The sequence below is a fragment of the Talpa europaea genome (genome assembly GCF_964194135.1).
Source record: "Talpa europaea genome assembly, chromosome: 1".
Taxonomy (NCBI): Eukaryota; Metazoa; Chordata; class Mammalia; order Eulipotyphla; family Talpidae; genus Talpa; species Talpa europaea.
In genome coordinates, this window is record NC_140073.1 from 34,310,503 (window position 1) to 34,598,860 (window position 288,358).

Here is a 288,358-nt window from a genome sequence, read left to right on the forward strand (position 1 = left end):
AAGAACTGACAAACCAAAGGTTCAAATTCATAGACCATGGGGTCAGGCATATTTTAAATGAGTGAAATAGACTGGATGTGAAAGAAAGCCAATAATATTACAAGATCCATAGGAAATTGCACCCTTACTTTGGCATAAAGGTGCAATAGAGAGTGGTGAGGAATGTGGTAAAGTGGAAAGAGTGTAGCCCATTTAAAGGTGATAGCTACTCCTCAGTATTAGATGATTATTGCTATAAGGGAATAGTTTTTCTATCTCCAGATAGTCTCGTTTTTCAGAGGAAACCCAGAAATATAAAAATGTGAAATGTCTTGAATTTTAATTCTTTTCAATTTAACCAATTTTTAAGATAATACTCTATGGGCCAGTTAATAAAGACTAGTTAATAGGTTATAGCCTCTGAGATAAAAGGATCATGGAACTGTGGGGTTACTGGTGAGGGAAAGAAGATATTAGTGGTGTAAGGGAGGGATGAACTACAGAGAGGAGAAAGCTAGAGAAACAGGATAGACAAGCTATCCTGATTCTCCAGCTCCCTCTGAACTCTGAAGTAGATTGGAATGTAGGACCTGAATCTCAAGTAAAGTACTGGTTTATGTGTTATACTTGACAACTTAAAATAAGACTATTTGAATCAAGAACAGTCCCATATAGTCATGTATGTACTATTGGGTTTACATAGGTTTGTTTTTCAAGCACCAAAGTTGTCTCTCTTATATTTGCAAACAACAGATTAAGTTGACCTCTAAACAACGTGTGGGTTAGGAGTATGACCCCTGTATAGTTGAAAATCCTCATATAACATTTGACTCCCTAAAACCTTAACTATAGTTCTCCTCTGGTATCCTTATGAATTGGTTTCAGGATGCCCTCCTCCCCACACTACCATCTCCATGTCAAAATCTACAGATGCGCAAGTCCCTTTTAGCTAGTCCTGTGTTTGTGTCTGTGGATTCAGCTAACCTGTGTCCGATGGTTAGTTGAATCTGTGAATGAAGAACTCATGGATAGAAAAAAATCCATGTGTAAGTGGAACTAGTAGTTCAAACATTCTTGTTCAAGGGTGAAATGTGTAATACATATGTAAATAAGAGAGCAAAGAAATTTTCTAAATGCTTTTATTTTTTTTCATCACAAAAATTTCTGCACCTTTCGGGCTCTTCTTGCTGGAAAAAGGAGAGCTAGTGAAACATTTGCTAATGGCACTTTAAAAATGTGTGTTTTTTATAGAGGTAATAATGTGCTTTTTAGGATATGTTAATAATAAATTAAGGTTATAATGGTTGCTATTAAGAGAAAATAATGAGCAGATTAGTCTCAGCAAAAAAAAAAATATTAGTTTTGGAAGTGGGTAACTGAGGGATATCAAAACTAAAAAAAATTAGCTTCATACAACATTCTACTATATGCATTTCTTATGAATAACATTCAATTGCAGAACATAATATCTTACACAAGATCTGACATATAGTAGATAGTCAGAAAACATTTGTTAAATTTTATTGCTTTTTAACACAGTAGTTTCTTCAGTAATAATTTCTGTAACTCAGATAAAAATAGAAATTTAAAAGAAAATTTTTGTTTTCTTATGAAAGTATATTCTTTAGAGAAAATACCAGCAGCAGGAGAGAAAATTGTGTGCTATATTCTAAAAAGTGATTCCAAATGAAATTTTTCAGAGATGAATACTTTGACCCTCTCTGTATTTTCAGTCTCTAATGACAATCTGTTGTCAATTTTCTGAGCCTCATTCTTTTTCTCTATTTATTTTGGATTTATAGAGTTAGGTCTCAAGTCATGGGAATCTCTATTACCTTCAGTTGCTAAACTTTTCCCTTTTTTTGTTCCTGCCTGACACAGGTGGACATGCCAGATGGTATAAGTATTTCCTTTTCATAGCTGAAGAAAGAATCTGGCTGTGGAGTTAGGAAGGAAAACCTGGGTTCTGGCAATTTCTTGGCTCTCAACTCACCTTTTCTCAGTAGGCCTAGAAATCTCTTTGCACATGTGTTCTGAAGCTGTCTTAGGTCTTTGAACTTTGCAAAGCTCTTTTCTCCCAGTGGGATATCTTTAGGACAAAACTAGACTAGAAGTACTGTGGGATGCTTTGGAGAGGGAAGGGTTAGACCCATTAAGGATTGTAGTAAAAGGAGTGGAATTCCATTTGGTGAATTCCTGAAGGTAGCCCTGAGCTGATTCCAGTTAGGAGCCAAGGCTGGATTTCCTTGTTTGGTTCTATAGTCCTTTTAGTTTCCCCATCTGGGGCCAGTATATGTAGCAGGAAAGAAATCAGCCTCAGATGTGTCCTCTCATTTCTTTCTCACCTAAACTTCAGCTTCCAGGCATCGAACTGTAGTTTTGGGTGTACTCTTGATTTCTTCTGGCTTTTTATCATTTTTCTTTGATTCCTCGTTAGGGTTGCTATCATCAGCCTTCTCCTCCTTTACAACTTTGGTTTCAATCATTTCCTTCTGCTGATTCTTGTTTTTAAAAGGGAAGGCCTTCACATACCTGTAGTCATAAACATAAAATTAAAGTGAAAAACTTCTTTGTAGCATGTATAACTAGATAACACTATATTTGTGATGCCACATTTTGGTACAGTACATTGGGGAGCTTTACTACAGAACTCCACACAACTTTATTTCATGCACGCTCAAATGCATGAATACATCCTCACATTAATGGATTCATTTAGATGGTACAGAAAGTTCATAGACCAAACTTTTGGCTGACCTTACAATCCTCCCAACAAAGCAAAGACTAAAAAAAAATCAAATAAAGCATGTACATCTTTGTTTCTTGATTTTCAAAGGGCAACCATTGATCTATAGTTAAAAGCTGAATGAAATGTACTCAATGACATGCTGAAATCATGGGAAAGACTGTGTGGTAAGGAAGAGTGGTGAGATGAGGGAGAACATTATAGTCTACAAGGACTCTCATCTCCATTCTGACCAAGAAAATGCCAATACCAACCAAAAAAACACAAGATAGAGATAGGACAAAGATGACAAGGTTAATCCAACAAGCCCACCTTTTGACGTAGCAAACTGCAAGACCAGCTGCAGCAGCAAAGAAGAGGAGTGCAAGCACCAGGAGGGTCGTGGGAACACCTGGAGGAAACAGAGACAAGGCCTGTTGGTGCTTCCCTTAGACATTGTGCACTACACAGCAAGTTTAACAGTTCACCTTTGCACATGATTGGCTCAAAAGAATATGGGAAAAAAGCCTTCTCTGTGACTTCACAGAAGCTGCTTATGATGTTGGAACCACCTCTGCTGCTTTGCTTCTTTTCTACAGAATCACTGGCCTTGCCCGACTGTAGTAAGTTACAGTATGTCTGTCACAATCCATTTCCTCTCTGTGGCCTTGAGATAAGTTTGGAGTTAATTAAGTGTAATAGCCTTACTTTTATATAGGAAAACAAACTTTCTAATCATAGGCATTTAAGGTATATATTTTAAAAAGAACTAGATTTTTTTAAAGAAAATTTTTTTATTTAATATATAATTTACATCATCCTTCATTTTTGTACAATGTGTGCTTTCTCCTCTCAGGTGTAGTCCTGTGAAATTCCCACCACCAATTCACTCATACGCCATCACCATAGTCCCTTATCCTCTTCCCACCACTGTTTTGATCCTTCTCCCTCCTCCTCCCCTGCAGAATGTCTCTGATTTATGGTTGCCTGTTGTTTTTGATTTTTAAGTTATTATAATTACTTTTTTCCCTGATCCCTTATTTGGTTCCTCTATATTCCTCCTATAAGTGAAACCATCCGATGTTTTTCAAAAAGAACTAGATATTAATAGATATAATTTATAGTAAGTCATCACTTAATGTCATCAGTTTCTTGGAACTACAACTAAGAGAAAGGACATCTAACACAACCAATTTTACTGCATGTTAATTGACATAAATAAGAGTTAAGTTCCTATGGCATATTTCTGGTCTTAAAAAACCATCAAATTTCTGAATAAAGTCCCAGATTCTTCTAATATTAAATAATAATTTACATTCATTCATTCATTTTTTAATCTGTTTATTCCCATGCAACGTTGCTGGTCACTGGAGCCTATTCTGGCAGCTCAGGATACAAAGAGAGACCCAACTCCAGACAGAATACCCTTTCATTGCAGGGTACACACGCACACAGATTGGGACAATTTAGATATGCCAGTGAACCTAATATACATATTCTTGGGATATGGTAGGAAACCAAAGTACCCAGAGAAAACCCACTCTGACATGGGGAGAAACCTGCAAACTACACAGACAGTGGCTCTAGCAGGGAACCGGTTGCTTTCCTCATCAACATTATAACAAAGTGACATTGAATGAAATGAGGCTATTAGAGAAGCTGCTGTATTTTTTAATGTCTTTGAGTTTTAAAAGGGAAGCTCTTTTAGCATTTCTAATGTTTCTTTTGAGCCTTCAAGTTCCATAATTTTATAAAAGTTGAGTTTGCATTAAGCTTTTATTTGTATTTGACAGGTCCTGAGCACCAAATCTGGAGCTAGGAAAATTTCTTTCTTTCTATTTTTTAAAGATTTATTTATTTATACAAGCACTGGGGTACAGGCCAGAGGTGTGGGAGGGTGAGAGAATCCACCAGAGACAGAGCACGGAGTGGAACAGGCAGAAGGACCGAAATACACTGCTGAGGGGAGCAGCGGGCGAGACAGGAGAGGTCCGCTGTGCCAGTGGGGAGGCCAGAGCTAGGAAAATTTCTGTGTTTTCTGTTACACACATACAGAAAGCTCTTACCTCCAAACCCATCAGTTTTATGCTTGACTCCTTCTTGATTTTCAATATCTGATTCTGTGTCTGCAGATATGGTAGTAGTTTCCATTAAAACTTCTGTTATACAAATTACTTTTCTTTTCCGTGGTGCGGAAGTAGAAGCCAGAGTAGGATTAGGGGTAGAAGAAGGAGTTTGTCTGGTAGAGTAAGGTCCATCCGTAGATGATGTGACATATGTGCTGTCACTGACAGTCATTTCTGTTGCATATGTTGCAGTTTGAGTGTCAAGTATGGGATCTTGGGTGGTGGTAATTTCTGGATAACATGAGTTAATCCACGTATCTGTTGGCAGAGGGGAAAAATAACAAGTTGAATGATCTTACAAAAGTGCAAATTGTCCTTCCCTATAGTCCTTCAGTGACCACCTCTACTCTATGGCCTATAAGGTCCTTCATGATCTGGCCGCAGTTAACAAGGTTCCCTTCATCTGATCAGTGTTTTTCTCAATCTTCCTGCTATACTGAAATTATTTCAGTTCTTTGAGATGCTTTTTCCCACACCAATACCTTTGACCAGTATGCTTTCTTCACCTGTAAGACTCTATCTCCTCATTATTTAGCTAACTCTTATTTCTCCTGCAGGTCTCAGATTGAACATCTCTTAGGCCAGCTTGCTAGCAAATAGTATATGCAATATATTGTAATTTGAATTTGCATCTACTTAATATCACTAGTTACTTATGGCAGTGGGTTGCAGCAGCTGGAATATTATGAACAAAAAGTTGTTCCATTCATTTTTGAGAATTGAATAAATTACCAATCAAGGTGATGAGTATTTCTGAGAACACATGCATGTTACACTATTCACTTTACTTTGAAAAGGCCTCTATTCAAATAGACATCATCCTTGACCTTCTCTGCCCTATATTTTTAGCTACATTTCTCATCTTTTAGCATACGCTAAGTTCTTTCCTCATAATGAAATTTTTTTTAGTATTGGGGAAAAGACAAACTGAGCACAAAATACTGTGTTGGGCACTAAAAGTATAGAGACAAATAAGGTGGTTCCTACTTCCAGGAGCACAGAAATATTTTGATAAGAGTGGGGGAGCTCACTAATGAGCTGCAAGGTATGGAAGATTAGTGCATTCGTTTAACAAATATTTACTAAGTACCAACTCAGGTATAGTTCTAGATGCTAGTAGGACAAAATCCCTGCTTATAAGGGAACATAGGTGCCATTTGAAGAATGAAAATAGTAACAAAAAGAAAAATCCAGGCATTTCAGAAGATGATAAATGTTGAGAAGAAAAGTAAACACAGGATAAGGATTAAACTGATAGGGTGGAAAGTAAGGGACACATACTCTAGATAGGGTGATAAGAGAAAGTCTCTGTGGGGAGGTGACACCTAAGACCTGAATAATAAAAAGTAGTCAGTCATTGAAGATCTAGGACAAGAATGTTTCAAGTAAAGAAAACAGGAAATTCAAGAACCTGAAATTGAATGAACTCAGCTTAATAAATAAAAAGGTAGGCATGACTAGAAGAGAGTAGCAGCTTATCTAGTATAGAAGAGGAATAGAATACAATATCTCAGTCACTAGGAATAGCATGATCCAAGAATCTAGAAATTTGAAGGTGTAGGTATGTCATAAATATGACTAGGAATGTAATGTGACTGGAGTGTAGGGGTGTGTATGATTGGAGGAATGAAAGATTGCAAATAGGAGATAAGACTGGGAAAATAGGTTGGTGCCAGAATATTGAGATTCATAATTGCTATGCTAAAGAATTTGGAGTTTATTCTGTGGAGAGGGAATTATCAATGGGAGTCCACAAATGTCCCCACTGATATACAAAAACCCTCATATATCCCAGTTTTATATATAAAAGACTTCATAGTTTATATCATATTCAGAAAGAGGGAGTCATCTCAGGCTGTGGAGTCAATGAGTAACAGGGTTTTAAGTGGAGGTATGGGGAGGACTGAATGTAGAGGAAAGAGAGTGCAATTCAAGAGCAAAGAATATTATTGTAATTGCATAGAAATACCAGAATCCAGAAGAATCTGGAATTTTAAAACTTAGATCTTAGAGATCTTCTAGGGGAAAGTGATTCCCAACCCTGGCTCTAGGTTAGAAATATTTGGGGGAACTTTAAAAAGATATTGATGTCCAGGTCCCACCCTGAGCCTGGTATGTTATTGACATGAGGTAATCATCATGGAAGGTGCTACTTGGAAGTAGCTTATGATTTAAATCCTGGCTCTTTCCCTTCATGACCGTGGCCACCTCATGGTACACTCTAAGCATGAATCATTTCTCCTGGAAAGTAGAAATGATAAACTGGTCTATCATTCAAGGACTATGAGATAGATAATATGTTGGGCCTAGTGTAGTACATGAGGACAATATGTAATGTCTAAGAATTAGTATCCTTTGCCTTTCTCTTCATTAAATGCATCTAGAAAGGCCACAGAGTGAGAGAGGAACAACAATCTGGTCCCGTGGTCCCTAACCGGTCGAGGGGCAGTGTATCTCACCTGGAAGTGTTGGCACTTTTCCTTTCAAATGATAAATATAAGTACTCTGGAAGATACTGAACATAGAGTGTGGTTGGAGTTCAAGAGTAAAGGAAGGTTCCCTGAGAAAATAGCATTTGCGATTTGAACAGAGAGGAGTTGGGTGGTGAGGAGATGGGCATTGTGGCAGAGGGAACAGCATGAAGCAGATGGTGTACATCAAAGATTAAAAGCACTTTGGTCTGATCTCCAAAGCTCATACAGGTAGCCATAAGAAAGACAATTAGGATAAGGTTTAGGATGGGGTTAGGGTTATTCTGATTCTCAGATTTCACAATAATAGTTATTTAAAAAAATGGAGTTATAGAAACAAAGAAACAGGGTAGGTTTAGGAGTAGTAATAGAATGAGTTAGGGTAACTCTGACCCTCATAAAGATAGTAAACAGAATCAGATGAATCTAGTTTATTTCAAAGTGGTACTATAACCACATAGGGTAGCAAATTTTTTCAAGTCACATTTGCACACAGTTCTTTGACATTTAATTTTTAGTGTTATTCCTCTTCTGTTTGCTTATACTTCAGTTGAATAATCTTACAAAAGTGCAAATTGTCCTTCCTTAAAATCCTTCAGTGACTGCCTCTACTCTATGAGCTATAAGGTCCTTTATGATCTTCCACTACGAGACTTATTTTTCCTAATAATGATGGCTTTATAATTTGGAAACTATTGTGAGATAAGAAAATATGTTATTTATTGGGAAATAAGATTTTCCATGTAAGAGAAAAGAGATGCAAATATAAGGTAAAATATGAAAAAACTTGAATTGTTAAATTTGAGTTGAAAATATCAGTACAAATTCATAATATAAATATTTTTGGTTGTCTACCAAAGAAGTTGGAGAAACAATAAAACTCCTAGCAGTAATAAGAACATTTAGCACCCGGATCTGTTTCCTAATTAGCATTCCACATTAAAAAGGAAATGAAAGGCAAGTGAAGGGAAAGAAAATGGGAAGAAAAAAGGGAGGAAGAAAGGACAGGAAAGGAACAGGGCTCCTTGGAGAAGTAAATGACTGATTTCATGTCTGGAACAAAGAAAGCATAAAATGAAGTTAAACATGTTATTTTGTCAGAAAGCAAGGAATTACTCAAATATTTATAGGATAAAGAGTACAAAAGTCAACTAGAAGGGGGCTGCTGTTTGTCAAATTTGGGACAATTTGAGCATCAAAAAGAATAAAGGATTAGTAATTATAAAATTGATTATAAAAAAGTAAAAATGGTGATATAAAAAGAAGGGAGGAAGTGTGGTGTGTGTGTGTGTGTGTGTGTGTGTGTGTGTGTGAGAGAGAGAGAGAGAGAGAGAGATTCTTTTTTAGCAAAGAATGTCAGTAAATAAATGTAGAAGGAAGAAAAGATTTAGAAAAATCATCATTTTGCAGCCCCTCATGTAATAAGCAATTCCTATAAGAATCAATAATGGCTGCTTAAATTACAAGATAACAGATAGTTGGAGGTTAGGCATTTGCATGGTGTCAGAATATTACACTAGAGATTACCTGTTTCTTGCAAAGGGAAAGCATATCTTGATGATTTTATTTAGAGGGGTCTGGTGTTCACCATCTTACTCAAATGATCAACTTTAGTGTATTAATAGTGGGACAGGGGCCTCCCCGATGGCGCAGCGGTTGAGCGCTGGGTTGCGAAGCTGCCCGCAGCCTCTGCGGCGCCGGTTCGATCCCCGGCTGCTCCCCGGCCACCAGAGGAGGGTCCCACATGGCGTGCAGACCTCTCCTGCCGCCCGCTGCTCCCCTCAGCAGTGTACTTCGGTCCTTCTGCCTGCTCTGCTCCCCGCTCTGGCTCTGGTGAATTCTCTCACCCTCCCACGCTTCTGACTGTACCCAGTGCATGTATAAACAAAACAAACAAACAAACCAGCAAACAAATAAATAAAGCATGCCTCTATAAAAAAAAAAAAATAGTGGGACAGACTGACTAAGTGTCTTTTGTTGTGATGTGATTCAGGTACATCTATCTTTTGCCAGAAATATTGAACCTCAGTCTAATCAAACCTCTAGACCTATCTTTAAATATACAGGAAATATAGGGGATGAAAATGTGACTTAAATGAAACTCTGAGGAAACATGTAAATCTTTTTGTTTAGTCCAGGGGGCTGGGTATCAGTCATATAATCACACTGACAACTGGCAGGAAGGCTACTCAGTTATAAAGCCAAGCTATTTGACAAACATGTTGATTACCAATTCCCCAGCTGAAGATGCGCTAAAGAGGCAGATGTGAGAAACAGTATGATGAAAAAATTGTTGGAGGAAGTTTCATGTTCTACCTTTGACTATCTGTAGAGTTTGAATAAGCCAAACCTCTATTCTGAGCTATAGTAGTTTCATCCATGAAGTAAGGAATTGGACAAATTATCTTTGAGGGCCTTTCCTACACTAAAGCCCCCTAGTTGAAGGAGCTACTTAGATCAAGGTTGCCCTGGAGCAACATAATGCTGCTGTTGAATGATTAATCTCTTGGATCTTAGAGAATGATTTTATATTTGTCCTTTTGTGTGATTGCTCAGTCATTGAAGCTTTAGAAAGTTAGCTTTATGAGTATGTATGAACAGTAATAATTTAGACAGAGGTTCTTATGACTTAGAGCAAGTTTTTAGCAAAAGAAAAATTTTCTGAGCAGTTTCTAAGGTAAATCATTTGGGCAAAGGTGACTGAGGTCTCCAAGCAAAGTAGAAAGGACTAGTGCATGACCATGAATGAGTCAGTTCTAATTTCTAGTTTCAATGTCTTCTTTCATAAAATGAAGATGTTCTTAAAATGTCAGATATAGCATCTGGATTTCTCTCCTGCAGAGGAATGTGAGGTGATGGAAAGAACATGGATTCAGAGTTAGACCTGTGTTTGAATCTTTATAGCAATGAGACTTTAGGCAAATGTACTTACATCCTCTGAGCTAAGTTTTCTCATCTGCAAAATATGGATAATAAAGCATGCCTCACAGGGAGATTGCCAGAGTTCAGTGAGATAATTTGGTACACTGCTTTGTCCATATTGGATGTTTCCTTCTCTTCTTCCTGTTTATCTTATAAGATGGAGGTGGGGAGGCATTGAAGACTTCTGGGGTGCTCTATCCTTATGTTGCCATTCAGTCATAATTTCCCTAACTTTTCCTTCTGAGCAGCACATCATCCCCTCTTGGCTTGTCACAGAGGCAGTTTTGGGGAGGGTTGAATGGCCATTGTCACGGTTGCTTTTGCTGCTGCTTAGGGTTACTCTTCTCTGACAGGTGATAAAGCTACAGAAATGTGCCACATGGAGAGGCTACAGATCTGACTCACCAGATGAGTTGTGACAGTAGGCAGTGGACTTCTTGCTGATTGGGGTTCTCCACATCAGGACACCTACTCCATTCCTCCCACACTTGGGGTTTGCAGAAATCCTAGAGATGACCAAGAACTTATCTTCCACCCATCCGTAGCTGTAAAAGGAGTACACATTTGAATGGATATATTAATCTCTATAGCTAAACAAGAACAGAGGGCTAAAAGGGTTCCAGCAGTGTCAGTGAATCCAGCTGTTTCTTACCTGCAAGTCTCAAAGCCATACTTCCATGCTGCTTCAATCTGGTCTTTGCTGGCCAAAGTTAGTCCCAGCAGTCTACAGGCCTCCGTGGCTTCTGTGAAATTCATCTGCTTAGCTGTGTTTTTGGTTGTCACAAGCGTGACCCCCTTAATTCTGCATTGTATTGAGATGGAAAGTTCTGCAAAGGAATCACATTGGTACTCAATTTACTGCAATTTTTGTTCTTAGCCCCTAGCAGAACAGTATTGTCTTGATGCAGCAGAGAGATTCATGTGGCTGGGATTGAGGTTTAGAAATGACATAGCCCAGGCATTTCTTACAAGGACATCCTGCTGGGTTAGGTGGAGGCTTGCTCTGATCCAGGTTGTACTTCTTACCACATCTGAGTCCATCATATCCTATTGCATTAAGGTGCCTATTCATTACATGGGGACTTTGGCTGCAAATTCCCAGGGTGTGGTCTAGATGATGCAAGTTGCTGCAAACCATTTTGGAGTCCCTAAAATGAAGAGTCTGAGACTTTGAGAAAGACAGAATTTGGGCTCTGGTTAATAGAATATTAGCAATACTCCAAACCAGTGTGGTCTGGGGACACCGCTATTTCTGAGATGGCATGAAAAATGTTGCATTTGGTAAAACAGAATATGGGTTCTCTCAGTCCCAGGTCTTCTCTAGCCATTGTGGGGCAGACTTACTCAGAAGTTTCTGGAGGAATGGAAGCAGTAGACTTTGCAAGGCAAAATGACTTAATAAAGGAAGAAGAATCTTAGTCAGACCTAGATTTGAATCCAGCCTATGTTGCTTGCTAGCTCTGTGATCTTACAAGAGTTACTTCATTTCTTTAGGGTTCAGTCTTTCTTTTTTTTAAACTGAAGGAGGAATAGTACCTTATATGGGGTAGTGAGAGATAAGTGAATTAATTAAAATAAAAATGCTTATCATATTACCTGCTGCATAGTAGGTGCACAATACATCACAGGTAATATGTTATCAGTATGTTACCTTCAAAGCATTTTGGCTTTACTTTGCTAATCATTTACCAACTTCAGAAAGCTGAGATAGTTGAACAATTAAGATGTGAATAATATTTTACTCAAAGTCTAATGAATTTGAGTTCTTTGACCCCTACCCAGTAGGTTCTGGGATTTATAAACTTCAGTGAAATTGTGAAATTTTACCATTCTGCTTTGACTTCATCCACAAAACTCCATGAAAGGACATTTCAGTCTTCTAGTAATTGCTTGTACGCAGATCTGTGCATTGCAGCCCTGTCAAATGCTTTGACCACTTCCTATTCTAAGTCCTCCAAGTGACGTTGCTGTGCTTTTGAGCAGGGGACAAGGAGGAAGGATATGGATATGATACATAGTTTTTGTGGATGGTCTTGTTTGCTTCCAGGCACTGCTTTCACCAAAAGAGACCAGAGAGCCAACACTCAATACAACTTTGTGACATAACAACTGCTTATGACTGTATATGCTAATCTAATTACCTATACCAATATGGATATTAATACTAATATTATTTAACATCAATATTATTTTGACATCTATAATCCATTGTTGTTACTCTTTGCCAGACCCTGTCTTTTTTTAACAGAAACTTGAGACTCAGGGAAATTAAGTAACTTTCCCAAGCCTAAGAATATGGAGTCCAAGGACATAGGTGGCAGGTTGGGGGCAGAATCACAATTACGACTGACTTAAAACCCTAATTCTTTGCTAGGACTTTATTCTCTTTCCTGCTCTGCTGTGGGGAGAAGATGAACACACATACACACACACACACACACACACACACAAACACACACTGAACTCTGAACACTATTTGTCTTGAAATTTGGCTCTTTTAGCTCATGCTTTTGCTATTGTTCAGTGGTCTCTGGCTACTTCTTTGGGAATTTCTGCAGAGAAGATTTATTAACTACACTATAAAGTGGTCTTGTTATTCTCTCATACCTCATTTTTACTGTAAATATTATTATTTACAATAACAATAGACTTATTCCAGGTGAATAGTCCTGGGTTTGCATTTCTTCTGTTGTTAATTGGCTGTAGAATATTTGGCAAGTAAGCATTCTTATTTGTAAGATGGGAATGGTTATATTTTCTTCATAGAATGTTTGTTAGAATGAAATTAGGTAACTTGTACTTAGCAGAGGCTGGGTCTATGGTAGGTAGTCAACAAATATTAGTAATTGTATTCTGCCTTATATCATTTATGGGCAAAAATAGAGAATTAGATTCCCGGGGTATTATAGTAATTCCTTTTATAAGATTTGCCAGGTAACAGTATGCATAGTAGTTATGCTTAGGAATCAGAGAGAAATATAAACCCAAGCATTATTATTTACCATCTTTATAATAGGCAAATCATTCAGCCTCACTGATCTATAAAATGCTTTCTTGAGAAGATTAAATGAATTTTTATGTATGTACTTAACTTCTATATTGCTACATAATAGGCCTCAAAAATACACCTTCATTAGCCACCTTGTTTTCCCCAATCATGATTTTAAATAACTTTGACTGTTTCTAAAAATTAATTTCCAGGTCAAATTTTGCCATCATGTGGATGTCAAAAGAATGTGATAAAGTCATTGTCAAAGAACAGTTTCCAAAATAGTTTGAGTAATGGTGGCATTACAGGGGAAAATGAGTAGGGGGTTTCAAAGAAGACCAAACTTGTTTGAAAGTAACAGTGCTAATAGTGCAGGAAAAAACAACTATGTAACTCTAACTTCCCTTTATTTTTTTTATAATAAATTTTATTTTTATATTCCCCATACAATTGCAACCCCCCCATTCTGACCCCAATCCCTCCCCTCCCGCCCCCCACCCCCCAAAAAGTGTCTCTGGTTCATAGTTTTTTGTTGATTTTGATTTTCACTTTCTTATAGTTATTCATTTTCCTGGTCCCTTATTTAAGTTTTCTAGATTCCTGCTATGAGTGAGACCATCCGGTATTTTTCTTTTTCTTTTTGGCTTATTTCACTGAGCATGATCCCTTCCAGTGCCATCCATGTTGCTGCAAATTGCATGTGTTTATCTTTTTTGAATGCTGAGTAATATTCCATGGTATATATGTACCACATCTTCTTGATCCAGTCATCTATTTTTGGGCATTTGGGTGTTTCTAACTTCCCTTTAAAATTATATACAACATATGAATCAACTCTTGGTGTCTGGATGTCTGATCCCAATGTATTTTATATCTCAGGGCATCTTCCAGCACAGGAACACACAGTTTTCCTTTTAAGGTGCTTAGATTTTCATTTGCTCAAACTGTAATGAATGATTTGTGGATACAGCTTTTTTGCCTGCAGCATAGAATGAGGCATCTCAAAAGCCCAGAAGTCATATCAAATCATTGTTTTGGTAAGGAGCTGATGGATAAGCTATATTTCACAGATTGTTCTCCAGTTAATTTACTATTTATTCTGTATTAAAACTAAATACAATCCATGGTAATAGAGTAAAATAAAAATAATTTTACTGACACTTCCAGAAATATAAGACCAGTCAACATTTAGTGAAAGTCAGCCACTTTACCCAGAATTAATGATTGCTTAAAAATTTTCAAAATCATGGTTTGCTTCTTCAGTGAAACACTTAAAAAAAAAAGTTCTCTCCTCACTGTTTTGTTTCAAACTGTCTCCATTAAAAATATCCCATGCCGCGCAGACCTCTCCTGCCACCTACTGCTCCCCTCAGCAGTGTACTTCGGTCCTTCTGCCTTCTCTGCACCCCGCTCTGGCTCTGGCGGGTTCTCTCACCCTCCTGCGCTTCTGACTGTGCCCAGTGCTTGTATAAATAAATAAATATATCTTTAAAAAAATCCCATAACTAAAAATAAAAGTCAAGAAAACATAAAGGTAAATGTGAATTATGTTGATGGAGTTGGCAATATGACCAAAACATATCTGACAGAGAAATACTAACAAAACAGATCTTCTGTTAACACTGAGGATTGCCCCACTCCCAGAAATTCATAGTCAAGGGCTAAGTAGATTTAGAAAAGTTTGTGAGATCTTGCCTTTCAGGTTGGAAATCTGGTAAGAAACCTACCTTCTTTGTGGAGAGAGCCTTGGACCAGGAGCCTTGTGGTCCAGATGGAGGCAAGAAGCAATACCAGAATGAAGCACTTGGCCATTGTTTCTACTACTTCAAAGCTGGAGAAGCACTTCAGATGGCCCTGGCAGTCACCGAGGCAGATAGTCACCTGTCATGAGGGAGAGTTCTGGAAGTACGATGAGGCACACTCGCTGTTCCACTTCATAACCGAGACATCCGGATTTCCCTGCTTTCATGCTTCTGACTTGTCAAGGTCACTGGGGGAAATGAATGACGTCCCTTGAATGCCCAGCCTGTATTTTGTGGATGGCCTTCTGGAAATTTTAGCTGATGCTGACTCAGAAAGCACACAAATGGGGAAGGCAGATAGCACAGTGTGGCCTGGTGACATTTCCCAATTCCCATATTTTCTGCCACCACCCACCTCCCCCCAGCTCAGTTTTCACACCATTCATCCTTAGTGCCTCTGGAGCACATTCATTTATATACTCTGTCTCAAAAGGAAATTGAGCATGGAGTGTACGTCTTTTCCTCCCACAATCTGTGATTGATTCCCCCCACCCCCAGCTGCATATCCTTGTGATCTGTAGGGGAAATGCTGCAGCTTGTGAAAGCCAATGCCCAGCTCAACACAGAGGACAGTGTCTTCATGCTTCCTTAGGGACTTCCTTATACATTTGAAATTTCTATACCACTCCAGGTGATTCATTCTGCATCTAAAAATATTTCATATTTACAAAATACTACTAGCTGTAATTTACAAAATAAGTCATTGTACATCATACAAAAGGAATTTTGACTCTGCAGTAATAATCACCCCAAGCATTCTTTATATGTAACTTTTTCTTTATTAATGTCTCTCATATTCTTTTTTAAATTAATTTTTTTTACATTATTGTTCATTTTTAAACAATATTTGCTTCCCCCCACCCTCTCAGGTGTAGTCCCCATAGAATTTCCCTCATCAAAGCACCCATGCACCGTCACCCTAGTCCCCTGTGCTCCTCCCTCCCTCTCTCTGATCCCTCTCCCTCCTGCTCCTCCCCTACAGGATGTCTCTGACTTATAATTGTCTGTTTTTGCTTTGTTGTGCTTTGTACTGTTACAATTTTTTTTACACTGATGCCTTATTTGGTTCCCCTATATTCCTGCTATAAGTGAAACCATCTGATATTTTTCTTTTTCCTTCTGGCTTATTTCATTGAGCATAATTCCTTCTAGCTCCATCCACATTGCTGCTAATGGCATGAGTTTATCTTTTTTGATTGCTGAATAATATTCCACTGTGTATATGTACCACATCTTCTTGATCCAGTCATCTATTTTGGGGAATTTGGGTTGTTTCCATATCTTGCCTATTGTAAATAGTGCTGCAATAAACATAGGAGTGCAGGTATTTTTTTTTAAATATTAAATTTTATTTTTATATTCCCCCATACAATTGCAAACACCCCATTCTGACCCCAATCCTTCCCCTCCCGCCCCCCACCCCCCAAAAAGTGTCTCTGTCTCTAGAAAACTTAAATAAGGGACCAGGAAAATGAATATAAGAAAGTGAAAATCAAAATCAACAAAAAACTATGAACCAGAGACTCTTTTTTTTTTTTAAAGATTTATTTTTTTACACAAGCACTGGGCACAGTCAGAAGCGCAGGAGGGTGAGAGAATTCACCAGAGGCAGAGCGAGGAGCAGAACAGGCAGAAGGACCGAAGTACACTGCTGAGGGGAGCAGCATGCGTGGCAGGAGAGGTCTGTTGTGCTATGTGGGGCCCTTGCCAGTGGTCGAGGATCAAACTTGCGCTGCAGAGGCTGTGGGCAGCTTCGCAGCCCAGCGCTCAACCACTGTGCCACCAGGGGAGGCCCTAAGTATCTTTTTGAATTAATGTTTTTGTGCCCTTTGGGTAGATTCCTAGGAATGGAATTGCTGGAACATATGGTGGCTCCATTTTTAGTAGTTTGAGGAAACTCCACACAGCTTTCCATAGTGGTTGGATCAGTTTGCATCCCCACCAGCAGTGCAGGAGTGTTCCTTTATCTCCACATCCTCGCCAACATATGTTGTTGCCTGTTTTTTAAATATGTGCCATTCACTGGTGTAAGGTGTTATCTCATTGTGGTTTTGATTTGTATTTCCCTGATTATAAGTGATGTTGAACATTTTTTCATATACCTGTTGGCCACTGACCTTTCCTCTTTGGAGAAGTGTATTTTTAGCTCTTTTGACCATATTTTGAAAGGATTTACTTTGTTGATTTGTGTGAGATCTTTGTAGATTTTTGTGATCAGTCCCTTATCAGTTGTATTGTTTGCAAAACTTTTTTCTCAATCAGTAGTGTGTCTCTTTGTTTTGGTTAATGTCTCTTTTGCTATACAGAAGCTTTTCAGTTTGATGTAATCCCAGTTGTTTATCTTTTCCTTCACTTTCTTTGCTTTGGGGGATGTGTCTTTAAAGATGTTACTGAGGTATATGTCGTGTAGTGTTTTACCTATATTTTCTTCTATATATTTTATGGTTTCAGGTCTTACATTGAGGTTTTTTTTATCCATTTTGAGTTGGTTTTTGTGCATGGTGTGAGGTAGTAGTCTAGCTTCATTCTTTTGCAAGTAGCAATCAGTTTTCCCAGCACCATTTATTGAACAAACTGTCCTTTTTCCATTGCATAGTCTTTGCTCCTTTGTAAAAGATTAGTTGTCCATAAATATGGGTTTTCTATTCAATTCCATTGGTCTGTGTGTCTGTTTTTGTTCCAGTACCATAGTGTTTTAATTATTATGGCTTTGCAGTATAGTTTGAAATCAGGCAGTGCAATACCTCCATTATTCTTCTTTTTAGTCAGGAGAACTTTGGCTATTTGAGGTTTTTTTTTTTTTCCCATATGAATTTCATCAATATTTGTTCTGTTTCTTTGAAAAATGTCATTGAAATTTTTATCAGAATAACATTACATCAATAAATTGCTTTCAGTAGGAATGCCATTTTGATAATGTTAATTCTTCCAATCCATGAGCAAGGGGATATCTTTCCATTTCTTTGTGCTTTCTTCTGTTTCTTTTAACAGTGTCTTATAAGTTACTTTGTATAGGTCCTTCACCTCTTTTGTTAGGCTTATTCCCAAGTATTTGATTTTTTTGGTTTCCATTATAAATGGGATGGTTTTCTTAATTTCTTCTTCAGATTGATTGTTTGCATATAGGAAGGCTACTGATTTTTGTGTGTTGATTTTGTATTCTGCTACTTTACTAAACTGTTCTATAATTTTTTAAAAAGATTTATTTATTTATGCATACAAGAGCTGGGGTACAGGCCAGAGATGCAGGGGGTGAGAGGATTCACCAAAGATAGAGTGGGGAACAGAACAGACAGATTGACCGAAATACACTGCTGAGAGGAGCAGTGGGTGAGACAGGAGAGGTCTGCTGTGCCATGTGGGCTGCTCCCTGGCCAGCTGGGGATCAAACTTGTGCTGCAGAGGCTGCGGATTGCTTTGCAGTGCGGTGTTTAACCCCTTGTGCCACCAGGGAGGCCCACTGGTCTATATATTTTTATTGTTTTTTCTGTGAAGTTTTTAGGGTTCTCTATGTATATCATATCATCTGCACATAGTGATAGTTTTACTTCTTCTTTCTCTATTTGGATTTCTTGTATTTTTTCTCTGGTCTTATTGCTCTGGATAGGACTTCCAATATTATATTGAAAAGCAGTGGTGAGAGTGGACGTCCTTGCCTTGTTCCAGATCTTAAGGGAAAGGCTTTTTCGCTGTTGAGGATAATATTGGCTGTGGGTTTGTTGTATATGGCTTTTATTGTGTTAAGGTATGTTCCTTCTATCCTGAGGATTTTGAGGGCCTGCATAAATGGATGTTGAACTTTGTCAAATGCTTTCTCAGCACCTATTGACATGATCATGTAGTTTTCATATTTCTTTTCATTGATGTGTTGAATTACATTAATTGATATTCAGATGTTGAACTATCTTTGTGTCCTTGGAATAAATCCCACTTGGTTATGGTGTATTATCTTTTTTGTTGCATTGTTGGATTCTGTTGGCTAAGATTTTGTTGAGGCAATTACTTTCAGGGTCGGGCCTGGATGGCTATATAACCTCCACCTACATTCCATTGGCCAGACCTTTGCCACTTTTCCCCATCTAACTGTAAAAGAGAGCACAAAGTGCAATTAATGACATGTCCAATAGCAAAAAGAAAAATTGATTTGGTGAACACGTAGTAGTCTGCCACAGTTTACTCGTGTGATCATCCAATATAGGGTTCACTCCTCTCTCATATAGAATGCAAATACTATTGTTCTCAAGGGAGATAGACAATCTTCCCAATTGGCTCAAGTTCCATGATCACTGAATTATGGTCAATCTTTCTATCAATTTCCATATTAACTAAAAACATTTGTACCCCAAATGTAATGGTGAAACAGAATCTGTGTAACATCAATAAAAATGCCAATGTGTGAAGTAGAAGAGTAGGAAACACAGCAATTACCTGACCATAGCACTTCTGGAATACCAATTAAGAGACATTATGAAGACCACCATGTCAGTTTTCTATTGCTGCAAAACAAATGACCTCAGACATAACAACTTAAAACAACACTGATTTATTATGTCACAGTTCTGTGGGTCAGACTGGTCCTTTGCTCTGCATTTCACAAGGCTGAAATCAAGGTATTGACTGCACTGGGTTCCCACCAAGAAGCTCTGGGGAAGAATGCACTTGGCTGAATAGGTGATTCAGGTGGTTGATCTAATTAATTTCCTTGAAGTTGTAGGACTGTGGCTCCTGTTTCCTCTCTTGCTGCCAATTGGGTCCATTCTCTCCTAGAGGCTACTTGCTTTCTTCTTATATGACCCACTCCGTTTTCAAAGCAGCAATGACATTTTTGAATGTCATAAATCTAATCTCTCTTGCCTCTACTTCTACCATTAGCCAGAGAAAATTCTCTGCTTTTGAGGGCTCATGTAAATACATTGAGCCCACTGAAGGTTCTCACTATTTTTTTTAAGATTTATTTATTTATTTATACAAGCATTGGGTACAGTCAGAAGCTCAGGAGGGTGAGAGAATTCACCAGAGCCAGAGTGGGGAACAGAACAGGCAGACCAACGAAGTACACTGCTGAGGGGAGCAGCGGGCAGCAGGAGAGGTCTGCGCGCCATGTGGACCTTCGCTCGGTGGCCGGGGCAGCTTCGCAACCCAGCACTAAACTGCTGCGCCCCCCGGGAGGCCCGGTTCTCACTATTTTAAGGTCAACTGTACTCTGTAACATAACACCCAGAATGATATCTCATATTCAGAGTTTCCAGGGATTGGGGAAGGATACCTTTGTTGGGGGGATCATTTCAGAAACTCTGCATATCACAATTACCTACTTTTTATTAGATCCTGCTTCTTATTTTTTTGGAAAAACTCCCAGGTCCTCTGTCCACTTGTTCTGTGTAGTCTTTTCATTATATATAAACTTCCTCAGCCACATTTAAAATGGGAATTAGGCAGTGTACCTTTCTTGCTGATAACACAGCTTTTATAATCTACTTTTTGCTGGCATGAGCATAGGATCCTCAAAGTTGTTTTCATTTGAACAATCAAAGGAATTTTTAGTCCTGGCTTATGTTTCTTTGTAAGTTCAATTCCCTTGTAAACTCAGATTTCAGATCTCTTTCCTTCCATTTGATTCCATGTGCAATAATCCTTTCGCAGTCATAATTTCCAAGGTTTATTTGTTTTCTCAGTCCCATGATCCTTGCCTCTCCCATTAATGAGTGGCTGCACTGTGTTTATTTGAAACCACAGAGAGAAGGGCCATATCTTTAATCTGACCTTTGTTAATAGGGCTGAGTGGATCTGTTCAACTGAGAAAATTTATTCTTTTTTACTCAAAGCTCTGTTTAGTCCTGTTTGGGATTTAGAACAGGGTTTTCTAACCCTTTAATCTTTTGATTTGACCACTATATTTCATTTCTGCTTCCAAGTAGCCAGATATTTCCTCAGTGCTTCATTTTCTTTAAGTACCTTGCAAAAGGAAACTAATAAAGGTTTATACATTCCAGCACTGATTCTTTCCAACCACTTCTAGGGTGGCTGCCCAGGGACTGTCTTTCAAGTTATCACGGGTTAACATTTTTTTATTCATAACATGAATAAAACATGGGTCACCATAATTCCAGTCACTGTTTCATGTTTTCTTGTTTCTTGTTTTCTGTTTCATGTTTCCAGTTTTCTTGTTTCATGCCATTTGACTGCTATGCCAGTGCCTCCTATTATGAAAATTTGCCATTGAATCAGTCTTGTTGCTGATTAAAATGTATGCATTAGTCAGGATAGGCTAACTGCTACTACAAATATTCTTGAATTTTGGTGGTAAATACACTAAAATTTTATTACTTCTTCATGTCACAATTGAATTCTTTTTATTTTTTTTTTGGAAGAAAAAAATAATCATTTATGAGAAGTCAATTTTTAACCCAGAAATTAACTAGAATTAGTTTGCATGTCTGGATTTTTAGCCTGAGCAATAAGTAACCTCTTCCTGTAACCTGATTTGTGTAGTTTGCACACACCCAGTGGGGAAAGATGATAGTCAAATACAATTTTGAATTGTTGCCAAGAATTCTTGATACCTGATATGGCAACTGTCAGGAGGAACCACTGGGTTCTGTCCTGTCACACTATAGATAGGGTATAATTAATAAATATGTTTGACTAAATTAATGAATGGGAGCTCATGGGACTCCCAGTCATGTGTCACAGTTGAATTCTATGAGTACTCATTTGCAGACCCAACTTCCACTTAGTGTTTCTGCCATCTTCTTTAGGTCATCATCTTTAGGTCATCATCTTTAGATGATGCCTTTAGGTCATCATCTTAACCTTCAAATGTATTATACAGAGAGGGGAATGAAGAAGGTGTGACTGACATATTGGGCAGGGGTGTGTTTTTAGGAAACCAGATCTAGCAGATCTACATTCCCCTGCCTCTATTTGTGAGAAAGACCAAAAAATACAGTGTAGCTATGGAAATCAGCTTAGCGAAAATTCAGTCCTATCACAGCAAAATACATAATTTTAAAAATTGCAGGTCAGGAAGGTATAGGAAGCCAGGATCAGGAATGTGGCAGGGGAGTAGAAGAATTCATCCAGGCCCTGGGAGGTAGCCCTTAGTAAATGACCCATGGGCTTGGGACTCCTGGGAGGCCTCATATCTGAAGAGATACAATCCAGAGGTGGTGAAGATAATGGCTCAAGCTCCACAAAATGAGGAATCATTCAGCTGCTGTCAAAGGTTTGGAAATGTGTTTTTATTTCAAACTCGGTATGTGACACTTTATAGTTCATTGCTAGCACACCTGTGAGGTTTAACAACATTAGAAACAACCAGTGATACACAAATCCAGCATCTCCCTCTCCATTTACTCTGCCAGGCTATACATGGGGAGCAATACATGTGGGCTTTGTGGCAGCCAGAAAGTGAATGTCATTTTTGGAAGTGCCATCAACAACGACACAAACAACACATCTCTTGGTGACTGAGGGTAGGCACCCAGAGTCCTTGGGCTAAGCAGAAATGTCAGACCTCAGAGGCAATTTGAGGGGAGTTTTTATTTCATATCAATGTCACCGTTGGAAATACACATCCTGTTTCTCTCTATTTTGCTGTTGCTTTTGCAACAGTTCTACCTGTATCAGGTCAATCTTTGCTTTTCAGAAAAGAAATAGTGTTGAGTAAGTTCTCAGGAATTCCCTTGTAAATGTGACTACTCATATGCTCCTTCTTTTCTTCAACTTCTCTTACTTACAGAATGGTTTAGTGAGGGCCTGGTCTAGAAATACTCTTATAGGCCTTTCTGTGGAGCAGTTGGAGGTTAAGGAGCCACTGCAGCTCCTCTCCTGGCCTTGTCTAACTGGAAACAAAGGCTGGGGACCCTTTGGCCAAGTGGACAATGGACCAGTAAAACTTGGTCCTTCTTTAAGAGAGGCTGAGACAGGACATTGCTAACCTAAAGTCCTGTCCCGCAGCCACTATCCAGTGCATTCTATCTTTGGCTCTGAAGGCCTAAACCTCCTTCCATGTGCCTGGCCCCCCACTGGAAGAGGCATGAAAAAATCATCTATCCATGCCCCCAAAGTCTGTCTACTTTGATCTATACCTCTTTTCCTTAATGGCACATTCTTAGTCAACTGCGGCTTGGGCTTTTCTCACAGTGGTTTTCTAGCCACTGTTAAGGATGACCCCCACTCCTTAAATCAACATGCTGTTTTAAAGTGGGGCCTTATTTAGGTGGGTCATTCAAAGGAGTGATTGTATCAAGCCCAGTTCTTGAGCTTAAAAATGGTATGTCAGTCAGGTCTCATTTCTACTCCCAGAATAGAATGGAAATGTTAGAATAGATCGAGTCTGGTAAAGATGTTATTTTCTCAGTGAGATAGTAGTAGTAGTGAAGATGCTAGTTACTAGGACATATGTAAAGTGTCAGCTGTCCTCAGTCTCCTCTCCACCAGCTTGAATACTCACATTCTTTTGACTGACATTTAATTACACCCTCCCAAGCATCAGCCACCATGTTATCCAGAGAATGGGTAAGACATGATTCTTGTCTTTGTGGAAGGGTGCTGGGCGGGGACAGACACATAAATAAGTCATCATGATATACTATTGTAACGGTCAATAATGAAAATGTTTTAAAAGTACCGGAAAGCACAGAGGAAGGTGTGACCTATTATGTGGGTATGATGGGAGATGGAGGGAGGTCACCAGTGCCCACATGGATGGAGTGATTTTTGCACCTGGTTCTGAAGAGTGATCAGAAGAAAAGAGGAGAATGGCAGAAGGAAAACTAGTGAGTAGAGGTCCTGAGCTGTGAGGGTAAACAGGTTAGTCTGGGGACCAGAAATGATTTGGAGTGATTGAAGACCATGTGGGCTATGGGAATGCAATTTAAAGCATCTACTTAGGAGAATCTTGGAAAAGGCAATTTAGTGCATAGGTTTAAAGCAAAGCCCTGGGAATCAGCCTGCCTGGGTTTGAGTTTTGCCTTCATGAGTTACTAACCGGGTATTCTTGGTGAGTTATTTGTCCTTTTTTGTGCTTCAGTTTCCTTATCTGAAAAGGGGATCTTTGTAGTTTTTTCTTTCTCTTGAGGACTAAACGGATTAATATGTATATAATATCTAAAACAATGTTTAGCTCATAGTAAGTTCTAAATGAGTGTTAGTGACAAAGTCAAACATCTACAACAAAACCAAACCAAAAGCAAACAACCACAATAAAACCCACTGAGAAACCAACACCTCCCCAAAATTGATGAGGGATGAATGAAGCAGTGTCTGCAAAGGTAGAATAAGATGTCTAACTAGAAAGGGGATGTGTACTCTCAGTTTTATGCAGAACAATCAGAAATGCTCCAAAACATTCTTGGATAGGAAATTCCAATTGAATTGAAACAAGAAGGTGTAACCACATACTTGCATGTGGGAATAGAGAAGCTGAAAGCACACAGTGTCTCCTCATTCATCTCAGAGGTGAGTTATCTGCTTTCAAAGGGACAGAACAAATATGGATCAGACTGTGCTGTACAGCAGCAGAAAATTTGCATTTGAAATGGGCACCATTAGTTTGACATAGAAGCCATGAGTTTTCAGTGTTTTTAAACATCTTCAATCCACATGGAGAGCTCATTGAACAGGTAGGTGCCTGGTGACTGCCTACACCTAGTGAAAATCTGTGGGTTGACATGACATGCATTTTCTTTTTCCAGAACACAAACCCAGAGCACACTTTTGGAGGGTTGTTATCTTCATGCATATGCATGTTGTATATATGTGTGTGTTGTGTTATGTGTGCAGATGCAGATCTATTCATTCATATCTTCCCATTTCATTTCAAGCACTGAGCTAAGTTCAGCCTAAATACTGTTCTGAGAAGCCTTTCCTACTTCTGTAAAGAGAAAGTCTGATTCTAAAAGGGAGAAATGGAGGCTGAAGGGAGGTCAGTGAGAATGAGATGGGAAATGGGAAGATACTCATGTTGCAACTCTAATTCCAGGGTCAGACTTAGCTGTTAAGCACAATTCTTCCTGATTTCTGATTGCAGAGAGGAAAAAAGGAGAGTGAGCTTCTTACTGTCTTCTGCAGTGAAGGCATTTTATTTCTTCCAGCCATTTGAGCTAAGGACAGTGATCTTCCCTTTTCCTAGGGTCCCTTGATGAAGGTGACTTCTTTGTCCACTGAATCCTCTCCCAGGGCAATTCTGTTGCTCCTCCAAGAACATCAGATTAGATCCAAGAACATATGGTTAGCTTCCACAGGGGTGCTGCATGTGAAAGAACCCCTGCTCATTCCCTGATGGGCTGGTGGCAGCATGCCCATACCAGGCCTGACACCACGTGGTTGGGGAAAGGGTGGTAGGCTGTGTGCTGGAGTAGGACACTGATTAGGTGTCAGGTTTCCTACTGCTCCGTAGGCTGCTCATGCTGGAGTCCTGAGCTCCACCAGGAGTCTCTCTGGGCTGCTGAGCAAGTGGATCTCCCAGGTGGCCCATCGGTCTGCTCCACACAAGAGTTATAGGAATTGTAGAGTCCCAACACAATAGTCAAGACCAGCATTGCTGCGGCCATCATCCATATGACTTGCCAGTGCTGACACAGTTTGGGATACATGACTTGTAAGAAATGAACCAGTTCTTCAAGTTTGCTGCCAAATGAAAAAACAGGTGGAAGGTTAATATACTGGGCACATGTATGATGCCCAGACCCATACTTCTGTCTGGAATACTTTCCATGCTGCCTGCAGCAGTGGTTCTCAAGCTCAGCTGCACATAGAATTGCATGGCAGCAATTATTAAAAATACCCCAGGGCTGTCAATAAGACACTCCAAAAGTATCTTCCAGGAATCTATAGTTTAAACATTTCCCAAGGTTATTGTGATACACTAGTTCAAGACCCTCATCTTGGAAGCTACTGGGCTAGCACACTCTGTTTACTTGTTTGATCATTCATCCATCCACACATGCCCTTATCTCATGCTCTCATGCATCCAGGCGGAACCAGCATCTTTCCCACAGTTAGTGGCATCATTGATCAGTTCTTCCTTTTTTTTCCCCAGTGATCATTTCTAAGTTACATCCTATCCCCAACTCCTGGCCTCAGAGTTGTTGTTCTCAGTGTCTGGAGCTGTAGGACTGTGCTAAACACCTAAAAGACTCTTGATGTCTGTTAAAATGACAAGGAATCAGATCAACGAGAGCTCATTTCAAACCATTCCAGAGGTAACCAGAAATTAGTAGCTTCCAGCAAACTCTGGGTGGCTTATTCAAGATGTTTCCTCAACCCCATTAATCTTTATTCCCTTATTTCCCCCTCCTCCTCTTTTCTCTTCTCTCTTCCCTCCTTGGCTTTAATCTTCTCTCCCCTTCCATTTTTTTGTCTTCTTCACTTCTCTTCCTCCTCTTTCTCTCTTCCCAACTATCTTTAAACTTTTTTATTTTCTTTATGACCTGGTGAAAAGACATTTGGTCCAATGGCCTGCTTTGAAGAATCCATTCTTAGAGGTAGAAGCCCTGGACACATTTGACTAAGCTAGAATTTCTTTCTGTTTTTAATCCCAGATATTAAAAAAAAAAAGAATTCTGAAAGGACCAGCAAATGCAGGAGGTGAAAAAGTGACAGGAGGGCTTTCTGAAGATCTCAAGTCTCCCATAGACATTGAAATATGCAGCCATTTGCTAGGAAGTAGAGAGCTCCAATTCAGAGCTTGCAAAAAAGAAGATGCCTTATGATAGATGGAGAGACTCAAAATATACCCTTTTTAGAAAAGGATCATACTCTCAGAATGCCTGTCTTGCATGCTAAAGCATTGATTACTTTCTGTTTCCATGGGGAACCCTTTGATGATCGTGTCAAGTATGATTAACGAGCACATCACCTTAGATGGAAATCATCAAAATGGAAATTTATTCTCTTTCTGTCCTATTTAGATTCTCCAGTTTCTATTTAGATATGATTTAATGCTAAATTCCAATATTTCTTCTGGGCTGTATTTCCATGCTCCAAAACAAGATGCTTGAGTTGGGGTGGGAATCCTAGTCTAACTCTACCTTTAATTGGGACCACAAAGAAATCAGTCAAGATCTGGCTTTGTGACCTTTAGTTGGTCACCCCCTTTCAGCCCATAAAAAGAGAGAAATAGAATTATAAGAGAAATAGAATTTCTTTGGAAATCATATTTAAAGTCTTGATTTCTCATAGAGAGGGGTGAAGTTGCCTCCCTCTCACCTGGGTCTAGGGAGGGGGGCTTCAGAGATGCTGTAGTTTGGGGAACACAATAGATTGGTGTGTAACACAATAGATTGGTGTGTAACTAATACTTGGGAAATCTGAAGAGCAGGACTCTTACTAAAAGACTTCGTGGTATCAGAATAGTGACCATGATAGGAAAAAATGTCCTTCTACCAACAGTGGACTCAGGTACATGCTTCACCTTAGCTGGATGTAGTCAGGTAAAGGAGAGCTGACATGGATGTCATAGATTCTGCCTGGAAACACGACCTAGTGGCTGAACAATGAAGGTATTTTCAGAAGCCTAAAGACTGAAAGAGGAATTTTAAGTGACCAGCTAGAAAAGAAGTAGTTGACCTCATAAAGGGACCTACAGCTGAAAGATCCTCAGCAATGCTGTGAATGTGCTTGTATACTGGTGTGTAGGAAGAGTGCTTTCCTCTGAAGGTCCCATAAAGGGCCACACTAAAGGAAGTCAGGAAGCCAGCTTTAAACCTGCCAAGTCCTGGAGCCCACTCACAGTAACACTGAAGATATGCTTTCCATCCCTAAACCTTATGTCCTTTCCCAGTATTAACTCTGGAAGGTCAGACAGAGTCATTATTGAACCAGGGGGCTAGAGGGTAGAAGTGCAAGTGGAATATAGAGAAAAGCTGTGTTCCCTATCCCATTACAGGCTTCCTTCCTGTTGCAAACCCAAGCACAGGAAGGAAAGAAACTTGAACTATATAAGAAGTTCAGCATTTTGATTATTTCAGGCAACTGAAATAGTCATCTAAATGACTGGAACAAGGTTATTCGTGTGATTCAAACTCGGCCAGAGGACTTCTGTTTTCTGAGAGCTGTTGATATTTGCCTAATATCATCTTAACCCATAGAACAGGTTTGATCAGGCAGTGGGAGAAGAGAGAAGCTATCTGCTGCAGCTCATGAGTGTCACTTGTTCTCTGTATTATGTAAATATCAGAAGATCATGTACTCTGTTTTACTATGACTAAGATATTGAATTGATTCACCCAAAGTTCATTTAAGCTGGCCTTCCAGAAAGTAACATTTGCAATAAATTATACTATTTTATATTATTATATCAGAAATTCAGACCCAAAAGACTTCAGTGTTGTTAAATCTCTTAAATCAGGGGTTAGCCCAATATTTTTTAAATGTGCTAAGTAGGACATGGACCTTTTTTTCTAGTTTAAAATCTTTACTGTAGATGTTGTTTTAGTGTTATCAGCATTTAAAGATAGAATAAAATATTTTAAAACCAATACAAAGATGGAATTTTTACAGCTCCCTTTGGTCACAAAGACTTTTCTATTCTACCCCATTAACTCCCAGGACACTTCTCTGGTGGCCCACATCTGAATGCCAAGGATTCACGGTAGGCCCTCCCCACTTCTGTTATGGAGAGACTTTTTTTTAAGTCCATAGGTTTATTTTTGTTTTATCTATTGTTTATTTTCTCTATATACCATATATGAGTGAAATCATTTGGTTTATCTTTCTCTGTCTGGCGTATTCACTAAGCATAATTCTCTCTAGGTCCATTCATATCTAGGTCCATTTCATCTTTTTTATAGCTGAATAGTATTCCATTGCATATGTTAATATATACCACCTCTCCTTTAACCATTTGTTAGTTGATGGCAGCTAGATTGTTTCAAGTTCATGGTCATTATAAACAATGCTGCAAGAAACATGAGGGTATATGTGTATGTGTATATATTCTTGTATATTTTTCAGGTAAATACCCAGAAAGGGTGGGGGTAAATAGATCATATGGAATTTCTATTTTTAATTTTTTGAAGGATCACCATATTGATTCCCATAATGACTGCATCAATTTACAATCTCACCAACATTGTATCCCTTCTCTCTACATTCTCTTGTGTCAGCTTCAGACCTTGCTTATTGGTGAGATGCCAAAATTTCATGGAGGAAATTATGTTTGAGTTCAGATTTCTGCAGGCATCTGTGTATCTAAGGGCCTCAGGAATGAATGACAAATGAAGACAACAGTCAGCACTCAGGGCCCATGTGACTTGGGTGATAGGTAAGAAGGGATCCTATAACTATGAGTGGGCAGTTGTATCGTAGCTCTGTCAGTTGATATGGAGATGATGGTACAATACTTTTGGGCTTGAAAAGGTGAAGCTACATACCTAAGCCAAAGGATGAGGACCCTTCTGAGGGCTGTGTTGATACCCAGTTTCCATCACCTGAGGTACAGGCATGTTCTGAAAACCAGAAGTTAAATCCAAGAAGGAGCAAAGGTCGGGAAAGAGAATGAAGCCTCTAAGGATCAGCAGAACCAAGAGGTCACTCTTGAATAATGGAGGCCAAGGGCAATCATTGCCATGTACTGAATGACCAGGAGCTGGACAGGGAGTGACCCAAGCAAAGCCTTACTTCCCCTGGGGTTCATGAGATGGAAGGGACCCACCAATTTCTAGAGATCAGATTAACTAGATAAGGATTCCAGTTCTGTGCTTTGTAAACCAGACTGTTTATCTTCCACGTACTCTCTCTGTTTAGTTCTCTTTGTTCTTTCTCAGTGTTTGGAAGTGTTAGAAGTTCCAGCCTGTCTTAACTGTATTGAAGGGAGTCAAAGGAAGGGCTTTTGTCCAGAACTGTGCTGGACTGTATTAAAGGGGAAAGAGGCAGTGTGTGGTAACCTACAAAATAAGAGCAGATGGGCAGGATCCGGTTGCTTCAAGTAAGGACTGTGCTTTCATTGTTCAAATTTGGGGATTTTTTTCATTAAGGGAGGTGGTACCTCCTAGCAGGTGTGTGTTTCAATTTCTCCAGCTCTCCCATCATCCCTTGAGTATCAGGATTCTCTAAGGATATTCTCATGTGCTTTGGAGTGTATTTATCTCACTTCTTATTCTTGCTTTATTACCTTATTTACTGCATGCATGTGATTTCCAGAGTCTGCCAGCAAGGAGGCACAGACAACCACCCTGTCCCAAGTTTAGCAACTGATGTGATATCCAATTATTTTGGCTGGAGCCATCCTGGACTCTTGGATAGCCCAGAGGTCTAAAAGCAAAGATTTTGGTTAAGGATTCCAAGTTTGCTATAATCATGCTTTTAAAAATGAAAAATTGGGCCTCCCCAGTGGCGCAGCGGTTGAGCACTGGGTTGCGAAGCTGCCCGCAGCCTTTACAGCGCTGGTTCGATTCCCGGCTGCTCCCCGGCCACTGGAGGAGGGTCCCACATGGTGCACAGACCTCTCCTGCCGCCTGCTGCTCCCCTCAGCAGTGTACTTCAGTCCTTCTGCCTGCTCTGCTCCCCACTCTGGCTCTGGTGAATTCTCTCACCCTCCCGCGCTTCTGACTGTACCCAGTGCTTGTATAAATAAAAAAATAAATCTTTAAAAAAAAATGAAAAATTGAGACATCTAGTTCAAATGTACTAATTGAGACAAAAGGACAGAATATATGAAATTGGGGCTGTTGTTAAAATTCAGGATGTTTATGAGGTCACTATATCCCAGGGCACAAGTAGGACAAGATTCAGGATCTATACTATCTTTATTTATAAGTTATATGTATTTTTCTTGATCAAGGGGAAAATAGACTTGAGCTATAAAGTATACTGAAAGAGAAAAACCCCAAAGTATTTCCCAATCCAAAATAAAAACACTGCCCACAGGAGCAAGCTTGTTTGGTCAGCATGACCACAGGCCAGCATGAGTCTATTGGAAACTCACTGAGCTGAGTTTGTCTCCTAGTCCCTGGGTTCTTTCTCTGCCTCTGTTCTTTTAAGAACTTCTCTGTAGGGCTATAGGCCAGCTCCCTAGGCTATGGTGCTTACATGGGGTGACTTGGAAATGAGCTAACTGTGGCTGGGCTGGAGGAGACTCCAGTCAGGGCCCTTTGCCATTTCTTGGCTCCTTAGAGCTCGTGCTTGCTGCTAGCCTGCCCTGAGCCAACTCTGATTCCTCAGCTTTTGCAGACCTTCTCTTGGTAACTATTTTGGCTCTGTGGGATTTCCTCTGGCTCCTCCTACAATATGAGTGTCCTCTTACTTTCTATTGGCTACTCACTGGGGCCCCAGGCCCACGGCTGCCCTGGACTAGCACCTTCAGAGATGTTGTGCCATTAGTGAATGGTGACCCACTTCAGCAACAAGGGCTCCAACCTGCTTCTCTGGTTCTTTTCTTCTTCTTCAGTTTCTTCTGTCTCTTCAGGCTCCTCAGGACTCTCACTCTTCTGTTCCTCTTCCTCCTCTTTTAGGTCTTGAAACTCTGGAGTCTTCTTTAGACCTTCCTGGTATCTGGAGGGCAAAAAGGAACAACTGAGTTTGTAGGGTAGGCCTGGGGCATCCTTTCCTGAGTTCCTAGAGGAGGGGGCCTGTGCACCTCTAATTTATTACACACTTCCTGTGGTTCCACACAACAGGAAAAAGCTGGGAAGCTCCACTGAGTACCAGGTGGCTCATGTCAGTGCAGTTTCCCCTCACTCTTCAGTCATCCTTCCTGTTTATGTGAAAGTGTGACGGAGGTGGGGGGAGGTGGGTGGAAATGTGGGTGCAGAATCTCCTGACTCAGGATTCTTATCCTACAAAACACTCCATAGGGATGAGATTCCATTTGCTCCCTGGTAACTGTGGAACTATAGTTCTTCACCTATGCAGTGGAGAGGCCAGCACCCATCTTAGCATGAGTTGCAGCATTTTGAGGAAGTACCAGGCACACAGCTTGACTGAAGAAGGGTAAAACCATCACACAGGCTTGTTGGAGTCTATGGAAGTGACAGGCACATAGCTTGACCTAAAGAGCTACTCAATGAATGTTTACAAGGCCAAAGGAGTTTACCCTGACACAATCTGATGATAGAGGAAAATTGTGGGTAAAAAAAATAGACTTTCCAAGAGAAATCCTCTGATTTCCTTTTACCAGGATCAATAAAACCCTACACACACACTTTTTGCTTGCTATCCTAGCTTACTCAGTGTCTAAGGCCAGCATAGTTTGGCGAGGGCAGACCCACCAGAGTGTTTGTGACTGTCACACAGAAGCCCACAGGTTCCCTGTCAGTGGGAAGCTGCATCTCCTTTAGGAGCTGCAGGGCAGGGAGGAACTCAGGGTGGGAGGCCTGTTCAGAGGTAATTCTCTACTTGCCCTGGGCTTGGGCCCTGCTCGGTATTCTGTCCCATCTATTAAAGATGCAGTTGAAGCTCCATTCAAGAGGGAGTAGTTGGATGTTAAGGGGACTCTATTGGTGGAAGGGATGGCCTGGGAAGTTCTAAGAAGCAGCGTTACAGCTGCTTCTGCAACTATGTGTATTGTTGGCAACAACATTACTACCCTCAGCCTGTGTCAGGAAGCCTCAAGCACTATCAAGAGGAACTCAAACAGGGCTCCTGATTTCTAGACCATCCTGAGCAATGGTGTTCTGATGGCTTTCTGCCTAAAAAGAAGGCAGTCTAGTGACCCTCTTTTCTAACCACTCCCTCTTGCCCTACTTCCCCCTATCCTTCCTGTGGAAAAGTACTGCTCTTTCCTATGTAGTTCCCTCCTGAGGCAGACATGTCCTGGGGCCACTGGTTGCTTCCCTAAATCCTCTAAGAAACAGTAAAGGCCGTGGGAAGGTGTCTTCTGCGATTTGCCAGGTGACCTTGGGGCAGCGAGATCTGACTCACCCTGTGTTGAACGCTGCTTCCTCCAGCCTGGCCTTGGGCTCCTGGCTGATCTCCTGCAGGCAGCTCAGGGTTGGCATGGGAGCAGAGGGTTCACAATCTGGGTCCCCATTTGTTTTTCCACTAGTGAGAAGAAGGAAGTACAGGGGATCATTTCAGGGAGAGATTGGGCATCTGACAGCCAAACCATTTCTGACTAAAAGAGGGGACACTTTTTGGACAGAATTCATTTTTTAAACCTTCAATCATGAGACAAGATTTTATAAAGACTCTAGTCCAGGAATCCTCCCTAGACCCCCAAACATCAAACCCTACAACTCCTCTTTCCTTTGTGCTCCCAAAACTAGCTTTAATCTTATTCTAGGAGATGCTGTGGATGCACAGACTACTCCTCGGAGTGCCACAGCACTAAGATGAGGAAGATAGAGGTGGGCCAGATTGTTTGGGTCATTCCACTTCTGTAGTTCATCGTTTGCTTCATGACCACCACTCATTCTTTCAACAACTATTGTGCACTAAGTCTCAGCCCCTTCTAAGGTACCATGGATACATTAGAAAACAATACTTTTCAGCAATCAGAAGAGATAAATTCATGCCATTTGCAGCAACATGGATAGAGCTGGAGGGATTATGCTAAGCAAAATAAGCCAGAAGGAGAAAGATAAATATTGGATGGTGTCACTTATATGTGGAATATAGAAAAAAAACGAAGGATAAGACAAAGACAAACATTAAAACTGACCCTTGAAAGCTGACCATAGCTCTGAGACATCCAGAGGGGGGATAAAGTGGGAGGAATAAGAAGTGGGGGTAAGCACAGTATACTATGATGGAGGACTATAGGTACTTTGGTGATAGGAAAACTATGGTGACTACATCTGAGGGGGGATATTCTATACTGTCAAAACACTGACAAGGATGTAAAACAATGGTACTAAAATAAAATAAAAATAAAAAATAGAGAATTGATAAAAATCAATAAAGAAAGAAAAGAGTCAGTCTTTGTCATTGTGGAGTTTAGCAGTCGAGAAGCCCCCAGAGGAAAAACACTGCATTTAATTATAAATTGTCATCATTTTAATGAAAGAAGCAAACTGTTCAGGGGCAGAAAATAACAAGGGGGAGCATCTATCTGGGTTGAGTAGTCAGGGAAAAGCCTCTGAGGTTGGAAGAAAGCACAGCTTTCTTATTCTAGGGGATGCTATTGGTGGACATGTTGCTGCAAATGCCACAAATTTATCTTTTTTGATTGCTGAAGAGTATTACTGTTTGATGTATCCACATTAGAGAGGGCCTGTGGCTTAGTGCTCAAGGAAGGTCAAGGAGTGAGACACAATTGAATAGGGATAAAAATGATCCAGTAGAGGGATGAGAGGATGGGAATGAACAAGGGAGCAAAACCTTTGAATAGGGAAGTATGGACAGACCTTAAAAAGGCAGAGAAACATCTTGGTTATAACACAGCAAGGAAGTAGATGGAGATGGTGGGGGAGGGGAATAGGGTGAAAGAAGATGTGAGGGCTCCCATCTGACAGCTTACATTTTCTTCACAAAGTGGAAGACAAGATCATTTTCTGACAGTGAGCGGTGGGGAGCACTAGGAAGGTTTGATAAAGGAAGGCTTAAGAAAGTCAAAGGGGAGAGAGAGCGAGAAAGCAAACAGGCTAGGAAATCACAGAGGGATGCTGGGCAGTGCCCAGATCCCCCTTGAGGTATGGGATCATCATGAATTGAAAGGAAGTATTCCGATGGCCAGGGCTTTCCTAGATTCCCTGCAACCCACCTAGGTGTCCTGAGTTCCAGTGGGAGCACTGTCTTGGAAGAGTCCTCAACAAGGCAAAACCATGAGCAGAGATTTTCTTCTGAAAGGTTAGTTGCCACCCTTCCCAACTCTGACCGGCCTTAGATGCGTGCCTTCTCACTTCTCTCTCTTGGCATCAGTTTCTCAGGTCTTAGTTTCCTTAGATTTTATAAAACTTATATTTCATCAGGCTGGAAGTCAGAACCCATTGTGAACCAGAAAGATAACTTCTAAAAATATCAGTTATTCATAACATTTCTCCTTTTGCAAATTACATTATCCACTCCCTTCCATGTGGCAGTTTCCTCCAATGTGCAGTTTCCTATTTGTCCAAGTGACTAGCATGAGAGCAGAAAAGCAGAGCTACAGCCAAAGGCAGGGAAAGTAATTCTTTTATAAAATATACTTATATATTAAAAATTAAACATTGTTACCACACTAAATTTACCTGTAACTGTCAACCTTGAAATTAATGATAAACATGTATGACACGGAACAGAGTAAGTTAGAGAAGAAATTGAGACAAATCTGGGTTCAAGTCCCAATTTCAACAGATGCAAATGACATCACCTTTTTAAACTTTGGATTTCTCAACTATGAAATGAGGGTAATAATGTGTATTTGATGATGGTGGTGTAAGAATTACTGAAAAAATGTAAGTGCACTTTCTGGACTATGGTATTCAACTCTGTCCACCCCCCCACCCCTTTTGGCTTCTACTCCACACCCAGTCAGTCACCAGGGTCTTTCATGGTTGCTCACAAGAGCGTCTTCAAAAATGGGAGCTCCTCTTCTCCCATGACAGCATCCTCATACTGAACTTCCTATTCTTCCAGTTGGAGGGTTTGTTAAGAGGGTAAGAGCATGAGTTCTGCTATCTACTAGCTGTGTAACTCAGGCAAATGATGATTTCTTTGAACTTCAGTTTCCTCATCTATAAAGCAGAGGTATTAACAGTAGACCTACCTCATGGGATTATTGTCAGTATTAAGTGATATCATTTATGTAAAAGCAATTAGAATAGTACTTGGCATATAGCAGGCATTCGGTAAATAATAGCTATCATCATCATCATCACTCCTTAACTAACATACATTCTTGCTTCAAAGCCAGGAATGTTGTTAACCTCCTGTTTATCTAATTAACTATATACTCTTCAGATTTTACTTTAAAAGTCAGTTCTTAGAGGAAGCACTTTGAGCCTCCCCTGTGCTCCCAGCCGCATATCAAACATGGCTAAATACACTCATTTTCTTGGTGATGAGTGATATCGCTCATCACAGTGTAATATAGAGACTGCTGCCCAGCTATCGTTCCTTTAGATTGTGAGTGACTTTTATGCATTGTAGGTGCCTAGTCCTGGTGATTAATTGCTCAAAGGAATGAAAGAATAAAAGAGTACCAATAGCTTTCTACTTGTGCTCTAGAGCTTTCTTCTTTTTAATCTTTTAAGACTAACTTTAAGTAGCCCTCTATCCTATTCTCTAAATCTACAGGCTTCTAGACCCTTGTTGAGGGAAAAGCAGTTTACTATGAAATGACCCACAACAACAAGGGTCTGAATTCTTTCAAATCACACTGGGCTATGCAGTCAATTTGATCTTCTTATCCTTTCATGTGCTTGGCCAGTTTTTCCTGCTTAGTCCCTCTATGCTTAGAGAAATTTAAAATAATGTTAACATCAACTGAAATACAACAGTATAAACAGCAAGGTATATTAAATTATTGTAATGCATTGTTTCTCTTTAAAGTGGCTAGAATCAACTGTGTTTGTATTAGAATGGAAGATAAGAATTTATTTTCACTCAAATTGTCTCAGGCAATGTACTAAATATTTCCCATTTCATGAATTCAGATAAAAACCACATAGCACCTTTTACAAATCCAAGTGGGGGAAGTTCCTGTTCTGAATCTGTCCGCCTTTGAATACTCACTTCCTTTTTGTAGCCATCTTTTTATAAGCAGGGTGTATTTCTAACAGGCAAGTCTGCCAAGACATGAGTATTGTTATGGTGATCTCTCTGTGTAGCGCATAAAGAGTGAGCTGCAGAAATTTTCCTGGTGCCTCTTGCTTGACTTACCTTAATCCTTACCCTATCCCTTTCTCTCCTTGTTCTAAACCCTTGGAATTGTGATGACACCATTGAACCTCATTCATTGCCACTACCAATTTGGAGTTACTACTTGCTGCCCCCACGTTTGGACCTCACTTTCTCTACCAACTTTCTCTACCTCATTTTCTCTAGCCTAGGTTCTTGATGATCCCCACTGCCTTAGAAGTTCTCAAGTGGTTTGATTATTAGTGCAACAGAGTCTAGGCCTTTGCCTATCTGTTGAAGAGAAAGGGTACATTGATCATCTACCTTGACCAACTCTGTAGGTAGAGAGTTTGGAATGGAACCTTATTGGGGGCCCTCCTAGAGAAGGTGTTGGTATGCCCAAAGGCAGGATTGGAAAGGAGAATTTTAGTGTCTCTCACTCAGGGCATCAAGAGACCAGTTATAGAGAGATCTAGAGATCACGGACCAGAACTTCATTGTCTGTGGTATTGAGGGACAATTCATAGTATCTCAGGTCTTGGTACTAAGTAAACTTAGTTACTTTCACATGGTTGGTAGTTTGTCATCTCTATAATTTCCTTGTAGTGATCAGGAACACGAGGAACAACAACAACAAAAAATACCCCGTATAACATGAAGGGCCTGTAAGCTTCTGTAAGGTGAGGTGGCAAAGCAAGGAATTGATGAGCAAACTTCAAGACTGATGTGGGGTGAGTCAATGAGTGATAGGTTGGTAGTTACATATACTGAAAGGTAAGGAAAATTGAATGGGGGCAGAGAGCTTGGGGGCTTTTCTGTACTGTAAAGGGGCCATTCCTTGACATTCTTTGCCAGGTCAAGCAAAACTGTTTAGCAGCAGTAAAAAAATGAAGGACTAGACCCACATCAACACAAGGAAAAGGGAAGAATAGAGGTGTAGGTTTTATCAAGGGAGAAAAGACAAAAGGGGAAATTTCTGAGAGGCGGCAGCTGTGATACAGATGTTTTCTAGCAAGCAAATGAAAGAATTTAAAAAGCAAACTAAAAACTCCTCTGAGTGTGTATTGCTTTGCTTTGGCCAAGGATGAAAACACTTGCAAACTGTATAGATGCTTAGAAAAGTTAGGTCCAGCAGCACTGTTGGTTGCCAATTCAATATTCATTCTTTCTACTTTCTAATAGCAGTATGATTTTGTTCAGGAATTTACTCTTCTTCATGGGCTAAATTTGCTTTGTGGCAAGCTGACCCTCTCTCCCCATCTACAGAGGGTACATTAAGTCTGTAATGGTAATCCCATTCCTAATACCTGTGAAGGGTTTAGAAAGGGAGCATATTCTATATTTGCCAACCAGAAGGAAGACCGAGGGAAGCGTTCAACCTTAGGAAGAGTGGGCAGAGATAGTCTCTTTACTCCTCTACATACAGTCATGTCTGGATGGAATACAGGGAACTAATAGCCACTTGCCACAAGATTGCTAAAGTCAATACTCAAAGTGGGCAGTCCAAGAATTGCAGAGAGGCCACGCTGGGGCTCACTACACCACATTTGGAGCAACCCTACCTCAGGATTTACTATTGAAGCCCCTTTGAATTGGGGCTTTTTTGCCTAAAGAATACCAGCTAACAGAGAATGTTTCATTGTTTCTGGACTCTTCTTAGATTGAGGTAAACTTGGCCCCCGCAGAGTATCTTTCTGGTCCAAGAATTTTTCAAACTGGATCTGAAATCTTTGTAAGTCATTTCCCCTAGAATTTAATACGTGTTTACATTGCATTTTGGGGATAAGATGGGAGGAAGGAAGGTACATTGGGGAAATTGTCCTCCGGAGATTCCTGAAGTTAAAAGGAAAATTGACAGACTTACTTTTCCAAAAGTGCAGGCAGTGCTGAGCTGACAGGTGGGTTGCTTTTCCCATTGGGTGATTCTGACTGAATGGAAAACAAGAGACAGATAATTGAGGATCCACTATGGAAGGAAGAGGCGAGAGTTGTTAGGTCTTTGATGGTGCTGGGCCGAGGCTGCTACTGCTTCTTTTCTACCCTACGCCCATGCTTTTTAATCTAGTTCAGACGTTGGTCTATTTCTCAAACCTTCCCTGTCCTCTTTTCCTATGCGTACTTTGCCTCTGGAGAAGGCAACTTGCACCTTCCTTATCCTTTTCCAAATGTCCTTGAGCAAAGACCAGGGGGTTACATTTTGAGATTCCGTTTTGAAGGAAAACTCTTTTTCTGTCTCTTGCTCATTGACTTGGACAGCATATCAGTGGACCTCCTACTAGCACAAGGTTCCTGGAATAGATTCATCCAAGTCCATCACTGCTCTGAAGATAGCACTCCAAGCATGATTCTCAGGAGGTACCTGGCATTATGAAAACCTCAAGCTACCATAAAATTCTTTATAATAAATTTTCCAGGACTAGCATGCTGTTTGTTGCAATGGATTTGGTTTAAATAACAATTTTGTTGTTTCTCAATTCTGGCTGCACGTTATAATCACTTGGGAAAGATGTTTAAAAGTATTGACCCAATACAGAATCTTGGGGTGGAACTGGGCCTAGGATGTTTTAGAAGTATCCCACATAGTTTTAATGTATATTCCTGGTTGCCTATCCCTTAAGAAATATATATTTAGAAACCACATGTATATATTTAACGTAGTATTAGAAATGCCTCTTAAAATACATTAATCAACCGTCCCCGAGACTCTTTTAAACATTATTTTTCAGGATGTTTTGTTTTATGGGGTTATTTGGGAGCTTATGTTGATTTCATGGATGATTAAAATACCCAAGTAAGGAAGAGGCAAAAGAAGAAAATGCTGTCTATTGGTACAACAATAGAGTTTGAATCCACTTTATCTATAAAGATTGTATCTTTATAGAGTAGTGTTGATTACAGAAAGGGAATAAAGAAACAAGTGGAGAAAGAATTAGAAGAATTTTAGATAGGATAAACCAATTTACAAATGCCAGGGATGTAGAAAATATTTTGTTACATAGGAATTTTGCTTTAAAAAAATTGAAATAAGTTTTTTTGATTATTGGTAATACATTCTTCTTATAGAAATATAAAAAGGCATCAAGAGGAAAGTAAAAATTGCCTTTCGTTTTACCATTGCCCCAAGAACGCCATTATTAGTAGTTTTACATATATTCTTTCAGAATTTTCTATGTCTACACACAGAAAAACCATCTATTTTTGAACAACAAAACAGAATTCTACTATATATGCTGGTTATATTGTGGTATACACTACTTTTATTGCATTTTATTAATAATATATTATAAACATTTTCCATATCAATAAATATTTGTATTCTAAGATTCATTTCTAATTGTGTTTTTAGTGGTTGCATAGAAAACCTTTAAAAAGTTTTTCATAATTTAACCAATCTCTTAATAATGACCTTTAGCAGTTTTTTTTTTCTTTCAGTTTTTCATTGTTATAAGCAATCTGCAATTAATCAAGCAGAATAATACTAGAATTAAGAATTTAAACTCTGAAACCAGAGATCTGAGGGTTGGTACAAAGCTCGGCTCTTTTACTTACTACACAATGTAACCTGCAACTACTTAAGCCCACCAAAGAGTGGGTAAAAATCACACCCAACTTGGAGGGTTGTGTTTTAAGAATGGAAAGAGATGACTTTGCAAGGAACACTGCTGTTTGAGGATAGAGTCTTTTCAGGGCAGTGGAAGACAGTATGCCTGTCTATCTTGAGCCATTTGAGCCAATAGCTTGAAATCTGTACTGGAACTTTTCATTTCCTCATTGATCCTGTCCCAGATAGACCATATCCATTGATGTGAGTGTGAGGGAGAAGCTGAATAGGGCTGGGAGGCAGGCATCATCATACTTACCAAGGCTGGTAAGGAGGGGATGGGTGATGAGCTGGAAGACTGGCCGGGCAGGTTCAGGGCATTAAACTTGGGAACCACGGCAACACTGACCCTCCGGCGGGGCATGTTCTGTGGAAGACAAGTGACCAGGTCCACTGTCATGGAGGGAGAAGCACCCACAGTTCAGAACAGCTCGGAAATACCTACTTGTTTCTAATACTATAATAACATGCACTGGATATTTTGACTTTGGGGTAATAATGGTGTTGGGGGTTAGTGTGAACAGATTTGACACAAATTTTCTGCTAGTAGTAAATGAATTCTATATATATTCCTATTTTAGCTCATCAGATCCTAAAAAAAAAAATGAACAGAAATGACCCTCAGGCTCTGGGTAATACCCTAGATACAGTATAAAAACTATAGCAATACCAAGGTTTATGCATCATTTCATGTCCATTTAAGGGATGGTACAGAGAAACCATGACTAAGGGATGCTGAAGGATGAGCTAGTAAGTGTGATAGTGAATTAGTGTCACACTGTGGCTCCAAGAATTGATGACTTCCTCGGTAACTGTGGAAACTTCTGTCATATTTCCTCAGAGACCCCTGGTATCCCCATGAATGTGCATACCTTTCCCAGTGTGAGGGACATGGACCGTGCTGTACGAGGAACCCCATCTTCTGCAGCAGGAGGGAACAGAAGAGAGAACTCAGGTAAGTTTTCAGAGTAAGCTCCAGGCAGAAACAGGCAGAAACCAAGCCAAGGTATCTATTGGTCAGAACTGGCCCTCAAGGGATGGTCCAGTGGCCTAGGTGTTACAGACACTGAATTTGAGATTCCACTCTCTGAGATGATCATCTGCAGAGTGGGGGCTTCATCCTTTTACTTTTATGGGCACTCCTCTAAGAACCATGAGAAATTCCAGTTTTGGAACTCAAGTCTCTAACTGGCACCATTGCACAGCCTCTGGTTAATGCCCTGGATAGTATGTGAAAACTACTCCTAGCAATACCAAAACTTATTGGATCATTTCTTTCTCATTCAAGGATGTACAGTCAGGGAAATGAGGAACAAGGAAGATGTGGTGGTAGCACAGAATGGAAGTTCATTGACATGAGTTTCAATATGTCCTCTACAAAATAATTCAGAACCAAGGAAACCAGCACCCCTGTGGATCCTTGTTAATGGCAGATTGTTTTCCTGTGTGTTTTATAACTATATTGTGAACAACTCTTCAGCGAGGTTTTGTTTAGAAGAATTCTGTATTTGCTAGGTGAAGGGTGTGTCTCTCCTGAGTGGCTTTATGTTTGTTTCTGATAGTGTTCCAAAGGTACCACTGTGATGTTCTCAGATTCTCTGTATACTGTTTCACCACTTCAGTCTTGGTATGTACTTTTGGGGCATGCACTTTTCCTTTGAGGAAGGAAAAAACACTTTTTCCCTTCTAGAGTTTTCCTTGATTTGTTCCACTGCTGGTTGGTGATAGTTTCTTTCATGTTCAAGTAACGATGCAGTCCTTGGAAAGTCAACTTTCTATGGAAGTCTCAGAGTCAACTCTCTGCTAAGGCCTCATCTCACACTGCATTCAAGTGCAAAAGTCCACTGCCCAAATAATGAAGGCTGGCTCTTGTCCCCAGCGAAGCTGCAGGGTCAGCTTGGTTTCAGTTCTCTTTTCTTTTCTTGTATCTGAGTATTTCCATTTCTTTCTTGTGGATTCAGCTATTCCTTAAGAGTAATGTTTGCTCTATTTTATCCAGCAGAAATGTCTAAGTCTTTGTGGTCAATTTTTTTTTCATATTTTCCAGTCAGCCAAAGTAGCAGAATTTAAAAAAAAATTCTTTATCTATGGACACTTTACACTGATTAATAAAATACAAATATTACAAGTGGGCAAAAGACAGAATTAGAGAATTTACGAAAGCAGAAATACAAATATCCAAATACAAATACTTGGAAAGGCAAAAAATACAAATTAAAACTGATGAGATACAATTTTGGCCCATCAAAATCATATTTTTTTTTTTAAAGAAAGGACAAAAACCAGTTAAAGGTGCACTGACTGGAGAATTATTGTAGCCCATTAAATGGAAATATCAAAGGTTATTTGAAAATAATTTGCTTGAAGAGTCTTACAAATATTTCTTTTCCCTGAGCTAATATTTACACTTGTAAAAATTTATCTTCAGGAACTAATCCAAACCCCAATCAGCATGCTTCATATTCAGAAAAAAAGAATAGGTGCTATTTTTATCTTTCAAATGTGAATCACCTCTCCTAAAATCAGAGATATTTTTCTTTCTGGATAGTCTTCAGAGTCTTAGCATAGACTGAAATTACTGGAAATCATGCAAAGTCTTGCTTAAAAGCACACTACTAGGAAATGGTCACAGAGTATCTGATGGAAACACCTAGTGGCTGGGTGTGTGTTCCAAGTTGAGGTATTGCGGAGTGGAAACAAATGTCTGAAAAATACTGATTCACCCAGATACCACCTCCCTTTTGTTATAAGCACTTTCTCAACCTCCTAACTGAATGTGGGACCCCCATGGAAATCTGCTTATTTCTGTTACAGCATTGGTTACACTGCTCTGCCCTCCTCACAGGCCGGATGCATCTTAGGGTTAGAAACTATGTTTGCTTTTCCTCTATGTCCCCCTGTTATGTGGGATACACCAAAGGGATCAATGACTATCAGTAGGGTGAATATATAAGATTCACTGGGCTCACACCGGAACTCCTGGGTAAGATGGTTCATAGGAGACCTTGCACCTTGTAGGACAATAATGAAGAGTCCATGTATTAGGATTTCTTTGGTGGCAACTTCTTCAACTTCCAGTACTGACAGAGCAGTGTTTTTTTAGAGGCCCAGATGCATGCGGGTCAGGAGACTTGCTGCCAAGATCCAAAGCAGACAGCCTGGAACATATGTACACTGCCTTTGGGCTCTGGGAAGCATCAGTGATATTCCCCAGGAAACTTGTGAAACCTCCTGTTTATAAAGATCTCTCCATCTGTTAAACTTTCTGTACTTTCCCTTCTCCTACTCTCAGTAACACGGATGTTTGCATTCCACAGGGATTCCTGTTGTTAAAAGATCTGTTTTCTCCTGCTAACATCACTCTCATCAGCCAGTGCCCAAACCCGGCAGCTTCCAAGGATGAATCCTGTCCTCTCCTCCTGGACTGTTACAGGAGCCTCCTGACTTATCGCTCCACATTTCAATGACTGTACACCCCTAAAGCAATGCCTATCTGAAGTCAGAGCAATTTTTCTAAAAATAAAATCTGGCCATGTCAGTTAGGGAAAACTCACCACCACCTCCCTACTGCCTAGAGAAAAAAGGCCAGAATTGTTAGCATGGTTGGCATGTGGCCCTGGCCTACCAAGTCTCAATGTCAACCTGTCATCATCCCACTCCAGCACAGCAACCACATCAAACTGTTTGTTTCATGGTCTCCAACCTCCACACCTCTGTACATGCTGCTTCCTCCTCCTAGGATGTATTTCCCCTGTTTGCTTAGAGAACTGTTTTTATTTTGAAACACTGCCCCAATGCCATGCCTCCGTAAAGCTTTTCTTGACTCCCTCAAGCAGGATCAAGTGGTTCTACCTCTGTGTTCCTTTAGCTATTTGTGGAGAATTAAAAAAAAAAAAAAAAAAAGAATTATTTCCTTTAAACATTCCTCTTGTCTGTGAGTCTGCTACTTATCTCAGTGTTATCTCCTGTGGTCAGGCCCTCACTCCTCCCCCAACCTGCTCAGACTTCATCTCACCTGAACTGCTGTAATAGCAGCTTCATAGACCCCACTCTCTTGTTTTGTTCCAGTATTGTATTTGCCACACCATAGTCAAAGGGAACCTTTTAAACTACATAGGTGATCATGTGATTTCCCCAGTTAAAATCTTCAGTTGAATGTCTAATACTTTGCAGGAGAAAGTCCAAATTCATTAGCAAGTGCTACCTAAAAGGGACCCCCAAAGAACAAATGCTATAGGATCCAGGGTTTGACACTTGCACAAAGTAGGGAGAGTTTGTGCTGCATGTGGACTTCCTGTCAGTCAGCTACTTTGATTCATTGTGACAGGATTTATTTGGGGTCATTCATAGTGTCTCCTGGTTCCAGGCCCCCAGGCTCACTGGAACTGCTGCTTTGAGGCACCTGTGGGCAGCATTGATCAAGGCAATGAGCCATGCTCAACCTGAAACATATCCTGGGGCTGCCCTGATAGAAGTTACTCTAGCCTAGAGCCATCGGGAACTCACATTGTAGAGCCAAGATGGGGATAAGGGCCTAGTTCCTTACCAGAGGGGCCACAACTGCGGCTTGAATTCTGATTTGCAAGTTTTTTAAACTCCATGAGCTCTGCATGGTCCTTCTCATACGTCCTCTTCAAATTCTCCACATACTGCATCATCACTTCTGTGGCTTTCGACATACGCTTTTCCTATAGGGAAGGACAGTGGGAGCACATAGGGGAGTTGGAGGAAAGAAAGGCTCAGGGGCTTTTGTTTGCTGTGAGTGAGGCTCTGGGATGGCATAATCAAAAGGATACAGGGAGCAATCAGATTCTGCCCCGGAAAGTTTGCTGTCCTCCATGTGAGCTGAGAGGCACCTGCACTTGTAGATGGTTAGAGCGAGCACAGCCTCAGGAGATGAGAAGCAGAAGAGCATCATCTCTGCTTGCAGAGAATGGGTTGAGGAGGCCTTATGGAGACTAAGTGAAGTGGATGTACAGTGGGGGCTGAGTCTGGGCATGTCGATGTGAGCAAAGGTACAAAGAGTGTTCAGGCTAGAGCAAAGGTCCAGAGGCAGGAAATCAGCAGACTTGTATCTAAGCGAGGATTTACATTTTAGACAGGAATTCATTGGAGAGTAAGAGGGGTGCTATCTTGAATTATGCTGGGACAATAGGCATGTACCAGGACTGTCTGAAAACCAGGAAAGCACAGGTCAGGAATTAGAAGTGGTTGAGTTTGTTTAAGTTAGGGCAGAGTTGTGAAGGACTTTGAATGTTAGACAGAAGGATTTGGACTTAATCTGAAGAAAAAAAGGGAGCCATTAAATGTATGAAAGTAAGGGGGTGGTGCAATCTGGTAACTGGCGGAGAATGTACTAAAGGGAGTGAGACTGGTGGCAGTAAGAGCAATAAGGAAAGACAGGAAGGGTGGCTGACCCAGCCCAATGGAAACAGAGAGAAAGGCAAGGACCAAGACATGGAAGGAAGCTAGGGGTGGGGAGCCATTTGGAGAAAGACAAAGACTGGGGTGAGCAATGCATGGACTGAGAAACATGTCTGGGAGGGCATTACAGAATGAAGAAGACTTTTCTCTACTTACACTGCTTGGATCTCTCAAAGAGCCTAGCTCAGGGTCTACTGGCCACAGAGGGACATGCTCAGTGACTTGCTTAGAAAATGTCCCTGCAGCCATGAGCTCAAACTAGCCACTTCCCTCTATCTCTCTCTTTCTTACTGCTCCCAGCTGGAGTGATTTCCTGGGTGTTGCTGCTGAGTCAGGTGCCCTTTTCCTAGAACACCACAAGGGTGGGACAGATCAGTGGCGTGTCCTTCCTTCATTCTACAAGAACTGCTCAGGGCTTCTCCCCAGGAACATCTCACTTACTCAGCCAATACACAAGACACAGATCCATGGTGATAGCAATACTGATGATATCTCTGTGCTTTACAAGTATCACAGTAATGTTACATGCAGATATTGTAATCATCCCCATTTTATAATTGGAGATGATTAGTCTGATAACTAACCCAGGATCACAGAGGAATTCCTGGTGAAGCTAGCATTGGAACTCGGGCAGTCTGACCCCACAACACCAAACTGATCAGGGTGGCACTCTGCATGCTTCAGGATTTCAAGTGACTGAGAGGGAGTCAGAGCATTGCTCCCTGAATCCCTGCACCCACCCAGCTCTGCCACTAATTCAAAATAACCTCATTAAGACTTCATGTCCTCATCTCGGGAAAAGGATATTTACTTTACAGGGTTGCTATGAGGATTAAATGAAACAAAGTCATTCTTAAAACATTTTTGCCAATTCATGGGAGTTGATTAGATGCTTTGTGAGAAAAATGACAGCCTAGGTGTGGGGTTGGGGGTTGTGGTCTTGAATCAAATGCACTTGGGAAATATGTAGGTAAAGTTAAACAGGGTTCTTCACTATAGAACTTCTCAAAGCCTTGATGAAGCCAGTGTGCATTAAAAATCTCCACAAAAGATATCCTTCCATCAAAAATATCTGTAAAACCCCCATGATAATATATACAGATGCTTGGCAGGAAGGAAGCCATCCATGAATAATCACTGTAGTTGTTGCTGTTCCCATTTTGCTCAGATTTCTGAGAACTGAAAGGCTTACCTGGCGGACAGCCCCCACCATCTCAGCCCGGCTGGAGAGGCGGGCAGCCAGGCGGTGCAGGACAGCAATGTCCTCCAGCAGCTTCTGGTAGGTCTCCCGGTGCTCACAGTGGTGCCAGAGTGAAGCTGAGGACTGTGGAGTGAGAAGGAGCATCACCTGGGGTCCTTCCATGTCAAACCTCGACTTGGGCTCTTACATGACAAATCCTAGTTCCTGTTCTGGTGGACAGAAATGGTCTCTACAGGGCCTGGGCTACAGGTTTCTGCTGAGGATTAGGGAAGTCTGAGGTGGACAGTATCTCAGGCTGGCCTGAAAGGAGGGAATCACATCCAGGCCTCTGATCCCCATGGAGCTCCCTCTGCCAACCCAGGTCACCTAGCTCCTCCTGAGTAGCTCCCAAGGGCTTAGAGGCTGAGGTAATCAGGCCTTCAGCATCTCTGTCTCACTTCTCCAGATTTCTGAGGAAGTCTGTCTGGTTTAGGGCCTTGCTCTGATTTCTCATTTCAGGAGATTCTACTTGGTGACTAAGAAAAACAGGACTCCCAGCATAGTCCTTGGAGACAGTTCCACAATTACCGTAATAGAAGCTTTGAAGTTTTCCAGTTCCTTCTCTGTATTCTCTTCTGTCAGGTTACGTTCCCTTTCGGCCTGATTAATCCTAGATTCCAGGGTATAGCTGTCATTTCTAAAGGCCAGGGACAGTTGTACAAACACGTTCTGTTGGGAACAAGTGTGGGAGAGGTGCTAGAAGTTATTGCCAGAACAAGACTGCAGGTGTGTTTCTTATGTATTTTACATCAGCTCCTGAAACCAGTCACCAAACAGCCTTGCATAGGGAAAGTTCTGCCACACAGTACATTGCACAAAAGATGGTGATTGGTAACTTGGGGCCCATGCTATGTTCTTCCCAGACCAGAAAACCAACTGCATTTTACTGAAAAATAATGAGAATGACACTTTGCTCATCCCTGAATTTTAAGAAGATAATATCCTGTATTTGGGTTTAGATAAACTCAGGCCAATGCAGCTGATTGTGTAAGCAGTTTGGATTCATGTTAGGATTTATTGCATGAGAATTTTGGAGGTTTCACATGAAACCAATGTATTTAAAGAAAGCCTATTAGAGACTTTAGCCTCACTGACGTAAAGCAAACTTCAACCAGCATTTTGCCTGAGTATTCCTGAATATTCTTATATTGAAAGTTTTTACACGCTGCCAGGAGATTAAATAAGGACAGGCATGACTCTGTTAGGAAATATTTTTTGGAATAAATATTCCATGCCAAAAATGTAGCCTGCAAGAATGAACTTTGAAAGGTGGTATTGATCAGACATGGAATTACAGGAATAATAGGAAATTATTAGGCAGGAGAAATAGAAAGATGTACTCCACACATGACACAAGCAATGGCCTTTATGTTTACAGCCTTCTTCTGCCCTCTCTGAGTCAAGTGTTCACAGATTTATACCTGGAGAAGTGAGCTCACTCTTCCTGAGCTGCTGAAGTTCATGTAACATGGCCCATGGTGGGCATATATCTCTAGTTAGAGAATAGAAGGCCCTGAATTGACCCAAAATAGATAATGATGGCAATAGGGAAAGCCACTCTTTACTGAACACCTACTATGTGCCAGCACTGCCATGAGATTTATGTACCTTATAGCTCATTGATTTCATTAACAACTCTCTGGGATAGAAACTGTCATGTCTTCTTTATGGGTAACGAGACTAAGAGCAGAGAGGTCATCAACTCTTGGGGAACCAGGATTCACCTCAGACACTATGATCCCAAAGCCTGTGCTACTTTCACTACTGTGAGGAACAGTTGTGTCAGTATGCATATGAAGACAGGAGCTGACCATTAAACTATCCATGGCTGCACCAGTGTTGGTAGTGGCAGTAGTGGTGGGTAATCTCTGCCTACTGCAGCCTCAGTCCAGTTAAGTCTATCAATAATGCTCAGTGTTTTGTTCTCTGCTGGGTTCTCTTCCTCTATGGCAGTGTGACATAAAAGAATCCTGAATTCAGTCAGAACATTTGCGTCCAAACCTTGATTTTGCTTAACACTGGGTCTGGGACCTTATGTGAATTATTTAATCACTCAGTCTTCCTCTTTTATTTGAATTGCTGCTCTATTTGCTTCTCAGAGCCTATGAAAGGACTGACTGAAAGGATAGATGTGAGTATGTTATGAACTATAAGTGCAATGTCTGTGTGCAAGGTGGTTATTATTATCTGTGGCAGATATTTCACATTGTCTGTCTTCCTTTACTTCTATGGCTCAGTTTTTGTCAGGCTATAAAAACTATAAAACTTTCTATCCTCCCAACTCAGAGCAAGGATAATCTGGAATCATCCATGTTCTTACTCTCTTCCTACTCTCAACTCTAATGTAATTATTTTGGAAATTAATTTGTGCTGCTGTCAGAGGTCCCCACTATCTCACCTCCAATATAGTCTCTCTGTCCATGTACCCCTTCACCAGAATGAAATGCAGATAAATTCCCCTTAGCTCACTCACCATCCCCATTAGAACAGCATCTCTACAGAGATAAGGAGGGGAGTGATGAGGGAATCAGTGAAGACTAGAGAGATGACATCATAGCCTCAGCTGAGCTAGCCTCCTTGTTATGGTCTGGAACCCTTAGAAGGAAGCACCTTCTTCCCCTAGACCTATGTTTGAAACTTAAAATCTGATCATCTTTTAATAACTAAAATTTGATTCCATGCTACAACACCTCTCCCCAGCTTACTTTATGTATCAAAGTCTTAATTTTCAAAGACATAAACAATCCTTGAAGGAATATAGAATTTTCAATTACCTCATATCTCTGACTAAATTGCCAAAATCTTCCATTAACTGGCTTTGTGAAAAGTGGATGGTCATGGATGGCCATAATGGGGAGTGTCTCATTCATGTTTTGGTATAAGAATGTCAAGGGCAGGGCCTCCCCGGTGGCGCGGCGGTTGAGCGCTGGGTTGCGAAGCTGCCCGCAGCCTCTGCAGCACCGGTTCTATCCCCGGCTGCTCCCCGGCCACTGAAGGAGGGTCCCGCATGGCGCGCAGACCTCTCCTGCCGCCTGCTGCTCCCCTCGGCAGTGTACTTCAGTCCTTCTGCCTGCTCTTCTCCCCGCTCTGGCTCTGGTGAATTCTCTCACCCTCCCGCGCTTCTGACTGTACCCAGTGCTTGTATAAATAAATAAAAATAAATCTTTAAAAAAAAAAAAAAAAAAGAATGTCAAGGGCAGAGGCCAGAGTGGGATGGTGGTGGTGGTGGGTTAGTAAGTCCATTCAAGTCCAGGCACTAAATTTGAAGTGCTGGGGTCACTTACCTCAACTTCCTTTTCAGTGAGTGGAGGAGCACTGTGAAAAAAAAAAAAAAACAATACAAGTGAACTTTATCCAAACTATTACAGACCATGAACACAGACCATGTGTTTCAGGACTGGAGTAAGCAGAGTTGGTAATATAGAAAAGATACCAAGTACCCTTTGTGTGAACTCTGATACCCATGAGATATTCACCCAGATACTGACTCTAGTCTTGGAAGTGAGTGGAAAATATTAGATCTGGGGCTCTGTCCTCCACTGGTGCCTCTACTGTCTGTAACTTTGGACAAGTTATCTAATCTCTCTAAGCCCCAGTTTGCTCATCTGTAAAATGGGAATAATAATACCTACTCTTTAGTAGTTCTGTTCAAAACTGTCTTTATAAATGTTTTTTTCTGAAAATTAAAAGGAATATATATCCATACACTTCAAGGAATTAAAAACAACTTTGTTATATCGACCATCTGAATGCTTAAAAATGCAATAAACAGAAGTTATTTGGAGTACATTTAAAAAAAGCCAAAATAAAGTCTATCTTGCAGAAGTCTAAGGAATATATGTACACATATGTATAGATATATATAGTCACACATATGTGGTATCCACACATTTATTTATGTGAGTATAAAGATACATGCATGTACATCTGTGCATGTGTGTACATATACATGACATTCTCACTCAGCAGGCACTCAGGAGATGTTAGCAATTATTACAATTAACATACCTACTTGTTATGAGGACTTAATAAGAAAATGCATGTGCTACATCCTTACAAGTTGTACATATTTGAGTAGCCATTATAATTTGGGGGTAATACCCAGGTCTGCAGAACATGACCCCCCCGCTTCTATCTTTGAAAGTTGTGACAGGGTGCAAGTGAGTCAGAGAATAAAAGGTAGGAGGGAGGGACAGAACTCTTATCCACAGTGAGAATCTCTGATGGCTGAACCAGAGATCAGGACTGAAAGTCCCAGCTGGCCCAGAGGTATCATTCTAAGAGGTTCCTCATCATTCCCATAGAACAGTCCTTTTATCTGCACACCCACTCTGTGTTGCTGCTGCTGCTCTTGCTAGTGACTAAAACTGGCCTTGTTCTGAAACCCAGACAATGTAAATAATGCATGGGCCCTTTCCTGTACTGGGGTGGGAGGACTGGGAGGGGTCCTACCAGCGTCACAGGACTTGGCAACAGAGTGTGCCATCAATAAGATTCTCAGGAAACACAGTTTCCTCTCTTTGACGGGTGTGGATGGACCTCAAGAGCAAAGGTAGGGGTCAGCATCTCTGCAAGGTGCTAGTTCTCACCCCTGACAAGGGATTTTGAGGGCTTTCCTGTCAGGATGAGGCAACAAGACCCTATGGCCATCAAGTTAGCAGAGTACAGCGCATGAGATAAACAACTGCAAAGATGTTTGGTGCTTGTAATTCTTGTGACAGCCCCACCCATCAGGCCTTTTCCTCTGTGGACCAGCTAACCTAATCTTAGCTGTTATATAGAGCATGTACATATTGCTTAAATGATTTATCAAAACTCGCTAAGCACGCTGCTGATTCTTGGGTTTATGTGGATATTATGTGAATGTTACATATTTTCATTAATTATGAACCAAATGTATTTTTCTATTTTGTTGACTTTTCTGCTTTTTTGCCATATAACACATTAAAAAAATAAAGAGTACAAAGCCCTACACACTCAGGGGGGTGTGATTTAGGTAAAGAAGCCACATAATATGGCTTCTTCATGGCAGTTAGGCCTTGTGAACTGGCATAAGCAGGTAGGTGGCAGAGCCTTGGGACACCAAAAATATGGAGGTCTAGCAGGTGATATACAAGGAGACCACACTGGATGGCATTGCCTAACTGCCTCAGAATTCAAACTCCCCGAATAGTTCTTAGAATGGAATCAACCCTCTGTGAACTGGCCTCTGCTGAACTCACCTCTTCCCACTATCTAGTCACATTAACCATTCTGCTCTGCACACATGCTTACTTCATTATGGCCCCAAGGCCTTTGCATTTACTGTTCTTTTCCTCTTTTTTTTTAATTCTCTTTTGTTGAAATATCATTTACATACCATAAAATTTACCCTTCTATAATTTATAATTAAGTCGTATATAGTATAGTCTCAGAATTATGCAATTGCCACCAATTTTAGAACTTTTTTTATAATCCCCAAAAGAACCCCATACCTATTAGCAGTCACTCCATCTTACCCAAACCCTATCCTCAGTCCTAGGCAGCCATTGATCTACTCTGTCTCTATGGATTTCCCAGTTTTGGATATTTTTTATAAATTGGCTCTCCTGGTCTTTTGTGACTGATTTCTTTCATTTAGCATAACATTTTCAAGATTCCTCCAAGTGAAAGGTGCCTCATTTTTTTTTTTATAGAGTCATGTTTTATTTATTTATTTGTTTGTTTGTTTTGTTTTGTTTTGTTTATACGTGCACTGGGTACAGTCAGAAGCGCGGGAGGGTGAGAGAATTCACCAGAGCCAGAGCGGGGAGCAGAGCAGGCAGAAGGACCGAAGTACACTGCTGAGGGGAGCAGCAGGTGGCAGGAGAGGTCTGCGCGCCACGTGGGACCCTCCTCCGGCGGCCGGGGAGCAACTGGGGATCGAACCGGCGCCGCAGAGGCTGCGGGCAGCTTTGCAACCCAGCGCTCAACCGCTGCGCCACCGGGGAGGAAAGGTGCCTCATTTTTATGGCTAAGAAATATTCCACTTATTCATTCATCGCCACCAACAAAAGTTGTGATTTCCATTTTTTGATTACTATGGTAATGCTGTTATTGAGCACCTGCATGTACAAGTTTTTGTGTGGACATATATTCTCTTTGTTCTGCACCTACGAGTGGAATTGCTGGGCATAGGGTAACTCTATTTAACTTTTTGAAGAACTGCAAAATTATTATTCCGAAGTAAGCCCCAAGCCCATTTATCAATCTGAACAAGGAACAATCAGTAGGAACAGGGAGGGTGCCCCCCAAGCTTAGGTGGCCTAATGAGAAACAATTGATGAGAGTCAGGGTGTCACCTAGCTCAGTAAAGAGCGGAAATGTTTAGAACACCAACACAATAACACAATGCTAAAACAAAGAGCCAAAGCTATTTTCGGGAAGGTAAGTAACATCGGAAACTTAGTTGGCCTTGGTAGCCTACGAGACCCCATGAGCCCAGCCAATCAGTGAGAGACACAACACAGAAACACCTATTGGCCGAACTCCTACTCCTTGTTCACTATACCTGTATAAACTTCTGCTTTTCGGCCATTCAGTGGCTAACCATTTGGGGCCCCTCTCTGCTCAGAGAGCTTTCCTGTCCTTCCTCCTATCTATCAATAAATCTTTTGCTTTTCTGTAACTTCCATCTCAACATTGAATTCTTTCCTTGCCAAAGACAAGAATTGAGAGAGCCTGTGTAGGGTCCTTGGACTCCGGGCCTGCTCCCAAAACCACTATTCACTAGCAAAATCATTGATTTAATTATTGGATATTATTTGTCTTTCCACTTAGAATGTGTAAGTGCTGTGAGAAAGGAACTGTCTGCTGGTTTTCCATTCTAATGTCTGGCATATAATATTGAATAGTTGTTAATGAATAGTTGTTGATTATACACCTGGTTATTGATTTTGTTGGTGTTTCACCCTTGGCTACCTCACCCAATGACATCTCCCCTTTGCATTCTTGTTAACCAATCACTGACTATGTCTCTAATTAGAGTTCTAGACCTGCTTTTTCTACTGTATCTGTTATACTTTATGATTCTGTGAGCTCTTCTTGATGTGGTTTTAATTCCATATATAATGTGAAACTAACCTCTTCGTATTGAAATTCAAGTGTAATATTCCTTTGGGGTGAGAATCTAGAAGCTCTGGCTTCCTCCTATTGAATGATATGTTATGTGTTCATTATTTTATGCCTCAAATCAGAGTTAGAAAGTTCTGGGCCAAACCATGGGTGCAAGTTGGAAACAGCCTTTATTGAGGCCGGGATCAGAGAGGATGGTGGCTGGATCAGGGAGTTTGGGGGCAGGCAATATGACTGTTGACACACTGCATGAGAACCACTGGCATAAACCCCACCTGCTATTTGGGTTGGACACTCCCAACATAGTCCATCATTATTCTTTTTGTTTTGAATGCAGTAGCCCTACACTTTGTTCTTCTGGGATCAAGAATCAAGGGTGGTACTCCTATGTATCCCTTGTAGGTGTTACCTAATACAGGGTTTTCTGTATCCCATGCCCTGATTTTTACCTTCCAGGAAGAGACTTGTGGACCCGCAGTTTGCGTAGCAGCACATCAGAAATATTGGGCATAACATCTAGGCCACTCTTTGATTCTTCTTCCTCAATAGCTGGGGAAAGTTCAGAAGGGAGTCCTGAAAATAAAAATAAAGTGTTACTTATAAAAATGTTTGTTTGAGGGCCTCCCCGGTGGCGCAGCGGTTGAGCGCTGGGTTGTGAAGCCTCTGCGGCCTCTGTGGCGCCGGTTCGATCCCCGGCTGCTCCCCAGCCACCGCAGGAGGGTCCCACATGGCGCGCAGACCTCTCCTGCCACCCGCTGCTCCCCTCAGCAGTGTACTTCGGTCCTTCTGCCTGCTCTGCTCCCCGCTCTGGCTCTGGTGAATTCTCTCACCCTCCCGGGTTTCTGACTGTACCCAGTGCATGTATAAACAAACAAAACAAATAAATAAATAAATAAAAATTCATGCCTCTTTTAAAAAAAAAAATGTTTGTTTGAAATCACAGTAGTGTTGGCAATGTGCTTCAGGGGATAAGGAAGAGATTTAAGACTTACATGAACCTAATTATATGACAAAGACTTTTAACAGTTATTTTATATACATAGTGACCTAATGAGATAGTACTTAATTATCCCATTTTATAGGTGTGTAAATTAAGACTCAGCAAAGTTCATAACTTGCTTAAGATCACAGAACTGATAAATTGCATAGTTAGCTTCAAATTGATTCTATCTGCTCTAAATTCTGTGTTCTTCCAAATGTTCTCCCTAGTACCAAGCAGGCTTTCATGTCTGCAAACAGATGTTAGTTTCTGGTGACTGGAAGCTGGTTGACTATTTGTCTATAGTGCTTAGAAAAGCTCCCTCTCTTAGGCAGGCTTCTCAGGAGACCTACTGTTTTATTACTCTAACTCAAATAAGATCAAAAGTTCTATCATTTGTATCCTACATAGAAATCAGCATCTGGTTTTATACTCCCATAGACAGGAACAGAAACAGAGATTTTCCAGGATAAAGCTAAGGGCCTTAAATCTTTTATAGATCTCAGAAATATAGATGCCTCAATGAAGAACCTTTGGTTATGTCCTCAAACTATGTGGGTCTGTGTTCTGAAGACAGGAAGAACCAACTAAGTATCCTCTTTCCCATAAATCTTTCTCTGGCTTGAAGACAGTTCTTATACCTATACCACTCCATAGCTTCCCTTCTCCAGCTCTAGCCCCATTTTTTCAGCTGTTCATAGTGGCCCTGGAAGGTCCCTACCACTAGGTATCATCTCCTACCTGGCCACATTCTGGGTATTGCTGCCTCAGAGGTCCAGATGTGCTCTAACATTCTCTTAGCACAAGAGGACATTGGCAAATGTCCCTGCCATTGATAATTGTTATTTGTGAAGCATAGACTTGCTATGCCTTACTATGATTTGGGATATTTAGGATTAAAAGTCTGAAATCTCTTTTACTTGAGTCAAATCAGATCTCTTTATTATATACAATGGTTTATAGTTATCCATGTTTTGCCATCTCTTATGAGTTTCATGTTTTGCCATCTCTTAGGAGTTTTGACCCAGCAGATTTCTGACTTAATCATTTTGCCGAATTGTAGGCCAGGCTAGACATCAGGATTACAGGCATAGTGGTGGTAACCGTCTCAGTGGGGCTAATATTTTGTCACCAAGTGAAACTGTGCAAAATGAAGTGGATGTCTAGTTTGACTCAAAGTAACAAATATTTAAATACTTTGAGCTTTCCAGTAACATAATCATGTTCATGAATTTCCTGGTGCAAGGTATCCCAGAAAAGTTTGAAAGTTCATCTGTCAGAGACTGGGTAGCCAGTGATTCTTCTTTGGATATAACACTGTACTAGATAGTCTCCTAGTTATCTGCTACTTCTTGGGTTCTGTCCTGGCATTTATTGTTCTCTGACATTTCTTAGTGATAGATGGCAAACCTGTGTTCCTCCTGCCTCACTCTACCTTTATGTATTTCCACTATACCCACCAGAGAGACAATTAATTAGAAATCTCCTGAGAAATCAATATGATTGTTTGAATCATATGAGGCCTAAGAATCAAGTGAAAGCCATATCATGGACCTTTACCTAGAAAAGTCCCCAAGATTGAGCCAAAAATAAAAAAGTGACTAGATAGGGCTTCAAATCTTGCTAAAATAGTTGCCTAACTGGTGGATCTCAGAACTAGTCACCTTCCTCCTGAACTCAACCCACTTAATAACAATAAACATATTTTTAAATCAACCAAAATATATCAGCAATTCTCAAGTGCAGAAAAGGCAATAATCTTTAAAAATAATGACCAGAGAAATACAGAACTTACTAGGAATAGATGTAGAACTCCCAGGCTTGATAATCCTTTCTTCTTAACCTTAAAGGATTGCAACAGGGTGGTCCCCAGGAAAGGGGGAGGTTCCCTGCCCCACCCAAGGGAGGGTGGAGTTGAGCAGGAAGAGGAGAAGCTGAAGAAGAGACTGAGGAAGGAAGCAGGATGGAGCCAGGAGACCTGGAGGAGGCGCATGGAGCCTAGAGACATGTGAAGAAACTGCGCTTGTCTTTTGGTCGTGGACTGGGTGACACAGATGTGGGTGAGACCCGTGGGGGGGTGACCATGGCAGCTTTTATCTTGATTTTGATTTTGCTCTTTTCCTCCCAGACTTCTCTGATTGTTTCTGACCCTTTGCTGTGGGTCCCCACTGGAAGGTGCTTTAGACTTGTGGCAGGCTTTGGGGCCTTGCTCTGGGCCAATCCCATTTGGATGGACTTTTACCCACGAGGGGACGGGTAACTTTGGGTGCTTCACTTAGAAACCAGACTCTTTGCCTTACCTGTATTGTTTCCTAGTTTTATTAAAGTTCCTTCCCATTAAAGTCTCCTATGTTTTGTGTTGATGCGGCGGATGGCAGAACCCACTTAGAATAGGCAGGTTTGCGGGGTTTGGGCTGCCCCTCTCCCTGTCCTATAACAGGATCAGTACTGAGAGGAAGATGTAAGAGGAAAAATGGTGACAAAGAACCACAGAATGGGAAGGAAAGTAGACAGAGGGATGAGCAGAGAGCCTGCATGAGAGATTCAGAAAGTTTCTTTAGAATAGAAGGATCCATGTTCTAACAAAAGAAAAACTGCCCATGCTGTTACTTGCTTTGCTTATGAATGAGGAAGGGGGAGGAAAGGCAGAATGAATTCACCATATGCTAACAGAGCTAATTATCTCAAGCAATCTGGAAGGATTTACCAGAATAGAAGACAAAAGAGAAAATAAATTAAGAACAAGTCCCTCTGGTGGAGTGAGTGGCAGGAAACACATGGAAAGCCCCAGTTGAAGTTGTACCCACAACACCCCCGCCCACATACATACACACAAACTTCTGAAAAATAACCTACTGGCCAAACTCCTTGGATTTGGCCTTTCTTCTCCTTCCTTTACCTGGCGGGGAAGTAAGAGTGACTGCTGGGAAGATACTCTGGGAATTTGGAGAATAAACGTGGGCATAGATTGCCTCCAGATTTGGTGAAATAATCCCACTGCTATCCGCTCAAAGATATGCTCCCAGTTTGATGTAATAAACTCAAGTGTTGGACTGTGAAGAAAGTTAAAGAAAAAGAGCAGAAATCAACCTCAAACACCACTAGCCACAGCTTCACCTGAACTCGCCCTGTAACAGGGTGGTCCCCAGGAAAGGGGGAGGTTCCCTGCCCCACCCAAGGGAGGGTGGAGCTGAGCAGGAAGAGGAGAAGCTGAAGAAGAGACTGAGGAAGGAAGCAGGATGGAGCCAGGAGACCTGGAGGAGGTGCATGGAGCCTAGAGATATGTGAAGAAACTGCACTTGTCTTTTGGTCGTGGACTGGGTGACACAGATGTGGGTGAGACCCGTGGGGAGGTGACCATGGCAGCTTTTATCTTGATGTTGATTTTGCTCTTTTCCTTCCGGGCTTGTCCGGTTGTTTGTGACCCTTTTCTGTGGGTCCCCACTGGAAGATGCTTTAGACTTGTGGCAGGCCTTGGGGCCTTGCTCTGGGCCAATCCCATATGGATGGACTTTTACCCACAAGGGGACGGGTAACTTTGGGTGCTTCATTTAGAAACTAGACTCTTTGCCTTACCTATATTGTTTGCTAGTTTTATTAAAGTTCCTTCCCATTAAAGTCTCCTATGTTTTGTGTTGATGCGGCGGATGGCAGAACCCATTTAGAATAGGCAGGTTTGCGGGGTTTTGGGCTGCCCCTCTCCCTGTCCTATAACACGATGATGTCTAAAAGGACTGCCCATTCACAGCGCTTCTCTGCCTCAGCCCACACTTCTCTCAACATCCAGGTCCAAGTACCCACCCACTTCCGAGACATTGCCATCTGGATCAACTACTATTCGTTGATATCAACTATGCATTAGTATACTTTCTCACTTATTCCTTACAACAGCCCTTTGAAGTAAATACTGCTAAGCTCATTTTCTGGGGAAACTGTGAAGTAGGAAACTGAAGTGCAGCTAAATGGTTTTGCAGGATCCCATTAGTTAGTAGTTGAGCCAGGGTGCAAAACTAGTCCAGTCAGACTGGCATTCAAGTTGCTCTCTGAAGATGTTCAGCACATCCAAGCCCGAATTCAAGGTCTTCCTTCTTAAGTGGGCTCTTTCTTCTGTGCTTCCCTTCCTGATTAACGGCATCGTCATTTCCTTAGGCATGTAGACAGATAACCTGGTGGTCTTCCTGGTGTTCCCTGCCACCCCATCTCCCTACCAAGTCCTGAGAATTTGACCTCCAGATAGCTCTCAGAACTGGCCTTCCCTCATCTCCCATCCTCTGCCCGTCTTAGTCCACAGTCTCATCCCCTCTTACCGAGTTCTTTCCTTATCCTCTTTCTGATCTTCCTGCTCCCACCCTCTCCTATTTCGGGTCAGCTTTCCTAATCTGTATAGAAAAATTATTTCCAAATTCAGTTTGCTTCCTTACCTGCAGACTTCTTTGGCTTCTTAGGGATCTGGAATGAAGTTCAAACTCACTAGCTGACCTATAAACCCTTCACATGTCCTGATGCTTACCCACATTCCACCCTTGACACTCATCTCTCTGGAACCATGGTTCACTTTTGGTTTGCTGTGACCCCTTCTGTTCTTCCCAGAACATGGCAATCACTAATATTCCCTACACATGGGATGTCCTTCTTTTCCTCAGTTCAAAGGTGTTGCTCCAGGAAGCCTGCCATGACTCACACCTATTGACTTTGTTACATCTTCTTAGGTACTTTATGTTCTTAAAATCTTAATACTAGTCTTGTAGTGATTTTGTCTACCTTGTGTTTCCTCTTCTAGAAGATTAGGGTGAGCTCATTTACTTAATGTTTTTTAAGTGTGCTTACTATGCCACAGGCAATGGAGTTGTAGATAGTGATACAATGCTGAATAAAGCTGCTGTGACACTGTTCTTTCAGAGCTTGTCATCAATGGGGATAGTTTAATCATTGAAACACTGAGATATTTCATTTTATTCTGTGCTAGATTTTACAAAGGAAAAGGATCTGGAGGTGCTGGAAACTTTCCTAGAAAGGGGATATTTTAACACTGAACGGGAGTTCAAGAGAGGCAAAGCATCCCACGTAGAGAGAATAGCATGTGCCAACATTAAGAAGAGAGAATAATGAGTTGCTAAAGGAAAGTCAGGATATTGAAAGAGAGACAGGGTGAAGGCAGCCCTAAAAGATAGTGGGGAGGTGAGCAGGGTTAACCACACCAAGCCTACTAAGGATTCTAGTGCTTATCTAAACAGCAATGAAACCTCTGAAGACACTCAACCAGATTTTGCATTTAAAGATTCCTCTGGCTGCCTGTGGATATTAGAATAAACTGTGTCAGGAGTGTAGCCAGAGTAAAAAACAGTTAAGGTAGTTTGCAGGGACTGATGATAGGTTGGACAAGGCCCCCCTTCCTTAGTGGCAGGGTTGAAGCATTTTTCATCTCTGCCAGTATGTGGCTTAGGAAACAAACCACAGTCAGTCTCACTTCTTGGGTTGAAATGACCTGCAAATGGTCAAGACCCAAACATCCTATAAATGGTCCCTGTGAAGAGAGCATGTTGGAGAGAGCACATAAAACAGCGGAAAGAGGCTCTAGTGCTCAGAAACTGAAGGACAGGCTAAGTTCTTAAGACTTCAGAATTTTTTGGTAAGGATCTTCCCTGTCTCTCAAAGGAATAGTCAACAATCATAAGAGACTCAAGCTTTCTCCATGTGCTCATACGCACAGTTGTATTTAGAGTCTAGCAAGGGGCCAGCCTCGCCGTTTCTCAGAGAGGACTCCCGCAGCACTGGTAGAGGAGGTCATTAGCTCTCTGATGGGGCTTTCAGAATGTAAGACAAGGAAGTCGCAATTGTGGAGATATCAAGCACATATGGTTGCCCACCATATCTCCTACACATTGTGAAATACACAATACAACAATATACCATGTCACTGGCAAGATAGAGTTCTACAGCCTTAAGGGTAGGAATTAGAATATATGTCAAGTTCCTGCTGAAATAAAGAACAGTATCACATAAAATCGTTACATCAGCTCAGTAAAGTAGGTATTACATTATCTTCATTTACAGATGGCAAACTAATAATATCAAAAATAAGAAACTTGCCCAAGGCTGTATAACTGCTAAGTGGTAAAGTTTGAGCTCTTTACCACTCAGATCTCAGAAATGAGGAAAATAGGAGGAAAGATGCAAGTATTGAACACCCACCATGGCTTATTTTCTTTTTAAAAATTTGATGTTTACAGGAGTCAAATTCAGTATAAAATAATAATTTTTCTACTTCTAAGATCCATCTTTTTCCCTGCTGGATAGTGAGGTGTTACTGTAGGAAATGGATGTCTTCATTTTTGAAGTTGACAGTGTATACAAATTTTGATCAAGCAATTCCACTTCTAAGACACCCCATGGAAAAAACTTAAATATTTCTATAAAGATACATCTAGGAAAATGTTCATTGTATTATTACTTATAAGGGAGAAAAAGTAAAAACAACTTATCAAGTGATAAGAGATGGGTCAAGCAATCTATATAGTTCCTCTGACAATAGGATACTACATTAAAAAGTCATTAAAACAATTGAAAGTTCTATATGTATTAAATGAAACACTGACATACAATGATTTAGAAGATGACATTAGACAGCAGCCTTGTTCATCCACCAATACCTGTTCTCCCCTCCTCCCATGTGAATGGAGTTTAATCCCGCCATAAGGTCAGCAGTATCCAACTAGGTATGGCTACAACCATGCCATTACTATCCAGTGCAATGGGAGCTAAAGAGTTGTGAGCAGCTCTTGCCCTGCTTATTAATCAGTCAGTCAAGAAAGCAAGCAAGTAAGCTGGCTGTGGGCTACCATTCTTTCTCCTTCTTACAACCTGGAACAAAGGTTTGCCTGAGATCCAGTTTCAACCATGTAGACAAGTATAAAACCCCGAGAGGGGTGTGTGGTTATGAAATAATAAAGAAGCCAGGATTTAAGCCTGACAACAGGTCTTATAGTTCTGGCGCACAATGAGAATGAGGACAAGGAAGGGCTCTGGGGAGCACGGAGAGTAGGCTTCATCCCAGATCTCAGAGGGTTAGAATCCTACTGGAGACACCAGGAGAGGAAATTTGGGAGAGAGGGCCTGGGAGAAGGTGGGAGACCAAAAGTTTTATTTTCAGAACATGAGTCTGGCTGGGTGGGTGGAGACTTACAGCCACCCGGAGGAAAGAACTGAGGTCTGGACTTTGTGGTGACAGCAGATTGAAAAGCAAGAAATGACTCTGAGGTTTTGAAAAGAGGAACCATTCTATTTGGGTGGCTTCCTGGGTGTGAGGAAGAAAGGAAGTGTTAAAAGTTCAGGCCTGGGTTAGCCCAGAACCAGTAGGTGCTCACAAGCCTCAAGAGCACTAGCAATGTCTGGAGGAGGGTGCTGGTTGGAAAGGGGCTAGAGGTGCTCTGAATGGGCAGGAAAGCCATCTGATTCATTCATTCATCTGTAAATATTTACTTAGGGCCTGCTCTGTGTCCGGCCCACACTTGCCACAGCATGGTTGGACAGAGACCCTGACAGGAAGTCTAGTATTTACACATTCACTTCTTTGATCTGGTGAAAATGAACCCAGTCTTGGCCTTAAGAACATATCTGCCCCACCCCACTTACCTTTTTCCTGCTCGGCTGCTTCACTAAGTTCTGGAAGCTTCAGGCCAACTAAGTTCTGATTTCTCATCAAGATATGCTCCTTTTTAGGAAAAGAAGACAGTATTTCAGATAATGATACTCTTTTCTCAGTTCTATCTATGGCTCTGTAGCCACTCAGCTACTAGTGTTGTCTCAAAGGTGGGTGAATGGTGATGACGTGGTGACATCTGAGTGACACCATGACAGTGCCTCCGTAGCACATAAAGGTGCCTAAAACTCTACCACTAGGGCCACATTTCTTGGATTAAGAACTGTCCTTGGCCTAGTGTGCTTTGTAAACAAACTTGTAGGGCTTAGGGCAAATGAGGTGCCAGCCACACCTCAGCTAAGGCCTGCTGAGGGTGGGAAGAAAAGCAGAAGTAGAACCCAGGGATCTGGGTTGAGGAGGTCCCCTGAATGTATATGGGGTTGCTTTTGGAAACAACCTCATGGCAGTGTTTGAGCTGGCTAGAGCTTCCTGCCCTGTCATTCTGGACAGTAAGTGCCTACTTCCAGGACTTGTGAGGTCCCTTCCCATAAGTTCCTCAGTGACCTGCCATTTGTTAAACTCTCCAGGCAAATGAGGCCTAAGAATTGCTGCCCTAAGGCAGCAGGCCCAGCAGCCACTATCCTGCTTAGGACCTCAGCAGGCTGAGCCCAGGGAGAGAGGAAGGGATGTAGGTAGGCACAGGTAGGCCTATCATACTTGCTCTATGTCAATCAGTACCCGTCCAGTGCCCCCAAGTAGAAATCCTGACCCAGCTACATAGCCCAAGTGATTTGTGCTATAAAAAAGGATTTTCAGGGGCCTTCCTGGTAGCGCAAGAGGTTGCATCTCAGCACTGTCATGCTAAAAGCAGTCACTGTGGCATGGGTTCGATCCCCGTCCAGGGACCTAACCCATATTGCACAGCAGACCTCTCTTGTCTCGCCTGCTGCTCCCCTCACACTATTTCAGTGGATCCACCTGTTCTGCTCCCTACTCTGTCTCTGGTGAACCCTCTTGTCTGCTGCATTCTGGCCTGCACCCCAGTTCTTGTAGGTATAAAGAAAACAAATCTTAAAAAAAAAAATTTTTGTTTTAAAAAAAGGGATTTTCAGGTTCCTCTGGAACTGAGGCCACTTGAATGGTTTGCCCCCTGGGTAAAGGAGGCAAGGAAGGGGCCAGCAGAGGGTGCTCTAGCCTAAATGGAAGTGACTGGCACTTTACCTGTTTCCTTGGCAAGCCAAAGGCTCCAAACCATTCAACTCTCAGCACCCGGAATGGGGGTGGGCTGCTTAGCTTCCAGGCTAGTAGCTAGCGGGGTGGGGCCTTTGAGTTCCCTGTGACTTTCTTTGCTGCAGAAAGAGACTTGTAGGGGTGTGAAGGTGAGTGGCCTGTTGTCTAAGCTAAGCCTGGTCTCTGATGCCCAAAGGCCTATGAAGGCAAATGTCCGGCTGTCTGACTCCCTTGGCCCCACCTTTCCCAGAAATCTGGAATGGAAGCCAGCACAAGCAGTCCCTCCAGTCCCTGTGCTGATCCACTGGCTAGTGAGATATTCCTAACTGGGTGGGGTTTTCTGTGCAAAAATTAAGAGCAGCCAGCTCCCAGCTTCCCTGGAGTCTCTAATTCGGAGTATTATGGAAGGTTTTTCAATAGGACAGTGGCCAGCCTTGGACTACATCCCTGCTAGCACAGAAACCCTTCAGTTGTGCTTGACTATTATCAGGTGCCCCTTTTCCTTCCCTGCCCCACACCCCTTCTATAGGGGAGCCAGGAGAGCCCTGTCCAGCTCCGGCTATGGAGGTACCGGGTCCCATCCTGTGGATACCTGCTGCCATGGCCTGTACCCTGAGTTGACCCTCTGGGGAAGCGGGCACTGAATAAGGAATCTTTTGTCCTGTTAACCTCTTCTCTACCTCTCACCATGGTCTTTCTCCTCTCCATTTCTGGATACCTTCTAGTCACCCCATAAATAGGGTGGCGACCACATGAAACATCCCTGTGCCTGGTTTGATGGACAGTGAAAGTTGCAGACATCATGGATGTTGGCAGAAATTTACCAGGATGGGGGAGAGTAACCCCTCATGGCCATCATTATATTTGTGGGTGGACTTGAGGCTCTTTACTGACAGGTGCCAGAAAGGAAAGCTTGGGGGCATTACAAAGGGAAAAACTATTCCCCCCAGTCCTAGGCATGACAAGGCACTCCATCAAGGGCTTCCTGTTTATGGCCACTAGCTCTGGCTAGAGGAGATAACACAGCCTAGGGCTGAGGGGCCCATGTGTCCCTCCAGACCCACAACTTCCCCTTCAAATGTGGCTTTATGTGACAACTATGTCCTAGAGTGACCTCTCCCTAGTAAGAGATGTAAAAAGCAGCTGAAACGGGTGTTTGTGAAGAAAATGTTGCACAGTGGGCCCAATTTCTCGGAGTAGGGAAGTTTAAATTCCCCTACAATGCCCAGATCCAGACAGAGCTGCCCAGGAACCAGTTCAACCCAGAGGTCATCAACCTGGGGGAGACCAGGAGTGCACACCCTGCCCAGCTGGCCCCCAGTCACCCACCTCTCGGAGCTTGGTCAGTTTCTGCATCCGCACAGGCTGCACTTGTATCTGAAAGTCTTTGAGTCCAGGTGCCTTGGCCAGCTTGCTGCTAGCTTTGCCTGAAAAACGCTTCTCTTCTTCCGCCAGCGGCAGCTTGGCAAGCACTTTCTGCAGCCGGGGGCTCGTTTCTTCGGGGCCACTGTCCCAGGATACTCCCCGCAGCAGGGGGGGCCGGGACACAGGGGACCGAAGCTCAGCTTTGGAGCCACCTTTGGATGTTCCTGTCTCTCCAGCTGCGCCTTTCCCTGGGGAGGTTGAAGGAGCCACCCCTCCAGATCCCTGGGCTGGGCCTCTGGGGAGAGGGTTGCCCTCCCTGGCTGTCTTCAGGAGTGGCTTGCCCAGCTCACTCTCAACAGGACCAGGCTGGGGGCTGTTCAGAGCCATTTTCCCCACACTACCTGTGCCAGAAGCTGGGCCCTTGGGTGTGGCCTCAGAATGCTGGAGGGGATCAAAGTTTTCCTTTTGTTCTATTGCAATGTCTTTGGATTTCTCAATTGTGGGAGAGCGAGGAGTCAGCCTGCCCTGAGACACTTTCCTCTGGTCATTCTGCTTCCGGTCAGCTAGTCCTTTGGGAGCATTCTGAAAGAGAAAATGTAGAGCTGTCACCCGATTGGGGAGTAGATAAGTGGGGTCACTTTCATTGTGGGGCTTCTGCCCACCCACCTTGCCAAAGGGCATACTTGTGCATGAATGTGTTAGAGAGGAACTGATAGAGTGGAGGTTTTCTCAGTTATTTCTGAACCACTAAAGAGAACCCACGGACAAGTCTGAGGTTTGTTAAAAAAAAAAACAAAAAACACCAAAAAAAACAGATAGGATGATGGGACCTATAATGCAAAATCTGTGAAGCTTCACAGCAGTAGAATAGAAAGGATGGTTTGAGGTCACAAGTTTTAGCTCAGACTCAGCTCTCCACGTTCTTGTCCTGGCTCCTCTTGACAAGGTCCTTAATTTGTAGGAACTCATATTTCCCATTAGGTTTGTGAAGTCTCTGAAGTTATGTGTGAATGTGTGTGTGTGTGGGGGGGGTATATATATTTCTGGGAAAAGATTCCATAGCTTTGAACCATTTCTCAGAAAATTCTATTATCCAAGAGATTAAGAATCCGTGGTGGAGGATTATTGGAGCACTAGTAGTGGGCAGGGTGTGAAAATATATATTTGTAGAGGTTTAAACCTATAACCCCTGATGAAACAATGATGTAACCCTCCTTTATCTCAATAAACATAAGTTTAAAAAAAGGATCAATGGATGACTCTCAGAAAGAAAATAGCTCACTTAGCTTCGAAGTGCTAAGCGCTTTTCTTCCATTCCCAAGGGAAACCTGCTGTGTGAGGAACTTATGGGTCTTTGTCGGTATATTTGTGTGGCTGTGAAGCATGTGTGCTGAAAGTCTTACAGAGAACTCTATCCTGGACCAAATTCTGGCTGACCTGTGCTCTCTGTGGACCTCATACCACCTTGAGCACTTTATAGGAGTGGGGCTCTTCTATTCATTGTCAGCAAAGATGAGGTTTTCCTGGTGGCCCCCACAAAGAATTCCAACTAGAGACTAGAGCTCTCCTGCAACTTTCACTAGATCTGACAAGAGGGACAGTCTTGCCAGGCTGCTACTGGGTCCAGCAGTCTCTGGCCAGCAAGAAGTCTGACTGGAGGTACAGGAGTATGGACATTACTGAATCTCACTCCTCACCGCCTCCTCCTCAGACTTCCAGTCACAGTAGGGCAGAGGGACCTGCTGGCTTCCTCAACCTCAACCCTCTGCCCATATACACACACACACACAGGCTGCCTGGGGCCAGCCTAGTCTCCTGGGAGACTATGTCTTCCAAAACCAAATCAGCTAAGTCAGGTAGAGTTCAAACTTACAGGTTCACCAAGGTGAGGTGAAGAGAGTTCAGCCTCATTCCCCTTCTGCTGGATAAAGTAAACATAAGTCAGTTAGCAATGTGAAGAGATTTTATCTCCTCTTGAAATACCCTCAAGGAAGCCCCTAGCAGTGATGAGTCCTCCGCCACAGAGTACCCTCATTTCCAGTGGGTCACGGGTGGATGGAGGGGGCTCTCAGATGTTAAAGAGTAAGAGGGGAGACTTGTTAGCACAGAAACCCCAAGTGGAGCCCCATTACCTGTGGTTGTGCTCCAGGAAGGGGGGACTGTGAGCCACTGCATGTATCCAAACCTGGAATGGTCCAGACACTGATGAGTGATGTCTACCACCCCAGACCCTCATTTGTCCCTTTAGCAAAACCACATCAACCTCCCCCAGAATGTCCTTTCTTGCCACTATTTGTGGTTTACTTTCCATATTCCAAGTTCTCAGTGAGCTTTCATTTAATTATCACAGAAACCATATGAGGAAACTGAGGCAGAGGAAAATCAAGATCACACAGCACCAGGATTTGAACCCAGCTGCCTGACTTGATCTTGAGCATGCCCCACAGTTCTGACAAGGGCAGGCTACTGTGGCGCCCTCCCCCTTCCCCCATTGAAGATGTGGCCATGTATACCGCCAAGCAAAAGGGGAGAAACCAAAAAGCAGAGTGGTTGAAATAGAGGCCTTTCCAAATAAGAGCTGAGGTAACGTCTCTAAGTTCTCTCTGGGCAGAGAGAGCACCTTCCCACAACCTTGCCCCCAGCTTGCCTCCTCCTGGGTTAGCCCTGCCACCCTACACTGGCCCAAACACCCAACAGAAAGCACATCCACCATCTCTGGGGCAGCATAGTCAGGCCCAGGAGCTGCTGGGGAGTGTGCCACATAGGGATCCTGGCTGGGTAATTTGCAGGCTGGGGGAAAGGGAGCTGAGAGGTGTCCTTGTCAGGTCAGGGGAAGAGCTGAGCTGTTAACCAAAGGGGGAGACCAAGGTAGGAAATGCTTGAGGGCCTGGACCTTACCAGGTAGTATGGGGACGGTGAGTGAGTTGCTCCGAGAGGATGCAGGAGAAGCTCCAGGGCTGAGGTTTGGGGAAACAGCTATGGAAAAAGACAGAAATTGGTCAGCATTCATGACGACTTAGGATTTCAGCTTAATGTAGACATATTTTAAGGTGTCTCCAACTCCTGGGAACTGGGTCTGCCTTGTTGGGGTCAAGGGCTGATACTAGATGGCATTATAAGGCTCCTCCCATAGCCCCTGCTGCCAGTTGGAAAAGGGCACTCAGATCATTTGTGGGGTAAGGACCAGGGTCACATTCCTCAGCCTGCCTGGCCTAATCTCACAGCACTTATAGAAACAGGGGTTATGGCACTGTTTGGCAAGAATAGTTGCAAAGGCTGTACCTCCTAGATTTGCCAGGATGGCCCTAATTTCAAATTTCCCTTTGCCTCCTGAGAACATCCAGACTTGCCTAAATCCTGGTCCAACTTTTTGCTCAGGAGGAAGAGTAAGTTTAGTCATAGTTGTAGCAGGAGGATTTCAGGGCCCAGAAAAACCTTTTGTCTAATCCAGAAATTCCATAAGGACCACCTTCAAGGCCATCCTCCAGTGCCTAGGAGGCTTCCTGAGCCCAGAGCTGGAGCCCAGGGAGAGGGAGTCCAATGCCAGCATCTCCAGACCTTTGCTGAGGAGGCAGGCTCTCCTGCGGGAGGTGGGGAAGTCACATAGACTCTGTCCTTAAACTGTGACCCAGGAATCAGGGCCCAAGGACATCACATGCAGTTCTCTCCATGTAGGACTTGGGGATGGGAGAACCCAAGTAAGTTCATGGGTTTCATAAGGGCTGACATTTCTGGGGGAAAACAGTAAGCTAAGGTGGTCACACACAGGTCCCCAAAACAAAGGTTTTTCTGAGTTAAAGTTGGGTCCTTATTTTAGAACTTCTTTAATTAGAAAAGATGCCCTTCTCCCTGCAAGGTCCTCTCCACAAGGCCCAATCCTCTGTGGCCCAGAGGCCCAGGGATAAATGACTCAAACATCGCACCCGGGAAGCAGTGTTCCCACTGCACCAGGGACTTGGTCTTCTCTAATGCCCTCCCCACCTTAGAGGGTTCAGAGTGGGCCCCAGTCCATCCTACCTGATGGGGAGTCTCCAGGGCTGCTCCTAGATCTCCTCCCTCGGCGGGTCAGGAATCGCTCACTCACTGACTTGGCTTCTTCCAGCAGTGCCAGGTTTTTCTTCTTATCCTCCTCTGAGATGCTGATGTCTGGCAGCTGGTCATTCACCAGGTCAATAACATGCCCCGCAGGGTCTGCAGAGGAAAGTAAGCTCGGTGAGAGGCCCTGCCATCCCACATCTCAACCCCGGAATGCTCCCCAGAGCAGACATGTCCAGCCAAACCTCAGCTGGAAGCAGGGTCATGGAAAGAGCTGCATGGGGACAGATGGCTTCCTGGCTGCTCCTTGGGGCCTGTGTTGTGACAAGTCATCTGTCACAAATGGCCATGAGGCTGCCTTGGGCTCCCAGTACCTTCCTGAACTCTGGAGTTAGGAAAGGCCATACAAAGCTCCACCTCTGTGCTGCCTGCTTCCCCCTGCCCCCACTGTATTCTTCCTTCAGGTCTCTTTTTCTTTAACAATTTAGTGAGTTTAAGGTGTGTAGATAAAAGGAGCATTCCAAAGACCATGGACCAAAGATAATCCCACAGCCACCTTTATTCCTCTGACAGTGTTTACTTTCATCCCTCCAAAACTGTCCCTTTTCCAGCAGCTCTTCTTTGAGCAAATGATGCCACCCTCCATCTAGCTGCTTAGAAACATGGGAATCATTTCACCCTCTTCCTCAGTCACCCCATGTCCAATTAACTGATCACCAGGCCCTGCCTTTACTTCAAAAATGTCATGGGCACCTGTCTCCATTGTCTCCATTCTTGCTCACTCTTACCTGCAAAATTACACCAGCCACCTTATAAGTCTCCCACCTTGGGCTCTCCCCTCTCTCCCATCCTCCACAGCCTACCAGAATGACCTTGCTGAGACCTTTCTGACCAGGCCATTACCCTGCTTCATCTCATCAGGATTCTTCATGGTCCTCAATGTGGTATCCAAAGGATGAACTGGGCCCAGTCACTTTTGTCAACCCTACATGTTCCTGCAGAGACAGCTCCCATGTGCCTCCCCAGCCTTCATTCCCCACCCCTCTGGTTAGCATTGCCTGAAAACCCTCTGAGTCTCAAGTATATTAATTAGGAAGGAACCAAGTTCTACCTCTACATCACCTCTACTGTAGGCACAGCATCCTGTACCAGTCTGGGCCAGGTGCTGAGTTCATTAACGTTGGCCACAATGCTGAGCTCAGGGATAGCCATGGGAAGCCAATGGGCAGCAATCCTGGGAATTGTGTTAGTGATAGCAAGAACATGAATTCTCTTTCCATCAATTGGACATATCTGGAGTTACTGGTAGCTATTTGCTACCATATATGAAGAGCATGCCCAAGAAGAAAGCTAGCACATGAGAAAGGACACCTGAGGGACAGAAGACTTACTAATAACACAGCTCAAGCACCTGGATTCAGCGCTGCTGGAAACCACAAGCCCTAGGTTTCATTTATTATTTCTTTTGGTTTAAGCTAGTTTGAGTTGGTGTCTATCATGAAAGAGCCCAGGCCAATACACAAGACTGCGCATCCCATCACTCTGTTAACAGTTCCTGCTCCCCTACTGTGTTGCTTTTGCATCCAGAATGCAGTACCTTTCCTCCTTCTTGTCTATCTGTCCAGTTCTCTAAGGTACAACTCAAATACTCTCTCCTTGGAAATAACAATTCAACCTCCTGCCTTCCCAGAGAACTGATCCCTGTCCTGTCTCAATTTCCCCAACTCTTCTGTGAAGGGTCTCCTTTACAGAATGATACAATCACCAAGTCCTGATTGTATCTGGTCACTTCTCAGTCTCCTCATAGACTGCAAGCAGCAGGAAGGCAGAGACCAAGTTTGTCATTTCTATGTCTTGTCCAAAGCAGGCCCGGAGAGGCCATTTGGAGAAGGAGCCAGTGATTGAGGCAGCGAGGCTTGCACTGAGGCACATGCTGACCTGGATGTCAGCCTTTTTATCAGGGGGCAGAGGGCCCCTGGAATTGAGCTGTTCTGTCTCTCTTTGCCTTTCAGTCTCCCTCTTCTTACCCTTTTGCAAAAAAAAAAAAAAAAAAAAAAAGCGGGGTGGGGGGATCAAACTTCTAGGCTCAAGCTTTGAGGGGCTAATTGACTTTGTCCTGTTGGACTTGTAGGGATAAACCAGTGTGAGAAGCAGGAGAGGGGAGGGATGGGACCAAGCCCAGCCAAGCTGCCATACCTCCGTCTTCCTACTCAAATACACCTTCAGCTGGACCCCCATCTCTGATTGCAGAAATAAGATAAATTCTCCTAACCCTTACCCACAGAAGTCAGCGAAACGGTAGAAACCTTCAAGTGTCGGTGAGAAAGCCTCCTGTGGGGACTGTGAGCTCTGAAAAACAAAATAGCCATCTTGTTAAGAAAATTTGCCCACAGCTTTGAAGTAGGCAATTAGATATTTGTATGTCCTTTCAAAATCATCTAAGAGATTTGCCATGCAAGCCTGTCTAGCTTTGGCCCTTGTTAGAAATGCAGTTCTCAGGCCCCACTCCAGACATGCTGGATCAGAAATTCTGGGGCTAGGTCCCAACCATCTGTGATAGAACAACCCCCCAAGGTGGTTGTGATCCACCTTAGTTTCTGAACCATTACTCTAAGGAGAGGTAACAACTATTTGCTATATATTAGGGCCCAGATTCTGAGTGAGCATTTAACTTGTATAAAATGTCAATAATTGTGTAATAGAAAAGCAGATGATATCTATTTGGTAGGGATATACATATCACATGTGTATACACAGGTATAAGCTGTATTAATCTATACATGCACATAATATGCATGTCATACATACACACACACATATCCATTTTTTGTACCCTTCTTTGAACCAACTTTGTCACCCTGACAAATCCCTCATTGATGAGTTAAATAAGTCTTTGGTACATGCTCACTATATATTTCTATGAGAATTTTCTTTTTAACTTTTTGGAAACTGTACATGAATGATCTCATCCCAACTAGAGCCATCTAAGGGCTACTGTTGTGTGAATCCCAGGCAGTGACAGCCCCATGCATGTGATCATCCTCCACACAAGACACAATTTGGCCAGAGGCAGGATCCTACAGTCAAAGACTCAGATCTTTCAGGTCTGCTTGCAAATATGTGGGCAGTTAGTACAGGAAACTCCCCCTCTCTGATTTGTGCTTTTCTTAAAGCTTAGCAGAGTGCAAAGAACCAAATCCAGGAGAGGAAAAATAATTTGGGGGTAGGAGGAAAATCCCAAATTCTTTCCCCATTTTGAAAAACTCCTTAATCGCATTTTCATTAATAAATTGACCCAAGAAAGAAGAAAAGATTTATGCGCACACACACACACACACACACACACACATAAAACAGCTGTCTAAACCCCTTGTTCTAGGAAGTATTTTTCTTCGTAGTGCAAAGATTAAACACATGGGCTGTACCGGTTGGCCAGGTTTTTGTCAGTTTCTCCTTCTGGTGAACTGGCATCCCCAGTCAGGATGATGGTGGGTGGGTTGCAAGATATTCCTGCTGTAGGAGTGCCCTGGAGGTATAGAACAAAATAAAATGGTGTTAGACTTGGGATGGTGGAGCTACCAGGAGCTGAAAGTAGAGCATCTATTCCAGTATCCTGATACTCAGAGCCATCTTGAATGGGACAAATGCAGTTTATCTGGATTAAAACAAAAATTCTAGTTTCTTCTTCATTCCCTAGCATGCAGCTGAACACAATCCTCTTTTCTTTTTTATTTGGGTATTCTTTCTTTTAATGTTTTACTTGTTTTTTTTTTTCTCTTTTTATAAGATTTTTTAATTTATACATACAACAACTGGGGTACAGGCCAGAGTTGCGGGGGGCAGGGGTTTGAAAGGATTCACCAGAGACAGAATAGGGAACAGAACAGGCAGACTGACTGAAATACACTGCTGACGGGAGCAGCAGGCAAGACAGGAGAGGTCTGCTGCGCCATGTGGGTTAGCTGCCTGGCCAGGGATTGAACTGGTGCTACAGATAGCTTCTTGGTGCCGAGACTTAACCCCTTGCCCAACCAGGGAAGCCCTGTTACTATTTTAATTTTAATTTTATTTTATTTTATATAATTTTTACATAATTTTTCATTTTTGCACAATGTGTGCATTTTCATCTTGGTTGTATTCCCCCATACAATTCCCACCCCCCTTATTTTAACCCTAATCCCTCCTTCCCTCCCGCCCCTTGTAGCAGGTCTCTGGTTTATAGTTGCTTGTTGATTTTGATTTTTACTTTATTATAATTAGTCATTTTCCTGATCTCTCTCTCTTTTTTAAGATTTATTTATGCATAAAAAAACCGGGGTATAGACCAAAGGTGCAGGAATGGGGTGTGTGTGTGAGAGGAATCACCAGAGTAGGAAGCAGATCAGGCAGATCTACTGAAATACACTCCTAAGGGAAACCGTGGGTGAGACAGGAGAGGTCTGCTAGGCCATATGTGGGTTAGCTCACCGGTGGAGATCATACCCAGGCTGTTGTGGTGCTAGTGCTGGAACTTAATCCCTACACCACCAGGGAGGCCCTACAATCCTCTTTAATAGGAACTTCTAAGCCATCTCTGGTTAGTTCTCATTAACAAGCTAGGCAAAGAAGGTTGTGGAGTCCCCAGGCTATGGTTAGCCTGAGTGGGAGAGAATGGAAGCCAGCGGAAAAGGCAGTGGCATCCACATCTTCCTGATGTTCTGTGACTGTTCTACATTTGGGTTATTGTGACATTTCAATAAAGGTGATTGGTTTGATGGGTAATGGAATGCAGTTAATTTTCTTTACTGTGTAGAGTTATTTATTTAAGTTAACACACATTTCTGAAATTAGAACAAAAGTCAGTAGCCAGTTCTTAGACTGGTGGGGAATTACACGACTACTTAAACAAAATAAAGTGAAGGTGTTATAACATCCTAGTTTGGTGAAGTTATAGTAAACAGGTGTATTCATATGCTGCTGATGGCTGTGCAAATTGTAAAACCATAACCAGAGTATAATAAATATTTGTTGGCTGAGCAAATGAATGAATGAAATGAAAGCAACATAACATATACAATAAGATCCATAAAGATGTACATCAACCTGTGTTTTCCCACACCTAAGTGGACAGGGGATAGAATAGGACCAGTTAATTATCTTTCTGGTTCTTTTGCCACCTACTCTTGCAGTATTTCTATCTCAGAAATGTTCTGTTTGGTCTGGGCCTCTCTAGGGGTTCTCTCAAATGTCCACCATCATCTCCCTTCTCCTCTGCCCACGCCCTTAACTGGCATCTGCTGGCAGAGTCTTCCGTGAACACCCTACTATCCATGCCAAAGGCCTGTCACCCAGGCTCCCAAGCATGTTGCACCACCTCCCATTTTGGCTTGGCCTCCTTCAACATCAGAATCATAGGCACTTGTTGTCCTCATTGCCACTTTCTCTGGAGGTTTGTCATCCTGGAACCCCTAAGCATTTAACAAGGAATATGAACTTACAAAGAATCTAAGAGAGAGGTTTGAGGCAACGGGAGCAACATTAGCAAAGGCATGGCTGGGCATTAGTCAGTGTGACTAAAGCAAGGGCTATGGGATATGTGAGAGAATCCAGGGCTGCAGGCAAAATCTGAAGCTATGATAAGAGTTTGAGTCAGCATCTGAAGAAGCCTGAGTGCTTCTCTAGTGGGTCTGGTATTTGTGGGTTTGGAGAAGGTTAGACTCAGGAATTATTGACAGCTTGAGCAGAAAACAGAAATTCTGAGAGCAGATCCATAAATGGTCCTCATGATTCATAATGACTAAGATGATGAAAAAGGCCTGGTTCTTAAAGCACCCAACTATCCCATAGGAATTTTGAGGAGCTCCTGGTAAATTGGAACTGTGTCACTCCCCTTTTGGACACCCACACTTGGCTCAAGTAGAGTGATAGGGAATCAGCTGATAGGGATGTTTGTGACCTGATCCGGTCCTCATGATGCCAGAGCTCCAGTCCCTCCAAGAACATAGACACCCATCCTACTGTCAAGGATTTATCTTGGAACAGATCCCAGGGAGGTTCCCCAAAAGTAACTATCCCCCAAAATACCATCCATACTTCTAGGGGTAATATCACCTTGATGGGCTGTTGATGGGTCACTTGCTTTGTCCTCTCATTGCTGTGTCTCTCAGTTCCCATAAATGTAAAATGAGCAAAGATCTGTTCACTGTCAGAAATTTGTGCAAATAAATGAAGTGATAAATGCACTTTGATAGTTGTCACATGGTCTACTGCTGCACCTCCCCCTGCAGTGACCTTTAGGGCTAACCGTCCCTAGGTCCAGCTGGGCAACCAGCGCGCAGGGGGAGAACAGCAAAACCCTACATACCTGCTGCACCTCCCCCCGCAGTGATCTTTAGGAATGGCTTTCGCCACGGTCCGGTCCCTAGGTCCGGCTGGGCAACCAGCGCGCGGGGGGAGAACAGCATAACACCCTGAAGCAGAGGAAGTTCAGCGGAAGTTCCCTGAAAAGGCAGAAGCTTATCAATAGATAACGACCACCAAGAACTGTTATAGGACAGGGAGAGGGGCAGCCCAAACCCCGCAAACCTGTCTATTCTAAGTGGGTTCTGCCATCCGCCGCATCAACACAAAACATAGGAGACTTTAATGGGAAGGAACTTTAATAAAACTAGGAAACAATACAGGTAAGGCGAAGAGTCTAGTTTCTAAATGAAGCACCCAAAGTTACCCGTCCCCTCGTGGGTAAAAGTCCATCCAAATGGGATTGGCCCAGAGCAAGGCCCCAAAGCCTGCCACACGTCTAAGGCATCTTCCAGTGGGGACCCACAGAAAAGGGTCAGAAACTACCAGACAAGGCCAGAAGGAAAAGAGCAAAATCAACATCAAAATAAAAGCTGCCATTGTCACCTCCCCATGGGTCTCACCCACATCTGTGTTACCCAGTCCACGACCAAAAGACAAGCACAGTTTCTTCACATGTCTCTAGGCTCCACGCGCCTCCTCCAGGTCTCCTGGCTCCATCCTGCTTCCTTCCTCAGTCTCTTCTGCAGCTTCTCCTCTTCCTGCTCAGCTCCACCCTCTCTTGGGTGGGGCAGGGAACCTCCCCCTTTCCTGGGGACCACCCTGTTGCAGAACCACTACAAGAATGCTAAAAATCTTATCCTGTCTTTCTAGAACTACTAACTTTAATCCCTTATCTGTCTTTCTAAACTTCCTTCTTTCTTCTATAATGGTCATTGTTTGTTATGTAGATCACCTCCCTGATGGTGATAGACTGAGCCCAAGAGCAAGCTAATTTCTTTGATATTCATTCCTGTGCTTTTGGAAAACATATATATACTGGTCACAAACTCAAAGAAAATTACACTCAGATTTTCACTCTTGAAGTGTGTCTGTTTGTCATTTTGTTAGGGGGAAAGGATGTCCTGAGATAATCTCATACAGGCGGGGTTGCTCTACAACAATTTCTTTCACCGACGCCCTGACCACCCTGCACGCTTCTCTCAACCCTGAGGTGGCCTCATCGTCTACTGCTGTGCTGGTCCGCGGCAGTCTACAAATATTAAGATGAGTAGTTCTACTCAGTTCTCTGCACCTTTTGTCCATCAGGCTCTCCCAGTATGTCAGCAATAAAGGCTGGGCCAGGAGGAAAGCAGGAGGATCTTGAGTGATGGTGTGAGGTCTGAGGACATATAGTGGAACAGTGTTCAGGGAAGCTGCTGAGCCAAGAAGGGGAAGCAGTGTGTCAAAATGGCAGATGACAGGAAGCGGGGACAAGTGCTGAGTTAAAGGGGAGGTCAGGGAAGAGGAGAAATGGGGGATTGTCTACCTTGAGGATTCTCTGGTGAGCAGGAAGGCCTGAGAGTTTTCCAGAGGTTTTACTAAAAGGGTTACTTACTGATGTGGTTTCTTGACTCTTACATCTTTTGAATCCCATTCTCTGAGTTCATATGTACAAAGTGGAAACTCGTGAGCCCCCCTGCTGTGAGTGGTGTTTACATGTTTTTTATATTAGCTACCAACATTTCATAATGGAGGAATTCCTATGAAGGTCTGGATTTCCTGCGTTTCCTGAAAAATCAAGAGATCAAGCTTAGATCCATGTCTCTGCAGTGCAAACTCTGGTTGGAGTCAGCTAACACTGATCTGCCTCAACATTGCCCTCTACCTCACCCCCCAAATATCTGGGTTACTGCTCTATTGCATGTGATTCTTAATCCTGGTTTTTTTGGAATACAGGAGATTTATGCCTAAAATCTCATCTGCCCAGCCATCTTTTTGAAAAACCACCTTCTTCAAGCATGATTGACATGCAAAAAATTGTACATACTTAATATATACAACTTGGTAAGTTTAGAGATTAGGCTATATCCACAATACCCTCACTACAATCTATAGCATAAACCTCTCCATCACCTCTCAAAGTTTCTTTCTGCTTATTTTATTGTTTTATTTCATTTTATTATATTGATTTTTATTATTCTATTATTTTACTATATTATTATTGTATTTTCTATTTCATTATTCTGCTATTTTTTTGTTTCTTTTATAATAATATGTTATTATTATATCACTCTGTTAGAACACTTATGGGAATACTGTTAACAAATCTTTAGATATACAATACAGTATTTTTAACTCCTGGCACCGTGCTATACAGTAGATTTCTAGGACTTACTCTTCTTGTACAGCTCTCAAGAATGTATAACTCTCATGCTATCTTGATGGTACCCATAGGAATGCCCACCAAGACACTGACTGTGTTTACAATATGTGTGAGTTTCCTTCCCTGGGAGGAGTTTATTTCGACCATGAAAATAAAGCTCTAAAAATTACTTTTTCATGTTTGTCATATTTAAAGAATTTCCTTGTATGAATCCTCTGGTGAATGAGAAGTGCATTGTCTGAAACATCATTTTCTGTCCCGACCCGCGGGATTCGTAGGCAAAGAGAAGGGCTGAGGATGAAATGAGGGGCTTGAGACAACTTGACGCTAGCGCATGCTTCTTTATTTTTCCTTTTCCTTCTCTTACTTTTCCATGTCTTTCTTTTCCCTGTCTTTCTTACTTCCCTGGCCTTCTCTCTGCTCCTCTCGCAGCACTCTCCTCTCTCGTGGTTCTCCTCTTAAATCTCTTTTCTTCCTTTCTTCTATCTCTCCTGCGTTCTCCTCTTGTATCCTGTAGTTCCTCCCACCATACCTCCCAGTCTCATGTGATTTACAGGAAAAACCTGTGGTTCTCGAAAGCAAAACGGTAAAGTGAAACTTAACTCATGGCACGCATACGCAACACGGTGCATGCTCCGGACGGCTCCGGACAATTTTCATATTCATATCATAAGACTACAGTCATCCCTTGGGGTGAGGCTTTTGCAAATCCTCACCATGTATTAGTGCAGTGAAGTAGCCCCACTTAAAAAGACAGGAGATGCCAAACATTAATTTCTGCATCTTGTGTTCTGAAAAAAAATTGTGAATGATGGTGTTAGTGTGATACTATATACCAGTTTCCTAGTGTTTAGTATTTTCAGTCTGCTGGGTAACTAGTATATAGCTCATTTATTTATTGTATCACCACACTACCTATTTCCTAAAGGAATTTACCCAACAACAAAATATAAATATAAAATCACAAGACTACAAAAATGGAACAATTTGACAAGTATAATTAACCCTAGCTGATGAAGAGACATGCCTGCCCCTACTAACCACCCATGATTTGACTCTGAAGTTAAAACTCTTTGCCCTGAAACCTCATGAAATCATGATCTATGTGGTCCAAGAAGGATTGCTGTAAAGTTGTTCAGCAGACACACATGAAAAAACCGATGTATAGGGCCTCCCTGGTAGTGCAAGGAGTTGAGAGGCAACCTATAAAGCTATCCGCAGCCACTGTAGCATGAGTTCAATCCCCGGCCAGGGAGATACATATGCGCAGCAGACCTCTTCTGACTTGCCTGCTGCTCCCCTCCGCAATGTATTTTAGTCATTCTGCCTGTTCTATCCCCCACTCTGTCTCTGGTGATTCCTCTCACCCCCCACACCTCTGGCCTGAACCCCAGTTCTTGTATGCGTAAATAAATAAATCTTTAAAAAAAACACCAATATATAAAAAATTTCACTCTACAGTCTCTCCTCTCAAAGGACATGAAAAGGGAATAAATCTTTTTTTTCAATTTTATATATTTTTTACATCATTTTTCATTTTGCACAATGTATGTATTTTCATCTTGGTTATAGTTCCCATACAATTCCCACCCCCCCTTGTTTTGACTGTAATCCCTACTACCCCCCACCCCCGTAGTGTGTCTCTGGTTTATAGTTGCTTGTTGATTTTGATTTTTACTTTATTGTAATTAGCCTTTTACCTGGTCCCTTATTTAGGTTTTCTAAATTCCTGCTATGAGTGAGGCCATTCGGTATTTTTCTTTTTCTTTCTGGCTTATTTCGCTGAGTATGATCAAAGGGAATATCTTTTTTTTTTTTTTTTAAATGCTCAGTTTTTTTTTTTGTTGTTGTTGTTGTTTTAAAGATTTATTTATTTATTCATACAAGCACTGGGTACAGTCAAAAGCGCGGGAGGGTGAGAGAATTCACCAGAACCAGAGCGGGGAGCAGAGCAGGCAGAAGGACCGAAGTACACTGCTGAGGGGAGCAGCGGGCGGCAGGAGAGGTCTGCGCGCTATGTGGGACCCTCCTCCAGTGGCCGGGGAGCAGCCGGGGATGGAACCGGCGCTGCAGAGGCTGCGGGCAGCTTGGCAACCCAGCGCTCAACCGCTGCACCACCAGGGAGGCCCAAAGGGAATAAATCTTAAGCTCCATACTCACCTTCTGTCCCTTTTGACTCTTCACTTGCTTAACCTCCCCACCCAAGTCCTCTCTCCTTTCTCCAGCTCCATCCAATTATTGCGTACATTGTCTTAACCTTTCTTCTATAATTGATTTACAAAAGATTTCAAAGTCTTGGAGTCTGAGAGGGTCATTTTGCAAACATCCACACAATATTGTGCTTTATTCTGTCCATTCATCCAGCAAACATTTACTATTAAGTGCCAGGTTCATGCTAGGACCTGGGAAGACAAAGTGGGATGAGGAAGTCCTCTGAAATGCTTCCCATTTAGCACAAGGCGGGGGGGGGGGGCATGTAGGGAAAGAGTAGGCCCTCTTTCGAGCCCCAGCCTGGTATTGCTTAAACCTGGTGCCCTCATGTTGACACCCATGAATTAAATGGCCTGCGAGGCACTGACTAAGGTGCTTTTTTGTGGAAGTTTTCTTTGCCTCCTAGCTAAAAGCCATTTGCAGCAAAGCTCTCCTGAGATGGCTGCTGTTCATGGGCTATAGGCACCCTTTCTCAAAAGAGGGTCAGAGAAGAGGTGTCCACACAGAAAGGCAGAAACAACCCAGGGGTGGCAAGTGCAGGCATGTAGCCACAGAGACATACAATTTGAAACTTCGTAAAAACCAGGAGGCAGAAAGCTATCAAGAAGAAATCCTTAACCCCCTGATGGAATGCCCTTGTATGCATTCTCTCCTTCCCATGTGTGCAAAACATACAGTAATAAAATCAGTGTTATTTTCCTAATTAGCTCATAGAAAGGTTGAGCAAGCTCTGAGCAATTTCTCTTAGTTTTTGGCAAGACTATTTATGGGTAACATTAATAACTTCTAAGGACAGATTTTTATTGTAATAGGTGCTGAGGAGACAGTAATTCAGGTGGAAAGTGTGAGGAGATTCCAGGGGTCCTCTGAGATGATATTTGCCAGTCATGTAATGACATGACTTATCTCCCATTTTGAGTGGCCAATGGAAGTCAGGGACCCAAGAGAGCTTCCGGGGCTGTGCTTCCAAATACAGAGTCTGCCAGGCAAGTTACTGGCATTGGGATTTCAAGGGCCTCAGTCTCGGGAGTCACGCTTGGTCATAGTCCAGCTTTTCACTTCGTTGTGTGGCCCTGGGCAAGTCACCCTGCCTCTCTGTGCCCCAGTTATCTCATTTGAAAAATAACGTATCTCACAGGTTAATTTTAAGAATTAAATGGATTGATATAAAAATATGAATGCCAGATAAAATACAGAATGCTCAGTTTATATTGGAATTTCAAAAATAGGGAAAAAAAGTAATATATGTCCCAAATATCACATAAATGTATTTTCATATGCTAAGTTTGGCATCTCCAGATGGAAAGTTCATCAAAGGGAACCTGGTACTTAGTAAATGCTGAATAAGTGTCATATGTCTTGTTAACATATTCTGTCAGTGCTATCAATACCTTTAGGGCTGAATAAATTACTTTGAAATTTGATTTTGAGGAGATCGTTATTCCTAGTTTGGGGTCTGATCAGCTGTTCAATTAGGAAGACCTAGCCCTCGTAATCATGGAGCCACAGAGCATCTCCCCAGGTGCATCTGACCACACCAGTCCAAGTAATCCACGGCTCCTGCAGAAGCTGCCTCTGAAGCCACCTTCACCTGGTTCTACTCCTTTTACCACCTGCTTCTCAGACAGGTATAGAAGCCTTTTTTGGTTACAGACACAAGAAGCACAGAAACAAGTGGAAATACAGGGAAGTGACATTTACTCTGGCTTTCTGTGTGCCTAGCCCTGCCCCAGACACTTCCTGTGTGTTTTCTCATTTAATTCTCCCAGAAATTCTGCAAACAAGCCTCAGGATACCCATTTACCTAGTAGAAATATAAAGAGGAGTTGAGGTGGAAGTAAAGGCCCTGAGCATAGAGTATGGGATAAAAACAATTTTTCTCTCTTCTTTTCCTATTTTGATCTCCACTTTATTAACCAAAAATGGGTTTGTCCAAGGCCATACAATGGGGAAGCAATGGCCTTCCCACTAACTACTCCAGGTTACTCATGCAGTCATCCTTCTGGTCTTCCATCCAGGCCTATCACACTCCTCTCTTACACTTCCAAGTTATACCCTCCCTCACAAGCTGCTTCCACCAAGAAGCCCTCAAGTCAATATGAAATTGAGCACACAATAGAGGAAAGAGAGCAGGGGTACCTCCTTACTCTTGGTGGGTGGGTGACCCAGCCTCCCCATGGGTCCATTTTTCTTCTCCAGAGTCAGCCTAGCACTTGGGGGTTGGGCCATCTCTCAGAAATCCCACCCTTTAATAAGCCAGCAGGTCACATCTTGTTCTCGTTAAATAAGCCTTATAGAAACATTTAAATGTTTATTTCACTCATAAATTCCTAGGAATGCACAACAGTTTCCTAACAGCCTGAGCGCAGGGATAAATATAGGCCCAAGTCACGGACGGGAATATTATTTTCCCCAATGTCATGTGACTAGGCCTGGACTAAGGAGCTTTAAACAACAGCTTCAGCCCAGGCGGGAGTGGGGCATTTAGCTCCTGCACTTAGGTCCTGGCAGACCCCCTAGGAGAGAAGGACCCTACTGGGGGGGGAGGGTGAGGTAAAGAAGTTGGGGAGGCCTAGACAGGAATCTCATCCAGGTAACCTTGGGCGAGTTACTTTACTTCTCTGAATTTTGTGTTTTCAAACCTTGTGTGAAGCTAACAACCCTCATTTTCCAGGCTTATTTTAAGGGTTAGATAAGCTAAAGCAGTAACAACGGTGCTGAGGGTGGCGGTGGAGGGTAGGCACTAATGTGGCTGTGTTCATTGTCTATCTCTCATCTCCTGGAGGGCAACCAGGAACTGCTTCTTTAGGGAGGGTCCCTGGTCACAGAGAGGACTTAAAGCTTTGTGCCAGGATGACAGGCCTCTCTAGAGACTTTTGAGAAAGCTAAGATTTTAGCAGCAAATCTGAGGAGCATGGGAGGGAGTGGAAGTGCCTGTGCTGAGGACTACTGGACATGGGGCTCCCCTCTGTGAAGCCCTGAAGGCGAGTTCCCAGCTCCCAAAAGGCTCTGTAGTTTCTACCTTGTGCATGTCCCCATATGCCCAGGGCCTGCTTGCCTGTAAAGGACCCTTTATTCTGACATCATCCACTCTCTTCCTAGAGGTCAGATTAATAATCACAAGATTATCCTGTCTTCTCCATCATTGTTTTTACTCTCACAATAATAGACTTAGGGAATGTGAAGGAGCACAATGTGTATTAACCTTACTCTGTGGAGAATGCATCACCTTCTCAGCCAGCCGTTCATCAGTTTCATCTTCTAGTCTCTTCTCCCTCTTTTCTGACATTGTTCCTCCCTCCATTTCATCCTCATTTCAACCCAGGCATTTGATTATTCAGTCAATTATCCAGCTGTCCTTCCTTCCTTCCTTCCTTCCTTCCTTCCTTCCTTCCTTCCTTCCTTCCTTCCTTCCTTCCTTCCTTCCACTACCACCACATGCTGAAGGTTAGAGGTACACACATGAAAGACACAGTCCTTAACCCCAAGTAACTCACTGCAGTCTGACAAGGGACACAAACAAGAAATGACAAGCTACTCCATTGCTCACAAGAGTAACTAAGGACTGATAATTCTAATATACATTCCTGACCATCTGCAATGACCAACATTTCTAAAACGCTTTGTTCTAGGCACTTTCACACCTATTATAATTGAACAGTTCTTTTTCATGATTTGAAACACTAAAAGCCATCCTGGTGGCTTTGACTATTTCCAAGCTTCTTTTCCATAGAGCATGGAGCATCGAGCACCTGCTCCACCCCCTCAACCTCCCAAAGCCTGGGGCCTCTCACATCCAGGACACTGAATTTACTATTGGTGGGGCCAGAGAAGGAGGCAAAGCTGACGGGAACATCTCAGCAGGAAACTTGGGCTTGGATGTCTTCTCAACCATGACAATGGCTGATAATTTGACATATAACCTCCCAGAGACTCAATTTCCTTTTCTGTAAAATAGAAATAATATTAGTAACTACTTTGGTGGGGGGTGAGACCACGTAGCTGGTATCTAGTAAATGTCTCTACTATGTTTTAGGTCAGATCTTAATGGTTTACTGATAATTTTTTTGATGATATTTTATTGAAGATCTTAATTGAGACTGTTGCAAAAGGTTGATAAGTAGAAATGTATTCAGAAAGAATGAATTAAAAATGCTCAATTGGGCCATTTAAGGTGCTACTGTGTTTCTGTGATTAGAATGTATTTACCTGCCTCCTAGAGTTGTTGTGAGTGAGAAAATGCATGGGACAGGGCCTGGCACACAACAGGTCTGAGTAGGTGCCACTTCCTTCTACCACATTTGTTTCTGCGCTTCTTGAGTGTAAAATCTACAAAGCGCGTAGAGTAGTGCCTGTTACATAGGAAACTTGGAATTGAGGTTCTCATCGGATAAGATAGGGATGAGAGACCCTACTCTGCACAATCCTTACTAGGTCCCAAGTGTTTTACACGTGTCATATATTTCTTCTTTTCATTCCTAACAGAGTACATATTTCCCAAGGGATCTGCAGGGAGGTGTAGACAGTTGTAGACAGGTTTAACCCCAGTGTTCTGGCCAGTGAAGACAGGGCCTAAGTAGTCAAGGGAAGTAAAATGGAGAGAAAAGCTGGCAACTTATTTGACATAGTAAAGTCATAGTAAAGTGTTGTTAAGCTCCAGATAGTCCCAAGGACTGCATTGCACAACTACTCTCCAACTCCTGACCAGAAGAGGTCAGAGGAGAACAAAAGAGCAAATCAGAACAGAGAAAGAATGGTTATTTGATTGTAAATCCATCAAGAAGTGACCTTGAGAGTGGGGCCTTGGTAAGTTAGTGCTCAGTAAATATTAGCCGAGTAAATTCAACAAACATTTCTTGAGTAAATTCAACCCAACTCTATATTTATTGAATATCTCTCACAAGTTAAGTGAAGAATCATCCCTTTCCTGTGTGCTCAAGCAAACTCCATGGCAGTATAATGGGGTATTTTCTGGTTTAGAAAAAAGGAAAAAAACCAATTCTAGTATCATTCCTTGTCTTAGGCCATGATGCAAGATATCTAGGCTTTGCTATTTCCTTGCTATGTGACTTTGGATAGCTGGCTTAGCCTCCCCAAGTCTTAGTTTCCTAATCTGTAAAATGAGTACAATCATTGCATTATGAAGTTTACCTGAGATAATGGCTCTAAAGAGTTTAGCCTAGAATTTAGCAGTAAAAGTCTATGTACTGCTTTCCTTCCCTTTATTGGATATGACAGCTCACTACTCAGAACTTCTGGTTTCTCAGGCATGATACTCTCCATCCTCATGTGGGGTAAGAGGATCAGTTGTAGTGATACGTGTGAAAGCTTTTTCATCAACCATTTTTTGCCTCATTAGGGACCGAGCACTTTGTATGAGCTGAATACTTTGCTTAGCACTTTATATATATTATTCTGGTAACTTAAGTCAAACTGCCCAAGTTTGCATTAGGCTCAGCCACTTAGCTGTGTTACCTAGAGCACTTTACTTTTCTGCATTTCATTTCTTCATCTGCAAATGGGAATAGGAATAGTACCTACCTCACAGGGGTAGCAAAAAATGAAATGAGATCATGTATACAGAAAGCCACCACAGTGGCTGGAACATAGTAAGGGTTTTTTAAAGGTTGGCTGTTGTTACTTATTACTGTAACATCTAGCTTACAGATGAGGAAATTGAGGCAAAATAAGTATATCCCAGGTTCACACTCAGGGATATAAAGCCCAGCTCTTTTCTATTCTGCCAGACATCTTGTCTGGCACCTTGTGTTTCCTATACCTCTGGAAGTGCCTGGCTGCTTAGGGAATCCTACTTGGTACTCTTCTTAAAGGACAGTCTCTGGTCAGCCTCCTGCCTGATGTTGGTAAGCTGGGGTAGGTCTCCTACTATGCTGACACAAATAGGAAGAGGGTTCCAGATTTGCTATGGCAGCAGCTACCATCCTCTCCTATTCTGGACCAGAGAGAAGGAAGCCCAGCAGTTTTTTGGCCAGAGGTTCTAGGAGAAGAACAAGCAGATCCCTTCCTGTTAGGTCCACACCCTCCTTCTCCAGAGCATGCTCCAACCTGATTTATAATTAATTAAAATTTAAGGGAGGGATTGGGAGTGAGAAAAAGGATGTCATTGCTTCATTAAGTGCTGCAGTGATCGTAAGCCAACAAGGCACTGCTGTAGATTAAGGTTATGGCCAACTTCTCTCTGGAGGATTAGAAAACACAGTACAAAACGGACTCTTCAGAAATGGGGAATGAGAGTCACTTATGTGTGTGGCCTGACAAGGAACAGCATGGTGGTTTCTGGGCGTCAACTTCCATAAAAGTCTTGTGTTTTGTGGTCTGGCTGAGGGAGAATGAAGAAAGGGAGTGTACAGGACAGAGCATGGGTACACAGTGTCTTGGCAGACTGTGTGACATGAAGCCTTGTTCCCTGGTCCCACAGGCTTATGTGTCCAAGAGTATGGCAGGAGGAAGGAACTTGATGAGACCCAGCACTGCCAGCTTTGGTGCTTTGGAGTTTGCACGGCAGTGAATTCTGCAGGTCTGCCCTCTCAGACAAGTTTGGAAGTTCAGGACAATGCTCCCTTGTCCCAGGCACCAACGCTGTCTCTCAGAGGGTACCTGAGGCATACAATGCTTAGCACAAGCTAGAGATGAAGATGGTAGGCTCTGGGGTCAGGCTGCCTGAGTTCAAGGCCTGGGCCTGGTACTTAAAGCTGTGTGACTTGGAGGAAGGTACTTCTTTGTGCCTCAGTTTCTCAGTTATGAAATGGGATAGTGATACCTATCACAAGATTGATGGGAAGCTTAAATGAGTTAATACAGTGGAATGCTACCTGGCATGTAGTTAGCTGTTATTAAGTGGCTTTGTGGACGAAGGAGATGGGGAGAGTGGAGGAGGTCAGGGTGCAGGTGAGGGGATGGTGGAGCAGATGATATAAAAGCTATGAAGTCAGCTTATGAATTCACATTGACTTGCCCTTGGGGTCTTCCAGAAACCTTTGGTTTAGGGGTTATTCCCAAGCTAAATCCAGTGAAAATTGGGCTCTTAAAGCTAATGTGAGCCTCTTTGTACCCCCTGAGAAGGCCATGTTGATCCAACGAGTCAGCTTTCTAATATCGCTGCTGGTTACAGGCCAGGAAATCATTGACACCCTGGTCACACTGCATCTGGGCCTGGGGCCAGGTCTGGTGCCCCCATGGTGAGGGGACAGGCTAGTATATACCCAGGAGAGTGGTTGGGGAAGTTTGAAAACTGTCATGAGAGTCAAGATTGGAGAAACTGGAGGAAAGGAGAGTCTGGGATGACCCAGAAATCACCTTCCTTATTTGCTGGTTGTCACCCCACTAGAGGCTATAGTGGAGGGCAGAACTGAGGGAGAGTCACAGGGGAGCAGGTACCTACTTGCCCAGGAAGTGAAGTAGGCAAAGAACAGAGCACCCAACCACTGCACAGACTACCTGTGAGGTGGGGAGCTCCCCAGGGTGAAACCAGGCCTAGTTTCACCCAGGAAGCTCTGGTTCAGCAGGGCTAGGTTGACTGAAGAATCTAGTGTTTAACAAGGTCCCAGGTGACTGTTCAGGGATCTTGCTAAGCCGAACTTTGCCTGTTTGGGAGGAGGGACTTAAATGTGATCTGTAATACCTTCTAGTTCTGCTGTTCTGTCATTCTGGGGCTCCCTAAGGTTCCAGGCATGAACCCTGACATCATCTATTCCTACCAATCCCCCTTGGCTACAAGCTCTTCCTTTGAGTCCCTCTGCATTCAAGGGTCAACTCAATAATCATGCTGAAGACACAGCCACACAGAGTGCATTGTCAGGAGCCTTTATTTCTTTGTGAATTTTGATCGCCACTTCTGATTAGAGATTTTAAGACTATATGGCTGTATGGGAGTATGAGTGTTTGTGAATCTGGGAGTGCCTGTGTGTGCAGAAAGAAAAACAGGAGCTAAGCCTATGGATTTTGTGCTTTTTCCTGGTGGCCTCAGCTGGCTCTCCTGTCAGTGGTGGGAAAATGGGAGCTGGGGCCTGAGGAGGGAGAAGCTGAGCTGGACCCGAGGGAGCTGTAAACTCAGAAGGATGCTCTGTTCTTTGCCTGCTTCACAGAGTGGAAGTTCACACGGTATTGAGAACTACAGCCAAGCTCTTCTAGCCAGTCTCACTTCCCTGGCTGACTGGCTTCCGTTGCTCCCAGGGATGTGGGCTCCATCTCAGTTCCAAAGGCCTGACCCTTCTCTAACCTGAGCCTGAGAAGCCCAAGATGGGAACAATAGGAGGAGACCCTCATCACTGAAAATGCCACCACAGGCTTCTGGAGAACTCAGGGTGCCCCAGTGCATGTCAGGAAGGGCAGAAATAAAACAATACTGAATCTAATGTGGCCTTCAGTCTGAAGTCTGACCCGCCTTAGTTGTATGGCCCCTCAGGCCACAGGAGCCACTCCGGGGCTGGACTGAACAGACAATCTAGGAGGCAGCCACTATTGCTTGCCCTGGGAAAGAAGTGAGGAATGGAGGCACAGACGTGAACAGATGAGCTCTTTTGACCAGATGTGAAGGAACAGTGACTTGAGCTCAGCTTGGGCCAGCTCCAGAGTGCATATTCTTAAATCTTGAGCTTTGAGCCTGGTTCTCACTCACCTGAATTCCTAATGAATCTTTCTCCTGCTGGGCTCTGACAAAGCAGAAGCTATTGGTACTTCAGCCTCTTTCTTGTCTCAACTTTCCATGAGTACAGAGATAGAATCATGTCATTTGAAAGACCTTCAGAGACCATCAAGGCCCAGTCCCCCATGACATAGAAATCTGGTTCCAGCTCAAGGTCACAGGGAGAGTGAGCCTGTGGGGGTGGAACCTGGAGGTCCTGCTGTTCAACTGTGACCTTGACTGTGTGGTGAGCTCATGGAGTCCTCCTCACCTGCGTGGCCACCCCTAAAAACTCATTCTCACCTCTTATCCCATGGAGCTATTCCTGTGTGTGACTTGTTGGTCAGGGGTCAGCAGAATTTTGTTCTGTCTTGATTTGTATTTCTAGAGGAAAAAGTTTGAAGGATCTTTTAATGTGAGAGATTTGGAATCAAGAGGGACTGAACTCAGTGTAAAAGGATCTCTGCACCAAGGATGGAGCTGCATCTTTCCCAAACTTTCCTTATTATTCTTATTATGAATATTTGTATTCTTGGGCACATGGCATGGCTGTTGTTTGAAGGAGTTGCCCAAGATTCAGAGCTAGATTTTGCAAAAGAATCTGTCTTAAGTACACTATCAATGTTCTGAAATGGAAGTGGGTGGGATGTCATAGCATCGGGTCCAGATTGGGGAGTATGGATGCTAAGGGGTCAGAACCTGGGATAGTTGTGATCTGAGACTTGGGGGCAGTCATATTTGAATCCATTGTGAAAGTTTTGCCCCATGTGATCATTTTCTTCTTTATCCCACACTTCCAGTAGAGCTGTTGGTTACAGCTGCAGGCTCCTATTGCAGTGCTTTGGAGGACTTTCCACTGTTGGTGAGGAGCAGCAGTAGGAAAGCGGCAGCAGCAGAAGGAAAGCGGCAGCAGCAGAGCATTGTTTGAGGGAAGCCAGGTGCCACCCACTGAGGACTGATGAGGAGCCACTGAAAGCAAGTGATGAGCAGAAACCAACTTTACCCAACATGTTTGGGGGAGGGGGGAGGCACTTAGTAAAACCCTGAGCTGGTAGCCTGTGTGCAGCCAAAGGCATGGGGGATTGGCCTATGTCATTTAGAAATTCAAGGGCTCCCAAAGGCAGCCAAGTTCTGAAACATCTCAACCCTGTGAACTTAGGATATGAGTTATAAGAGGCCATTCTTTTGTAAGTATTTACTGTCTAAGTTCCCACAGTTATGGTGTGTAAGGAAACAAACATCATCATAACATGAAAATATTCTCTAAGTATCTGCCCACTTATCAAGTGAATGCTCACTCCTACATTCCTCTCTCACTTAACAAGTGTCTGTCCCTTCTGGCTGAGGTCAGTTGGATGACCATCAGATATAACAGGACGGTACAAGTTTAGTGCAAACCAACTGCCAAGTTCAAGAAGTCAAAGAATATACGGCTGGAAAACTTCATGTGCAAGACTGTGGACCAATGAGGAGCAGATAGAGCTGATTGGTTAACAAATGAAGAAAAAGTTATGAGGATGACAGCAAGATGGGTTCTTTATAAGGGAAAGATTTGAATATTGATGGATTGAAAGAGGTCCTTGGGAAAATGAATGAAACACTTAGATATTAAACAAATTTCATATCTTAATGAGATGCTGTGCAGTAAAAAAGTGAAGGGTGTGGTATCAAGTGAACAAATCATTTAACCAATATAGGAAATAAATATACCAACACCCAAATCAATGCACTGGACAAATCCTTCCATTCTAAAAATTGACACATAATCTATATTTTGTAATGCCCAGCTAAATGAGACTTGTTTGCATAATTTGATCTGTACAATACAATCGCCACAAGACTTTTAACTTATTTCCATCTTCAGAATGCAATTTTACTGAAAACTTTTTTCACTGTTTACTGTGGAGTTTTTATCTTCTTTTTAAGTGGATTCACTTTAAATAATCATGTGCTGATGCCCATGGCCCTGACGTGGAGAGGCCCTCTGTGCTGATGGCTTTCTCCATTCTACAGAGGGCGCCTACAGGCTTAGGATGATTCGACTTCCCAGGATGCCTCAGTCAGACAGCCTAAGAGGTTCCATTCTCAGATATGTGAGGGCCTTCAGCAATTCAAAGGAACTTGAGGTATTTATTTCTCAGTGTACCCACCGGTACCCACTGCAGCCTGCACAGACTTTGAGCCAACCCTCTGGTGAGGCCAAGCACTGTGGCCTCGGCCCAGAGTTCTTGGCTTGGCTCCCGTCAGTCTAGCTGCAGGCAGGGAGGGGACACTTACTTGGCCGGCAGGGCTCTGGGCCGCCTGTGGCTCTCCGGGGGGCTCCTCGTCCTCAGGAATGTGGGGCATGGCAGCCTCCTGGCAGGAGTGGCTGAGCGTGCCCGGAACCTCCGCTGCGTCAGCCCCAGAGATGCTTCAAGAGACCTGGGCTCCGCAGGCTGAGGAGACGCCAAAAGGACAAGTCAAATCCACTCCCATCCCTGACCCAAGTTGGGTTTTTGCTTCCAGGAGCCATAAACTGCAGAGAGAGCCTCCTTGGGCTTGCATCAATGCCAGAGGTTGAAATGGGCTGGGAGAAAGCATTTGGAATTTCATTTCCTCCTACTCACTAGCTCTGTTTACAAAGTCAGAGGTGGCCTTAGAGATTTTTGCCTCCAATTTGGTGCTTACAGTAAACACTGCTATCCTAAGAGGGAGAAAATTGCTTCAAACTCCACTACGCCATGGCTAATGAAGAACACTCCATTGAAATCAGATATATATTTGTCTACCATTTCTTGAGCACCTACCGGGTGCTGGGCACTCCTAGGAGCATTACCACTGTCACCTAATTTCATTTCACAATGACCTCTATTGCAGGCATTAATGTTCACATTTTATAGAATTGCTTCAGAGAAGAAGGATACATTTGATTTTAAAGCCCAGGCTTTTCCCCCTATACCACACAGCCTTCCTTGTCCAAGTGGGAGAGGAAGAAGGGTACTTCCTGCCCCATGGCTACCCTCACACCTTTTGGCAGTTCTTCTGACCCTTATTATGGGCTCTCTCACTGGAGAATAGCCCTCATTGGGCCTGTCAGCCCTGTTAACGCCACTATTCTGGAAGCTCTGTCAGGGTGGATCTCATGTGCCTCAGGCAGTGCCCATCCCTAGCAACGTTAGGTTGGTTCCCCCGGAGCCAGGTTTACCCCCGCCCATGGTGTAGCAGCCTTGAGATTCTGGCTAGAGCTGACCCCAATCAGCATGATCTCATCCACCGTACCACAGTGATTGGCTCAGAGGTGGCAATAGACACAGACTAAACCAGTGAGCACACGGCAGTGTTCTGAAACCCAGTTGTTTTCTGTTGCTCTAGGTGGTAGAGTGTGCAGATGTGAGACCTGGTGTAAGACCTACCATATTACTTCCACGAGGAAAGCCAGACTGAGGATTAAAGTGACATTCACAGAGGAGGAGGCAGAGTAAAGAGACCAGCAAAGAAATGGAACTGGATCCCTGATCAAAGTCCATTGACTGCCCAAACGCTTTTTGAACTAGCCAGTTCCACAAATAATTAAATCTCTTGGTATTTAAGTCTGTTTGGGTTGGATTTTCTGCCCCTTGTAACTATTAATTGCTCTTTCATGTTTTTTGCCAGGTTAGAGGCTAAGGGCTATGAACTTCCAACAGACCTGAGCCAATGAGTCTAGTTGCTTTGCTGCCGCTTAGAAAAAGACAAGTAATGGCAGGCCTCCATCTGGAGAGGAAAGCCCCACCACCTCCCACGATACTAGATATTCTCCCTATCCCCAAGAAGGCTCCACAGCCAAAGTGCTGTGGGGCATTCTGATTTGGCATCAACCACTGCTCTGATAGATACCCCACCCAACACACATCTCTGACTGAGCTCTTGAAGCAGATGAAGAGTCTAGTTCATCATGGATACCCAAAAGATTCATCAAGCAGTGCTTGTTGATTTGTCTTTAGAGAACTTTAGCCACAGGATTAGTCACTGTGACCACCATCTTGGCTTTTGTCATCCTCTGCTTTGGAAAGAACTCCCCATTCAGCTCTGAAACAGCTGGGGTGACCCCTGCTGGCCAGCTTAAGTAATCTCATCTCAAGCAGAAACATCAATGGACTGAGTAACTCACACAAACACTTGCTGTACACCTATTCTACCTGTGCTAGGTGCTGGTGACATAAACAAGAGGAAGCTGCCACATAGTCCAAACCTGGGAAACAGTTGGAAAACAAGTGTAATGGGGGTAAACACTTTGAAAATAAGAATTTGTGGGATCCCAGAAAAATGTCTGTAACTATGGATTTTGGGACTGGGGTAGGGCATAATTTTAGTGAAGATTTCACATTAGAAATGGTGTTTGAACTGAACCATCAGTACTCAAATGTGAAATGGAATTTCTCTGAACAGAATAGTTGGGGACCTACATGGGTAAGTGAAATAAGAAGGCAGAATCCCTGCTGGACAGAGACAGCCTTGCTCTCGGGAACAGGCAGTATAGGGCTGTGCATCCTATATCTCCATCCCAAATGGTGACGGTATGAATGAAATGAGCATCAAGTTTACCCAAAGGTGAACTCTGAGATTAAGTTCCATCACCTTTACTTGGACTTCAGCAGCAGTGATGTGAATGGAGTCGGGCAAAGTATGTGCTAACAAGGGTTGAGGTAGCAAGAGAGTGTCCTAAACTCCAGTTCTATCGGGGAAGTTGGTTACACCTCCCATGAAATGTTGTGTGATATGTATGCAGGTACAGATTGTCTTAATAGAGCATTGTTTCAAAAATATAGGAAGTGACTACTTATTCTATTTTGTGTTCTACTTTTTCTTTATGCCTTAATCTCCACAATCTATTGTGCTTGCTAAGGATTCAGACAAATTGGGATATATTCTAAAAAAGATGCAGGGGGGGGCAAGAATTTATGTTTGAAGAACTAAACACCTTTATTCTGGAGAAGAGTAGGTACAAGTGGAAATAAAATCTCAGACATTTGGAAGTCATTATTATAGTTCTATTGTCCTTGAAGTATAGGTGTATGGCCAGTGACTGAAAGTGCAGATCAAGGCAAAGCAAAACTTTCTACTGGCTGCTCTTCTCAGGACTTTTTAAGTGGGTGAGTTTCCATTCCAGGGAGAATTTTAGCAAAAGGTGGGACAAGAATCAAAGGATTCCTAATCTACTCCAGAGGCCTCAACCTGAGATGATCCTTAAATCCTGGATTTTTCCTAGTCACAACAAACCACAGACTTGATGGTCCTCTCTCATAGGTTTTGGGGATCATGATATTCCAAATTATTTTCTAATCTTCTGCTTCCTCTCCTCCACCACTTATTTCCTCAAGAAAGACCTTTAGTTAGTCCCTGATTCAGAAAACAAAGTAAAACAGAAACAAAGTAAGTCAAACAAGCACTACGAGATGTCAGCTGCTGCAGAATAAAGCAGAGTGGAGGCTGGCTGAGGTCCCACACTGACAAGATGGAACCCCCAGCTCTGCAAAGGAAGCCTCAACAGCCCCGCCTGCAGAGGCCATTCCCTCCATTCCCACGCTGCTCCTGCCACATTTGCTTTTTCTCCCATCCATTTCTATAAACTCACTGCTTAAAATAGCAAGGTAAAGCAGAGTTCCTCCCCCAGGGTGACATCTGGGTTCCGCTGGAGCTTGTGGGCACGCGGACCTTACATCCATCACAGCAAAGTTTAGAATACAATCTCCAGGAAGTGGTGATCTAGAGCACCAACCCAAAAAAGGAAAAAGTATTTAGTAATGTTTGGTCTCCAAGCTGCTCCTCCTTTAACCCATTTTCAGGACTCTTCTCACTGCCTCTCCAGCCTAGTCAGTAAAGAGTTAGGGAGGGTGTGACCAAGAGCCAATCAGCTCTTTGGCCTCTACTCATCCTGCCCCCAGCTAATGCTTAAGTATAACCTGGTCCATTTTATGGGAAGGAAAACTGAGGTGCAGATAACTCAAGTAACTTGACTGGGTCCAGTTACCTAATTTACACATGGCACAAGTAATCCAAGCCTGTTCTGGGATGACTAGCCAATCATTTGCATAACTGAAAAGGTCAAAAATCTCAAAATCATACTTAAATACTTTATCTGTCCCTGGTCATGCTCATGAAAGAAAGCAAACTAATATTCTTTATTTTATTCATCAGATATTTCTAGGTTGCCTACTGAGTACCAGACACTTAGGTGCATTTCAAATGCGATCTTATTTAACTCCTGTGAGATGGGTTTTATTATTTTATATATTAAGAAACTAAGGATCAGATTGGTTCTGCAAACTTGCTTGAGACCACACAGCCAATAAATGGTTCATCAAGGATTATAATCTAGGCTGGTCCCATTCCAAGCCTCATCATCTTTCCCCTTTTTCTGCCTCCTCCACCATGAGTTCTGCTTGAATGTAGCAGTAGAATCCAGCATGGGGTCCCTGCCTCATAATGAAGGACTGGAGTATGAATTCTCAGGATGGGTTGGGACAGGGATAAGAAGCAGTAGGTTGTCAAACCAGGGTCTTATGGGGGCAAAAGAATGAATCCACAGTTTGAGGTGGCAAGACCCCCACTGCTGGAGGGCAGGCCCACGCATTCATCCATCCTTCCGTCAGTCCATCCATTCACTTACTCATCTTCTGACTGTTCCCTTCATACAACTGTCCATTGGTTTATCCATCAACCTTTCACCCCAGAAAGTGACACACGTTAAGTCAACAGCACAGGCTCTGCCCCTGAAATTAGCTGGTGTAGGGTCCTGTGAGCTATGGGGAGAGGGCAGGGAGGCAGGAGAGGGATGCTTTGACAGAGTGGCTGTACAAGCACAGCATGTCCATCCATAACTGGGTAACAAGCCCATCCTGCCTCAGTGGAGGGGTGGGGGACAACTGAGGGGGGCTGTCTGTGTTCCAACCAGCATGGAGTCATCATTAAGAGTCATGATTTACTAAGGATCTTTACAGAGACTGTCCCATTCAATGCACTCAGCAACCCTGTTCAGCAACCCAGTGGATGGGTTGCCGTTATTAAACATTATGATTAGCCCCATTTTATAGATGAAGAAACAGACTTGAAGACTTGCCCGAAGTCACATCACTCATAAAAGGCAGCACCAGAAATCTGACTCTCTTGCATGGCCATGCCTAACAGCTCATGGGTGGCTTTCTTGGCAATAATGACCTCTCACAGTAATCCCAAAGATGCCTTCCAGAGCCTTGCAGCCAGCCCAACAAAGACCAGATCCCTCTCTGAAAGCTCAGAGTTGCAGGAGCACAGCCCACAAGCTGTGCAGCCCTCTGGGAAACAATGGGTTAATCCAGCCTCCACTGACCTTTCTGGAGTGACTCAGAATTCTCAGAATTGGAGTTTTTTTGTTCTTCCAGCTCTGAATTTTTCCTTTCATTTTAGCAGCACAAAGAATTTAAAAAGAGATTAGGTTGCTATTAATACCACTGGTCTATCTCTAGATGAAGAATTTGATGGAGGGAATGGTTGGGGGTGGCTGCACACACAAGTTAAGGGCATAACAGAGAGGGTCTCCAGAGATGGGCACATCCATTTAACATGGCCCTGCCCCCCTCCCATCTTACAGGCCCAAATGGGGCAAAACTTTGAAAGCAGACCTGTGAGGGAGGGGCAGTCAGAGAAGTTGCCAGAACCCTGCTCCTGGGTCCCTGACATACAATGTCAGCTTTCTGGCCTCTCATTTTGAAGGGATCACTTCTAGTAAATAAGAAGCAGATGTGTCCAGGCTATGAAAGCCGGTGTCCTCTGGTCTTGCCTCCTTGATCTTTTCTCTGGAGTAACTCTCACAGGAGAGAGAAGATACTCCCCATTCACTGCACCTGCGCTAGGGCAGTTCTGCACACAAGAAAAATCCCACAGGCCTCACAAATCAGCTCAAAGTGCTGAGAGGTGCACCTGTGTGTCCCTGGACCTATCCTGTTTCCCCATAGGTGAGCCCAAGTGGGGGTCCACCTCAGGATAGTCCCATGCTGCTTCCTAACCTTGAAAGAGAACTTTGGAACTTGACTGATTATGTTCTAATTTTCTCTCTGCCTCTTTCATGCTGGGTTAGTCTTCCCTATCCTCAGTTTTTTCATCTGTAAAGTGGAGGTAGAGCACCTACCTTTTAGGGTTGTTATAAGGATTAAATTAGGAAACACCTGCAAGGTGTTGGCACGTAGAATTTAAAAAGAGATTGTGCTCAATGAATTCCTTTCCCACTCCTTAAATAAGGCAGCTGTGTCTTCTGAGCCAAGGGCTCACCAAAATCCAAGTAGGCCCAGAGGCTCTGCTATTCATCCTGCGTGGCAGGGTTCCTAGCTTTGTTTTTTACAAGTAAAGGAGACAGTCCTAGCCAGGCCAGGGCTTCTCCTCTGTACTGACAGAACGGTGACCTTCAGACATGACTGGAATTAAGGCCACTGGGCCATGAACTCCACCAGTGCTGACATCCACTCTGCTATCAGACTGCCAGTGATAGGTTGAAAGAGAGTGGGAACGGGACACAGTGCTAGGGTCATCCCAGATCTGTGCTGTGAGGTGTAGAAGGGCGGAAGGAAGAAGGGGAAGATGAGAACTGTAAGGTGCTTCCCCAGTGACTCCTGGCCCTTGATGACACAACCCTTCTGGCCCAGGCACTGGGGGCACAGGGGCCAGAGCCAGCTGCTCCAGTGAGGCATTCCCAACACTCCCTGAGGGCAGCCCCCTCTGGCCACACTCTCTCATCCTAAGGATCTCTTCTGGCCCTGTTGACTGGGGGTACCTTCCACCCCTGACCCAGAACCCATTCAAGCCTTGGGAGTGACTCAGAATCTGCTCAGACAGGTGGCAGGGCCACATCCAGGAGGAGAGGCTGAATCAACTCCCAGAGGGCAGGGGTCTGTACAATGCTCAGCTGCGGGTGGGGAGGCATATTTGGACAGAGGGCACATTTGGAATAACAACTGCCCCTCACTTTCTCTCATCTCTTCTTTTCCCCTTGACCTTCCTCTCAGACGAACAGTGAGGCCATTCGGCGCCCCTTTCCTTGGGGAGGCTGTAGCAGCAAGGAGATAGAGAACAGGGCATCTAGTTTGGCCTTAGATGTGACAAAGTACGGGTCCTTGGGGAAATCAGAAAGGGCTCATGTCCTAGAAAAAAGATTTGTAAAGAGACATCCTAGGTAAGGTGAGTCTCCCTAAAACTAGTAAAAGATTATGGGGTGAGGGAGAGACAGGAGAAGTAGAGTGGAGGCAATGAGAATGTAGACAGGTGAGTCCCTGAGAAAGGGGCCTGTGTCCTGCTTCCCTGAGAGGTGTAAAAAGATCCCTAAATCTGAGAGCATCAAGGTCTCGGGCCATATTTCTCAGGCAGAACCCTGGGGAGATGACCCCAAAGAGATGAAAAGCTTATCTGGGAAGACCTGATAAATAAGGCGTTTAGACAGTCTCACAGAGTTTCATATCCCAGGCGAGGGGCCAATAGCACATTAGTTCCTGTGCAGCCAGCACAGAGCCCTGGATGTGTCTCGAGAAGGGTGATTCAGAGCTTACCCACTAACTGAGGATGGACAGGAAGCATGATGGACATCTTGTCAAATGACAGACAACATGGAGCACCAGGGTACCCCCCTGCCCCTGACTCCTGGGCACTCAGGAAGCTGCGGACCATAGCTGCCACTCTGGAGGAAGAGGTGGGTTAGAGAAACCCTGAAATACCCAGCATCCAGGTTTTATACCCATTGTGAAGTGGTCCAGCAGGGCCAGACCCACGTCTGACACCCTACCGACCCCTAGTCATGACAAGAAGTAAGTTTGAGCATCTCCCCAGGTTTCCTTTCCAAATTATTAAGTTCAGCAATTCTTTTTTAAAAACAAGTCTACTTGGAAAAGCTTTTTTCTTCTTGGAAATATGTGCAGTTGCTCAATCAGAGGCAGTTCAAAGGCACCGGGAACAGCAGAAAAGTATCTGGGTCTCCCATTTAGCACTTAGAAGAAATAAATTTTGCCTAGGTCTTTTTATTCCAGGCCGCCCAGCAGCCTCTCCCCTGAATCAATCACCCATGAGGATGATATGAATCATCATCTTGCAGTCAAGGACCGCACTTGTGTTCCTGAGGCTGCAAAACTGACCAGGGCATCAGGGGCCGCCAGAAAGAGTGGTCCTGGAATCCTCCTAGCTCCTAGAGCAGGTTCTGCATCCCCCTCTGTGACCCTGGATAGTCACTGAGTCTGAGAAGGAAGTGTATTTCTAGGACCTTCCAACTTGTACTTTTATTGGAAGCTCTCCAGCGGAGTGCAGGAGCCTATCTGGGCAGATTCACAAGAGCAGAAAATAAAATTGTCAAGAATTTTGTGGGCTGGTTGTTAAACACAGGGCATGATTTTTTTTAATTAATTATATTACATTAAAAACAAAGAAAATAAATACCCAAAATAACTACCTCCTAATTTTTTTGCCACATTTTACTGTTATTTATGCTCTTGAGAGGATTTATTTTTATTATATCTGCACAGGAGGAATACTACATAATGATGTGCTACTGAGCATCTCTTCCCAAATCCATGTTCAGTGAGGTTGAGTTAGTAGCTTGAAATTGGTCATAATGAACAATTATAAGTATTTATACCACAGGAATTTGCAAATCCTACATAGCAGGGCCTATTTTTTTTCTCCCAGAGAATTGGCTGTCAAACATTTATGAGCATACCACTGAGTTTCTCAGTACCAAACTCCCTGCTCCTCAGCCCAGCCAGGGTGTAGAAGAAATTCAGGTGACTTTAATATCACCTCACTATGACATAGATAATAGATTTGATTGCCAATTGCCTTTGGACAACTCTTCCTAGATGTACAAGTCCCCCTCCACCATATCCCAAACAGAACTCATCATTTCTTCACTGACCCAGTCCTGCCCTCCACCTAGCCCACTCCTGTGCCCTAATGAGTGGCACTCTAATAACACCCAGAAGTCATTATGACTCCTCCCTTTCTGTTCCCCCTCATTCAGTTGTCAATCTAGTTCATACATGTCTTTGATCACTCCCTCCTTCCCATGGCTGCTACTCCTGCCATGGAGTTACCTGAATCACTACATTAGCCTCCTTACCTCTGGTCTGGTCTGGTCCCTTCCACTTGCTCTCCACAAGATGCCAGAACTACCTTTCTAAAACAAACACTAGAGCATGCTTTTCTTTCTTAAAACCTTCAAAGACTTCCCTTCCATTAAACCAGCTCTGAGTCAGGATCCCTGCCCCACCTTCCTGACCCTACCTCCTATTTCAGTCTTCATACACATTTATGCTCCAACCTAGTTGACCAGTAGCCAACCTCTAAACATGCCCTGCTTTTACACACCCTTTGCATATATCCTCTGCCCTATGCCTTTCTATGTCTTCCTTCTATACCTTTCTATACCTGATGAACTCCTACTCATCCTTCATGGCCCAGTTCAAATATCCCCTCCTTCATAAACCCATTCTTCCTCTTCATCCCCCCAAAAATTTGCTCTTATTAAGTCCTCTTATTAAGTTACTGCTGTAACAAATGACCACAAACATGGTGTCTTAAAACAACATAAATTTGTCTTACAGTTCTGGAAGTCAGAAGTCTAAAATCAGTCTTCAAGGGGTAAAATCAAAGTATCAGCAGGGTTGTGTTCCCTCTGCAGTCTCCATTTCTTTGCCATTGCCTACATTCATTGGCTGCTGGTCCTTTCTACATCTTCAGCACCAAAGAGTAGCATCTTTCTTCTCTCTTATCTCTGCTTCCATCCTCATATTTACTTCTCAACCTCTTTTGACTGTCCTTCTCCCTAATAGAGACCCTTGAGATTACATTGGACCCACACAGATAATCCAGGATCATCTCCCCACCTAAGGCCCTTAGTTTAATCTCATCTGCAAAGATCTCATCCATTTAAAGTGACATATTCACAGGCTCCAGGGATTAAAACAAATACAGTGGCAGGTAACAAGGGAGGGCTATTCAGTTTATCACACTATTTGTCTCTATTTTCCCAGGATACCTTGCACACCCCAACTCAGCTTAAATCTGAGCACCTCAAGAGTAGGTGCTGTGCCTAATTGATAATTTCATGACAATTTTAATACATATTCACATTTTTATGACTCACATCCAGTATATAGGGTCAAACACAGAATGGCCACTTTGTTTATTGAATTAACGACTAAACCTCTCACTAATAACTGATTAAGAAGGCTTTGATTTAATGGGCCACCAGCTTCTGTAAAAGTAGGATTCATACAGAAGTAGCGATCGCAAGTCCTTCATGGGCCAGCGGGTGAATGAGTGACAGCCACGAAGGAGTGTGACTGACCAGAGGGCACCAGGGCCACCTATTGGGGGGGAGGGACTCTTCAGTTTAGGGATCATGAGCAAATACCTGTCGTTGTGGGGAAGATTGCCCAATTTTTCAAGAAAAGCCAAAATCCCAGATGTTTAGAATATAAAATCCCCCAGTTTATAAATGCTAAATATAATTTTGAAATTTGGAGGAAACATTGTGCAGGTCAAACAAATATCTCTGGGCAAGATTAAGTCTACAGTCAACCGTTGCTCCCTCTGATTTATACCTTGAGGAAATGTTCCTCTGGGCTTGTTCTTCTAATTAATCTAGTTCAAATCAATTCTAACAAGCAGTGCCAACTATGAGCACTATCTGAGAAGGCCAAGGAGCTATGCAAAGAATGGGCCTCCCTAAAGACCGATGATTTTCCTTCCCGCCTGTTCTCTAGGGGTTGTGAGTCTGTGGGTCTCCCCGCTATCTGGGCACTGGACTTGCTGCTGAGTAGATTGACTCTTTGCCTGGATATGATCTTGTGCCTTCGTGGGAGGCTGAGTCCTGTCTCCTTGGCGAAGCAGCTCTGCAGTGCCTTGGCCATGCCTCTTGCAATGTCATCAATCCAAACCCTAGCCCGGGATTTTGTAACAAACATGAGATATGATGCAGTGAGGAGAGCAAGGGTTGGGAGTGAAACAGGCCAGGTTCTGGCCCAGCTCTAATCCTTTCAGCTCAGTGACTCTGGACAAAGCAATGAATTTCTCTGGGATCAGACTATCATTTATAAGATGGAGTTAAAGACACTTCACACTTCTCTAAATGTGTCAATATACGATTGAAATAAAATAAGGCATGTAAAGTATCCAGTACATAGTAGATAGTTAAGTGTTCTCCCCTCTGAGAACACAAGTCCCCTGGGCTTTGTGCAATAGAGGACTTTATACACAACCTAGGTATACCTTTCAGTGAACTTCACAGGCTTGGTTTTCTGCTTTTCCAGTCACAGCAGATTAAAACTAATGAGAAAAGGGACAACAGACAACACAAGGAAGGAAGCAGTCATTCTCTTAAGAGCCGATATGGGCTCTAAGTTGGCCCAGATGCTGTGGCCATTAAGTTTAAGCTTGTCTTCTAGATGCTTTCCTACTCGCTGAGCTCAGCCCTGACTGACCAGCCCAAAAGTCAGTGCCACGAGTGAGGCAGGACTCCTGACACCAGCTCTTTGGAAAATGCAGGAGAGCAAGTTCCACTTCAGAACATTTCCATCCAAAATGGTTGAAGTGCTTAAAGCTCTGATGCTTTAAAAAGACATAGTCATTTTGTTAACAATATATTGGTTAGTGAGAAAAATAGGTGGAATGACTCTACTTTTATTTAAAATCATATATATTTTAGGTATATATATTTTGTGTGAAATATATGTGGATCAACATTGGGGTATATATATCCATGGGGATGGAAGGTTAAAAGTGGTTATCTTCAAGTGGAATTATGAATAAAAACAATTTAACATCTTTCAAATGTTTATAGCTTACATCTTTCCCCTTTTTTCCTACAATGAGCTTGACTTACTTGCACAAGAAATAATGGATTGTTAAGGAGTGGGGAGAGCTGAGGGGGAAGGTTAGGTAGTTTCTTTGGTGTCCTGAAAAATTACTCAAAGAGAGCAGTTCTGCCTGATGATCTAGGATTACCTAGGAGTCAGTGATCTTCCTTTCAGCATAAGCTAGCTGAGTCTCTTATTGTCTAGAATTTCCCTGGACAACTCTTGTTCATCCTTTAATACATCCTTTAAGTTGTGACTTCCACTGGGAAGCCTGCTGGGTCCTGTCCCTCTTCTTGGATCCCAACAACCCGTGGTCCCACCTCCCTCGTGGCTCTTTCACTTCGTCCTCCTGTTCCCTGGACCAAGAGGTCTCAAACGTTTTGTTACCCAGTCCCCCTAAGGTATAGGACAGATTTCTATCAATTAACTGAGCCAAAATCTCCAGGGGGGAGATTCAGCTAACTCTGATGAGGCACCCTAGCAGAGCAGACTATTCCTTCCATCCGCTCCCTTACCCCTTCCCAGCCACATTTCATTAAGCATCATGTCCTAGATGGTGGGCTCTCTGATGGAAGGTCCATGTGCTCTTCACCTCTGCAGGTTTCTTATAGGTGAATTATTGAGTGAGTCAAAGAAAATGTGTCTCACATCCCCTTCTCCCCCCCACCCTTTTTCCCAGTTTTGTTCTGGGACATGATCATTTGGGGTCTAGAGGCAGGAACTGGTTTGGGGAATTCAGAAGGAAAAGGTGGCCTCCATGTTGCCAGCCTAAATCATTCATTCACTCAATCTATGAGACAGAGGCGGTAAGATACAAGTCCTGGTTTTTGAGGAAGCTTTGGGAAACCAAGTGACCCTTTCAAGGATAACTTTTCTTGTGACTGCACCATGACCTTGGAGTTCCTCATGTGAGAAGCAGGGAGGACTTGGCCTGTCTTCCTCTTATTGGAGTGGCAGGAATACAGGTTATTGGGTTGCTTCAAATGCAGGTGGATGGGCCCAACATGCTGCCCCCATCCACACTGAGCTTGCCGAGGTTAACAGCTGAGTTTCCTCTCATTGCTGTAACTGGGTTTCCTATTTCTTCCCTGCCACATACATGTGCAGATTTCCCCCACCGGATTCTATTAATACCTCACAAAGGGCAGATCTCGTCTCTCCTTTTCCACCTGTGTGCCTCTGTTACATCAGGAATACTTTACAAAGTGACTTTTAGGGTTAATTCATCAATGGAACGTCTATCCTTACCCTAAACCCAGCAGGAAGCCCCAGACCAACACACTGGCCCTTCCAGGTCTGCTTGGAAAGAGCCAGCGTGTTCCCCAAATGACTGGGGATGTATGCAAATGTGCCATCTCCCGACACCTGCAGCCCTGGTACTCCTGGAGCCCTCTTCTTTTTGCCAGAGCAGAGTCAGGCAGGTTTGCAAACCCATCTAAACACAGACAACACGGCCCAACTGCTACTCTCACAAGGGACTCTGATATCAGGGATTCTGACAATCTAGCTCCTGGAACTGTCATTCTTACAAGACAGGCCTCTGGGTCCCTTATCTCAGGAAGGTCAAAGGAACCCTGCCAGCACGATGACACCCTGGCAGTAGCCAGTCCTGCCCACGCAGCACATGCAGACTCAGACGCCAACAGGGCTGACTTGCAGTCAACAACCTCTTCTGGGATGTTTTGGCCTCTGTACCTGAAGAAGGCAGATAGATGAAAACATGGATAGAGAGAGGCAAGCCAATGTTTTGTCCAGGCTTTTTGCCAAGGGCCACCCAGAGGGCCAGGAGCAGCCTGTCTGAAAAGCTGTGATCTGTACCCTATTAACTTGGGAACTTTGTTCTAAACCCAAATAAAATGTCTTCTTGACTCAACACTCCTATTCCCAATACAAACAAATAAATAACATGCAGTTCCTGGTGGGCCTTTCTTTGCTAGTTCTTCCCTCCCATTTCCCTTTCTTCTCCCCTCCCTTCCTTCCCAGTTTAGTTCTGGGACATGACCATTTGGAGTGTAGAAGCAGGAACTGGTTTAGGGAAGTCAGAAGGAAAAGGTGGCCTACACAGTGCCAGCCTAAATCATTCATTCACTCAAGAAATGCTTGATTAGTGCCTCCTCAATGGCAGTTCCTATGCTAGGCCCCAGGCTTTGAGTGCGTCCTTCAAGACTGCCCCTCCAGAAAGCTCTCCCTGATCTCTCCCAGATGCTGCTTCTCTGGTCAATGAGTGTGCTGTGCCGCTGCCTCCATCTGCCCTGAAGTCCATCCTGGTTCCTGCACTTGAGTTGCATCTGCCAAGCCTGAGGGCGGAAAGCTGTTACTTGTGCCCCAGTTTTTATAAGATGTGGACATCTCAGAAAGGTAAAGTGACTTGCTTTATGCTACTGTCAGGTCTCCTATGCTCAAAATGGGGTCTTCAGTCCTCTCAAAGAGGACTCATTTTCTGTTCTATTACCTTGGCAGACAGAACAAGAATATCGAGAGATCTTTCCTGATAGGGGGATCTTGATTGTTCCAGATCACAGCTCTACCTCAGGGCCAGCAGGACAGCCCTAACTGAGGGGGAGAACTAAAAGTCCTTCTCACAGCATCCCCTGGGGTAAATAGAAAGCAGCTGCACCATCTAAGACAAACAGAAGAGAAAGCTTCCCTGCTGGGATACAGCACCCCAGGCTCAAGTCCCACCCCCTGTTTATCTCCACTCCGGGCTTTCCAGTTCTCAGAAGCTGTGGAAATAGGCCCACAGGCTAACATGTGGTGTTGGAGACCAAAGGAAGGGTTGTGGGCTTAGCGATAGGGACCTTCTAGATGAGTGAAGACAAGACTGTAAAGCCCATGACTTCTGTGGGAATGAGCTCCATCACTGCTCAGCTTCAGTCTCCCCATCTCCACAGTACTGGGTTGGATTAAGTTGCCAACCTTATCCCACTTTCTGCCCATGAGTTTAGGGTCTTTTGCAATTGAAAATGGTCAAATAATTGAGGTGAGAGGTCTAACTGGCAAGCACAGAGCTAGAGGCAGCCTAAAGATATCTTTGGCTACCCCCTCCTCATTGCAGTGATTGGCTTAAAGGGTGAGCATGTCACCTGCCCAGAGCCAGGGAGACATAACAAGACTTTGCCGGGCAACTTGAGAAAGAGTCTTACTTTTAACTGCAGATCCTGAATAGAAGAAGGTGAAAACTGAACACTTCTTGAATTGGTGAGGAATTTGTCTAAGAATGGAATCAATGTGAAAGCAAGCCCAGCAAAGAGCCAGAAAGAAAGTAGGTTCTGAGGCTATCATCTAAGGTTCTGATCAAGCTGTTCCTGACATCCTTGCACTTTTATGTTTCAAGAGCCAATGAATACCTTTCTGCTTAAATTGGCTTATGTTTCTTTTTTTGGCACTTGGAATAAAGAATTCCAACTGGTACAAATAGCCTAGGCTTTGTAAAGCTGCCTGTCTTTCTCAACACCAAAGGCTTCTCTCACCTTGCTTCTCTGCTGCCTACATGAGAGTTTAAGCTGGAAAACTCAAATCTAGAGCAAATGAGCTTGTCCTATATTATTTTCTAACTAAATTTATCACTGGGCCTCTCTGGTGACTCAACGGGTTGAGCGCAGTGCTGTGAAGCTGTCCGCAGCCTCTGCAGCACAGGTTCGATCCCCGGCCAGCCAGGGAGATTCCAACATGGTGCGGCAGACCTCTCCTGACTCGCCCACTGTTTCCCTCAGCAGTGTCTTCGGTCAGTCTGCCTGTTCTGTTCCCCACTCTGTATCTGGTGAATCCTCTCACCCCCCCACACACATCTGACCTGTACCCCAGTTCTTGTATAAATAAATAAATCTTTAAAAATAAATAAATTTATCACCATGCCCCTTTCCAAGTATCCTCCCCTACATTCTGTGTTTCCTGCCCTCACTGATGGGCTCAGTATCTTCCAAGAAACCCCAGCCCACATCTTTGAAACCCCATCCCCATGATGCCTGCCTCCTATTTTCCTTCCCTCTGTTACACACACACACACACACACACACACACATAAACACACACACACAAGCTTTGACCGACCTCCACATTCCTGCTCAAAGGATAGCCTGATGAACAAAAAATCATGTTTGTTAAGTCAAATTTCAACCTTCAAATGCTTTTCAGTCCTGTGAGAAATAGTAATCACCAGGAATTTATACCACCTACTTGTCAGCTCAGTCAGAGAGGATGGGACTACTGCCCCTCCCCTCAGGGCAGAGCCAGAGACCTGGACAATGGGAGGCTGTGTGAATGGCTTGCAGTCCTCTGCCCTGAACTTTAATCCCACAGTCTGGAGTGAGGCTTCCAGTTTGCTGGACAAGGAAGAAACTCACACCTTGCCCACTAAGCCCTTAGAGGGCCTGAGATCTGTTGTGGATCTTGACCAGTCCTTTTTCACTAAGGAAAATCGGAATGAACTGCATTTGCAGTTTGGGCAACTCAAAAGATGCTCCTTAGAGAGAGGCTGTGTCCACAAGAGGCCATGTGCTGAATGAAGTAAAGCAGAGCAATGCCCTTGGCATCTGGATCTATGCAAATAGCAACAGGATTGGAGTCTTTAAAGGCAACTTCAGAATAGAGAATGGTGAACAGTGATGTGAAATGGCCAGGAAGGGTGGGATGGAGAGGGTGAAGGAAGGCCCTTAGGTATGCTCTCCTAACAGCAAACTTTGGTGGCTGGACTGCTTAATACTATGAACCATGGATGATTTCTCTCCAGGGGAGTTATCTGTGCACGACGCAAAGATGGGGAGTGCGTGGAAACAATTCTGAGACATCAGCAGAAGAGAAGCGATATGGCACCAGGTGCTCCACTGGCTTTTCACATGATCTTATTCAGTAGTTACAACCTTTACAAATTCTTACAATAAAGGCCTCCCTGGTGGTGCAAGGGGTTAAGCACAACACTGTGAAGCTATCCGCAGCCACTGCAGCATGAGTTCGATCCCTGGGCAGCCAGGGAGTGACCCACATGGCGCAGCAGACCTCTCCTGACTCAACCGCTTCTCCCCTCAGCAGTGTATTTCAGTCAGTCTGCCTATTCTTTTCCCCACCCTGTCTCTGGAGAATCCTCTCACCCACCGCATCTCTGACATGTACCACAGTTCTTGTATGCATAAATAAATAAATCTTTAAAAAAGATTAAAAAAACAAAAACAAATTCTTACAATAAAGTATTATTATTCCCATTTTTCAGATGAGAAAATTGAAGCAGGCATCTGTGGAATCTGCTCTCCAGGGGCTGTAAGTTGCTGGTCTCAGGCACCACAGACAGTCTCACTGCTACTCACCATCTAACCCCAATACCCTGGACCTTGCAGTTGGACTATTTTCCTGAATGAAGAGGAGAGGAGAAGCCCCCTTATGGTCTAGAAAATGCTCTTTTCAAAGGTTAGTATACTTCCATTATCCAAGAGGGTGTAAATGGTGATCCAGCTGGTCTGATAACCCTCACAGTTCTCATGGTGAACAGTTTGCAGTTGTTGCTTTTTTTAAGATTTATTTATTTATGCATACAAGAGCTGGGGTACAGGCCAGAGATTCAGGGGGGTGAGAGGATTCACCAGAGACAGAGTGAGGAACAGAACAGGCAGACTGACTGAAATACACTGCTGAGGGGAGAAGCGGGCGAGACAAGAGAGGTCTGCTTTGCCATGTGGGTTTCTCCCTGGCTGGCCGGGGATCGAACTCATGTTGCAGAAGCTGTGGATTGCTTCATAGTGTGGTGCTTAACCCCTTTCACCACCAGGGAGGCCCCTGCAGTAGTTGCTTTTTTTAAGTCAACTGAGAGCTACAATTTCTTTGTAATATACAGGTCTTAGTTTTTACTAACTATGAATTTATATTTCCTGAGCAAAACACCATTTGGGGAGGGGGCAAGGCGAGTAGAATTTTAAAGGAGTAAGGCCATTTTTTGTGAACTGGTTATGAAACTACTCTAATCTTGGGCCTGTCACATCCACCTCAGTCTAGCTTTCAGCTTTTGTACGAAGACTTTCAGACATTTGACTCTCTGGCATTCAGATGGGAGGAATGGCCTCCTTCAAGTCACAGTGACCACCACACAGGTCTGGAGAGCATCTTGCCTCTTGCATGCCTCTGCACTATAGTAACTTACTACCCACCTTCCCCCATGCCCAGCAAATATAGCAGTTCATTCCTACTGCTCTTTTTTGAGGCTTAAAGAAGATAATTTAGGTCTGAAGCAGATGCTCAGAAGATAAGAAAATGTCACTGATGTGGTTGGAAAAATCTGAGCTGGATGAAATGGAAACACTAAGCTCTCCCCTGAGGCCAGATGAGAAGCTTTTGGATGGAGGCCAAAGTCCACCCTTTCTTGAGCCTCTGGAATCTGGCAGCCCATCCCCTCTTGCAGAATACACTGACTCCTTCTTACCCTGCACCCTCCTTGCAGATACCCAAAGGGCTAAACTATAGAGCCTGTAGGATCCTGATTATCTGGGCCCAAATCAGTTTTACTGTGGATTGAACTAGCTTTTATTGATTTCCCTGTGGGTGATTTATAACTGCCTGCTTCCTAAAAAGGCCAGATGTCAATAAAAACACTCTGAGGGCAAGAGAGTTAAAAATAAAAGGCTGAAAAAGGGAGCAGAGACTGTTTAGAGGAGAGAGGGACATAACTCCAGCAGTGGAGGTGGGGCGGGTCTGGGAGGGAAATCTTGATTTTCAATTCCTACTGACATAAATAATAGAGAGTAGCAGCATCTGGCTTTCAGTTATTGTAAGAATTACAAAGCAAAAATAATTATATGTTGAGCTTCTAAAACTGAGTTTGTACTCAAAAGAGAACAAAATTGGAGTGCGTTTTTGCATTTAAGAACTTCAAAGTTCACTTCACAGAAGGACTCCATGCAAGTACGTCATGATGCTGTTTACACAGCAGGATCTGGAATTACTCTTGCTTTGTTTCTTTAAAGCAGGCAATATAAATCGAGGCTTAGGTCTTAGGTGCATGTCTGAGTCTGGTGGCTGGTCATGGCCCCCTCGATGAGGCGATCAAGTAGACTCTGATGAAGATGTGTTCAGGGAACATGCAGAAGTACACGTGAGCATCCTTTAGCTCAGGGACTGTAATTCTTAGCTCATGGAGTTTTAATTCTGACTGTGGGTCATTGTCACTACTGGGCATGTGAATGGGTAATTTTAATAAATTCTAGCCTCACTAGTTGCAGCTAAATAGGGATCAGATCTCTAAGGGAGAAACCAATAAGGCTATTGTTAATGGACTCAACTGTGTCCTCTCAAAATTCACATTTTGAAGCCCTTGCTTCCAGCAACTGAGAAAGTGATGGTATCTGAAGATAGGGCTTTAAAAGAGGTGATGGAGTTACAATGAGGCCATTAGAGTTGAAATGAGACCATTAGACCCTGGCCAACCTTCCTGGTGTCCTTATAAGAGAGGAAACTTGGACACACAGAGAGACACCAGGGATGCGTGTGCACAAGGGAAGACCTGACATGGACATGGTGAGATGGTGACCACCTGCAGGCCAAAGAGTGAGACCACAGGGAAAACCATACCTGCTGACACCTTGATCATGGACTTCTCCAGAATTGTGAGAAAATATATTTCTGTTGTTTAAGCATCCAATCTGTGATATTTTTGTTATGACAGTCCTACAAACTAATATAGCTATTGATAGAATTCCTTAGCCAGATCTGATTGAAATTCAAGTCTGAAATGTCTAATCTTTGGAAACAAGATCAATGAATTTGGAGGAATAACCGCTTTAATATTTTCTTCCAGGCCAACCACAAAGGTCCTCTCAAGATCCCCTTAATGAAATAAAAGATGTTCTGGACTAGGCCCCAAGGATTCTAGTTTTGAAGAAACATGCACAGCATTCCCAAAGTCAAATAATTTCTGCAGGGTGTACCATTTCTCACTGAAAGTCTTTAGAATCCTACCAGCAAAGACATTCAAATGTACGTGAATTTTTTTTAAGGATGGACACAAAGGAGGAGGACTCCTTTATGCTCACCCTGAAGTCTCTATGAAATGAGGTTCAAGAACAGGACTCGTCTGTCAGTCTGGAGATTCCCTGTCTCTTTCCCCTTCATCAATAAGAACTGACTTTGGAAACAGAGGGATGTGACCTATTACAAGCACACCAGCTCTGCTCTCCTGGGCTTTCAACTGGAAGGTTCCCAGAACACATTCTTTTCCACTCTCCTTTCATCCCATCAGAAATGACACAGGAAAGGCATTGTCTGGTGGCCCCATTTTATGGTCCCTCCACTGCTGACAGGCATGTGCAAATAACTCTGTTCCCTGCCTGATTCAGCTAACTCTGACAAGGGAAGGCTAGGGAAGTTTCTAGCTGTCTCCTGCTCTGAACTTTTCTCCTAATTCTCGACTCAGCCTGAGCACAAGCTGCAGTATGACAGCGCAAGCAGTCATAGGATATGACTTGAATCATATCCTAAGACGGTGGCCTATTCCTTTGCATGAGTTTGCACAGGTTTTTCACCAACTGTTGGTGTTGGGTGCTTTGGGCACCATGTACCAGCATATCACTAGGAAATGCACAACCACCCAGAGCAAGAGGGGAAAGGGAGTGGGCACTGGCCTGCAGATGAACCCAGCAGGCTGAACCAGAGCTGTGCTGGGAAATAGCCCTCAGGCTTCCTCAAGGTCTCCCTGGCTGCCCACCATTTGGAGCCATAGTGAACTAATGTGATCCAGACTCCAAAAATAGTAGTCAGAGTATCTAAAATTGCCTTTCACCCTGGCCTGGCCAGTCCCCTGAGAATGTCAGCATTTCTAAAAGGTCCCATTCACCCAGAGTGCCTTGTGTCAGAATCCATTTAGGACCCAGGCAATGTTCAGTTCTCTTGGTTTCACTCACTTCTGCTCAGTCTCTCTTGACTGTGCAAAACTTGCACTGCTCCCCAAGCAGGAAATGCTCAAGATTTATACTTGCGGCTACCAAGTCAAAGGCCTTTAACCTGGCACATGTCTCGGAAGGGCAGAAAGGGCATCTGGGTGGCTCTCTCTGATTAGCTGTGAATTAATGCCTGGGGAGGAAGAATCACCTGGGGAAGGCTGAGCCTCTGGTTTGCTGAGAATGCCAGAGGAAGTCATGTCCACAGCAATTTGTCCTTCTCTGACAAAATTCTTCTGAGGCCCCAGGGAATTTTATCATCACAAAGGCTTGTCACTCTAAGGCTATCTCAGTGCCTTTGCACTTCCTGTGCTCTATGTATGGAATGCCCTGACCACATCTTCCCTGCCTGACAACTGCCCTCACCATCTTCTGTGTACCTCGCTAAGGGCAGGGAAGTTGTGGTTTTCATGAAGTTTGTCTGCAATGGGTATTTTTGAATGATCACCTTTCCCAGGTCATACTACAGGTCTAGAGATTAACACCCCTTTTCCCCCACCCACTGATCAACCATGATTTCATGTTTCCTTGCCCATGGGATGGGAGTGATGGAGTAAATATCACCCTCTCCTCAAAGACACTGATCTCTAATCTTCTAACGATCAAGTGGCCAGGACCTATAGCCACTGCATAGACTTTTTGCTTGAAATGCAGATTCAGTGTCTCTCAGCTTAAAGATCATATATTTTAGTTCCCACATTCCTGGCTGGACCCCTTATACTGACTCTTCTGTTGGCTTGACTTTGCCTCCCTAGTTGATGCCAGGGTAGTGCTCACCAGAGAAAGTACTCAAGGGGCATTGATGTGAAGACACATCAATCTACGCCTCAGTTTCTTATAAAATGGATTTCATCCTTTCTACCTCAGGATGGTTGAGAAGGTGAAATGGGTCATGTAGACTACTTGGCATGGAGTTGGTACTTTAGGGGGATAGCTTGCAGTATTTGCCTGTTTGGCACCTCATCCTCTTTCTTCTCCTAACAGCAGCATCTTCGTCATCTCTATTCTTGGGGTGGGGTGGGGGTTGGCCTGTAATGCAGTCCTGGTGCATCAGAACACTCCCTGGCCCTGGCCTGGTGATTAACTGAGGAGTGAACCTCTCACTCAGACTGGGCCTAGAACTTCAACCTGGTGATTTTTGTTGGCACTATTTGGGCAAACCCTTACCGCTGGTGTTTCTAGAAAAATGGGATGTAAGATGGAAACTGCAAGTACCACAGTATGACAGAGCCAGGCAGACAGACAGACAGACAGACAGTTTCAGAACTTTTTAATTACCCCAAATGACTCCCTTACCCGAGACCCTGCCAACCACTCATCTGCTTTCAACTCAATGAATTTGTCCTGGGTATTTCATAGAGATGTGATCACACAATTCATGGCCTTTTGCGTCTGCCTTCTTTTATTTAGTATAATGTTTCCAAAATTCATCCATGTCATAGCATGCATAAGGACTTCATCCCCCCTTGACTGAATCATACTTCATTGCATGGACGTACCACATTTTATCTGTTATCAGTTGAAACATACGTGGGTCATTTCCACCTTTGGCCTATTGTGACTGGGGCCACTACCAACATTTCTGTACAAGTGTTTGTTTGATCACCTGTTTGCAGTTCTTGTGGGTAGATGCCTGGGAGTGACTCCCTGGGTCATAGGGCAATTGTTTCCCAGGAAGACTTGCCATTTCTGGTGTCCCTAGTTTTAATATTAACCCCCTGCTGCTCCAAGCTCTCTATTGTCTAGACTATTTCAGATCCACTCTTTAATTTGTTCCTCATGGCAATACTACAGGTAGATACTGTTATGTGTGTTTTCGGAAAAGGAAACTGAGATTCAGTGGGGTGACGAGACTTGACAAGGTCACACAGCCCTGAGGGGCCCAGCTGATTCTAACTCCAAGCCCAGGGCCATTTTCTCCTTCCCAACCCCACCACCACAGTGGCCTTCTTTTTAAAAATAATTTTCTTTTTGAAACATATTCTCAGATCCAACATTGTTTAGAAACGCCCCTTGTTAGTGACTTGGCAGGACCCTGCCAACCCGAGATTTTTGCACTGACTTCTGCACACACTCTGCCAGTTGGCATCTCATCTATAATCAAAACTTTTTTTTTTTCTGGGGATGATTCTGCCTGTACTCAGGAGATCAGCTTTTGCCTTTTCTGGGCCTTCTGAAACCTATACTAATGTTCCTTCTGATGTTGATTTGTAGCTAAATTGAGTGTGTTCCACAGATCAACATCAGTCTAGAAATTTCATGCCTATTCTTTTGTTTAACTCAAGTTCAACCCAAGAGCACCTCCTTCCCCTTCTCAGGAGGAAACTTTCTCTTGAAGTGGGGTGTCCCCAGACCTCTTTGGACCAGAAAAGAGGCACAGTGACCTTCAGCCTGGAATGGGACCCAGCCTGTACCTAGGAAGCTTCTGATCCACATATCCTAATTGCATATGGGACCATATGGGGGACTATAAAGAACATGGCAAGCAAAACATTTGCCATTCATCTAAAGCATACCATGTGCCTAAAACTTGAATTATATCTGATCCGGTCCCCCAATGACAGATAAGAAACTGAGGCTTAGTGTGATTCTGTCACTTCTCCAAAGTAACAGAGCTCATTGTTGCCAAAGCAGGATCAGAAACCAGCAAATCCCAGGCTGTGTGTACTCTGACCACTGTCTGCCTCCCAGAGAGAAACTTTTGGGACTGATCTCACCCACTTAGAGCCTGCGTGGTCACTCTGCAAGCTGCGTGAACTTTCTAGATGCCATGTGGGCCTCATATCCATTCACTCAGGAATGTCCTTGACTAGGCTAGGACAGGCTAGTAACCAGCTTTTCCCAATGTATCTCTGCAATCCTTGTTCTGGGGGATGTTGTTAGACCTCTGAAAATAAAGATTTCCTTGTTTCAAATACATTTGGAGATATCAGCCTGGCAGGTTTCTGTCCTGCATGGCTTCTCAGGCTTTAACGAAGCAGATATGCGGTATAAATCTTCCAGAGGCAGAGAGAGGATGGAATGTTCCCCAAAATGTTTTTTCAAGCAGATGTCAACGTGACCTCCTCAAAACTGGAGTCAGAGATGTGTGCAGGCCTGTCAGGTTAGTGGGTGTCCTGTGTGAGAAGCAGAGTAGTCGGGCACATGGATCATATCCTAGCCCTGCTGCATAGTAGCTATGTGACCTTGGGCAATGACTTCATCTCACAGTGGCCCACTTTCCTCATTTTTAGAATATAATATAGATAATATAATACACAAAAACTTCATAAACAATACTTGGCATATAGTCAGCACTCACTAAGTGTTAGCTGGCACTTTGAATCCCTCATGGGACTTGCTGAAGGGGATTTCCCCCATTCTGTCTGGAACAGCCACCTGCACCTGGCACTCCCACCCCCAGGCCAACAGCAGCTTCTCATTTGCTAAAACCTCTCAGAGAAGATGGCCACAGTTCCCTAGGAATAGCCCTTCCTCTCTGAAATGGCTGGGAAATCTCCCTTCTATTCCTACTTCATTTGCTTTGCCTCAGAGACAGGTACATAAAAGTCAGAAAACAGATTCTAAATCCAACTTACTCATTTTCCAGTGGAATCTTCAATTTCTTTTCCTATAAGACAGAATGTAATGATCTTCTATTCTAGGAATATGGCACAGATACATGAGCGGTTGAAACACAGAACAGGCAGAGAGGCCTGGTGAGCAAAGTGGCAGGGAGAGAACAGCACCAATGACAAATAAGTGTCCTCCCCTTTGGGGGACATGGGAGAGGGTGACTATGACAAAGGGACTTGAGTAATGAATTAGAAAAAAATAACAGGAGCTGTGGCAACAGACTCAACATCTCAATGGTTTTGAATGTATCTCTTGCTGACCTAAGTTCAGTGCAAGTTGGAATGCCTGCTGTCATCTTGTTGCAAGCTGTTCTGGGGCAGTAAATCTTAGATAGAGCATTTATCTAGAACTAAGGTATATGAATGCCAAGACTTCCTGGGTGATCCTGGCCATCAAAACCCTTCTCTATGGGCCAATAGATGCTGCCCTCCCACTAATTGAAGAAGTGAAAGCTTGCGTGAAGGCAAGTGCTTGCCTCTGAGTTAATTCCCCCACTCCTAAGTCTCCAATTGTTCACATTCCAGTTCCCTAATTTCTCCCCTCCTGGGAGTCCTTGGGCTCTGTAGGAGCTGTTGCTCACCTCACTAATTCTCCATCTGCAGCAGAGCTGGCTAGTGCTCCTGAATAGCCCTGTGCTCCTCTGCATTTGCCAGCCTCTCTTGCAGTTGTTTGAGATGTTGTGACTAGCTCTGGCCAATGGAAATTGGGTCACCTCTAGGTTGAGGCCCTGAAAGCCATACCCCTGCATGCATCTCATCCCCTGCTGAGATGGCCCTGGAGGCCAAGTGCTTCCTGGCAAAGCTGGAAGAACTAACACAGAAGCAGGTGCACCCCTCCCCCACATCTCCTTATGAATCGGGTAATTGAGATAACTTTGGCATACAAGGCCAATCAAGTATTCTTGGTCTTTATGTGGCAATTTAAGGCCATTTAAGGCTATGTATATCTTCCATATAGGACTTGATGTAATTTGGGATAAGTGTGAGCTGTGAGTCAGATGTCCCCATAGTACCAGGGACAGTGTGGTAGGCAGCTCGTCTCAGATGCTAATTCCTGTATGAATCACAGATTTGGATGCTAGGTCTGAGGCAGCACTCAAGAATCTGCATTTCTACTGAATGGTTTCACTTATAAGTGGAATATAGGAAAACATACAAAGGGTCAGGCAGAACCAAATTAATAACAAACCCAGCAAGTCTGTAGAATTGAGTCTAGCAAAGGGGAAGGGCATGGGGGAGGATGGAAAGTGGAGTGAGGAGGGGGCCTAATGGACTACAGGCATCTTGTGGTGGGTGTGGTGTGGTATGGTAACATACCCTGAAGAGGCGTGATCCTTTACCTCTCAATTGTATACAGTGTTGTAAACAAATGTTACCACAATAAAAAATAATAATAATAAAAGGTTGACTGAAAATTGAAAAAAATAAAGAATCTGCATTTCTAACAAGCTCCCAGATACTGACGCTGCTGGCCCCTAAACAATAAGTAATAGGGAAAGGGTGGCTTATCCATTAAATACAATAAGAACAGTGCCTGGTGCTCATGGAAGAGTTTTAGTTTCTTTTAAAGTCAGAAGAAATAAAAGAATTTTTAGGTTAAAAATATTTTAATAGATAACCTTATATGTTTATCTTTACACTAAAGCATTAAAAAAATTAAGGACGAAGGGGCTCATGAAGGCAAAATGCCTAGGACCCACAGAACTCCTGATGTGACCCTGAAAGCAGGGTAAGGGGCAATGGGAGGAGTTGTGCTACCTAAAATGCCTCAAACTATGAAATTCAGATGATTTGTGAAAGCCTGCCCAGGTGACATGGCTCCCGGCTCCTCAGGAGGACTGCATGATACAGTTTGAGAAGGTGGCGTATAGGTAGATGATGATTAGCTCCTTGAACCACTTTCCTGGATCTTTTCAGATCTCCTCCACTTAGGTAAATCTGATGGGTTACCCAATGCCTCTTGGAGGCCCCAAATTCTGGTAACTCTGAGGCTCATCTCTTCCAAGGAACTGAAATCTGGTCTTCTTGTCCCTGTCCTTCCACCCCATGGAGCTGCAGAACTGGGAGCAGCTGGCCCTGTGGTATGAGGAAAGAGGGACTCATCTCTTAACGAAAAAGGCTGCTTTTGTTAGCAACAGGCACAAGACCTTGGTTTTTGATCTGAATAGCAAATGTCCAAAGCGTGAGTCAAACGCCTAGTTGACAAAAGGGAGAATGAATAAGCATTCCCTTCAGCAATAAATATTTTCTTGAAAACACAGCCGTCCATTTACTTTGGACCCAAAGCCAATTCTGATTGTCTCCAAAGGCGCTGCCTGGGCTTTTAGAGAATGAACAATAATAGCTGACTCTTTTAACACAACCCTCCTGTTACAGACACAGTCTGACACAATTACTGCTTTGGGATGGCCTGGTCATGTGACTAGGGAGATGAACCACTGGGCCTTGGAGGGCAATAGTTCTCAGATGAGGAAGAGTCCTCAGAAGGAAGAAGTGATTTGTTTAAGGACATAAAATTAGTTGGCATCAGAGCCAAGCTCAGAACCTGGGACCACTGCTTATATACTGTCTTCATTTCAGCAACAAGGATGGATTTTGGGAAATTTGTGTTGTTTTCAATCCTGGAGGGGCTTATTCTTTCATTCACTCAATATCTACCAAGAACCTACTATGAACTGGCCATAGTGCTAGCTACCCTTAATACCTCTCTATAAGCACATAATGAGCTAACTTATTTAAAAACTTACTGACCCACTCGGGAATAAGGTAAATACTGTGAATAATAACAGGAATGAGGCTGCTTTCAACCCAAGCCTGCCTACTTGCATCTATGCAGCTGTCTCTTTTAATAAACCTATTCCTTTCTGGGGCAACTCTTTCTGCCTGCTTGTATCTGTGCAAAGACCTTTCCTCTTTTATGGAATAAACCTGCCATTTGGGATATAAAAAAAAGAACTTGGAATGAGACAAATACTGGATTAAGACAAATACTGAGGCAAATTCCTATGTCAGTTCTAATAGTGCTAGTAAAGATTGGATGGTGTTGACTGTGGCAGTGAGCAGCTAAAGTGAAAAGCAAGAAAAATTATCTCCTAAGCTAGAATCTTATGTCATTGAAACCTTATCTTCTGCACAGTCTAAGCATTCCAAGTCTAAGAGTCCACCTGTTGATGAATTGTAGGCACTTTGCACCAAGGGCAATGTAGTCTTGACTTTGCCACTTTGCACTGTATAATATTGAGTAAACTGATGAAACTCACAGTGCCTCAGTTTTCTCATCAGTAAAGTAGAAATAAATATTATCTCTCTCACAGACTGTTGAAAAATATGAGATAAAATATGTAAAGCACTTAGCATAGTATATCACTGGGTTTCAACAAATGATGACTGTTACAGTAATGAGAATGTCTACATGACTGTCACCCTTGTTATTGTCAAGTGAAACAAGTCCCTGGAGATTTCAGACTTCCTCCCACTCTAGGACTCAAAAAGTCAGATTTTCTTCATCCACATGCCAAGGCAAGTTTTGTGTTTTTTTGTAGGAATCATGATACAGCAACAACTTGCCAAGCATCTCTGCATCTAATGTGCCAGTTCCTTGAGCTCCATCACCACATTCATCTTACTCTGCAGGGAGCAGCTGGCCAGAGAGACATTCTACCTCTACCAGCATAAGGTACTGTGAACTGCAGTCCTATCGTGAGTGTTAGTGATAGGGATAAAAGCGAGGAAATAATGTTAGTCTTTGATATACAACCGCATGAAAAATCCACAGACAAGGGACATTATTAGCCACATATGGATGTAACCCAAGAAATTATAAATGTGGAAGGAGTTGGGAGGCTTGCCTGGGATCTCCAGTTAAGACAGAAAGACAATTATAGGTTAGCCGGTGAGACAGTCTTTAGAAGGACTTTGGCTTTTATCAATTTTCCCTTCTCTAGGAGGAAGCCCTATCTTCAAAGGATGGCTCCTCATAGTCACCATCCATAACATCATGTCACCACCCAACATCACGTACCCTCACCACGGCTGATTGATACTGACCCAAGCTAGGCCCATCAGGGTTTCTCTCCTGAGATCTTGGGCAGAAACTAGGAGCCACAGGCGCGGTCAAGCTAGAGACTATGCTGTAGAGTGAGGCAGTGGTCTTCAGAGTGGAGTATGCGTGCCCAGGGGATATGTAGGGTGATCCAGCAGAATACGAGAAGACAATGTTAAACTGTTACCTATTTTTACTCCTTAATATTAAATAAGTATATTGACAGTGGTGTTTATTAGCCCCCATGTCAAAAGGTCACTCTCATGTCCAGTTTGTGAAGTGACCAGAGGAAACAGGGGCAATTTTTCAATGTTCAGGGACTAACATAACATCCTCATGTATTCATTTGCTTTCAGCAAAGTGTGACACAATTTGTATGCACCAACTAAGTGAATTACTGAAATATATTTATCTAATTTTAACCAAACTGACCATCATAAAATGGGTATATGGCTTAAAATGAGCCTACAAAATATGTGGCATGAAGATACTACTACTAAGTATACTCAAACAACTCCCCGCAAATTTTTTTTTTACAAATTGCTGAATCAAATTGAAAATTTTTTGACTTTACTTAACAATTCATTAAGTAAGGTGCCCTTTGTCCACATCAGGAATCTGGGTTAGTTATCTTCTGCCCTCCCTCCCATACTGCCCACCCATCTCCTGCCCTGCCCTGAGCTCCCAGTCACATCTACAGGTGTAGCCCTGGGAGCCATGCTTGCTGGTGGAGTTTGGCCAATGGGTCAGCAGGTGGTGGGAGCACAGAGGAATTGGGCATTTCCTTCCTGTTCTCTCCGTGCTTGAGCGCTCTATCTCTGGCAGTGGCTAGACCCCTCCATAACCACAGCTCTTCTTGATGGACCCTCTTATCTGGCTCCAGTTGTGACTGACTTCCCATCACACCATTCCCTTCTCCTGCCCCTCTGGCTGAGGTTGGTAATGGTTTCTTACTGTTGCTATTTTCAGGGTGCTTGGGCACCATCCATTGTGGTTCCCTCACCTCTGTAAATGGTCCCTTCATTAAAGTGTCTAGAGTCTTCTGACTCAGCTTTGCTTCTTTACTCAAAGACTGATTGGTACAGTAATTTATTTGGACATGGCAGTTATTAAAACTAGGGGTTATCCAAAGTGCTAAGATTTTAAAACATAATGAGGCATAATTAATCACATTTGCTCTTTAAAGTATACTCTTAGGGAAAGCAAGACAACCTGGTTGTATTGCTAAAAAAAATAAAGTGTGGTTTTCAAATATCACTTCATCTTTCTCAGGCTTTAAACATTTATATTTTTATGTATTTTATAAAACAACTGACATATTAATACAATAGCTCATGAATATGATTTAAAATAAATACACATAAATTGGCAGTACATACTAAAAATTATTTTGGACTGATGAGATGAACTATTGAAACATTTTTGCCATGAAGAAGACTCTGCTCTAGAGAGAAGGCTGACAAATTTCTGCTGCCAGTCCCTCCCTAGCACTTCCCTACAGATTGTCTTCCTGAGACCAAACTTTTCCATCTTTTTCTTTGATTTTCTGAACTTTCTCCCAACAAATTCCATCTTTCTACAATAGACAAAGGATACTCCAAAGAGAAATGCTCATTAAGGTTTCTTGGGAACAGAGACCTCTTCTGGGGTCTAGGGAAGCCTCTGTTGTGGGCAGAAATGGTTATTGGACATATGACAACCTAGGTAAAATACCTTCAGAACTTTCCACCTTCTGAGCAAAATCTTCATCTTCTAGGAATTTTGGTCATTGAAAAGAGTTAACTCACACCACATACTAGCACATAGACATTCAGGATTATATAGTTCAGTCTCTTGTGAGTTTGATTATCATGAATCAGTCTTTATGTGAGTAGTCAACTCCAGACCACAGACCAGACTTAGGGATAAGTCTAGGATCCTAGAACATCCCTAAGCTGATGCTCCTTAGGGAGTCCACTTGGCATCCAGCCATCCAGTTTCCTCACAACATCCAGCCTCATCATCATCACCTTCTAACCTACATTAGGTACCACCTGGACCTATGCTGAGAAACAAGAAAACTATATTAAGTAATAAACCCAGGAACATATTACATTCTTTCTTCCCGAAAACTAATACCCAAACAAGTTGAGAATGTCATGACAAGACAGCTCTTGGGCAAACCTGACCATTTGAAGCTGCAAAGTAAAGGAGTCCAATATGCTCAATGTTAACCTGTATTCCAATAATTATTATTATTTATTGAGCACTTATATCTATAGAACACATTAGATATAGCTACCCACTTCATCTTCATTGAACAATTCATTACCTATTTCATAGGTAAGGAAAGTAAGACAGGGTTAGATCATTTGCCCAACATCACACAGTAAATTGTGGAGCTGGGATTTGCATTAAGTTCATTTGATTTGAAGACATGGGATCCCAATCACTACTGCAGACTGCTTCTAAGCCAGACGTGGTGACCATGACAATACTTAAGAATGTCTAGGGCACAACCCTTGGTGAGTCTTGGAGAGTAGCTCAGGACACACAATGCAGGACATAGCATTTCTTGTCAATAGAAAGCTCATAATTCTATATTTTCACATAATGAATGAAAACAAAAGAGATGTGCAAAGTATAACAGGCCTAGTAGAGCAGAAACCCCAGAATCCTTCCTCAAAGCTCAGGGCCTCTTCTCTGAGCAGCAATGCTGGGGCCTCCTGGGCTCAAAGCATAGGAGTAGCACCATAAATGGATGGAAAAGCCATCTTGTCTGGGTCATTGAAACTGCCCTCAAAGGCATTTTTGAATGAATGGGGAATGATGATTAAACCACTACACAGCTAAAATTATTCTGTAATTTACAACCATTGAAAAATCATGATTTGAATTACCTTTAGTGATAAGGACAAAATGATCATGATAGAAAGTTTACTTAAGAAAAGCAGAAAAGCAGACTCACAAAGATGGCCTTCCATAGGTAGAGTGGAGAATTAATTGTGGTACACCCAGACAATGGAGTATTATTCAACACTAAAAAGAAATGAGCTATGAAGCCATGAAAAGACATAAGGAACCTTAAGAATCTATTACTAAGTGAAAGACGCCAATTTGAAAATGCTACATACTATTCGATTCCAATTATATGATGTTCTGAAAAACACAAAACTCTAAGACAGTAAAAAAAAAAAAAAAGCTCATAAACAAAAAAAATCAGCAATTGCTGAGGGCTGGGGTGGGGTGGAAGGTAGAGCTCAGATTTTTGGGACAGTGAAAATATACAATAATGATTGATTTGTGTTATTATACATTTGTCCAGACCCATGGAATGTAGAACATCAAGAGTGAACCCTAAGGTAAACCACAGACTGTGGTTAATTATAATATGTTTCAATTCAGGTTCATCATTTATAACCAATGTCCCCAGGGGTATAGATAATGGAAGAAGCTATGCTTATGTGGATGCAAGGATTTGTGGGAAATCTCTTTCTGTTAAAAAATTATCTTTAAAAAATAAAAAAAAGCAGGCCACAGTGCCATATAAACCCTCAGATGCTTCTTTTATAAAATATTGAGAAACCTAAAGAAAGAAACATACCATAATATTAACAATATTATCTCTGAGTGACAGAATTCACTCATTTTATTTCTTTATTTTTGAATTTCTTATTTATACTCATTTCTATGTTCTCCAAGTAAGTTTAGCAAGGAATACACATTACTTTTTTTCACCAGAGGGAAAAAAATGAATAAAAATTATAAATAGAAAAATAAATACTAGGAAGAAAGTAGCCCTAGCTGACTAAGCCCAGTCTCTGCAAACTCTGTTTCACAACTATAGCTGACTGGGAGAGATGTTCTCTGACACCAGCTTTCTTCCTCCCTGGAGAATCTCCTCACAGAGAAGGTAGAGCTTATTCAAGTCATGAGTTTGTGTCACCTCTGCATCCCATCCAGTGAGGCTGTCCCTGGCTCTCGCCAGAACTCAGGATCTGGCCTCTGAGGTTCATAGGGCCAACACAATATTCCCTTTCCCTCTTTTTCATTTTCCTATCATTTGCACTGTGACATTGGAATATTAAACCAGGACCCAGATTGCTAACTAAGGATAGGATGACATCTAAGGCAGGAAGTATCCCCTTTGGACCAAAGTGGCTGAGCTGGAACCCTATTCACCACCTGTGTGCCCTTGGGAGCTGTGTGCCCTTGGGCATGTGGCTTCTCCTCTGTCAGCTACAGCATCCTCAGTTCTATCACAAGGATTAAATTGTACCACAGTTTTATAACAGATCCTGGCCCCAGGTAGGGACTCAATGTCAATTTTCTCTCCTTACTTTTACATTTACTACATGAGAATTCAGTTTTCTCTCTCCCTCCCCTGACTCCAAGAGCACCCCAAAGCACAGGGGTAGCATCTGAGGGTTGCAAGAGCTCCCCTCCCCCATTCTTCTGGTCTTCTGCTCCTCCTTTGTCAGCAAACAGACTCTCTTTCCTGACAGTCAACAGAGAGGGCAGCTGGGTCGACCCAGTGGCTCCATGGACCACCACACAAGAGGTGGCAGGGTGGGGAGGGAGTCAATAATTTGAGACCTCACCTTGTACTCTTCCAGGTCAGACTAGAAAAATGTGATCACCAGGCACACATACATCACAAACCCACAGCTCTCTTTACCCAGAACACACTATAGGAGCATTATGTCCATTTCTTCATTAAGAAAACTCTTATTCCAATGCTCCCAGCATTATTACAGGACTTAGAGGAAAAGGCGGGAACTCCTTGGGAAGCTGACAAACCATATACATAGGTCAGCCTATCAGGAGAGGAATCCAGCTTCCTTCCTCAGACTCACAGAATCCCTCACTCAAGCTATAAGCCCACCCAGCCCCCTGGGAATCAGTTTCAAATTACATGGCATTACACGGCCCTAACTATCCTCATCCAAGATACTAAATCCCTTGCTCTGCCACTTGATGACTGGTGACCTTGGACAAGTCATTTAACATTGACTGATCCTGTGTCCTCACCTATAAAACTGAGGTAGAGGTACATCACTCACAGCATTGCTGTAACGAGCATGCAGAATCACTCATGAAAAGCACATTGCTTCCCCCGTTGCCCTCAAAATGGTACCAATGGGAGATGAACAGAGTCTCTAGAGATGTGTGACCTCTCTGGGCTAAAATGTCTCCATCTACAAGATGAGGGTGATAATAACCCTGCTTTATAGGGTTGTGGGAATTGTGAGTTACTCTAGGCGTTGTGCTAAGAAAAGTATTTTCTATGCATTGGAAGAACTAAATCTATGATTCCGTTCTTCCTTCCAGAAAACATGTTTATGGCAATCCTGGTCATATTTGCAGCAGGTAGCTGGGAGATCATACCTCCCAGACGATCTTAGAGAGTATGTATAACATCCCGCTTACTCTCAAGCATAGAGAAAGGTACGTCAGCCAGGTACACAAAGAGCCACCTCCAACACACAACACACACATAAACACACACTCTGCTGATGCATGGGCTGAACAAACAGAATGAATATAACTTACTGAACATTAGATCAAAAGTCACAAAGCACTATTCAAGGCAGAAATGAACCCTCATACTCAAAATTCTTTTTTTTTTTTTTTAAGATTTATTTATTTATTTATACAAGCACTGGGTACAGTCAGAAGCGCGGGAGGGTGAGAGAACTCACCAGAGCCAGAGCGGGGAGCAGAGCAGGCAGAAGGACCGAAGTACACTGCTGAGGGGAGCAGCGGGTGGCAGGAGAGGTCTGCGTGCCATGCGGGACCCTCCTCTGGTGGCCGGGGAGCAGCCGGGGATCGAACCGGCGCTGCAGAGGCTACGGGCAGCTTCGCAACCCAGCGCTTAACGCTGCGCCACCGGGGAGGCCCTCTTACTCAAAATTCTATCAAGGTGCAGGAGCACTGGAGTTAGTCAGACAAATCTAGGTTCAAGTCTCAGTTCTGCTCTTCCTAAGTCATGTGGCCTTAGCAAGTCACTTAACCTGAGTTTCCGCCTATTAAAATGTTGGGGTGGCAGTGGCCTTGGGAGGAATGAATGCCACCTGTCTCACCAGCATGTCATTGCCTACTAGGAGGACAACCTAACTCTTAGCGGGTTCTGACTCCCTAGTGCTCCCAGCTTTACAGTCCTGGGAAGTTTTCTCTTTTTTTCTGCATCTGGGACAAACCCATGGGCTGCTTTATATCCGCCATCTCCTACCCCAGTATCCCCAAAAAGCTGCCTGAGGAATGTTAAGAGAATAGCAGCTGCCAGACTCCAGCAGGTTGGAGCGCTGGCTGGGGGTCCCAGACCCTCACTCTGTTTGTTCAAACTGCAGTGCATCGCTAGGCCTTTACCACTGTTTACTAGGCAGGGGGGAGCAGGACAGCTGAGCCACTCTCTGGCCGTGGCTTCCTTTGAAGAAAGTCACCCCGAGGGTCACTTACTCTAGGAATCGCTTTGACACACACTTCCTGGAGGTGAGCAGGACTCAGGGCACAGTCAGGGCACAAGCACCCCCTCTAAGGAGGGGCACAGAGTGGCAGGTGGGAGATCTGGAGACACAAGGCTATAACCAGAGCACAGGACAGTAGCGGCAGGGGCAGAAGCAGGGTCAGGGTCAAAGCTAGAGATAGGGTTGGGCCAGCCGGGTCCTAGGTGGACAAGGTGGAGTGGCACTGGGGGGTAGGGGATGGGGAGAGTAGCAAGAGGCACAAGTGAGATAGAGCTGAGAAAGCAGTCGAGGTGTGGGGGAGAGCCCTGCCTAGCTGGCTTGCATAATCTAGGGATCCTCTATTACCCTAAAGGATATCTGGGTGTGGGAATCTAGAGTTACAACCCACATTTGCACCCTAACCTGTGCACAATTTCCAACAGCAAGCAAAAGTTAAGTTAGGTCTCGCAAGATTCACTTCTTATTTTAAAATTATGACTTTAAAAAGCAACAATGAAATACTCAGCTGAAATTGCCACTCAACAAAGCCCACACCCCTGGAAAGTTAAAGTCGAGCACCCCCATCCCAGACCCTGTACCTTTAAGGAGGAGAAGGGTTCCCTCTGCTTCCCGGCTGGAAAAGCAGGTTATTCTTGGATATAAGGATGACTTACCTAAAACTGAGTTATTCCCCCTTCCTCTGCTGGCCAGCCTCTCTTCACTCTGGGGAGCTTTTACCATTTAAGGTCAATGTTACATCTGGCTCTGGAGCTCCAAGCTGAGAAGCCTCTGGCTGCTGAGCCTCAGCCGCCCGCCTCCTCTGAGAGGGGCTGGGACTTAGAGCCCAGAGCTCCTCCGGGAGCCCCTTCTGGCCTGGCTCAGGGGGCTAACGGCTGGGGAATCTGACTAGGCTGGCCCCAGGGCTCAGGGCAGACTGGGTCTGAGAGGCAGCAATTGACCCTGGGCCCCTCCCATGGGCACCAACACAGCAGATTGCAGTGCCCATGGGCAGCTCATGCTACTGCGCACTATCCTGGCCAAACAGGGACCCAGGGAACTTGGCAGGTCCTCCTCCCAGCCTGGACGCTCCAGTAAGCATGTGAGCCAGGACCAGACCCTGGCCCAGTGCCAGGAGAAACTAGGAACATTTCCTGTCCCAGGGATTTGGGGGCGGGGGCTACTCCCACCTTAAACCCTTGGGATCCCCATAGAGAATAGCCTGGGAGATTGAGCTAATCCCAGACCTGGCAGCAATCCCAGGGGCCTCAATCCCTACTCTTCTGCTCGACAGGCAGTGTTCTTCGCATCGAGGAGCTTTGGGCCTCTCATCTAAAGTGGGAATAGATTCTAGATTTTCTAGATTTCTAGAATCTAGAAAACCTAAATAAGGGACCAGGAAAAAGAATAACTATAAGAAAGAAAAAATCAAAATCAACAAACAACTATGAGCCAGAGACACACTATGGGGGGTGGGGGGCAGGGAAAGGAGGGATTGAGGTCAAAATAAGGGGGTTGCAATTGTATGGGGAATATAAAAATAAAATTAAAAAAAAATTTTAATTCACAAAAAAATAAATAAATAAATAAAGTGGGAAATAACAGTGAAACACCTAACTCATAGGGTGGTTGGGAGGATTAGATGAGAAACTATCGAAGAGATTAGCACAGTACCAGCATCTCTGACATGCTGACCAACATGAATTAGCTTCCTGTCCCTGCCCAGACATGGATGAAAAGGGCTGCCTCTTTCCTGGAAATCCACATCCTGTCCTAACTGGCCCTTCACCCACCTTGTGTACAATGCCACCTAGAGCCAGGGTCATTGAACTTCAGTAACATGGGCAAGTAACATGGGGGCTCCAGCTCTCTTCTGGCGTTAGAGGCAGCACAGAGGAACCCTAGATAGGGGTGTCAGTCATGTACCCAGTCATGGTACTTTCTCCACTGAACCTGGGCCTCCATCCCAGCCTCTTCTACAGGCATCAAGACCTGAACTGTCTCTCCTCCCTGGTTGTTAGGAGATTGCTGACCACAGTGCAGATAACACTGTCTGCTATATCCATAAATAATTGCATTGCTATAGATGAGGCTGTCTTGAGTTCTAGTCAGGTTTTTTCTTAGGTGTCTCTACCATCTGCTGCATCTAGGCTCCCACCAGCAAAGTCACATGGTGCTAATACTGTGTTATAGGTATAGGAACTAAAAGGAATTCATGAAACTCTTAGCACTAACACAACTTCATTGTTCATTAGAATCTCCAAATATGACTCTCCTTGGACCCCTGTTTCACAAATTCTGATTCCATGGATCCACAGTGGAAACTAGGAATCTTTATTTTAATGCAGATTTTCAGGTGATTCTTTTGCAGATGGTCCAAGGACTCCACTTTGGGGAATGCTACTCCAAAGGTTGATCTCGTGAATCTAGCAGCAGTTACTATAGAAACAACTGGAAACTTAGGTCAACATGGAACCTAAGGCTCTGTGTGTGTATATGTCTGTATGTGTGTGAATGCATGCTTGCACAAACCATATATTAAGGATCTACTCTATTTGAAGCACTGTATTATATACTCTACATAAAAGTCTATGTGTGTGTGTATGTATGAATATCTGTCTATCTATCTATCTATCTATCTATCTATCTATCTATCTATCTATCTATACTTAGTGTCCTAGGAAATCAAATTATTATATTTTTCCTTCATAAAAGAAAACTGAAGCTTGAAGAAGTAGAACAATTTTCCTGATATTTCATGGCTGGTAAGTGGTAGAGCTAAGATGTGAATTTAGGTGGTTTCCTCTGTACTACACAACCACACATTCAGCCAGAGTTTCTTAAAATGGAGTTTCTGCACGGCCTGGGAGTGAGGGTTCCTGAGCCAACTGAAAGGTAGCAAAATACCATGTAGTTTATGTTTTTTCTTGGATACAGATCCGTAAACTGACAAAGGGTCATCAAATTTGAAATCATTGCACTAACACAAGCATTTTATCAAACACATTGGCAGAGGTGTGAAATGCAATAGCTCTATAGAAGACCACTTAGTATTATCTCAACAGTGAGGCTTATATCCTTTGTTCCAAATTGATTTCTAGGAATTAGTTCTACAAACACACTCTCTTGTGTGGGAGAAATGAGCAAGATTATACATGGTAGCTTTGTCTATAAAAGTAAAAATGTTGGAAACAATGTAATTGTCCACCAATTGGGGACCATAAAAATGATAGGGTACAGCTATAACAAAGGATGAGAAAGCCCTTGGTACACTAACATGAAAAACCTCTAAGACCTATGGTTCAGTGGGAAAAGTGTGTATCTATATACACACATTATGTGGAGAAATATTATATATATAAAATGTAAGATAGATATATACAAATACACATGTAGTCATTTATACACACTCATAAGTGTATATGTGTTTGTGTAACCATATCACTAAAATTAGCACAAGAAACACATAACATTAATAGTAGTTTCCTATGCGGAGGAGGTCTAAGTGGCTGGGGTAAAGATTATCATTGCTTACCTTATTTATACATTTAAAGCATGTATCTACAATCAAAAATAATAATGAAACAAAAGCATTGCTGTGAACAGGGATTTGACCAATTTATCTTCTAGCACTGTTTCTCCCAAGTGTCTGAGTCTTGGCATGGGCCTGGCTAAAGGTTATTTTTTAAATTTTTGGAATAATTACAGACACAGAGGAAGTTACAAAAATAGGATGGAGTCTCATGTACCCTTTACCCAGCTTCCCCTAACGGTGACATCAGATAAGACTGTTGTACACTGTCAACACCAGAAGGTTGGCATTGGTACATTACTATTAGCTCGAGTACAGATCTTTTTTTTTTTTAATTAATTAATTTATTTATTTATACAAGCACTGAGTACAGTCAGAAGCGTGGGAGGGTGAGAGAATTCACCAGAGCCAGAGCGGGGAGCAGAGCAGGCAGAAGGACTGAAGTACACTGCTGAGGGGAGCAGCAGGTGGCAGGAGAGGTCTGCGCGCCATGCGGGACCCTCCTCCGGTGGCCGGGGAGCAGCCGGGGATGGAACCGGCGCTGCAGAGTCTGCGGGCAGCTTCACAACCCAGCGCTCAACCGCTGTGCCACCGGGGAGGCCCTCGAGTACAGATATTATTCTAAATGTTATTTTTAAGATCTAGCCTTCTCACCACTATTTATTCATTTAAAAGTGTTTACTGAGCATATTTAGTATGCCACTCACAGTGTTAGGTGATGGGAAATTGTAAGGACACCTCAGATCCACCCCTGACCTCATGGCCTGGAGACTAGAGGAGGTATCCCCCTTACTCAAATGAGAACAGAGTCACTGGGACCCAGGATCCAGTAAGGCACAAGGAGTGCTGACCACAGCTCTAAAAAAGGAGCTGTGTCCCTTGCTGTCTTGGTCATGGAGCTTCACAGCTTGCCTGAAAGCTGACTTTTAATCCTTAAAAGAGCATGAACAATTACATGAGCTATATTTATCTCGTTCGTGGAGCCACACAGGGATTTGGCCTTTCTCTACCAAAATCTTCAGTTCATCACTCATTCCCATCAGAAACGATCATGTGTCCTGAGCACAAAAGCAGTGGGCCTCCGAAGGCAACCACACGCAGCTTGGGGAGGCTCTCTCAACAGGCCATTTGACTCAAGACCAGGGAAGAAGTTGAAAAGCCCCAGGCCAAAAGCATGTTCTGGGACCAAAGGAAGTCAAGTGAGAAGAAGCAGCTCCTGCCAAGAAAACTGCCAGTGCAGGGACTGACTGCCATAGTAATCGCACTGGAAGTTTGACCTCCCTGCCCTTTTCATACTTAGTGACTTGGTGCTATGCCCAGTACTTGTGCGATGCCCAGACACTGAATAAGTAAGTAAACATATATGAGGTCAAGCCAGCAGGACGTGCATTCAGGTGACAACAACAGATGTCATGCCCTGAACAGAGGGCCACTGTGCAGCCGCTGTGCATGTAAGATCTCATTCAGTCCTTGCCAATTCCATGGAGGTGGGGCTTCTCGCCCCACAGGTGCAGTGAAGGCACTGATATTTTTTTAAAGCCCCTCCCCAACAGGGAATATTAGTACAGCAATACTGGAAACTCTCTGCCCCAGGTAAACCTCGCCACTAAACCGGCTCACCTGTGTACTCAGAGCCAACCAAAGGCTCCGCTACTGCCTCATTCTTACCTGGGCAGCAGAGGACAACCAAGTATATAAAGGGAACCTAGATGAAGGAAAGAATAACAAAGGCAGAAAATCAAAGCATAGTTCTACCACAGAGTCTTTGTACTTGCCCTTCCCTCTTCTAGAATGTTCTTCCCCCAGATGACTGCATGGCTCACTCATCACTTTCTATTTCCTATTCAAATGTCACCTTCCCTGTGAAACTTTCTCTTCTCACTCTATTTAAAGAGCAAACCCAAGCCCCACCAAGGCAGCCACTTTCTTTTTTTTCTGTTTTACATTTCATCACAGCACCCATCACATCTGACAAGTTTCATATTTTAATTTATTAATTTATTGTCTCTCTTCTCCATACCTTCCCCCAAATGAGCTCCATGAGGTTAAGGAGTTTCATCTATTTTGTTCCTCACTCTTTACCCAATACCTGGAATAGTGCGTGGACATGGTTGGCCTGTAATCATTATAGACTGAGAGAATTTATGAGTGAACAGAAAACTTCAGTAATTGGGAAGGAAAACATGACAATGGGGAAAAACAGAGATAATCCAGGGAACAGAAGATGTTTTAAATAATTATTTAAAAATAATTCTAACTAGCATCAACAGAAAGATCCAAAAAATCAAACAAAAATAGAATATTGTAAAAAAAAAAAAAAAAGAATTAGAGAACAAGAAAGGAAATTATGATTTAGACCATGGAGGACACACAAAAGATAACAAAAAGCTCTGGTATGGGGCTTTGGGGTAACAGGTTACATATAAAGTGATGAAAACTAGTATGAGTTAGCTCCTGCCTCACATAGTATAAAGTCCAGGGATAAAGTTTACTCAAATACACAAATTACTTAAACTATTTAGAGTCACAACAATATCCATCTGAAGGGATATTTAAAGGGGTTCCCTCTGGCAGCAGAACTTGGGGTGTGGGAGAACAAATATTTTAATTATGAGACTTTTCCTTCTATTCATTCTTTTAAAAACCTATGTGGAGGAATTACTCTGATTTGAAATTATTTTTAAAATAAAAAAATGTAAAATTGAAGTTCTTAGCTGTTCTTTCTACTATAAGTAGGTCCTAGCGTAGCTGGGGGAAGAAAGGAGTGTGGCCTCCTTACTTTGCTTTAGGCCAGCTCTGGCAGAAACAAATACTAGAAAAATTGTCATCAACTCTCTACTCTCTGTCTCAAGAACAGAACTTGCCCATCTGTTTGAAGGACGTGTATTGTGCACATACCTTGTGCCCAGGGGCCTCTGCTAGGCAACGAGTTTGTAGAGGAGAGTAAAACATGACCTCTGACCTTCAGGAACTTATAGTCTCAGACTCTAGAAAGTAAGTGTCATTTATGATACAAGGTGTGTGAAAGCAGTTTACGAACTGTCTGTTGGTATGCTTAGATGACGAATTATTAGTAAAACTAGTCTATGCATCAGTACCATGGGTAGACTGGGGTAGGGTCATTGAACTTGAACCAAATGCTGCAGGCATTCCGAGGAAGAAGTGGACATTAAGGAAGCTTTGCTTTCTAGAGGAGTTGCATTTGAGGCTGTCACAAGTCCAAACAGATCAGGTTTCAAGAGGTGGAGAGCAGGTGGGGCTTGGGGAAGTGGTGGTATTCCCAAAGGAAGACTTGGTGCAGGTCAAGTGTGACAGTGGGGAAATACTCAGGGATACAGTGGCCGGAGTTCTGTCAGGGGGCTGGGGTGGGTACATCAGACTGCGCAGGAAGCTTGTACCCCAGAACTTCTGTCCATGTAGACTTACCTCCCTAGGAGGTTTCTAAGCAGGGGCAAGGTATGATAAGATCTGGGCTTTGGGAACATTGTTCTAGGACAGGGAAACTAACCAGGGGACTTTTGCTAAACCTCCTGGAAAGACAGTGGGCTTTCCAGCCAGAAAGACTCTAAGAAATGGTGGGAGAAATTAGTTAACCTCTTCAATGCCATTTACCTCTTCTTCAAAATGTGTAACACTGGGGATTGTCTTCAAAATACTTACATGTTTGATCTCAAGCACTGGCCAGTTAGAATGGATGCAAGTGGCTGTCCTGCTGGAGAGCTAGGTCTGGTGGTCCTTGTAACACCAATCATCATGCCCTCAGCTGTCAGATCATGAAGGCCAGGAAATCCTAGGGGAGAGGCCCAGCAACTGGGGAGATGGGGGAACATTCAAGGGTCTCAGGGCAGCAGTATTTACAACTGACAGGGAAGCACCTCATTATTTTAACAATGCATGGCCAGATTAGGGTGATTGGTCAGAATATAATCTGGGTGCTCTGAAACACCCAATGAAGATGTGACTCTTAAGAGAGGAAGTTGTCAAGGATTACCACACTGAGCAACTGGGTACATAATGGGGTAGTTTATTGAGATGAGAAAGTGAGCTTGGGGGACAGGAGTAATAGACTCAAGAGTTTAGTGTTGGATACAGGGGGGGAACAGATGACTGTGAAACATCCCAGTGGAGATGACATGTGGACAGATGAACAAGTGAAGCTCTGTGGAGAAGGAGTAACAGCAGACAGACTCAATAAACTTCTGACCTGGCAGCATGTGGAAAAGGAAAGGAGAGATTAGATGACCCAGAGTTTTCACTCCTGAACAGATAGAATGTTAACAAATGTCAGAGACAAACCAGGAACAGGAGTGCACTGGCTAAGGAAGAGGTGAGCTTAATTGGAGATACTCAGGTGGAGATGCCCAGAATAGTTAGACACAGGGTTGCAAGTGTTGCTGCTTAACAGCGGACCAGACTGGTATAGATTTCAGAAATACTGACTACAAAAGCCAACCAGTCTTGTAACCCAGTCTGTTTCGAGGTACTTATCTTGACTATCTAGAAGAACTTTAAATCACAGGTCTTTGTAAACTGATAAAGGTAAGAGTGTAGAGAAAAAAAAGAGAGAGCAAAGGAAGGAACTTCAGAGAGAGAACATATCTAAAGGCTTGGAAAGAGGAGAAGGGGAAAACCCATGAAGAAGAGCAAAAGATGAGGAACAACAAAGAACAGTCAGGGAGCTAACATCAGGACATTGAAGAGAGGAGGGAGTGGCAGGCGTGAGCAGTGGCCAACAGCATTCAAAGGTAGTTAGAACTATTAAACTTAGGCTTAAGACCACAGAGGTCAACCTGCCTTATAGCCCACCCTGCCGAGAGGTATCTGCTATGGACAGACTTTAACCTTCTTAGAGTTCTGTAACTGAGGATTTGATAAAAGTCAAGGACCATATCCATACAATTTGATGTGTGCTTTCATGAGATTCACACACCCAGGACCTCTGCCTAAGAGTCTTTTCTCTATAACATCATGCTATTGATGATTCACCTCTTACTTGAGTGCCTCAGTGGACAGAGAACTCATTACTTTCTTGGCAGCCCATTCCAACAACCAAAAGCTCTATGCAAATCCCCCTCCTTCAATTTTCCTTGTGCTCTGGGGAGAACCGCAGAACCCATCTTGCTCAGGTTCTGGCAGTACTGTCTTCAAATATCTGAAGACAGTGGCGATAGCACGCCTTGTTTGTTTAGCCCTCACCCCATGCTGGCCTCTCTCTCCCCTGAACAGCATACACTCTGCCTAAGGCCCTCTAACTATGTGATACCCAGAGCAGCATAGGGGACTGCTAGTGTCATCCAACAGCAGCCTCTTTATAAGCCAGGGCATTCTGATTTCCTTTGGCCAGGACACTGGACCTCTTTGAATTCAACCTATGATGTATGTTGGCTCTTGAAATGACCATATCATTACTTGGCTCATCGACAGCCCATGGTCCACTGAGACTCCCAGATCTTTATCACAGAAACGAGCTATCCCTACTTTGCCCTCCCTTAAACTGACATGAGTAATACTGTAGCCTCTGTCTGTTCTTCAAACACAGGATTTCTGTGCTGGTGCCTTGACACAACAGATTGTTTACCTCACCAAAGGAATAGTCAAACCTTTCTCAGATTCTCCCTTCTGGCTTTACATAGTTTTTATTTTGGATGAAAAGGGAAAGAGATGCAAAGCAGAAAAGGATTTTTGAGGTTTACAAGTTGACATTCCATTATTAATTAATACTAACAAAAGCTCGATTTCACTAATCCTGAGAGGAACTTGATCTGGACTTGCTGGTTCGATGCCTGTACCACAAGGCTGCTTCCACAGCCCAGAGTTGTGTGTTTTTCCTTTTTAAAAGACTTTGAAGTTGCAAAGAGCATATATCACTTTTAAAGAGTGAACCCAAAAGAAATTTTAAGTAACTTTGTTCAAGTGAAGGCTAACTGAATTAATCAGGGTAGTTTCCTTGTATAATAATACAAGAAGTAGGGGGATACATTTTTTTTCCCCTTCATCTCCCCAATGTGTAACACTGGGCTGTGCCAGGGTTTGGTTCCCAGACCTAGATTCTTTTCTATCTACACTCACTCCCAAGAGGATTTTGTCCAAACTTAGGATTTTAAATGCCATCTATCCTCTGAAGACTCTCAAATGTTTATGTCCAATATGGACCTCGCCTCCAAAATCCAACTGCCTATTCTATACCTCCCCTTGAGCATCTCATAGACACCTCCAACTTAACCCATTCAACCCTCTATATTTGCTCGACCCTCAGTCTTTTCCATCTCAGCAAAGGGCAAGTCCATCCTTCAAGCTGCTCAACAACAAAATATGAGTCAGTCATGTTTTTGCTCTTACTTCCCAAACACCCCATATAGAATCCATCAGAAAGTCCTGGAGGCTCTACAGAAATCTTACTGCTTCTTACCACCTTTATCTACCACTACCCTGCTCTAAACTACCATAACTTCTCTCTGTATCAATGCAATCCCCTCCTCACTGCTCTCCTACCAACACAAAACAGACAGAGCGATTCATTTCAATTATGAGTTAGATCACGTGAGCTCTCTGCTCATTATCCTCCTATGTCTTCCCATCTCACTTATATCCTCTGCAAGGCCTCAAGATCCTACATAATCTGATCCTTGACCCTTGGGCCTTGTCACCACCCCGCTGACCTCCTCCCTGTTCCTCCAAGCTTATTTATGCCCCTGCAACTTTACTTTCCCACAGTTATCCCACAGTTATACTTACTTTCCCATCCCTCAGTTATCCTCTGTTGGGATCACTCCCTCCAGGCTTTTGAGTCTCTGTTCAAATGTCACCTTATTCAGGGACGGCTTCTATGACAGTTGAAACTTAGCATCATCCTCTGCCTCATAACTCCCTATTTCTTTTTAGTACTTTGTCACTAATAGGTCATATATTTAGCATTTTGCTATCTATATCCCACTCCAAGAATGTGAAAACAGCAACTTTGTTTTGGTAGCTCTTGTAACCCTGGCACCTCTAACTCTGTCTGGGACACAGTTGAACAATCAGTAAATTTTCTTGAATGAATAATGAATGTCTAGAGTATCTACTAAGTGGCATTATGATTGAAACGTGATTGACCCCCATTTTACAAATGTGTCAGCTATGGTTCAAGAATATTATAGGTGGTGGGCCTCCCTGGTGGCTCAGCAGTTGAGCGCTGGGTTGCAAAGCTGCCCGCAGCCTCTGCAGCGCCAGTTCAATCCCCGGCTGCTCCCCAGCCACCAGAGGAGGGTCCCACATGGCACGCAGACCTCTCCTGCCGCCCGCTGCTCCCCTCAGCAGTGTACTTCGGTCCTTCTGCCTGCTCTGCTCTCCGCTCTGGCTCTGGTGAATTCTCTCACCCTCCCGCGCTTCTGACTGTACCCAGTGCTTGTATAAATAAATAAATAAATAAATCTTTAAAAAAGAAAAAAAAAGAATATTATAGGTGGTAAGAGCCAATATTTGAGCCCAGACATAGGATGATAGCAGTATTGGATGTGGATAGAAGCATGTGGACCCCACTTTAGGATCTGAGTTGAAGTATCTGTCCTTGGGCTTGGTATGACTGGCACCCCATCTGACTCATGTGACCTGCAATTTATCCTTTTCAAAGCCAACCCATTGAGGCAGTTGACCTACTCCTCACTTAACAGATGAGCTTTTGAAGTCCTTCCTGCATGGTGTGTGTGTGGCTTTGTGGAGTCATGATTCCCTCTGAGAACAAGCCTGTAAGAGCATTTCCAGATTGCTGCTCAGCCTGAAAATTAGATTCCTTTAACTCTAAAATGCTCCAGGTCATGAGCAGAGGACCTGAAGCTTCTTCTCCCAGAGGTCCCCTGCCTGACCACAGGTCAGTCTCTGTCTGATCCAAGCTGTGACCTGTGCAATGCAGGGTGGTCTGTTCTGGGCACTTAATCACTATAAGTCTGAGTGAAAATCCTCTACCTTTTTCTTAGCTATTTGAGTTTTATCCCCCTAAAATTTCATCATGAATTCAGAATATTTGAAGAATTCACTTCCACAGAGGACAATATGGGCATATGAAGTACTCCCATTCACCTGAGGACACACTGATCCCTCATTAATTTCCTATCATTTATTCCAATAGGTATACATCTATAAGCATTTGCTGAGGCTCTGTGCCATGGACTAGGCTCTCATGCTAGATCCTAGGGATGGGCAAGGAATTAGACATAGTCCCTGCTTCAAGAGTTTACAATCCAGCAGAACAGATATCATCACTGCCATCATTGTCATCTGCAGCAGCAGCTGCAGTAATAATTTAAATGGTACTTGAATGCCAAGTACTGTTCTAAACATTTTTGTATATAACCTGTTTCATCCTCACAATAATTCTATAAAGTAAGTTATATTCTTTTTTAATTAATTAATTTATTTTTACATCATTGTTCATTTTTAAACAATATTTGCTCCCCGCCCCTCAGGTGTAGTCCTCATAGTCCTCACCAATGCACTAGTGCACCATCACCTCAGTCCCCTGTGCTCCTCCTTCCCTCCTTCTGATCCCTCTCCCGCCTCCTCCCCTGCAGGATGTCTCTGATTTATAATTGTCTGTTTTTGTTTTGTTGTGTTTTGTACTGTTATTATTTTTTTACTAAAGTAAGTTATATTCTTATCAACATTTTACAGATGAGAAAAATGAGTCCCAGAGAGGTCATGTGACTTGTCTGGGCTCACAAAAATGGAAAAGTTAGGACTTGAATGCAGTCAATCTAGTTCCAGAGTGAACACCTTCTTCTACTATGCTGCACTTCTAAAAATTAAGTATAAGAAATATATTATGTGGACACAAGGATTTGCAGAGTCACATTGGTTAGAGTCCAGTGCAAGAGTCATAGACATTGAGGAAAACTAGCCAGTTAGTGTTTCTGCTTCTGAGACACACTCCAAAAAGCATCTCTCCCAGATCTCATCCATCTCCTAGAGATAGAAAGCATGGGCACATAGGGAAGTTTAAGAGGTTCATGTGGAGAGAAGCAAAGGGAAACAAACAGGTATCAAAGACTTACTTTGTACAAGGGATCATAAACGGCAGTTTAGATACATCACTTATTCTCAAAACATATTCCAAAAAATTCAGTCTGCATTTTCCAGTTAAGAGAATGAAGTTCAGTGAAATAGATACCTTATCTAAGATCATGCATGAAAGGGCTAGACCTTATCGCCCCAAGGCCCAGGCGCTTTCCTTCAATTCAATTGCTGAAGAAGAATTTGGTTCCCTCAGCTCACCCTGAGGAAATTCTTTGGTCAATGTTGCCTTATCAAGTCAATGCATTCTAAAGTCAAGTTTAGAAAAAGGAATTTTAACAAAATCGAGTAGGTAAGGGTGGAAGAAAAACACTTCCATAGGTCAGTCTTTTTTTTTTTTAAGATTGATTTATTTATGCATACAAGAACTGGGGTGCAGGCCAGAGGTGAGGGGGTTGAGAGGATTCACCAGAGAGAGTGTGGGAGCAGAACAGGCAGATATACTCAGATACACTGATGAGGGGGGCACTGGGCGAGGCAGGAGAGGTCTCCTGCACCATGTGGGTTGCTCCTTGGCTGGCCAAGAATTGAACTCATGCTACAGTGGCTGGCGATAGCTTGATAGCGCTGTCTTTAACCCCTGCGCCACCAGGGAGGGCCCTGTAGGTCAGTCTTTTTAACAGCAGTTTACCGGCCCAATTTATTCCATCTGTCTGTAAAGACATCCAACTTATAGCTTGATATGTCAGAAAGGGGGTTTTCAATCAGGTACCACATCATATCAATCGGGCCATTATTATTTCTACTACTTATCTTTGGTATTCTGGGCCCCGTGCTGCCATTTCTTTATTTTTCACATTATTCTGGGCTCAAATCTCCATAGTCTTAGTACCTCTTCTATTTCAACAATGACAACAATTGAAAAAACCAAATATCTGAGCACATCCACCAAACATGGAGCAATGTCTATTATTCAGAATTCACAAATGTTCCATCCAACCCATTTGGTTTTGTAACCTTGAACTTTCACATCCAAGATAAACTATGTACTAAACAAAAGAATTCACTTTGGAGTCTTCCTTTGTGATTGTCTTTCCTTCTTTTGTGTTAAGAGCAAAGTGGGGGGGGGATCAAAACAGGGGAGAGAAGAGCACAAGGGACTAGGGTGATGGTTAACAGGTGAATTGGTGGTGGGGATTTTACAGGGAATACACAATGATGTAAAAGATATTTTTTTTTTTAAAGCAAAGGACATCTTCTCAAAGGATCTAAGCCTGTTTTGGAATCTCCAAAAGCTGGTTTTGAGGCATGCTGAGGATCTCCCTCATCTCTCCTGTGTGGTAACATTACCTATTATTTATTATTATTGCCTGAATGTTAAAAGCATTCTGGGAATGGAAAACTGCAAAGTAGAACCCTGAGGCAGGGCACCTGAGTGACAGGTTCCCAAGAAAAACAAACAAGGATATGAGCAGAGAGGACAAGCCCCTGGAAGGTGCACAGCCTTCAGCAGCCATGTGGTTCTGCTGTAAGCCTCATCCCTGGCCCAAGGGAACCTGCTCCTGCTTGGAATGTGGATTTTCATGGCTGGGGATTCAAATGAGTGAAAAATGTGGTGCCAACCAGAAATTCTCTGAGAAAAGGTAGTGTTGCTCTTGTGTAAGATTCAGCTCAGGCCATTAGAGGTCGAAATGCAGAATTCATCAAAACACAGAATCAGACTTAATATCAGCTTATGACCAAGTGCCAAAAACACCTGAAAACTCAGCAAAATAAAACAGGATAGAATCTCAGAGGCTACAGTAAAAGGGACAAGCCAGGTAAGAGACAGTGGGGATGCACAGGGTCAGTGGAAGAGAGCAGGAAGGGGAGAGTTTCACTCTTCTGGAAGTCCCAAGACCCACCACAGTCCATTGGGGATACATGCGCAGGCTGCAGAGAAAGGCCTGTGACCAGAGCAGAGACCCAAGTCATAGCTTCATAACCATCCATTCATTTATTCATTCATACAATAAATATTTATCTTTTCTACCTCTTCCTGACTTGCCAGTAAGTAAGGAATTAAAATTAAATTAAAAAGGAAATTTTAATTCCTTGCTTACGAAGGAATTTTTACTAGTAAATCAGGAAGAAGTAGAAAAGATAAATATTTATTGTGTCTACTCTTGCCGGCCTCCCCCAGTGTCAGTCAGAGATACATTTCTAAAATGCCATTCTGTTGCTTATCCCCTTTTGCAGAGGGAGACCAGATACCAGAGGCTGAAAAGACTCCATTCAGGGCTCCTTTCCCTGAGCCCCGTTAAATCTTCCTTACTCCATTCTACTTACAAGAGCCATTACCAACCTTGGACTCCTCACAGACTTTCTCTAGTTGTAATCATCTAAAATTCCCTCACAAAAGCCTGAGCAAAGTCCCCTTAATTTTGTATTAGAATATCTATTTTAACTGATTTCTATGTTGCTTTTTTAATTTTTAGAAGAGGAAAAAGGAGGTCGTGTAGAGTGAGTGATGGTGCCTCACTGTGATGTCCACTTGCTATTTCATTTTGCCCCCAGATCCTCTCTTTGAGGCCTTTCCATGCAACCTCTACATAAAACAGAGGGACTGCTCATATAGACTTAAAAAAAAAATACTATCTCCTCTATTGTTAAAAGTGGGAATAGCAAACCAAACAAATAGTCCATCATAGGCTAATCTTACTAGATCCTCAAATGAAAGATAATAGAAATAACACATAAGACAATTCAAATGAAATATAATAGGATGCCCTAACCAAAATTAAATAGACAAGACAAACAACAAAATGGCAATAAACACTTATATCTCAATAGTCACCTTAAATATAAATGGCGTGAACTCACCAGTCAAAAAATGCTGTGTGGCTAATTGGTTTTCAAAAAAAAGCCCAACCTCCTGCTATTTACAGGAAATTCACCTTACCAACAAAGACAAACATAGACTTAGAATTAAAGGTTGGAAGACAGTCAAGCAAACAACAACCAAAAAAAAAAAAAATAAGAAGAAGAAGAAACAGCTAAACATATAGCTGATAAAATAGATTTTCAACTAAGAAAGTTAAAGAGAAAAAGATGGACACTATGATATGATTAAATGTCTAATACAACAAAAAGAAATAACATTTATGTATGCACTGAATGATGGGGCACCAAGATACATGAGATGATAACAAAACTTAAGATATTGACAGCACATGGGGGAGAATGGCTGCCTAAAAGCTAGCGAGAGAGGCCTGGCATCCATCTTTCCCTCACAGCTCTCAGAAGGAACCAGGCCCTGACTTCCTGCCAAACTGTGTACCATGGGCCCCACAGATGTGCCCCAGCCACTTCCTGAAGTTTTCCCAGTGACAATCAGCTTGCCGCCATTGCTTCCCCCCATGTCTGGGGTCTCAGATATCAGCTCAGCAGATGGGACCAAGGTTGGCTTCAAGAAGCTGGTGGCAGAGGACTTGCCTGCCCCCAAGCTCTGTTCACCTATCCTTACACCACCCTAGGATTTTCACCTAGAAAGGTGCACACCTACCATTGGTGCGACATAGATAAGTGCTTTAAGTGTCATTTGTTAAACGTTGTCATGCATGTTTTGAAAACTGATTTCTGGAGAAGGCAAAATTTTAGAATCCTGTTTAGGATTAAGCCTATAGGAAGGAGGGCAAATATGTTCATTCACTCCAGTTTCTAATGTTTGGTTGAGAAGGGTTCCAAAAAAGCGTCTGTCCCATCAGTGGACAACAGTGTGGACATAGGAGTGGGGCATTGGGACCCTACACTTGCTGCACCTGGCCTTTGGCGTCCCTAAATGATCACTCTCTATACCCCCAAGCTTGTTAGCTCTGTGAGGCTGGGAGTTGAAGGGGATGCCTGAGCCAGCTCAGCCTCCTCTGGCAGCAGAATATAGTGCAGGGACTGCACGAGGCATCCATATTTATGTGTTGATCTGTCAGATTTTGTGACGATGAACTCCACTGTCAAATTCTACGGTGCACAACCACACTGGAGTTCCTTTCAATCTCCCCTCACAGGGAAACTTGATAAATAACAGCATTATTCTTAGAACTCTTTGGGATAGCTATTTAATAAACAATGTCACAAGAGCCATACAGAAATTCCTACCCTTTGACCCAGTAATAGCATCCTTGCAATGTTATTCTAAGGAAACATTCAAAAGACGGGAAATAGATTCATTCACGAATTCAGTAAACTTGCTGAAGATGTGAAGGCTGCGTGAAGGGGTCACTTGTATCCCATTTCTGCAACCTCTTCCTTCCCCCAGTCTCCCTCCCCCTTCACACTGCTCCACAAAGCCTCAGAAATTCCATTTCCTCCCCACTATTGTAAGGAGTAATTCAGCTCTCTGTAGCTCCTCCCCAACACTCAGCACCCCCCATTCCACACTCTCACTCTGCACTCCACATGAAGCAGTGAAATATGATTATTAGCATAATTTTCTTTCCCTCTCACATATGCCATGGATTACTAGACAGCTGTTAGAAAAAGAGTAGGTTCGATCTCTATATCCTAGTATCAAGGATTTAATCATCAAATTTTTAAAAATCATGTTACAAGCAATATATACAAACTGACACCCACATATCCCTGAGGTCCAGCGGGCTGGGTGCCAGTGAACAGTGCTTACTGTGGGAGGAAACAGTGTTGGGGAGGTGGGGTTAGCTTGTGAAGGAGAACATTCACTTTTTTACTCCATATACTGTGTTGTTTGAGCTGTGTTTATTTTACAATGAAACGTATTAATAATGTTAGTAAGAAAAAAAGAGAAGATGTAGGATTCCAGCATGGGAAGAGCAGGCTAAGGATTGCCAAATCCCTGACTTCTTGGAGAAGCAAAATTTTACCCTCAGCTGCTTTGCCTAAGGCCAGCTGCTCATATCCCCATAAGCCTCAAGAAGCATAGAAAGGGTGGGCCCTTGTGTTGGAGGCATTTCTTAGAGGGCTGGGCTTAACTCTCTGGCATCACTACTCAGCAGCAACCTTCTCTCTCCTCTGTGTGGAACAGCTTTTCCAGATCATTCGTCTGTAGGCAGTGTACCTGGGTGGTCTAGGACCTGGAAGACCCCTCCTGCATGGCTTTCCTTCTAATTAGAGCCGTGCCAGAAATCCTGGGGTTCACCAGGGCCACAGTCTCTTCTTTGATGAGGAAAGGAAGCAGCTGATTCCTTCCTCACCTTTCTTGGCAGAGTTGGTCAGGCCATTTGTTCAGTAACCTTGATGGCAAACAGGGAGCGCCTACCCTCAATTCTATCCTGCCTGCCCTCTGTTCTTCTCCTTTGTCTACATGCCTCAACTCACGGAAGCAAAGACTTGAATCCACTTACAACCATGCACACGGTAGATTTTAATCACCTTAATGAAACAGGGCATGCAAGAGTCTTTAATGTCCTCTCAGGTCAGATGGGGGTTTCCCCCCTGGGGTCAGTGGGAGTTTCCCCTCCTGGGAAAGAAAAAGAGGCAGGTTAGTGCTGGTTATTAGCAGTGGATTGAGTTTCTTCCCTACGGGGTGGCTTGAGTGGCCTCACAACATGGCAGCAGACGTCCCTGGCAACCAGTAATCCCAGAGCCATCAAACCACATCTTTTGTGACCTGGTCTCAGAAGTCACACATCACTTCTGCCACATTCCATTCATTGGAAGACAGACAGTAAGTCTAACCCAGATTCCAACAGAGGAGGCTTTGGCTTCACTTTTCAAAGAGAGACATATCAAGGAATTTGTGGGCTTATATTAAAATCACTACATCTATTACCTGTCAGGCTTGATTTAGATGCTGGAGACAGAGAAGTGAGTCACATTAAATGCCTACTCTCAAAAAACTTTCAGCTATACAAAGGAGGCTGATATATTAGACTGAGCTACTTAAACTGTGGGAACACAGACGTTCTCTCTGAAGGAAGGCGAGAGCAGTCTCTAAGAGGAGTAGCATTTGATGTGGCCGTGGAGCACAAGTAGAAATGTACTAGGTAACGCGAACTGATACTCACCACCACTCCAACCTCCTCCTAGCGTGTTTGGAGAAACTGATAAGGTAAATCTACATTTCCCAGACTCCCTTGCAGGCAACACTCCAGATAGGATTTTGGTTCTGGCAGTAAGGTGCAAGAAAACAAGATATGGAGGGCAGAAGTTAAGCAGGAGCCAAGCTCCCCTTGTCTCTGTTATTTCTGCTAACAAATCTTCCATTGGAGTGTTTGCCATTGAGGTGTCATGCGCACAGGTCCAGCAGCACCAGCATTCAGACATTAGCCCACAGGTGTCCAGAGAAAGGATGGGACCACCTCTTGCTATTGATATTGTGACTGGGTGTCATGGTCCTGTGGCTGCTGCCATGTATTTCTTAAAAGTAGAAAGCACTCAGACCTTCCAGAACCTCTTTTTGAGTTGGGGTTAGGGGACTTGAAGAGCGTGGACAACTTCCTTCAAACCTTTCCTTCACTGTCTTTTCCTCCTGTCGTATTACTGACATTCAACCCTTTTATATACTTAAGTGAGTCAGAGCTACCCCATTGCAAACATGCAGAGTTTATCTTACTTTAGCAAGAGCCAGGCTCTTAGAGTCATAGCTGCAACTGAGAGTGAAGCAGTTTCATTTTAACAACCAATAACTCCAAGTGAAAAACCATAAAATGTCAACAAAAAAAATTAATATGGCCTTCTCTAGTCTTTTACTGTCTCCATTACTGAACCCATCCACACACCCATAGGTAAACCTGTCAGCCTAATGGAACTGGATTCATTTAAGAGGTAAATAAGGGAACTTTAAAAAGCTTATCAACATAGGAGTTGTCAGGAGCCCAGCTTTGCATCCCTGATGTTTGCCCATGGTTTCTGGCCCAAGATGTGCAGATTAGGACTGAGCTCGCCTCCCACAGCCTTGGGCTGTGGAGATACTGATCATGCTGGGGTTTTATTGCTCTTGTCTTCCATCTTTAATGCATCATGCTCACATGCCAGCCCCATGCTCACATGCCAGGCCCACCCAGACTGAATCATATACAGGAGGCACCCATGGGCGTAAGAGAGGCTGCTCTGGAGGGGATACTGTGAGTTTCAGAATGAAAGAGGCCTGGATTGGAAACTTTTCTGCAGCTGTCTGACACTGAGCTGGTGACACCGTCTCTGAGCTTCATTCTCATTTGTAAAAATGGGATAAGTAATGCTTATCTCTCACGGTGGTTACAAGGATTAAATGACTGTTTATACACAAAATCTCCCAATGTTGAAAATGACTCTGTATATACACAAAATCTCCCAATGTCGATTGCCCTTTGAAATGTAAAAACATTGACTTGACTCTCATTTCAGCCTCTTTGCAAGAGACAAGATCCACTTAGAGATTTATCCTTCCTCAGATTGGAATGGTGTCACTTTCCTTAGAAGGCAAAGAGGTTACAACTGGTCTTGGTTTTGGTTTTTTTTTTAGATTTATTTATTTATTTAAGAGCTGGGGTACAGGCCAGAGATGTGGGGCGGGGGTGGGGGTGGGTGAGAGGATTCACCAGAGACACAGTGGGGAACAGAACAGGCAGACTGACTGAAATACACTGCTTAGAGGAGCAGCGGGCAAGTCAGGAGAGGTCTGCTTCGCCATGTGGGTTGCTTCCTGGCCAGCCAGGGATCAAATATGTGCTGCAGAGTCTGAGGATTGCTTAATAGTGCGTTGTTTAACCCCTTAGAAGAGCTCTGGGAGAAATTGGTCTAGTCTTGCATTTTCTGATCTAAAAAAACCCAACCTGAAGGCTTTACACACCCAAGACCACTTATTGGTTCACAAAAATCTAAAATGCGGGCCTCCTTGGTGGCGCAGCGGTTGAGCGCTGGGTTGCGAAGCTCCCCGCGACCTCCACGGCGCTGGTTCAATCCCCGGCTGCTCCCCGGACACCGGAGGAGGGTCCCACATGGCGCGCAGACCTCTCCTGCCGCCCGCTGCTCCCCTCAGCAGTGTGCTTCGGTCCTTCTGCCTGCTCTGCTCCCCGCTCTGGCTCTGGTGAATTCTCTCACCCTCCCGCACTTCTGACTGTACTCAGTGCATGTATAAACAAACAAACAAATAAATAAATAAAATACATGCCTCTTTAAAAAAAACCCAAAAAACATTTAAAAAAAAAATCTAAAATGCAGTGATAGTGTGGGCTTCTAGCACAGGGGGTTAGAGGTTCCCAATGCTTTGGAGGCTGCCATTCTGCTTGCTATGAGTCTCTCACCTCTGCCTTTCTCTGTCAGATTTTTCTAACCCTGCCTTTCTTGGGTAGCAAGATGACTGCTGGAAGCTTCTAGGGCTACATGCGTCCTCATTCACATCTGTTGGATCACTGTGGTTGTACACCCACTCCTAAAACAATCTCAGTGGCGGAAGGACTGCCAAGGGGTTGGGATTATGTCGATGACTTAGGTCAATAGGAACCAGTCCCTGAAACTAAGAACATATCTGTTCTTAGAATTAAATCACATTGTCCCTCTACAGAGTGGGGACAGCTGCCAGAGAGACAACATAAAATCTACTACAAACCCCCTTTATCAGCATGGTGTGGGTGTGTTGTATTGTGTGTTATGTGTAAGTGTAAGTATGCTGTGTATGATTTCATGTGTGTCTATGTGAAATGTGGATATTAATAGAGAAGACCGCATACCCTGAGTGTTACTTTCCTCTAGGGTTCTTCACTCTGACTTCTGCTGCTACCACCTGGCTGGCCCCTAGGGGGCACTGTGTCCCCCCCTTAGATGCTCACCAATGGATGTGCAAAATCCCTTTTCCGTAAGAACAGATGATAACTTGGACATCTTTTTTTTTTTTCCTCTCAAAATTTCATTGAATTTCCAATTATGCGTATGACTAAATAAATTTTAGGGTACATCTTTACACCCCCCATATGTGCATATGCTTCACACACCCTCCACTGGAGCTCTGGTACCAAATTACTATCCCCTTTCCTCCCTACCTCCTCCACACATCCTTCCATCCCCTCTGGTAACAAGTATATTTTTCACAAAGTGGTTTTGCTGGATCATATGGTGTTTCCACAATTTTTTTTTTTTTTGAGGACTCTCCATACTGTTCTCCATAAAGGCTGCACCAAACTACATTCCCACCAACAGTGGATGCGTGTTCCTTTTAGGCTGGAAGTTAAAAAAAAATTTTTTACTAAAATAATGGGAGGATATAAAGGAAATCAATACAGAGAGACAGGAAATCAATAGCGAAACATACAAAATTATTTCTGACAGTGTACTTCACTGAACAATTACTACCCCCATTTTCCCTAGTGATGTCTGCTTTTGAGCCTTCCCCACTCCTGTTGGGCTGTAACTGATTTACACCATCTTATTCTCTATTTTGCAGAACGACCTAGGAGTTTTGTCCCCTAGCAGCCAAAGCCCCAAATCCCATCTGTATTCGCCATTTCACTTAGAAGCCTTCCCCAGCTGCCCTTCCCCTGGCGCAGGAGAATACTTTTGCACTCTCCGGCAAAGGTAAATGACTTCCTTGTACTCTGCGTGGCGGAATCAGCAAATCTAAACACAAATAGGAAGTCAGTCTTGTGGTCTCCATCAGCACACTTCAGATTCCTACAAAAAAACAAGACAGAAGTTCACCTTCCCAAACCCTAGTTCAGTACCCTTTTTTTTTTTTAATTTAAATTAATTTATTTATTCACAGCAAAAGAGTCAATAACAAAAACAAAGAGAAACCCCACCGACTGGGAGAACATTTTTGCACACAACACTAATGATAAAGGGCTGATCACAAAAATCTGCAAAGAGCTGATGAGACTCAACACAAACAAAGAAAATAATCCAGTCAAAAAATGTGCAGAAGAGCTAAAAAGAAACTTCTCTGAAGAGGAAATGCAAATGGCCAACAGACATATGAAAAAATGTTCAACATCACTTGTAATCAGGGAAATGCAAATCAAAACTACCATGAGATACCATCTTACACCAGTGAGAATGGCACATATTAAAAAAACTAGCAACAACAAATGTTGACAAGGATGTGGAGAAAAAGGAACTCTCCTGCACTGTTGGTGGGAGTGCAAACTAGTCCAACCACTGTGGAGAGCTGTGTGGAGATTTCTGGACTTACTAAACATAGAGCTTCCATATGATCCAGCAATTCCACTCCTAGGTATTTACCCAAAGGACACAGAAACATCAATTCCAAAGAGCACCTGCACCCCTATGTTTATAGCAGCACTATTTACAATAGCTAAGCTTTGGAAACAACCCAAATGCCCAAAAATGGATGACTGGATCAAGAAGATGTGGTACATATACACCATGGAATATTACTCAGCATTCAAAAAAGAGAAACACATGCAATTTGCAGCAACATGGATGGCACTGGAAGGGATCATGCTCAGCGAAATAAGCCAGAAAGAAAAAGAAAAATACCGAATGGTCTCACCCATGGCAGGAACCTAGAAAACTTAAATAAGGGACCAGGAAAATAAATAACTATAAGAAAGTGAAAATCAAAATCAACAAAAAACTATGAACCAGAGACATTCTATGGGGGGTGGGGAGCGGGGAGGGGAGGGATTGGGGTCAAAATAAGGGGGTTGCAATTGTATGGGGAATATAAAAATAAAATTTATTTTAAAAAATTATTTATTTATTTGTTTGCTTTATATATATTTTTACATAATTTTTCATTTTTGTACAATGTATGCATTTTCATCTTGGTTATGTTCCCCATAAAATTCCCACCACCCATTCACCTGTGAACTATCACCACAGTCCCTTGTGCTCTATTTCTGTTGCCTGGCCTGCAACCCTCCCTCCACCTACAAGGACCCCATCCAGAGACTCACAGTTCTGTGCAGCCGTTTGCTGCCATCTGCTGGGGCTTTGCTTACCCAGCCCTGGAGGTCAGCAATCTGGTAACCAGGACCAGGGGGCTCTTCCCCAACTTTTTCAGAATTCCCTTTTCATCTCACTGCAGGTACACAGATCACTAATATCTCAACCCATCCATCACTACTACGATGTTCAATAATTTGTTATAAGTGGAGGAGTATTGTATTTAAAACGCTCACCTCATAGGCAATGGGGCATATAAAAGGGCTCTCTCCTTCATTCATGAGTCAAATTGCATGCCTATTGTCTTCTACAGGAGTTGGTACTAAGAATGCAAAACAGAATGAAAAATAAATTATTCCATAAAGGGATTGGTAAGATGCTGGGCTAGAATATAACAAGAGGAAGCCACTTGGGTGAAGAGGAGACAACAGTTGAGCAGAACTGGAGTCTCAGGGTAAATAGGTGAGGGGCCTGGGCCCAACTCTTCCAAGCAAAGAGGCAAGAAGAGCATTGTCTCAGCGAAATAAGCCAGAAAGAAAAAGAAAAATACCAGATGGTCTCACTCGTAGCAGGAATTTAGAAAACCTAAATAAGGGACCAGGAAAAAGACTCATTATAATAAAGCAAAAACCAAAATCAACAAGCAACTATAAACCAGAGACACACTACAGGACGGGGAGGAAGGAGTAGGATCAAAACAACGGGGGTGGGAATTGTATGGGGACTATAACCAAGATGAAAATGCAAACATTGGGCAAAAATGAAAAATGATGTAAAAAATTAAAAAAAGAAGAAGAGCATTGTGAAAGCCTAAAGAAAGATGACTGAGGTTGGAAATAGCTAGAGCTGAGATGGAAAGAGCAGACACTGGCCAGAGTGGGCAGAGCCTAACAGCGTGAAAAGAGGGCTGGACCTCACTCTCCGGGCCGTGGAAACCACCCAGGGGTTGGGAAGTGTCTCACTCTTCCTTTCATTGCTCTGGCTGTCTTGGACTCTCTTTTCTACCCCTTCCACACTCCCTTCTCCCTCCGTTATGCCACCCACTCCTGTAATTCTAAATAACATTCAAGTATGTTGGTGATGACTCCGCCCTCTACCTCTCTTTCTGCCTCAAGATCCATGTATTAAACTGCCTACTTGATATTTGCTTTTGGATTTCTCCCCTGTCTCAAACTTAACATCTCCGTCCCACATTCTTGATATAAACTCAGCCCACTCCTGCCCCTCCCAAACCTATTTGTCCTCTGTCTTCCCCATCTGGTTTTCGGGGATGATGGGCAGCAGAGCCATTACCAGTACCACTTGCTGAGACTCAATAATCTAATAAGACCAAATATAAACCAAATATGATAAAAACCCCTCAGCTCTCCCCCAGTGATTGCCATTTTCCATGTCAAAATGTCTATATATATAATGGCAGAGATTACTGTACCGAGGTCATAGGGTGTTCAGAAGGTTGAATGAGTTTCAGCATGTAAAGTGCTAACAGAATAAATGTTCAATACCTGTTATTTACCATTACTTAATTCTCCCTAGGGGAAGTAAGGATCAACCAAAAAAATTAAATAATTTATCCAGGCATCCCAGGGAAACCACACACTGAGGGATCATGTCTGTGCTAATTTCTTGCCTTGGGAATTCCCAGACCAAATGTAATGTCAGACATCAAACCTACCTGAGATACAGACCAGGGATTTCAATTTCTCAGGAGAAACTCTCCCACTTTTCTCCTTGCCCTAATCCTCCACTCAACACCACTACCACTACCCAGAGGTCAGACTGTCATCTGTCTCAGTGTTTATTTTTCTTGGGTGTAGTTTTTTAAGCCTTTTGAGCTTTTAGCATGGCCCCAAAGCCTTAAATCCTGTCTCTGTGTAAACATTACACACCGATCCTGAAGTAATGGAGAAGCTCCTGCTCTCAGCTGCCACCTCTGCAGAGTCAGCACATTCAGATCATTGGCTCTCTCAGCTACATGTTTACAAGAATGTTTATTATCTCCTTTTTTTTTTTTAAACCAGCAAATCCAGTTGTTTGTGGCAGGATTTTCTGGTTATTCTAATTTACCAGAAGTAAGATTCCTACTATGCCTGTTTACAGCCAGCGAAATTAGACCTGCTAACCTTTATATTTCTGTTATTACCTAAAGGAGCATTTTATATAATTTTTTAAAGATTTATTTATTTATGCATATAAGAACCAGGGTACAGGACAGATGTGTGGGAGTGTGAGAGGATTCACCAGAGACAGAGAGGGGAACAGAACAGGTATACTGACTGAAATACACTGCTGAGGGGAGCGCGGGTGAGACAGGAGAGGTCTGCGGCGCCATGTGGGTATCTCCGAGGCTGGCCAGGATCGAACCCTCACTGCAGAGGCTGTGGACAGCTTCACAGCGCTGTGCTCAACTGCCTGCACCACCAGGGAGATCCATTATATAATTTTAAGTTTTGAAAAGAAATGTTATCAGGGGCCTCCCCGGTGGCGCAGTGGTTGAGCGCCGGTTCTATCCCCAGCCTGGGTGAGGGTCCCACATGGTGTGCAGACCTCTCCTGCTGCCTGCTGCTCCCCTAGGCAGTGTGCCTCGGTCCTTCTGCCTGTTCTGCTCCCTGCTCTGGCTCTGGTGGGTTTTCTCACTCTCCCATGCTTCTGACTGTGCCCAGTGCTTGTATAAATGAGTAGATAGATATTTTAAAAAAAAAAAAAAAACGACTTTTAGGAAAAAGGAAAAAAAAATGTTATCAGAATATCAGAATAGACCTATGCTCTGCTGCCTATCATTACCAAAAACCAGTAAGAAGAGACAGGAATTGTACCTGCAAGTACTTTTATTTAGATAGCTGGCCAGCGATCCGAGAATAGTGGGCATAGCACCCTGAAGAAATGGTTCTAACATCTCATCTCTACCTGGCTGTTTCATAAAGAGTCGAACAAAAACCATCCTAAGCTATTTATCAGATAAACTGGTAAGTCAGTTTATTATAACAGCTCCTCATAGTTGATATTCTTGTATCCATCATGTTCAGCCCCCAGAGTTTGTCATCACCTTTCCGATTATGTTGACCTTGGTACATCTTGGCCTGCTTTGGTAATTTCTGATGGTGCCGATGTCCAGCACTCATTTGGGTGTCATTGTGGCAGGAATCTCAGTTCAAAGCAAGAGTTTGAAAGAAAAGAGATCATTTGTCACATAGTGTGTACATGCAGATTCCTATACTAGGTATGGTGACCTTCCCTTCCTTTCTAGCCCTCTATCAGAAGTTCATGTTTTAGAAATAAGTATTTATTGAGAGACAACTATGGCATAGATTTCAAAATAACTTCCCTGACAAATTATAACCCTAAAATGACCATAAGCCTTAACGTTCCAGAAAACACAAATCTAGCACACAAGCCCAGGTGAGAGACCTCAGAAGAAGCCAATTCTGAGGACACCTTGATCTCAAACTTCTAGCCTCCAGAATTTTGAGAAAATAAATTTCTGTTCTATAAGTCACCCGTATGTAGTACTTATCATGCCAATCCTAGCAAATTAATAACTGTTTCCTACTCTTTCTTCATAATGTATACAAACTTCATAAAAATACTTCCCTTTATGGTCTACTATTTAAAACATATCTAAACATCTCATACAACTGAACAACAAAAAATATACAACCTGATTTAAAAGTGGGCAGAGTATCTAAATAAGCCTTTTACCAAAGAAGATATATGGATAGTTAACAAATGGGTGAAAAGATGTCCTATATTACTTATTGTTAAGAGAAATGCAAATCAAAACCACAGTTAGATTTCATCTCACATGGGTTAAAATAGCTATTGTCAAAAAGTCGAGAAAGAATAAGTTTTGGCCAGAAGGTGGAGAAAAAGGAATCCTCATACACTGCTGGTTGGAAACTGTCTTTTATAAAGGAGCTACTTTGGGAGAATTAAAACAGAAAATTTCCTTTTTCTCCACAACCTCGCCAACATTTGTTGTTGCTAGTTTTTTTAATATGTGCCATTCTCACTGGTGTAAGATGGTATCTCATGGTAGTTTTGATTTGCATTTCCCTGATTACAAGTGATGTTGAACCTTTTTTTCATATGCCTGTGAGCCATTTGTATTTTCTCTTTGGAGAAGTTTCTTTTTAGCTCTTCTGCCCATTTTTTGACTGGATTATTTTCTTTGTTTTTGTTGAGTCTCATCAGCTCTTTGTAGATTTTTGTGATCAGTCCTTTATCATTAGTGTTGTGTGCAAAAATGTTCTCCCAGTCGGTGGGGTTTCTCTTTGTTTTGGTTATTGTCTCTTTTGCTGTGCAGAAGCTCTTTAATTTGATGTAGTCCCAGCTGTTTGTCTTTGCCTTCACTATCACTGCTTTGGGTGATGTGTCTGTAAAGATGTCTTTGAGGTGCATGGCATGTAATGTTTTGCCTATATTTCCTTCTATATATTTTATGGTTTCAGGTCTTATGTCTAGAAAAAAAAAAAGAAAAAGAATACCAGTAGAAGAATTTCCTAAGAAGTTTACAAAAGGATAAATTAACTCTGTCTGCAAAAACAATGGAGTGGACTATCAAATGTAGTAATCTGTGTGTAACAAACATGGAAAGATATCCAAGACATTAGTAAGTAAACGCAAGGATGTTATAAATATATATACAATATGATGTTACTTATCAAACAACACAAAAAATTCTGTTTTTCTTATGAGGCATGTATGTACATGTGTGTATGTAATCTTAAAGGCTATATGTTAAAATGCTAGCAATGGTTACCTTTGGAAAGTAGAGGAAAGGTAGGAGAAGAGGAACTAGGAATTGAGGACAATGATTGAAGGGAAATTAGTTTTGTATAATTTTTTTATCAAACAATTGTGTGCATACATTATTTTTACAGTAGAAAGTCACTAAATTTCAGATTATTATAACAAAAAAATAGAAAACTTCCTCCTTGCCAATTTATTTTTTTAATTAATTTCTTAAACTGTTTCATATAGCTCTCCTCCCGTCTGTTTAGGAAATCATATGTGCATATTAAGCAATTATTGCAGCATTATTCATGCCTCAATGGCTAGCAATAGCTTGAAAGCACTGAGACTTTAACTCCTGCACCACCAGGGAGGCCCTGCTTTTTACTTTTTGACTAACTGGTAGAAAATTTTAAATTACATTCATGGATAGCATTGTGTTTGTAGTGGACAACACAGCTGCAAACATTGAAATAGTTATACAACTTATAAATCAAATCATACATTTACAAAATTTCCACTTAATGGTCTTGAAAGAGGTGGAGATAAAGAACATCAAACTGATGTTTTTTAAAGATAATTGAGTAACATGCTGAAGCTGGGATTAGGATTTAGGGCCAGAGTAGATGAAGTATTGGGTTAAAATAGAAGGCTATTGAAGTAATCTAATCAGGTATGTGCCAGTGGTTTAAAATAAGAAAGGACTTGGTAACAAAAAGAAGGGGATACATCTGAGAAATTCTTGGGAGCTAAAAGGGACAGTCTACAAATCTAATTAAACTTTTGTCTGATTTAATAAAACTAATTGTAAAATAATTCAATCATATTTCATAATTTAGTGAAAATGCTAAACTGCATTTAATCTAATTCAATAATTTAATCAAAACATTGATTACAGATTTTTAACAATTTTATTCATATCACTAATCCACAAACATAGGTGATAACCTCTTTGATATCAACCTTTGTGATATCTTTGTGGATTTGTCATCAACAGCCAGGGAAACAAAAGAGAATATAAACAAATGGAACTACATCAAATTAAAAATTTCCTGCACCATGAAAGAAGTCATTGTTAAATTGAAAGGGCAACCTACTGAATGGTAAAAGATATTTGGAAACCATATGGCAGACTAGGGGTTAATAGCCAAAATATATAAACAACTCATACAACTGAACAGCAAAAATCAAAAAACAAAAACAAACCAAAAACCCTATTAAAAGTGGGCAGAGGATCTAGGCATTTCATTAAAGATGACATACAGGTGGTCAACAAACACATGAAAGGGTAAGTGATATTCATCTTTTATTAGTAGGGAAATGCAATGAAAACTATGATGAGATATCACTTTATACTGGTTAGAATGGCTAGTATCAAAAAATCAAGAAAGAGTAAGTGTTGGTGAGAATGCGGAGAAAAAGAATGCAGTGTTGATGGGAATGTAAATTGATGTAGTCCCTATAGAAAACAATATGAATTCTCCTCAAAAAACTAAAAATAGAACTACCATATGATCCAGTAATCCCACTTCTGTGCATTTACCCAAAAACACTAATTTAAAGATGTATGCATTGCTATGCCGCATGATTCACAACATTTATAGTATGGAAACCCAAGCGCCTGACTAGAGATAAATGGATTAAAAAGGTGTGGTATATGTACACAGTGGAATACTACTCAGGCATAAAAAAGATGAAATCTTGTCAGCTGTGACATGGATGGACCTTGACGGGATTATGCTAAGTGAAATGTCAGAAGACAAATACTGCATGGTTTCACTCACTTGTGCAATATAAAGGGGAAAAAAACCAATGAACAAAACAAAAACAAATTCGTAGACTCTGGCAAGGAATATTGGTTACCAGAGGGAAGGAGGGACAGGAACAGGTAGAGGGGGCCAACTGATTGGTGGTGGATGTTGCTTAGACATTTTGTAGTGACTCTAGTGTGATATATACAGTTGCAGAAGTGAGAAATTGAATACATGAAATGCATACAGTATTGTAAACTAAAATCCCAATAAAAAAGGGAAAATAGAATTCACAAAGTATAGACCTTGGTAGCTTGCTCCTTCACCAGTATTACACTTTGTCCAATAAATTACTTCAAAGTAAAAAAAAAAAACAAAACACACAAATCTGACAGATCCTTATATGCTTCAAAGAACAACAAAACCCTATTTAAATGAACTACCACTATGATTACAGAATCCATTCTAACATTTAAACTGATGACAAAGCTATCACAGATCTGACTCCCACGGAATAACTGATGAATGAGGACTTAATGATTTAGTCGAGGAATGAATGATTAAATCATCTGCAGCAATCTCAAGAAGGAAACAAGACGGCCCAGGCCACCCCATCAAGGCTCAGGGGCAGAATCAGCTCCGAGGAAAGAACCGTCAGAATTGAACGGAGGTCCCAGGAACGAGCCCCGCGGCTCCGTCACTGCCCCGCCCTCCCGCGGCTAGACCTGCCGGGGTATTTATTCTGGCCCAGCTCAGACCCAGAAGTCGCAGGCCTGCAGAGGAGGTCTACTGAGGGGTCGAATGTCCCAAGGAAGCTGGGAGCCGCCACCCACAGTCAAGGAAACGCAGGACGCGCAGAGGGGCCGCGGTGGAGCGGCCCGCCCGGGAAGCGCTTCCGGGGCAGGGGGCGGGGCAGCCGGAAGTGGTCGGAAGCCTTCTTCGCTCGTTGTTTAGCGGCTGACGGGAAGGAGAAGCCCGAGTTCCGGCGGCGCCGCGGGGCGGCAGTCACGACCAGGTCGCTAGCGGCCGCCAGCCTCTGGGAGCGTCGAGCCAGGAATACCGGCTGCGGAGCGACGGGGCGGGCGCCCGCTCGCCTTCTGATTTCAGCATGTCGCGGGGCTCCATTGAGATTCCCCTCCGGGACACTGACGAGGTAGGTGCGGGGTATGGGGGAGGGTGGGCGCCGTCTACTGGGACGCTCTCCCTTCTCCCTCTCTGCCCACAACGTTTGCCCTCGCCCCCAGGAACCCATTTCGACACCTCTGGCCAAGGCTCGGATCCCTTGTTTCCCTAGCCCCCTGCACCCCCTCCCCCCCGCCCCAGACTGAGACGCCAGGTCCCCGCAACCTCGGTGCTCCTCTGAGGAGTTCTCGAAGTTCCCCTCTAATCTGTTTGTATTTGACAATACTTTGCTGGGTGCCTAACTGATTCCTGGGTGCAGGGATATGTGAGAGCGCTTGGCACCTCTCAGATCTCAGAGGTGGGTGCTGATGTGTCACTGTGCTCTACCTGCTGCTCAGACTGCCTTTCCGTAGGAAAATAGAGGGTGTCACCTTTTCTGCCTTAGAAAGCCTGTCGTGGTGCACTGTCTCAAGATACTGGTGCTGATAGCATTAACCCCCTTTCTTCTCACGACGTTTCATTCATGGGGTGTCTATGGTTTGAATAAAACTCTTTTAACACTCATGTTGTCTTATTGGATAGCTCATAAAATCCAGTGGTTTTTAAGAGTATTCATAAAGTGGTGTTACCAGACGTTTCTTATGGTGCCCCACATTCATGAATGTCTGACACACAAATGCTACTTCCATGATTAATGTGCACGGTGGCATTCGACTTTGCATTGCTTCTAAAATTGTGTTTAGCAGATTGATAAACCTTGTGCGTTTGAGTCTGTGGGGTGCTTTTCTGCACTTACCTACGTTATAGCTTAAACTGGGTTTGATTTTGTTATTTTTGAGTGAGTAAAGCTTTTATAGAGATTTATAGTTCTAGTGATTTGAGGACAAACAGTGGGATTTGTTTGCTTCTCTGTTTTTACTTTAATATTGACTTATAATCTATTTGTCATTTGCTCCTTAAACATTTCTTAACATACAATTTTTCAGCCCTATTGAAAGTAAATACCCATTATCTATGTTGGTGTATATTCAAGAAAAGCAGCAAAGAAGAAACGTTAATTTAAAGAAATCGAGTGAAAGTCTACATTCTGTGTTTTAGGTCATCGAACTTGACTTCGATCAGTTACCGGAGGGAGATGAAGTCATCAGTATTCTGAAACAGGAACACACACAACTGCACATATGGATTGCTTTAGCGGTCAGTATTCATGTAACAAATATTTTTTTATATGTTGACTGGAAAAAATACATGTTTATGTTTTTAGATACAGTAATAGCCAACTTAAGTGCATGATAAATAAATTGTATCATGTGTATGGAAGTTGTATTACCATTCATGGAACACAAAGGCTGATTTCCTAATGATGTGTCCTCCACTGGTAAATTGGTAGTATATGTTGGTAAATGCAAATGTGTTTAAGCTAAATAGTACTCTATATTTAGTATTTGATTATTTAGTGATTACTCATTGAAGGCTGAGTTATGGTTTATAGATTAAAAAAACCCAGGGCCACCATGTAAACATACTACTTAACATTTTCCCCATAACAATAAACGTTTTCCAATAAATAAACTATATGGTGATTAAGTTCTGGACTAACTCTCAAAAACCTTTTTGGAGGAAGTGTATCTCAGGCTTAAGTTTTCATAACATGAGCACTATTGGAGGTTCTCAGGAAAAATCACACCAGAAAACTTAAATTTCCAAAACCCTCCACCTGCACCAACTTCATAATGATCTTTCCTTTCTGTGGGAACATTGTAATAAATGATTATAGCAATGTAATATAGTAAATAATGTAATCATTATTCTTAAGCAAATAAGCCACAGGCTACTTTTATATAACGGTGCTTGGTGGCTTCTAATGTTGTCTCCAAGAGTCAGAGAATTTAATTTGGAATTGTACTTATGTCTATCCAGTGCTCCAGTCTGAGGGTTTCTTACGTGTGGGCTTACAGATAATCATTTTCAGTGACAAGCAATGTGTCCCTGATTTGAAGTGCTAAGTTTTACTAATCTATGGAGAACAAACCATTAACACTTGTCACACATTTCTTAAAACAAGAAAGAAACTTGGATTTATTTAGTGTGATACTGCCTTTAACAGCATTTACATGAAAATTAAAGTATTGACATAACCTGTGGTATAATAAATTGATTAAACATTGTGGGCTATAGGTTACTACAGAAGAAAGAGTGTAGGCTTTGTGAATAGAGGGTCCTTTGTTCAAATTCTAATTGGCTGCTAAATAGTTGTGCAACCTTAGACTAATTTTCTGCCTTCTGAGCCCATTTCCTCATCTAAAATATGTGCAGATAACCACTTCCAGGGTGTTGTGTTTGTGCGTATGTAGATATAACATATATGAAACCCCTGGCATAGTATGTGGCCCATAGTAGGTAGTTAATAAACGCTGGATATTCCTTTTATTGTCAGTAAATGAAACAGTTGCCCAGGGAAGTTATTCAACAGGCTTAGAGTTAGAGATGATTTTTGATAGATTTAAAGCCAGACCCAAGTTTTCTATTTAGAAGTCTTTATACCTCTTATTATTGCTTTTTCTTGGGCTCTGCTTGTTTGAAGAACTTAGTTTGAAATCAACTATTTCTAGGTAAGAAGTAAGTTGGAAACATTTGTAGTGATAACAGTTTTTTAACAACTTTATTAGGTATAATTCACCTATAGTAAGCTATACATAGTTGATGTATACCATTTCAGAAGTTTTGGCAAATGTATATGCCTCTGAAACTGACATTACCATCAAGATGATGAATATACCCATCACCCTAAGAAATTTTCCTCTGAAATCCTTCCTGCCCCCATAGTGCCCAAGCAACTGCTGATCAGCTTTTTATTGCTAAAGATTAGTTTGCATTTCTGGAGTTTTCTGTAAATGAAATCACACAGTAGGCAATCTTTTTGGCGTGCCCTTTTTTTTTTTTTAAACGAGCATAATTATTTTGAGATTTACCCATGTTGTAGTGTGTATTAGCGATGCCTTTTTACTGCTGAGCAGTAGTCATTGTATAGCTATGACACAGCTTATTTGTCTGTTCATCTATTGAGCTTTATTTGTTTAGGATATTTCTAGCTTTTGGCTGTTATAAATAAATCTGCTGTAAACATCTGTGTATCACTTTTCTATGGAAATATACTTTAGTAATTCTAATTTGATGCTATACTTTGTAGCTGGAATACTACAAGCAAGGAAAAACAGAAGAGTTTGTAAAGCTATTGGAAGCTGCACGTATAGATGGCAATTTGGACTACAGAGATCACGAAAAAGACCAGATGACTTGCTTGGATACATTGGCGGCCTATTATGTACAACAGGCTCGGAAAGAAAAGAATAAGGACAATAAAAAGGATCTTATTACACAGGCAACCCTGTTATATACAATGGCTGATAAAATTATTATGTATGATCAGGTAAGAAATAAGTCATATTTCTTTGAATTGAATGAGATGAATTTGAATGAAGGGGAAAAGAAATAATGAAAAAAAATACCATATTAAAGCAAAATGTGTTTGATAGACAAAAATTTCTTAAAAAAACCTGGTTGATGTAGTCAAAGGACAAAAAAAGGACTCCTTTTTAAAATTGGAATTTCTTTGATCTTTGTACTGTTGAAGTAATATGGGTAAATTTAGCATATAAAACTTATCCACAGTTTGAGTATTCCATTATCTCCAGGAGAATTCCAAGCATTTTTTTAAGGAATTTGAACTTTTTGTCGTTGTTACTGATACAGAAGGTTTGCATTTCAGGATGAAGTCTCAATTTTTAATCAAGAATTGCTTGTTTGTAATTTAAACACATTTTAGTTGATAGAGGAATTTATGTGGTGCACATCTCCTTCCTATATGGTTTTCATTTTAGTGTTACACATTCACGTTAAATTGTGCTTAGTCCTTGATAAATAAAGTTCAGTATAAGATAACAGTGCATTACTCTTTCAGAATCATTTGTTGGGAAGAGCCTGCTTCTGCCTACTTGAAGGTGACAAAATGGATCAGGCGGATGCACAGTTCCATTTTGTACTCAACCAGTCTCCAAATAATATTCCAGCCCTTCTTGGTAAGTCATCTTTGGCAACCATCATAGGAATCTCCTTTTTAGCACGTCTAGAATATATCTTAGTAAAAACTCCTTAGGAACTGGGCTATACAGCAAAGTAGAAGAGCTTTACCTTATTAAAAATGAGGTAAATGATGTGTCTATGATAGATTATTGTTTCTGTTGAAATTACAGAAATAAAATGTAGGGCCTCCCTTGTGGTGCAGGGGGTTAAGTCTCAGCATTATGAAGCTATCCACAGACACTACAGTGCCGAATTTTATCATTGGCCAGGGAGCTAACCCACATGGTGCAGCAGACCTCTCCTGTTTTGCCTGCTGCACCCCTCAGCAATGTATTTCAGTAGATCCACCTGTTTCTGCTCCCCACTCTGTCTCTGGTGAATCCTCTCACCCTCTACCCCAGTTCTTGTATACATAAATAAATATTTTAAAAAAATGTATACCTGTTTGTTATCCACTTCTGAAGAATCAATAAACAATTTTTATTTGGACCATTCCAAGCTACTTTAATTATTGTTTTGTGATATTTAATATAAAGAAAAGATTGTTCCATTTATAGGCATAAACTCATATGCTTTACTGAAAATAGGTTTTACTAAGAAATCATTGTCTCAATTTTCAAGTATTTCTTAGAGATATTTGATTTAGGTATGTTAGTGTAAAGGGTATGAAACTTTAATAGGATGATGCATGTTTATTTTTATAAATCATTACAGGTAAAGCTTGTATTTCATTCAACAAAAAGGATTACAGAGGAGCTCTTGCTTATTATAAGAAAGCATTACGTACTAATCCAGGATGTCCAGGTAAGAAAAAAAACTTTAAAGTCTAAGCTATATATGATCCAACTTACATATTAAGGATTAGTAGCTGCTTATAAAGTTAGTTATAGAAAGATGCTATAGGATTGCTGAAATAACAGAGTTGAGATTTTTAAAAAGTATGTTTGACTCAAATGTGCAGCAGTAGATCATTTTATAATCTTTTTGTAATATTTTTCTCTCCAAAATGTTATTCATTCAGCAAATTGTATTGAGTATCACTTATGTGCCAGACACTGTTCTAGATTCAGTGAATGTATCAGTTAACCAGAGACAAAAGTTCCTGCCCTTACAGAATTCATTTTCTAGTAGGGAAGATATGTAAGATATTGGTAAGGGCTAAGAAGGAAAATAAAGCCAAAAGCGGTATGAGAAACATTGGGAGGTTGCTTAGAAAGGTTGATCAAGGAAAGGCATCATTGAAACAGTGGCATTGGGTGAAGACTTAAAAAAAAATCTGAGGAATGATGGGTGGGGGGTGGGGAAAGGAGGGCTTGGGGTGAAAATAAGGGGGTTGTAATTGTATGCGGAATATAAAAATAAAATTTAAATTAAAAAAAAAGATTTTAAAAAAATTTCTGGTGCAGTCATGAAAAAAAGTTTTTGACACCTTAAGGAAAAAGTATATTTAAAAAACTTTAGAATTTAGAAAACACTAAAGCAGTTATGAACATGGCATACCTTAAGTTTTGTATTTAATGACTGTTAACACAAAGCTGAACTGTGTTGTCATATGATAGTTACTAGATTTATATATTTTTGTAAAATTTTAATTCATAGTACACTACAGGCAGTGTCCTCAGTAAAGGGAGAGAAAACTTTTTTCAACCCTGTCTGAGAGTGGGTCTGACAGTGCCCTGTCTCCTCATAAAGAGTCACTGGAAGGCACAGGGCCCAATGTGGACCAGGAGAAAAATAAATAAATAATAAATAATAAAAAAAATAAAAGTTGCTCTTTAAAAAGTGATATTGAGTGGTATGGTCTCTAACTCCAGTGAAACAAAGTTTGTGATAGACCCAAAGATATTATAATGTAGTTATATTGAGGTTGGTTTAGGGATTTTGCATCCCATAAAAAGAGAATGTTGCACCTATTTTAAAATTTGAACCGTAAAAAATTCCCTAGTTTGATAGCTGACTCGATTTTATTTTTTTAGCGGAAGTTCGATTAGGAATGGGCCATTGCTTTGTGAAACTTAATAAACTGGAGAAAGCTCGTCTGGCATTCAGCAGAGCTCTGGAACTCAATTCCAAATGTGTGGGTGCATTGGTTGGACTGGCTGTTCTAGAACTCAACAATAAAGAGGTATGTGAGTGAAAAAATGATCTAACTTATCTGAAACTACAGAGTAATTTAGAAATCAAGATTTCAGATTACAAAAATGTAATGTGGTGACTGCATTGCATAATACCCCTATAATTTGGGTATTTTTCTATAACAAACTTACTTTTTATGACAAAAAGAGTGATTAGTCACACTAATAGAAAAAGCCTCACAATTCTGGTAAAGTTTTACCATCAAATGAACTTTCTCCAAGATTACCAAAAACTTGTTTTTTTAGTGATCTCAGATTGTAGACTATTGTAGACTATACTACTGAAGTATTCTCAACTGTTTTATATATAAAACAGTTGAGAATACTTTCAAGTCAAGTAACAAAAAACACATTACAGTGGGATGTTTTATTGTTTACTAAATCATCTATGGTTTTATTGTTCACTAAATCAGTTGTCTAAGGTCTTGGACTTGGCACCACTGTATCATCAAGCCCAGGATTTTATTTCTTTCTGTTAACATGTAGCCTTTCTTCCTCATGTCTGTTACCTCATAGTACAAGATAGCTGCTGGATCTCTAAGTATGTCATCATTATATCAGCCTTACAAGGAAAAGGAGGCAAGAAAGTATAATTGACTTTCTTTAAGAAAGTTCAACCTTGTGTTGAGGAGGAAGCTCCCCATCTTCCTTCCTTAGGTATAATCGTCTAGACGGGATTACCAGGATTTCTTAGCCTCAGCACTATTGACATTTGTACTACATAACTCTTTGTGATAGGGAATATCCTACTTATTGTAGATCTTTAGCAGCATCCCTGATCTTTGCCCACTAAATACCAGCATATCTACCCAGTTATTAGAACTAAAAATGACATTATCTCCCTTCCCCCCAGTTGAGAACTGTTGCTTTAGACCAATCTCCAGAAAAGGAGAATAGATGTGTTGACTGGTTTAGATCAATCAGGATTCATCCCTTGGGGTTGGAGAAAAGGAGGAGGGAGCTTTCCTTCTTCAAATCACAAGATGTACACAGGCAGCAAAGTCTTTTTCTGTTTTCAGGGTAATGGGGGTTGGGAGCAGTTAAGTGACGGTTGGGTAATCCAGAAACAACTGCCCCATCAACAAGAAAACTAGGATTAGTAAAACCAGCGTGGCTCTTTATGCAGAGTTGGGAAGTGGCAACTAATAAAGTAGACAAATATCAAGTAGGAGCCAAAAAAGAAAATAAATAGAAGGAAAAAAGTCACACTAGCAGCAACAATAAAAAACGATGAAGGATTACAAGACAAATTTAATTATAAATGCAATATAGATATTTTAAAAAATCTTAAAGGTTTCCAGTTCATGTCACAGTTACAACATAGCACAAGCTATTAGCTTTCTCAGTCCAAAGCCTGGAGCAGAAAGGAGAAGAAACTATGTGGAACTCAAGAATTAAACTATAACCTGTAAGAAGCCACTTAGGAGGACCTCCCCAGTGGCGCAGCCACTGCAGCGCTGGCCGCCTGGTGAGGGTCCCACATGGTGCGCAGACCTCTGCTGGCCCGGTGCTCCCCCAGCAGTGTATTTCGTCACTCTGCCTGTTCTGCTCTCCGCTCTGGCTCTGGTGAATTCTCTCACCCTCCCGCGCTTCTGACTGTACCCAGTGCTTGTATAAATAAATAAATAAATAAATCTTTAAAAAAAAAAAAAAGAAGCCACTTAGGAGATAGGGAAAGAAAATGGGGAGAAGCAAGCCAGGCATCTTGCTTGGGAAATAGTCACAGTGTAGGTATACATTTAGCAACACGGTTATTGTCTTTAAAACATGTTGAGCCACAAAAATAATCAGAATGAGGTTTATAGCACATACTGTTTATATTTGTTTAATAAACATAAACAACATTACATATTTTATGAGATACATGCACACATGGAAAATATACAAATCACATTAAAGTGGATGGTTTTGAATAGAAGGGGATTAGAAGAAGGAATTAAGAAAGGAGAAAAATATAAAATAGAAGCAGATAAGAACTGAAAAGTATGACATACAGTGAACAAATTTTTGCTAATGAATTTGACTCATTAATTGAAATCACAAACTCAAGCCAATAACCGTTAAAGAAATTGATTCAGTAATTGCCTAGGTTATCTTACAGTTAAGTTTTACCAAATCTTCAAAGAACAGATAATCCTCACCTAATTCAAGCTTTCAGAGAAATGAAAATTAAGAACACTTTGGGTTGCTTTTATATATAATCTTAATTTTTCAAAGGCAAAAGGGAAAGAAAATGTATTGGGCAGATTATGTTTGTGAAGGTATATACAAGACAACAACCCCATTGTGATTGAGTTTATCCCAGGAATACAAAGACATTTCAGCATTGAAAATCTGTAACTCTATATCATCAAGAACATACTGAGACCTAAAAGGGGAAAAAAAAAAAACAACAATATGACTATCTAGGTACAGAAAAAGCGTTTTGAGAAAATTTGTCACTATTCTTTTCTAAGAATAGAAGGTATTACAGAGACACTATCATTTGGTTATCCAGTAGCATTTTCACTGAAATAGATAGTTGTTTCCTAACAACAGAATCCCACCCAGTTTTATTCAAGTCATAAGCAGAGATCCTTTGAATCCAACAGTTTCCAGAGAAACTGCTGATCTAATTTAAACTACTTCAGTAAGAATCAAGGACCAAAATAGTTTTGAATAACAGTGAGATAGGGTGAGAGCTTACTTATAAAGCTATTGTGATAAAGCTAGTATGATATTAGCACAATGTTCTAGAAAGACCAATGGAACAGGAGAGCTCAAACTGACCTGAATATAGATAGAAAGTTGAATACAACATAAGTGGACAGCCAGTGGACAATTACTAATTAAAGTTTATATCCCTACTCATAACAAATAATTAATTACAGATACATTAAAGACTGTGAAAAATAAAGCTAAACTTTTAGAAGATAATGTGTAAGCATTGATCCATTGCTACAATAGGGATAAAACTTTAAGACATTAGGCTGTTAAAAAAATTATGCTAAATGGAAGAAGCCTTAGTATGATTCCAGTTATATGTAATGTTCAGAATAGGCAGATCTGTAGAGACAGAAAGCAGATTAGTGGTAGCCTACGATGGGAGTAGAGGGGATTTGGGACAGTGTCAGGGTTGTGGATAAGTAGAAAATGACTGCTAATCAGTATGGGCTTTCTTTTTATAATAATGGAAAAGTTCCTAAATTAGATTGTTGTGGTTAGTTGTATAACTCTGTGAACACACCCAAAAAGTTAAGTTGTTTACTAGGATGTAACTAGTATGTCAACTATATCTCAACAAGACTATTTTAAAATGCTGTCTTTTACAGTGTTTTCTGTTCCTTGCCTTAGGGGTCATCACTGAATTATTTACAACTATGATATCAAGTATTTTTGTTACATGTACCCAGTATCAGAGAGCAGGAAATGCTTCCTGGGGCTGCTTCTGCAATTAAGTTTGTTAGGAAAACTAAATTGTAACAATGTAACTGTTTGAAATTATTTTATCCTGGTGAAAACATACTAAAGTAAAGGTTATATTTTAGAATGTGAATATACATATGCACACACCCACACATATATGACCTTATTTTTTTAGGCTACAAAGAAAACTTTGAGAAAGTATGTTTTTAAATAACTTATTAATTTATATATATTTTACATCATTGGTTTTTTTTTTTTTTTCAATGTTTGTTTTCTTTTCTCAGGTGTAGTCCCCATAGAATTTCCATGACCAGCTCACCCATGCATCATCACCTTGTGCTCTTCCTTCCCCCTCCCTTGCAGAATGTCTCTGGTTTATAGTTTTCTGTTTATTTTTGTTTTGTTGTGTTTGAGAAAGTATTAATTAATGTTTTCCTCAACTCTGCCATTGGTTTTCTTTTAGGCTGATTCCATCAAAAATGGTGTCCAACTTCTTTCCAGAGCCTATACTATTGATCCTAGTAACCCTATGGTATTGAACCACTTGGCAAATCACTTTTTCTTCAAAAAGGTAAGAAAAGTAATTTATTATCCTGATTTTTGTTTTTCTGTACTGCAAGTGATACTTTATTCTTTTAACTTGGAAAGAAATTTGAAAATGTCAAGAATTTTTTTCAAATGAGTGTTTGTATTAGTGGTTGTATTAGTGTTTGTATTAGCTATCTAGTGGTGGGTACTTTTGTTTATGTATTGACCTTTGTTGTGATAGGCATGCAGAGATCAGCAAGACATGGCTTTTTCACTCAAGAAATTCAGTTTGGGGCCTCCCTAGTGGCACAAGGGGTTAAGTCTCAGGGCAATCAAGCTATCACCAAACATTACAACATGAGTTTAGTCCCCCGCCAGGGATCTAACCCACATGGCAAAGCAGACCTCTGCTCTCTTGCCCGCTGCTCCCCTCAGCAGTGTGTTTCAGTAGATCTGCCTGTTGCTCCCCACTCTGTCTCTCCTCTGGCCTCTGCTCCAGTTCTTGAATGCATAAATAAATAAAAATGAATCTTTAAAAAAAAAAATTTCAGTTTCATAGAAAACACATACATGTAAACAAATGTAAATGTTAAAAATAAAAGTTTCTAACCTGCTGTGCTAGAAAATTGAAAGAGGAAGTGGTTATGAAAGGTTTCACCAAGACAAAAAAAGCTCTTGAACTAGGTTTTTACAAGGAACACACCTTTTAACTAGGTATTTAAAAGGAGTCTATGAAATAATCTTAGTACTTTGGATTAGTAAAAGCATAGCATACAGGTTTATGACAGGCAGTTCTTTGGATGCATATAGGGACATTTGTTTGATATAAGAAGGTTAGGCATCAAAGAGTCTTTGAGATTTTTGTTTTTGCACATTGATCATGATAAAAATTTTCAAGTTGCCACTAATTCTATAGAAGCAATTATTTTAATTTTCTTTAAATACTAAATCCAAAATTTCATTGGCAAAATTCCTACTTAGTAAATATGAAAGTTTAACGTGCCATGTCAAAACCAGATACTGGGCCTCCCTGGTGGTGCAGGGATAGTATAGTCTCAGCACTATCAAGCTATCGCCAGCCACTGCAACATGAGCTCAATCCCTGGCCAGGGAGCTAACCTACATGGCACAGTAGATCTCTCCTGTCTCACCCGCTGCTCCCCTCAGCAGTGTATTTCAGTCAGTCCACCTGTTCTGCTCCCCACTCTGTCTCTGGTGAATCCTTTACCCCCGACCTCTGGCCTGCACCCCAACTCTTGTGTGCATAAATAAATCTTTAAAAAAAAAGGTACTAAGTTAAACTAAGAAGTTAAAACTAGTTAAATAGCAATTTAGGTAAATGTTTATCAAACTGTGACAATCCTTATTTATAATAGGTACTATGTTATTATTTTGTTATCATCATTAGCATTCAGTGTTTACTAAGTGCCAAAAACACTGCTAAAAAGTGCATTCCTGAATTTGCTGATACAATGTTCACAACAATCGTAAGAGGTAAGTAATATTGTCCCCATTTTGTGGATGAATAATTGAAGCAGAGCTACTAGTGTGAGGTCGCACAGCTATAAGCCATAATGTCTTACCCACTCTGGCTTTAGAAGCATACTCCCCTTTCATAATGAATTATTGACTAGTCTTTAGGCTCTCTTATACTAAAAGGGGTTTAGTGACAAGTTGGAAATGTATCTTATAAGTAAATAAAATATTACTGTTTAAGATGTGAAAAAGTTACATAAGTTAATTTGGTTGTTATTGAAAAAACAAAAGACTGATTTTTAAATACTTGACTACAAGATTTCCCCTGCTGTCAGAAAGTAGAACATTCCTATTTGTTATGTCTTCGCAGATTATTTTGAGAATCTTGGAATGTTCAAAAAATTTTCCATCAAATAAATGGTAATAGCATTCCCAGACTCAAAAAACCTGCCAAATCACATCAAATGGGAACCTTCTGTTTTTATATTAGATACACAGGAGAAATGTGTATCTAATAATCAGTGCTCACAGTTGTTAGGACAGCTTCCTTGAATCAAATAGAAATGTTCAGCTTTTAATTTTCAGTGCTAGTTGCCCTTCCGCTACTGACAAAACCTGCCTGCATTTAATAACAGTTGGTATAGACAGAACCTTGTAGATGGCATAAGTGGAAATAAATGGCATAAGTGGCATAAATGTAAATGAAGCCAAATCAGTGTGAGTGTTAGCGAACACCTGGTCTGTGATTCAATGATGTAAGGTTATCTTGCACTGAATTTATGTCTTTAATGTTTACAGAGATGTTTTTCTCAATTTGTCATGATAGCTGCCCTGAGAGGTAGTCAGGATATTTTTATTTCCCTTTCTATAGATAAGAAGATCGTTTAATTCTCTGCCCACTGCACTTCATTGCCTCCCCTACACAAGAATAATTTGGCTATGAAGAAAAGATATTATTAAGATTCCAGACACTGCAATAATTTTCACTGGTCATGTAGGTTTAGAGGTGGGGGGCTAACTTGACTCCTGGAGCAATTAAGATAGACCTCCAGAAAGAGTTAAGAATTGAGCTTGGTCTCTTGATCAGAAACAAGCAACCAGAATGCAAAGTAGATCAAGAAAAAATATTGTGAGGGAAAACATAGTTTCAGTTGTTCCATAGATGATGTGAATGAGGATTTTTTTTTTAAAGATTTATTTTATTTATGCATACAAGAACTGGGGTGCAGGCCAGCGGTGCAGGGGGTGAGAGGATTCACCAGAGACAGAGTGGGAAACAGAACAGACAGATTGACCAAAATACACTGCTGAGGGGCACAGCAGGTGAAACAGGAGAGGTCTGCTGCGCCATGTGAGTTAGCTCCCCGGCTGGGGATTGAACTCGTGCTGCAGTGGCTGCTGATAGCTTCATAATGCTGAGACTTAACCTTTTGTGCCACCAGGGAGTCCCTGAATGGGGATTTTAAAATGGAATCTAATCTTCAATGTACTGTATGTTCTATTTCAAGTAGAACTGTTTTATTCTGTAAAACAGTTATATTGTGAGTCATGGAGTAATAAAGTGAAATAGAAAAATTAACGTAGATTCCAAAGCAAAATAAACCCAACATTTGATTCTTACCCTCATCCCAGTGAACAATATAGAAATTTAGCTAAAAGGTTGTGTAACATAGTTAAAAGGGTAGAGTCTAGATGATCTGGTTTCATTTCAGGCATCACCATTTATATAATTTGGGCAAATAAATTTATTTCCTTCAACTTTAATTTCCTCACTTGTAAAATAGTAGTAATACCCACTTTATAGGATTTGTGAAGTGGTAGTTATGAATAAATGTAATACGCATCTATTTCCCACTTAACCTGTGGGAAATAGTTACTGTTAAACTATAATCACATCATTATTCCTAATGTTTAAAAAAAAGTAAAGATTGACCTTTGACCAAACAAAAATTGTACATCAGACCAAATTTCTAGTCAAGTGAATAAAGTACATTCTTTTTAAAGCCAGAAAATTGTTTTCTACCTTTGCTCTATAAACTCTGACCTAGAAGGTAGTTGAGCAATCCAAATGAAAATCAGGTCTAGTTGTAAGGTCATGCTAGGTATGTGTTCAAATAGAGCTGAATTCAAATGCAAGCCCTGGCACTTGTTATCCTTATATAAAAAAAAAAAATTTCCTTTGGAGTCAGAAAAAAAACTAAAATCATATTCTAACATTTCCACCATAACAACACACTTCACTTCTTTAAGCCTCCATTTCCTTGTCAAAAAATGGTAATAAAGACTCTTTGCAGGGTTTTTTATTAAGATTAGAATATATAAGTATAATAGATGGAATAGTGCTTGGAACATAGTTGTTCACAATAACTTATAGCTCCTATCATTACTGTTAATAAGGACTTAATCTCTCTTAAGTTTTCTCCTCACAAAATAGTGCTATTTAATACCTCAAAGAATAGTTGTGGGTAGTAAACAAAATAATATATGCAATAGGCAGATATAAAGTACTGGATAAATGACTTTTCCCATCTCCTGAATTTATCAACAAGAAAGGAGAATGAAAAAAATCATGTGTAATTCTGTATACAGTGCTATTACTGTTAATCCAGCTAACAAATTTTTTTAGATGAAATTTGAGGAAACCTTATGATTGAGACTGATAGAGTCATTAGAGTTCACTCAATTGACGTTTGGCTCTTCATTATTCAGGATTATAGTAAAGTCCAGCACTTGGCTCTCCATGCATTCCACAACACAGAGGTGGAGGCTATGCAAGCAGAAAGTTGCTATCAGCTGGCTAGATCATTCCACGTCCAGGTAAGATAATTTTATACTGTCTTCAGATAATCTAATTCTTTTGTTTTATCTCTGGTTTTTCAAGTCTTTTAAAAACTTTTGTATGTATCATCTACCCTGTTTTATTTTCATTTTTTAGGAAGATTATGACCAAGCTTTCCAATACTACTATCAAGCCACACAATTTGCCTCATCCTCTTTTGTGCTGCCATTTTTTGGTTTGGGACAAATGTATATTTATCGAGGAGACAAAGAAAATGCATCTCAGTGCTTTGAGAAAGTTTTAAAAGCTTATCCTAATAATTATGAAACTATGAAAATTCTTGGCTCTTTGTATGCTGCTTCAGAAGATCAAGAAAAACGAGACATTGCCAAGGTACAGTTAAAAAAAAAAATCTAAACTATTGTCCATTAGCTATCCCTAGATTCTCACTTCTCATTTCTTGGTATTGCTAGTAGAGATATGATAGAGGCAGTTTTGTTAGATGAGCTTGATCCAGTTTTTCGAAATAACAGACACTTTAATTTTGACAACGTATAGATGGAGTGCTTTAGCTTAATGATCTCTTTAATCTCAGGGCCATTTGAAGAAGGTCACAGAACAATATCCTGATGATGTTGAAGCTTGGATTGAATTGGCACAGATCTTAGAACAGACCGATATACAGGTATAGCCACAATGCTTTTCAGTTCCTGCTTAATGTGCTTTTTGTAAACCTGGTATAGTATTTCTCATTTTCACTTACACTTTAATCTGTCCACCATAAAATTCAGGGTGCCCTTTCAGCTTATGGAACAGCAACACGAATCCTTCAGGAGAAAGTGCAGGCTGATGTCCCTCCAGAGATTCTAAATAATGTGGGTGCCCTCCACTTTAGACTTGGAAATCTAGGAGAGGCAAAGGTAGGAAAGTAGAAATAGTCATATCTTTTATTCAAGCACTTTTTTTAGATGCATCAACTAAGTCTTTTAATAATGTGATTTTCTTTTCTCAGAAATATTTTTTGGCATCATTGGATCGGGCAAAGGCAGAAGCTGAGCATGATGAACATTATTATAATGCTATTTCTGTTACAACATCATACAATCTAGCAAGGCTATATGAAGCAATGTGTGAATTCCATGAAGCAGAAAAACTATATAAAAACATCTTACGAGAACATCCCAATTACGTTGACTGTAAGGATTTTAAACTTTTTAAAATGTATTAAAATTGGGCCTCCCCGGTGGCGCAGCGGTTGAGCGCTGGGTTACGAAGCTGCGCGCGGCCTCTGCGGCGCCGGTTCGATCCCCGGCTGCTCCCCGGCCACCAAAGGAGGGTCCCACATGGCGCGCAGACCTCTCCTGCCGCCCGCTGCTCCCCTCAGCAGTGTACTTCGGTCCTTCTGCCTGCTCTGCTCCCTGCTCTGGCTCTGGTGAATTCTCTCACCCTCTCGTGCTTCTGACTGTACCCAGTGCATGTATAAACAAAAAACAAACAAACAAACCAGCAAAACAAATAAATAAAGCATGCCTCTATAAAAAAAAAAAAAAAAAATTAAAAAAAAAAAATAAAAAAATAAAAAAATAAAATGTATTAAAATTCCCATAGCTGCAGTAAAAATTTAGCCTTAAAAAAAAAATCTTTCTTAGAACCACTAGTAAAAAATTTTGAAGGTTATTTTGTTTCCTTTTCTTCAAGGCAAATTTGTTGCCCAGGTGAAGTTTGATTTATGCCAGAAACTAAAAGAAACAACTAACAGCCACTTGGACTGTATTTCATAGACTAGATTATCTTCAGTGTGTCAAGTGCCTTATTAGACTTATAACAACTCCTTGATATATTTGGCGATGGATTTACCTTTATAATAGTTCTACTTTGTACTTAAAACATTTTGCAGTGTTAGTAATAGTAAGGAAGGACAGTATTTTTTCTTGCGTGATTATTGAAAAATCCTACCTTGAGTTTTTACAACCTAAACATAAACTGAAAAGTTTTTAATTAGAACAAATTGACATAATGTATTCTTTGAACTGTAATGTTTTAACTGTGGTCAATCAGGAGCTATTAACTTGCCCCCTGCCATACTGATATGAATGCAAAAGTGATTTTTTTTTTTTTAATTTTCTAGAGGCATGTCTTATTTATTTATTTATTTATTATTTGTTTGTTTGTTTGTTTGGTTTATACATGCACTGGGTACAGTCAGAAGCGCGGGAGGGTGAGAGAATTCACCAGAGCCAGAGTGGAGAGCAGAGCAGGCAGAAGGACCGAAGTACACTGCTCAGGGGAGCAGCGGGCGGCAGGAGAGGTCTGCGCGCCATGCGGGACCCTCCTCTGGTGGCCGGGGAGCAGCCGGGGATCGAACCGGCGCCGCAGAGGCCGCAGGCAGCTTCGCAACCCAGCGCTCAACCGCTGTGCCACCGGGGAGGCCCTGCAAAAGTGATTTAAAATAATTAAAATTTTAGTTGAATGCCAGACTGTATTTGAATTGAGTTGATAGGCAGAAGTCAGCCTTTATTGGTTTCTTAAGAAAAAGGGATATTGGGATATATAATGGAAAAAGGGATATTGGGCCTCCCTGGTGGCGCAAAGGTTAAGAAGCAACCTATGAAGCGATCTGCAGCCACTGCAGCACTGCAGCACGTCCTGGCCAGACAGGGAGCAATCCACATGGTGCAGCAGACCTCTCCTGATTCGCCCACTACTCCCCTCAGCAGTATTCTTTGGTCAATCTGCCTGTTCTGTTCCCCACTCTGACTCTGGTGAATCCCCCCCCCCCCCCCCGCCCCTGCCTCTGGCCTGTCCCCCAGCTCTTATATGCATAAATATATAAATATTTTTTTAAGAAAGAAAGAAAGAAAGAAAGAAAAGGGGTATTTTCTGAAGAAAATAACTTCTATTTGATAGTACTTTTTTATTATGTAAATGTAAGAGCCACTGTTGGAGCCTAGTGTTTCTGTCAAGTAGCCCCTAGTAGTCCATGTTTCCACTGTTTTGTCCTATAACAAGTAACTTTTTAAGAAAATGATTGACTAGTATGCCTTAGAAAGAAATTGGGAACAGGAAACAGCGCCAAGCTTTTTAAATAACTTAGTTTGAGTTAAGGATTTGGACCTTTGGGAGTGGAGTAGAAGAAAGAAGTTTGAGATTTCAAACAAGACCTGATTGTTAATTGGTTATATTTGATGCTTGATGTTTTTCATCTGTGAGACATTTCTGTTTATGATTAACAAAAGATGATTGTTTCAAAAGTATTACTTGAAAATTATGATCCCTTATAGATAATATTTTAAGCTAGAACCTTTGAAATGTGTATTTTTAGGCTATCTGCGTCTAGGAGCCATGGCTAGAGATAAAGGAAACTTTTATGAAGCCTCTGATTGGTTTAAGGAAGCTCTTCAGATTAATCAGGTTGGTAGTAGTATCTCTTAGGTTTGAAAAATATTTTATCTTTTTTTCCCCCTCCGTAAATCAGTTTTTCCTTTTAATACCTATCATATTTCTCACCCTTTTTTGTTAACTTGTTAAAGATACTAAAGAATACTAGAATATAATAATAATTAGCTATTGTGGAAAGATGATTGATCTCTTTGAATTCAAATCACAGAATTTGCTTCTTTTATGTGTTCTCAGGACCATCCAGATGCATGGTCTTTGATTGGTAACCTTCATTTGGCAAAACAAGAGTGGGGTCCAGGCCAGAAGAAATTTGAGAGGATATTAAAACAACCATCTACACAGAGTGACACTTACTCTATGCTGGCCCTTGGCAACGTCTGGCTCCAAACTTTGCATCAGCCCACTCGAGATCGAGAAAAGGTAATTCTTTTTCTCTCTTTTCCCTCTTTAAAATAGAACTAATATGTTTGATTCTTACTGGATTTTTTTTAAATAATGTTTCTTTTTATAGGAAAAGCGTCATCAAGATCGTGCTCTGGCCATCTACAAACAAGTACTCAGAAATGATGCAAAGAATCTGTATGCTGCTAATGGCATAGGTGATTATAAGATTTGGATATCCGTAATGATTTGTGAAATGAATGCTTTTGGAGGGGTGTTTATAGATCAGAATTTCTCTCTAAATGTAATAAAGACAGTGGGCCTCCCTGGTGGTGCAAGGGCTTAAGTCTCAGCACTATCAGGCTATCTGCAGCCACTGCTGCACTAGCACGAGTTCGATCCCCGGCCAGGGAGCTATCCTACATGGTACAGCAGATCTCTCTCGCCTGCTGCTCCCCTCAGCAGTGAATTTCAGTCACTCCACCTGATCTGTTTCCCACTCTGTCTCTGGTGAATCCTCTTACCCCCCACACCTCTGGCCTGCACCTCAGTTTCTTGTATGCATAAATAAATAAATATTTTTTTAAATGTAATAAAGACAGTCATTTTAAAAACAGCTTTAAAAAAATAGTCCTTTGTGAAGAAAGGAGTTTAAAAAAATTTTAATTTTAAAAATTGAAAAATGAAAAGAATAGTTGTTTTTTTGACTATAAATGTGAACCTTGTTATAACTTTAGGAGCTGTTTTGGCCCACAAAGGATATTTCCGTGAAGCTCGTGATGTATTTGCTCAAGTGAGAGAAGCAACAGCAGATATCAGTGATGTGTGGTTGAACCTTGCACACATCTATGTGGAACAAAAGCAATATATCAGTGCTGTGCAGATGGTAATGGCTTATCTTTCAAGATCTTTTTATAACATGGTCATTGTCAAGTATTTGTTTTCTAACCGTTCTGGCCCTTTCTTGGGGCAGCATGCTCTCTTGTGATACTGTCTCTTTAAAGGTTTACAATTGTATAATCGTAAGGCCAGTTTTTGATATCCAGAGATGCGAGTCCTGGTCCCACATGCCTTGGCCATTAATTGCATGCCTTGGCCAAAGGACTTCCTCTCTAAGTCAGTTTCCCTGTCTGTAAAATGGAGATAATTGTACGTTAACATCATAAAATTTTATAAGGATATAGTATGAAAAGTACTTGGTACTCGACTTGGCACAAATATGCCAAGCATATCTGTAAGTGGCCAGTAGATGGTAGAATTTAATATTTATTTGTTAGTTTTACTTTATTTCACAGATGACAAAACGGAGTTTTGGAAAGATGAAATGATATTTTAAAAAAAATATATTTTGTCACACTTACCATATTTATTGATTGCTTGAACTTTAGGTAAAATCATATACTTGGCATCTATAGCATATTAAAAGGTAAAAAGACTCTTAGACTCTTTAGGAATATTATGGTCAGATAAAGTAAGCTGCTTTTCAGAGGTAGAAAAGAGCAGTCAAGGCTCTGGGAAATGGTTGGCTTTTTTTTTTTTTTTTTTTTTTTTAATTAAAGAAGAATGGGTATTATCATAGTAGTCAGAATATTGGAAAGGCACTAGTCAGTCACAGGGACTCATAGAGCCCAGATTGCATACAGTCGGCTGAGAGGTGGTGTTTTTAGAGGTGGCCTTCATGATCTACAGAATGATAGTACTATATTTTATAAATGCATGTTAATTATTCAAGGGAAAACTACTGTCTTACATGAAAAAGATCTAACCTATGATAAGATATGTTCCATAGTCAAAAAAGTGACATGTTTGTGGTTAAGAGTAACACATACTGTTCTACTGGTTTTATGAAAAAGTTAACAACCAAAACACTGACTTGTCATGCTTACCACCAGGTTTCACCAACCCTAAAGAAAGGTGGTATAAAATTTTGTTAAAGGAGCCAAGTGTATGGCTTCTAACAGGTGACTATTAAACTGATTCTATATAGTATTGCTAAAGATTTGAGAAACACATTCCAATCTGTTTAACCTTTCAGTGATTTCAAATAGAAAAACTATTTCAAATGTCTTGTTTTTATTATTGACCAGTTTTTGATCAGTTTTTGATTTTGTGTAAATGTATCCTGGTGAATGTCAAAAGATCATTCTCAAATTCTTGAAATTAATCATTCAGAGGGTAAAATACTTTTTCACGTAGCATTAAAGTCACTTGAAATTTTCTTTAAAAATAGTATTGTTTAATCCTGTTGTGTTTTAATTTTTTCTCCTATCATAGTATGAAAACTGCCTCAGAAAGTTCTATAAGCACCAGAACACTGAAGTTGTGCTGTATTTGGCCCGGGCCCTCTTCAAGTGTGGCAAGTTACAGGAATGCAAACAGACTTTGCTGAAGGTGAAAATAATTCATTATTTTTCTTATTCAGTTCTTTGTTGTGTTGTATTTTTTAAATTATTTTATGCATGTTCACATACCTAACACTTTATTTGACTAAAATCCTTTCATGTCATCAGATGATATGAAAGATTTGCTTTGTTTTTTATTTATAGGCCAGACACGTGGCACCTAGTGATACAGTTCTTATGTTTAATGTGGCGTTGGTCCTGCAAAGATTAGCTACCTCTGTCCTGAAAGATGAAAAGAGTAATTTGAAGGAAGTACTTAATGCTGTGAAAGAACTGGAGCTTGCACATAGGTAAAAATTCTTTATAAACAACCTTTGAAATGCATGTATCGCCAAAGGTGCTGAAAATCACTTCCCACAAAAGGGAATTAGAATCATTCCAGCAATATTTAAGCTAAGGCAAGCAACTGCCACCAGGTGGCGCCAAACCATAACCAGGATCCTATCAGGTTTGTCTCGTGTAACCTGACCCATAGAACTGATTTGCTAGCTTTGCAAACTAGCCCTAGATTTTTCATTAAGCATTTTACACATTTGACAATTTTAGACTCTACTTACAGTGGTTTTACTTTGTTACACTAGTGTATCTTTATGGAACATTAATTTACTTAGATGATTCAAATCATCTCTCTTAAATACTGCTTAATAGGCTTATTCAGCTCAGCTCAGCTCAATAAACCTATTTCTGTAAATGGATTTATTTGGTAATTCAGTGTGTGGTAAAATTAGAACTTGACGTCTCTTAAACTTTTAGCTAACCTTATTTGAATTCTTATTTAAGCATTGCCTTACCTGGTAGTGCTTTCATGGCCTAAGTAAGCCTCCTAACCTCCGATTTGTAAATTTAGTGTTTAGTATATGTTTGTTATTGAAATTGGGTTGTGGTTATTTTTTAATTTATCGATAACATCAAATATAACTTTGCTTATCTTAATGAGCTTGTCTTTTATACTATAAACACTTTGAATGATATGTTGGTAAATCATTTTTTAAGTAAGTTGTGGCATACATAATTTTCCTATTGTGACATAGTCCTTTATGTATTACATAAATATAATGTAAATCAGTTAATATGTAAGACTTTTTTCCAATTTGTAAGACAAATTAAAAATCTAAAGGGCCTGTTTCATTAGAATTTTTTTTTCAAGTAAAGGATTTTGTTTTCCCATTCCATTTAGATACTTCAGTTACTTGAGTAAAGTGGGAGATAAAATGAGATTTGATTTGGCCCTTGCTGCTACAGAAGCCAGGTAATGTTACTCTTTATTGAAGATGATTTTGGGCAAGCCAGTTAGAGAAAGACTTGGGCTGGGAGGATGACACAGTAGTGAAGCAGTTTCTGGCCTTCCAGGGGTTGATCTTTTACACTTGTCTGTGAGACTCCCCCACCTATACCAGGGCTTTCTCCTAGGGGTCCTTTTAGGGAATGCAGTAAAATTGATTTAGTACAAGTTACTTAAGTTGTGTGGGAAAATATTTTTCTTTTTCACTACCATCAGGCTTGTCACCAGAATCAAGGTATGATTACTAACTCTTTGATTCACATGAAGATAATGTCAGAAATTTTTTTAGCTATGCTTTGGGGGAATATTTATAATTTGTAAACTTAGGGTAGTTAACAGTATTGTCTTATGAGAAACTAAGTTAATCTTGCAAATTAAGACTTCCCATAGGTATTAGCTAATGATCCTGCTATAAATTTCTTAATTTGTATAAGGAGAACAGATACTCTTGAGTTTTTTAACAAAAAGTATACTAACGGCATTCATGTTTCTCTAAATCTGAAATGTTCTAGGCAATGTTCTGACTTACTGAGCCAGGCCCAGTACCATGTGGCCCGGGCACGCAAACAGGACGAAGAAGAGAGAGAGTTGCGAGCCAAACAAGAGCAAGAAAAGGAACTATTAAGGCAGAAACTTCTTAAAGAACAGGTATTTTTTTGTGTTTCCAGTTATAGAATTAAAGAAGTGTGTGTATCTGTATACTTTATATATTTGAAAAGAAGTACTTCTGATGGTAACCATGGATTTTTTTTTCATCTTAAGAACATTTTGATGAGTTTTTTTCTTTACCCCTTTTTCCTCATAGGAAGAGAAACGTCTCAGAGAAAAAGAAGAGCAAAAGAAACTTTTGGAACAGCGGGCCCAGTATGTAGAAAAGACCAAGAATATTCTTATGTTTACTGGAGAGACTGAAGCAACAAAAGAAAAGAAAAGAGGTGGCGGCAGCGGGCGGGTAAGATGTGACTCCTGCTGACACTGATGACAACCAGTCCCTTTCTTTTGACTTTGAGAAATGAAAATAAGTGGTTAAATTCATTCAGTACTTAGTCCTTAGCTTTAACTTTCTCCTTTGCTAAGAGACAGTCTTCCAACACAGAGAATGCTTTAAATGGTATCCAGGATTTAGAAATACATTCCATTGCTAGCTAAGTGCACTTTACTCTTGATTTTTGCTATTTGAGACTCTCATCTCTTTAAAATATGGGCCTCACCAATCACCTCCTGCATGTGAACTGGTAAAAAAGCTTTCGTTTGTCACATGACTGGCAGGATCTGGCCTCTGTGTACACTTTATAGAATTCCAGTCACATGCTATTGACCAGAAAAGAACTGACTGTATTCTGTTTGGAATTTAGCGTTCTAAGAAGGGAGGAGAATTTGATGAATTTGTCAATGATGACTCCGATGATGACCTGCCTATATCCAAAAAGAAGAAGAGAAGAAAGGGCAGTGGTAGTGAACAAGAAGGTGAAGAAGAGGAGGGTGGTGAGAGAAAGAAGAAAAAGAGGAGAAGGTATTATAATTAATGTGTTTTAAATAACATTATAAAAAAAGGCAAAAGACCATTCACCTTCTCCATCTTTTTATATTTAGAATTTGCAGACACCTCTTAATCACATGGTTTTCCCGCACAGTGAAGCCTTTTGTTTCCTACTTCCTACTTTCATCCTAAAATAGACCCCATTACAAAATCTCCTGAGTACTTGGAATTTCCATACAACTTCACAGCTTTCCTTCTGAGGGCTATGAGTTAGTCATATTTGCCTTTCTTTCAGCTGAAGTTACAATATATATATTGGAAAATGTGTACAATTTAGAATGAGAAAATCTGATGTGTCCACACAAACTGCCCATGTGGAATCTTAGAAAAATCACTGAGTCTCATTTTCCTCTCTGTACAGTAATGGTAATGTCCATGTCCTGTTTTGCTGCATGCAGAAAATGTAAATTTAATCTACCCAGTGCCATCTGCTGTTAAGATAAGTGATACCCTGCCTCTCTTTCACCAGGAGGTGCCCCTTAGCTCTCCATTCCCTCTGCCATGGTCCCTGTGCAGGAACCTCCCAACTGATTTCTCACCAAGACTTGTTCTTTCCAACACTTGGCTGACTGTACCTAGGAGAGAACCTGATAAATTCTTTTGAACACAAACCTATGGAATTAAAATTGTGATGAGGACATTAATAGCAGGCCTGGAGTGAGTAGTTGGGATGGAAAAAGAGGAAGAGAGAGGCATTGAGATGTGGAGCCTGCGTCTCTCCATCATTCCACCAAGTGCAAAATTCAAGCTTATCTTAAATTATATACGGGTTCAACAGTGACTAAAATTAGTCAGAGACATTGGAGATGCCTTTGGGCAGACCTCTGACCCATGTGCAGCAAGAGTAAGTTATGGTGTCTGTCTTCAAGGAGTATGTATTATACTGGAGGACAGAATATTAGAGAAAGGTATTCGGGATGAATAATACATTGATGGCAAAGTAGACCTAGACTTAGGCATGAGTTAATCCGACAAACTTCTCTTTACTGTTCATTGTTTAAGACCTCCAAAAGGAGAGGAAGGATCTGATGATGATGAAATGGAAAATGGCCCAAAACAGAAAAAGCGCCGTCCACCAAGAGCAGAGAAGAAGAAAGCCGTAAGTTTATAATACTGTGGTTTTGTTCTCTACTTGCAGGCATAAAAGATTGCAACTCATTGGAATACATTCTTTTCCTGCAGCTTTTTCTACCACAAACACTCGTTTTTGTAGTCTACTACATGCTGTTTGATTGTATCGTAATGCAAACCCAATGTAACAAGATGTTCTGATCTAACAGCCTTAACTGAGCTGTTATGTTTTATTTTCTTTCTCTAGCCGAAACCAGAACGTCTACCTCCTTCAATGAAAGGAAAAATAAAATCCAAAGCCATAATATCATCAAGTGATGATTCTTCAGATGAGGATAAACTTAAAATTGCTGATGAAGGGTAGGAATTTTTCCCTTCGTAAATTCTTCTAATGATGTGGGTGAGCCAAACTGGTCTGCTAGAAGAATGAACTTTTTTTTTAAATAGGGAAACCAGACTTGAAAATTGGGAGGGCGAGGGGAAAGGGAGATAGAAAAGATAACTGAAAGTGGTCACTGTACCAGAATGTCTTCTCTGCAGCTTCTTAGATATTTATTATTGGGAAAAACCTTAGCATACATCTTATTCTGTCCCTGTCCTACTACATGTTTGTTCCTTAAAGAAGGAAATCTATTTTAAATCTCATTTCTTCATCAGAATTAGTGGAAATTTTCTAGACGACATCCTCCTAAAAAAAAAAATGTATTATTTTGCTGGTCATGTAAAGGTAGGACCTTGACCATTTCCTCCCTTGCTAGGCACTGGTGACTTAGCTCTCCCTGCTTCCCCAGAGGGCTTATGTCCAGGCCTCTCTTGCTTACACCACACCTGGTGAATCAATATTTGATTTTCCTTGTCCTAAACTTGCCCTCCAGCTTGGTGTGCCTCCCATTAGGATTCCCAAACTAGGATTCTTAATACTATACTACATCATATTCTTCCCATGGTGGTCATTTCTTTCATTCATTCAATAAACATTTAGACAGTGAGTGCTAAGTGCTGGTGTTACAGGGCAGGGAGAGGGGCAGCCCAAACCCCGCAAACCTGCCTATTCTAAATGGGTTCTGCCCTCTGCCGCATCAACACAAAACATTAGACTTTAATGGGAAGGAACTTTAATACAATTAGGAAACAATACAGAAAAGGCAAAGAATATAGTTTCTAAATCAAGCACCCAATGTTACCCGTCCCCTCGTGGGTAAAAGTCCACCCAAGCAGGATTGGCCCAGAGCAAGGCCCCAAAGCCTGCCACAAGTCTTAAGCATCTTCCAGTGGGGACCCACAGAAAAGGATCAGAAATAACCAGACAAGTCTGGGAGGAAAGGAGCAAAATCAAAATCAAGATAAAAGCTGCCATTGTCACCTCCCCACGGGTCTCACCCACATCTGTGTCACCCAGTCCACGACCAAAAGACAAGCGCAGTTTCTTCGCGTGTCTCTCGGCTCCATGCGCCTCCTCCAGGGCTCCTTCTGGCTCCATCCTGCTTCTTTCCTTCCTCAGTCTCCTCTGCAGCTGCTTCTCTCCCTGCTCAGCTCCACCCTCCATTTGAGTGGGGCAGGGAACCTGGAACCTCCCCCTTTCCTGGGGACCACCCTATAACACTGGGAATACAGAGGAAAAAGACTCCAAGGGATTTATTAAGTATATTAGGAGTGGAGAATAACAAGTAAACCAAAATTCACACTACCACATAAGTTTTGCATTTATTCCTCTCCACAGACCATACTAATCTGGAGTTAAGGTAGTGGGGGAAGTTATAAGAGATGTTTTTTGTTAAAGAAAGGTATTTGAGTTGGGTCTTATAGGAGTAGAGGTGAGAGAGGTTAGCATGTCAAGGGGGCTAAGGGTACTGGTAGGGGACTGGCCTCATAGAATAGAGATCTGTAGGGAACCATCTGTAAAGACTTGCATTTCCTTTTTCTCTGAAGACATTGGCCAACGCATTTTCCAGCTTCTTTTCCCCAAAACATTGTTTTTCCTTTGCCCCCAAAGTTATCTCTGTTGGTTAGGGCACGCATGATCAGAGAAGGAACTGGTCTTCAAAGACTGAGTTCTGTCAAAATGTGTAGGCAGGAAGGTTTAGTGAGAAGCTGACTGCTGCCACACCTACCCCTCATGTCAAAGCCAGGTTGATTTGAGCTGCTTGCATCATTTAAACTTTGTCCTGACTTTCAGAAAATATTTTTGCTTATTTGGAATAGAGTGAATTGGATCCTGGATTGTCCTCTGGTAGTTTATATACAGAATAAATATATAGTATCTTCATTGTAGTCACTCTTCCTATTCTCTCTGAGTGACCTGAGTTACATAATGTGTGTCCAGATTTCTTCTTTCAGACTTAAGCACAAAGAGCTTTTCTTCAATCTGCAGGAATGTTTCTGGTGCTGAAGAGAGTTAATGTTCTTCACCTTCCTCACCTAGACTGAAGATTGTAAAATTCAGTTTTCCTTTCCTGAAATATCTGTCATAGAAACCAAAACAGAGGAATACACCAGAGGAGAATGTGTCTCTCTCCAAAGTCATGAGGGGTGGTAGCTGTCATTATGATTAATGGGGTGTTCTTTCCTCCAAAGCCTCTAGATAGCTAAGATTGCTTGGCTGTCACCACCATTTCAAGCATATAAAAGTACGAATCCCCTTTCCTTTAGCCTATCAACTGATGAGTAGAGAGGGGGCTTGAAAAAAGTAAACAAGCTGCATACCTCCTTGAGCCCCAACTTTCTACCTTGAGTAAGTCTAGTCATGGTGGAGGGCACTAGTACAGTAACAAATCCCAGGACAGAAATGGTGACTTAGCTCTTCAGGTGTCTGAGAGCGCAGATAGCAGTAGAATAGGGAAGCATCCCATTCTTCAGCCTTGGCAGAGGACTGAGCCTTTAGTTTCTACAGCCAAGTGACAGCCTGGGTTCCATCTTTGCTGCTGTGAATTTGTTTATAAACAAATCCTTTTCATATTTTTATACATAAAATTGGGACATGCTTCCTTCTCATGAAAGGTACCTAATATAAACCAATGACTCATCCTTCACTGTGTATATTCTGCCTTATAACTCCAGTGTTTTATCCTTTTTTTTAAATCTTTTTTATCGTGAGATATATCCCATGTATCAAAAAGCATACAAAACTAACTAACGTCACAAAATCATCACTTGTGTAAACACTGTCCGAGTCAAGAAATAGAACATTAAATGCCCTTATTTTTGAAAAGCATGTTCTCTGCTTGTGTAAGCCCTGGTGGAATCTCAATGTCTGATCAGTGCTTGTCTTTGCCAGACATCCCCGGAACAGCAACAGCAACAGTGACTCAGATGAGGGTGACCAGCGGAAGAGACGTGCCTCTTCAGAGAGTGATTCCGATGAGAACCAGAACAAGTCTGGCAGTGAGGCCGGCAGTCCCCGCAGGCCACGACGACAGCGGTCAGATGATGATTCAGACAGTGACCAGCCATCCAGAAAGAGAAGACCCTCGGGTTCCGAACAGTCGGACAATGAATCTGTGCAGTCTGGGAGAAGCCGCTCCGGAGGCTCTGAGATGGACTCTCGTCCAGCTTCTCCAAGTGCTGAATCTGATCGGGATTCAGAAAGAGGATCTGATAATGAGGGTTCTGGCCGAGGCTCTGGAAATGAATCGGAACCAGAGGGATCCAACATTGAGGCCTCAGATCGGGGCTCAGAACGTGGGTCAGATGATAGTGACTAGGTTTTATTTCATAAATAAGCTTCATCTCTGGAGGCAACTTTTTTAATATATGAAAGCTGTGATTTAAAGAAGGTTTCAGATGTTTAGTCAAACAATTGTGAGGCAGTTTTTTTCTATCCATTTGTATATTACCAAGCCCTAAGAGATATTTCCTGTGCTAGTATTTGAGTCTCTTGTGCAAATGAAGAAAGTGACTATTCTTCATTATGGTACAGTTCTACCTATCATATGTGAAAACTGCAGTAAAAATAAACCCAGATGCTAAATCATTCCTACAAAGGTTTGACTGAAACTGTGGAAGATGTCTTATCATCTTTGTTTGTAAAGCAGCATACTGTTTTGATTTTTATTGCAATCTTTAACCAAGTGGTGCAAGAGACTTGGTATTAATGTCTGTTCCATGTTAAGTTTAGATCAAGAATATTTTCTTTTCTGGAAGAAGAGGTATCTACTGTATAATTGCACCAAAGTACAAGTGAAAGGAAGGTTTTCTTCAGTAGTGTAACACTGCAGGCGTGTAGAGAAAATCACAAATATATAAATTGTTTGGTTGAAAGAGATGTGGAAAATACTTTTCTGTTAGTAGAATGCAAAGAACTACGTAAGGCACATAATAAAATCCTTTTACCAACTCTTATGGTAACTGTGTCCTTATTTTTTTTTTTTTTTGCTTTGTATATGGAAATTTAGCATAATAAACTGTGCAAGTAATTGGAAGAATCTTAATCAGACCAAAGGTGGTTTACTCAAAACTTGAATAATTTTTTTTTAAGAGTCTGGTGTTTGTGTGTGTGTGTGTGTGTATTTTAAGATTTCTTACGCATACAAGAGCTGGGGTACAGGCCAGAGGTGCGGGGGCTGAGAGGATTCACCAGAGAAAGAGCGGGGAAAAGAACAGGCAGACTGACGAAATACACTGCTGAGGGGAGCAGCGGGTGAGACAGGAGAGGTCTGCTGCACCATGTGGGTCGCTCCCTGACTGGGGATTGAACTCGTGCTGCAGTGGCTGCATATAGCTTCATAGTGCTGTGCTTACCCCTTGTGCCACCAAGGAGGCCCAAAACTTGAATAACTCTGTAGATTTATGGAGGTTTTTAAAAAGATGCATGAAAACTAAGGTACTAGTATATATTTTTATTTTCAAATTCATTAACAATTTAGGAGTAGTAGTTTTATGTAGCACTAGTTTGTAAAAGAACTGAAAGCAATATAGTTAACAAATACTAAATGGATATTAGTATTTGAAAAATACTAATATCCTGAAAAATCTGGTGGAAAGGTTAAGTTCATTGTCTTTATGGTATGAAAAATGGAGTAATGTTTGCACAGAAGCACAAGGAGCACTAAGGGATGATGCCAAACAGGTCATCGTTGGAAGAAGAAAGTTTTCCCGAAGGACAGGAGAATTGAAATGACTCAAAACACTGACCCGCAGGGTCTCCCTGGTGCTGCAGGGGTTTAAGTCAGCGCTATCAAGCTACCACAAGCCATTGGGGCATGAGTTTGGATCCCCATCTAGGGAGCAACCCACATGGCACAGCAGACCTCTCCTGTCTCACCCACTGCTCCCCTCAGCAATATATTTCAGTAGATGTGCCTGTTCTGCTCCCTACTCTGTCTCTGGTGAATCCTCTCACCCCCTGTACCTCTGGCCTACACCCCAGTTCTTGTATACATAAAAAAATAAAAAGACTGGGCCTCCCTGGTGGTGCAGCGGGTTGAGCACAGCAGCACTGTGGGGCTGTCCGCAGCCTCTGAAGCGTGGGTTCGATTCTTGGCTGGCCAGGGCGATGCCCACATGGCACAGCAGACCTCTCCTGTCTCGCCCGCTGCTCTCCTCAGCAGTGCTTTCACTCTGCCCTCCTGTTCTGCTCCCCACTCTGTCTCTGGTGAATCCTCTCACCCTCCCGTGCCTCTGGCCTATACCCCAGCTCTTGTATAAATAAAATCTTTAAAGAAAAAAAAAAAAAGAAAAGACCAAGTAGAGAAGGGGGTGAAGGGGGTAGAGATGTGTTACTGGTGGTGGAGTTGAATGTGTGACTTAGGAACTAACTGTAAGGGAAGCAAGACAGCCTGAAATTCAGAAGTTCACACAGGCTGGAAAAGGTGAGGTTCAAAGTAGAATCCAGTTCTGTCTCCCTGCTTTTTCCAACATGTCACCTAAAACAAGGTGTTAGTTTTACTAGATATTAGTTCTGTAATCTCCAAATAACGAAAACCTGATCTTCCAACTGAGAACTCAATTTCAAGGAGCAACTGAGCAAAAAGTACATTGATAGGTTTTGGGAAGGCTATTTTATGGGAGGATTTAACATTGCAGAGAGGTTTCTCTAATGTTTCCTTCATTGCCTGCTCCAGATTATGGCTTCAGATGTGCTTTTGAGTACACATCTTCATTTGCAATTTTGGAGTCAGTTCTGCCATAATACAGATAGTTCTCTGATGTTTGCCCTCAGATTAGCAAAAGAGCAGTATTCTCCCTGGCCATGTTGTTCACATCAGAAGCCAGTGTGCAGTTCTTCAGGCATAACTCCCTTTTGGCCACAGTTTGGAGTCAAGCTGACAAAAATAACCAGGGGTGGAAGGCCCGTTTAACAAAGAAACGTGACTTGGCCTGTTGCCTGTGCTCTGCTGCCATTGCCTTTGGGAACACAGCAGTTCTGCTGTCCTCGAGCCTGCACGTCAGTCTTTCACTTCTCTTTTTAAATTGAGGGTTGATTAATATGTAACATTATGTTCTTTTCATGTATACAACATAATTTGATACTGGTGTGTATTGCAAAATGATCACAAGTGTAGGTCACAACACTTAGTTACAAAATTTTTTGTTGTTGTGATAACTGTTAACATCTACTTTCTTAGCAACTTTCAAAAATGCTTTACTGTATTCTCAACTATAGTCACCATGCTGGAACATCAAATCCCCTGGGCAGCAGCTGTAAAAACTGGGGTATCAGATACATGTAAAGAGCTCCCCTCTGAGAGACTGGCCCTCTGTTCATAGTCGGTCTTTAGATGTGTATATAATTAGCAGTCTGCCCTCTCAGGCTGCAGCTATGATGATTAATTAACTAATAGTTTTGTTTTGTTTTTTTTCCACAAAAAGGCTGAGCCTTAAGGCTGTTGCTCTTGATATACCCTGGGGGTAGTAATATAATCAAAAAGTATTTATTCGAGGATAGACATCATGATGGGGTCACTACCAAGGGACAATCCCAAGGGTGTATGTACCACCAGGGTGATGAATTTAAAGGATCAAGCAGGAAAATACTCTAAGGTTAGGTGACTTGTGAACTTTTTTGTATTAGTTCTCAAGTCCATTTTCTGTCTGTGGCTGGGAGGCAAAAGTCTTCAAAGTGAAGGCTTCAATCTGCTGTCAAAATCAGCAATCAATCTCATGTTTTTTCACAGTCACCAAATGGCTAAGTCAGGTTGTGTGATTTTTACCTGACACCTCAACAGGACAGCTTAGAGATATGATGGAGTCTGGCTCAAATGAGTTGCCACAGTTACAGTCCTGTGGGACCTGCAAGTGTAAGCCCCACTGGCAGAGCCAGGCAATATAGAGGGTTCCCTGGCAGCCACTGCAAAAATAAGGGCACCAGACAAGCAAGGGCTTAAACTCCTTTCTGAATGATACCAAAGTACCGGAAGAGGCAGAAGGAGAGTGCAAACATTGCACACTCCAACCTCTCTTCCCTGAGAGCAGCTTTGTAGGCGCCTTCAGTGTGTCAAATTGGCCCAAGATTCCTGGACAAAAGAACACACAAAGTTGTCACTAGGTTCTCAGAAACTGCGACTTTAAGTGAAACAACTTGGAAATAATTTTACCATAAGCTAATTAACATAAACAAGTTTAGTTCATATTTCCTGTCACAGAAACACCACCAAACTTCTACATAAAGATATTATCTGATATTAAACATTAAATTAATATCTGATATTAAACAATAATTTGTGGGCCTCCCTGGTGGCACAAGGGGTTAAGCACCACACTATGAAGCAATCTGCAGCCTCTGCTGCACGAGTTTGATCACTGGCCAGCCAGGGAGCTACCCTCATGTCACAGCAGACCTCTCCTTTCTTCCCCGCTGCTTCCCTCAGCAGTGTATTTCAGTCAGTCTGCCTGTTCTGTTCCCCACTCTGGTGAATCCTGTCACCCCTGCATCTCTGGCCTGTACCCCAGCTCTCGTATGCATAAATAAATCTTAAAAAAAAAACATAATAATTTGTATTCATTCATTCATTTTGAATCCGAGAGCAAGTTAGGGTAATTAGGCAGTTTTAGGGACATTGCTGGAGGGGACCTCTGACGAGTTTAGGAAGGCTTCAGAGGTAAGGGCAACAAGAGGAATGTAACTAATTCCACTGGGAATAAAAAAACATCCCAGGACCAAGGACAACATTGTTAACGCTGGCCTTGGTTTCCCTCAGGTGATAAAGGGAAGTGGAGTTTGGGGAAATGGAGAGTGGTTTAATTTATGGACAAATTAGGAGGGCAGCAGACTCATGTCTGGTAGACCACCATCCTCCCCTTTGTCAGAGTGCAGGGAAATTTATGCAAGGGGGAGATGGGATGGGGTCAGCACCAGTGGGCGCCAGCCTGTTTTACTTCAATAGCTGATGTTTAACTTTCTCTTCCCTAAAATGCAGAGGTGCTCATCTGGGAGACTGGGCCATAAAGATAAATATCAAACAAGGGGGAAGGTGCAACAAATGGGGAAAGACAAACCTGTTAGATAAGGAATGTGGAGATCCCCCGCTCAGTAGCAGATTAAGTGAGACAGCCGAGAACTAACCAATCACAAAGAGACTGGTGAAGCTTTAGAATAATGAGGGAAAGAAGGTCTATAGTCCCTGAGACACGACTCCACTTTGGCTTCCTTGCCCCTCCGTGGCCAGGTTTCATGGCCTGGAAGTCCCACTTTATTTCTGTTCCTTTTCTCCTCAAACTTTTTCTTTCTCTGAACAAACCTGCCTCTTCTAACTTGCTTGCCTGAGCGTCTGCGAACTTCCTGCTGCGCCTTCGTGAGACACCAACCCCGTGGGGGTCTAGTGGCCGGGACTCAGCGCTGCCCTGCAGCCTGGGATCCGTTCCTGGCTGGGAGACCAGGCCTGACAATTCCGATTATCAATTTGCTCGCAACTCGCATATTACAGTTTAGGGCCTCCGCGGCCAGAGGCTGTCTCCGCAGTTCAGGGCACAAAGCCGGAAGCCACCCTGGACAGGACACCCTGACAGGGCAGCGCGCACCACAGCCACTCACTAGAGCAGGACCCTGGAGAAACGCCTAACCCTAACCGAGCACATGTTGGGGAGGTGGGAGGGCACTGCTGGAGAACCCAGAGAAAACCCACGAGACATGAGAAGAATGTGCACAAACTATACAGCAGCCCCAGGACTGGGTTTGTTTGTTTTTTCCTTCTCATCAATCTTACAACAAAATGACATTATTTGAGGACCTGCTGTACGCATTTTTTAAAAGATTTATTTATTTATGCATATAAAAACTGGGATACAGGCCAGAGATGCAGGGGGTGAGAGGATTCACCAGAGACAGAGTGGGGAGCAGAACAGGCAGATTGACTGAAATACACTGCTGAGGGGAGCAGCGGGCTGCTGCGCCATGTGGGTTGATGCCTGTCCAACGGGGATCGAACTCGTGATAAGGAGGCTGCGGATTGCTTCATAGCACAGTGCTTAACCCCTTGCGCCACCAGGGAGGTCCCAGTAGGGCCTTTTTTCCAAGAAAGGCTGGCGTCTCCCTCAGTCTGCAATCCCCTCAGGGTGGTACCCGAGGTACCAAGCACTGACTCCTGTTATTCCAGCCATGGAATTATTAAGCAAGCCTCGGGCCTTCAGAGCCAGGCCATCAGGGGCTGCAGTTGCAAGATCTGGGTCACCAGACTCGGGTAAAAGCTCCCCTGAGGGGTTGCCGGAGCTCTGGAGCGGAGCGTGCAGAGCGGGAGCGCAAAGAGCGCAGCAGTGGAAACAAACTAAGAAAAGGAAAAGATGGCGCCCGCCGGCCTCAGCAAGGCGCGGGGAAGCGGAAGATGGCACCCACGAGCCCCCGTCCCCGGCGCGCATCCCGGCAGGCCCCGGCCCTCAGCCCAAGGCTTTAACAAGTGAGCCGCGGCGCTTGGCTCCCCTCGCCGGGGCTCCTTCCAGGCGGCTGCAGGCCGCGCCCTGGGGTGAGTCTGAGCACCGACCCTTCAAGGGCTGGTTCTCAGGTCGCGCGGCCCCTCGAGGCGGGGACGGGGCGGGACGGGGTGGGGGGTCGTGGATGGGGTGCTGGTATTGAAAGTTGGGGTGCTTAAAGGTGGGTACAAATCCTTCGCCCGTAAGGCGAGAAACTCTGGGTTTCGAGATCCCTCCCGTCGTGGGGAGGCAGCGTCCCAGGCTTCCCCGCCCCGGGGCGCGCGGCGCTGGTGTTTGTGAAGGAGCCGTGGGCGGCGGAGGCGAGTCCGGGGCTTCCTGCGCCGCCATCTTGGGCCCGCGCCTGGGCCCTCTGTGCGCGCGGGTGAGGCCGGGTGAGGCTGCAGGGAGTGGCTGGTCCAGAGCCGAGATGCTGGAACCCAGGAGTCCTGGAATGCAGCCTTGTTCTGTTGTTATAGAGCCCTGATATTGAACGGGTTCCTGGCTGTGGGTCCTCACCCGCGGGCTTAAAAGGACTTATGAATACTCCACTCCAGGCACACACAAAAGGTTAATAAAAGGTTTATTTACAAGGGAAAAGGAAAGAAGGAAAATGTACAACCCAGGGAGAAAATAGGGAAATAAAGTCTTTAATGCGTCCTACCCAATCCGCCGACCTGGAACCCCAAAGGCACCCTCTGAGCTGGCCAGAAGCTGCAAGCTGGCGGAGAGCCAAAATGGGGGACCCCTCCAAAGCCCAGTGTCTGGCTTTATAACAACCTGGCTGCTGAACCCCACCCTCAGGTCCCAGCCGCCTTCCCTTTGGTGGGGATGGGATTTGGAGTTCCCAGTGTCTTTGGTTTTGGCCTGGGGTGGGGGTGGAGTCCACCAAGCCTGTATGGAATTAGATTTAGGACATCCTTTTCCCCCTAACACTGTGACACTGATGTGCCGCCTGGCCTTGGGCAAGTTACTTCTCCGGTCCCGCCGCTTTCCTCATCTGAAACCAGTCATTTCTCCCATACTCTGAAGGTTCGAAAGCCTCGGATGGATCTGTCACAATTAGACTGTGATTGCCGTCGGCTTTGATGTTAATTCAGAAGCAGACCTTGGGCTGCCCCTCTCCCTGCCCTGTAACAGACCAAGTACCACAAGTGTAATTAGAGCTATTCAATTTTTTAAATATTTTTTTTCTTAAATTTAGGCAAGAAAAACCACGTTGTTACTGTGACCCTGACTGTAAATTGCTTCCTCCACTGAATTACTATTTTTAAAAGGAGGTTTCCAAATTGGGCATCTTCCATAAGAAGGCTGTGCCAGGGTCTCCCCGGTGGCGCAGCGGTTGAGCGCTGGGTTGCGAGGCTGCCCGCAGCCTCTGCAGCGCCGGTTCGATCCCCGGTTGCTCCCCGGCCACCGGAGGAGGGTCCCACATGGCGCGCAGACCTCTCCTGCCGCCTGCTGCTCCCCTCAGCAGTGTACTTCAGTCCTTCTGCCTGCTCTGCTCCCCGCTCTGGCTCTGGTGAATTCTCTCACCCTCCCAAGCTTCTGACTGTGCCCAGTGCATGTATAAACAAACAAATAAACAAAACATGCCTCTAGAAAGTTAAAAAAAAAAAAAAGAAGACTGTGCCAGCTCATGGAGTCTAGTGAGGGTTGTGAAGGCAGATTCAGTGATGATTATATGGTAAAATACTCCCTGTGCTCCCGTCGGGTTCAGAGTGTCTGGCAGTACCCACCAACTTGACTGATGCTTCTTTAGACTAAGACTGGATGAGTTACTCTTTCATAGGTCAGCCTTTTAAAAATCCTTGCTTCTTCCTAGTTCCTCTTGAGGAAAAAAAAAATTTTTTTTAATCTTCAGGAAATAGGACTTTCCTGGAGCTTTTAAAGTATCCCTTGTTTTGATTCTACTAATGAACAGTTTCTTCTCTGGGGAAAGGTAGCCAGTAGAGGCAAGAAAGACCTTTTAAAGGAGAAGCTTTTCCGCTCTTGAAACTAACACTGCAGCATCTTTTTCCTATAGATAGTTTCTGGTGCCTTGGTTTTTGCAGCATTACATGCTGCCCTATGGCCTCAGGAGTACGGGAACAGGTACGTGTGCCAGGTGAATCAAGTTCGCCTAGATGTCCGTACATCCTTACAATCTCAGTGTTACCAGATCCCGGTAATGCTGCCCTGGCCAATAATGCAACCCTACCACTCACAGGGATGTGACAAAATGCTTCATTTTTTTAGTGTCAGTATCTCTTATCTGTGAAATGTTGTTTGAGATCCTTTTAAGTTTTAACACTCCAGGATCATTGCAGAGACTGTTAAACAGTGTCTGACCTACAGCAACTGCATTAGTTACTGGAGATATTTGTATTTCGATTAATTATAAACCATGTCTGCTTTTTTGGGTCTGTTGGTTTCATAGACACAGATTTTCTGTTCTTGCGAGTGAAATATGTATATTTACTCTTGTTTTTTCTTTCGTTCTTTTTTCCCTGTTCTGCTTACAATAGCAACTATATTTTTGTAACATTTTATTTTAAAAATACTGAGTTTTAGAAAATAACACAACGTTTTAATGCATTTTCCTTGATATAGCTGATGGCTACTGTTGCAACCCTCTGGGGTAAATCTGTGTTTGTTCATTTACCCCACAGCTAATTAGTGAAGCAAATACTTAGTGCAAAATGATTGGATTTTTAAATATCTTATCCAGAAGTCACTAAATTTATGAACTCACCTTCTTGTCTGTTCTATATCTCTCTTTTTTTTTTTAAATTTATTTATTTATACAAGCACTGGGTACAGTCAGAAGCGCGGGAGGGTGAGCGAATTCACCAGAGCCAGAGCGGGGAGCAGAGCAGGCAGAAGGACCGAAGTACACTGCTGAGGGGAGCAGCGGGCGGCAGGAGAGGTCTGCATGCCATGTGGGACCCTCCTCCGGTGGCCGGGGAGCAGCCGGGGATCGAACCGGCGCTGCAGAGGCTGCGGGCAGCTTCACAACCCAGCGCTCAACCACCGCGCCACTGGGGAGGCCCAGTTTTATCTCTTAAATAGATCTCTAACCCAGGTTGTTCCCCAGTGTGTTTTCCATGAAATGCTAGTCCCAGAAGATACCCTTTAAAGAGTTTTGTAGACAGACACATCAGGAAAATGCTGCATTCTACATGTAACCCTTTTGCAGTTAAAATTATTTTGGTGACAAGTAAGAGAAAACCCTGTTTCAAAATGATTTAACAATAACAAAAGACCTAGAGCATCATCCTGTTCTGGACGTCTGGGAGACTGGGGAAAGGAGAGTTCTCATTGAGTTCAATCAGAAAACTCAGTGTTGTCAGACTCATTTTCATGTCTTATTTTTATCATGCAGACAAAAGAATATATACTATAGTAAATATGAAAATAATGCATCACCTGTGCCCCTACCAGAAGCTTCCCGTGTGTCCTTTCTCAGTTGCACCCCTCTCTTTATCTCACATGACAGCTACTGAGTCAGGTATTTAAACCTCTTTTTGATGATTCATTGTCATAAAGTGATTTTCTTGTGTGTGCCTTAGAGAGTGAAATGTGTCAGGTTCTTCACTTCTGCCCTGAATGAGCCCACACTATTGATTGAAATGATCCTTCATGTGTCCCGGAGCTCCACGGTGGGGATTCTCTCTTTTTGATCTGTTTTTCAAGGGCCGAGCATAAGACGTGGCAAAGAAGTAGGGACTGATTTATGTTTTGCTCTTAAATCTGAATCTTATCTAGGAATGAAGTTGTAAGAAAAGATTGGATTCTCTTCTGTGAGGCCTCTGGTAACCCCGTTCTTCTCACCTGCAGTGGGTTTTTATTTTATTTTTTTAAAGATTTATTTATTGAGGTCCCAGTGAGAACTGGGACACGGAAGATAAACGGACGACTCCAGCAAACTGCCCAAAGAAGAAAGTTGCCATAAAAGAGGACGAGAAGGGAGGGAAGCGCAGAACCCTGCTCCCCTCCCCCGCCCACAGAGGCGGCACTCTCCGACCGGCAGAGAGGAGGGAAACAACAAACCAAAACGGCCAACAAGAAAAACGGACGCAGCAAGTGGGACTGTGAGTGGAAAGGAACTATTGCAGCCACCACACCCCGTGAACGGGAGCTGAGGCGAACCCTGCAGGATTCGCCGCGGCGGTGAGCGAACGGCTCCGGGCGCCGTTAGAGAAGAACAAAGACCCCGGGAGAGGCGCACACAGCCCGGGCTGCCGGTAAGCTTGCGCGGAAAGTGGCGCGCTCGGCGCACTTGAAAAGCAAGTGCAGACCAGGATCTCGGCTGCCCAGGTCCCCGCGCCTGCGACCTAGGCTTGGGAGACGACCTAGGCTTGCGGGGAGACTCTCGGAGGTCCTCACTGAGGTGAAGGTCCCTCCCTGAGTAAGCAGGAACCAGGCGCCCAGGCACGAGAGCGGTGCAAAAGGCGCCCGCGCCACTGAACTGGGCTACAGCCCGCGTCCTGGAACTGAGGGCTTTGGAACTGAGACCCAGGGCACGAAATTTGGGGCGTGGGTTCCCCACGACGGTGGGGCACAAGGCAGACACAGCACCCAAAGCCGTTGAGGTGTACCCTACCATCCCCGCTCTGCTCCCTGTCCCACGGGGTGGAAAATCAGCTTCCCAAGGGCTCTAGGAGAGATCTCTGGCGCCACCTAGTGACTTGAAGCCAGCACAGGCTCCTGAAGGAGCTAGTGGCCAGCTGGGGAGTTAGCCCACACCCGGCCCCTTCCGAACAAGTAGTCTGAGCCCACAGGGAGAGCGAGCACCCACAGCCGGGGCAGACCAGGCACGCAGAAGAGTGTGCCTGACACCGTACGCGCAGGGAGTGTGTCCCACATCACCATTTTAGAACAGGGACATTTCTTCAGTAAAGACTACCTGCAGAAGGCTTCCTCAGGAGCCAGAGGTGAGCGGGGGAAGTTCGCCCACGCCAGACCCCCTCTGGCCTGCAGTCCAAGCCCAGAGGGCAGACCAGGCGCACAGGGGAGTGTGTCCCCACATCGACATTTTAGGACAGGGACCTTTCTCCAATAAAGACTGCTTGAAACTGACAGATGACTCCTGGAGGAACCAGAGGGGAGCAGAGAAGCTCACCCAAGATGCCGGCCAGTCCCAACTACACAGTGTCCCAACGCATACGGCAAATTAGAAAACAGACAGTAGGGAGGAGAAGAACCACACGCAACCTAGCAACTCTCCAGAGAAAAAGCACACCACAAAAAGAAAACCAGCCCTCAGATTGCAACGACAGTAACTTGGAAGAACTTCTGAGCCTTCCAGAAAGAGAATTTAAAATTGCCGTGATTAAAAAACTGACAGAAGTCATAAAGGAAAACAATGATAAGGGAAAAATAATCAACGATCAGAAGAATGAAATTGAGTCCCTAAAGAGGGAAGTAAAAGAAATGCAGGAGATCAAAGAATTAGTGGAAGAACTAAAGAATTCTGGGAAAAGCAATGAAAGCAGAATTGATGAAATGGAAGAACGAATAAGTGCTCTTGAAGACACAGAAATAAAAAGAACCAAAACAGAAAAGGAAAGAGAAGTACGAAGGAAAAAGAATGAAGAAAGACTTCGGGAACTATCTGACTCCATGAGGAAAGGAAATATAAGAGTTATAGGAATACCAGAAGGAGAGGAGAGAGAAGTAGGAACAGAGAAAATATTCAAAGAGATAATTGAAGAGAACTTCCCAAATGTGAAGAAGGAGCTGAAAATTGATATACAAGAAGCAAGAAGAACACCAAACTTCCACGAGGAAAGAAAAAATACAGCAAGACACATAATAGTAAAGCTCCCAAGAATCCAGGACAAGGAAAAAATAATGAAGCTGGCAAGAGGGAAGAAACAGATAACATTCAAAGGAAAGCCAATCAGGCTGACATCAGACTTCTCCGAAGAAACACTACGGGCAAGGAGAGAGTGGAGGGACATAGTCAACAGACTCCAAGAAAACAGATGCCAACCAAGAATACTCTATCCCGCAAAGCTCTCCTTCCTCTTTGAAGAAAGAATATGTACCTTCCCAGACAAACAGAAACTCCGGAATTTCATTGCAACTAAACCCCCACTCCAAAAAATACTACAAGGAGTCCTAAAGCCAGAACCTCAGAGGGACGAATAACAATGAAAGAAGGCCAAAAAAAAAAAAAGTTATTAAAAGAATAAATAAATAAAATCAAAGGAAAGACAAACACAATGGCAAATACAGATGTTAACATATCAATATTAACTCTAAATGTAAATGGACTAAACTCTTCAATAAAAAGACACAGAGTTGCAGCCTGGATTAAGAAACAAAACCCAACCTTTTGCTGTCTCCAGGAAACACATTTAGCTACAAAAGATAAAAATAGGCTCAAAGTTAAAGGATGGAATACAATCCTACAAGCAAATGGACCAAAAAAGAAAGCAGGAACAGCTATACTTATATCAGATAAAACAGATTTCAAACTCAAAAAGATAAAAAGAGACCCCAATGGTCACTACATTATGATCAAGGGGACAATACTTCAAGAAGAAATAACACTCATTAACATATACTCACCAAACGAAGGAGCACCAAAATATATCAGACAACTGTTGTCCTCTCTGAAAACAGACATCAGAGAAAACACATACGTAGTGGGAGACTTCAACACACCACTATCAACAATGGATAGATCAACAAGACCAAAAATAAGTAAAGAAACCAAAGCTCTAAATAAGGACCTAGAGCAATTGGGCTTAACAGACATCTATAGAACACTAAACCCCAAAAAAACGGAGTACACATTTTTCTCAAGCGCACATAGATCATTCTCCAGGATCGATCACATACTGGGGCACAAGACAAACATCAACAGATACACCAAGATTGAAATCATATCAACCATCTTTTCTGACCATGAAGGCATCAAACTAGAAATAAACCATAAAAAGAAGGCAAGGAACTTTCCTACCTCATGGAGATTAAAAACCACACTACTGGAAGACCACTGGACTAATGAGGAGATCAAAGAAGAAATTAAAAAATTTTTTGAATTGAACGACAAGGAGGACACCAATATCCTAAATGTATGGGATGCAGCAAAAGCAGTAATAAGAGGAAAATATATAGCAATAGAAGCTCACATCAAAAAACAAGAAAGAACTCAAAGAAACAACCTAATCTCCAAGCTCAAAGATCTAGAAAAAGAACAACAAAAAAACCCCAAAACCAGTAGAAGAAAAGAAATAATAAAAACCAAAGCAGAAATAAATGAAATTGAAACTAAAAAAACAATCCAAAAGATCAATGAAACCAAGAGCTGGTTCTTTGAAAAAATCAATAAAATAGACAAACCCCTAGCCAGGCTCACAAAGGAAAAAAGGGAGAAAGCACAAATAAACAGGATCATCAATGAAAGAGGAGAAATCACAACGGACACAGCAGAAATCAAAAGAATAATCAGTAACTACTATGAACAGTTATATGGAAACAAGTTTAACAATCTAGAGGAGATGGACAAATTCCTACAACTCTACAATCACCCAAAGCTAGATAAAGAAGAAAGAGAACACCTAAACAGACCAATTACAATTAGCGAAATTGAAATGGTAATCAAAAACCTCCCCAAAAACAAGAGCCCAGGACCTGATGGATTTACAAATGAATTCTACCAAACATTCAGAGACGAATTAGTGCCTATCCTTCACAAACTCTTCCAAAAAATTGAGAAGGAAGGGACAATACCAAACACGTTCTATGAAGCCAACATTGCACTAATACCAAAACCGAACAAGGACAACACAAAAAAGGAAAACTACAGGCCAATCTCCCTAATGAACACTGATGCAAAAATCCTCAATAAAATTTTAGCCATCAGAATCCAACAATGTATCCACAAGATAATTCACCACGACCAAGTAGGATTCATTCCAGGGGCACAAGGATGGTTTAACATCCGAAAATCAATCAACGTTATCCAACACATCAACAAAAAGAAATATAAAAACCATATGATAATATCAATAGATGCTGAGAAAGCTTTCGACAAAGTGCAACACCCATTCATGATAAAAGCCCTTGAAATTCTTGGGATACAAGAAACATACCTCAACATCATAAAGGCCATCTATGACAAGCCAACAGCCAGTATCATTCTCAATGGTGAAAAGCTGAAAGCAATTCCATTAAGATCTGGAACAAGACAAGGATGTCCACTCTCACCACTGCTTTTCAATATAATACTGGAAGTCCTAGCCAGGGCAATAAGACAAGAGAAAGACATCCAAGGAATCCAAATAGGAAAAGAAGAAGTCAAACTATCACTATTTGCAGATGATATGATATTATACATAGAGAACCCCAAAAACTCCACAGAAAAGCTAATTCAACTCATCAATCAGTTCAGCAAAGTGGCAGGATACAAAATCAACACGCAAAAGTCAGTAGCCTTCCTATACACAAACAATAAATCTGAAGAGGAAGAAATAAAAAAAACCATCCCTTTTGTTATTGAAACAAAAAAAATCAAATATTTGGGAATAAATCTAACAAAAGAGGTAAAGGACCTATACAAAGAAAACTATAAAACACTGTTAAAAGAAATAGAAGAAGACACAAAGAAATGGAGAGACATCCCCTGCTCGTGGATTGGAAGAATAAACATTATTAAAATGGCCATCCTTCCAAAAGCAATATACAGATTCAATGCTATTCCAATCAAAATTTCAATGTCATTCTTCAAAGAAATAGAACAATTATTGATGAAATTCATATGGAATCACAAAAAACCCCGAATAGCCAAAGCTCTCCTGAAAAAAAAGAAGGGAATGGAGGCATTACACTCCCAGACTTCAAACTATACTACAAAGCCATAATCATCAAAACTGCATGGTATTGGAACAAGAACAGACATACAGACCAATGGAATCGAATAGAAAATCCAGAAATAAACCCACAGTTTTATGGTCAACTAATCTTTGACAAAGGAGCAAAGACTATGCATTGGAGCAAAGAAAGTTTGTTCAATAAATGGTGCTGGGAAAACTGGGTCGCTACATGCAAAAGAATGAAGCTCGACCACTACCTCACACCATACACAAAAATCAACTCAAAATGGATTAAAGAACTAGACATAAGACCTGAAACCATAAAATATATTGAAGGAAATATAGGCGAAACACTACGTGATTTGCATATCAAAGACATCTTTACAAACACATCACCCAAAGCAGTGATAGTGAAGGCAAAGATAAACAGCTGGGACTACATCAAATTAAAGAGCTTCTGCACAGCAAAAGAGACAATAACAAAAACAAAGAGAAACCCCACCAACTGGGAGAACATTTTTGCACCCAACACTAATGATAAAGGACTGATCACAAAAATCTGCAAAGAGCTGATGAGACTCAACAACAGCAAAGAAAATAATCCAGTCAAAAAATGGGCAGAAGAGCTAAAAAGAAACTTCTCTGAAGAGGAAATGCAAATGGCCAACAGGCATATGAAAAAATGTTCAACATCACTTGCCATCAGGGAAATGCAAATCAAAACTACCATGAGATACCATCTTACACCAGTGAGAATGGCACATATTAAAAAAACTAGCAACAACAAATGCTGGCGAGGGTGTGGAGAAAAAGGAACTCTTCTGCACTGTTGGTGGGAGTGCAAACTGGTCCAACCACTGTGGAAAGCTGTGTGGAGATTTCTGGACCTACTAAACATAGAGCTTCCATATGATCCAGCAATTCCACTCCTAGGTATTTACCCAAAGGACACAGAAACATCAATTCCAAAGAACACCTGCACCCCTATGTTTATAGCAGCACTGTTTACAATAGCTAAGCTTTGGAAACAACCCAAATGCCCAAAAATAGATGACTGGATCAAGAAGATGTGGTACACATATACCATGGAATATTACTCAGCATTCAAAAAAGATAAACACATGCAATTTGCAGCAACATGGATGGCGCTGGAAGGGATCATGCTCAGCGAAATAAGCCAAAAAGAAAGAGAAAAATACCGGATGGTCTCACTCATAGCAGGAATCTAGAAAACTTAAATAAGGGACCAGGAAAAAGAATAACTATAAGAAAGTGAAAATCAAAATCAACAAAAAACTATGAACCAGAGACACTTTTAGGGGGGCGGGGGCGGGAGGGGAGGGATTGGGGTCAGAATGGGGGGGCTGCAATTGTATGGGGAATATAACAATAAAATTTATTATAAAAATAAAAATAAAATAAAAAAAGATTTATTTATTTATGCATGTAAGAACTGGGGTATAAGTGCTGGGTTGTAAGAAGATTCACTAGAGACAGTGGGGGAACAGAACACATCGATCTACTGAAATATACTGCTGAGGGGAGCAGTGAGCAAGACAGGAGAGGTCTGCCAGGTAGGTAGCTCCTGGCCTGGCTTGGGGAACGAACTTGTGCCTCAGAGGCTGCAGATAGCTTCACAGTGCTGTGCTTAACCTTTTGCGCCACCAGGGAGCCCCACCTACAGTGAGTGTTTAGCAAATTCATTTTGTTGGAGTCATGCTTACACTTGGACTATTAATGACAGTCATTTGATGTGAATCCATGTGCCCTTCAGGGGATGTGCCGCCATTCTCTCTGGCTGTAAATACTGAGGTTGCTCTTAGAAACTTTTTAGTGTTCACCAGATTTTTTTTTTTTATTTTAACCATTATGAAGACACTAAGTATTGGTCAGACTCCTGGAAGACCACGACTCTTGAGCATGAATCTAATAAGCAACCTGTATGCTGGTCTTTAGTCCCAGACAGACTGGGTCTATCCAAGGCGGGTGGAGAGTCTATGATAGCATCTTCTCCCAAGAGGGATCACTGCCAAAACCTTTGTTCTCCCCTGGACTGTTTTGTTCTTTGAAACAATACTGCTTTGATTTCTCCAGTGGGAACTGGTGCTCCAATTTCCTCAACTGGAAAGAAGTGGAGACTTCATTTCCTGTTTCAGCCCTGCTGCCAGGTTGTCCCGGCCTGCAATGTGTGTTGCTGCCTGTGTGCAGACTCGCTCCCTGGTGATCTCCAGCCTGCCGCTTCCAGCTGAGGCAGAAGGAAGGCGCATTCTTGGGCCTAGGAGGTAAGAGAAGGAAGTGCCACCATATTCCTTGTCCACTAACAATTATGAGAGGGACAAATTCTGGGCTTGTTTTTTTTTTTTTAATTATTATTTATTTATACAAGCACTGGGTACAGTCAGAAGCGCGGGAGGGTGAGAGAATTCACCAGAGCGAGAGCGGGGAGCAGAGCAGGCAGAAGGACCGAAGTACACTGCTGAGGGGAGCAGCGGGCGGCAGGAAGAGGTCTGCGCGCCATGCGGGACCCTCCTCCGGTGGTCGGGGAGCAGCCAGGGATCGAACTGGTGCTGCAGAGGCCGTGGGCAGCTTCACAACCCAGCGCTCAACCGCTGCGCCACCGGGGAGGCCCAATTCTGGGCTTGTTTTAATGGATGTTAAAACCTTGCAGCCTTTGGTCAGTCTAGTTTGAACTCTCTGACTTCAGTATCAGGCTCGTCCTTTTTCATGGTTCGCGGAAATCACAGAACTCAGGTTTCTACCCTCCAGATCATCTGGGATGACCCAGGGACTCATCCTGCAAACTGATCTTGTCCAAAACCCCTACTCAAGGCAGCTTTGAAGCTCTCAGTGGTCACATGAGCTGGCAGTATATTCACAATGACAGTTGCGCTGTGCCCAATAGCCCCTTTTTCCCTTGAGGGGGCTTTAGGGGGGCGGCAAATGCCTTATAGCTACTTGACCCCAGGAAATGAGATCCAAAAATGAGAAGAGGGTTTGAGCTTTGGAAAGAGCTGGGAATCTTCATCCATAGTGAGATGGAAGTCACATATCAGGGCAATTATTGGCAAGTCAGTAGTTTGGTAAGATGATGTGGGCAGGCTTGCTTCTCCATGAGCTAGAAGCTGAGGCCCAGAGCCACTGTGGCTGGGGATGCAGTACAATCCTTGGTGGCCAGCAAGGGGACCTGCATTAGGTCGTCTATCAGGGCTCATCAAACTTTAATGGGCTAAATTAAAACAAACAAAAACTTTAATGGGCTAATGAATCATCTAGAGATTCTGATCTAGTAGATCTAGAATGAGACCAGATATTTTGCATTTCTAATAAGCTCCCAGGTGACACTAGTCTAAAGACTATACTTAAGTATTGAGGTTGTGTGTCATTACATGTGCCCTGCCTGGAGGAACACCCACGGTTTTAGTTTGTTGTTTTCTTTACAAGGTTGAAAGACATGGGCCCTCCCTGGTGGCGCAAGGGGTTAAAACGCAACCTATGAAGCTGTTTGCAACCTCTGCAGCATGAGTTCGATCCCCGGCCAGGGAGAAACCCACATGGCGTAGCAGACCTGTCCTGTCTCACCCGCTGCTCCTCTCAGCAGTGTATTTCCATCCATCTGCCTGTTCTGCTCCCCACTCTGTCTCTGGTGAATCCTCTCACCCGCACCCCTTCCCCCCCCACACACACCTCTGGCCTGTGCCCCAGTTCTTGTAAGCATAAATAAATAAATCTTTTTAAAAAAAAAAAAAAAAGGTTGAAAGACATGGCAAGGAAATTTCATCAGCTCCAGCTGGGGTGTAGAGGGAGGGAATCTCAGGGAAAGAAGAGAAGACGTGAACTAGTTATTTTGAAGCACAGGAAAGTTAGCACATGAAGGAGGATTAAAGTCTCACTACCAGAACTTCCAAGGGTCTGGGTCAAGGAAGGAGAAGTGGTGTTTGGAAAGTGCTGGTGGGAAGCAGGGTGAGCACCAGCCGGCACTAAGGCTGTTGCCACGAGAGAAAGGCCAGGGAAGTGACGGCTTCAGGAGACAGCCAGGTTCCCCTTAGAGCAAGAAGGTGACAGGGATGTTCAGAGGAGAGATTGCGCGCACAGGGACATTTGCTGGTGACAGACACCATGGAAAGTGTGAAGGACGGGTTCGAGGGGAAAGGTGGGAGAGATGAGGACAGATAAGCAGATGCATGGGAAGTTCAGGAGTGAAGGTCTGGGGTAGATGATGGGGTGGGCATGTGGGAGTGAGGATGACGAAAAGAGAGAGAACCTGTTCAGGCTGCATAGAATGGGGTTGTTGGGGGTGAACTGTCTTCTGCAGCTCCCGTGATACACTCATTGGAGTGGGGGGGGAGCAGAAGGGGGGTAGTGTAAGAACTGCAGGAATGACTGGTGGGTGCATTACTGATGCCACAGTGCAGTGAGGCCATGCAGTGTCCACATCACACTGGTGACTTAATAGTCACTGCTCAGTGTTTCCAGAGAGAAAGCAGTGATTGTGGTTAGAATCCCAACTGTCATATCTGCCTAGGCTGCAAACAATACGATGAAAGGGAAGGTTGTGTTCTCTTGAAAACCTCATTGGATGATTCAGACCGTAGCTCAAGACCAAAACCTGGCCAAAGATTTTGTGATGAATTTGGAAATGTGAATGGAGAAATATACTAGTGGTTAATCAGTGTTTCATAAAATATGTGATTTATTTTTATTTTTTTAATATTTATTTATGCATACAAGAACTGGGGTACAGGCCAGAGGTATGGGGGGGGGGTGAGAGAATTCACCAGAGACAGAGTGGGAGCAGAACAAGTAGATCTACTGAAACACACTGCTGAGGGGAGCAGCGGGCGAGACAGGAGAGGTCTGCCTTACCATGTGGGAATCTCCCTGGCCGGCCAGGAATCAAACCGACGCTGCCACCAGGAAGGAAACCGACGCTGCCACCAGGAAGGCCCATGTGATGCTGAAGTCTTAAGGTTATCATCTTACACAGGATTCCTTTTGGTCTTCCTTTCGAGCCCCCCTCCCCATTATATGAAATTAGGTTGCACGAAACCTGGATTCCTTTTTGCATTCAGTACCTATTTCCTGATCTTTCAGAGCCCAGCACTGTTCACTGTTCTAGAGCAATGAATAAGAATCACACTCCTCACCCACCTTGAGCTCTTCTCTCAATACAGTGGCGGGAAGCAAGTTGTCATAATGCAGCATAGTAAGTGTTGAGATGAAGGAATGCAACAGTGGCCTCATAGTGGACAATTCTTTTTCTTTATGGTAGTCTCCCCAGTTCCCTTTTTTTTTTTTTTAAGATTTATCCATTTATACATGCAAGAACTGGAGTGCAAGCCAGAGGTGTGAGGGTGAGAGGATTCACCAGAGACAGAGCGGGGAACAGAACAGGCAGATTCACTGAAACGCACTGCTGAGGGGAGCAGCGGGCGAGTCAGGAGAGGTCTGCTGCGCCATGTGGGTAGCTCCCAGGCGGGGAATTGAACCTGTGCTGCTGCGGCTGCAGACAGCCTCATAGGTTTCATCCCAACCCCCTGCGCCACCAGGGAGATCCTCCCCAGTTCTCTTTTTTTTCTCCTGCAACTGTAAGTCTGGGTGAGAGTCAGAGCCGACTTAATGCAACAGGGATCCCAAAGGCCAGATTCTTGGTCTCCTAAAGCAAGTGTGGACACATGATGCACACTCAGTCGCACTCATGAGCCTGGGGCTGTGATCCGGGACCCAGTATCACTGGAAATTCATTCAGACCCTGGCAGGGGAAGCTCTGGTGTCTGATGAGGGTTGGGATGGTGTTTATGGTACTTTCCTAGCCAGCCTATTTCTGTGGTTCTGTCTAACCAACTTTTATGTCTTTTTCTTGCCTAATTGTTCCAACTAGGACTTCCAGTACTATGGTGAACAATAATGGTAACACTGGACATCCTTGTCTTGTTTCTTTTTTTTTTTTTATTTGTTTGTTTGTTTGTTTGTTTTGTTTATAGAAGCACTGGGTACAGTCAGAAGCGCGGGAGGGTGAGAGAATTCACCAGAGCCAGAGCGGGGAGCAGAGCAGGCAGAAGGACCGAAGGACACTGCTGAGGGGAGCAGCGGGCGGCAGGAGAGGTCTGCGCGCCATGTGGGACCCTCCTCTGGTGGCCGGGGAGCAGCCGGGGATCGAACCGGCACCGCAAGCTTCGCAACCCAGAGCTCAACCGCTGCGCCACCGGGGAGGCCCCCTTGTCTTGTTTCTGATCTTAGTGAAAATGCTTCCTACTTTTCACCATTGACTGACATTGGCTATGTATGGATTGTTAAATGTCATATATGGCTTTTATAATGTTTTGATGAGTTCCATTTATTCCCATATTATTGAGAGAGTTTATTGAATCCTATCAAATGCATTTTTAGAACCTATTGAAATGATCGTGTGATTTTTATCTTCCTTTTTGTTGATCTGGTGAATGAGATTGATTGATTGTAGATACAGGCTTGTATCCTTGATCACGGTAGATGATTCTCTTAATATGTTGCTGTATTGGGCTTGCTAGGATTTTTGCAACAATACTCATCAGGTTGTCAGTCAAAGTTTTTTTTTAAATATATTTGTTTATGCATATAAGAACTGGGGTGTAAGCCAGAGGTGCAGGGGTGGGGGAGTGGGAACATTCACCAGAGAGAGTGGGGAGCAGAATAGGCAGATGTAATGAAATACACTGCTGAGGGGAGCAGCAGGTGAGGCAGGAGAGGTCTCCTGTGCCATGTGGGTTTCTCCCTGGCTGTCTGGGGATTGAACTCTGCTGCAGTGGCTGGCGATAGCTAGATAGCTCTGTCTTTAACCCTTGCACTGACCTGTCTGCCTTTGGCTGATCTTCTAGTAGCTCATTTATTAGCATTTTGTCTGATGGATCCTCTCTCTGCTTTCTGTATGTGCCTCCAGAGCATTTGTTCTCTTGTTGCTTTTTACTCTTGTGTTCAGATGTTCCCTGCCTCCTGTCATGTGTGTTGCCTTATTTGCTTTTTTGTGATTGGGGAATTAGGGGTTTATTTTTGTTTCTCTTCCTAGTTTACCCTGGTGTGAGGTCCAGGCAGGAGGGGAGTCTGGGGCTTACATGCTCAGTTTTGTTGTGGATTTAGGTTGATCACCTCTGCCTCCTCCCCTCTCTCTCCACCGCAAGCTCTCTTAGATGCTTTGGTTGTCCCAACTTCCTCCCCCACCTCCCTACTGCTCCTTCTGCCATGAATCTTGAATCTTCTGTTGAGGGGGGCTGGGTCTGGTCCACAGGACTCAAATCTTGGGCCTGAGAGGCAGAGGGTGCCTCAGCAGAGTGTGTGTCCCATCGCCCAGCTACAGCGTCATCCATGGCCGCTTCTGCAGCCACTGCCACTACCGCCACCCTGGGGGACCTGGACTGCAAGTGCTGTGTGCCTGCTTGATCCTTTCCGAGAGAGTGGCAGATTCTCTCTCACCATTCCTTCTCTGCCCTTAGGCCTGCAGTCAGATGTGGCCTGGCTCCACCCAAAGACTCTTCTCTCTTTTCTGAAAGAGGGTTGGGGGAAGAGCTTCCCTCACCTGTGCCCATCATGGAACTCCCGGTGTCCCAGGAGGGACCCTCACTCACCACAATTGCATCCCCTTTCTGAAATGTCCCTCCAGAGAAACTCCCGGTGCTCCAGCGTGTGGGTGACTGACCCCCTGACCTGTTTGCAGGCCGAGGTGTCTTCTTTCCCGGCCACACTTCACGTCACCTCCTTCTTCCCTGTAGCAAGCCACCAACCTTAGTGCAAATCCTCCATAGGAAAGTCCTGGGACTCTGTTGGGGAACTTCTGAATCTTCCTTTGAGCAAATATATTTTTTAATAGTTGCTTCTAGGGGAGGTGATCCCAGTGTCTCTACTCCACCATGATGTGAGTGCAGCCCAGTCCCTATTTTTTGTTTCTAAATCTGACTGTCTGGACATCCTGCAGATCTTTAAGAGGAGTTGCAATAAATTCCTTTCTACCTAATTTGTCCAGGGCAAATTTCCCTCCTTTGTAACCAAAAACCCCCGATAGGTATGAACTCCTAAGTCTTGGCAGAGAAAGGGAAACTTTCCAAATGCGGTATATTTATTCTGACCCCTGAAGGATGTGTAAGAATAAAGTAGCTGAGGGGGGTGAAGAGTTGCTCATAATGAGAGCAATGTGCCAAGCAGAGCAAATAGCTTTGCAGAGGCCCAGAAATAAGGAAGTTGGAAAATAATGTAAAAAGAGGCAAACAGCAGAGGACTTGGGGGCACGATTCTTAAAGAGGCTGAACTTTATTCTGAGGAAACTTAGGACTCACTGGAGGGCAGAGGAAGCATCAGGGTTTTCAGACAGACTACTCGATTGTTGTGTAGAGAATGGACTAGGAGAGCAAAATTTGGGGCAGGGAGCCCATTTCGAAGTCCACTGCAGTAACTCAGGTATGAGATGATGGTGCTTGAACTAGGGATACAATGGAGAGATACTGGGGAAGAGGCCTCAATAGTACACTAAATAGACTGTGACTGGTTGAGCGGGATCTAAAGTCACCAAGGGTGACTTAACTTATGATTTTGGGGTTATCATTCAGAGCAGGAAAGGAGGAAATGTTGGCTCGGGAGAGGTTGGTGTTGGACATGTTGAGTTTGAAATGCTTGTGGCACGTTCAGAAAAAGTGTTCATAGGCTGATGGGGTGCACAAGGATCATGTTCTGGAAAGAGATTTGGACTCGTCATCGGCAGAGAAGTGATGGCGTTGAGGGAGGAAAGCAGACTAATCACGTTCATCAACAGGCGACGAGAGCCTTAAAAAGAGCCTCGGGGCTCGCTCTGCCGGAGAGGGAAATAAAGTAGGCAAGAGGGGAGTCAGCTGTTGCTTGTTTCTGATGGGTCTCCTGAGACTGAAAGTTGCCCACGAGGTTTAGCTGGTGATTGAAAGCTCAGGTTGGAAGTTGTTACGGGGAGGAGTCTTAGAAAAGCTGAGGTGAAACGCTCCTTCACACACATGGAAGGTCTCCTATGTGTGAGGTTCTCTGCTGGTGACTTTCACATACTACTTTATTCAAATTTTATGGCAGTCCTTAAGCATTGGCCCCATTTTCAAAAGAAACCAAAATTCAGAGAACGGAAGTAGCTCACCTAAGATCATACTGTTACTTAAGTAGCGGGGGTTACCGACCCTAGATCCATCGATAACAGAACTTGAGTTCTTTCTGCTTCCTTCCATGTGTGCAGAGCCATAGAGGCTTTTATTGGCCGTGTGATTTGGTTCATCACGTCTTGAGTGCTTACTGTGTGCTAAGCACTGTTCTGGGTGCTGGGGATCCAGCAGTGAACAAGCGAAAAATTTCAGGCTCTTCATGTTCTGGAGGAACTCAAATGGACAGCTGTGAGACATGGACACAGCTAAAGCAGGAAGTGGGACAGGGTGTACTTAGGGTTGTATTTTAAAAGTGTCCGGTGAGGACTTTACAATACAAATGACATTCGAGCCAAGACAAAGTAGAGCTCTAGGCGGAACCTACCGTCCCCGGTGTTGCGGCGCGTCCCAGGCCCGGCGAGCGGGCGAGTGCGCGAGTAAGGGCCGGAGAGAAATCAGAGCAGGGCAACAGGCACTAGACTGCATGTAAAGCTACAGACTCAATTTATATTTTGACTTGAAAACTTAACAGATGGAAGGCTATCTGGTGACATTTGTTACCAGGGTGATTTCTTTTTTCTATGAAGGATTCCTCTCCCTGGCGCTGCTGTCTCCAGCTGCTGAACGGGGAGCAAGGGCTAAGCAGAATGAACATTATTAAACATTGAACCTGTTAAAGGCCACTCTATCTAAATGACAGTAGTAGCAGTGGACATGACACACTGTCGCGGTGTGCTTGAAGGCAGAGCCAACAGGATTTTATAAATTGGACTTAGGGTTTGAGTCAAGCAACTGAAAGTGTTTTGCTGTGAGATCAAGTATTTGCCAGTGGAGACTGAGTAGTCAGTGAGGTAGAAAGGGAACTGAGCGAGGTGTCCTGGAGATGTGAAATGCGGCCTGTGTGATGACGACAGGCTCCAGGAGTGCTGGTGTGGGAGTGCACTGGCTAGCAGCCTGTTTGTGAATGGGGGAAAAGGGATGGCCAAGTTAAATATGGTAGGCAGCTGAGTCTTGCTGCATTATATATAAAGAAAAGCAAAAAATTGGAGCAGTAAGATATGGAATCTTATTTTTAAAATAAGTCACTGCATATCTGTTGATACTGAAAACTGGTTATTCATGCCAGGTACATGAATTTTTTAGAAATGAGTTCTTAAAGCACCCAAAGTAGGTGCAAACCAAGTAAGTGGAGGAACTTCTGCAACTAAAGACAAACCACTTCCCATTAGGTCTAGCCTTAAGATTTGTGTCCAGTTTCCTAGAGGAACTGGGATAACTTTGCTATCTGAAGCCAAGACACACCTCCCTGAATAATGCAATTTATAGCTCCTGTATTTCTTTAGCCTTGCAGTCAGCTTCCTTAAGTTTTATCTAGTCAGACACCCAAATCTCTGCTTAGCTTTTTCACTGGACTCAAAAGGATAGCAAAAAAACGAGAAATGTGGTGTTTCCAGTGGAGTGCTGCATTAGCACACAGGAAGTACTAGCGTGACTCACACGCCTCCTGGCCATCTCTCTTCTTGGGGGATTAAATCCAAAGTTACATCAGGTCCAGCAGCATGAACCCAGCTAAGGCTCCTCCCCAACCTAAACACATGGTGCATTTCGGTGCTCACAGACTGGGCATTAAGCCAAAGTCCAAGATTCTGTATCCCTAAGGCTAGTACAGCAAGGAGTTGGGGGAGGAGCAAATGCTTATTTAATGGTTTGTGAAAAAGACATCTTACAACTTCAGTTGGACTAAGCAGCCATTTTACTGGGCAACTATGGGAGCAGAAACTTGCCGGGCAGAGGCATCAGGCTGATTGTTCTGCCCACAAGGAAAGCGGCCCTTTTCAAGAGTTCAAGTGTTCAGTGTTGAAGAAAACAAAAGTTATTAAATTTGTTGCTAAGCATTGGCACTTCCCTCTGTTCATGAAATTTATGATCTCAGCATGGCTCTAGTCAAATTATATATCAATTGTTTCCCTAACCTAAGAAAGAGTAACCCGCTTAAATTTTCAGTCTTAAGGGAATTAAAGGAGGGGCCTCCCTGGTGGCACAGGGGTTAGGCACAGCACTATCAAGATATCAGACCCAGCCAGCCAGGGAACTGACCCACATGGCACAGTAGACCTGTGTTGCCCTCTGCTCCCCTTAGCAGCGTATTTGTAGATAAAATATGCCTGTTCTACTCACCCCCGCACCTCTGGCCTATACTCCAGTTCTTGTATGTATAAATTAAGAATGTGGGTTTCCGTGGTGGCCTAGGGGTGTTTGTTCCCCCTGCCAGGGAGGTAACCACATATGGCACAGCAGGCCTCTCGTCTCGCCCCCTACTCCCCTCAGGGTATTTTTTTTTTTTCAAGATTTATTTATACAAGCCCACTGGGTACAGTCAGAAGAGCAGTGAGAGAATTTACCAGAGCCAGAGGGGAGAGCAGAGCAGGCAGACTGACGGGGTACACTGCTGAGGAGGCGGGGTGGGGGGTCTGCGTGCCATGTGGGACCCTCGCCTGAGGGCCAGGAATCGAGCTGGTGCTGCAGAGGCTGGGAGCAGCTTCGCAACCCAGCCCTCAGTTGCTGGCGCCACCGGGGTGGGGTGGGGGGTGTGGGCCCACCCTCAGTGTATTTCAATCTGTTCTGTGAATCCTCTCACCCTCAGCCAGGAATTGAGCTGGTGCTGCGGAGGCTGCGGGCAGCTTCCCAAAAGGGAATCGAACTGGCGCTGCAGAGGCTTGTGAATCCTCTCGCCTTGGCTGGGAATTGAGCTGATGCTGCGGGCAGCTTCGCAACCCAGCGCTCTCAGCGTGCTTCAGTCTGTCTGCTGTGAATCCTCTCACCCTCAGTCGGGAATCGAGCTGGCGCTGCAGAGGCTTAGCAGGCTTCGCAACCCAGCGCTCAGCGGCTGCACCACCCGGGGGGGGCCCCCCCCTCAGTGTGTTTCAATCTGCCTTTTCTACTCCCTGCCGTCTCTGGTGAATCCTCTCAACCTCCACACCTCTGGTCTACACCCTAGTTCTTCTATGCCTCAGCCGGGAATCGAACTGGCGCTGCAGAGGCTTGCAGGCTTCGCAACCCAGCGCTCAGCAGCTGCGCCACTGCCCCCCCCCCCTTTCCGGTGTATTTCAATCTGTCTTTTCTACTCCCTGCCGTCTCTGGTGAATCCTCTTACCCTCTACACACCCCTGGTCTACACCCTAGTTCTTCTATGCAAATAAAAAATGTATAGTACCCAAGCTTGATAGGCATAGATTGTAATCCCTATGCCACCAGTAAGGCCCCAAGTTCCCAAATTTTCAACCTAGACTACATCAACAATTCTTCCTAATTTGTGGGTGCTACTTAGGTCACACACAACCACATCAAGTATCACAATGTTTATTGATAGATACAAGTATATAAAATCAGGGCATGAACATGACTTGATAAATTAAGTAGACTTAATTTCAATACTATAATAAGAGGGACCAATTCAAATTCTCACCATTTGTTTCACACCCACGAAACCACATCAAGGGCATTAACATCTCTCAAAACTGATCAGTTTTGTGCAAGTAAACCATGTTTCTTTTAAAAAGACTTGTGCACTTGCCCAGGCTCAAGGATATTAAAATCTAGCACATAAAGCCCATTACTAGAGGTAGAAATACAGGCAATATACTATTACGGCAACAACCATCAATTACAGTTAAGAATTTTTCTGTAACAACCAAATGGATAATCAAATATTGCAACAACTCAAGTATTACTGAGCAAAGTGCATTTCTACAGTATTCAGTGTTGCTATTCAGTTTTCTAACTTAAAACAGCCTATGGTAACTGGCAGCAAAGAAGGTCCTTGCAATAGACTGCTTCTGCTTGAGAACTTAGGATGTAATTATTGCATGCTGCTAATATACTATCTAAACATTAAAGATACTCCTAAAATATCTGATGGTAGACTATGATTAAGACATTACACTACAAAAAAACCTTATGCAGAAGGAAATCTAACTGACGTGCTTCTGCTTTAGATATTGTGAGAACATTACAGCGGAATGAGTTTTCGCAGTGGTCAGGTCAAACGCAGTCACGTCATAGCAACAGTATGTTTTGCACAATTTAAGGCTTTGGCTGGTTCTTTAGTCAGCTTCTTCCTCCGATTCTTCTTCTTCAGCAGTTTCTAGCCAGGTTAGCCACTGATTCACCTATAAATTGAAATTCACGATTAAGTAGTTCTTACAGAAGAAACCATAAAATTCAAGTTTTGCTTTAGGATCAGACTAGCAGCACACCCAAGGAAAAAACTTGTAACTGCTGTCTTCAGAACATACTGCATATATACTCTTTTGTCTATTACCTTTCAGTTATTGAAGATCCTCATAAAGCTAGCGTGACCCTCAGGAGCAAAAGTAAGATTATATATATACAGTGTTTCTCAAAGCCTGGTCCCCTGGAAAGCTGAGAATTGGCTGGATACTAAACCTAATATATCAGAATTTCTGGCATCAGGCCTAGAATCTACCCTTTAACTTACTTTGTAAGTGGTTAATATTCACTGTCTTTAGAAGTCCCTGATATGTTAGTAAGTTCTTTGCCTACCTCTAATTCCACTAGCTCAGTATCAAGGTGTGAATAAAAACCAGAAGCAATCCTTAACTGATATTCTTTAAAACCAGTTTTTGAAAGTAGCTTTGCTTTTAAGAAATGTTAAATTTCACCCTTTGATTTTGCATGTATTCAGTTTTAAGACTCACCAAAGTTAAACCCAAAACCCCCAATTTCTCTTAGCTAAACAATTACCTGGAACAAAGCCTTGCCTTTCCCTGGAAATTCTTGGGTTATATCTTCTTTCCAAGCTAAGAAAGCTTCTTCTTCAATAATCTCCATGTCATAGAAGTGAACAAAAAAGCGGAGTAACATGCCTAAAAGAATAAAATGTAATTCCACTTAGTAGGCTGTTAAGAATTTCCTCACAGTCACCATTCTTCTGATCCTGCTCCTCTTACCTTTCGGGAAGTTGCTGTTGTAGCAGTGCACCTGGAGAGCATACAGGGCACTGACCTGTAGATCAACATGATCGTGAAGGAATTTCTGCATTACTGGCTTGAAAGAAAGAAGCAATTGTTTTTCCTGCTCTAATTGTTCTTTGGAAGGAGCAGAGGAAGAATCTGTTTCATCACTGGGTGGGTTTACTTCACTAGAGATATACTGTAAGAAGCTGAAGAAATTGAGAGCTTATTAGAGCCCATAAGTGAATCTTTTGCACAAAAAACAATTTATACTTATCTGCAGACTATATATAAAACCCACAACTCTTAAAAATCTTACCTAGTCATTAAGATGTTCACAAATCCTTTGTCTACATGAAGTTTGGGAGAGATGTTATCTTTAATCCACTTATATATAGTTTGAGGAGATGGATCCAACTTTATTTGCTTCAAGAGTTCCTTCTCTAACTTGAGAAGTGGGAATAAGAAACTCAGTCCCTTTCCTTCTAAAATCTCCAACATCCGGTCCTTATTCTGATCAATTTCTGAGGAGACAAAATCATTCATGTATTCAGTTCAGTTGGCCTGTACAGAGAACCAACCTTTATAAAACAATTACCCAAATGAGCAAGATTCATGTAAAAGGAACAAAAGAACTGACCCAGCAGAGAACCCCCTCACCAATGGATCAAATGGAAGTACTTAAATTGCAATAGCCTTTTTCTAAGACCATCTGTGGTAGTTACGCTGTCTATAAGGTACCAAGAATCTCTAAATTTAGTATTAAACAAATGGATCCCCAGAATTCTCTTACCTGGGAGCATTTTCTGCATGTTGACCTTGCTTTGTTGAAAGAGTTCTGTTAACCATTCTCGATCTTGTAATTTAGCTAATTGCTGAAGACAAAGTAAGAAGAGAGGAAAATGGGTGCCACTTTCCAGCGGTTGAGCTAGTTCCGAAATGCTCACCAGCTCTGAAATGATGGCACGAGCTGCAAACTGTGCTAAATACGATTTCACCAAGGGGATGTCAACCTCCAGTTTGGGGCACTGATCCAATACATTCAGGAAAGCCTTAGGAAGAACATATAAAGACATAGTCAACTTATTAGTCTTCAAATTGGAACAGAGAGTTCTCACAGACTCAGAAATGTGTTCTACCTGCATGAAGTTGTCACTTGTGGCTATCCCTTCCTGTTTGAGTAAACTGATCAAAGAACTTGCTTTTTCTTTATCTTCATCACTTCTATCCAGTGACAAGATGATTACTTTGCTTAACATCTCAGGAAGAAAGTGTTTAGGAGCCCTCATTTCTCTTACACCATTGACAGCTTCATTTGCATTTCCACTATTCAGATACTCAGTCACAACAGTTTCCTGAAAAGAGATTATCTTTAGTATTTTCTGATCTTTTTATATATGTACATATACACACCACAACAATTAGACAGATTATTTGAAACTTACAGTTAATTTAAGCAATTCTTCCTTTGATGGTGGTGGCTTTTTACTGGTCTTGGCAGGCTTTTCCTGGATAAGTGGTGGATTAGTTTTGAGACCAAGCTGAGGTGTCTATAAATAGAACATACCAGGTATAAATGTTTAATGAATTTTTAAAAGGAGCTTGTGAGGTTATAGGAAAACCACACTCTTTAGGCAGTTATAGGAAAGTACTGAAACAGCAAAAACAAGGTCACACTATCTGTACCTGTCCCAGAGGTGGTGTTTGAGTGCGTGGTGGTTGTGCACTAGGAGGAATCATAGTTATCTGGGGCTGAAGCTTTGGCACTTGATTTTTATTCATTAGGAACGACTGAGCAGGCCTCAGGCTAATCTAGAATTGAAAACAAATCAAAACAGATATTGAAAAGTTAACAGCATGCAGTCGGCTAACATTAAATGCAACATTCTAGCATCCTTTGATTCAGTATATGGAAACATGATCAAATCTAGGGTAGAAATACAAGTTTCTCTGTAACTAGAAAAGGTTATCCTGTACTAGTAACAGGTTTAACTTCTGGCAAGGAAATGAAAGCTTTGATACACACACAGATACAATTATAAATCATTTATGTGTACCAGAATTCTCCTATAGTTGGTATCACTACAATATACGCAAAAACCTAAAAACTTAAGAGTTTAGAAAATTGCTCATTCTATTTACAGGGAAGACACAATCAAAATCTTGACAACCATTCTCCTTGCTCTAACTGAAGACTTAAAGAGGCTTGCCCTCATATCTCATAATCTTCGCTCATAGGACGCTGGACTCCAAAGAAAGAAACAGAAGTACAGAAAAGAGAGAAAAAAGATAAAGAACTCCAGCATTAAGTCCTCTTAATAACGCGTCTTTTTATAATCATCGGGCAACAGATTTCTGAATTGACAAACTATGTATATAAGGAACATAGGCAAATGTACCTCATCTGCATTAAGCTGTCCTTTCTTAGAAAACCGAGGTGGCATATCCTTCGACTGTCCTTGCAGCTGGGATAAGAGTCCCTGACTCTGGTTATGGTAGAGCTGGCTTAGCCCCTATTTCAGAGAGGGAGAAAGAAAGTCTAGATAAAAAGGGGTCCACAAATTATGGTAATCAAGTACCAAAGGGATGAGCCAAGCCACAGGAAAGCTTAACCGAATTTGCCCAGAGAAAGTAAAAGATGAAATAGGAAAGAATAAAACTCTAGCCTGACTGTCAAAGATGTGATTTTACTAATTTTAAGGATAAGCATTTTACCCAGCTTAATGTAACTGTCAGATGTAAATTTACTTCAGGAAAATACATGACCTAAAATACCTTCTTTTTTAAAAAACAGAACTTAATAATGTACATTGCAGAAGTTAATACTTGCTGCTTAAGCATTCATACTGTTTCCTTACCTGGCTTTTCATAAACTTGCCTCCCAGCTCTCCAAACTGCGATTGTGTGGGAGGCATGATGTGACCCCCATGGCCATTGAAGAGCTGATTTGAACGATGACGCCCCATGGTAGGTGAAAATCTATCCTGGATAACTCCTGGACCAGTACCAATTCCGCTACCTTAAAATACATACAACTCTTATTTAAAACTTTGTATCAAAATATTCAAGACCTGTTCCTTTAAATCACTGTTTCAAAATCACCTGGCATTTGTCCAAACATATCAGCAAGTCCTCCAAGTGGGTCCCTATCCATTTTCATCCTGGGTGGCATGAACGGTCCCTCCAGAAAAAAGTCACTTCTCATCCCTTGAGCCATAGGAGGAGGAATAAACACTCCTAGGTCCTTTAGAAACAAAGTAAATAAACACTTGCTCCTGAATGCTGTATTTTTATGTAAAACTAGTGAAAGCCAGAAAATATACTTAGTTATTTATAATTTTCTTTATAAAATGGTATATAAGACACGTAAAAACATTTAATAAGGTCCACCAGTTAAAATGAAATGTTGTCAAATAAGAGGGATTTTCTGCCACTATCAACTTAAAGGCCACTTATAAAAAATATTCTTACTTTTACTGCATCTTGACGGATTTGATTGATCGTCTTTGGTCCATTGTCAAGAAAAGCCTTGCGAGGAACCCAGTGGTGTTCTCGCAACTCTACGGTATCCTTTAATTTAAAAAAGTTTCAGTTAGTTTTATTTAATATTCTTTCCTTAAAAGAAAAAGGCCATCTCACCAATATTTAAAGTGTTTTACCTGCAGCAGGAAACGAATCCTCGCCGGCAATTCCTTACTTAACATCAAGGAGCACATTCGGGCAAAGTACTGATCCATTAAGGACTAAGAGAAATACATAGAATAAAGTGTTACGGTAAATGTGTACTATTTAAAGGCGTCTAGAATGTCTAAGATTATAACCAAGGTTAACGACTGAAGTAATAATACTCTATAATACACAGAAATAAATCATTCAATGTGAGTAAAATTAATCATACCGTTCTGTCAGCATCATTCATACCTTGGCTCGTTCATGGTCTAATCTAGGTCCCACTGTCCTCATTATCTGACAGAGGCACTCCAAATCCTCTCCCATATCTTTGAGTTGGACTCTCTTCTTCTTTTCCAAAAGCTAGCAAAAGAAATGTCACACGCTGAAGCAATCTTAGTCACCTTGGTTCACATGCATCTTTCCCCTGTAACCAACATAGTTCCCTGTACTATCTATCGGATGTTACACTTTCGATTTGGTCTGCCAAAACAAAACAAAACAAAACAAAACAAAAAACAAACCCTGCTTCCAATTTAACAGTTTTTAACAAAATCAGTGTGTTAAAATTTTCAACACACTTCGACAGAATTTAACCACCACCTCTGCTGGCCATCCAAAATATTTAATTAGCCCACCAATATCCTCAAATGGCACAAATCAACTTTAACTTACTTCCGATGTAACCAGTGATTAAGCCTAAATTCCCAGTCATACTTACTGTTTTGATGCACTTATGAAGGATAGATTCATGAATAAGATCAAGCTTTCCAAGTTCTCCAATGAATTTGATGTTCCCCAACATCTTGATCTTAGCAATGGCTCTCTGTTCCTCCTCCTCTGGGAGGAGGGGATTTTCACGCTTATCATAGACTGAAAAAAAAATATAAAATGAAGACTCAGAATTAAGTCGAAAATACACATTACTATCTAGTATTAAATATGTTTCTCACCATCAACATTTCTGGTTCGGTTTTCAAATTCATCTTGTAATTTGGAAATTAGGAGGCGTCTGAATGTCTATTGAAAATAAGAAAGAGTATGCAGGCTTTGCTATGCAATCTTTTAATCAACTTTAAAATAAGGAAGCAAACACTACCACTTACTGTGCTTTGCTTCTGTCCTGGTTGACCCTCTGCTGCTGGGCCATCAAAGTTTGGTGCATCTTCTGCCAATCGCAGACATAGCTGAGCATACAGTGAGCTATACTTTGGCTCTTCTAGGGCTTTGTCCACAATCTATTGAGAAAATATCAGTGTTTCTCACTTTCTGAAAGTACCTTTCATTTATACCAATACTTTTCCTTATGGTCTAAAGAATCTTAAATCTCATATCCAAGTTGTTACTGACTCATCATCTACTAACATACACACAAGAAAAACAAAAACTTAAGAGCCTACTGATAGCTCATTTAACTCTCCAAGCAAAGTATGAACTTAAAATTCACCGCTACCAATAACTTCTTAAATCTGCATACATTATATTAACTTATTAAATCAAAATCTACATTAAATATATTTCCATTTGTGCATTCAAAACCAGCAGTTTTGATGTTAACAGTAAAATAAAAAGTTCACCTCAATCTGATGCCATTACAGAAGTTAGTGGTTCTGTTTGTTTTATGATCATCAGTAAGTATTCAAAAATACATCAACACACCTCAGTTCTTAGCAGTAATAAACTGAATTGTTAAGTATTTTCCTCTTCCTTTAATCAACATTTAACTTACCAGCAGTATGACCCCTTTAAGGATGAGTTTAGACTCTACACCCACATTGAGGAGCTCAAGGCATAGCTTGTCAAACTTTTCAGGAGTAAGCTTATTTAGTATGCTGGGGAGGGAAAGGAATCACATTTTAAGTGTCAACCAACACAAAGAATTAAAAAAAAGTCTCAAGAATTTTTCTTCTACAATTTCCCTTTAAGACACACAGCTGCCTCTCTTACCCACCTAACCAAAGACATATTAAAATAAATCTCACTGTTAAGTTACAATTACAGTTTGTACTGATTGGGGGGTCTGTAAGCTCTGTGATAAATCTTTCTTACATCCTCAAACTCTGAGAGCAAGACCCTTCTTTATTATCAAGGCTAGCTCCAGGAGTAGTCTGTGCTTCACTACGTTATAACACTAGGCATAGGTAATGTCAGTGGAATTTTAACCCAAAACCTGAAAGCAATCCCCCAAATACTAATGTATTGCTGTCCATTTTAAGACAGTACAGTCAGCATTGGCATACATTAAAATATTTTATGTGTGGGACACAAACACTGCCATCTATGTAATACACTTCACACAGGAGTTCCCCCTTTAGGGAAAGGGCTAAAAAAAAAAAGACAACTTACCCTCTTACTTTCCTGAAGATTGCATCATGTCGTTCTTTTTCGTTTGCGGAGTTGTTTGCTGCGGAGTTGTCATCTCGTCTAGTGCTTCGTGCAGGAATCCATTTCTGAGCGTTTTGCCCTGGGGTTTTCCCCAGGAACTCGCTAGTAAAAACAAAGAGATTTGTAATAAAGATTGAGGTAATTCAAAATGTAGCATCCAGTATCTCACAGATCAGAAATCCTTCTGAATCAGAAAAAAATACTCAGGTTCTCTCAACTTCCCTCACAAAGTGGTTCTCAAAATTAAATGTAATCAAAATCACTTGGAAATCCCCCCTCCCGTTTGTCTCTGGGACAGGGCCTAATAATTTACATTTTTAATAAGCTCCCAGGTGATTAATGCTGCTGGAGGTGTGTAGGAGCCACACCTTGAAACAGTATTTCCTAACTTCGTATGATCATACTGTATGTACACCGCTTCACTAATTACTACCAAGGGTAAGTGCTGATTTCAGAAATACCATCAATAGAAATATCCAAAGAGTAAGTAAAATAGCAGTTTAAGAACCTCAACTGATCAGATGACATGGGCTAAAGAACAGTCAAGAGCTAATATTCTTAATTTAGAACACATAGTAAGAAACCTTGCCCAGTAAGATCTGGATTCCTGGTATCTATTGTCATAACTAGACTTATGAGTGAGACTATTAACCTAAACCTGTTACTTTTTAAAAAGAGATTTATGTATGCATATAAGAGCTGGGGTACAGGCCAGAGATGCGGGGGGGGTGGGGGGGGTGGGGGGTGGTGGTGTGTGTGTGAGAGGATTCACCAGAGAGAGAGAGCGGGAAACAGAACAGGCAGAAGACTGAAATACAATGCCGAGGGGAACAGTAGGCGAGACAGGAGAGGTCTGCTGCGCCATGTGGGTTGCTCCTTGGCCGGCTGGGGGACAAACTGGTGCTCCAGAGTCTGCAGATTACTTCATAGTGCTGTGCTTAAGCCCTTGTGCCACCAGGGGGGGCCCCTAAACCTGTTACTTTTAGTAAAATACATTTTATGGGCTTATCATACCTGTTGCCAGCAGTCTTGGGATAGTGCTGAGGTGCACCCCTACTTCCTCCTCCGCCCGAAGAAGCACTATTTTAAAGAAAAACCAAACCTCAATTATGGTTCACTCAAAAGGGTCTTTTTAACTTGTATTTTAGAAATTGTATCACAACTTAGGCTTAATGGATGGTCAAATAATTGATCATTTACCCTTTACAAAAATGGCAATTAACAGGCCTTTAAATTAAACCTGCAACAGCGATTCTTTGGGTTTTGTGATTGATATCTTCACAACAATTGCAAAAGTAAATATACGCATACCTGAAACGAGAAGCACCCCCTTCTGCAATCGCACTCTCCACTTTGGCGGCTTGACAACGAAGAATCTTCAAAAGAATAATATTAATGGATGGGGTGGGAAGGGAAGGGGATGGGTGAAATGAAAAACCTAGAATGAGAAAGAATACTGCAATTAGCTGCTGCTATGATACAGATGAACCGTCCTTCAATATTAATTTATTTCAGATCCTGGCACTGCGGTTGATTCAACTTTCACTGCATTGCAGATCTCCTCAGACTAAAATAGCAAGTACTCAAAACACAAATAGACAGTAGTGTTTTATGCTGAGCCACCTGGAAATTCCCTTGTGCTCAGGATGCAAAACAGACTTCCTAGAAATACATGAACGTCTCAAGTCACATTCTACCTCCTTTAAAAGTGAGCACTGAGATCAACAGAAAGCCCAACTACCAACGTGAAAATGTTAATTTTCACTGCCTAAATGACGGGCTTAACAGAGATGACTATGAGATAAGTAAAGGCTGCTTAGCAGTTTTCTTCCCAGTCCTTTCCATTCCTCCACCCAGAGGGCGTCCAGAAAGGGACACGGGTGTGCAGTGCTGACACTAAGCAGGCGGAAGACGAGGGCCCCAACATGGCAGCAGGAACCTCCGCCCCATTTTTTCCCTTCCTGGGAACAAAAGAGCAGTGGATTCCTCCCACCAGGCTGGAGTCAGGGAAGTGCTTCCGACAGCCTCCCCGCGAAGCCGTGCGGCTGGCCCCGGCTGGGAGGAGCGGAGGCCGCCCCCGCCGGCCCAGCGCCGGCTCTTTGTTCTCCAGGCAGGAAGGCGGCCTCCGTCCCACCCGCCGCCTCCAAGCGGGCCCCTCCCGGCCTATAAATCCCGCGGGGCTGACAGCCGCCGCTCCGCTCCCGCCGACAGACAAACGGGGCACAAATCCTTATTTTCTCTGTCCTCCCCCGTCCCAGGCGGGGCCCATGCGGAGGTCCTGCGGCCCCCTGCGACCCCCGGGCCCCACGCACCTCCCCACCGGGGGGCCGGGCTCCGGGACTCCTGCGCCTCAGCTGGTCCCGCGCCAACGGCCGGGCCGCCCCGCGTTCCTCCCCGCGTGGCGCGCGCGGTGCCGCCGCGCTCTCGCCCCGCCGGAGCACACCGGCACCTCGGCCCGCCCGGCCTCGCAGGAGACGGTCCCCGGCCGCCACGAGGACGGCGGGGGCCCCCAGAACGGGCGGCTGCCTCCTACTCCGTCAGTAACGGGAAGGGAGAACAAAGGCGAAGAATTTCCAGGTGCCCGAATCGTGGAGGAGACGCTAAAAAGGGTCGCCCCGCCCGGCTCCGCCTGCGGCCGCCATTTTGTGCCGCTCGAGAAGAAGCGGCCGAGCTCGGCGGCCATTTTGGAGCGCTGAACTCGGCGGCGGCGGCGGCGTCTCCACTCACCTTCACCGAGAACTCAGCAGCTGCCACCGCAGCTGCCTCCTCAGGATCCGGTCGTCGGGGACGGGGAAGGGGGGGAAGGGGAACGGAAAACAAAAAAAAGGGGGAGGGAAAGGGGAGGAAGGAGTCGGGAAAGGCTGGAAACTCTCAGTTCAGAGGAGTCGCTGCTGCAGCCACCACCCGGTACCCGCCGCCACCTCCATAGAGCTCCGGCTCGCTGCTGGCGCTGAGGCGTGTCTGAAGCTGAACTTATCACTCTGGGGCAGCCGAACCCACCAGAGCCGCCCCGAATGGCTCCCTCGCCACCCAATCAGCAGCCTGGCTTCTGCCCGCCACCAATCCGCGCAGGGCGGCGGGGAGGAGCCAAGGCCAAGCTCGGTTGCGGCACAGCCCCGCCGCAGTGCGCCAAGCCGTATTCGCGAAAGCTCTGAGGCCAAGCCAGTGGCGTAAGGGGAGCGGAGCGCCGTAGAGATGGGGGCTGCTTGCGTAAAGCCGGAGCGCCCTTCTGAGTCTGCGTTGGTGTGACTGTCTTATCTTCCTCCAGTCTCTTTGTTCCCCGAGCCTGTACTCCATGCTCTAGTTATACAATCCTCTTTACCCGCTTTCTCCTTTTCTCACCGGGAATGTGGGAAGAAAAGTCGCTCTTCTCCTACTCTACCCGATTCCTTTCATCGCGTGTCAGAGCACTGACTTTCCGGGCGCCCCCAAAGAGCCATGGTTGCCCCTCGCAGGCCGGTTTCTCTGGGACCGGCCTGTGGGATTGAGGCCTGGCACCCCAGGGCACAGCGCTGGAAGTCGCTGCGGGTCTCCAGGTGCTCGGCTTAAGCCGAGGTGGGGTGGGGAGGGCTAGAAAGTATAGGTAGGGTTCAGGAGACAAGACGGTGCACCCAAATGCTTGAAGAACTCATGTACCCCACCTCCTGTAATGTGAATGAAAAAGGTTAAAAGTAAGGGGTTTCTTGTCTTCATACCTCGCACAAGAAGCAGCTTTCCCCAATGGTATATTCGGTCAGCGGCCAAGAAGAAATACCCAGAAGGTCCCACACTTCTTGGGAAGAAGTGTCTGTGGAGTGCTGAGGTTTGGAGCATTTTGTTGCTAGTTTCTGGTTTTTGGTGTATTTTGTTTCACATAAGCACGTTGAAAACTGTCAGCTGCGTATTTCCATTTTATGTAAGGTCTACCATAACAAATAGGATTGGGCTTTTCGAAGCGAGCAAGTTAAACTTTATATTTAATAAGTAGTATTTTTATAGGAGGGATACCGTAAAACAAAATGTTAAGTTTGCAACTTCTTAGCTATTCAAACAGGAATCCTTGTTTCCATATACAATCAAATTTCCCCTTCTCCATTTTCAAACATAGTTCTTGATAAAACGTGTAATCTAAAGCAAGAAGGGTGTGTGTGTGTGTCTTGCCTGACTTTCAAAGTGTCCAATAAAGGGCAGAATTTTCAAAGAGCCAAACATATTTGACATGTCAAAACAGCTCTTGGTGTTGAAAGCATCTAGTCCTTAATACAATTTTCAAAAGTTGCAGAGATTTTCCTAGGACATTTAAATCTGGTAATAGAAGGTTGTGGTGTGGCTCTGACGATTTCTAACACAACTCCAGCTTTAGATGTTTACCATACTGTAAACGGATCATCCTACCCCTTTCCCTTTATTACTACAATTACTGCTATTAAGTCACTTTCACATGCATTTTGCTAACTGGAAAAGCTTATTCTTCCTCCTGGAGTTAGTTACATGTTTTTTTTTAAAAAGGAAACTATTGTTGGGAAAGGTACAAGTTGTGTTTCAAATATTAAAGGTTTCACTTTGTAATTTTAGGATCCACAATCTTCAAATAACACCACAGTAATTTCTTTATAATTTCTGTAGGACTTCACGGTTTGCAAAAATGCTTTCACATATGTAATCTTTATTTTTACATAACTGGGTTAGGTTCTTCATGACTGATAATTAATCTCTGAAAGAATAGATCAAAAATACCATAGTAGTCTAGACTTCGAAGAGAGTATTCATTGAGACCTAAACCCTGGATCATCCTTTACTTGAGGAATTTGGAACAATAATTAAATATAAAAAAAATTTTGCTTAATCTTTTATTTTTATTTATTTTTTATTTGCTTATTCTTTCATTTTGCGGTTATGAGTATGTGTGAAAAAACTGGTCTGGGAGAGTAACCCAAGGTAGAAAAAGTGAAAATCTTTCAACTGCCTTTTAAAAAAAATATTTACTTATTTATTAGTAGAAGAGTTGGGGTGTAGGCCAGAGGTAAGGGGCAGGGGTGAGAGGATTCACTAGAGACAGAGTGGGGAGCAGGAAAGGCAGATTTACTGAAATACACTTTAAGGGGAGCAGCCAGGAAGATAGGCAGGTCTGCCACACCATAAGTGGGCCAGGTCCCTGGCCTGGGATAGAACTCAGGCCATAGAGGTGACAGCGCTGAGACCAAACCCGAACCCCCAGGCCACCAGGGAGGCCTCTCAATTGTCTTTCAATTGGTGGAAGAGATAGACATCCACAATTTTGAAATGTTTCAGCCATATCATGAACGTATGAAAATTCAAGTCATTGTCTGGAATTTAGCTTTTAGTTTATAGAATACTGAATTTTAAATACATCCACTTCAATCTGCTAGTTTTAACACTTCCATTTTATGTTAATTTTCTATGAGAATTTCTTAAGCATCCTGACTAGTTAACTCATACATTTTTGCATTATTTTAACTAGTTATGTTAAATATTGGTTATTATGTAATACAAATAACTCCTGTGCTTAAGTAGTCTCTCTGTGGTTAAGGATTCTTTAGTAATACATCTCCAGCCCAGATCTCTAGCTCCAAATTTACATAAGCCTATTGATCAAAGATGCAAACTTGTAGCCGTATATGTATTTAATTTGTGCCACAAAGTAATTTTAAACATTTGGATTAGCTGACTTTGAAATTCTAGATTTTACATACAAATCCAGATTGCCATTTTTTTCATGAACAATCTTAAAATGTGGTGATATTGGGCCTGAAATTGCAACAAAGAAACCTAGTTGTGTAGCCACTATTCTATCTAGATGTTTTCATTTCACAACAGTGAAATCTGACTTGATTCACTCATTTATGTTCCTCTCTGACCTCAGTAACCACTTTGCTTTTTTGAGTTATTTGTTCAAATTCAACAAACTCAGATTCAGTATGTATTATAATTGATTGTCCCCTATTATAAGGAAAAGGATTCAAACTAGTTAGTTTAAATATCTTCTCTCTTGCTTACTGTGTAACTTTGGACAAGTTACTTAAGTACTCTCTCTTCTTATTTTCTGAATCTGTAAAATAACAGTATTTATAGAGTTGTTGTAAAGATCAAATTATATATGTATGTAAAGCAAATAATATAGTCCTGACATAGTAATTATCTATTATCATATTATCAATAATATCAACTAACTGTTTCACAACTAGTTTTGCTAAGTATTCCACTATTTTATACTAGAAACCTGACTCTACATTTTCTCATTCCATTTGATTAGGTTAATATTCAATCACTACTGAGTCCTAATGTTACTTATATCTAAATCATCAACTTCCTATATATATCTTTTTCCCTAAAACTTCTTCTGAATTATGGAAAAACTCCAGTTGGTCTCCTATAGTCTTTCCCTTCTATGTATAATCATACTAGCCTTCCTTAAAACACTTTTTCCACCCAGTGCATCAGTACCATGGTAAAAAACCTTGGTGTTTCACTATTTCTACATCAGTTGATCTCAACCTGGGCTGCAAAGAACTATGTGGGGACTTTTTAAAATGCCCAATGTCCAGATTGCACCGGAGACCAGCTAAATAGAAACCTCTTGGGGTGGGATCAGGTATCAATAGTTTTTAAAGCTCTCCAAGTGATTCCAATTACTGTTGAAGTTTGAGAACCACTACAGCAGACCAGAACATTTTAGAAAATTTAAAGCTGAAGAAACCCTAAGAAAAGAAAACAATTCTAGGAAAGGGTATTTCCCTATGTGAAGAAACAGATATTTAAACCCAGTTCATATCTGGCTTTTGAGCCCTTGATAGTCTGGCCCTACCCTATTTCTTTTTTGGCCTTATCTCTCACCACTCCCAGACACCCAATCTCCATAGAGCCAGTTAGGCTGGTATTGCTGCCTCAAAAAAATTCACTCCCACTAATGCTCCATTGCTTGCAATTTTGAGGCATTCTCATACATTCCCTCAACTGACTCATTCCTGAAGCACAGATAGAGTGCTTTGCTCAAAAACCTCAGTAAGTCTCTTCTGAGAATAAAAAGCTCCTTAGTTTGGCATAAAAACCTCTTTGTAATCTGGCAATGGATTGCTTCCCTGTACCTAGATAAATTTCCCCTCTATTCCTAGTAATTAATAATCTAAGATACTCTAATTTTGCTTCATTTATAACACCAGTGTTCTATATTTTGACTAAAATTCGATGGTCTTTGTCCACTTGGCAGAAAAAAATATAAAGCAAATTGAATTAATAATCTATTAATGGCTAGGCAAGGAATTTGGGGTTAAGCTGTTTTCAAGAGGCTCACAATCTAAAGGAGGAAAAGAAACAAACCAATTACATACAAGAGCTGGGGAAGGGTAGAATCAGTGCTAAACTAAACCACCATGAAGAAATGCTATATGGTTTCAGATTTCATACTGACAATACTGGTTTCCAACTGATCATAATTCTGATGAATTTTACCTTGAAACGGATCAGTTTTAATTAATCAGAGTGCATGTTAAGGACATTAACCAGTGGCTTGTATAGAATGGATTGAAAGGCTAACTGGTAGCTAAGGAGTTCAGTTAGAACGCTAAGTACTCTATTATTTTTATGGGGCTTATTTTTATCTTCCTTTTAAAACCATAAGGTCTTTAAGATCGAAAACACTTCTCTTGCCTTTACAGTAGAGTTCTTTCACACAGCAGGAGCTGAGAAAATATTTATGCATATTATCTTGTTGACATTTATTCATTCACTTTTCTCTTGGCTTCCATCACTTTACACTTTCCAGGATTTCCTCCTACCTCATTGGCTCCTTCACCAATTCAGCTGTTTTTGCGGGTTTTTCCTCCTCTGCTTGACCTCTGAATATTGAGGTACCCAAGGATTTATTCTCGGCCTTCTTCTTTTCCCTCAAATACTTTCTCCCTAGGCAATTCCTCCATCCTGTGACTTTAGACACATTCATATGATGATGATTTCCAAATTCATCTCTCTAATTCACCTCTCCCCTACTCAAACTATAGATATTTATTAAAAAGTCTACTGGAAGTGTGCCTAGGATATTTAACAAACATTTCAAATTTCACATGTTCAGAAGGCTCTATTGTTCACCATCTGCCACTGCAAAAGCCAAAAAAACCTATGAGTCATCCTTAATTCCTGTCTCATCTCTCACATCCTTGGTTCTATCTCCAAAATGTATCTGTATCAGTCCATTTCTTTTGCTATACCTTACTATACTATCACTTTACTCATCATTCTCTATAGCTTGGAGTGATAACCTCCTAACTGATCTCTCAACTGCATCTTTCTTTTCAATAAATCCCTATTCAGAAGTCAGTCAACCTTTAGAAATATAAAGCAGATAATTCTACTCCCATGTTTTAAAACCCTACGATCATGGATATGCATTATATGTACAAGAAAATCCTAACTTTTCATGCAGCTTACATGCCTTTATATATCCTGGCCCTGGCATACCATTTTGACCTCAGTTACCATGTTTCTCCTAGACCTTTCTACTTCAGTCACACTGTCCTTTATTTGTATTCTTCAAAGATATTGAGTTCTTACAAGATTTCTATTACTCAAATATGCAAAGTCTATGGCTACTTCTTTTTCAGGTTCTACTGTCCACAATTGTTTCTTTTTCATAATTTAAGTCTTAGCCTCATCAGCTTATGTTATCGCCTCTTTAGTAAAGTCTTGTCTGATCACCCTGTATAATACCTATTACATTACTTGACTTAATCTTTCATAGTCCTTATCACTATCTAAAATGATTGTCAGCATTCTCTCATATGTATTGTCTGCTTACTGTATTAGGATGTAAGCTCAATGACAGCAGGCACCCTGTTTGTCATGTTAACTGTTATATCCCTTAGATAGTGCTCAGATTAGTTCCTAGCATATAGAAAGCATCAATAAAAAATTAGATATAAGGATATACATTCTTTCAATTAAACCTCAATATAAATCATTTGGGGCAAGTAGGAAGTGTCATTTCCTCCCCATTTTACAAATAGGAAAATCAAAAAGTGCCTTTTCAATGTGATTCAATTAGTATACAGCAGAATTGAATACTTTTCTAAGTATACCAAGCTCCCTCCTATAGCAACATGAGTAACCATAATGGGAATATTCCTTTTTCAAGTCTTTGGCCTGCAATGTGTGAGGTGCTTATATTAGTTTCCTATGGAGGCCATAACAAATTGTCACAAAGTAGGTGGCTTAAAACAACAGAAATTGATTTTCTCACATTTCTAGAGATCAAAAGTCCAAAATTAAGGCATTGGCAGGACCATACTCACTACAGTTGCTTTAAAGGAGAATCCATCTCTTTCCTCTTCTAACTTCTGGTAATTGTTAGCATTTCTTGGCTTATTGCTGCATCTCTGTCAGCTCTAGCTGCACATTGTCTTTATGACAAAATGTCCTCTTTCTTATTAGGATATGCAAATAATTTAGGATAATCGCCTCTCAAGAGCTTTAATTTTATTACATCTTTTGCTACATAAGGTAATACAAGGACCTTTTGGGGGCCCACCATTCAGCCCACAAATAGGACTGACTTCTTAAACTCTATTTAAGAGGCCAGTCCATTCACTATGATGGCAAACCAGAGATAAAATCCAACTGGATAAACAACTAGTGACAGAGACTTACATATTCATTGCTCTATATATATGTTCATTGGTAAATTCACTTACAGCTTTTTGATTATAATGAATTCACACTTATGCATCTCATGAGAGACCAAACACATATAAACTCTCAAACTACTAAACCAAATCCAGAATGGGGGAAAAAGCACCTGAGCCATTTCAAGGTCCAAATTTATGATTTCTGAGGACTGAGAATTTTGGAAAGAGATAAACTATTGTTTATTTTTAATAGGTAAATACATTTGATGATTCCTGGTAAAATTAACTCATCAATAAAATGGATCATGATCTGTGAATACAAAATGTGCTTCTGATCTCTCAAAGAAAAAGATAGTATCAGAAGTGAAAAGGTAAACATTTTTTCTTCTTGCATCTGATTTACTGGAGAAAACTAGAAAGGGCTGTCTAGATAAATAACTATTCATTTCCCATCATTACCATCTATAGGCCAAGTAGTTCTTTAAGAAACTAATGCAGCATTAGTTTCTGTTTTTAGCTATGTTCTTCCCAATACAGGGTCTGGCACAATGTGATCTTTCAAAAAGCATTTGCCTAAATGTTAGTAAGAAGTAACATGGGTTTCTCCCTAATAAGGCCATGGGTCAAACACTAAGTGCTTACTATGTTGCAAAGTATGTTCTGTATGTTTTGCATGTATTCACCAACCTAGGAGGTGGTTGATACTATTCTTTCACTGACAAAGCACAGATAAATTCTGACAGAACTGGGATGTGAGACAAGACAATATGGTTTCTAGAGCACAAAAAAAAACTATACCATCAACTAACACTGCTCAGGTCAACCAGGAAACAGCACTCAGTAATAACTCTATGGGAAATTAAACCCAAACTGGATACGTGCTTAACCTGAGTCAAGAAGAGGAAGTCTGTCACTAGGCTGGAAAATTATGGGAGTTGGCTGATAAGAAGGCATGGGAATCAAGAAGGGCTTTTGCTAGCCTAGAGTAGGGGAAAGACTCATATCAACAACTTTGTTAGTGGGCACCTTTTTTTAAATGACAATTTTAATGTTTCCTTTTTTCCAGTTGTATTAGTGTGAAGCTGCTTTGACTAGCTTTGTAGTTTCACCTTGCTTTTCTTAATCATCGGACCTTTATGTTGGAGAGGGGAGGGATGGGGAGGGGAGGGGAGGGGAGGGGAGAAGGGGAAAGGAGGGGAGGGGAGGGGGGAACCTGTCCAGGAGAGAAGAAGAAAAGGAGGAGGAAGAGGAAGGTGGGGCCAGGGAGGAGATATCAAAAGCCAAGGACAAAAATTGACATTGGAAGAGGGCAGGTGGATGCAGGAGGTTAAGACTAGAAACTAGGGCCTCCCCTGGTGGCTCAGTGGTTGAGCGCTGGGTTGCGAAGCTGCCTGCAGCCTCTGCAGCACCGGTTCCATCCCCGGCAGCTCCCCGCCACTGGAGGAGGGTCCCACATGGCGTGCAGACCTCTCCTACTGCCTGCTGCTCCCCTCAGCAGTGTACTTCGGTCCTTCTTACTGCTCTGCTCCCCGCTCTGGCTCTGGTGAATTCTCTCACCCTCCCGCGCTTCTGACTGTACCCAGTGCTTGTATAAATAAATAAATAAATAATTTTTTTTAAAAAAAAGACTAGAAACTAGTGAATCCAATGTAGTGGCCGCATGCTTGAATTCCGTGAGTTTTCTCCCTAATGCTACCCCTCAAAACCTGTTCCCTTTGATCACAGGAACGATATAAATACTAACAAGTGATAATAAACATGGTTTTAAAAAAATCAATCTTTCTCAAATCAATCCTTTATAAGAGAAAGACTAGAAGAAATGATATATGAAATTATCTTCACTTAATGAAGTTTTTAATTTTATGTGGTATAATAATTTCCCTAAGGGAGACAATTAGGAAGACATGATCTTGGATACATAAGACTAGGACATGTTTTTGGTTTTTTTTCACTGATTGAAAAGGACTGTCATCACTTTTGGTACAACTGCTACATTATAGAGCATAGATAAACTGCTAATAGACACCAGGTGAAAATTACAAAAGGCCTGTCCATTCATGTACAATTTTCCCCACGGCTTATACATCTTAGAATTCCAGGAAAGAAGGGGACAAAGGGAGTGGCACCTAGAAATCACTCTGGGTGAGTGGCACCCTCAAGTAGGTTGTAAAACAGACCTTTTGGGCCTGGGCATCAAATAACTTATGTTAGAATGGAAAGCTGTATTTTCTAAATTTGAATTTCCCTGGAATTCATTATTTTTTAAATGAATTAAAAAATACATTTGCACCAACAAAGAATTACCTAGTCAGTGCTAGGCATTGTGCTAAGGTGCTGGGGATATAGTAATGAAGAAGGTAGAAATGGTCTCTGTCTTCATTTAGCTGAAAGTCTTTTGTGGAAGAGAAAAACTGAAAAAGAAATTAAAATGTGATGTTATGAAAGAGGTAGAATAGGTAATGTGGGTATTAGTGGAAAGAGCAATCATATATAAGCAGAAGAAAAATTCTCAGTGGAAAGAAATTAAAAGCCAGAATAAAAACCACCAAGAAGGGCCTCCCCGGTGGCGCAGCGGTTGAGCGCTGGGTTGCGAAGCTGCCCGCGGCCCGCGCCGGTTCGATCCCTGGCTGCTCCCCGGCCACCGGAGGAGGGTCCCACATGGCGAGCAGACCTCTCCTGCCGCCCGCTGCTCCCCTCAGCAGTGTACTTCAGTCCTTCTGCCTGCTCTGCTCCCCACTCTGGCTCTGGTGAATTCTCTCACCCTCCCGCGCTTCTGACTGTACCCAGTGCATGTATAAACAAAACAAACAAACAAATAAAATAAATAAATAAAACATGCCTCTATAAAAAAAAAAATTAAAAAAAATTAAAATAAAATAAAAACCACCAAGAAGCCAAGGAGGTTTTATTTGCCTGACTTCAGGTGGGTTGAATGTTTCAATTAGGTAGGTACCTATTCTTTTCATGAACCTTTATACAACGAGTGGGAATATTCTGAAAGATTTGGCCTGAATTCAAAGCTCTTTTATTACTACTTTTATGTATTAAATTAAACTGTTACAACAAGGCTACAGAGTGTGGGAGATGGGACTATTATCCAAAGAAGCATATAACCTGGCTGGAGCCAACATATAAACACAGAAAAGTTAAAAGAGGGCTGTTAGGAGACTATAATCGAATAAAGCCTTATAGGAGCACAGGTTGAAGTCCTTATGGATAAGAACAATAAGTGATAATGTCATGATGGAGATGTCCTATTTTAGAACTTATTGGTGAGTTATGACACTCTAAGCCAGGGTTTAGTGTACAAATCAGTCTAAAATTAGACTAGGATTTATTAACTTCACTACTTTTGACATTTTGGTCAGATAATTCTTTGCTGAAAGAGGCTGTCTTGTGCTAAATATAGAGTATTAAGCAGCATCCTAGGCTCTATGCACTGAACTCATTAGAAACACTTCCCCCCACTCTGTGTAACGAAAATGTCTCCTGGCATTACCAAATGGCACCTAGAGACAAAAATCACTCTCAGCTGAGAAACACTGCATTAGACCCTGCCACCATGTTGGGCCTGGCTGATGGCAAAGGGAGATTCAGTAATACAGGGGAGATTTGTAGCAAAAGATGGGTTGATTTATTATTATGATATTAATAGTTCACATCAAGATTACACATTCTGTTATCTAGAAGGGAGGTCTTGGATTCCAAAATACCAGGCAAAAACTTCCCTTTCAGAAAGAGACATGGACTACGTTGTGTAGTGATCAGAACTAGGTAGCCAATTCTGGGCCAATTGAACAGGGATGATAATTTCACACTAAGTCTCACTCAAAGGGATGATAAAAATCTATACAAATAATTGTATCAACATATAGGAGATGAACAAGTCAAGCTCTGAAGAGCTGAGGCAAGTAGGAACAGATGTGAAACTCCATTTTCTTTAGCTTTGTGCTAATTCATGGGTATTAGGGAGCTCTACTGGATAACTCTTATGTTACTTCCAACTCCAGAGCTATATGTTTGAGGTAAGGGAGGACATTTTAATAATAGTATAAACTATGTGTCAGATACTTTACATATGTTACCGCAATCCTTACAACAACTTCATGAAGCTTTACTATCCTCATCATATAGCTAAGTTTAGAAGAGTTAATAATTTGCCCAATGTTATATAGATAGTAAGTGGACAAAGTCAAATTTCAAACCCAAATTTGACTGCCCCCTCACCGCTGTGCCAAATCTTAATCTTTCCAATCATCATGCTATTTTCTAAGATGTTAAAAGAGAGGAAATGATGTGAAGGAAATTTCAGTTTCAGTGAAGGGTAGGAGTGGAAGAAATGAATAGTGTCTGTCTAAAAGAGGGATTGTATGAGGACATGTCTTTACTCATACATACAAAGATTCTTAGCAAATATTTAACAAAAATTTGTAAAATAGTATTGTATTTAATTATGGAATTATTGTTTGAGGGAGGCAATGATAAAATCTGGGTATTCAACACAGGAATAAAATTTTATTCCTGTTTGTAAAGAACCCTCAATCTATTATTGCTGATATAATGAACAATTTTTTAGTATACTAATATTTGATGTGCACAAAATACGATGGGAACTGTAGGTTGATTTTCAATGCCCTTCTAATCTGAAAAGGCCGGAAAGCTAGCAGTGACATTTCCCAGAATCCTTTCCAGTGAAGAATCCAAATGTGACTCAAGAGTTCCATGCACCATGAGAAGTTGAGCCATGTGAAGAAAGAGGAAAGATACATGGAAACGAATTATAAGAATTTGGCAGAAGCAATGCATGTGATTCTGGATCTAATAGTTTCTTATAGCAAAAGCTGTGGTGGTGGTAACAGCAGCAGCAGCAGCGATAAAGTAGTCTTTGGAGAGCAATGGTAGTTTCCTACATCAGTGGTAGTGGGAACATTTCTAATTCTGGTAGAAATACAGTGGTTATGAGGGCTGGAGGGTGTTCCCAGGAATTAGACCTAGAGCCTGTTTCTCTAGGTGTTCCAATGATTTTGTAAGCAAGCAATCTCTTTTTAAAAAATCTTTGTCTAAACTTTACTGGATTCTGTGCTATGCAACTGAATGCTGACTGATACAGTAATAAAAAAAGTTGTAAATAATTGACTTTCCAGGAAATGGGACTGTAGGATGAGTTATATAACCTGGATGTATCTGAAGGCAGAGAGGATATGGGTACTTTTACTGGAGACTGATAGTCCATATTACACAATGGAGAAACAATTATTTAAATTATCACCTATAGATTGCTAAACTAGTAAAATGTAAGCCAGAGACCATCTCTGCCATCACATGTAGTCACCTTGGGAACAGCAGAGGAAGGAAGAGCTAAGAAATGGCAAATGATATTGAAATGATGAGTCCCTACACCCAGATCCATCCATTACTATTCAGTTACATGAAAAAACACATTCCATTTTTGCTTAAAAAATTATAATCAGGAGTGGCGAGGACGTAAGGGCAGAGTTAAGCAGCATTTTCTCTGTTCGTAAATAAAAACCAACCATGGTAGTGGGGTCGGGCACACTTGGCTAGTGCTCTTGGCCAGGCAGGTTTGGTCTCGGCGGGTCATTTGGGATTCCAGGTCGGCGGAACGGGTAGGACACGTTTAAGAATTTATCTCCCTCTTTTCTCCCTGAGTTGTACATTTCCTCATTTCCCTTCCCTTGTAAATAAACCTTCTGTTAACCTTTAAAAAATACAAAAAAATAAAAAAATTATAATCAGGGATCATTTGGAAGGAGAGGTTATTAAAGGCAAGGCTTTGTGAATCAACTTGCTGCTGTTAGATCATTATGGAAGGCACAAGGAATATAAGGGGCAGCAATTGCACTGGTTGCTTTTAGTCATGCCACAAAACTTAAAAGAAAACTTAAGACTTCCAATTTTTAGCTCAAGGTACATTTTCTATGATTGTCCTAAAACACCCATCTATCTTTTATAGTAAAAGATCTAACACATCAAAACTTAGAAAGCAAAATCTTTAATAAACTGCCAAAATACAATAGAAGTAGAATTAACAGCTGCACTTTAATCTTTGTGGAAGTTAGGGAATTTATGACCTAGAAAATAGTACTCCCCAAATGGTATGCTGTATTCTTAAAATCCACTAAATGCCCTGTTTTTGCCTGCGAAAGTAGCTCCCTTCTTGCCCTGGTGAGGCTGATCTTACCTTTCTTCAAAATCCTATACAGATCTTATGGTAACCAGTCTTCAAGAAGGCCCCAGTGAGTCATACTCCTAGTATTAAATGCCCGTATGTTGTCCCCTCCTATAATGAATAGGGCTGAACAGGGTAACCTGTAGGGTAGAGCAAAAGTGATGGTGTGACTTCTAAGGCTTGGACATAAAATAAATATTATTTTCCACTTTGTTTTCGCTTAGATTTGGGGGAAGTCAAATACCATACTGTGGACACTCAAGTAGGGAAGTCCAAATGGTGAGGAACGAGGCCTCCTGTCAACATCCAGCAATTGTGGTCCTAGCTGGTATCTTGGCACCAACTTCATGAGAGAACTTGAACCAGAATCACCCAGCCATGCCTTTCCTAGATTCCTGACCTACAGAAGCTGTATGAAATGCATGTTATTTTCAGTTGCTAGATTTTGGGTAATCTGTTACACAATAAAAGGTAATGCATAGGGTATCACTTTTCCTCCTTTTCTACCCTTCTCTCTTCTCACTAACTCCAGAGTTATAAATTGAATCTGGCTCTGTGGGACCAAATACAAAGTAAATCTGGGAAGAGAAGGCTTACATGCAAGAAGAATGGCAAGAACATTAAGAAAAATGTTGTAGAATATGTGTAGGGATAGATTCTGAGGGTACAATTTATTGATATAAGAAAATTTACCAGAGATTTTTGGGTCACTGCACTAGTTTGGGTATCTAGGAGTAGTTCTAGTTATGCTTGTTAGAGTTAGGCTGAGTTTGGTGACCCCATCAGTGAGTGACAAACTCTAACCCCATTGGCATGTTGAGAAATCTCAGTTGCAAGGACCACAACTCCCAGTAATCTGGGTTTCCTGGATGGGGGACTGCTGGGAATAAGGGTTGGGGCTGAGTGTCCATAATGACCTTTAATAGACTCTCTTTTTCTAGCTTCAGTGCTTGGAATAGGTATTGCGCACATGGCAGGCTCTTCAGAGAGCCTCGGATGTTATATCGTGAGTTCAGGTCGGATGTTATATTGTGAGTTCAGGTCTCTGCTGCTCCCCGTGCCCACCACCTTGCCTACCACTCCTTCTGATCTGTGCTGGGGCCTCATTCTGGCAGCTCTGCTTTCATGCCTCAGCCACCCTTCGCTGGGCCCAGGCTGAGGGGGCGTTTGTTCATGAGCAGATGGGTAGTTTCGGAGTTGTGATTTGAAATCCTTCTCTCCCCTACTCTATTAAAAATCTCTAATCACACTAAGAGTCTGATTTCTTTGCCTTTATGTGCCTGGGTGGTGCAAGCGCCTTTCCCCTGAACAGTTTGGGTCCCTAGGCATCCCTTGGTTTTGCCTGATATCATGCTCAGTTGGTTACTTAAAAGCTAGATTCATCTGGTTACCAAAAATAAAGTTGGGTTGCCATAAATGTCTTGTTATATCGGAGGGAAGCTACAAAGTTTTATGAAGAAAGCAACAGAGGACTGTTATTTGTATTGGATCATTTACCCCATGTACCCCAAAGGGTCTAGAGCACACATTCCAGTGTCAGAAGAGAAAGAACATCTTGCAAGGTTAGGGTGCTGTCCTATATAGCAAGGATTAGCAAATTACAGTCTTAGAGCCAAATTCGGCTTGTATCCTATTTTTATACACCCTTTAAGAATGGATTTTAGGGCCTCCCCTGGTGGAACAGTGGTTGAGTGCCGGGCTGCGAGGCTGCCCGCAGCCTCTGCAGCACGGGTTTTATCACCGGCCACCGGCAAGGGTCCCACATGGCGCGCAGGCGCCTGCTGCTCCCCTCAGCAGTGTATTTCATTGGTCTGCCTGTTCTGCTCCTGTTCTGGCTCTGGTGAATTCTCTCACCCTCCCGTGCTTCTGACTGTACCCAGTGCTTCTATAAATAAATAAATAAATAAATCTTTAAAAAAAAAAAAAGAGGGCCTCCCCGGTGGCGCAGCGGTTGCGCGCTGGGCTGCGAAGCTGCCTGCAGCCTCTGCAGCACCGGTTCGATCCCTGGCTGCCGAACGAGGGTCCCACATGGCGCGCAGACCTCTCCTGCCGCCCGCTGCTCCCCTCAGCAGTGTACTTCGTCACTCTGCCTGTTCTGCTCCCCACTCTGGCTCTGGTGAATTCTCTCACCCTCCCACGCTTCTGACTGTACCCAGTGCTTGTATAAATAAATAAATAAATCTTTAAAAAAAAAATAAAAGGAAACATTTGTTTAAAAAAAGAATGGATTTTATACTTGTTTTAAAAATCAAAATCAACAAGCAACTATAAACCAGAGACACACAACTGGGGGGAGGGGTGAGGGGCAGGGAGGAGGGAGTAGGATCAAAACAAGGGAGGTGGGAATTGTATGGGGACTATAACCAAGATGAAAATGCATACATTGTGCAAAAATGAAAAAGGATGTAAAAAAATAGATAAAAAATGGATTTTATACTTTTAATGGTTGTAAACAAAAATGAGGAGCATGTGACAGATGTCACACGTGGCCCTCAAGGTCTGTGATATTTACTATATGGGCCTTATTGGAAAAAGTATGCCAACTCCTATCCCAGAGCATTACTAGTGAATTAACAACCAACAGAGTGTAGTTTCTACCTTAACTACAATACAGGAACTAGAGAACCTAGGAGGAAGATAGGCACTTCCCATTATTATACCTAGTAATCCACTCATAAAATACTTGCTTTCTATTCCCACAACTTTGCCTATCCAAAGAGCTTAGTATCCAAGAAAGGCACATTCTCCTGAGAAACCCCAATAATGGTTTCACTTAACTGGATGTTTATACACTCAGATGGTTAGTTTGGGCTCTTCGTGACACTGGAACAATAGGGGAAAAGAGAGGCTACAGTGTAGGCTTGGATGATTTAACCTTGGTAGCAAGAGGAAATCTGACTGCTGCCACTAATAGGAAAAAGGGTGATAATCCAGGGAATGCTTGGATCACCTCCTAGTATTGCCATGTAGAGTGGTAACAAGTTTACAGGAAAGTATAGCAATTCAAGCTGAACTCATTTCTTAGGAATGAAGATTACCACATCATGTGAAAACCTCAATCAGCTGTGGATGCTGGCAAAACGTATTTTGAATAGATGGAAACATGTTGTAAACAGAGCCTAAAGACCAATTGTGGAAAAGGTTGCAATTTCTCCTCTGTGTACAGTATATACCTATATGTCAATCATTCCCACTGACTTGTTTACCCTCCTAGTTTATGTACTGTGTATTTGTAGGTTAGTTAATGGTATTTTACTAATGCTAATGTATTGTTATAATTGTGTTATAGTTATATATATGTTAAACACAGGAAGCTAGATAAAGGGTATTAGATTTGCAACTTTTCTGCAGTTTAAATTTATTTCCAATAAGGATGTATAATTAAAAAATGTATATATACTAAAAAGTGATGAAAGTTTAGATGCAACTTGGCAATAAAAAGATCCACTTATATAATATTTGATCATTATTTTCTTAACCAAAATGACATTAAATATATCTTCTGAATTATACTATTTGCACCAGGGATTTTTCTTCTATTATTTCTTCAATTATTGCAGCCCTAAAATTTTCTTCTCTTTTCTGTGGAAATATGAGAGATACTAGAAAATCTCCAGATTTGTGTATTTCTTAAATAACCTCTCCAATATTTGGAATAGTTCTTTACTCTTCCAGTTTTGTTAACTTGTCTTTATCAGAGTCCATTTGCTGTTTAGAATGTTTTAACAATCTTTAATTCTTTTCCATAAAAGATGTAACATTTTTATATTGCTTGGAGGTATTCTAAATGATTACACTGAAAAAAATGTAAGGTGCTTAGAACAATGTCTGACACTACTAAATAAATATTAATTTACTAAATTAATAATTATTTCCAAGATACTCCTGTTTACTTGAATAACTATTTGCTTGGGTGTTCCAATGTTGATTGGTGTCACCTTTTCCATGGTATTGGTCTTCCTTGGCTATATAGTATTTCTTGATTTCATTCTTATCTTGGTATTCCTTGTTCTCTGTTTTTGATGTGGTTCTTTTTATCATAGTTTGTGCTGGTAATTATGAGGAAGGGATAAAATGTAATCTTGGACAAGGCATGCCAGTGACTAATATTCTGGGTATGAAGTGAGGTTTCTTTTCCTGGATATAGCTATGCGGGGTACTGCCTGGCTTGGTCCACTCCAAGTTTCCAGTCACTGTGCCAGCCAACAGGCAAAAATCATTTAGCTTCAGAAAGTGAATGCATAAAGCCAATTCAACCAGACTTCAAATTCTATTCCCTGCAAAGTTAGCCTTTATGATTGCCTTTCTCTAGCCCCAAACCCCAAACTTCCTGAATCCATTTGTTCTGAGCTTGAAGTATGACTCTTGCTTTGCTGATATGCCCAACTGCCCTCTACCTGTCAGGGTTTCCAAAGTCCCAATCTGCTGGTAATCTTGGGCTGATTTTTTTTTTTTTAATAACAAAAATTTATTTCTGTTTTTCTGCAGTGCTGGGAATTTCTTTATTATTATTTTTATTTATTTATTTATTTATACAAGCATTGCGTACAGTCAGAAGTGCGTGAGAGTGAGAGAATTCACCAGAGCCAGAGTGAAGAGCAGAACAGGCAGACTGACGAAATACACTGCTGAGGGGAGCAGCAGGTGGCAGGAGAGGTCTGTGCACCATGTGGGACCCTCGCCCGGTGGCCCGGGATTGAACCGGCGCTGCAGAGGCTGCGGGCAGCTTTGCAACCCAGCGCTCAACCGCTGTGCCACCAGGAAGGCCCAGTGCTGGGAATTTCAATACCAAGGGGCAAGATTTGATGTCTGGTAAGAACCTGCATCCTCCTTCACTAGAGTTGCCCTTAATGAATAGAATACAACAAGAGTGATAGGATAACACAAAATTAGGTTATAAAAGTTTGTGACTTGTCTTACTGGAACTCTCACTTTCTTAATTTGATGAAGTCAGCCATACAGAGAGGTCCACATGTGAAAGAGTAGAGAAGTCTCCCACTCAGACCAACAGCCTAAATCCGGCTAAGTGATATCGGAAGTGAATCCTTTCTAAGTGGAGTCTTAAAATTAATTACTGTAGTCCTGCCCCATACCTTTATTGCAGCTTGAGTATGAAGCTAAGCTAGACCTGGATTGCAGACCTACAGAAAGTGTGTGATAATAAATGCTGCTGCTTTAAATCGCTAAGTATTTAAGCCACATCCTCCACAACAGTAGACACAGAAATCTGGTCCAGGAGTACAGCATAGAGGTGTTTCAGGACTACAGTATAAGAAATACAGATACAATAGCAAGTTTATCCAGGCAAAAGGGGTGGGGCAAGGTCCAGTTTGTGCAAATGAGGCTCTCAGTGCAGTTCTGATTGGTGGAAAATTTTCTTGAGGAAATTGGCCAAATTTCAATACTGGGTATGGCTGGTCAGTGTGGTTACATTTCTTGGGCTGTGGACATGTCTGCACATGTTCCAACAGCTTGGCTGCCTGGATTTGCCTCCAGGCTCTGGTTGTTATTCAGACTTAGAATGGCTCAATGTTTGCTTTTATTTTGTTACACAAAGAATCATTAATATGGAGCCTTGATTTCCTCATCTCTAAAATGGGGATGAGGGGCCTCCCTAGCAGCGCAGAGGTTAAAGACATAGTGCTATCAAGCTATAGACAGTCACTGCAGGACAAGTTCGATCCCCAGCGGGTCAGGGAGCTAATCCAGCAGATCTCTCCTGTCTTGCCTGCTGCTCCCCTCAGCAGCGTATTTCAGTGGATCGGCCTGTTCTGCTCTCCACTCTCTGGTGAATCCTCTTCCCCCCACCCCCACACCTCTGGCTTATACCCCAGTTCTTGAATGCATACATACATATATAATACATATACCTAATATACCATTAAAAAAAGATACTATCATTTAATTCTATCCACTAAAGATCTCTGCCAAGCAATGTTTTGTTGAAACATTGTAGGTATTAAAATGCTCTTTTTTAAAAAGATTTATTTATTTATAAAAGGACTGGGTACAGTCAGAAGCGTGGAAGGGTAAGAGAACTCACCAGAGCCAGAGCGGGGAAGAGAACAGGCAGACTGACAAAGTACACCGCTGAGGGGAGCAGCGGGCGTGGCAGGAGAGGTCTGCTGCGCCATGTGGGACCCTCGTCAGAGGCCGGGTATTGAACTGACGCTGCAGAGGCTGCAGGCAGCTTCACAGCCCAGTGCTCAACCGCTGCACCACCGGGGAGGCCCTAAAATGCTCACTTTTCATAATGCCATATATAGCATTTTATAATCATTTAACATATGCATCTTGGGTCTCAGAGCACAGCTCTGAGTAAAACTAGTATAGTAACAAATATACATGGTCTTGGTTTTGCATTTCTGGCAGAGCTCCTAAAACCCTTGGAAGTTCCTGTTAGGAATGTTTTTGGTCATTCATTAAGGGTCCTGTTGGACACACCTGAGTTTATGCTAATGAGGTGGCTTAAGGTGGGGCTGGACCCCAGTAAAACCAATTGGCTTGAGGGTTAGAACTTTCAGACCCATCACTGACACCTCTGGGAAGAGGAAAGGGAAGGGATGCTGCACATTAATATTATACTCCTGAACAAGCAATGATGAACTTCCAAGTTAGTTAAAAGGGAGATATAGGGAGGATAGCATACCCAAGAGACAGCACAGAAGCTCTGTACTCCTTCCCACATACCTTGCCCTATGAATTTCTTCTATTTGGCTGTTTCTCAGTAGTTATTTTTTACAATAAACTGGTAAATGTTTCTGCATTTTGTGAGTTGCCCTAGAGAATGAATGGAACCTCAGGAGGGGATCATGGGAATTAACTATTGATCTATAGCCAGCTGGTCAGAAGCACAGGTGACAACCAGGACTTGATATTGGCATCTACAGTGGGGTGAGCAGTCTTGTAGAACTGAATACTTAATCTCTAAGTACTGATACTATCTCCAGGTATGAAGTGTTAGAATTATAGGACACCCAGGCACAGTGTCTGTTAAGAAATTAGAGAACTGCTTGTTGGTCTTGAGGAAAAAAAAAAAAAAAAAAAAAGGCCACATATTGGAAAAGCAGAGAATAAAATATTCCTTTTTATAGTTGAAGAAACTGAGGGTCAGAGAATATAGTGAACTATTAGGCATCAGGCATTATTCTAGCCCCTCAGAATACAGAGGGGAGTAAAAAAAAGGTGCTTAGAGTCCCTCTTATATAAAATTGGAATTCAAACTTTTCATTTATTAAATTGTTCCTATGTTTAGCCTGTATTAGTGTTTTAAATATTTTGTGACTTGGAAATCAATGTTCACATTATCATCAACTCTGTCCTTATTTAAATAATTTCACTAGCAATGAAGTAATACAGAGTGGCTGTTTTAATCTTTGACTAGTTAAATACTTAATAAATTCTCCATATACATCTTTATACACCAAAAAATTCTTCATTGATTTTCCTGACAGGGTTGGTATCTTGAACTTCAGGCCTTCATTTCATAACCTCTATTTTTTCCTCATGTTTGGGCATATAGTTGATGAGTCTGCCTTAGTTTAAGAGTATTGTCATTAACTTTTATCTTATAGTAAGCAAATATATATAAGCAAAAATAAAATAGGTATTTACTGGTATTGCATAATTTAAGGCGAGGTGGCCTTATTTGATGCTTGCAGGAACATGGTGAGAACTTCCTGTCAATTTATTATGAAATTAGTAAGCCTCAGAATGTCAAGTCTACAACAGACCAGTGGTCTATATATTATCTAGCTGGACACTGAAGCCTTGAGAATAACTTGTTTTTTAGAACAAGTACAGTTTGTCAGAAAAAAGTTTCTGAAGCCTTCATGAAAAGGAGTATTGGCTTAGTTCCTGATGACCGCTATCTGGGTCAATTTATGGGATTTGCTAGGCCATATGTATATTTATTTAAAAGCTGGGACAGGTACTTAGAAAGTGAATTGTGGTTAAGGTAAGATGTATCTTGGAGAGATCTTCACAGTTGCCTCTTGAAATAGGTGCTTGATTCAGGGGAAAAATGGTGAATGAATGTTGCTGAATGACACTGGAGCCCTTAGCGTTTGAAAAGGTTTTGATAACATCCTATGACTTTTTACTTCTTATTGATGTTTAACCTTTTCACTTACATATGTAAAATAATAAAAATAACTCCCTTATCCATTTGAGAACCATAAAGCTTTCCCATTGTTCTAAAAATCCAAACTCCTTACATTGGCCTCTTATACCCTACGTGATCTGATTCCTTCACAAGTTCCTCTCTAACAACTTATACAATGCCCATGGTGCGCTTTATTCCAGACATACTAATCTATTCCTCAAACTAACCAACTTCTTTGTCTATCAGGGTGTTCCCACTGTCTTCTCCATCTGGGAACTTTCCCCAATGTTCTTTTGATTGCCTCCTTCTCAATTTGGCTTCAGTTCAAGTGTCTTTCTTGGAAACCTTCTCAGATTAACTTAATAATCTCCTTCATTATGGATATTAACCTGTTTTATTTTCTTCATTGCACTAGTTGTCTTTCCCACTAGGATATAATTTATAAGTATTGACATTTTTGCCTTTTATCTTACTGTCACAGCTACAGACTTAGTCTTTTTTCAAAGTTTGATGTTGCTTTCAGCATATCTACAGAAATTTAGGAAGGTGGAGTCAAATGTATGTATTCAGATTACACCTTAACCTGAAGTTCCAGCTTGCTTGCAAAAAGGTTTATTTTGCTCAAAGGTATTTGCCAAGAAAGCCATGGTGTGGTATGACAGATTTTGCCTTGTCAACATATGTCTTCTGAGAAGTTAAAACAATCCTTAACATGAGACTTTGAGAGAAGACAATTTTTAAGACTGAGGACTGCTCACACTATCTGGCTGATAGTTTTCCTTACGATGTATGACTATTAAACCTTTAAAAAAAATCATCATATATATCACTCTTCAATAAACTAAAGATAAAATTAACTATTTGTTTTCAAGGTTAATTTCTAATTAAATGATTCACCTGAGTCTTAATTATCCCAGCCTAAGCTATTAAGCAAAAATCTATTTACAAACAAGTTGTCCCACTAAGAGAAATAAAGTGACATTTGATAATATTAAATGCCAACATATGTAGACTTAACTTCTGGTATAAAAAAATTGCAAAATAACAATATGGTGGGTGACTGAATAACCAAAGATCAGACTATCTTAGTTTGGGACAGCACTCTTCTCATTGTTCCAGCTAAGTTTATCAATAAATTCTATTTTTATGTTGTTTTTAAAGTGATTTTACCTATTTTGATAAAAGACTGTCTTGAACATTTATTAATCCAGGTAACAACAGGCAGGATAATGATCAAGGATCAGTCAGGGCTCTGGTTAAATTTCTCACTAATTTTTTGGCTCTGCCCTTCTCTACATGTTGCTCTTATCCCTCAGTTTGTAGGTTGAGAGTAGCCACAATTCTAGATCTCCCAAATTACACAGGACATTTATCTCTGTTAAGAGTGAGGAAACTTCTTTTCTCAAAGGCCCTATAAAACTGCCTTTACTTTTCCCTAAGCCTATGTTAGGCCACATGCTATTCCTGGACCAATTCCCGTAGCAAGATTAGTACTATACCATGGAAGTCTTAGATCCAGATTCTGGATTTTTTTTTTTTTAAGGACAATGGCATTACACTTACCAGCGTTTATTTCAAATAGAGGATCATCACCCAAGAATGGATCATGAAATGAACTTCTGGGTCCTAAACATCACTTAAAAAATTAAGAAAATTAGAGATCTAAAAGGTTTGTATTATTTCATGCAACTTTAGTGGTTACACATACACACCTGGATTAGAATGTAAAATATTTATTGTGGATTAGGCAAAAAAATTTGAAACCTGGTGTCTTAGACAAAACAAGCTCACTCTATGCTTAACATGTTATGGTAGGGGAAGAAAGGGTATCTGAAAGAAAATCTACATACAACTCAGGAGAGAGAAAACATTTTGGGATATCAATAATTTTCACTGCAGCCTGGAACATAATCAAAACTATTTCAGTTCTTTCAATGTTTTCTAAATTTCAAGTATATCTCCCCAAAAAACACTTCATTAAGTTTCTATGATGGTATAATTCATAAATTTTATCATTTGGTAGAAAAAGCTAGGCCTCTCCCCTCAAAACAACAACAACAACAAAAAAACTAAACACAAAAACCAGAAAAAAAACCCAGCATATTTCAAATAACTGAGCAAATCTTATCATCACCATAATATTTACCTTGGTTCAAATTCTGATCTATTTGATAAGAACTTTAGAGCGCATTCTAGTTCAACTCCCTCCATTTAATAAATGATAGAAGTAAGGCCTAGAGAGGAGGCTGAACTGATTCAAGGCCGTTAATTAGTTGCAGAACGCAAGTCTCTTGACACCAGGCTTCAGAATTCTTTCCAATGTACTAATTAACAGTGCAGTTATACAAACATTAAAATTGAAACAACATACATCAGTTCCAGAGGCACCTAGACTTACATAGGTGATGAAGTCTTTGAAAGGCTATAGGTACATTATATTTGGGGAAGCAAAGCTGCATTTTTAAGGGAATGGAGTAGCTTACTGAAGAAATGATTTTGAAGTCTTTGAAAGCAAAGAGCAGTTACTGCATTTTTTAGTGAAGTTAAGGATTTTAAAGCTAACTTCTGTAAAGCTTTGGTTTCAATTGTATTTCACAATACTTCACCATTCACCCAAAGAATGCAGACACTAATGTGAAGGGATGTATGCATTCCTATGCCCACTGCAGCACTACTTATAATAGCCAAGCTATGGAAACAACCTAAGGCCTAACAACAAATGTGTGCACTATGATGATGTCACACACACACACACAGAGGAATACTACTCAGCTATATAAAAAAGATGGATTTTAACCATTTGTGACAACATGGATAGAATTGGAGGGAATGATATCAAGGGAAATGTCAGGAGAAAGACAAATACCAAATGATTTTACTCATTTGTGGAATATAGGATAACAAAATATGAAAGTAAAGCAAAACAAACCTTAGAAATCTGACTTCAGAATTCAGGCTACCAGAGGAATAGGATGGAAGGCTGGAGCAACGGAGGGAGGGCCCCCGTGGACTGTCAAGAAGACTATTGGTACTTTGGTGTAAATACATCTAAAAGGCGTGGGTATGGTGGAGATGGTAACATACATCTGAAAGGTGTGAACTTAAAACTATAAATCCTATGGTGTTGTAAACCTGTTACTGCAATAAAAAATACAATAACAAATCTATTTCACAACTCATAAAACCAATACTTTTAAAGGGAGGGAGCTGAATTACTGAACACTTTATATGATTAGAATTTACTAAGTTCTATGAATGAGCCATAAGAAGCTTTAGTTACAAAGAGATTATAATTTGTGTTTTTTTTTGTCTATGGTAGTTGGTCAAGATTAATATAGGAAACAATCCTCATTAAGAAATCAAGGCAAATTCAATTACCTGAAATATAGGGACTAAACAAGTCTTTTTTGGTTTGGTCACATTAGGTGAGTTCTACCATTTAGTGCAAAAGCATGAAGGGTAGCAGTCCCCAGAGGGTGCCATGAAAATATTACGAGATCTCTTCCATTATTAATAGAATGTTATCCATTTCTTCCTTTTTCTCTTTACATGAGTTTGTCAGAGGTTTTCCTCTAGCTCCAGATATAGCCTCCATTATCTGGAACCTTAGGGTATACCAGCAGAAAGGTAACCAAAGGGCTTTGGAAACACAAGAGGAAAGAAGACTGATGGTGTGCAAGACTTTGTTTTGGTTTTATTTAAGGAAGCTGAAGGGTAGGCAGGGTTCAAAAGGAAAAGCATCTTCCCTTTTGAGTCAGAACCTACAGTAGTAGGTTTGAGCAATCTAGAAGTTGCTTTCAAGTAGCATGTACCAGAACCACCTTCAGGTACTAAAAGTCCAACAGCTATGCAAGTTTTCCCTAAATTAATCCTGATGGATAATAGAACAGTTGAGCAGCTGATATCGAGAACCAAGTTTTTGGCATTAAAGGGGTAGGGCTGGCATTAAAGAGTTCTACTGGCAGATAGCAGGGTTCCAGAGTTAACAGACATTAGATGAAACACAGGCATCTATATTCTCAGGGGAGGTTAGGAAGAAGGGATTGGAAAGCCAAGAGAGCTCTTATTATCCCAAGATGCCGATATCTTGGACAGATAGCTTAACCAAGTGCTCAGGTTCAACAATCTTATAAGGAGTATAGTTATTAGTCTTACCCAGACCTTGAAATGATGGCATTGTATTGATACATGACTCTCAACCTCAACCTAGGATTAATTTTAGAATTGTTGACAAAAAGTATGGATGAATAATATGATGGATCATTTTTATTTCTTTTAAAGATTTGTATTTATGTATGTATATACATATATATGTATACAAAAGCTGGGGTGTAGGCCATAAGTGTGTGTGGGGGGGTGCACAGGTATGAGAGGATTCACCAGAGACAGAGTGGGGAGCAAAACAGGCAAACTGACTGAAATACACTGCTGAGGGGAGCAGTGGGCAAGACAGGAGAGGTCTGCTGTGCTATGTGGGTTAGCTCTCTGACCAGGGATCGAACTGGTGCTGCAGTGGCTGATAGCATCATAGTGCTGAGACTTTATGCCTAGCGCCACCAGGGAGGCCCAATGATGAACCATTTTATTTTTTAATTATTAAAAAAGATTTATTTATACATACAAGAACTGGGGTACAGGCCAGAGGTATGGGGTGTGTGTGAAAGGATTCACCAGAGAGTGCGAAACAGAACAGGCAGATTGACTGAAATACACTGATGAGGGGAGCAGTGGGCGAGACAGGAGAGGTCTGCTGTGCCATTTGGGTGGGGATTGAATTCATGCTGCAGAGGCTGCAGCTAGCTTCACAGTGCTGTGCTTACCCCCTTGTGCCACCAGGGAGGTCCTGAACCATGTTAAAGAATACATAATAGTAAAGAATTATATAATTGTAATTTAACCCTTGTTTTTCCATTTTTTATATTAAAAGTTGTACTTAGAAGTAATGATTCAATTTGCATGAATCTATAAAACAGGATTTCAAAATAATGTCTATTTTAGTATTACCATGTAATCACTGTTAAATGCTTTTAAAATCTGAAAGACAACAGCCACAAAAACTACTCTTTGGAAAAGACAAGTTCTACTACTTATTGTGACTTTGGGCAGTTTAAAATATTACCAAATTTGGGCCTCCCTGGCCTAGGGGTTAAGTCTGAGCACTATCACCAGTATGGCCTGAGTTTGACCCCTGGCCAGGGAGCTAACCTACATGGTGCAGCAAACCTCTCCTGTCTCACCCGCTGCTCCCCTTATCAGTGTATTTCAGTCAATCCGCCTGTTCTGCTCCCCACTCTATCTCTGGTGAATCCTCTCATCACCCGCACCTCTGGCCTACACCCCAGTTCTTGTATGCATAAATAAAAACAAATCTTCAAAAAAATTATCTAAACCCACGGGATTGTTTTAAACACTACTGACAACACATAAACATCTAGTATGGTAACTGGCAGATAAATAAGTGCTTAATAATGACAGATAAAAACTCAAACTGTGAGTGAGTGTGAAGTTTAACTGAGACATGGTTGGATGTCACAGCGTACATGTCACATCTATTTCTCATCACCTACTGTTAGAGGAATTTTATATACATTCTCATTTAAGCTTCATCATAACCCTCCAAAGATATAAATTTACAGATGAGATACCTGAAGTTCAGGAAGGTGCAAATTGCAGTTTATGGAGCCCAAATAATGGAGTAGATAACAAAATGTTGTCATTTTAGCACATTCTACCTCAGGGAGGGGAGGTGCTTCTATCCCCCACAATAGGAGGTAAGTTTGAATAAGTGAGACTAACAAATGGCTATCTACATTGGCTCTTAACCACAGGAATAACACAAAATATTTAATACTGAGTTGGACATCTGTACTGTGTGATATGACATGGGAAGAGAGGTCTAGAGATAGGAAAGTTGGTCAGGGATCTTTCACAGTATTGTGAGAAAGTGACTGAGGTTTCAAGTCTAATCATGCTTGCAAAGAATCATTAATTTAGATTACAGAATATGTGGAATTTGCAGTAATCTAAATTGTAACTGAGAAACGAGCCAAAATATCTGAAAGTATTCTTCATACTTCCTGTCCTTGCCTCCAGTAGTTCAGTATGAATCAAAGCTGTGACATTCCTCAATGATGTCTGCTTAACATCCACACAAAATATTAATATAATTAAACAAAAAGGCAGCATTCCATACACAAGCAGAATATACAAATACAGATCACCATGCCCTATTTCAGTTTTTGTGGGTTCACCTTCACCAACAGTTTTTCCATTATTGAATATGGCCTTTTGCAAGATAATGGATAGATATGACCCTACTGTAAGAGCTCAGTCCAGTAATACTGGGAATCATGAGACCACCTAAGTATTGAAAAGCAAGAAGGAGAAGGAATAGCTTTTGAGACCTGAAAGCATTAAACAGTACAATATGTTTAGTATCTGGCAAAAAGTTCCATGTGTGAGGGATACAGGGTAGCAGGCTAGGAAAATTGGTATGGATTAGATCCTAAAGAAAATGTTATGCTAAGGAATTAAGACTTCATCTCTGTGTGATTATTTCTCAGTTATGACCACAGAATCCTCTGAAACAATGTGAAGAACACCAACAGTAACACATGTTTAAGTTTTTGATTCTTTAGCTTAAAATCTAGCAGCATAAAAAATTTGAATTTTATTTGAAACCACAAAATACCAGCGATGAAGTAAACCATCTTTTATTTTCACCTTAAGATTATTTGGTTATCAAGAGACATGCAAAACCCTTCAATTTTAATGAGAACAGTGTTTCTGTGTCTTTTTATCACATATCCGCTTAATATTAGGTGTAATATTGCTAAGTCGGATCCGCATATGAGGTGCAGCATCCAGTCTTTTCCTATATTTCGTTTTTGTTGCAGCATAATATGAAAATCCTGTTTCACACAGGTGCATTGTAGCAAAAGGAAGAAGTATACGAACTGCACGCCTTGCTATGCTTGGGTACTCTTGAATTAGGCTACTCCAAAAATCATTTAGTGAAAGTTCACTGAAATTTTGTTTCACTTGAGAATCAGATGTTAAATCAATCAGGCTCTCATAGTCCCGTGCTACTAATGAGGCTGGTTTAACAGTTACAGTAAATGGATTTCTAACCCAAGCATTATTGTCATTTGTTACAGGAAAATATTTTAACAGAGTAGAGCGCAAACCCCTTAAGTGCTGCACAATGGCACTGCAAATATCTTTATCAACTGTAGAATTAATCTCAGTCAAAAAGTCACTGAGTGTAGGAAAACAATCAAAATTTTCTTCTTCTACAGATGAGGCCCAAAACTCCAATTTTCTAAATAATGATGACATTTTATCAAATACTGTAAAAACGGTCACATTTTTTCCTTGCATTGACAGATTAACCTCATTTAACTTAGTAAAAATATCTGCAAGATATGCAAGTCTTAGCAGCCAAGATGAATTTGTTAAACAGTCAGATAATCGGAAAGCAGAATCCATGAAAACCAATAGTTCACGACGAAGCTCAAAAAGTCTTACAAGAACTTTACCTCGGGAAAGCCACCTCACCTCTGTATTTAGAAGAAGTGCTGTGTGCTGAGCACCCATTTCTTCACATAAAATTTTTAGTAGTCTGGATTGATGTGGTCGAGCTTTAATATAATTGATGATTTGTACTGCCTGATCTAGGACGTTTTTCAGAGATGTAGGCATTATTTTAATTGCTAGTGCATGTCTATACAATAGGCAGTGACTACTGGTGCTTTCAGGAGCCACATATTTTATCAAGGAGACAGCCTCAGCAATTTTCCCATCCACTGCCCTAGAAGCGTCACTACAAATATTAACACATTTTTCCCACTCAATTTCATGTTTCTGCATAAAACTGTTGATACAACTGAAAATTTCTTCACCAGTAGCATTACTTTGTAAAGATTCACAGAGCAGTAAGTCTTCCTCAATAGACTTATTAAACCTGTAACGAACAAACACAAGCAGCACAGCAAGTCCCGAAACATCAGCTGATTCATCTAGTTGTAGTGAAAACCCATCACAAATTTTCAGTCTGCAAACAAGTTCTTCTTCAATGTCAGCAGCTAAATCCTTAATTCGACGTGCAACAGTGCTGTTTGACAGTTGTACTGCATCTATTTTTTTACTATACTGTTCATCAAACATCCGCATCACGACATCCTTTGCACAAGGTTTGATAAGCAATTCTCCAATGGTATGAGCCTCTCCACTCAGGGCTATATGGTAACTTACATTGTATGAAGCCTCTGTAGCACTTTCATTATCCGTGTTGACAATTTTAGATGTTGGAGGTTTATTATTTTCAGGCGAATCAAGATGTTGCTTGAAAAAGCTTATGTCTTTGTCTTTATATGCAGCATGTTTAGTTTCTAAATGCCTTCGAAGCTTACTAGGGGCCAAAGAACTGTTGGACAAAATTTTCTTACATAACACACACTGAGCATGAGGTGCATCTCTATTGCCAAAGTAAGTAAATCCAAAAGACAAATAACTTTCATCATATTTTCTTCTTTTTGGTTTCTTACTAAACGTTGTTATTTTGTTGGAATTAGACATAAACTTGACCCTGGAAAGCTCACCTTCTGATTTCTTAGAAACTGAAGGCAACTGTTCATCTTCACTTTGCAATATTCCAACCTTTTGATCATTTGATTCAGACACAATTTGATAACAAAAAGATTCTACTTCTTGTTTAAGACTTCCTTGTTTCAGCAACAGATCCATAGGTAAAGTGTTTGTGGTACAAAACATGGCTAATTTAGAATAAACATTGAATATCACAAAAGCGTTGAAATTATAAGACAGGAAAGATGACGAGCAATCGTCAAAGAGATGATATATAGCAAACCATCAGTTAATTTGTAAAAGCTGCCTATCCATCAATGCGCAGATGGAACATCACACGTTCGTGCATCAGGTGATCTCGCATACGACTTCCTGGTGCTCTCAGGTTTGGCACACCTTTTCTTAAAGGCAGATTATCACATAAAAATAAAGGCTATAGAAATGCATTTAGTAGTCTTAAACCTATATTTTAAAATAAACTATAAAGAAGTATTGTTAGCACTAATCTCAGAACATTTATTAAAGAATATTAATATTCTATAAAACACATTTCAGGAACCATTGGATTAAGAAGGAATAAAAAGTTGGTTAAGAGTATTTTTATGGAAGAGACCTTAAGGAACATGTCCTCAAGGCAGAGGATGGCAAACGTTTTTTTGGAAAGGGCCATATAATAAATATCTTTTACTTTATGGGTTGTAGATGGTCTCTGGTGCAAGTTGTCAATTCTGCATGTGGCAATAGCCATGGAAAATACAGTAAAGAAAAAAAAAAAACAGGTACAGTTGTATTCTGATAATGCTCTATTTATAAAAACAGACAGCCTGGGCCATAATTTACCAACCCTTTTCAAAGTACATAATATCCTAGAATCTCTTAGTTTTCTATTGCCATTAGACACATTGTTGATACCATTTCACATTTGACTGTTCCTTTCAGGAACTATTCTTAAGAGCTATATTTAAAATATACAAACACAGTTCAAAATTTTACAAGACAGAATTCTATTATATCCTACATACTGTGCATTAACACTGAAAAATAAATTGCACACCAAAGGTAAGTTACTATTTCTCTGGACTTAAAATTATCTATTTATATTATCCAAATTATGACTCAAAGTAATGTGTATTTTGCTGATTATACTGCATCCCATTATACTACAGATGAGAGGTGGCTACAGACTAAGTTTTGCATTCTCATGTTAGACTCTCAATCAAAATGGTTTTCCTATTAACAGCTAGAAGGTAAAATACCTGAAATGAAAAGTAATCCCTTTTGCAGGCACACGCTCCACCTTGGCAGCTGGAAATGCAGACTCTTCAAAAGAATAAAATTAAGGGATGGAATGGAAGGGGAGAAACCAAAAGCCTAAAAAGAGAAAGATTAAAATTAGATACTGTAAAAGCAGAACTACAAACCTCTAAGATACTATTCACTAAAATCTATTTTAGATCCAGGCAGTACAAATGTTTCTTCACTGCAATGCAGACCTTGGACTGAAATGCCTAGCATAGTAAAAATGATATTCTCCTATTTACTATCCAGGCAATTTCACTGTTTTGAGATGCTCTGCCAACCCATTCATTACACGGAAATATATTAAAAGAAAAACTTTCAAAAATGAAGTCTAACTTGCAAAAGTACAGTCACATCTTGATGTTTCTAAAACTCAGCACTGAAAATAATCTAAAATGGAATTACCACATGGAAGTGTTACATGAAATAGGCAGTTTTGCTATAACCATCTTTGTCCTCTCCATAACCAATTAAGGTGTTTTGAGTGATCATAGTTTACTATGCACCAGTAACTGCTAAATTTCTCATCTACTGATAGACCACATTATTTAATCCTCGAAACAATCTTGAAAGTACAGGGACTATTAATAACTCCACTTCAGAGACCAAAGAATAGACACAGAGATGTCATCTGCTAACATAGCTATCATATGAAGAACTAAGAGCAGAACCCCCAAAGTTTGCGGAGCCCACGGCAGCTATTACTTGTGTGTTTCCGAATAATTTCTTAATTTCCCAAACACTAAATAACCTGGTTATTAGTGGTATCGAGAGAAATTACAATAGGTTACAATCGCGAGAAAGCTGAGGGTCTCAAACTAACAACAGCAGAAAGTCCAATTTCTCCATTATTGGGAGCAAAAAGAGCAGTGATTTTCCTTTCAGTCCACTTTGGATGTGGCAACAGAAAACTTCGTGGAGCTGCTGGTTGACCTAAAAGACTAGGATCCCTCTCCCTGGCTGCTAGAGAAAGGGCACAATAGAGTAGGAAGCTTTGTTTTCAGGAATAAAGGCCTCATCCCCATCTCTTCAGAGGTGCTTACCCCGAATCTCTCGAGGACAAAGAGTCTGGACTCCCTAGAGAGTAAAGTTTTATCCTACTTCCAAAAGGAGGGAAACCCTCATCTTTTCGCACTTCTGGTTAATGACAGTTAAGACAAGCTTTTCACCCCCTACCCTCAGGCGGTTCCCACTTAGAACAATATCCCCCGGGGCAGGAGGGCTGGGTCTGAGCGCAGTCCACTTAGACAGCCAGGTAGAGGGCGGGGATGGACACCCCTTCCAGCACCTTTTTCAAATGGTCACCTCGAAGTGCGGCCCGGGCCAGCTACTCCTCAGCTTATTCTTGTCACAGGTGCGCGCTGCGCGCAGACCGCCACATCTGGGGCTCGCGTCCTGTCGGAGCCCACCCCCGCCTCGGAACTCTTTTCTCGAGCCCCGGGCAGTCGCCTCAGGTAACCGCCACAGGAAAGCGTCGCAGGACCCAACACTATCTTTCTACTTCATCTCCATCGCTGACGGAGAGAACGGTCTTCGCTGCGGCTCGGCTGCAGAGCAGCGCCGCGATCCCCAGCTGAGCTCGCGGCCGCCATTTTAGACAGCTCAAGGCAGCGGCCATTTCAGAGCGCGCGACTCAGCCGCCGCGGCGACTCCGGTCCTCACCTTCACCGAGGCCTGGACAGGGTCAAGAGCCAGTCGTCGCGGACTGGGGGGAGAGGGAAAAGGGAGACGAAAAACAAAACAGAAAAAAAGGATTCGGGGGACAGGGTGACGCTCTCAGCTCAGGGATCTCGCCTATGGCACCTCCACAGAGCTCCGATTCTCGGCTGGCGCGGCGGCTCGTCTGAAGATAAATTTAGCACTTGGCGCAGCCAAACACACAGCCCTAGAGCGACTCCGCCGCCGCCCAATCAGCGCCAGAGTTTCTCGATGCCACCAATCCTCGCAGAGCATCGGGGCGGGACTAAAGGAAAGGACCAAGCTGGGTTGAGGCGTGCCGCAGCCGCAGCCGCGGCGGTGGATTCGAGCGCGCGGCCAGGCTAATCTGTGCCCAGCGTGAAGTGATTGTTCTCAGACATCCCTGTGCCCTAATCGGCCCGGGCTCCCGTTAGCATGCAGATTCCTGGGAGCTACCCCGTAGCGTTTGTTCTGCCGTAGTGGACTCCAGGAATCTGCACGCTCTTAAGGCCCTGGCGCACTGCCCAGGCAGCGGTGATTTGAGCGGATTCGCTGTGCCCCGGGGGAGCGCGCAGCCTGGGCGGCGGGTGCTTTCACCTCTTTGTTCCCGGAGCCGTACCCGACCCCCGGGCTGCACAACTGCTTCCTCTTTTCCTTGTTTTCCCCTTGGAATCGGAGCTGAAAACCTACCCCTGCCGTCCCCCCAACCCGAGACTTCCCCGCCCCTCCCCGACGCCGGCGGGTCTGGACCCTAGCGGGTCGGGTGGGGTGCGGTGGAAGGTTAGCCTGAAGCTCGAGGGGTGCCGGTCCAGGTGGAGCTCTGGGGTGACCCCAGGTGGGCAGGGAGCCGCCGTGAAGGAGTCTTTAGGGACAGCGGCGTCTCCGCTACGTGAAGGGGAAGGATGGCAGAGCCCGCCTGCGCTGTGTGCAGGGTGCTCACAAGTGCAGCCGCACCGAGCAGCCAACCCTCTAACCTGTTCACTTGGCGAGCTGCAGCAGGCGGGTGTTTTAAGGCACGGTTCCCCTACCCCACCCCCACCCCCCCCTTTAAAAGCAACAATGCAAAAGGCTGCGGATTTCCGTTTTGTGTGAAGTCCTTCGAGGAGACCTGGAGTCGGTTTTTCTAAACTGGCACCCTGAAGATACACACGCTGAATGGAGGGAATTTGTTTTAGTACCATTAACATTTAACAATAGTTCTTTGTTTGCAGTATTTTAACGTTTTCGAAGCCCCAGTTAAATTAGCTGAATGAAAATTGGACCGTGGTTTCAGGCACTGCACCAATGACAGAAAATCCCTAACTTGTGGCCAAAAGCAAAGGCAGTTTTTGTTTTCTAAAACATGCTTTTTGATATGTGAACAAATTTCTTAGACGTTGAAAGAAACCTAACCCATAATTTAACAAGTTTTCAGGGGTTTTGCATAGACGGCTTCTTAGGACTGATGGTAGAAGCCAACATTTGGTCCAAATATTTGAAAGCCACTTCAGCATCGTCAGATCTTTGCTCTACATACAGTAGGCTATCCATCTGTTTTCATTATTATTTAGAAATTATCCCAGTCGTTTCATTTGAAATTTAACCACGAAGGTGGAAATCCTTTTGGGGTAGGTTGTGCAGTTTTACCTGAAGTACGAGAAAATTAATTTTGTAATTGCAGGAGTTGTCTACATAGTCTTGTTCATATTTTAATGTTTTATATTTCAGAGAAAGTTTGTACATATATGCACAATTTAACCATCACAATTTAACCTTCACGACTTGGTGAATTGGAAAAAATCCAAAATATTCAACTGATTGGAAAAATACTGCTTAAACAAGTTCAACTCAGGTTAAGTCTAGGCCTTCCATTAACCAAGACCCTAACAACCTGCAGAGTCTGATCTTTAAGGGACTTGAAACAAATATTATTTCCTGTAATTACTTGGTCAACAGTTAATTATTAGTTTGACTGTTGGTTGGTGAGACAGATAAGAAAACATATAGGCCAATAATATATAGACAAAAATACATCAGACCAATAATGATAATCGCTAGCTAGCATTTGTTGAATACACAGTATGGGTCAGAAGCTTTCACTCTGATATAGGACAGGGAGAGAGGCACCTCCAAACCTGCCCATTCTAAATAGGTTCTGCCATCTGCCACAACAAGACAAAACGTACTCTAGTGCATAAGACCATCAATGGAAAGGAACTTTAATACAACAAGGAATACAAGGAACTTTAATACAATAATACAAGGAACTTTAGTGTGCAACAAAGAAAGACAGAATACAGTTTCCAAATCCAGCAGCCGAAGTTAACCATCTTCTCATAGGTAAATGCCCAGTCAAACAGGTTTGGCCCAAAGCTGGGCCACTGAGGCCTGAAAGCCTGCCACAATTCTAGAGTAGCATCTGGTGGGGACCCATAGGAAAGGGGCAGAAACAGTTAGACAAGTCTCGAAAGAAAAGAGCAAAACCAAAATCAAGATAAAAGCTGCCATTGTTAACTTCCTCACAGGTCTCTCCCCCACATGTTTCATCCAGTCCCAAGACTAAAAGCAAGAACAGTTTCTTCACATGTCTCTGCTCCAGGTCGCCTTGCTCTCCATCCTTCTTTCTTTCTCCAGTCTCTCCTCCACTGTCTCCTCTTCCCTGCTCAGCCCCACCCTCTCTTGGGTGGGGCAGGGAACCTGGAACCTCCCCTTTTCCCGGGGACCACCCTGTTACATAGCCACTTTCTTAATGTATTAAAAAGAATCAGATCAGATAGTTACCCCTATTTTACAGATAGGGAAATTGAACACAGACTGGCAAATAACTTGCTCAAGTTCCTAAAGTTAATTGGTAACAAAGCCCGGATTAGGTGCTGCGCTGGTTGTGGGAACTACAAGTCATGCTCATGTGTGTGTGGGCACACCCACAAATATGTTAAGTAGAAAAGTATTGAGAATAAGATTATAGTTATATATTGGGAAAGCAGGTGGAGCCTTACCATTAAAAAGAAACTCATTTTACTATTTGTGATGCAAATTCCATTGGAATCAGTGACAAGAATTGGCTATCCCAAATTTGTAGCCTCAGTTCTGTAAGAGATCTGAGATGGCAGTTCTGCTCACATTGGTGAATTTGCATTGCAATTTGGTTTGCCTGAACAGATAACCAGAGTGAAGGTTTTGGCACCAGTATTGTAGGTCAGAGTGTCCCCCTTTTTGTGTTCCTTGCTCCCTCAGTATATGAGGGCAGAACTGCTGCTGAAGTGACAGCTGGCAGCCATTTGCTGGATCACACTACCCACCCTTGAGCCGAAGGATCTGAATGGCACATCTTCACATCTGCCACAATGTGTAACCTTTAATATAAAGGTGGAAAATTAATAGCTTTCGTTATTTCTGTGAAAGTTATTGTGGTGTGTCAGGTTTGGTGGTGTGCTTTGTCACCTTTTAAGATGAAACAATAGAAAAAGATATATAAAACATTCAAAAGAATTTTGTGGCCACATGTGTGAGACTGATTTATTGGTGTAGATTTACAAGAGCTAACATAAGTGCTTATAATGATTTCACTAACTGTTATATATTACATTTGTAATTGTAGTTAAAAATAAGAAAATTTGGTTAGTTGAATATGCAACTGATGTTAAATATTTAAGAAGTATTTCATCTGTGAAGCTTGTGAATTAAATCATAGAGAATAAATGAAAGTGACTGTCTATATTTTTATGCAGATTATGAGATTTATACATAGATTAATAAGATTTACAAATTGAGCTTAATGGCTTAAGATATGTAAATTTATGATATATTTGGGCTATTTATAAACAAACTAATTGTGTCAATTATCAATGTTTATTATAGCTTTTTTAAAAAAAGATTTATCTTTATTTATTTATGCATACATGAACTGGGGTGTAGGCCAGAGGTGTGGGGAGTGCAAGGATTCACCAGAGACAGAGTGAGGAGAACAGGTGGACTGATTGAAAGACACTGCTGAGGGGAGCAGCAGGCAAGACAGGAGGGGTCTGCTTGCCAGGTGGGTTAGCTCTCTGGCTGGGATAAAACTCAGGCTGGCAATAGCTTGATAGTGCTGAGAGTGCTGAGACTTTAACCCCTGTGCCACCAGGGAGGCCCGTTTACTATAGCTTTTATTCATTCCTAGGACTCTCCATATTCCATGATAAGTGAGTCTTAAGAATATAACATCAGGCCTCCCCTGTGGCGCAGCGGTTGAGCGCTGGGTTACGAAGCTGCCCGCAGCCTCTGCAGTGCCAGTTCCATCCCCGACTGCTCCCCGGCCACCAGAGGAGGGTCCCACATGGCGCGCAGACCTCTCCTGCCGCCCGCTGCTCCCCTCAGCAGTGTACTTTGGTCCTTCTGCCTGCTCTGCTCCCCGCTCTGGCTCTGGTGAATTCTCTCACCCTCCCGTGCTTCTGACTGTACCCAGTGCTTGTATGAATAAATAAATGAATGAATGAATGAATGAATGAATGAATGAATAAATAAATAAATCTTTAAAAAAAAAAGAATATAACATCAACCCTGACGTGCCATTTCACTTCTAAATTCTAATAGATTTTCTATTTGAATATATACTATCACCTTAGATTTAATGTGTTCAAAACTGTACTACTTCTTTTTTAAAACATATACTTTCCCAGTGACCTATTTTATTTTATTTTATTTTATTTTATTTTATTTTATTCTTTAGGCCTCATTTTGTTAAAAGATTTTTTTTTTTAAATCCTAAAGTAGGAAACTTGGGGTAAATAGAAACTTTTGATTCACCTTCATATTCCACATATACGGGAGGCATCAGATTGTTACCCTCTTCTTATGTTTTAGGTTCATCCCTTTCCCTCCATCACTTCCTCATCACTCCTGTATGTCTCCTAGATCAGGCTCAAGAAATGCTTCTTCTAAAGTATTGCCACAATCTTGCTAGCTTCTAATATCTTTCTATTTAATCAGTTTTGATTGCCAAACTTCCAAATTTTAGAATCTTCAGTGACTCATTAATTCTTCTGTCATTGCGTAGAATCAAAATACTTTAGAACCAAAGAAGATCTTTAGAAAAAAATACACTGTAATCCCCCTTTCCTTCAGTTTTATAGAACAATGAATCCCAGAGCTTTCACATAACTCTGACATCACTTAGATAATTGGTGACAAAGCTGGACTGTAGCTTTAAATGTATGGACATGTCTTAGAATTCCTTTTTATCTTCCATAGTATTGGCCATTAAACTGATCATTTGGCAGATGCACTGTAAATATCTGTTGATATGTAAATTAAGCCATCTTTAAGTGTATTAATAAGTTCTTTTTTCTATTGCAAATGATAGAATTCCAATATTAAGCAAACAATTAATTTCTTGACTCACATTTCTAGAATTCATCTGTGCATTTATGGATGGATTCAATGGCTCAGTTGATGTTGTTAGGGTTCTGGTAGAGTCTATGCCTTGATATTATAGTGTGATGGCTTCTGGCCTCCCAAAACTTAATGGGGAAAGAGTGCATCTTCTTCAATAGCATTGGAAGAAAGTTTCTCAGAAAGTTGTTTCATTCATTTTGAGTTATGTCTGTGAACCACTGTTCAGGGAAGGAATGCTCTAGATAGTCAACTTGAGATACATATTTCCTTTATGTTTGAGAATATGACTTTACTCTAATTCAATAGCAGTCTCATGGAATGGGTGAGAGGCAGTCCCTATCAGGAAAGAATTTTGAAAATGTGGAAGAATTTCCTTGCCTTTCATATCTAATCACGCACTGAGTAGTCCTCCATTGCTATCTCTTTGTCCAACTTTTTCTCTCTGATACCACTAATCACTAGACCAGGTTCAAGAAATGTTCCTTCTAAATTGGCTAATTTAAATTAGCCAGTCTCCTGGTTGTTTCTATCAAATTTATCCTGCAAACAGAAAAAAAATCTATGCACATTAAAGTCATTCCCTTATTCAAAGCCATTCTCATTGCTAGGGTGATCAACTCCTTGGCTTGATATCCAAGGTTCTCACTAAAACTGGTTTCAATTAAAAAAAAATTCTCCCAGTAGAGGTGCTAGGTGGGAAATGAAGCAAGTAAGTACTAGATGGTTTGGAAGCTCCTCTTTTCAGCTAGTGGTCATGTGATGTCTAGTTACTTGGACTAAAGGTCCAATTTGGGCTGTTCATTTTGCTTGTTTTGTTTTTAATATAATTTTCCCCCTTAGCAATACAAGTTCAAATTTTTAAAAATTCAGAGAGCACTAAGAGGATTATAAACAACCACCAAAGAAATCCTCGAACCCTTCTTCAGCTGGAATCACTTGTAACATTTTTTCATTTCTTTTAGTATTTTACCACCATATTGCTGGATGAATATGTGTATAATACTGTTTGCTCACACATGACCCATCATCATTCTGACTCCAAACCTTTGTAATCTATAAAGCCCTCAGTTCATTGACTCAATCCTTGAGTCTCCCAATCCCAAAGTCCTAAAAGAGGAATTTGCTCCCAAGTTGTTTTTATCACATCATCAACCATTGGCCAACCTTTGGGTGGGCGGCCCTCAAGTTGAGTTCCCATTCTGAGCTATTGTCAGGGCTGAAGCAAGATGGGTGGGTCATTTAGTCCGACTCTAGTAATTTCATATCAGGTAGATGCACTCAAACAGTTACCACTCCTGTCTAGCAAGTCTTAACTGTTTGAGGCTGGACAACTAGTTATTACCTTTTCTAGAAGTCCTTACAGTTTGGATCCAGGAAACCTATTTTCTGTGAAACAGATGGTCCCTAGTGAGAAGTGGAAGTGGAAAATGAATATTCTGAGATGGAGGCTATATTTCTACCACTCTTTGAAACCAAAAACATGTTAATTTTCCTAAGATAGTTCTAGCAGAGGTTCCAGTGCTTAGTCCCTGCATTTCATGGGTGACGAGAGACAGGGAATAGGGCATTTATTTTGGTGATTCAGATTATGATAGTCAATGGCTATAGACATGGATTTCTGATTCCATAAATATGGCACAAGTATGGTGCCCATGTTGGGCACGTTCTGTAAAGGTATGGAAGTAGTTCCTGAAAGTGCAGTCTCCATTCTCTTCCATTTATCCTTCCAATGATTTTATAAATCCCTGATTCCTCCTAGTAAATCCCTTTCTGTTTAAATTAGCTAGGGTCAAATCTGCTATTTACAATTGAGTTCTAACTGATGCACCTATCAAAAGTTTATTTAACAGTTATTTGATGAGGGCTATGAGAAACTTAATTTTCAATCAGTTATAATTATTGATGTTCCCTGATCAGTGTTAACATTTTGAAACAAATTGGTAAGATATTTCACTTTTCTAATAGTTTCTATTCTATTTTCACTTTTCTTTTACAATTATTCTGAAATAGACATGTTCTTTCAAGACACATTTAAAGGTTTGGAATTTGTATTGATTCAACGTTACCCTTGAATTATTTATTTTCAGAGTTAGTCTGCCTGATGAATCTAACTGTTCCTTGCATAAATGCAAAATGCAAAAATACATGACTGAATTGGCTAGACTTGGGGAGGGCTGTGAGGCATAGTGAGTCTATATCCTGAAGGACAGATTGGTTTTAAACTGCACCTCCATTGGCTACTATTCCATTGTCTACCACTCTCCTTTTCCCAATAAACTTGTTCTTTTAAAATGTAAAAAACACAAAATAATAACTTACCTGAAGCTTCATACTTTATAACACTTTCACCATCTTTATTATTTGAGCTTTGAAACAACCCATTTAGTTCAGCAAGGAGGTGTTCTTATTCCCATTTTACAGATGAGGAATCTGAAGTTGAGAGAAGTTGAAGGAGTTATGTATGGTTACACCTACAACTGTTGGCAGAGACAGTGCTTGGGTCAATCTTCAGTGTCTTTGATGCTTGCTGTTCTTTAGAAAGTTTTCAGAATTAGGATAATGCAGTTATAGAGTACTTCTGCTAAGTTATTGTTCTTAGACTAAATAATATGATCAGAGCTGTCCTTTGGAAAAGCACTATATTCTTCCTGGGTTGTCCTCTTAGAGGAGGTGAAAATGAATCTTACTCTCTTACTTTCTTTGGAAGGTTGATGGTAAACTTTTAAAAGTCATCCCATTTAAAAAGAATGCGAGGCATAGGCGGTTTTTAAAGCCAAAGTGAAGGTTTGCAAGTCATTTAAACACTCAATTACTCAGGGGGAGACTGAAATGCCAGGGATGGGGTTATTTATGGTGCTGTGTTGAGAGCCAGTATATATATTTATTCATACAACAGTGGAATCCTGGCTCTGGATCATTTCCTGACTTGTTTGAAAATCTGGGCAAGTCATTTATTATGTCTGTATTTTGGAATTATAGTCTTACTTCAAAGGTGTACTCTGAATAAATGAACTTCTATTTGTAAATCTTGTTAAAATTTCTCTGATGAAAGGCATATCAGTGTTGATAGTTGTGAAGGGTAAGGATGCTGATGACAATAACAATGATCATTTCCTTGTCTTGAATTTATGCAGCATCATCATTCTGAGATGCTTTGAATGCTTCCCATGTAGCATATATTCTTTAAATAACTGTAATTACAAACATTTCACAAGAAATTATTCTTATTATAATATTTAACTGTAGAACTGAGCCAAAGAATACACATATGATCTCGTTTTATCTTCCCCCATCCTTCTTATTCACCCACCAAAGGTAATCAATTAGTTTTTTGTGTATACAGATACATATGTTCATATGAAATATATATAGTTGTTTGATATACATTCTTTATAAATTATTCTACAACATGGTTTGGTCTCATTAATAAACCTTAAGAAATTCTTATGTCAGCATATAAAACACTATCTTTTTAACAGTTGTAGAGTATTCAACTTACTTAATCATTTCGTTATGAAAAGATTTTTATGCTGTTTCTAATCTTCAAGCATTATAAACACTGCTACCATAAATGTCCTTTTGTAGACCTCTTTGTATCTGATATGTGTACTTCTGCGGATTAAAGTCCTAATGTGGATTTACTGGATTAAACTTTGGGCCTTAAGGGTATGTGTTAAATTGTGTTCCCCAAAACTTGTATTAACTTACACTTTCATATATAGCACACAAGAGTACCTATCTCCACTGGATTGTGTCACTTAATATGTGGAATATAGAGAGAGCAAACAAAGGGTCAGAAAATCATCCTGAAAGCCCACCCTAGAAAGCTGACTATAGAATTGAGGTTACAGGAGGAGGGGAAGGAGCAAGAGCAAGATGGGAATGGAGCAAAATGGACTTCTGGGGAAGGACTTATGGATGTCTTGGTGGTGGGCTTGGTGTGGTAACAGCACCTGAGGGATAACTCCTATACTTCCAAATCACAAACAATGATGTAAACTAAAGTTACTGCAATTGAAAAAAAAGTATCTTCCCCTACCTTTGCCAACATTATTTTATATAAAATCAGTCATTTAAATTTGCATTTTCTTGATTACATATAAGGTAGAGCATTTTTTTTTTAAGATATACTTTTTTAATTTATGCATACAAGAACTGGGGTACAGGCCAGAGGTGTGGGTGGGTGAGAGGATTTACCAGAGACAGAACGGGGAACAGAACAGGCAGATTGACTGAAATACACTGTTGAGGGGAGCAGCGGGCAAGACAGGAGAGGTCTGCTGTGCCATGTGGATCATCTCCCTGGCCGGGGATTGTACTGGTTCTGTTGCATCTTTACCCCTTGCGCCCCAGGGAGGCCCATGAATTCGTTATTTTCTGTAATTCCTTCTAATTTTCCTTTTTAAATCAGGAATGAGTGTTGACTCTTTGAAATACAATTTTTAGCATTTATCAAAATGAACATATGCTTTTACCCCTTCAATCTGTTCATGTAATTAATTACCTTACTACATTTCCCAATGTTGAGCCACATTTCTGAAATAAACCCTTGGGTTATTATTTATTTATTGAAAAGCACTTAAAATTTTTTATATATAAAGAGCTAGCATTGTTTTGTTGATCAGGTGGATACCTTGGATGGCCTATTTAAGGTTGTTCACTTAATCCAACTTAATGAAGCCAATGTCTTTTGCATACTGACAGAACACTGGCAGCATTATTGAGGCACATCCCCACATCAAACTCTGCTGGTTTGAGCTGACATGCCAAGAGATAAGACTCCTGGCTGAATTTTCAGGGATGAGTATAGTAGAACCAAGTTGGCCATAGTAGCCAAGTCAGACAGAAGTGGGTAATCTGGGGATCTACTATCCAAGTCAGACAGAAGTGAGTAATCTGGGGATCTGGGGATCTACTATTTGTGATGGGCCTTTGTAGTGTGTGTGTGTGTGTGTGTGGGGGGGTGGTAGTCTTGTGGGATCTGATGTTATCTCCAGGAGATAATGTCAGAATTGAGTCAGATTGTAGGACACTTAGCAGAATTACTTCTTCTGGGAGAAAATGCACACATCTAGCGTTAAAGTGTTTTGAGTGTATTAGTGGAGAGCGAAGGGGAAACAGGAAAAGTGATTTTTTTCCTACTTGGTTGGCGCCACCTCCCTCTTAAATTTCCCAAGAAGTCCCAGAGGAGACAGCCTCCCTAAAGTGGTAAGAAATACATTAGTAAGGAAGATACTAGGATCTGTGACAAGCTCACTGGTGTCTGTCCTCTATGACCCAAGGATGGTCGGGGAACATATTGGCACTGAGATGGACACTGGACATATCACCACCTTTTATTCACCTTGTCATAATCTCTCTTTGCTTCTTTTTCTCTCATAAATGCACATAGTCTTACTATGTTGTCTTTCTTTCCTGGAACACACAAGTAGTCTTACTTTCTTGGAATTGCTAAAGGAAGTGAGAAATGTTTGCATTCCAGATCTCTAATATTTTTACCACTAACTGCTGTGTAACTCTGGCCAGTCACTTTAGGGAAGGGTGGGAATCTCAAAGACTGTTTAGGATAACAGACCATAGCCCAGGGATTCTAAAATCCAAACTTCCAGAAAAATGGGGACGGTTATGTAAGAAACTAAGGCAGTGTTCTATCAATGCCACCACTGGTCATTTTTCTAGAACTCTCAGATCTTACAGCTCCATCAATGATGTGCTTTCCAAAATTTCAAATCAAGTCACCATAATTGAGATAGAAAACATTGTCAGTGTTACCACTCTCCAAAGAAAGTACTTTGGCTATATTTGGAAAGTGAAGTAATTTCACTGGCCTGATTTTTGTGTCCTTACAGTTGTTTAAATGGTATCCACTTACTGAAATGCTTGACTTTAGCACTAATTTAGTAATAATTTGTTTACTAGACTGAGAGTAACAAGTCACTACTAAAGGAAAAGAAAATTTACAACCCTCTGAAGAAGTGTATCTTTTAGCATATCCAAAAATATCTAAACTGAAAAAAAACCCTTGAATATCAATCTTTTATTGGTAGTAAATGTCCCAAGCTTTGCTTAATACACTAAACTCTTGCTGATTAAATAGAAGAGTAGCCATAATCATCTGCAAGAACCTTAATGCTGGTCTGAAGCTTTGCTTAAGTCTTGAATCCCTGCATAACTCCACTTCCTCATCTTTATTTTTTTTATTTAAAAAAATTTTTTTTTAAGATTTATTTATTCATTTATACAAGCACTGGGGTACAGTCAGAAGCGCGGGAGGGTGAGAGACTTCACCAGAGCGGAGAGCAGAGCAGGCAGCCTGACGAAGTGCACTGCTGAGGGGAGCAGTGGGCTGCAGGAGAGGTCTGTGCGCCATGTGGGACCCTGTAGGCTGGGGATCGAACCAGCGCTGCAGAGGCTGCGGGCAGCTTCGCAACCCAGTGCTCAACCGCTGTGCCACTGGGGAGGCCCACATTTCCTCATCTTTAAAGCTGAGCCAGGGCCCTTCCAATTAATTCCTACAGGAAGAAAGTGTCTGCGGTAGTGAACGAACTCATGGTATGTTTGCTTTAGGGTGCTGAAGCGTGAACTGAAATCACACGATTTTTCTTTTCATTGTCAGTCATCCACTTGATTTTCCCACTTTTTTCAAATTTGTATGGGGCCAGGCCAGCAGCTCCCTGTATGAATGCGTGTATGGGATCCCTTTCATTTGCTGTTTCTCAACTGTCACTTCTCCAGTGTTTACTGATGGATTTTAGGGGTGTCTAAGTTCCCTTAGGATTTTAGCTTCATGAAAGATGTGAAGAGGCTTACTTAAGTGGCAAATGAAGTTACAGGACCTCACTGTTGTGATTTCTCACCCTCGTCCATTTTGGTTCAGTTGGGACGTTCTCAGCATCCATATTTTCCTAAAAGAACACCTGATGGGTATCTGGCAGATGTTTTCTCAAAAAGGAATGAAGTAAGTCTGTCCCTGCAGGGAAAACAGTTGACAGTATTTATTACCAGTGATCACATTCTAGTTTTCAAGAGAAAAAATAGAATTTTGGAAAACCATAAACTACCTTAAGCTTGACATCATCCTAATAGTTTTTTTAAAAAATGACATCAGTGGTAAAATTAAAGAATATTTTTTGATGTCATATAATAAAACATATCACCTTTTCCAAATGACGAAGTATGCCATTACAAAATCATGCATAGGTGAGTGAAAATTTTAAGGTGGAAAATAAAGTAGTGTTCCATTAAAAAAAAAAAAAAACAAATAGTTCAGTTTACAACTCAAACAATTGCGTACATTCTTTTTCTCTAGTCAACCATCATATTTTGGTATTCAACAGAAGTGCTTTGTACATACTTCCCATTTTGTTACATGTCACTATCTTTGAGTATACTGATTCAATTTTCCATTTGATCTATTCTATTTCCTTAGCTTTTCTAGCGTTCTTGATTTCATTTATTTTCTTTACTTCCTGAATTTCTGTTGTTTTTGCAATTAAAGCTTCAATTTCTACCTTTTATTCATTGATTTTATTTCTGAGCTCATTAATTTGTTTTTCTAAATTTTGTTTTATCTTTTTGATTAGATTTTCCGAGTTCTCTTCTATTTCTTTGACTTGCCTTTCTGAGATTTTTTCCTCTCTTTCTGAGTTTCTTCTTATAGCAGTTCTGAGCTCTCCTATCTGATTGGTGATACAATCTCCCATGTTTTGCCATTTGGATTCTGAAGAGTTGTTCTCATTTTTTGACGTCATACCTTCTTGAGGTCTGAAATTTCCATATGTTATATATTTTTGTCTCCCCTTTTGATACTTAAAGTCTATTTTATTATTACTTTTAATATCTTCAGCAGTAAGATGTTAAACTATTTCACTTTTTTGCCAAAGGTGGTGCTGTGATTTTGTTTGATTCTATCTATCTATCTATCTATCTATCTATCTATCTATCTATCTATCCATCCATCCATCCATCCATCCACCCACCCACCCAGAAGCCTTTGGCTTCTGTACATACTCAGAGCTTTTTGTAGGTGCTGAGTCAGCAGGGTATGGGTGTGGGGTGGGGGGGGTGGAGAATTCCAGATGTTGATGTGGGGCTGACTCATATTTGTGGCACCCTTAATATCCCTCCTCCCTGTTATTTGGGATGAGAGACCTGGCAGTCCTTTGTGCTCTCAGTGCACCTCATGTAAGCACTAATCCCGGGGGTGAGAAGGGGAGCACAGAGCAGAATACCTGCTCTATTAGCCTTATAGGGGATGGAGACTGTGTGGGGCATCCCAGCTCCTCCACAAGGTTTTCCCCTCTTTCTCGGGTGTGTGCCTCCACACAGCCTCCTCTCCCCGCTCCCCAGGGTTCCTGTCTGAGCCAGTAGCTCTGCCACTGCTGTCCCCTACTCCAGACCGCAAGTGCCAGCTTTCTCTTTCCACCTACTCCTGTTCTATGTAGCATGAATCTCCTCATTGTCAACCATGTTGAGGTCTGCACAGGTCTCCACTGTCTGAGGAATAATCACGTCCCATTATTCTCAGTGGGACTGTCTCTCCAAGCAGTGTTGCTGCTCCAAGAGCTGTAGCTGGTGGGGACTAGGCCCTGCCAGGGTTGCTCGCTTGGGTCAAACTACTGCTTGCAAAGTTCTGCCAGGGACTACTGTGTCAGGACAGCTTGCTGGTCCTGATTCAAGTCTTTTTAAAAAAGATTTATTTATTTATGCATACAAGAACTGGGGTACAGGCCAGAGGTGTGGGGGGTGAGAGGATTCACCAGAGACAGAATGGGGAACAGAACAGGAGGAGCTACTGAAATACACTGCTGAGGGGTGCAGTGGGTGAGTCAGGAGAGGTCTGCTGCGCCATGTGGGTAGCTCCCTGGCCGGGGATCGAATTCATGCTGCAGCTTCATAGATTGTCTTAACCCCTTGAGCCACCAGGGAGGCCCTGATCCAAGTCTTGCTGGGGCCCACTGGGGCCCACTGTTTCTGGGCTGCTTGCCTGGCTTGCTCTGCGACTTGCTGGGCCCAGAACTCACCTTACTCAGGATACCTGCTCCAACACTCCACTGCTTGCTGAGGCCCGCCTCCTCCAGACTTTGCTTCCAGTGGGTGCTGTGATTGTTCCTTTTTCCTACAGGAGTTATTGGCTTTGTTCTATTGCAATCTAACTTGGAGTATATGGAAAAGGTGATCCCAGTGTCTTCAGCCTGCTGCCATCTTGCCACTGACATTTTTCTGAAAATTCTTTTGGTGAAACCTATCTACTTACTTACATATCCCCTTTTGCTTGCATTGGGTGTTCAACTCTAGTACTATCAGAGTGCCTTTTAATCAGTAAATCAAATATTTTTTGATCAGTAAATCAAATATATCAACATAAAATTTCAAATATATATTACATTATACTTAATCTGTTTGCTTCACGTCTTTCACAAATTCATCAGCACGCCTTTGGTGGTGATAATTCCCTTTTGTTTTTTCCAGTACTGTAATTTGTTTATTATTTTTGTACTGTTGTTGCTTTAATGTCATTTTGAGAAGAAGTGAAAAAAACTTTGATGTCATTTACCAATTTCTTAGATTTTGAGATGTTTCTTATATTTGACAATAATGGACATTTGGAGTTTTTACTAAGTGAATCTCCAAATCTTTCATCCTACTAGCTTGGTTTGAATAGTGTAGCTTTGGGTACTTTGTGACTTGGACATGCTCTCTTCACCTCATTCTCAACTTTGACCATGTTGCCTCCCTATAGAGTTCATTCCAAGGGTAGGGAGGTTACACAAGCCAGAGATATCATAGTGCGTCAACCTTTTTAGTGACTCAAGCCCAGAGCAATATTCTGTTCTTACTCCAAACAATTCTTCATTGAGCTTGGCAACCGGCACTGGGCCTGGATCTAAGGTCCCATTTAAAAAATGCCAATCACGTCAGTGTGTTTTCATGACTTCATATTTTCTGGCATGAAATTAAGATAAAAATATCTTTCTTTTCACCCAGTTCTAAATCAAACAAATAAGGAATCTTTGTGGGAAGTATATTTATTGGGAGGGGAGGTTATTTCATGAAAGGAAGCTACATATCTTTTATTGACTGAATAATGCAGAATTCAGGATAATAGCATCATTTATAATCAGCTCTTTTTTTTTTTTTTTTTTTTGGTGTAAAGATATTAGCAGTATATCAAGGTCTTGAAGGCCAGGGAAGACAGGACTCTGAATTATATTTATATTGGCTATCTTTTACTTCAACAGAGAGGAAATCAGCTCAGATTCCTTCTGAGTGTTGATATTTTCTATAATAAGTAAAAAATTCAGATGCTGGAGAGATTTTTCTTTTAGGAAGATTTTCAGAAAAAGTGTATTAATTTAGTTCCTATTGATAGTGTCTAATTCAGTTTTCATGTCTTGATATATCATACAGATATTTTTTGAAGTTCCTATTCAGTACTAGAAAAGGAATAGTGTTGAAGCAAAAGTCCTTGAGGTAATAATGCTGTTCAGTGAAGAATGAATTAGTCAATACTTGACTGAATATGGGTAAAATTTTTTTTAAAGAATTTAGCATTTCTTTATGACTTTTAATAGCTACAATCAAAGAAGATGAGTCTTAATCATTCGTTTTTACTACCACCAGTGTTATCAAAGAGAAGATCCATTGTAGTAACAACAGCACAATTTTCAAAACTCTTTTCCAGGGGACCGTGGAAGAGGAGGTTATTGTTCAGTAAACATTCATTCCCTCCCTTCCAACCTTTATGGTAAAGGTAAATATTCTTTCTTTTTCCTTTGATGTTGGACTTGGTTGTATGATTTGCTTTGGCTAATGGAATGTGGGCAGAAGTAGTAACATGCAAGATCTGAGCCGGGACCTTAAGAGAGATTGTATGAGAAAATGCCCCCAGGTCGCTCTTGTTTCTTCAGTTAGACTATCCTGGCTTGCCCACAGTCCTCCGGGTTGAAGAAGTCTGAGTCAGCCAATTTGAAGGCCTGTGAGCATGAGATAAATGCATAGTGTTGCATGACGGTTTTATGGTGGTTTGTTAAGTGGCAAAAACTGGCTGGTATGGGGATTCATAGTATTTCTTAATCATCAAATAATTTCCCTCTCTAGGTACTAAGGTAGTAAGTTCTATAATTACTAGACTATGAAGTGAGGCAGAATTAAAAAAATCTGCCAAGCATTTCTTCTTGGACCCATTAACTGTTAAAGAGTGTTGTTTAATTTCTACAAATTTGTGATTTTTTTCAGATTTACTTCTGCCATGGATTTCTAGCTTCATTCCACTATGATTGGAATGGATAGAGGAGAGATTGTGAGGTGAGGGAGTGGAAACAGTGTATATAGATAACACTACATACATAAAGTTTTCCTGTGGTATGTTTGAGAAGTAGATGTTAGTAATTGGAGGTTTAAGGAGTTGACTTTCAAAATAAGATGGACACTTTTAGCATCTCATGGCTTCCTCTTTATAGGCATCAGCTTGCTCCCTCTCCAGAGATGCCCAGTATCCACCAGACACAGACATTTTACAACCTTTCATTTTTAAATCACACATATATTGCATGTATGTTGTAGAAAACGTAAGAATAAACAGATTAGTTTCTTAATACTGAAAGTATCTTTCTGAAACACCTCCTTATTTATTGTATTAATTGCAGTCTTCATCCCCTCCTTCCCAGTAAGATTATATATCCTCTCCCCAGTGACTTAGGGCATGGCCATGTGGTTTGCTTTGGTCAATGAAATGTGAATAATAAAATTTACTCTATGTCTGAGCAGAAGATTTTAATGTGATTGTCTGCTTTGGCTTGGCAATCGGAGTTTCTACCTTCCATAAACACAGCACATCCTAGAAAGTTGTTTCTTCTGCTCACGTCCTGGCACAAAAGGAAATGTGGAGCAGACACAATCCAGCCATACTAATCCTAAGTGTGGCAAGAAATGTGTGATTATAAGCTATGGAAATTGTGTATTTTGTTGTTAATGAAGTGAGAGCTGGTGCATATTCCTTCCTCCAAGAGCTGACTTTTTTTTTTTTTTTTAAATAGAGGCATGCTTTATTTATTTATTTGTTTGTTTTGTTTGTTTGTTTATACATGCACTGGGTACAGTCAGAAGCGCGGCGCGCGGGAGGGTGAGAGAATTCACCAGAGCCAGAGCGGGGAGCAGAGCAGGCAGAAGGACCGAAGTACACTGCTGAGGGGAGCAGCGGGCGGCAGGAGAGGTCTGCGCGCCATGCGGGACCCTCCTCCGGTGGCCGGGGAGCAGCCGGGGATCGAACCGGCGCCGCAGAGACTGCGGGCAGCTTCGCAACCCAGCGCTCAACCGCTGCGCCACCGGGGAGGCCCCCAAGAGCTGACTTTTAAGCTCAGTTTTCTCCATCACCACAACAGGGATGCCAAGTATGGTGCCAGAGCTTCTCTTCTCCCTGTTGGTCAGAGCATTCTTTCTCACTGAATCCTGATATGATCTCAGAATCCTTTTGAATAAGGTATTCCTGTGAGCTACAATTGAATCAAGCAGAGATTAAATATTTTTGTTATGCTTCCACTACTCTAAATTTATTGATAGCTTTTGCTTACATGGGTCCTTTAGAGCAGGAATGTCCTTGGAAATACTAATCAGAGCTATCTGACTCAGAGAGCTCATTTTCAAAGTTTATCATATCATTAGTGTCTTGGAAACAATGATACCAGATGATAAGGAAACTGGAACTCATAACGGTGTGATTTACTCAAGGTCACACACTAGAACTTGAAGTTGACTTGTTTGCTGCTAATGCCAATCATCTTTCCATGATGCCATCAGGCCTAGTTGTGGATAAAAGATTCCACTGGCTGGAGCCCTTGGATATTTTCTCTCTCTGGACCCCAGACCCTTCATTTCCTAGACCCTAGAGGCACTGAAGCAAATGGAATCTTTAGATCCTCTTTACTCAAAGGACTGTTATCCAAGTGCACATTTAGATGAAGAGAACTGCAGTGGAATTGTGTCATAAAGGAGTTACTAGTTGGGTAAGGAGAGGCACACAACTAGCTCAGGAGGCCTGTCCTCTTGGCACATAAATATTCCTGAACTCCAACCAAAGCAGCACATGAGGCTTTATGAGAAAAATGACAAAGAAAGTGAAATGCCCTTAGCATATTATTGGATGGTAATATGTCAATTAAAAGGCACAGTGGATACTCCATCAAAACATGGAGCCAGGGGACAAGATAGCTAGCATCTAGTTATTAACTAAGAGATAGTTTTCTGGATAATGGTAAAGGGCTGAGATTCACTGGGTTTAGTGGTTCATGGTTTTACCTGCAAGGTTCGTCAACCATGGCACAGCCAGTCATTACAAAGAGGATTCCCTCCCTCTTTAATAGAGGAACTTTATGGGGCATCAGGCTAATGTTCTTTATAGCACTTAAAGATCAGTGAAGAAATTGCTATTGTCCCATTTTATGTTTATCCTTCTACTGATGTAATTTTTTTTTTCAAAATGGTTACGATTTTGGCCTTGTCCTTTCTGCCATTAGATAGCTTTCGCATGGACCATTCTTGGCAATGTTCAATGTCCTGTCCTCTGGCCTGCTGTCAGGGGCAGATAATTTGAACTGCCAAGACAGCTTGTTTTATTGCTCAGCCAGCTAAGGCCTAAGCTGCTTTATGATATTTCAAAGTGAATCGATGATAGAAATTTCAACTTATTTCAGAAGAGAATTGTCAACAGGCCCGGAGCTTAGAAAATGAGTGGCCAGTTCTTTTGGCGGCATTGGTTTGAGTGTCCCTGGGTGAAAGGCACCCTCTGTACTGTTTCAGCATGCATTTACTCTGTGCAACTCTTATTTATATGTAGATGCTGCTTCTGAAGAATGCTTGGGTAGTTTAATACTGATGATTAGAATTCTTTTTTGTCACTTTTCTAAATATAGTGATCATAAGTGTTTTTTTTTTTTAATAGAGGCATGTTTATTTATTTATTTGTTTGTTTGTTTGTTTTTGTTTATACATGCACTGGGTACAGTCAGAAGCGCGGGAGGGTGAGAGAATTCACCAGAGCCAGAGCGGGGAGCAGAGCAGGCAGAAGGACCGAAGTACACTGCTGAGGGGAGCAGCGGGCGGCAGGAAAGGTCTGCGCGCCATGGGGGACCCTCCTCCGGTGACCGGGGAGCAGCCGGGGATCGAACCGGCGCCGCAGAGGTCGCCGGCAGCTTCGCAACCCAGCGCTCAACCACTGCGCCACCGGGGAGGCCCCATAAGTGTTTTTTTGTCTGTCTCTTTGGGGAGCTCCTCCTCCTCCATACTTAGTACCTGTGGTTTGCATGGAGCTGATTTCAGACCTTTGCTTCAGGTGTAGGCATGTGATTGAGGTCTGTTCAGTAAAAATCATGGATTAGATTTAGGAATTGGCATGCTAGCTGTCTTAGTAAGAATTCTGGAAATAGTCTCAAATTGGTTATCAATTGGGAAGTCATGAGAAGTAATGCAGTTCTTGCGGATTCTCACAGTGGGGCACTGATATCACTATATGTTATAGAGGCAAGATTGAGGAGCCACTGTAGGAACTCAAAGAAAGAAAGATGTATGTAGAGAGCTGAGGCAGGACTTGTGACTATTGTGGAGATACACAGCTGGCCCATGAAGACCCTCATGGATTTTTCTCCCTCCAGTTTCCTGTTAGTCTTTGGTGAGACCTAACAGAAGACCTAGGGAAATGGAGGCACTGATAGATCCACAGTTCAGCCTCCAGCTACAGAGCAGGAAGAACACTGGAGAAGGGATTTGAAGGTCAACCTAAATATTTCCAGCAATTAGCTGGACAATTAGTTCAGTTCTGGGACTTTTGATGGAACAATTGGGAGGGAAATAGGTGCTTTCTTTCTTCTAGAATTTTGGTAGAAAATCAGCTGGAGCTACTGATGGTCATCCTGCCATTATCCTAGAGACAGGAAAGCTGAGCATAGAGATGGGGACACTCCTGATGTCACCATTTAAACACTTGGATCCAGTTACTCTTGAAGACCATCCTTAGAATTTTCAGCAAGGGGTCATTAATTTCTCCCTCTGCTTCAGCCAGTCAGGTTACTGTCCCTTACATCTGAGAGGTATGATGATTGTTTGGTCCACACAGCTCAGCGTGAGACAGAACTCAGCTCTTGGAGTCATTAAAATGAACTCTTGCCGTACCCGGCGGTGGCTCCTAAGCCATCCATTTCTCTAAATCTGGTCTCCAAGGTGTGTGCAGATGCCAATTCTTGTCTTTTCATAACCTGCTCCAGCTACAGCTGGTTCCTTGGTAATCCCAAAAAGAGCCAGAATATTAGTGGCCCAGATGCATCACTGAGCAACATCTAGAATTTTATGAATTCGTGTATTCAGAAGAGACAATATTTCAAAATATGAGGGAAAAATAATACAGGGGAAGAAAGCTAGAATAAATGTAAACTGAAGTTAGATGATTTAATTGAGATATTGAAATATGTGCAAAATTAGGAAATACTGGGTCAGAAGAAATTATTCCACGGGAGAGCTATTTAGACATAAGGATGGGCTCAGTCCATGTGCTCATGTTCAGTAATATCTGCTATGAGACATACTTAGCCTTGGTCAGGATCTTTGATAGGTGTTGGGTCGTTTTACACAGGGAGCCCTACTCAGAGAGAGAGGCGGGGTGAGAGAGAGAGAGAGAGAGAGAGAGAGAGAGAGAGAGAGAGAGAAAGAGAGAGAGAGAAAGTCACTTGTAACATTATGCTTTTCACCAGCAAGAAAGGGAAACAATTTGTGGGTGGTGGGCCTACAATTTGACCTTCCTCTGGTCCCTTCTCCATCATCCCCTCAGTACTACAAGGTAGTGAAGCTCTCATCTGTATAGACAGAGCTAATTTGGGGGAAGAGCTGGAGCTCAATGTGGCACAACAGCAAAAGCTGGGATCCAGGTTCTTTGATTCATTAGCTGTGTGACCTTGGCTTAATTGCTCTGAGTTCCTGTTTCCTCCTTCGTAAAGTGGGAATAATAATCATATCCTCCTCAGAGTGTGCTTTTGAGGATCAAATGAGATCGAATGAACAGAGCCTCTAAAGCTTGGCAAATGTCTTCATAAAAAGCCAAAACAACATCCATGACAATAAATCCAGGGCAGGTCAGATCAAGCACACCAACCATTCAGTATGAAGCGGCCTGATGCCTGCCTCTCAACAACAGTGTTCCTTTTCCATCTAGATAGAATCCTCCACTACCTAAGCGGGGATGTGTGAGATGAATGAAGCCATTATAGCCTTAAACAGTTTGCCTCTATGACCTATCTCTGAGAATAAGCCTAAGAAATAATGTAAAAGTTGCTCATGCAATGTTTACTCCAGAATTATCCATGAGCCATGTCCTCAAAGTCGGACATGAAATCTAGCACGCAAGGAAGAGGGTCTGAACCCATGGGGCCACTCTGAACTTACAGGGTCATATAACCACAAGCTTGCCTGAGATATCATCTGGAACAACATGTGCCCCACCCAGCCCCCCAACACACACAGTTTAGAGAGTAGGAAACAAGGGCTCAATAACAAGTGCCTTGCCTTCTGCTGCTCCATTAGGCTTCTCATAAATAACCCCAAACAGAAATGTTCCCAGCTGTGAAACACTCCAAGCTCTGCACCCTATCAGGGTTCCATCCGACAAGTGTTGCCCTCTCCTTTCAGATCCCCCAGTATCTCAGAAGCCTGAGAACCTCCCATGATCTGACCTCAACGTGATTGTAGAGCAACTGCTGGCCTGCTGTAACCCAGGAAGGCCAGCATGAAATCAAGCTGAGCCCAGGGCAGAGCTGTCCCAGGTGAGGAAAAGATTCTGGGGATGAGGACTCAAGTGAGGGCCAGCAGCCTGGGGCACAATCAAGGAAGCCCCAGTACCCCCACCTCCAGCTTCTGGAATTTGAGGACAAAGTTAGACTGAGGCTCAGAAGAAGGCAGGAATGAATCATCACTTTCTGCTTCTGCTGCGAGCCATTCCAGCTGAGGGGTACTCAAGGTTGGGGTGAATCATAGAATCCTCACCTGAGACCAAGAATGAGGCTGGTACTGCCGAAGCAAGTTGAGTCAGTAACTTATGAGGAGTGTGGTCTAAAAGGGGAAGTCTTAAAGGAAGGGGCCAGAGGCAGCTATGGTAGCTGGGAAATGCAGCCAGGAACCTGAGAACCTGGGAGTAAGAGAGCAAAATAGTAGGTTATCCAGGGTAAACAAGATTAGCCCAGAACAAATAAGGCTGTGGCTCACTCTGGTAGGCCAGCTGGGCATGGTGGGAGTGTGGGTCTGCTAAACGTAAAGGGCCAGAACAGATACCAGTGACCAGGAGATGATCTCAGCCAGGGAACCACTTAGAATAGCTCAGACTGTCTCAGAAATGGCGCATAGGACTCTGGACTTGCAGCTGGAGGACCAGGATGAGTCTGTAAGGCCAGAGGAAGGCAGTGTTGGAGATAAAGATGAGTCCTGAAGGTCACTAGGTGGAATGACAAGTCTCGGTCCTGGGGCCTCAGCACTACAGGGCTTGCAGGCTCAGGCCTGCATGAGAATGTAGGGTTGGGGGAGAGAGTGGCTGATGAATCACAAGACCCAGATGCTGCAGGCAACTTGGCACTGCTTGTCGGTGGCCACGCCTGGACCAGCTGTCAGACTCAGGCCACTGGCCCCATTCCTAGCCCAGAGTAAGCCTAAGAACTTTCTCCTCTGTGAGCCTTCCCTCTTTGAAATGTCTCATAGCTCCACAGACCCACATTCTGGTGAGCAAATGAGCTTTCACAGCCAGGCTTTACAAGTTTGATTTTATGACGCATCTAGGCAGAAGGTGAAACGCCCCAGTCATTAACTCACTTCCCCTTGTGGGTGAATTCTGCAATGAGTCTTTCATTTGGGCCGTGGAACAAGCTTCTCAAGCACACACAGACCTGTCTGTCAGTGTACGTTTGAATGCTCAGAAAAAATCCTTGGCACCTCCTATGATGTCCCCAGCTCACCCCTGAAGCCACGTGTTTTCCCTCGCAGGCACCTTTGCTGGCTGCTTTCTGGAACAGGCCTGGACACAGGGGGTGATGTTCTGTGGAGAAGGCTGTGCTGTGTCAGGCAGGGCCTAGGACACACATCTGGATGTTTAACCCCCAGCATTCCATGGCAGCCAGACAGCTTACTCTGTCGCCTGCCCATGTCTGCTCTTTCAAATTCTAGCTTCACAGCCACATATTTTAGGCTACTTCTATCATCCTAAAATAGGACTCTGACCGAGTCTCCAAAGGAGAGCCCCTGAAGCGAATGCAGTGGGCTGGCTGCCAAGATTAGCAGAATCAGAACTTGAAATAAATGCAGGGTGTTTGCTTACAGATCCTTCTCCGCCACATCACGGATGAGTCAGATGACTTCTCACCCCAGATTCTGTTTTTACCCACTTTCTACTCAAGAGGCGGGGGTGAGAGGATTTTATAAAGCTTAAAATATATCCCAAATTATATCCTTTTGTCTTTTGAGTTTTAATGTAGAATAGAAATTCTTTCACTCTTTGACAGTCAGGAATTATTTTTGACTTTTTCAGTTCATTCTGTTTTAATTCCTTTTCGGTTGTGGAAAGCGCAATAGGCAGCTAGTCGAGTCTCAGGAGCAAAGTCTATGCTCTGCTGGGTAGTGACTGGGATTTGTTCCCAGTTCACCTCCCTGAACTTCAGTTTTCTGGTGGGAAAAATGGGGTGTCAGTTCCCCATAGCAGCTGAGTGCATCCCTTGTGCAGGCCTGGCTTCCCCCACTCTGTAGCCCTGGAATCTGAACCCTGCTCTTCACCCTTCACCCCCCAGATTTGTTATCACAGCAAGTTCAGTCACTCCTGGATTACTTTGAAAATTAAAATGCTACAGTCCCAAAAGGGATAATTATCCCTGTGCCAAAAAAACAGTTTCTCTGTTTTTTAGATTTCTTCATACTCAACTCAGGCAAATCTCTTCATTTTGGTTTCTGAAGGTTGGACCAACCTCCCTTAACTTGTACCTGCCTTTTTTTTAAAGGGTGATTCAATGTTCTTTTATCTTTTATTGAAGTAAAATAGACATATCATAAAATTTACCATTTTAACCATTTTTAGTTAGACAGTACAGTGGCACTGAGTACATTCACGTAATTGTGCAGCATCTTCATCATCCCTCTGCAGAACATTTTTAATCTCCCAGTCTGAGACTGTACTCATAACAAGTAACTCCCAGGGCTTCTCTGGTGGCTCAAGGGGTTAAGATGCAACCTATGAGGCTATTTGCAGCCACTGCAGCATGAGTTCAATCCCCGGTCAGGGAGATACCCCCATGGCACAGCAGACCTCTCCTGTCTCACCCACTGCTCCCTTTAGCAGTGTATTTCAGTCATTCTGCCTTTTCTGCTCCCCACTCTTGTGAATCTCTTGTGAATCCTCTTGTGAATCCTCTCACTCCCCACATATCTGGCCTGTGCCCCAGCACTTATATGCATAAATAAATAAATCTTTTTTTTAAAAAGAAGTAACTCACATTTCCTCTCCATCAGCCCCGGGCAGCCACCATTCTACACTGTCTCTATGAGTTTGAACACTTCAGGTCCTTCATGTAAGGGGAACCACACAACATTTGTCCTTTTGTGTCTGGCTTATTTCATTTAGTATAATGTCCTCAAAGATCATCTATATCTGCTCTTTTGAGAGGTCAATTTTCCAAAACCTCTAAGCTATATATATTTTAAAACCCAAAATTTTCTCCCACAGATGATTGTAAATTAGGGAAGAAAGTTTAAATGGATATATCCACTTTTTTGTTCGTGCTATTTATGGCTGTAATGGTAAAGCTATGATATTACCATTCAAGTTTGTAGGTGTTGTTTATAGCTGTAAAATGCACTGTATAAGTATAATGAATCTTAACTGGGCAGGAGCTAAGTGGGACCCCAACATCTGGCATGTGGGGTTAGTTAACCCCTTTACTCCTAGGTGTTTGTTTGTAGCTGGTGATTTCACTGTGGACCAAAGAACTCCCAGGAAAGAACGCCTGAGCGCATGTTCACAACGGGTTTCAAGAGTACAGGTGATAGTTCTTACCAAAGCCAGATTTGGGGAAGGCAACTTGTCTCAATGAGGGAGAATTCAGCAGAAGGAAAATGTAGGTTGGCATGGTGGGCCAGACCCACAGGACGGTCTCAGCAACAGTTCTCACTTGGATCCAGGGAGCAGTTTCTTGATGCTGTCGTGTTCTTGGGGCCATTCTGGTCGAGATGTTCCATTGACTTTTCTTCTCAGACACTGGCTGCTTACTCACAATAACTCCAAAGTTCATCCTTGGGACAGGATGAGCTAATTCTTCATCTGTTCTCTTTTCAAGCTATGTTTTCAACTACTTATCATGGAAATCTTCAAGCATACAGAAAATTGGAAAGAACAGAAGCATTGCCTGTACTTACATGTACTTTGTCTTGATTAGACTATTGTTAGCATAAGCAAAATTGCATAACATTAGCAAAATGTTAACATTTTGTCATATTTATCTTAATAGATTGTTGTATATTTGCAACACTTTAGAGTAATTGTGGACTTTTCACTACTAAACTATTCAGTACTCAGTATGCATGTCCTAAGAATCAGGATATACTTTTACCTAAGAATACCATTATCATACCTAAGAAATTTCATAGTAATTTGCTATTACCATCTAATTTACATTACACGTTCAAATTTTCCCATTTGTCCCCAGTATGAATTTTTATTTTATTTATTTATTTATTTATTTTTTATAGAGGCCGTATTTATTTATTTATTTATTTATTTATTTTTTTGTTTGTTTTGTTTATACATGCACTGGGTACAGTCAGAAGCGCGGGAGGGTGAGAGAATTCACCAGAGCCAGAGCGGGGAGCAGAGCAGGCAGAAGGACCGAAGTACACTGCTGAGGGGAGCAGCGGGCTGCAGGAGAGGTCTGCGCACCATGTGGGACCCTCCTCGGGAGGCCGGGGAGCAACCGGGGATTGAACCGGCGCCGCAGAGGCCGCGGGCAGCTTCGCAACCCAGCGCTCAACCGCTGCGCCACCGGGGAGGCCCAGAATTTTTAAAATGATACTTCAGAACCAGGATCCAGTCAGAATTAATGCATTGTATTTAGTTGTTGCGTTTCTTACTTTCTCTGATTCTAAAACAATCTGCCCACTTAAAAAAAGTACACTGGCGTCTGAGGAGCCAGGCTAATTATTATGTAAAATATCTCCTCTTCTGAATTATCTGATTATTTCCTTATGGTGTCATTTAACTTGAAAAAATTACAAAGTCTGTGTATTTTCTATAAGCCAGAAATTAATTTAAAGGTTTGATTACATTTGGTTAACCATTTTAGTAGGATGCTCACTTTAAAAAAAGTATACACAGTATGCCCTAGTCCCTTATGGGTTTGCCTTTTGAATCTCAGTAATTTCTTTCTCCCATTTCCTCTCAAAAAGCCTAACTTTGGCACAGTGCTTTTTCCCCCACAGCTATTACTACTGAACTATTTCACTAGCCCATTTTGGAGTCTTCCTCTTTGTACTCGAGATCTAACAATCTCGATCTTCCCTGAGGCGATGAACAATTCTCACTGGGAAGAAACAGAGTACAAAGAAATGCAAAAGGAAAATCACCTTGATTGTGCTTTAAGGATTACCCAGCCATTCCTTTTAGAGAACACTGTCACCTGCTGTGGAGGATGATACTTCTATAGCAAGTTTTTTCCCCAAAAGCCTTGCTCTTCTGACCTGGAAGGACATGCTCTGCAGAATCCCACATTCCATATCTGGATCTGAATCACATGGAAACATGGCTTCTGGGTTTATTTTCAATACCAGGTCCTAAGCATAAGTTTCATTGGCAACCACTCATCAACTGTGTCATTACTCTTACCATTTTTTTCTGTTGAATTAAATATCAGAGATTTGTAGAACATGTTATCCAATTATGAAATTCATCTTCATTCTGAGTAGGCTTTAAGATATTTTAAAAAATTACCTGTTTGTTTGTTGTTGAGGCATAATTGACATATATTGTTACATATATTAGGTATATAACTTAATGATCAGATATTTGTATATATTGTGAATGATCACCGCACCAAGTCTAGTCAATATCCACCTCCATACAGAGTTATATTTTTTCTTGTGATGAAGACTTTTAAGATCTACTCTCTAAGTAATTCAGAGATTTCAATCTGCAGTGTAATATTATCAACTATAGTCACTAGGTTATGCAGTATGCCCCAATGCCTTATTTAGTCTCTATCCTGTTGTGACTTTTCGTAGTCTCTTGGAATCACTAGGGAATGGACCATTTATTTCCATTTTAAGGGGAACAAAAATCAAACTTGAACCTTTTGGGGTTTTTTCAGTTTAACAAATGCTTATTTAATCCTTATTGTACATGGGAGCTGCATTCAACTCTGGGAGCAGTTAGCTTGAACCCATACATTGCTTATAGTGAGGGAGAAGACACAGAAACAGATATTTTCACTATAAAAATAGCAGCGATAAGTACTAGTTGGAAAGGGGTCAAATTCGAAGAGCATTTCTGAACCTTCCTGGAAGAAATGAGGGCTGAGCTAAGATATGAAGGGGGAGCAAAAGCCAGATGCCAAATGATGAGAGGAGGCCTCTTGGCTTGTTCACTGTGGTATTCTTAGCACTTAGCACATGGTAGAAAATCAATACAGTGAATTTATAAAAGAAATCTCAGCAGAGGATATGTTAGTAGTGCATGCACACACATGCGCGTGCGTGCGTGCGTGCACACACACACACAAAGTATAGAAAATTAAGAGTTCAGAACTACCAGAAAATTAATCCTTACTTTTTAGGAGTCACAGACTCCTTTGAAAAAGCAATGCAAGCCTTCTCCCTAAATAAACATAATTCAAAATTGTACAGATAATATTAGAAGACACAGACATCCTTTAAGCTTGTGCACATTAAAAACTCTGTTGTAGGGAAATGCGGGAACATTAAAATCTTAAGAAATGTATATTTATTTTGTTTTGTTGTAAAGGAGGAGAATGACATAACAAGCTTACTTTGAATACATTATGAAGCATGGGAGATAATAGTGAAGGCAGGGATTTCCCTCTAAGAGCTCACTGAAATAATCTGGGTGGCAGAATATTTAGCATGAACCAAGAGATGAAAAGATTAATGGGATTAAGGGGTAAAACTAGCAATTTTTAATGTGTGATTGTATTTATGGATAAGGAATAAGAAGGAGTTAAGGATGGCCTACAAGTTTTAGGAATGACATCATGTTTCTAACTGAGATAGGAAGTGTAGGGAAACAGGGTTGGGTTAGGAATAGAGAGATGGAGAATCTGGGGATGGGAGAAATGAAGAGTTCAGGTTTGTTCATGTTGAGTTCACTTGAGCTGACCAGGTACAGATAAGAGTGAACTGCAGGCATAAACCTGTCCTAACTCTAGAGAAGCAAAGGATCATGGGTAAGTAGAGTAGAAGTATATGTCTTAGAAGGAATATTGGACACTGAGGAGGATTCCTGCCCATTTCCAATTCTGAGGAACGTGAGGTGTTGGATAATGAGATAGTTCCTTAAAAGAGGGTTGTTGGAGGGGTTTATTTTCAGGGAGTGTATTAGTTTTCTTTGCTGCCATAAGAAAGTACCACAAACTGGGTATCTTCAACAACAGGAATTTTTGCTCTCACAGCTCTGGTGGCCAGACATCTGATATCAGGACCATGCTCCCTCTGCAAATTGTAGGGAGATCCTCCCATGCCTCTTCCTAGCATTTGGTGGGTTGCTGGTGATCTTCTGTGTAACTATGTCACTCCACTCCTCCATCATTACATGGCTGTCTCCCCATGTCTTTACAGGACCATCTTACTAGGACATCAGTATGATTCCATCTTAACTAGTTACATTTCCAAAGCCGCTGTTTCTGATAAGGTCATATTCTGAGATACTTGGATTAGGATGTCATGAAAATGGATCAAATGGGATATAAAGCAGCTGGTGCAAGGGCAAGCAAGTGAAACAAAATATCACTATTTTGTTCTTTTAATTATATTCTTGTTGCTGCTTTTGGCAGGCAGAAAGCAGTTATAATTTGAGAGACTCTTCTGTGCTCATAACTTTTTTATTTTCTTTGGAATTTTGGAGCTTTCTTCTACCCCCAAAGAATCGGAAAGTAAATTCAATGACTGTTATTGTTTGAGAAAATCCTCTCTATTTACTTATTCCTTTTTATTGCCCTGATGAATTCCAAAACAACAGGAGGCAAGGTAAAAGGTGTTAAGTCAAAAGGTTATTATCATGTTGCAAAAACACTTTGGGTAGGGTCCCTTCTAGAGAGTTCTATTCTCTGAGCAAACAGCAAAGGAACTAATATTCTGGCTATTGTTCTGTTTCACTTGCTTGCACTTGCACTAGCTGCTTTATATCCCATTTGATCCATTTTCATGAATAATTCTATGAATATTCTCTAATAGATATAGTTTCATAAAGAGAAGTCCCTATACAGGCTGAGAGCTTCAATATCAGTCCAGGAGGAGGTGTTCATCAAGTGATGCTGGATGAGTAAGAGACCATGTATGTGCTGAGCAGAGTGGTAAGTGCTGTAGCATAGAATTGGAGCTAAGGCTGTTTTTTCTTCATTGTTCTTGTGAAAATTACAGTTTGTTAATTGTGCACGTGAATCACATTTTTCTATGGAACTGTCTTCAAAAACATGTAAGGAGGGAGGGTTGTATGAATGTGAGTTACAGTTCATGTTAACAAATGCCAAGATTGGTCACTTAAGGCAATCCTCAAATTTCAACATGCACAGCAAGTGCCTGGGTGTTATGGACTGAATGTCTGTGTCACCCCAAATTCATTTATTGAAATCCTAACCCCCAAGCTGATGGTATTAAGAGGTGGGGCTTTTGGGAGGTGCTTAGGATGTGAGGGTAAAGTCCTCATAAAGGAGATTAGCACCCTTATCAAAGAGGCCCCACAGATCTACCTTACCCTTTGTGGCATATGGGGATGTTGCCATCTATGAACCAGGAGGCAGGCCCTCACCAGACGATGAATCTGTGGTGCATTGATTATAGGCTACCTGGTCTCCAGAACTGTGAGAAATAAATTTGTTTTTATAAGCCATCCAGTCTGCGTTTCCAGAGGCCGTTATCCTCTATATTCAACACAGTGTGAATAGTTTTCCCTCCATGGCCAGAGACTGAGGTGCAAACACCGTGTTCTGGATATGAAGGTCTGGCTGCTTTGTCCCCTGCTGACTCTACCCAGATTCCTGACTCTCCATAATCTCCCAACATCTTACCACACCCAGCTGGACTAAGGCCTCTGTGACTCTGACTTTGTATGTGCTGTTCCTTCTCCTGAAAAGGCCTTCTCTCTCTACTGCTGTCTTCCTCCCTCCAAGTCCTGATCATCCTTTAGGCTCAGACATAATATCACCAATGCGTGTGTGTATGTGTGTGTGTGTGTGATTCTTGAATGGTTTCAGTGAAGTAACATTTAGTCATTTATAAAGTTTACAGAAAGTATTACAGTTATTATTAAATATCTATTTGCTCCACCTTGTTGGGCTGCCCAAAGTGCTGGATGTACTCAGCATCAGAAATCTTGGCACCCAGAAGCTTTCTGGAGACAGAAAGATAGAAAACAAAAGAAATAAAGAAGAATCACTGTTGTGAAAATAAGCCACCCAGTCTGTGGTGTTTTATTATAGCAGCCTAAACAGATAAGACACTGGGCATCTTTTTAAAATGCAAACTCTGATTTAGTGTGTCTGGTTTGGGGTGTGGAATCAGGATTTCTAATAAGCTCCCACGTGACCTTGAAAATGCTGGTGCAGAGACCACACTTGGGGTGAGCCTGTCAGAGGAAGTGACTTGCTGTCCTACAGTCTGGTCCTCGGCTTCACAGGCCCATAGCGTGCAGTCTAAACCCCTCATCTGCAATTTTGAAACCCAGAAGCTCTGAAATCCATAATTCCTTTGGAGCAAAACCTAGTTTGAACTCATGTGAGGCTATTTATAGTCCTTATTTGCTATATTTTATGAATATTCATATTTTCCTTGTAAAAATATTGATGTATTAGACTGCTTTAGACTCCGCTTGGGGTGTGATGTTATGTGAGGGACATGACCACATTCTAGAATGTAGAAATTCTGAATTCTTAAACTCCTCTGACTCTCAGAATATGTGGACCTCTAATAAGGTGGGGGGCACTTGCCCCCTCCATAATCTCTCTTCTCTTTCTGGGAATTGCTCTCAATTCCCAGTATCACTGAGCTGGGTGTGACCCCTTCCTCTTGCTCCCAACGTCCCTTCTCCCTACCAGTCATAGAAAATTCAATCAGGTGCCTGACCAAAATTGGGCCAATCTGGTGATTTTTTTGGGAATTTGGAATTGAAATTCACACATACTTGTCTTTCTTGGTTGCAGGCACCGAGGCAGGTGAGAGGCAGCTTTCTTCAGCTGCACATCTGAGAGGCAGAGAAAGTTGATCTGTAGAGTGAGAAAAATGAAGTAGGTGTGAAGAGGGAAACAGAAATGAGTGTCTGTGCAGGCTTAAAAGTATGAAAAAGAAGGGGTGCATCAGCAGGAGTGTGAGCTGCAGACAAGAGGGAGGGAGGCTGTGGCCCTGATGGCTTTCTTGTTTCTACTTCTAGTTTTTTTTTTTTTTAAAGATTTATTTACTTATGCATACAAGAGCTGGGGTACAGACCAGATGTGTGGGGGGTGAGAGGATTCACCAGAGACAGAGTGGGGAACAGAACAGGCTCAATCTGAAATACACTGCTGAGGGGAGCAGCAGTTAGGAGAGGTCTGCTGCACCATGTGAGTAGCTCCCTGGCCAGGGATCGAACTCATGCTGCAGTGGCTGTGGAGGTTGTGTCTTAACCCCTTGTGCCACCAGGAAGGCCCCTCTGCTTTTAGTTTTAACTGCCCTTGATTCTGTGACACAGCACTACACCTTATAATAAATTCCAGCATTGTGGTAATGTTAGGTAAAGTGGATTTCATTGACTTGCAAACACAAAAGCTTTAACTAAGATAGTAACGGAACTTTTTTTTTTTTTTTTTTAGCACAGTAGAAATATTTAGACTCTGGAGAATGGACATGCAAATCAAATTCCCATGAGAATGCTGATAGATTAATTTCTGTGCAGAGGAACTGCCCATGGGACCAGAATATTCCTGCACAGGCCAGTCTGTTTTCTCTCAGTAGGAAAATCTACATGGGAAGCCAAATTATAATGAGAAGGCAGCTTGAGGAGCACAGACAGAGGCAGATAATTAGGGGATCTGAGCAGACTGTCTCCAGGCTCGGATGGCCAAAGGCACTTTCCCCCACTTTTAGGATATACTGAACCTGCCACGCACTGCACATATGTGTGTCCTGGGGCTTGCTTGGAAAATAGGCCAGCTCACTAAAACCAGTTCACCCGCAAGCCAAGTCAGCTAATGAGCCATTTACCTTAAATCAGTATTTGCTAAAACATCTCATGTGTGATGGAATAGAATGGAATGGTTTTCACAGTATCTTTCCTGGTGACTGTTTCATGTTGTACTGTTCTGTCCCCTTTTTTTCTTTTTCTCCCCCTCTGTCTACTCTCCTTCCTTTCCTCACCTTTTCCTTCCCCCCTTTCCTCTATTATTTCCTCCCTTT

General features: G+C 42.0%; 5 protein-coding genes across 6 annotated transcripts; 1 reads left to right on the plus strand and 4 right to left on the minus strand.

The window, feature by feature from the left end:
* Window positions 1–2,324: 2,324 nt before the first annotated feature.
* LYVE1 (lymphatic vessel endothelial hyaluronan receptor 1) lies at window positions 2,325–15,150 on the minus strand (the record flags this gene model as incomplete). Its single annotated transcript, XM_084245566.1, has 6 exons — window positions 14,940–15,150; window positions 10,876–11,050; window positions 10,629–10,768; window positions 4,771–5,088; window positions 3,038–3,116; window positions 2,325–2,511 (listed from the first exon to the last, which is right to left on the minus strand). Exons 1-6 carry the CDS (start codon window positions 15,022–15,024, stop codon window positions 2,325–2,327), a joined length of 984 nt encoding a protein of 327 aa, XP_084101692.1. The 5' UTR covers window positions 15,025–15,150.
* Window positions 15,151–25,331: 10,181 nt separating this feature from the next.
* IRAG1 (inositol 1,4,5-triphosphate receptor associated 1) lies at window positions 25,332–126,386 on the minus strand (the record flags this gene model as incomplete). Its single annotated transcript, XM_084240912.1, is given in 22 exon segments — window positions 25,332–25,646; window positions 31,377–31,511; window positions 32,880–32,999; window positions 38,581–38,645; window positions 40,577–40,684; window positions 41,190–41,239; window positions 44,864–45,005; window positions 46,934–47,065; window positions 47,510–47,650; window positions 50,266–50,296; window positions 54,523–54,646; window positions 62,685–62,763; window positions 65,251–65,868; window positions 67,160–67,204; window positions 67,419–67,471; window positions 68,185–68,262; window positions 69,304–69,477; window positions 71,600–71,670; window positions 72,747–72,847; window positions 91,098–91,232; window positions 91,236–91,255; window positions 126,320–126,386. Coding segments are annotated over 22 exon segments (2,733 nt in total). The 3' UTR covers window positions 25,332–25,402.
* Window positions 126,387–156,585: 30,199 nt separating this feature from the next.
* CTR9 (CTR9 homolog, Paf1/RNA polymerase II complex component) lies at window positions 156,586–184,781 on the plus strand (the record flags this gene model as incomplete). Of its 2 annotated transcripts, XM_084228825.1 has the most annotated exons (25): window positions 156,586–156,630; window positions 157,698–157,796; window positions 159,790–160,029; window positions 160,561–160,678; window positions 161,397–161,486; window positions 162,659–162,807; window positions 166,686–166,793; window positions 170,936–171,043; window positions 171,162–171,398; window positions 171,601–171,690; window positions 171,797–171,925; window positions 172,018–172,201; window positions 174,328–174,416; window positions 174,639–174,824; window positions 174,916–175,003; window positions 175,523–175,671; window positions 177,060–177,176; window positions 177,332–177,477; window positions 178,365–178,436; window positions 178,982–179,117; window positions 179,275–179,421; window positions 179,825–179,982; window positions 181,012–181,108; window positions 181,328–181,440; window positions 184,355–184,781. In XM_084228825.1, the coding sequence occupies 25 exons, from the start codon at window positions 156,586–156,588 to the stop codon at window positions 184,779–184,781; spliced, it is 3,522 nt and encodes a 1,173-aa protein (XP_084084951.1). The 2 variants fall into 2 exon arrangements, with proteins under 2 accessions (XP_084084951.1, XP_084084952.1); XM_084228826.1 differs by lacking the exon at window positions 178,365–178,436.
* A 28,165-nt stretch (window positions 184,782–212,946) lies between these two features.
* On the minus strand, window positions 212,947–221,797 carry EIF4G2 (eukaryotic translation initiation factor 4 gamma 2; the record flags this gene model as incomplete). Its single annotated transcript, XM_084239369.1, has 22 exons — window positions 212,947–213,012; window positions 213,608–213,729; window positions 213,814–214,025; window positions 214,136–214,340; window positions 214,610–214,868; window positions 214,956–215,171; window positions 215,262–215,366; window positions 215,503–215,628; window positions 216,216–216,329; window positions 216,675–216,835; window positions 216,919–217,060; window positions 217,288–217,386; window positions 217,476–217,559; window positions 217,738–217,848; window positions 218,207–218,358; window positions 218,439–218,505; window positions 218,592–218,723; window positions 219,215–219,317; window positions 219,832–219,972; window positions 220,885–220,950; window positions 221,182–221,308; window positions 221,749–221,797. The coding sequence occupies 22 exons, from the start codon at window positions 221,795–221,797 to the stop codon at window positions 212,947–212,949; spliced, it is 2,859 nt and encodes a 952-aa protein (XP_084095495.1).
* A 28,752-nt stretch (window positions 221,798–250,549) lies between these two features.
* Window positions 250,550–252,526, minus strand: ZBED5 (zinc finger BED-type containing 5; the record flags this gene model as incomplete). The annotated part of the gene is made up of 1 exon (XM_084239498.1): window positions 250,550–252,526. The coding sequence occupies one exon, from the start codon at window positions 252,524–252,526 to the stop codon at window positions 250,550–250,552; it is 1,977 nt and encodes a 658-aa protein (XP_084095624.1).
* Between the last annotated feature and the right edge of the window lie 35,832 nt (window positions 252,527–288,358).